The sequence below is a fragment of the Macaca mulatta genome, chromosome 5 (assembly GCF_049350105.2).
Source record: "Macaca mulatta isolate MMU2019108-1 chromosome 5, T2T-MMU8v2.0, whole genome shotgun sequence".
Taxonomy (NCBI): domain Eukaryota; kingdom Metazoa; phylum Chordata; class Mammalia; order Primates; family Cercopithecidae; genus Macaca; species Macaca mulatta.
In genome coordinates, this window is record NC_133410.1 from 181,530,634 (window position 1) to 181,792,212 (window position 261,579).

Consider the following 261,579-nt stretch of genomic DNA (forward strand, 5'->3'; position numbering starts at 1 on the left):
CATTGCTTTTATGATGAGCAGATTTCGGGAGTTCCTACTCCATCCTTCCCTCCATGCATTTTGTTATGTCTCTTTGTCTGTATTTTTGTTATTTTCCATGCTAGGAATGCCCACATTCTCTGTCTATTCTGCTTGGAAAATTACCAATCATGCATCAAATGTCTCATTTTCAGTGTAGCCTTCACCAATTGCCTTTGATTCTTTCCTTCCCATGTAGAACTAATTGTGCTTCATATGACTTTGTTCATATATTTTCTAGTACTAATCATATTGCTATGCTTAGTCATTTCAGGGCTCTACATTTGGTATAAATTTGTGTACTGCACACCCCAGAGCATACTGTCCACAGTAATGTTGAATGTGTCCCCTGTAGTTATATAAAGAACTATCTGAGTGGTCATACCTGGGTATGCTGTGACTATTCCACCAGTTAACATGAAATACTTCAGACAGAAACAAGTTCTGATTCAAATGTGCTTGCCCAAGACTTTTTTCCAGACCAGAACTTCTCCACAGCACATACTCAATTATTTTTTAAATGAATAAATGGAATATATTCTTCTTACTTTTCTTATAGGTCATAGACACATGGCAGGAACTTTCTCAGAAAGACTTTCAATGTAGAATGTGAACAAGAAATCAAAATAACTGAACCTATAGAGATCTCTAACTGCCATATATTAGGAATAAAATTCTGATTATTTCCACTGTGAGGGAGGATGATTAGCAAATTCATGAATCAACAATCAACCTTATTTTATTGTGGAATTTCTACTTAATTCATGCTTTAGGCTTTGATTATACATGTTTCCATATGTCTCACTAAGGAACAGGTTGCAACAAAACAGAAGTTGCTTAGAGACAGCTGAAGCAAAGAGGAATTTTTGTTAAAAATCAGAGATATTTCATAGAAACCAAGTACAGAACTTGAATGGGGCCTCTTAAGAGACTGGAAGTCAGAACTTCAGAGTTCATAGCCAAGGTCCCTCCTCCCATCTCTCTTAGGCTAGTCTTGTGGATTAGCATCTCTTCCTCTCTTCACACATCTGCACTCTACTTTATTCTTTTTCTTCTCCCCCAAAATCTGCATGCACAAGGTTACCACAGCCCAGGCTTCAAATACTTTCTCTTTTAAGGCATCTCACAGAAACTAACTAGAATTTCTGAGTCGTTGCTTCAAATTCCCCCTAGAGTGAATCTGTTGGACAAACTTAGATCAAGTGTGAACAGCTGGGATCAATGGCTGTTCTCAGGTCACAAGATTACATTGCTTCCTTGCTACCAACTTAGCCAGATCTATGGGAGCTTGCTCTCTAGAAGGAAGTAGGCAATGAGGACGGGGCTGTTGGTGATAGGGAGTTTAACTGGATAGCCATCTATATTACTGTGCTCAAACTACTGTAACAGAATATCAGAGACTGGGTGGCTTAAACAACAAGTTTATTTTCTCACAGTTCTGGAGACTCAAAGTCCAAGATCAAGGTGCCAGCATGGTTGGTTTCTGATGACAGGTCTCTTCCTGACTTGTAGATGGCTGTCTTCTTGCTGTATCCTCACATGGCCTTTCCTCTGTGTCCACTCCAAAAGAGAGAGCGATTTCTGATGTCTCCTCCTCTTCTTATAGGGACACCAGTCTTATCAAATTAGGGCCCTACCCTTATAACCTCATTTAACCTTAATGGCTTCTTTAAAGACTCAGTCTCCAAATGTATTGACATTGGAGGTTAGAGCTTCAACATATGAATTTAGGGGTGTGGGAGGCACAATTCAGTCCATAACAGCATACTCAAAAGTATCCACAATACCATACAAAATGATGCTTGAGTGTAACTTCTGAGCACAATGGATGCTGCTTTTACTTACTTATTAATGGTCACTTATGTTCTGGAGTTGTTTAAGATGGTAAAGAATAATTCATGACTTAGTTTTTCTTTTTCATTACAGATATTCTCTCTCACACACACACACAGAGTATATACGGTTGAAGGGGTGGCCTGCCCCTCCACACCTGTGGGCATTTCTCGTTAAGTGGAACGAGAGACTTGAGAAAAGAAATGAGACACAGAGGTAAAGTATAAAGAAAGAAAAAGTGGGCCCAGGGGACTGGCGCTCAGCATACAGAGGACCCAAGTCCGCACGGGTCTCTGAGTTCCCTCAGTATTTATTGATCATTATCTTTACCATTTTAGAAAAAGGGAAGTGGCAGGATAATAGGATCTTCGTAGGGAGAAGGTCAGCAGTAAGACATACCAATAAAGATCTCTGTGACATGACTAAGTTTAAGGAAAAGTGCTGTGCCTTGATATGCATATGCAAACATCTCCATAAACCTTTTTAGTGCATAAAGAGCAGCATTGCCGCTAGCAGGTCCCACCTTCGGCCCTAAGGCGGTTTTCTCCTTTCTCAGTAAACAGAACATACAATCGGATTTTACACCGAGATGTTCCATTGCCCAGGGACGGGCAGGAGACAGATGCTTTTCTCTATCTCAACTGTCAAGAGGCCTTCTTTCCTCTTATACTAGTCCTCCTCAGCACAGACTCTTCACGGGTGTCAGGCTGGGGGACAATCAGGTCTTTCCCTTCCCACGAGGCCATATTTCAGACTATCACATGTGGAGAAACCTTGGACAATACCTAGCTTTTCTAGGCAGAGGTCCCTGCGACCTTTGGCAGTGTACGTGTCCCTGGGTACTTGAGATTAAGAGAATGGTGATGACTTTTCACAAGCATACTGCCTTCAGGCCCTTGTTTAACAAAGCACACCCTGTACAGCCCAAAATCCGTTAAACCTTGAGTCACCACAGCACGTCTCTTGCAAGGACAAGGTTGGGGGTAGGGTCACAGATTAACAGCATCTCAAATACAGAACAAAATGGAGTCTCTTATGTCTTCTTCTTTCTATATAGACACAGTAACAGTCTGATCTCTCTTTCTTTTCCCCACATACGGTCATGTATAATCAAATTTTGACTAGTTTGGAAGTTAGTGAAGCTGTAGAGTAGGTATTCAGATTACCTAGGAATCACAAGTATTGTTTTAACTGTTCTAATAATCAAGTGTTCTGCCGAAGCAGTACAATTCAGATGATACAGGGCATGCCATGCCTTTATATGTAGACATACAAACTTTAAACTTAGTAGGAAAAAGTTGTCTATTAGAGTCATGTAACTATCTCCATCCTATCTCATTTTGTAAGGGAGAGGACTGCAGGGCAAGGGAGCATGAAACCGGAACTCAACAGAAGTGAGTAGATGTGGTAGCAAAGCTAAGGGAACTCTACAATATGCAGAAATCAAATTAAATACATCATCTTTATCCGTAACGATTTAATGAAGACTGGAAGAATTCCCCTTTAAACAAATGCTGCTCAACTCTGTCACTGAAATTCATTCACTCAAAGCCAATGACTTGTTATTCAAATACTACTTGGGTTCCACTCTGAAAGCAAAAATCCTAATATCTCAGGAGCTTAGGTATGTTGTTCTACTGCAAGCAAATACTTCTGAATATTTTGGTTTTCAGAGAGCTAGTAATATGAAAATATTTTCAAACATTGAGCAAATCAAAGACTGCCCAAAGAATGCTACCCTAACTCTGCCATGCCCAGTATAGCTACCAATGAGAGGAAAGGAAACCAACATTGACTGAGCACGTACTATGTAGTAGCACATTATCTTATCTATCCAGAATGTTTTTATTTCTTGTAAAACTACTAGTAATCAGACACCTCCTTCAAATATAGAAGATAAGAAATAAATGAAAATCTACCATATTTGTAAATAAATTAATATTTATAATTTTGTTATATAGCTATAAAGTATATGCAGTGTAACATAGTGTTTAGGGATAAGAACCCTAGAGTCAGAATGTCAAGTGCTAAACTCCACCTCTTATTAGCTATGTGACCCTAAGCAAATTACTTAAGCTCTCTGTGCTTCAGTTCCCTCATTATTGAAACAGATATAATAATAACGCCTACTTCATTGGGTTGTTGGAAGGATTAAGTGAATTTATAAATGTAAATTCTTAGAGAAATGCCTGGCACATAATTAGTACTATGTTAGTTTTTGCTATAATTACAACTTCTATTATTTCCATGTTAACTACTGTGGTAGGCTCACTCTAAAATGGTCTCCAATGATCCCCACTTCCTGGCATTCATACTCTTGTATAATCCCTTCCCTTGAAATATAGGTGAAATTTTTGAGTGGCTTCTAACCAACAGAATACAGCAGAGGTGATGAGAGAGGTCACTACCATAATTAGGCTAAACAAAACTAAGACATCTGCCTTAGACTCTCTTGACTTGCATATTTTGATGAAGCAAGCATCCAGATTAGAAAGGTGGCCTGTGTAGGCTGGCTGCAGTGACTCATGCCTATAATCCCAGCACTTTCAGAAGCCGAGGCAGTTGGATCACCTGAGACTGGGAGTTTAAGACCAGCCTGATCAACACGGAAAAACTCCATCTCTACTAAAAATACAAAATTAGCCGGCTGTGATAGTGCATGCCTGTAGTACATATCTGTAATCCAAGCTACTCAGGAAGCTGAGGTAGAAAAATTGCTTGAACCTGGGAGGCAGAGGTTGTGGTAAGCCGAGATCGTACCATTGTACTCCAGCTTGGGCAACAAGAGTAAAACTCTGTCTCAAAAAAAAAAAAAAAGAAAAGAAAGTGGCCAGTGTGGAAAAAAATTGAGGGCATTTCTAGCCAAGAACCATCTGGGAACTGAAGTTGCAGTCCAACAACTTTCAAGGCATTGAATTCTTCCAACAACTATGTGAGCTTGAAAGTGAATACTTCCCTAGCTGAGCCTTCAGATGAGACTGCCTCCCTGGCCTACATCTTGACTGCAGCCTATGAAAGATCCTGAAGCAAATGACCCATTTAAGACATACTGTGACTCCCGATTCATAAAAATCGTGATATAATAAATGTGTGTTTGGTATGGTTTGAAATGTGTTCCCCAAAAGTTCATGTGTTAGAACTTAATCCCCAGTGCAACAGCGTTGGGAGACAGGGCCTAATATGAAGTGGTTGGGTCATGAGGGTGGTGCCGTCATGAATGGATTAATATAGGTATCTTGGGAACAGGTTAGTTACTGCAAGTCTGGGTTGTTTTAAAGTGAGTCTGGCCTCTCGTGTCTTTCTCTGTCTCATGCTCTCACTTCCATTTTCCACATGGGATGACTCTTGCCAGATGATGGCATTATACTCTTGGACTTCCCAGACTCCAGATCTGTTTTCTTTTCTTTTCATTTCTTTTCTTTATAATTTATCCAGTCTGTGGTATTCTCTTACAGCAGTGTTGTTTTAAGATGCTAAGTTTTGTGGTACTTTGGTTTCAGCACTAGATACCTAATATCCCTACATAGTGCTTAACACAAAGTGATTGCTCAGATGAATATTAATTTTCTCTCCATCCTCAATTGTATTTATTTTTTAATGTGATTTTTGCCTAAAGGCAATTCTTTGAAGCATTGTTTATTATAACACACATGGGTTTGGCTCACACTTGCCTTATGTCTCCTTTGGTCATCATTATTCTGTTGCTTTGATTCAGTTTCTTCAACAATACTAAACACTCCTTATGAAGCCCCTATATGCAGTAAGCAGAGTATGTAGCAAGCACCTTATCCATATTATCACATCTAATCTTCATAAAATCCCTATAAGGTGACACTTATATCCTTCATTTCACAGGTGAAGACACTGCTGTTCTGAGAGATTGAACCTCTTTTCCAGGGCCACAGCTAGGTGCTCTAAACTCTCAAAATACAACAGAAAGCCACTTCCAATCATGCTCAAAGCTTTTCCCAAGATAAACACTATCTTTATACAAATAGTATATAAAGACTTCCAAGCTATTATTTCTCTTCTTTCTCCATTTCTTTCCCCCAGAAAATTCTAATACATCAAATACCATTCAATCTGTCCTTCTCTGTGTATTGATACTGCAATCTAAGCAATGCCCATACTGAAGGGCAGTGAGATCAAGTTGGCATCCTATATGAGGAGATACCTTCATACCCAGCTGTATCTGAAAAAACTTTGACAGCAACTACAATAGACCAGAGTCAGGCCAAATGCTATTGTTACCATATGCAAATAAGCCTCTAAAACATTTTTCCCCCTAAGTTAAAGGCTTAGGTAGAAAAGGGGCTGAGATTTATGCCCACAAATATCAGGTTCAAAATTATGGTTCCCAGACACTCATAACTTACCCTCAAGCATACAGGTAGTATTTTTAGTTGTTAGGTTGTAGCAGCAATGTTGCAGCCTAAAATATATATGTGATATGTTCGGATTACAGCTACTACGAGACTGGTTTATTTAGATTTCCTTTACTCTAAGGTTGTTTATATTTATACATAAGCTGATTCACTTGAATGTGATTTTTGCACTTAAAGAAATGTGTGCATTTCAAATTCAAGAGGTAATAATTGCTTGCAAATTTAAATTAAAGTACTTAGAGCTTAAAATCGCCAGTGTTTGAGCTCAGTACTCGATGACAAGTAGTGGGAACAAGGGAATCTCAAAGCACATTCAAATATTTAAGTTTAGGAGATGCAGGAAGAAGAACGGCTGTCTTGTTTATAACGTAGGAGAGAAATCTCACGGATAAAATAAACTAGGCTAATAAATGTGTTTCTTCTTGTTGTATTTTATGTCCTAAGGAGCCTATACATGCATATAAGGAATTCTTGTAAATGCATTCATGCATTTAAAGTCATTCCCAAAAACATAGTATAAAGCAGATATGAACATTTAATCTTGAAAACTAGTACATAATCATGTGCCTGGGCCTGAAAATGAATTCTGAAGAAGAAAGGAGAAACAGGATATGAGACTAAGGGAGGCAATATATATTTAGCTTCCCTCATCTGTTTGGATTCCTTAGGTACTAGTGGCTACTTTGGGAAAATCGTGAGTGGATTGGCTTCGGGAGATGATTACATTATCTGAGTCAGTCTCAGACAATGCTGTAGAAATGTACCTGACACACAGCACTTTTAAAAAACTATTGTAGAATTTTCTGAAATAATGTTTATATATCTAAATAATTCTTTGTCTGTAAAGCCACATATTTATATATATGAAGATATTAAATGTTCTTACACACACTGATTTTTTTTCTTCATTCGAAATTTGAATGATGTGAAAGCACTGAGTTCCAGAAGACAACAGGGGCTATGAGGAGTGAAATATTTGGAATAATTTTAAATGGGTAAGAAGCGTGGAGGAGGATATTTAGAACTTGAAAGTAACATTGTATTTGGTTTTCCTCTGAGCTTTGACTACTCATTATAAAAATCTTGGATTTTTAAAAATAAAATTTGTTTAAAAGGATTCAAACTCATAAGACTGAATCAATATGGAAAACCAATCACATATGCAGAGTTGTCTTTCCAAACATCCATTAAGTAACAGATATGGTTTTTTAAAGTGACTCTCAAAGTGTGGTTCCCCAGGCCAACAGCATCAGCATTATCTGGAAACACAAAAATGTAAATTTCTTCAGCCTCTCCCCACATCTGCTGAAACATTGTGGGTAGGCTTTAACAAGACCTCCAGGTGATCCTGATGCAGGCTAAAGTTTGAGATTACCTGATTTAAAAAAATAAATTCAGAGAAGCCAGAAATCTAGAGTACCATCATCAGAAAACGTCTTTTGTGTCATTTCTGGAAATAGAAAGCAAACCAAATCCAATTCTCCAAGTAACTATACAAGAAAAAATTCGGCCGGGCGCGGTGGCTCAAGCCTGTAATCCCAGCACTTTGGGAGGCCGAGACGGGCGGATCACGAGGCCAGGAGATCGAGAGACGATCCCGGCTAACACGGTGAAACCCCGTCTCTACTAAAAAGTACAAAAAAACTAGCCGGGCGAGGTGGCGGGCGCCTGTAGTCCCAGCTACTCGGGAGGCTGAGGCAGGAGAACGGCGTAAACCCGGGAGGCGGAGCTTGCAGTGAGCTGAGATCCGGTCACTGCACTCCAGCCTGGGTGACAGAGCAAGACTCCGTCTCAAAAAAAAAAAAAAAAAAAGAAAAAAGAAAAAATTCGACAAATCTTATTATGTGTAAGAGAAAACATCATTAATGTAGTTGCAGTTCATGCAAAGGATTATCTTACCAAGAAAAGTGGTCAGGTGTGTTGGGGAACTTAGTGGCCAGTGGACAGGGTGGAAGGTGTTTAAGAAGCTCTTGGTGATTAATTAGGCAGCTATGTTGAATGGCTGGCTACTCTCCTCATTTTCTGTGCCCCTTTTCTACCCCAGTAATGGTTGCAATATAGCTGCTAAAGCTCCAGACCACAAAGTAAAAAGTAGAAGACATAAAAATGACTGTATCAACAAACTCAGCTAGAATTATGAATGTGACTATAAATTCCAACACCTAGGACAGAGACAGGCAAGGTTGTGAACCTACAGAGGATCTACCACATAAGCATAATTATTGTATTCAGAGATTTAAGAACATATTGCACTGGTGAAAACTTTTAAATGTAATTGACAAACTAAAAACTCAATTGATGGACTGAACTGCAGAATGGACATAGCTGAGGAGTAGATTAGTGAGTTAGAAAATCAAACTAAGCATTGTTAGAAAATTTCCCAGAGCCAACGTCTTCATGAATTTCTAGTAGGATTTGATATACATCTATGGAGGAATTTCAGAACACCAAAGATAAAGTTTAAAAATCCAAAGAGGCTTCCAAAAACACAAAGCAGGTTACCTATTTATATTAGCTGAGAATAAGCCCTGTCTGTGGTCTGTCCCTCCACTCCGCAAGCACTGAGAAGGCAATGCTAATCTCTGAATTTAGGATCATTACGGTTGATTAAAGATTTTCGTCTTCAGGCGGAGAGCTGTAATAATATGTTAGTGGACTATGTCTTAGCATATTAGTCTGCTCTGGCTGCTGCAATACACAGTTTTAAAGGCTGGAAGTCCAAGATCAGGGTGACTTCCATTTACGTTCCCCAGTGAGGACTCTTTCAGCTTGCAGACAGCCACCTTCTTGCTGTGTCCTTACATGGTGAAGAGAAAGCAAGCTCTGGTCTCTCTTCCTCTTCTTCTAAGGACACAGATCCCATCATGGGAGCCCATCCTCACGACCTTATCTAAACCTAATTACCTCCCAAAGGCCTCACCTCCAAAGGCCATCACCTCGGGTATTGGAGCTCCAACATATGAATTTTGGGAAGACACAATTTAGTCCAGAGAACATAGGTATTATTTGAGCATTGCATAAAATATAAAATAATGAGTAGGTGGGCTTTTGACTGATCTCTATTATTTCATATTTCTCTTATTGCAGTAAGACAAATAAAATTATGATATGAGCCAGGCAGCTGTAGTGTAGGCAGACCTTAAAGCAAATAAAATTACAAAAACAGGTGAAAAATAAAGTGATATAAAAAGAATGTAACAGACTAATTTTGGCAAAAAGAAAGGAAGTATTGCAATATTAATATTAGACAAAACAATTTAAAGAAAAAAGCATTTATTAGTTTTTAAAAGGCACATTTTGCATTTATAAAAGATATAAGCCACAAAATAGTGTAACAGTAGTAAACTTTTATGCATCTGTGAGCACAGCTGAGAAACTATGAAGCAAAAGCTAAAAGAAAAACCAATAAGAAATTGAAACTTTTATAACTATGTGAGAATGTGATACATCTCTTGTAGAAATAGGAAGACCAAATAGATCCAAAAAGGTAGTAAGTGTGTTCTAATTTATATTAGTTCTCTCTTTCTCCCTCCCCTCACCCTTCTTCTTTCTCACAATATAAATAAAAGGTAATACTTTGGAAAGACCAATAAAATAAAGTTTTGACAAGAAAACAAGAGAAAACACACACACACAAAACCACAAACAGCATTAAAAATTAGAATGGAGTATGCCTCAGTTAAAGACAAAAATGTTTTTTAACTATAAGAGAAGGTAAAAAAATTTTTGCTCCAGTAAATCTAAAAACCTAGATAATATATATTATTTCCAAGGGAAAAAACTGATTCAAAAACTGGTAAAAGCAAAACAAAACAAAACAAAACAAAAAAACCAGGCTGGGCTTTCCCAGCACTTAGGGCGAGGCAGACAGATCACCTGAGGTCAGGAGTTCAAGACCAGCTTGGTCAACATGGTGAAACCTGTCTTTACTAAAAATACGAAAATTAGCTGGCCTTGGTGATGGGCACCTGTAATCCCCTACTCGGGAGGTTGAGGCAGGGAAATTTGCTTAAACCCGGGAGGCAGAGGTTGCAGTGAGCCAAGATCGCACCACTGCACTCCAGCCTAGGCGACAGAGCAAGACTCCGTCTCAAAAAAATAAAAATGAAAATAAAAGCTTAATGTATCAATAACTACAAAATAATTTTTACAGACAAAACAAATGACACCCCTAAAAGTACACCAGGATGTTTTAAGGCAAGCCTACCAAATAAAGAACAGTTCATTTTGTGCCATATAAATAAATCCAGAACATAAAGAATATTTTAAACTTGGCATATAATTTTGATACCAAAACTGAAAACATAATACAAATAAAAAGGTAGGTCTATATCACTTGTAAACATATATATAAATCATAAATATGGTGTTAGCATATAAAATCCATCATTCTATGCCTAAGTGGGGTTTATGCAAGGGATAGAAAGATTCGCTATACAAAAGGAGAATTTGAGAAAAATAATCATTAAACTTGGAACCAGAGGACCTGTATTCTAGTTCTAAATCATGCAGATCACTTGCCCTGTCTGAGGGGTGATAGTGTTTATTTTTAAAAATCTCTTCAAATTTTAAAAACAAATTATTAAAAATAATATTTCAGAGAATGGGGAGAACTTTTTCACAAGGCTCTTGTCAAGGATTATTAAGTTAAATGCCTTAAACACGCATTTCTGTAAACATGAAAGTGTTTCCTGAGTCATAGTTATATGGCCACGCCTAACCATTTAATGAAACACCAGCTCTCTGACGTGAAAGAAGAATGAGGATTAAATACTACTTACATTATGCTGATTACTCAAAAGGTAGTTATAGAATGTAAATAACTAGGGTGGACCCGTAAATTAATAAGAGCCACACAAGCACATTTAATTGTCAAGAGTGAATCTACAAAAAAGTCAAAACTGACTCAAAAACTGGTAAAAACAAAACAAAACAAAACAAACAAACCAGGCTGGGCTTTCCCAGCACTTACGCTGAGGCAGGCGGATCACCTGAGGTCAGGTGTCAAACAACTTAGGTCAAACATTATTTTCTAGGCACAGACAGAATTAACTTTAGATTATTCCTCTGTAGTTAACCTATATGAGACATTAATAATGAAGTGTTGTTATGCAACTTTATGAAGCATCATGACATAATGCAATATCCATGGATAGAATATTATACAACCAATAAAGTTTATGAAAGATAAAAATATAACTTTGGAGAGAATATCTCTAAAATAATGTTCATTTTAAAAAGCATAACATAAAAATTTTTAAATAGTCTGATATTAGTGTATATTAGTGTATTTCAAATAAACACATTTTTTATATATACATGAAATGCATAATATATATAAGCTTTAGGTCCTCAATATCTACAGGCATTTGGATTCACTCTATCCTTCGAAGTCAATGTAATGCCTTCTTCAATTTTTCTAAACTTTCCAGCCTTTCCTTGCTTATCCATTTCTGCACATAGTTCCATTTCTGGCCCCAGCTTCTTTAATGTGGACACTCCCAATCCCATTAATCCTGAGAGGACCACTAATATAACTATTGGTGTGAAGACCTTTACTAAAAATTGGGGATTACAGAGGGAAATTCCTATAACACATACGGAAACTACCTAACACTAGCTAGAATAAGGGGAGATTTCCTGACTGAGTGTTAAATCTACTGTAAAGTTACAAAATTAAAGCACTGTGGTACTGCATTCAGAATAAATGGATTGAATAAATGCTATATCCAAAATTATATCCAATATATTAAAAAATTTAGAATATAATTTTTTAAGTGTTCCAAAACAGTAGGAAAAGAACAGACCCTTCAGTAGTCAACAAGAAAACTGGAAAACTACTTTTCTAAATTAAGTTAGATTTCCCATCTGATGTTGCACTCCAAAATGAACTTAAGATGGGTTAAAGATTTATATATATAAAATGAAAACATTCAAATTAGACATTAATAAAAGTGAACATTGGTAAAATAACCTTGCAGTAGAGGAAAGAATTTCTGAAACATAAGAGAAAAACCAGAAGTTTTAGAAAGGAACTAGCAAGTATCCTTCCAAAAAGTGGTCCAAAGGAAATACCTAGGTAAGAAGACAAAGGTATAATTAAAATGGTGCTTGAGGGAGTGTTGTTTATACAATCTAAATGTCTGAACTAATTTAAACATCTACCAAGAGAATTCAGCGAAATAAATTATAATACTTCTATGTAATAAGATATTATGCTGCAATTGAAAATAATATATGTTTATATTTATCGATACAAAAAGATGTCCAAAAAACTTAATCAGTGGTATGGAGAAGAAGTTACAAAACAATATGTAGTGTTTGCTTTTTGTTTTAAAACAGCCTGGCTTCCTGCTACTTCCTAGGCTGGAGTGAAGTAGCAATAATCATTGCTCACTATAGCTTTGAACTGCTGGACTCAAGCAACCACCTTAAGTAGCCGGGGTGGGACTACAGGAATGAGCTGCCACAACCAGCTAATTTATTTATTTATTTTTGTTTTATTTATTTATTTTTGAGACAGAGTGTCACTCTGTTGCCCAGGCTGGAGTGCAGTTGTGTGATCTTAGCACAGTGCAATAACTGTCTCCCCGGTTCCAGCAATTCTCCTGCCTCAGCCTCCTGAATAACTGGGACTACAGGCACACACCATCATGCCCAGCTAATTTTTGTATTTTTAGTAGAGATGGGATTTTGCCATATTGGTTAGGCTGGTCTTGAACTCCTGACCTTGGGCTATCTACCCACCTCAGCTTCCCAAAGTGCTAGGATTTCCCGACCCTAATTTATTTGTTTTTATTTTTTGTAGAGGCAGGGTCTTGCTATGTTGCCCAGCTGGCCTCTAACTCCTGATGTCAAGCAATCCTCTTGCCCAGGCCTCCCAAAGTGTTGGGATTATAGGTATGAGTAACCACACCGTGGCCTTTTTTTTTTTTTTTTTTTTAATGTTCAACCATGTAAGCAAAATCGCATCTCCTCCTTCATCACAAAGCTTCCTACGGCTTCCTAATCCCTACAGAACAGTCAGGCTCTTTAGCATGACATTCAAAGTTTGCTACATTGAGCATTCCTTTTCCTCGTGCAAAAGAATAAACTCATTCACACAAATCTATTATCCTGTCCCCAAGAAGTGTGTGCTGTCACATGTTCCTGGTGCTCATGCTGTTCTCTCCACCTGGAAGAAGAAATCTTCCATGTTCCTTCTCAAGGTTCTCCTCACGCTTCAAGTCCACTCCAAAGTCACCTTTTGCTTGAAGCCACTGCTAAACCCGCCCCCACTCCTTCCCTACGTTCTCACAGCACCATAGTTATACCTCTTTCATACATCAAAATTTCTGGCAAAAAATATTGCATGCACAGTACTGAGTTTATCCTCATAGTGAAAGCTCCAATAAGTGTTGCTTAAATATAGCACATAGAAGCTTTTAATATTTTAAAAGTTCTCAAACAAAAGGAAAAAAAAGTAAATCTATGATTTTCTAGCATTTTTATGATTTTTACTAATCAAAGAATAATATAAATAGAAAATAGTGGGGATTTGGGCCAAGATGGCCGACTAGAAGCAGCTGCGGTGTGTGGCTCTCACATAGAAAAGGAAAAGGGTGAGTGAATACAGCACCTTCAACTGAAACATCCAGGTACTCACATTGGGACTAATAAAGGAAACAACTTGACCCAAAGGCAAGACAGGACAATGGCCCACTAGGGAGTGACACGGAGCCCAGGGGAACCTCCCCCATCAAGGGAAGCAGTGAGTGAATGTGTGACTTCAGGAAACCACACTTCTCTCATGGATCTTTGCAACTCTCAGGTCAGGAGAGCCCCTCATGAACCCACTCCACCAGGGCCTTCAGTCTGACACAGAGAGCTGCAGTGGAGTCTTGGCAGAGCAGCTGCTCAGACATGTGCAGAGACCCAGGAGCTTACATACTCTAGCTCTGGGCTTCCTGGCAAAGTGACTGCAACTCCAGCATGGCGGGAGGTTGGACCTCCATACACACCCCTAGGAAGGGGGCTGAATCCAGGAAGCTAAGTAGCAATGGTCTGCCAGCCCCACATCCAGAGCGCCTTACAGGATAAGACCCACTGGCTTGGAATTCCAGCCAATCACTGGCAACAGTGTTGTCCCTATCTGGGACGGAGTTTCTGGGGGAGGAGCAGGCCACCATCTTTGTTGTTTAGACAACTCAGTTGTTCCAGCGTTCAGGCTTTGGAGAGTCCAAGCTGGCCCCGGGTAGAAGGGATCCCCCAACACAGCACAGCTGCTCTGCCAAAATGTGGCCAGACTGCTTCCTTAATTGTTCCTAAAACAGTCATTTCCTCCTCACTGGGTGGGACCTCCCAACTGGGGCCTCCAGCCACCCCCACCAGTGTTCCATAGCTGACAGAGATTTGAATTCTCCTTGGGATGGAATGCCCAGGGAAGGAGCAGGCCACCATCTTTGCTGTTTAGGTGAACTTAGAGTTTCTAGCCTGTGGGCTTTGGAGAGCTCAGTTCAACTGGAGCCAGAAGCAGTACCCCAACACAGCACAGTTGTTCCACAAAAGTGTGGCCACACTGCTTCTTTAAGTGGGTCCTCAGTCCTGCTCCTCCTCACTGGGCAGGACCTCCCAAATGGGGCCTCCAGCCACCCCTACCAATGTTCTCTGGTTGCTAGAGATTTGAAAATTTCCTGGGACAAAGCTTCCAGAGAGAGGGGGGAGCTGCCATATTTACTATTTGGGCAACTTAGCCATTCCAGTCTCCAGGCTTTGGAAAGCCCAAGCCAATCACGGCTGGAAGCAGTACCCCAGCACAGCACGGCTGCTCTATGAAAGCAGCCAGACTGCCTCTTTAAGCATGTCTCTAATCCCATTGTTCCCAGCTGGGTGATACCTCCCAACCGGGGTCTCCAGCCACTTCTTACAGGTGTGTTTGGGCCGGCAACAGGTCTGTACCTCCCTGGGAAAGAGTTTCCAGAGGAAGGAGCAGGCTACTATCTTTGCTGTTTTGCAGCCTTCACTAGTGATACCTATAGGTACTAAAAACTCTGAGGTGACTAGGTACTGGAGTGAATCCTCAGCAAACTGCAACAGCCCTACAGTAAAGTGGCTAGACTATTAAAAAAAAAAAAAAAAATCAGAACGTGAAAAGGTCAGCAATCTCAAAGATTGAAGGTAGATAAGTCCACAAAAGTGAGATAGAATCAGCACAAGAACACTGAAAATTCAAAAAGCCAGAGAGCCTTCTTTCCTCCAAATGACTGCAAGGGTTCAGAGCTGGGTTCATAAGTGGGCTGAGGTTGAGATGGCTAAAATGACAGAAGTAGAATTCAGAATATGGATTAAAAACAAACTTCACTGAGCTAAAGAATCACATTGTAACCCAATGCAAGGAAGCTAAAAATCACGATAAAACATTGCAGGAGCTGACAGATAAAACAGCCAGTATAGAGAAGAATGTAATCAACCTGATAGAGCTGAAAAACATGATATAAGAATTTCATAGTGCAATCACGAGCACTAACAGCAGAATAGACCAAGCAGAGGAAAGAATCTCAGAGCCTGAAGACTGCCTTTCTGAAATAAGAAAGGCAGACAAGAATAGAGAAAAAAGAATGAAAAGGAATGAACAAAGCATCCAAGAAATATGGGATTATGTAAAAAAACTAAATCTATGACAGATTGGTGTACTTGAAAGAGATGGGGAGAATGAAACCAATTTGGAAAACATATTTCAGGATATTATCTATGAGAACTTAAACTAGCTAGACAAGCCAACATTCAAATTCAGGAAATGCAGAGAAGCTCAGTGAGATACTCCACAAGAAGATCACCTCGAAGACACATAATCATCAGGTTCTCCAAGGTCAAAAGAAAGAAAAAATATTAAGGACAGCTACGGAGAAAGGCCAGGTCATCTACAAAGAAAGGCCCATTAGATTAACAGTGCACCCCTCAACAGAAACTCTACAAGCCAGAAGAAACTGGAGGCCAATATTCAACACTCTTAAAGAAAAGAATTTCCAACCGAGAATTTCATATCCAGCCAAACTAAGCTTCATAAGTGAAGGAGAAATAAAATTCTTTTCAGACAAGCAAATACTGAGGGAATTCATTACCACCAGATCTGCCTTACAAGAAATCCTGAAGGAAGGACTAAATATGGAAAGGAAAGACCATCACCAGCCCCCACAAGAATACCATGAAGTACAAAGGCCAGTGACACTAGAAAGCAACCACATAAAAACTCTGCAAAATAACCATCTAACTTCATAATGAGAAGATCAAATCCACACACAGTAATACAAACCTTAAATGTAAATGGGCTAAATACCCCAATTAAAAGGCACAGACAGCTGGGCATGGTGGCTCATGCCTGTAATCCCGACACTTTGGGAGGCCAAGGCAGGTAGATCACCTGAGGTCAGGAGTTCACGGCCAGCCTGGTCAACATGGCAAAAGCCCATCACTACTAAAAATACAAAAATTCTGTGGACACCTGCAATCCCAGCTACTTGGCAGGCTGAGGCAGTAGAATTGCTTGAGCCTGGGAGGCAGAGGCTGTGGTTAGCAAGATCACACCACTGCACTCCAGCATCACACCACTGCACTCCAGCAAGACTTTGTCTCAAAAGAAAGAAAGAAAAAAAAAAAGGCACAGAGTGGCAAGCTGGATAAAGAACCAAGACCCAATGTCATGCGGTCCTCAAGAGGCCCATCTCACATGCAATGACACACATAGGCTCAAAATATAAGGATGGAGGAAAATCTACCAAGCAAATGGAAAACAGAAAAAAGCAGGGGTTACAATCCTAGTTTCTGAGAAAACAGACTTTAAACCAACAAAGGTTAAAACAAAAAGACAAAGAAGAGCGTTACATAATGATAAAGGATTCAATTCACCAAGAGGAGCTAACTATTCTAAATACATATGTGCTCAATATAGGATCACCCAGATTCATAAAGCAAGTTCTTAGAGACCAACAAAGAGACTTAGACTCCCACACAATAATAGTGGGAGACTTTAAACTACACTGACAATATAAGATCATCGAGACAGAAAATCAACAAAGATACTCAGGAGCTGAACTCAGCCCTAGATCAAATGGACTTGATAGATATCTACAGATCTCTCTACCCCAAAACAACAGTATATATATTCTTCTCAGTGCCACATGACACTTAATCTAAAATTGATCACATAATTGGAGGTAAAACATTCCTGCACAATTGCAAAAGAATTGAAATCATAACAGTCTGTTGAACCACAGAACAATCAAATTAGAACTCAAGACTAAGAAATTCTCTCAAAACCATGCAATTAAGTGGAAATTGAATAAGCCACTCCTGAAGGACTTTTGGGTAAGTAATGAAATTAAGGCAGAAATCAAAAAGTTCTTTGAACTAATAAGAACAAAGATATAACGTACCAGAATCTTGGGGACACAGCTATTGCGGTGTTAAGAAGGAAATGTATAGCACTAAATGCCCACATAAAACATTAGAAAGATCTCAAGTTAACAACCTAACATCACAACTAAAAGAACTAGGGAACCAAAAGCAAACAAATCCTAAGGCTAGCAGAAGACAAGAAATAATGTAAATCAGAGCTAAGTTGAAGGAGATAGAGACACAAAAAACCATTCAAAAGATCAAGAAATCCAGGAGCTGGTTTCTTGAAAAAATTAGTAAAATAGATAGACTACTAGCTAGACTAATAAAGAAGAAAAGAGAGAAAATTCAAATAAACACAATCAGAAATTATAAGGGGATACTACCACTCAACCCACAGAAATACAAACAACCATCAGAGAATATTATAAATACCTCTATGCACAGAAACTAGAAAATCTGGAAGAAATGGATAAAATCCTGGACACAGACACCCCTCAAGACTGAACTAGGAAGAAATTAAATCCCTGAACAGACCAATAAGAAGTTCTGAAATCGAGGCAGTAATAAATAGCTTACTAACCAAAAAAAAAAAAAAAAAAAGCTTGGGACCAGATGAATTCACAGTTGAATTCTACCAGCTATACAAAAAAGAACTGTTACCATTCCTACTGAACTTTTTCCAAAAAATTGAAATAAAACTAACTCATCCTATGAGGCCAGTGTCATCCTGATACCAAAACCTGGCAGAGATACAACACAAAAAGAAAACTTCAGGCCAATATCCTTGAAGAACATCAAAGCAAAAATCCTCAACAAAATACTGGCAAACCAAATCTGGCAGCACATCAAAAAGCTTATTCACCACAATCAAATAGGTTTCACCCCTGGGATGCAAGGTTGGTTCAACATACACTACTCAATAATCAATAAATGTAATTCATCATATAAACAGACCTAAAGACAAAAACCACATGATTATTTCAATAGATGCAGAAAAGGCTTTAGATAAAATTCAACATTGCTTCATGTTAAAAACTCTCAATAAAGTAGATATTGAAGGAACATACTTCAAAATAGTAAGAGCTGCATATGACAAACCCACAGCCAACATCATACTGAATGGCCAAAAACTGGAAGCGTTCCCCTTGAAAACTGGCACAAGACAAGGATGTCCTCTCTCACCACTATTCAGCATTTTATTGAAAGTTCTGGTCAAGGCAATCAGGCAAGAGACCAAAATAAAGGACATTCAAATAAGGAGAGAAGAAAAACTGTCCCTGTTTGCAGATGACATAATTTTATATATAGAAAACCCCAGTCTCAGCCCAAAAGCATCTTAAACTGATAAGCAACTTCAGCAAAGTCTCAAGATACAAAATTAATGTGCAAAAATTGCTAGCAATTCTATACACCAACAACAGTCAAACTGACAACCAAATCATAAACAAATCCCCATTCACAATTGCCACAAAAAGAATAAAATACAGCTAACAAGGGAGGTGAAAGATCTCTACAAGGAGAACTACAATCCATTGCTCAAATAAATCAGAAATGACACAAACAAATGGAAAAACGTTCCATGTTCATAGATAGGAAGAATCAGTATCATTAAAATGGCCATACTACTCAAAGCAATTTGTAGATTCAATGCTGATACAGTTTGGCTGTGTCCCCACCTAAATCTCATCTTGAATTGTAGCTCCCATAATTCCCACGTGTCATGGGAGGGACACAGTGGGAGGTAATTGAATCATGGGGGTGGGACTTTCCCATGCTGTTTTTTTTTTTTTTTTTTTTTTTTCCCCCGAGACGGAGTCTCCCTCTGTCGCCCAGGCTGGAGTGCAGTGGCCGGACCTCAGCTCACTGCTGCAAGCTCCGCCTTCCGGGTTTACGCCATTCTCCTGACTCAGCCTCCCGAGTAGCTGGGACTACAGGCACCTGCCACCTCGCCCGGCTAGTTTTTTGTATTTTCTAGTAGAGACGGGGTTTCACCGTGTTAGCCAGGATAGTCTCGATCTCCTGACCTCATGATCCGCCCGTCTCGGCCTCCCAAAGTGCATGCTGTTCTTGTGATAGTGAAAAGTTTCACAAGATCTGATAGTTTTATTAAGGGGAGTTCCCCCACACAAGCTCTCTTGCCTGCTGCCACGTAACACGTGCCTTTACTTCTCCTTTGCCTTCCACCATGATTGTAGTGCTGTACTCCCCGGTCATGCTGAACTGTGAGTCCATTAAACCTCTTTCCTTTATAAATTACCTAGTCTCAGGTATGTCTTTATTAGCAGCATGAGAATAGACTAATGCAAATGGTATCCCTATTAAACTACCATTGACATTCTTCACAGAACTAGAAAATACTATTTTAAAATTCATATGGAACCAAAAAGAGCCTGAAAAACCAAGGCAATCCTAAGAGAAAAGAACAAAGTTGGAGGCATTACACTACCTGACTTCAAACTATACTATAGGGCTACAGCAACCAAAACAGGTACAAGAACAGACACATAGACCAATGCAACAGAATAGAGGAACTAGAAATAAGGCCGTGCACCCACAACCATCTGATCTTTGACAAAACCAACAGAAACAAGGAAGAGGGAAAGGATTCCCTATTCAATAAATCGTGTGGGGATTACTGGCTAGCCATATGCAGAAGATTAAAACTGGACCCCTCTTTATGCCATATACAAAAATTAACTCAAGATGGATTAAAAACTTAAAAGTAAAACCCAAAATTATGAAAATCCTGGAAGACAACCTAGGCATACCATTCAGGACATAGTCACAGGCAAAGATTTCATGAATGTGCAAAAAGCAATTGCAACAAAAGCAAAAATTGACAAACAGGATCTAATTAAACAAAAGAGCTTCCACATAGCAAAAGAAACTATCAACAGAGTAGACAACAGAATAGAAGAAAATATTTGCAAACTATGCATCTGACAAAGGTCTAATATTCAGCATCTATAAGAAACTTAAATTTACAATTAAAAAAAAAAACCCATTAACGAGTACGTAAAGGACACGAACAGACACTTCTCAAAAGAAGACATACATGCAGCCAACAATCATATGGAAAAAAGCTCAACATCCCTGATCATTAGAGAAATTCCAATCAAAACCATGATGAGATACCATCTCAAACCAGTCAGAAAGGCTATTATTAAAAAGTCAAAAACAATAGATGCTGGCAAGTTTGCAGAGGAAAAGGAATGCTTGTACACTGTTGGTGGGAGCATAAATTCGTTCAACCATTGTGGAAGACAGTGTGGCAATTCCTCAAAGACCTAAAGACAGAAATACCATTCAGCCCAGCAATACCCAAGGGAATATAAATCATTCTATTATGAAGACACATGCATGTGTATGTTCATTGCAGCACTACTCACAATAGCAAAGACATGGAATCAACCTAAATGTCCATCAATGATAGACTGGATAAAGAAAATGTGATACATATACACCATGGAATACTATACAGCCACAAAAAAGAATATTGTGTCCCTTGCAGGGACATGGATGCAGCTGGAGGCCATCATCCTTAGCAAACTAGTACAGGGACAGAAAACCAAATACCACACGTTCTCACTTACAAGTGGGAGATAAATGATGAGGACACATGGACACATAGAGGGGAACAACACATACAGGCCTATTGGAGAGTGGAGGGTGGGAGGAGGGAGAAGATCAGGAAAAATAACTAATGAGTACCAGGCTTAATACCTGGGCAATGAAATAATCTGCACAACAAACCCCCATGACAACATTTACCTATGTAACAAACCTGCACATGGACCCCTGAACTTAAAAGTTTAAAAAAAAATAGTCAGCAAAGTACCTAATAATTCTACCCCCAAGACAATCTCTAATAAAAATTTAATAGATATACTGATATGGTTTGGCTCCATGTCCCCATTCAAATCTCATGTTGAATTGTAATCCCCAGTGTTGGAGGTGGGGCCTGGGGAGATGACTGGATCACGGGGTTGGTTTCTAATGGTTTAGTACCATCCCCCTAGCGCTGCTTGTTTAAAAATGTGTAGCACCTCCTCCCCCAACCCCACCCCTTGCCAGTCTGTGAAGATGTGCCTGCTTCCCCTTCACCTTCTGCCACGATTGTAAGTTTCCTTAGGCCTCCTCAGAAGCAGAAGCCTGTACAATCCATAGAACCATGAGCTCATTAAACCTCTTTTCTTTATAAATTACCCAGTATGTCATTACAGTAGTGTGAGAACGAACTAATACACAATTTGTTTTATGTATGTATGATTTTGCTTCAAAAATGGCATCATATCATTAAATTTTTTTTCAGATTAGCAGATTCCTCTCCTTAACCTTCTGGTTAAAAAAATATTGAGTATCAGTTTTCTTCAAGATTCTTCCTGCTTCTTTCACAGATTAGACCAGGCATTTATTTGCTTTTCATTTCATTCAACTCCACCCATAAATCCTCAATTTTTCAGGTCCTTTCATTACAAGGAGGCAATAATTCATGGTCACTTGGCTTGTCTGTCCAGACTTGTGTGTCTGTCTGACTCATGACTTTCACCCAGTCTTAGTTGGGCTGACTTTGAGCCTTCTCATTACTCGGCTTATATGGTCCTAATTACATGTTACTGGGGTACACACAGAAATCACTAATTAGTTTTTGACTTTAAACAGATCACTTACCTCTCTGGGGTAAGTGATTCATGCGATTGTTTTCCAATTGACTTTTGAGTATCTTTTGCACACCTGATACTAACTGTCGAGAATTCTACAATTAATATGACCCAGCCCTACCTTCCAGGAATAATAGGGAAAAGCAGACAGGCAAATAACCACAGTTAGGTAAAAGTCCATGGAAATGAAGAGAAAAAGACAGCCTTGAAAGAGTATGACCACAGGTTTGCCAAATCCCTTTTAAACTCTAAAAATATATAGCTCCAATGGAAAGAAAGTAACTTTTCATGATCTGAGGTACTGTATTTAGATTTCCTCCTCAAAAACACTGAAAAATAGGGATGGAACTTGGAAATATGTAATGTGGGTTGACTCGTATATTCCCCAAAATACAGGTCTCCCAAGGTGGTCTGGGATTGCCACCAACATTCGGACAGTAGAGGTGGGGATGTCTGTGTCAGTGTCTGCCACATAGGAGAGTTTCATGAATATTTGGCGAATTAACTAGTAAATGCTTAGCAGACATAATAAACCAGAGTAGAGGAAACTGTATAGCCTTTTCTTTTGTTGGTATGGATTTGGCAAAGGCTAAGATATAGGAAATGTGACTCTGGGGACAAGAGTGGAGCATGAATTCCTTGGGACATGAACTTGGGCTGTTATTCATCCTGCTGTGTTTCCAAAGCTGATTTTCCAGCAGAACAATAACAACAACAACAATAATAATAATGACAACAACTTAGCAAGCTTGGAGATGGTTACCAGAAGTCACAGAGTTACAGATTAATGCTTTGGCCTACAACAAAGTGAAACATTTTTCAAACATAGAATATGTCTTTACCATTAAGCAGGCCTACCACAATTCAATGTAGACATTTAAATTTTGGCAAATCATTTACGATGTCTGTAAGTTGCAGACATGTGTAGGAAGGAGCGTTCAGTCTGTCCAGTGACATTCTGGGCTTCCAGGTGTGGCAATCAGGCAGGAAGTATGCTGGGAGGGTCACAGCATAAGGCAGCTGCCTGGAGAGCAGATTCAAAGCACAGCTGTTTGGCTCAGAGAACAGCAGATAGGAAGAACACTGCTGCCCGCCGCAGAAATCAGCTGGCATATCTGCTATTCTTGCAAATTGGTCTATATTAAATATGTAATTCAGAAACTAAAATTAAAAGTAAAACGAAGCCACAATTTCTGGAGCAATCTTCAAACATTACAGTCATAGCAGCACTTCTTTTAATGCAGCCAGCTATCTTTTGAGGCTAAAAAGGAATTTCCTTTAAGCAGAAAAGTCTGAAGAGAGTTCTTCAAAGATCCTTGAGGGGAACTCATTTGATCGCAGGAAAGGAAAGTTCCAGATGCCTCAGAGACTACCTGTATGGAAAAATACTTTACACTGTCAAGGTGAGAGGAGATCATCTTAGATGATACATGAGAATGCAGTATCTAGGTAGAAATCCTGCTCAAAACTAAAAGAAGAAGAGTATATAAAGATATAACCTTGTGAAAGAAGGACTCAAGAATGTGTGTGTGTGTAATACATGATATATATGATATATATGATATATACTATGGTCTTTTGTTCGTGCTGCCAGGCCCCCCAGGCAGAGTAGAAAAGAATCTGAACCTGATGATTTTAGGCACAATAATGAAGACGAGATGTTTCTGCAGGTGTTAACCAGAGTTCTGCTAATAAAATAATTTTTTTTCTTTTGATTAGTCCATGTTGTCTCTGAGATAATAATTAGTATGTGCCCAGGGCTATCATTAGTTAGTAAGGCACCAGCAGACCCATAGCCCTTCCAGGTGGGAAGACAGAACCAGAGCTGAGGGTCCCGTGCCTCCCTCTTTCCATAGGTCCACCAGACTGGCAGAGCCTACTTGAGCCTGCAGGATTCGGGAAAGAACTGAAGACATGCACATTCCTCTCCTCAAGTGATCCACCTGCCTCAGCCTCCCAAAGTGCTGGGATTATAGGCATGAGCCACCACGCCAGGCTCACAGTCAACTTGAGTTTGGCCATGAGCCAGATGAGGCATGGGTGTGAACTGAGGTGGAACCAGGTCAGGAATGGGGAACACCCAAGGGACTGCATCAGTTAGGACTTTGGCAGGAAATAAGTGGCATGCTCATAACAGGAAAATTCAAAGAAATTTTAATAAAAATCCTGTTTGCCAAGGTGTCCACAGGGTGTAGAGAACCCACAAGGGGTTAGTGCAATCTCTGGGGCTGGTACAGCAGGTGTTACCACCTGAGGCCTGAAGTGGAGTAAGGGAGGGAGTGGTTACCAGAACCCAACAACAGGGAGGGCTGCCTGGGAAGGGCCACATGACAGGAACTTGACATTATGGGGGCAGGACTCAGCCAGCAGGCCGTGACACGCAGAGGCAGCTATGTGTTAGTAAATGATATACAGTAGGTGCTCAATAAGTGCCTGTATTAATGTTCCTGTTATCATTATTACTGCTTTTTTTTTTTTTTTTTTTTTTTGAGACAGAGTCTAGTTCTGTCGCCCAGGCTGGAGTGCAGTGGCGCGATCTCGGCTCACTGCAAGCTCCGCCTCCCGGGTTCACGCCATTCTCCTGCCTCAGCCTCCCGAGTAGCTGGGACTACAGGCGCCCGCCACCGCGCCCGGCTAGTTTTTTGTATTTTTAGTAGAGACGGGGTTTCACCGTGTTAGCCAGGATGGTCTCGATCTCCTGACCTTGTGATCCGCCCGCCTCGGCCTCCCAAAGTGCTGGGATTACGGGCGTGAGCCACCGCGCCTGGCTATTACTGCTTTTTGATACATATTATATATTCCATGACAGCTGATATTTTCCCATTGAAGAAGCTGAAGTGTCAAGAGAATAAGGGAAAAGTAAAGGAGGGAGGCTTCTTCATTACATTCTCTCCAGCAGCAAGAGAAGAGAGTCTCTGGAGGTGCTAAGAAACAGATGCTACTGTGGCAGCCAAGAAACCCAGAATGCCAGCGACAGCAGAGGGATATCTGCAGGAGAGATGGTAAGGCCAAACTTCTGAATTGTTTCATGTTGTTTAAAACATCCGCCCCTAGGAAAGGCTTGGGAGGCTCACAAATTCCTGTTATAGTTAAAAGAGGAAATAGACCAGAAAGGTGAAATTGAGTTTATGTAAAACAATGTATGTATTACACAGAGAAATGAAAACTCTTCAGCAGTTCATTGGCGATCTTAGCACATGTCTCAGAAAGCAGAGAAAACTGGTTACCTCCAACAATTGCAAAAAGTCATGGTCTGCATAAACTTTGTCCTGTATAATCGGCCACAACATAACAGCACTTGCAGAAATTGATGCTGTTCAAGGGTCCCCTATATTTGGGAAGCCAGAAATTTCTCCTCTCTATCCCCCATAAGTATAATCCTTTATAATAAAAATTTGTATTTTGACAACCTGACATAGCTATGTTTAAAATCAAAAATTAGTAATGGCAAGTTAATAGAATTCTGTGGATCCACGAGTCACTAAGTTCGGCATCAAACAAGAGCACAAAAGCAGAGAATGCAGAATACAGTTTCTGCCAGGGGAGTAGGAATGAGTTCAGGGCAAACAAGGGACTAACACTACGAACAGGTAAGATAGAATCCCTTGGCTTAACATTTCAGTCTTGGATTATCTTGCCTGTTTTTATTCAAGAAACTTAAATAGATATTGATAGGTTGTGGAATCCTTTTTTTCTGTCAGTTAGTTTTAGATTAAAAAAAAAAGTTTTATTGAAATATAACTCACACATCATATAATTTTCCCATCTAAAGTGTACAATTAAGTGGATATTAGTATATTCACAGATACATGTAACAATAACCACAGTCAACTTCATTATTTTTATTTATTTATTTATTTGTGTTTTATTTTTTAGACAGAGTCTTGTTCTGTGGCCCAGGCTGGAGTGCAATGGCATGCTCTTGGCTCATTGCAACCTCCACCTCCTGGATTCATGCAATTCTCCTGCCTCAGCTTCTTGAGTAGCTGGGAGTACAGGTGTGCACCACCCTGCCTGGCTAATTTTTTTGTGTTTTTCTTAGAGACAGTGTTTCACTAAGTTGTCAAGACTGATCTTGAACTCCTGACCTCAAGCGATCTGCCTGCCTCGGCCTCCCAAAGTGCTGGGATTGCAGGCGTGAGCCACCATGCCAGGCCCACAGTCAACTTTAGAACATTTGTATCACCTCAGATACAGATACAAAGAAACCCTGTACTCTTTAGATGTTGCCCATCTGTCCCCCATCTTCCCCCACCACCTCCCGTCTGAAGCAACCACTAACCTGTTTTCTGTCTCTATGGGTTTATCTATTCAGGCCATTTCATATAAATGAAATGATATAATGTGAGATCTTTTGTGACTATCTCCTTTTACTTAGCATGATGTTTTCAAGGTTAATCTATGTTGTAACCTGTTATCACTGCTTCATTCCTTTTTATGGCAGAATAACATTCCACTGTGTAAATATACCACATGTTGTTTTACTACTCATCAGTTGATGAAAATTGAGTTGTTTCTATCTATTCTAGGATGAGTTAATGCTGCCATAAACATGCATGCATGCATTTTTGTATGTATATATGTTTTCATTTCTCTTGGATAGAGAGGGGTGGAATTGATGGGTCTTGTAGTAACTCCATGCTTAACTATTTCAGGAGCTCCCAGACTGTTTTCCAAAGTAGCTGCACCATTCTCCATTCCCATGACTCCATTTTTCTTACTTCCCTTAGGACTGTTACAAAGTTAGTCAACCTAATATCCAAGTGAAAGCACAAAATACTGGGGTGGTTTATACACAGTCACAACCATAAATAATTCTCAGAATAGTTCTGTTTTCACTTTCCTATCCATACCCAAAAGTATACTGATCTTCGACAGCGAGTCACAGCAAATCTTGAGAAGATTCATGTAAGAACTCTGTAGTCCTTTGCAGTAGCTCTGTGAAATGCAATCACCTTATGTATTTTATCCTCAAGAAGGAAGTGAGATAGGAAGGAAAGGCATGACTGTCTCCATGAAGCAGATGGAAAAACAAAAACACAGGCAAATTAACCTCACTTGCCTTAAGACACATCTAAGTGGTGATGTCAGAGAGAGTATCACATATTTCAATCTCTTCCCTCAAGGAAGTTATAATTGAGTAGGAATAATAAGGTCTTACTAAGATCATACATGATAACAGTACAAGCTGCATGTGCTATGAGTCAAATGAATGACAAGCCAAAATGTAATAAGAGCATGGTAAAATGTGAGAGCAGCGGGATAAGCGTGTACTGGGGAGGTTGAAGGAAGATAAAAGGAAGATCTCCTGAAGGAGAAGAAAAGGTGGCACCAGAGCTGAGCTTTAGAGGATGCATAGGAGTTTGAGAGTTTGACTCAGAATAAGTTGAGAGAAGACACTCCTGGCCTACAGAGCAACAAAATCAATGATTTGGAAAATGCAGGCAGAGCCAAGGAACAATGGGTAGTCCAATCTGAGTGAAAAATATTCCCTTAAATTTAGCGGAGTAGTAACAGGTTGTGAGTTTGGTTATAGATGCCAGATTAAAGAATCTGGTCATGGCCGGGCACGGTGGCTCATGCCTGTAATTCTAGCACTTTGGGAGGTGGAAGCAGGCAGATCACCTGAGGTCAGGAGTTCAAGACCAGCCTGGCCAACATGGTGAAACCCCATCTCTACTAAAAATAGAAAGACTAGCTGTGTGTGGTGGCTCATGACTGTAATCCCAGCTGCTTGGGAGGCTGAAGCAGGAGAATAAATTGAACCCAGGAGGCAGAGGTTGCAGTAAGCCGAGATCACAACACTGTACTCCAACCTGGTGACAGAGTGAGACTCTGTCTCATTAAAAAAAAAAAAAAAAAAAAAAAAAAAAAGAATCTGGTCTTTATTCAGTAGGCAGTAAAGAAAAATTAGCAGAAATTTTAGTGAAGGATTTTCATAATCAGTGTGGGGTTTTAATGATAGTATTTTGGCTATGTTGTATATAAAAAAAAAAGGTTAAAAGGATAGGTCATGAAAGTGGAAACAGTAGATATAAGCCTATCAAAGTAGGTCGGATATGGTGGCTCACACCTGTCATCCCAGCACTTGGGAGGCCGAGATGGGTGAATCACTTGAGGCCAGGAGTTTGAGACCAGCCTGGCTAACATGGCAAAAACCTATCTCTACTAAAAACACAAAAATTAGCTGGGCATGGTAGTACATGCCTGTAATCCCCACTACTCAGGAGATTGAGGCAGGATAATCACTTGAGCCCGGAAGGAAGAGGTTGCAGTGAGCCGAGATTGTGCCACTGAAATTCCTATGCATCTTCTAAAGTCCAGCTCTCATGCCACCTTTTCTTTTCCTGCCATGAACAGAGATCCCTTTGAGACAGAGGGCACTCTGTCTCAAAAATAAAATAATACAATAAAATAAAATGTAAAAGACTGGCAAAGTAGCCCATGTGTAAAATAACAAACGTCTAAATCAGAGATTCTAAGCCAGGAGATTATTTTGCCCCCAGAAGACATTTCGGATATCTGGAGACATTTTAGGCTGTCATGCTAGGGAGAGTGCTTCTGGCATCCATGAAGTAGAGACATCCTACAAAACACAGGAGAATACCTTACCAAAAAGAGTCACCTGACCCACAATGTAAATAGTGCCCAGGTTGAGAAAACCTGGTCTAAATCAAGGTGGTGGCAAGTGAAAATAAAAGCAAATGACAGATACGAGAATTACTTCCAAGGAGAAAGTGATAGGATTTGATGATTGATTGGGTCTGGGGGCAAAACTTGGGGAGTAGACAGTTTATAACTTGCGTGGTTGACAAAATTACGACAGTGAAAACAATTTTTTTTTTGAGATAGGGCCTTGCTCTGTCACCTAGACTGGAGTGCAGTAGCACCAACCCAGCTCACTTCAGCCTCAAATTTCCAGGCTCAAGCAATCCTCCCGCCTCAGCAGATCGACAGGCATGCACCACCATGCCCAGCTATTTATTTATTTATTTATTTATTTATTATTTTTTAAGAGATGGGGTTTCACTTTGTTGCCTAGGCTGACCTCAAACTCCAGGGTCAAGTGATCCTCCTACCTTGGCCTCCCAAATTACTGGGATTACAGGCATGAGCCAGTGTGCCTGGCCAAAAACCAAAAATTTTAAAAAAGAAATTGGTAGTAGGAAGAAGGAAGAGTGTGGTGAATATGTATTTTTGAATCATCTCAGTATGCCAGTTTTTGGAAACAACCTTCTTCCCAATGTAATGTGATTTGGGTGAGGAAGATAACACCCCCAACCCCACCCGAAATGGTACTTTCCTTACCTAGGTCTGGCCAAAGAGAATCCACTATAAACTTGACCTTAGGGAATGGTTCTCTAGGTGGGCCTGCGATCCAGGCATCCCAATCAGAGTTCTTGCAGGAATTCTACGCATATCACACATGAAGCTAGCCTGTCTGAGAGCAAAATTAAACAAAGGCAGGCAGAGCACAGTGAGTGAACAAGAGAGAAAGAATGAATTTAAATGATACCGTTTAAGCTCCTGGATTCCGCTATGCCTGAAATACAAGATTTAGATTTAGATTTCCCAGTTAGATTAAGCCAATATGTTTCCTACTTTGCTTATGCTAGTTTGAGTTGGATTTCTATCACTTTTAAATGAAAAAGTCTCAGCTAATAACAAAAGGATGAGATTAGTTTTAGATATGTTTGTAGATGGAAAATATATTGAATAGGTGTAAGTTGGGGAGTGGCTACAATTTAGGAGATTAGATTAAATTAGAAAATATATTTTGGAAATCATTTCTTTATACGTTACATTTGGATGCAAGAATAGTTGCAATCCTTTGAAACAGGCCAAGGATAGACAGAAATACTTTGTATTTTATAATTTTTAATAAAATACAAGGGATTATAAATTATTATTTAAGAAGTCTAAATTATTTATTTGTGATCATTCAGAAATAGTAATCCCAGGAAACATGTTGGAAACAAGTTACTTACGAGCTATTAAACTATTTGTAGTTTCCACCACATGTAGAATAGCTTTCAATTTGTTCAATTCTGCTCTATCAATGTGTTAATCATTTGCCCATTTACTCTTAGATTTCTTTTTTCTGCTTCCCCTGTTCTGCTCTGTATCACAGAGGGTTGATTTCTGCAAAACACATTACCCGTGCTTCTTTGCTAACTGGCTTCTGTTTAGTTTGGTTAGTAAGTATCACAGGCAGGAGTCTGGAATGTAGGTGGGGAGAAGCCAGTATATGCTCGTCTGAATTTGCTTTGGCCAGTACTTCTGATATTGCTTGTGTCTCCTCCACGGTCCCAGCTTCCTTGGGGAAGCCTTGCCCTTGGTGGCCCCAGCACCCACTGAGCAGCCCCAGCTCCTAAACTGTGGTGAAACTACCTCCTCTAGAAAGGTGATGGTAACTTCCTACTTTTGCAAAGACCTGCCTTCACCATCTGCTGTTTGCCTTTTTAGCACTTCCCACCTCTTTGTTAAGTTCCCCATGTTAAATTCTCTCAGTGAAACCACTTGGTCTTGGTTCTTTTTTCCTGACTGGACTCTGACTGATTCATTTCCCTGGTAGTCTCCAATTCAAACCACTAGAAGTGGAATGATGAACAGGAGAACCAAAGGAGCACAATGACCATTTTTGCCCCTTCAATTAAATTATACAAGATGTATAAAACCGTGTTGCTAGTGGTAGACATAGACATAGAAAATATAGTTCATAAGGAGCATATCATGTAAAGCCACATATAAACAAAATAAAAATATAAAATAGTATAGCTGTAAGTTTTAGAGTTCAGAGGAAGGAGAGGTTGGTGTTAATAGCAGGTAATGGAGGAGATAAGACCAGAACCGAACTCTAAAGGATGGAAAACCAAGTGGTGAAAAAGAACAGCCAGCAAGATGTTGGGGAGAAGGGTGGGGCACAAGCAAGGAAGCAGGATCGGGCCCAGTGTGTTCATGGATGGAAGACTGGACTGAAGTGAAGGCATGGCGAGGAGGCTGTGTAAATTGTTTCAAATAATCAAGGAAAAGTCACACCACAGAGGTTCTTCAATAGCAGGAAGAAAACCATGAGGTCTCTATTCAGAAAAGCTGAATGGAGAGACTATGTCCTTAGACGATGAGGGCTGTAGCCCCTTCTTCATCTGGTTATGCAACACTGAACAAGGAGTCTGAAAGCCAGATTTTATTCCCATTAACCACTTTGTAAACTTAAAATCCTTAGGGTCTTGGTTGCCTAATTGCAGAGGAGTTCATAATAAGTAAGAGTCACCTAAAAAAAGTTCTTCATAGTTGCTAAGTACTTTAAAGATACTTACTACACACCTAATCTTATACTCTAAGAGTAGGAGGTTAGTTTTATTTTTGCCAATGCCCAATGTACTCCTTCATAATAAAGATGACTCTAGGTTGCATAAGAGGAACCAGAAAGAAGGGTATTTTTCCTAGTACCTAGTTCTAGAACATGCTGAATTGAGTGTAACTCTGACCTCAAAAAACTAGAGTAGATAAAATGAAGTAATACTTTTCACGTAGTATATTAATTGCTATTAAAAAGTGAAAGCATACGTAACCCCTAGAAAGGGCACGTCATTTGAAATTTGATGATTTTTTTGAGAATGAAAATGAAAAGCAACATTAATGCAAAGGTTAAAAACAACATGAGAATTTCTAAGTGGGTTAGCTTGACAAGTGGCTGATGAAATAAAATTCTACATCCCACTTTATACTAAAGTGAATTTGTTTTGTCAGGTGTATTATAATTCACATTAGAAAAGCTAGTAATCATTTTACTGTTACTTCCACCTTTATTGTGGGAAGAACTTGGAGAAGCAATAGCTTAGCTCTTATCCAGTGCCAGGAATGAATTGCAGTCGGAACAAACAAAAGACTTAATTATAACCTTTAAGTGAAAGCAGGAATAGCACACATGTAACTGACATCTTATCCAAGACAGATTTTTTAAAAAGAATAAGAAAGAGAATAAAAGAAGTGATGCTAACTGGAACTTTAGCATTTGGAAGAAGAAATCAAACTTAACTTCCACCATTGTATAAATTAATATTGGTAAAAATTAGGTTCATTTTGAGTCTTTGAAAGGATTTTCCACTGACTTTGAGTCTGTTTTGTTAGCTTCCCCCAAAATGGTGAGAATTTCAGTACTGTTAATAAAAAGAATTACAGTAGATATGGTCTACATAATGCTATGAAATGAAGACATATGTGACTTGAGCATAGTTTGCAAAACATGTAACTTCATGTATGGCTTAAGCTGGGGATAAGAGACCTTTAATAGAATGTATGTAAAAATAAACCTCTTAACAGAAGGCGAATCAAAACTTACCAGGGTCCCATAACCATGGCATTCAATAAAATGAGCAGGCTGGGAAATGAAGAAAAATTAATCCAAAGGGCGTTTTCAGTTCTGAATAATGACATGGCAAAGCAAGAGCTTAATTGTTGCTCTTCCACAAGATGATGATGATGCTGAGCAGTCTCCTGAGTTTAACAAGATTTTCAGTGAACCCTTAATTGTTAAGTCATTATAACAACTACTGATGTGTCATCCCTACTATAATTGCTTTAGGCTCTTTCCAGCACCTGTTTTGCATTTAGTGTTAGCATTAAGAGACTTAACACACATGTAAAACGAGACTTTTACTCTATCAGCTGCATGTATACATTTGTCACAAAGCTTTTTTAAAAAACACACAGCCGGGCGCGGTGGTTCATGCCTGTAATCCCAGCATTTTGGGAGGCAGAGGCGGGTGGATCAACAGAAGTCAGGAGTTAGAGACCAGCCTGGCTAACATGACGAAACCCTGTCTCTACTAAAAATACAAAACTTAGTCAGGTGTGGTGGTGCATGTCTGTAATTCCAGCTACTCGGGAGACTGAGGAAGGAGAATCACTTGAACCCAGGAGGTGGAGGTTGCATTGAGCCGAGATTGGGCCATTGCACCCCAGCCTGGGTGACAGAGTGAGACTCTGCCTCAAACAAAACAAACACACACACACACACACACACACACACACAACCACAATGGAATAACCTGCATCTTTCAGTGCCATGCAAATGAGATTGCCTCTTTGAGCTCTGAAGGTCAAAAATTATAAAAGGAAACACAACAACAAAATTCATGTAATCAATCCAAGAGCAATTTTATAAAAACCTTGAAAAAAGAGAAAAGCAATAATTTTCACATGGCCAATATTCTGAGGAAAGAGGATTTATTTACCTTGGTAGCCACTACATCCTCCACACCTCCTAAAATGCCTGTGCCCCAACATCATTTACGTGGCCACAGCTGCTTTCGGCTCAACCTCCTGGCCCATGAAAAAGCTGAGAAGTCATGGAAAATGGAGTCACTGGAAACAGAAGTGGGCCACAACCCTGCCCAGTCTGCTCTTCTCATCGCACCCTTCTGTAACCAGTGAGCAGGCAATTTGTAAAAAGAAAGCCCTTGAAAATCACCTGTTTACATTTCAGTTCTTTCTCTAAAAATGACATTGGTCCTTATCTGAATAGATTGAGACTGAATTTATGCAGATAATTTACATGAATATTTCAATCTCCACTGATGGAAGTAGAGATTTATGGGATCTAACCTCAGAGTCTCATTTGTCAAAACAAAAACAGCCATTATTGGGAGCCTCAAGAGTAATTTATTCCCATCACAGTATTAAAAATATATGTATCAGGATGCAGCTGTGAGATCAAGGTACCTTCAGGTCCCTCTCTTGTCAGTCTCTGGAAGGATAAGAAAATATCCCCACTCTGATCACTGAGTCAGTGTGGAACCACAGTCCCCCAGGTGGGTTCTGTGGGACAGCACTTCTGTGAGAATAACTTAAGTTATACTTTAGCAGGAGTGGCCTGTGGGACCTGCAGCGTTCAGTCAATGGCACGCTGGTCAGCACCTTCATGTTGATGCCCCAGGATGGGGATATAACTCATCCTCCACAGGGGAAAAGTTTTGAAATACTTCTGATATCAAAACTACCCAGTAGCAGGCTGGCCTCCTCAGCCCCAGAGCTGGTTATCTTGTTTTAGAGTTGATGTTTCCATTCTTTCTTTAACATGAAAGCACAGTGGATAGATGGAAGCTTTGAAAACCTGTACCAGAAAGATTTATCAACTAGTCCATTTTATCATCACTTGAGAGGAGTTCAGAAAGTATGCCTTCCAACATGAACAATCTAGAAAAGAAGGGAGTTAAACTGCTCTCTAGAGGTATTACACTAAAGAAAAACATAAAGACCTATAGTGGCTATTCAGGACCTACTATTTTTGGTTTTGGTGACAAAAAATAATTTGGAATAATATCAGTAGCTAAAATAGTGGTTATGCAGGGACTGCAAAATGAAACCACAACACAGATACAATCTGAAAGTAAATGAGTTGTGACTCTTAAAAAAATTAAAAATTCTCATACCAAAAAAATGCAATGCTAAGAGAGTTCTCAAATATTTTTTTCTATTCCTACTGTAGTAGATAAACGGTCATGTATATTTTACAGAAAGAGAAATCCAATTCACAGGACACCCAGAGAGTAAGAGAGTTGTCAAAGATTACATAGCAAGGTCATTCTTGATTTTCTGACTCTAAACACATTGCTCTGACTGCATTACTGCACTGTCATTTCAGAGGTCGTTTTACATGAGAGCATGTTTTCTTTCATTGCCAAAGAAAAAGAAGTAAAAGATTTCACTAGATATTGGAGCAGGTTTAGGTATTAGAGGAAAAACAAAATCACTTGTTTGTTGCAGTTGACTTAATGCCTTATAGCCTCATTTTCTTAATGCTACAAGCCAATAAAATGTTTTACTTTGCGCTTTCTTGGAAGCCAGTTGAAAGTCGGCAGATGGTTTCACAATGGCCTATCAAGGCACTTTCTCTGATCTCCAACTTTGTGATGGATGTGGTATAGTTTTAAAACCAAAAATTTTATGGCAAACTGTGAGGTTAGAAGAAAGAAACAGGTGTTGAGTGATACAGAGATACATAGGATCAAGTTACTTGAAACACCATTTTCTTTCTTTCTTTTTTTTCCTTGAAAGCCAAGGAAGGGGTTTACTCCTTACAGCGAGGATATTTTGAAGATGAAAATGCAAAGTTGGAGATTTAGGACTAAAGTTGTCTCTTCATCATAGAAAAAGCATGAGTTTTATGGCTTTTGGAGAAGATTAAGGGAGAGATGGGTCTTTGAGAAAGGCCTGTTAAGGACATGAATTGTTAGGATGGTATAGTGCAAATGTGGCAAATTTCTTTACTCTGTGAATGGCATGGAAGGAGATATACAATTGTATTTGTGGAATTAAGGGCATTCTAAAGATTTATGACTTTTTACATTCATTTTAAGGCACTCTAAAGATTTAGAACTGAAAATGATTGTAAAATATGAGTCAGGCAATGTCTGCTTTTTGCAGCTACTGCAGGGTTTGATTTGCAAATGCATTTGATTTGGAGAAATGGCACTTTGTAATTTATCCACTGGCATAATAGATGATCCAACATTCATTTAGTCTCTTTCCCCATGCTGCTAACAAAATGCATTATGATTTAGTAAAATTACCTGGTATTTGGGAAGGGAAAGGGCCTGGGGAGATCAGAGGTGAGAAGGGGTTATATTACAGAATGATGTCTTCTAGGAACTAATCTTGCCCTAGGTCGATACAAAATGAGCAACTGGTGAAGGCAGTTACAGAATAGCTCATATTTGTTTTTTTCAGCTGAGTCCAGTAATACTTGATGGTTAGCATTATCAGCACATACACACAACTATATTGCATTTCCCTTGGCTTTGCTTTCATCTTATTTAATATTCCTTCATAACTTTTCACTTAAAACACAGCATAGAGATGTAGGAAGAAAATCATATGGGTACATAAATAATTGATATGCACCTGAAGGCATAAAAATCATGCTAGACAAAAACAAATAGTAAGAAAGGTGAATAAGAAGTTAAATTTAAATGTTGTTAGAGGGGGAAAAAACACCCCAGTGTAAATCTAACTGAAGGAGTCTGAAATTTAATAAAAAGTGTCATGGCTCTCTCAATGAGAATGTATGTAACCTTAATCTTTGGCCCACATCAGGGCAATTCAACTAATTCATCAGGGATTGTCTTGAGTTTGAATAAGTTTAGTGTCTAGAAGATTGTTAATGTTAAGATACAGAACTATCAGTTCAATATAAAGAGATTTCCAACTCTATTTACAGAGTGTTCTTCTTTACCTTCTAAGATAATTTTCTGAACCGTGCCCATGCTTCTTAGAAGCATGTCAATCCACTTGCAAACTTCAGTGGCAGTAGCATTATGTCTACAGACTTTAGAATTAGAGGTTCCAGCACTGAATAAAATATAGTGACTACTTTTTACAGATAATATGTGTATTTAAAACATAAAACATATTTTCAGGGAAAACAATTTTAATAGCCTTAGGTTTGATGAGGCTTTACAAAGCATTTAACCATGTCGTATATACTACAGAGGGATATTTAATAGATTAACATTCATTAGTTTATTTTCTCAAAGTATTGAAGCAAGTACATCAACAGAAAAACAATGCATAGTAACCTAAAATCTCAAAGAAATGTAAGTGCACAGGTATAAAAGACAGCAAAGCTACCTTTTTTATGTATTAGTGTTATACTTCCTTAGGTATATATTTCCTTTAATTCTATATACTGATAAACTAATGATACTAATAATGGTTGACACTTATTTAATACTATGTCAGGCACTATGCGGAGTATTTTACAAGATCTATCCCATTTAATCCTCCCAACAACCCTATCAGTTACCACCAATGTATAGATGAGAGAATGTAGTACAGATGAGGGAATCTGGATAAGAAACTTGTGCAATGTCATAAAGCTGGTAAGTAATGGAGTTGGATTCCAGCAGTCTGAATCCTGAATATGAACTCAAAATCACTATGCAATTTTCCAGGCTCATTAAAGGAAAAATTTTCACTAGTTCTATTGCTAGTGAAATTAGGTATGTATTGGGTTTGTCTTAGATCCTTGCCAATGGATCTACTGAACTGAAAGGACTTTGGTTTTTAAATGGTTTCACCCATCAAGAAGTTGTCTCAAAATATGCATATTAAAGATATTGAAATTATAATTTTCTCTCAATCATGTTATCTTTTTTATCAACAAGAATCTATTGATCACAAAATATGTACCTGGCTTTAAAAAAATAGTAGGAAGGATAGGACAGGAAATAAATTATATATTTTATCTAGGTAGATATCTTTCAGCAAATTTTATTGATATTTATGTGCTCACTTGCATTTGACAAATAATTAATGCCACTAATGACAGAATTATCTGCAATCCAGATCCACTAGATTTTCTCTCTGACTTCATTCTTCTTTATGATGAAAGATACTTGCAGCCAAGGAAAAGGGAGGTCATTTGCAAGTGATTGAAAGGTCACAGTTTTCTTCTTTGTAATGGTTAAGATTTTCTCTCTCTCTCAAGAGATGGTGACTCACTCTGCTGCCCAGGCTGGAGTGCAGTAGTATGATCCTAGCTCACCGTAGCCTGACACTCCTGGGCTCAAGTGATCCTCCCACCTCTGCCTGCCAAGTAGCTGAGACAACAGGCATGGACCACTATGCCTGGCTATTTTTTTTTTTTTAGAGATGGGATCTCACTATATTGTCTAGGCTGATCTTGATCCTGGACTCAAGCAATCCTCCTGCCTCAACCTCCCAAAGTGCTGGGATTACAGGTGTGAGCCACCATGCCTGGCCTAGGTTTCTCTCATAATTATCCTTGGTTTGGGGAAGAAAGAATCAAGGAAACAGTCACTGCAAGTCCAAAATCATTTCAGACTCCTCACAGGACTGGAGGTTGAATGGGGCACCAACTGCTTGGCTGGAAGGAAGTAAAGAGGAGAAAGGGAGAGATGGGCCAAAGGCAGAAAAGACAACGGTGGAGGCAGCAGCAGTGATGTTACCTGGCTCTATGAATTCTCTTTACTGATCAGTAGCCAATCCTTTATTTAACTTTCTTGTGCTCTGTCCAGGACAAAAGTGTTCTTTCTAGAAAACCCTTGATTTATAAGAGGAGAGGTATTCTAAAACAAAAATTGAAAGTGTGTCTATGAAAGAGATTGTGGGAAGATGAAAAGGGCATTTCCTCCCCCCAAAAGTAGGAAACACAGGACGAAATCTGAAAATAAATATAATATTTTTCTTACACACACAACAGAATCACATTAAAATTGCCTTAAACCATTGTCTACAGTAGGGTAGTCTAATAATTCTAAGATTTCTTGTTAATTGATGTCCATTCACTTTGAGAAGGATTGAGGAAAGTAATAGAGCCTCTTTGTTTTACTGCAACCCTGCTGATGATAGAGGTTTGGGACTGTATTTTGATTTTTGAGAATCAATGCATTTCTGACCAGGTCTTGGAAGCTCCAAAATAATAGGGCAGACTTCAAAGAAAGGCACTTGTAAACTCTTTGGAGAACTATTGAGCCTTTTATTTTGGACGTCAGTTCTTTATCTACATGCAATTAGTCTAAAATACAAATCCTTCTCGAGAAAGTTCATGTAAAAGTAACAGTATTTCTAACAGATTTGTCTCATGCTTTTTACTTACTATAACATCATACTGGAAGTTGGAAGTAAGGTCAGGGGTCATCCAAATAGAAGTTTCTTCTAAAACTCCCTAAGAAGTAGTCATGTGGTAGAGAATTGTACCTTCATAAGATAGTCGTTTCTTCCTTGTTCTGAAATAGAGTCTGTCCCCCCTTCATTATTCCACTCATAGGTACGAGATCAACATCTGGGAGCGTCAGAAATTTCTAATCTCTCTGCCACCTAGCAGTCCTTTTACATTTGAAGACAGGTGTACATATAGAAGCCCTTTCTGTCTTGCTATTTTGCAGAGAAAATAACATGGGACTTGGGGTCAGTCCTAGATTCAAAACCCAGCTCACCATAAAGCACTTACACAAACCTAGATACAATATTAAATGTCTCTAAGTCTCTGTTTCCTTAATGACAAAGCAGAGAAAATAACACCATCCCATTTTATTGATAAATGGATTGATGGGTTAACATATGCAAAGTGCCTTTACATTAGAGGTGCTGGATTAACTGTGACCTGTATAATGACTAATTCTGTGGCTTCTGTTTTCCTCCTCCCATCCCAGTTGGTTTTCTCCTGACACAATAGACTACAGCTTCTCAAACTGGGTGTTACAAGTGTGCCAACATATTATTTTCTGTGAGTGTCATGGCATTGGGGTGTGCCTGAGAGAAAGCATCATAATCATTTTATGTTCTTTCCTGAGTATTATGATTTTTTAGAATAAAAAGTCTCTCTCCTTTATCATATAAATATTCTCTCATTATCAACATTTAAAAAGCAACTAAAAGAAATTTGTTAGTTCTTGACAGCATCTTAGTTCCCCAGCCTTAAGATGAGCAAATCCTATTTTACCCATTTGTATCTTACAAATATTACCATTTTCTGGGTTCATCAGGATGGAAAAAAAAGTTAGGGAAACACTGCACTAAAATGTATTAATGTCAGTCTTTCCTGCTGTGTGGTGCTATGTTTAACTAAGTGTTATACTCCAAAAAACTAAGAGTAGAATGAATTATGTTCTTCATTTATCCTGGATCTGACACCTCTATTATTGCAGTCTAAAATGGCATTTGGGTTTTAGGAGAGCCACATCAGACCATTAACTCACATTGACCTTGCAGTTAATGAGTGCTTCTAGCAGAAATGCAGATTCATTCATTTAAAAAAATTTGTATTTTTGAGGTACTTACAAAAATGTGCACTATTCTAAGCAGTAAAGATGTAGTTTCTGACAATATCAACAAGATTCCTTCCTTCATAAAAATAAAAATGCAATTTTAAATAAAGTCAAAGGAATCTACTGTATCATTTGAATGTCCTTTTAAAAAGGAATAAAAAGACTCCCAAGTTGCTGCCTTGGCTAATTTCTGATTAGGAGAATAAATACCAGAGCCCAAATGGGATAGGAATAAATTGCTTTAAAAAAATAAACTAGGCTGGGTGCGGTGGCTCACCCCTATAATCCCAGCACTTTTGGAGGCTGAGGTGGGTGGATCACCTGAGGTCAGGAGTTGAAGACCAGCCTGGCCAACATGGTGAAACCCTGTCTCTACCAAAAATACAAAAAATTAGCTGGGTATGGTGGCGGGCGCCTGTAATCCCAGCTACTCGGGAGGCTGAGGCAGGACAATTGCTTGAACCGGGGAGGTGGAGGTTGCAGTGAGCCAAGATCGTGCCACTGCACTGTAGCCTGGGCAACAGGAGTGAAACTCTGTCTCTAAATAAATAGATAAATAAACAAACAAACTAATATTTTTCCTGTTCATTTAGTATAAATAAACGCAGACGGATGCACAATAGGCTGCCTGACATTCTTTCAGCTAGTGTGTATTGTAATATGCAACATCTGTCCTACTTGAGCAGGCACAATTTTGTAGCATTCAAATTAAATGACACAATTTGGGATATCTTTCTCATAGCAACTACTAGTGGTTCTTTTGATAAAGCAAAGCAGAATTGTGACAGAGAACATGTCTTTTCTTTCACTCTTGATTATGATGTCTAAAAATCAGATAGATGCTTGCATACTCTTGCACATGGCATTGTGACAGGACAGACTAGGTTGTGACACAGTGACAAACCCCAAAATCTCAGCAGCTCAAAACACAAATTGTAACTATTTCTTGCTATGCTGTATTTCTTTTGCAAGTTGGAAGCAGGACTCTGCCTTTGGTAATTGTTCAGGGATCTTGGCTGACCAAGCAACTGCCATCTTAAATGTTATTCATCACAAAGCCAGAGGGGAAAACGGATGCAGTGAAGGAGACGTTGTCTCTTAAAGCTTTCACTGTCTCTAGCCAGAGAAATTAATTGCCACACCTAATTCCAAGTGCACAGCAAAGTATAATCCTACCATGTGTTGAGAAAGAGAGACAGTCTGGGATTTGTAAACCACCATATGATGACCACAGGAGCACTAATTATATTCTTCCCTCCCAAATTACTATCAGAATTAGAATACTAATTGTATTCTTCCCTCCCAAAATAATACTACTTTAGGGTCTTCTGAATCTTACTTTGACAATTATTCTAATATGACCATTGGTGCAATTTTAATAGTGCATTAAATTTAGGAAGTTCTTATACTATCTGTCAGCTGCCATCATAAATCTGGAGTGTATGTATTCTCTAATTAGATATTTCACTTTCTTAATGTCAAAGAGGTAAATCATTTTATCCTTTTGTAATAGAGTAATATTGATGTAAAGTACTGACTTAGGTCTCTGAGAGGTATAAATAAATCTGGAATGATGTGGGGGCATTTATGATTTTTTAATAAATTAGGATTTAGGAATTTATCAATTGTGGGTGGTTTTGGTTGGCCTGAATGGTGACACTGGCAGAATATTTTCGTAAACTGTTTCGCTTTAGTTTGGATATGGTACTGTTGGAGTCCTTATAAAGTGAACCACTGTCTGGAACTCAGTTTGAAAGAAGTATCTGGCTAATAGTCTATTCGGGCACGTCTTTCTTTTATAAAAATTCTGCTGCAAATAAAATCGTATTTTTAAAATACTGTTCACCTCTAAAGAGTGTGATTTTGAGCTTCCTTTCCTGAATTCCTACAGGCTTTGTGGCTAGTGCCTGTTTTGTTTGTTGATGCTCTATTGCTTGCACATTGGATAGAAGTGAATATTTTTTTCTTATTCTTTGTTTAACACAGAAGGCTGCACTGTGCACTCTCCTCTGTTACTTGAACGCATCTCAAACAGTCTTTCAGAACTCCCACATGAGGATGACAATGAAAGTAGTCAGTAATTGTTGATGAAAGCTTTGTAACTTCTGCATCATGTAACAATATTGAATTGTTAAGAACAAAAGTTGGTCCCTTAACCTCCTTTGTATTCTGAGAGGGTTTACAGGAAATTCAGGTATGGTCAAAGTTATGTTATTCTTCCAACTTAGCAAATGCAATATAAGACAGAACTTGACAAAAATTAACAAGATAATCTGACAAACTGAGTATGTATATGACCAGTAAATATTCTCTGTTACTGATAGGTTTGGTGTTATGTCCCTGAGATATTCTAGAACTGAACTTGTTGAAGAAGATTTACCCATCTTTGCATTTATTACTGCAGTAAAGTCTCCATAAATTATCTGTTGTTTATTATAAAATGTTTACTTTTTTGGAAGGCTTGAGTTATAAACACTTATTTGTTGGGAGCATAAACTGAATCTAATGATTTGTTCAGATTATTTATTTATTACCTAGCCCATCCATTTTGATACAACTTACAAAAATACTACAGTGCAAAAAAAGAGAACAATAATTGAGAAAATTCAGGATATAAGGAAAACATGAATGAGATAAATGAAGCTATGACAGTCATTAACACTGAGAATCAAAAATTGATGTTGGAGCCACATCTCTGATGCTTTGCATTATTAAGTTTGCATCAAAACTTCAAAAATCATGAAGCTTATTAAATCACATTGCTCTCTTCCTTTAATTTCAACAAGAATTAAGAATTCTTGTTAATAATATATTTAAGAGCAAACATGTTTTTGTTCTTGATAAATAATGTAAAATAATTATTATATCTTTATTATCGTCTTTTAAATATTTTAAATATGAGTAATATGTTATCAAGGTAGTACCTGTGTATAAATACCTCTGGAGGCTACTGATAGCAGAGAGCACAGCTGTAGGGAAAGCCTGACCATTAACTTTTGTTCTAAATAGTGAGGGAAGGGGCATGAATAGATTTATATTTTGGTGACTGTGAGGAAGATGAATCCAAGGGGTAAGACCAGTTAGACAGTGATGATAATACTCCAGATTAGAAATGATAAGAACATGGGGTAAAGAACGAATACAAAAGGAGAGTAGGGGCAAGTTCAAGAAATATTTAGGGAGGAAATCAATGATTTAATAGATATAACAATTGTCTTTGTTTTGCAAATTGTATCCAGGCCAACTTCCCAATGTATAGACTCCATACACGTTTCTAAAATATTTTGTCATGAGATATATCACACATGCAAAGGGTTGAGAATATATATATGCACAACTTAAGGAATAACAATAACATGAACAACCTTACTTCTCTACCATTCAACTTAAGAAAGGGAATATTATGAGAAATGTAGAAGCCCCTCACCAATCAGAGCTGGCTTTCTTCTTCTAGGGCTAGCCACTATGTTGAAACTTGTATTAAGCATTCTTTTGCTGTTCCTCAGGGTTTTACAATTTGTATTATATATAAAAAAGTTATCTCTAAACAACATATCGCTTAATTTTGTCTGCTTTCATGCCATTTGCCTGCTTTTGTATATCTATTGATATACAAAATTGATATACAAATACAACCGTGTTTTGATATGCCAATTAATGATACACCAGCACAACTATATTTTGTGTATTACTGTGATACATTTCTTTTGTTTTGCCTTAGGTTTGTGAGCCATCTGTGTTGACATACGTGATTGTAGTGGAATAATTTTTGTTACTTAATACCTTCCAGTGTATGATTATACAACAGATTATATATCTATCCTCCTGTTGATGATTGCTTCTAACTTTCTGATATTAAGCATAACACTGTATCTACCAGTTAAGACTGGTTGTAACAAAATAAAGAAGAATGCCGCCGGATGCTGTGGTGTGTGCCTGTAGTCCCAGCTACTTGGGAGGCTGAGGCAGGAAGATCTCTTGAGCCCAGGAGTTCTGGGCTGCAGTGCGCTATGCCAATCAGGTGTTCGCACTAAGTTCAGCATCAATATGGTGACCTCCAGGGAGTGGAGGACCACCAGGTTGCCTAAGGGGTAGTGAACCCGCCCAGGTTGGAAACAGGGCACGTCAAAACTTCCATGCTGATCAACATGGGGATCACGCCTGTGAATAGCCACAGCACTCCAGCCTGGGTGATATGGTTTGGTCCAAAATGAGCTGTGTCCCCACACAAATCTCATTTTAAATTGTGGTTCCCATAATCCCCATGTGTCACGGAGGGACCCCATGGGAGGTAACTGAATCACAGTGGAGGTTACCTTCATGCTGTTCTTGTGATAGTGAGTTCTCATCAGATCTGATGGTTTTATAAGAAGCTTTCTCCTTATTTGCTCAGCACTTCTCCTTGCTGCTGCAATGTGAAGAAGGCTGTGTTTGCTTCCCCTTCTGTCGTGATTGTAAGTTTCCTGAGGCCTCCCCAGCCATGCTGAACTCTGAGTCAATTAAACCTCTTTCCTTTAAAATTACCCAGTCTCGGGTATGTCTTTATTAGCAGCGTGAGAACAGACTAATTCACTGGACAACAGAGTGAGATCTTGTCTCTAAAAAAAAATTCTTGAGAAGCCGAGGCAGGCAGATCACTTGAGGTCAAGCCTTCTAGATCAGCCAGGAAACATGGCAAAATCCTGTCCCTACTAAAAATACAAAAATTAGCCAGGTGTGTTGGCACAGGCTTGTAATTCTAGCTACTCAGGAGGCTGAGACATGAGAATCACTTGAACCTGGGAGGTGAAGGTTGTAGTGAGCTGAGACCATGCCACTGCACTCCAGCCTGGGTGACAGAGCAACACTCTGTCTTAAGAAAAAAAAAAAAAAAAAAAGCCCTATTAACATTCTTCAACATGTCTCCTATTCAATTTGTGCAAGATACAGTACACCTAAATGTAAAAATTATTGTGTCATGGGTTATGCATATATATTACTTTACTAGGCAATACAAAATTTCTCTACAAAGGGAATGTACTAGCTTCCACTTCTATCAGTAATGAAAATTCCCCTTACTTCACATCCTCAATAACATTTAGTATTATAAGAGTTTTCTAGGCCGGGCGCGGTGGCTCATGTCTGTAATCTCAGCACTTTGGGAGGCCGAGGCGGGCGGATTGCCTGAGGTCGGGAGTTCAAGACCAGCCTGGCCAACATGGTAAAACCCCGTCTCTACTAAAAATACAAAAATTAGTTGGGCATGGTGGTGGGCGCCTGTAATCCCAATTACTCGGGAGGCCGAAGCAGGAGAATTGCTTGAACCCGGGAGGCAGAGGTGCAGTGAGCCAAAGTCGCGCCACTGCACTCTAGCCTGGGTGATAGAGCGAGACTCTGTCTCAAAAAAAAAAAAAGAGTTTTCCGTGTTTTTTTTGTTGATGTAATTGTTATATCATTGTCTTTTCTTTGCATCTCGCTGATTACTGATGTGGCTCAGTGTTTTTCCTATGTTTATGGCCATTTGTATTACTTCTTTTCCAAAACGTCTATTCATATCTTTTGTCCATTTTTTTTTTACTGGGTTACATGTATTTCTGAGAATTCTTTCTATTCCAGATATTAATCCATTGCCAGTTACATGTGTTACAAATGTCTATTTCTAGTTTATCTTTTCATGTTCATTAAGCTGTATTTTGATGAGAACTTCATAATGTAATCAAATGTTCTAATATTTTTCTTTTCATCCATTTCACACAAGAAATAACCCAAATCAATTCCTTCAGTTTTACTTGATGATATTTCTATTTGTTCTTTCACATATAAATATGAATGTATGTATAATATGGAAAACAGCCTTTACATGTTAAGAGGGAAAAAAATGAAATGCTATCTGTACCCTTCACAATAACCATGTTATTATACTGACCTCTCATTACATAATTTACCAGAAAAATTATGCCGAAGGTAGCATAAGTCTTTCCAACATTAATGCAAAGTCATCACCACTGATTTTGATTTTGAGATGGGGTCTCAGGTAAAGTAATAACTGTATTAAAACTAATCTTTTTCAAATGTATTCCAAGATCTCAATTTTCTCCCTCAAATATTACCATAAAAATTGCCGTTTTAGCCCACGCAATCCTTTCTATCAAATTCCTCACAACCAGGCTTTGGATAGGGGGAATATCTAAGCCCTGCTGTGGCTGTCTCCACCTGCTCTTGCACACCATTCCTCCTTCTTCCATGCCCACATTTATATCTCTAAGAACCTATCTCATGGATCAATACTGAACCTCTGTTAGCTCAACTCTCCCAGTCATTCTAGTTGAGGAAAAAAGAGTGGGAAAGTAAAATTACCACTGTGGCCAAGATTAAGACAACTTAAACTAGAAGCTGAATTCCAACCAACCTCTGTGAAGCATGAAAAACACCGAGAAACACAGGCTGCTAGGAATTACTGCCTGGACTCTACCTTGAGATTTCAGTCTTTCCAGTTCCCTTATGCCTAGTAAAGCATCATTAATTCGGGGCTTCACTAATTCAAAAATTTTTAGAGTTCACACAGGTACTATGTTGAAGTTTAATTTTACACTAAGAATAATGACAGACTGCAAACAATACTAGTAGTATTAGGAGAATATTCACCAAAAAAAAAAAAAAAACTTATCGTCATAATACATATAAAGAGGATAGTCACAAAAAATGTATCTTCATAATATATAAGGGGAATAGTCACAAAAAAAGATCTTCAAGTACTGCAAAAGAACTTGTTTGTTTACAATATTATGCTTAAAATATATGTTACAGTCCCTCTCAGGAAATTCTACTAAGCAATCATTATGTTATTACACATTGCTAGAAAGAAATGATAGTTTTCAGACTAATTTGAAGTAGCTTTTCTTCCAAAGATTTCAAAAATGTTTTTTAATAAACACAAATAAATTGCAACACTGTTTAGTGCATTTAATAAAATGGGAAATAGTACTGTGATTATACTTTAGTTTCAAGAGATAATTGTTAATATATATGTATATATTTTAGATAGGGTCTCACTCTGTTGCTCAGGCTGGGTTGAGATGGTATGATTTTGACTCACTGCACCCTAGCCTTCCAGGCTCAACTGATCCTCCCACCTCAGCCTCCCAAGTAGCTGGAACAACAGGCACACAAAACCATGCCTGGTTAATTTTTGTATTTTTTGTAGAGACAGGGTTTTGTCATGTTGCCCAGGTTGGCCTCAAACTCCTGAGTTACAGCAATCCAACCGTCTTGGCCTCCCAAACTAATTATTAATTTCAAAATGTCCTGTTGGTAACCACTTTTAACATATTTTCCCGTAGGAAATTATTCTGAGAAAAATAATTAACATAGAAACAGAAATGTCAAAATTTGTCTAATTATCTAATTTACTCATTACAGATCCATACTGGTTTTATTTATTTTATTTATATGCTATGTGTTTTAATTATCTATTATATAATAAATTACCCCCAAACTTGGCAGCTTAAAACAACAAACATGTATTATCTTACATGGTTTCTGAGAGTTAGTTCTCTGGGGGTGGCTAAGCTGGGTGGTGCTGGCTTGGCTGTCATTCCAGCTGTTGTCTCATCTGAAGGCTGAGGGATGATGGTCCACTTCCAGGCTTGCTCCATGGTTGTTGGCAAGCCTCAGTTACTTGCCTGAGTCCTCAGGCTGGAGGCCTCAGTTCCTTACCAAATGAGACTCCAGAGGCTGTTTGAGTGTCCTCTCATATGACAGTTTGCTTCCCCACAGCAAACGATCCAAGAGAGAAAGAGTGTGACTACCTACGATGGAAGCCATGGTCTTGATGACCTAACAACATACCATGTGACATATCATCACTTCTGCTCAGTTCTACTGCTCGCATAGACCAACCCTGGCACAAAGTGGGAAGGGACTACACAAGCATGTGTATACCAAAATGCGGGCTGTGAATACCAGGAGGCGGAGATCACTGAGATCCATTTTGGGGCTTTGCTAACACACTATGATTTTTTGAAAAGAAGAATACAAAAAAAAGGGAAGAAAACACAATGTGGGGGAAGGAAATGTTCACTCAGAAGGTCCAGAAACACATTCAAATATATATATAAATATTGTAAACAAAAGAATGGTCTCTATATATTTGAGTATGTTTCTGGACCTGATTTTTATGTTTTTATCTTTATTTTTATTTTTGGAAATGGAGTCTCGCTCTGTTGCCCAGACTGGAGTGCAGTGGTGCGATCTTGGCTCACTGCAAGCTCCGCCTCCAGGTTCAAGCAATTCTCCTGCCTCAGCCTCCCAAGCAGCTGGGATCACAGGTGCACGCCACCACGCCTGGCTAATTTTTTGTATTTTAGTAGAGACGGGGTTTCACCGTGTTGCCCAGGCTGGTCTTAAACTCCTGAGCTCAGGCAATCTACCCACCTCAGCCTCCCAAAATGCTTGGATTACAGGCGTAAGCCACCGTGTCCAGGCTTTATTTTTATTTTTTAAGACAGGGTCTCACTCTATCACACAGGCTGTAGTGCAACGGTACAGTCACAAATCGCTATAGCCTTGACCTCCCATACTCAAGTAATCCTCCCACCTCAGCCTCCTGAGTAGCTGGGACTACAGACATGTGCCACCTCACCTGGTGAATTTTTTTTTTTTTTTTTTTTTTTGAGACAGTTCCCCTCTGTCACCTGGGCTGGAGTACAATGGCACAATCTCGGCTCACTGCAACCTCCGCCTCCCGGGTTCAAGCAATTCTCTTCCCTCAGCCTGCCAAGTACCTGGGACTACAGGCGTGCACCATCACGCCCAGCTAATATTTGTATTTTTAGTAGAGACGGGGTTTTACCATGTTGGCCAGGCTGGTCTTGAACTCCTGACCTCGTGATTCACCCACCTTGGCCTTACAGGCGTGAGCCACTGCACCTAGCCGCCTGGTGAATTTTTTTAACCTTTTGTAGAGACAAGGTCTCTCTATGTTGCCTAGGCTGGCCTCGAGCAATCCATGTGCTCAGGTGATCAAGTGATCTCACTATGTTGCCCAACTCCTGGTCTCAAATGATCTGCCTTGGCCTCAAAGTGCTGGGATTACAGGTATGAGCCACCATGCCCAACTCACTTCTGGGCTGTTTCAGTCCATTGATCTGGCTATTACAGCATCACCATTACACTGGTTTTGATTATTATATTATTAAAACGTAATATCTGGTCGAAGAAAAAGAGAAGAAAATTTTAATTTTTAAAAATAACAAAAGTATAACTTTTTTTAAAAAGCCCTTTATAACAGCTTTTTTGTTTGTTTTTTTGAGATGGGGTCTTGCTCTGTTACCCAGGCTGGAGTGCAATAGTGTGATTTCAGCTCACTGCAACCTCCACCTCCCAGGTTCAAGCGATTCTCCTGCCTCAGCCTCCTGAGTAACTGGGACTACAGGCATGCGCCACCATGCCCGGCTAATTTTTGTACTTTTAGTAGAGATGGGGTTTCACCATGTTGCCAGGCTGTTCTCGAGCTCCTGACCTCAAGTGATCCGCCTGCCTCGGCCTCCCAAAGTGCTGGGGTTACGGGCGTGAGCCACTACACCTGGCCTTTATAACAGTTTTCTGCTCAAATAATCAATTCAGTTCTCCTCTTTTTGCCAAATTCATTAATTTCAAAAAAGTGGTTATTAACAATTTCTGAAAAAAAATCATTTTTTGAAACTTGGAAATGGAATGCAGGATAATAACGCTCAGAAATCAAGGGGAAAGTGTTGTGAATGGAATAAATGAACTATTGGATCCCAGGGGCAAGTCAGGAAATATGTCAGGGGAAACGTGATAAAGATATACAGAACTTGCTTGAAGAAAAAAATGGATGGTAGCGAGGTACTCAACCACATTGGATCCCTGACATATTGGTTTGGTAACTTTTTGTTTATGTCTGGCACTTCTATCATGTGGTATTACTATTACCATATTCTCTTCCACCGGGAGTTATATGGAATTAGTGGCAAACTATAAAGCAAAGATATCTGCTTTCTCATTCTCCTACCCACCATCTTCCTTTACCAACTGTATTATTCATCCTGTATTAACTGCAATGACAAAAACTAAAGCATCTGGATATAATGCAAAATAGGTTAATTTCTTGCTCAAGTCACAGTCCAATGCAAGTGTAGTGGGAGGAAGAGAGGTAAAACTATTCTGCACATGCCCTCAGCGTGCCTTTCCCATCCCCCTAGACCTCAGCCTTTCCCTGAATTCTGTGCATAGGATGGGCAGATAAGACAGAACTTGGCCAGGCACTCATGCCTGTAATCCCAGCACTTTGGGAGACCAAGGCAGGTGGATCACCTGAGGTCAGGACCAGCCTGGCCAACATGGTGAAACCTCATCTCTACTAAAAATATAAAAACTAGCCGGGCGTGGTGGTGGGTGGCTGTAATCCCAGCTACTTGGGAGGCTGAGGCGGGAGAATTGCGTGAACCCAGGAGACGGAGGTTGCAGTGAGCCCACACGGTGTCACTGCACTGCAGCCTCGGCGACAGAGTGAGACTCCATCTCAAAAAAAAAAAAAAAAAAAAAAAAAAAGACAATTTTGTGGACTATGCAAGATGAGTTTTAGGGACCAGGCCTGCAAGTGTTGCACATCATTTCCATTGGTTAGAACTCAGTGACAGGATCCCATCAAGGGCATTTGGGAAATGTACTAAAGCTGTGTGACCAGAAAAAAAAAAAAAAAAGGATGGGAGTTTGGTGAACACGTAGTATCTCTACAGATTGCCCCATTAGTCTACCTGGAGGGTGAGTGTGGGCTCTGATAAGAATGTTAAATCCTAATAACTAGTCCTTCAATGTATACTTTTCTTGTATTTTACGCTTTGAAACAGTTATCCTTCAAATTTATAGAAATAAGAAGAGACTTCACTGAATCTTAAAGCTACCTACTGAGCTGAGCTTAGTGGTAGACAATAGGCTCAGAATGAAGGGAAAGGACTAGTTTGGAGCTTCTGTGAGTTAGTGAGTGAGTTAGAATCTTAAAGCTACCTACTGAGCTGAGCTTAGTGGTAGACAATAGGCTCAGAATGAAGGGAAAGGACTAGTTTGGAGCTTCTGTGAGTTAGTGAGTGAGGTTGTGCTGCTATTAAAATCACTTGTGCTCAAATTCTGGGTGCTCAATAAATGCAAGTTCATGGCAACTCTAAATGGTAAAGTTCTTCTTTTGATGTTCTGATCCAAAAGTATGAGAATGCATATTTAAAATGATGTAGAGTTTTTTAAATTGTCTACTTGCACTAGGCAGGTGTGAATTCTTATTCATAGCACCTTCTCTCTATGCAATTGACATTTTTAAAACCTATCAAGTAAAACAATCTTCTCTTTAAAATTTACATATGTAATTCTATGAATTCAACAAACTGTCACTTGAGACTATTTGAAGAAAAGAGAAATGTAATGAAAAATTCTGATTTCTAATGCTGAGATTTAAAAATTAAAGAAGTGGAATAAGTCTCAAGCCTCAAAACCAACAGATTAGAACTGCTATTTTACCTAACCCTTGATTGATTTGCTTTTGTTATTAAGCATTAAATGACTCATGAAATCAGACATCACTTATTTCTTTGCAATCATTTATCTAATTGACCTATTTCTAGGCAAGAGACATAATTCTAGTCACTTGGTAGGCTTTATATGGGCAATTGGTGGCTGAAATTTTATTTCTTCCTGAATTAAGGAATTGCAATACATTATTTCCTCTTGATAACATATCTAATTTAGGATCTCCTCAATCATTAGGTTATGTAATAAGATTTCATTTAGATTGCATTAACTATTAACCTTCTGTTTTCCCAACCTTGGTTAAAAATAATTCTGATTTGTTGTACAATTCTACCTATATTTCACTTTTCCTTCTCTCTGTGCTCCCAAATAGCTGCTTCCCAAATTTTCCTTATTTTATTATACATCTTCCATAAAAAAGCTTCAGAGGTAGCTATGTTAATCCTCCCTTCCTTCCTTCCTTCTTTCTTCCTTTCCTTTCCTTTCTTTCCTTCCTTCCTTCCTTCCTTCCTTCCTTCCTTCCTTCCTTCCTTCCTTCCTTCCTTCCTTCCTTCCTTCCTTCCTTCCTTCCTTTCCTTCCTTCCTTCCTTCCATCTTTTTTTTTAAACAGAAAAATTCACCACAGTGAATCATGGCAGTAATCTTCCTTGATAAGTTCATGATGTGAGCCATTGTAGCATCAAATTAAAGATACCTAGCAAAGCAGTGTTTTTAGGCAATTATAATCGATGGGGGTATTTGAAAATACTAATAAAGTATGACCTTCAATTTTTTGTTAAAAGTATTAGTGAGAAGAATGGTCAAGAAAAAGAAATACCTTCTGTAACTATTCATTACTCCATCGGATTCTCCAGGCTGCAAGTGCCCTAAGGGCAGGATTCTGTAACCTCACAGTCTGATACAACTAGTCATTCACTACTTACTGAATACATGTATCAATAACATCTTATGTGAATGGTAACAGTTATGACACATTTGCATATTTCAAATAAAAGCAGAAACCTTTCCATGCTGAGATATGAAAAATTGTGTACAGCATTTATGAAGCAAGCTATACAAATGCTTTTAATACTATGAATGAAGTCTGTTTTATTTAAAAAGCAATGGACATTCTTAGAAAGTTTTTTGGGATCTAGTCTATTGGTTGATTTTCTTTAACCTGTGCTGACAGAAAACTGCCTAATCACACTGAAAATGTCTCCTTTTGATTAAAACAGTTTTATTTTTGGAATGCAGTTTGTTTCCTTTTCTGATTACCAAAAGACTAATTATGCAAAGAAGAAATGGTTCATGACTCTTATAAATTTATTAGACAAATAAATGTTCTATTTAGAACATTTCAGAAGAAAACAGAAATGTGCTGGATTTCAACCATTTTATTTAAAATTGTGTCAATAAAAATGCAGGAAATGGGCTGGGCATGGTGGCTCATGCCTGAAATCCCAGCACTTTGGGAGGCTGAGGCAGGTGGATCACCTGAGGTCAGGAGTTCGAGACCAGGCTAGCCAACATGGCGAAACCCCGTCTCTACTAAAAATAAAAATTAGCTGGGCATGGTGGCGGGCGCCTGTAATCCCAGTGACTCGGGAGGCTGAGGCAGGAGAATCGCTTGAACCCAGGAAGCAGAGGGTGCAGTGAGCCAAGGTTGCACCATTGCACTCCAGCCTGGGCAACAAGAGCAGAACTCTGTCTCAAAAAAAAAAAAAAAAAAAAAAAAGCAGGAAATGCATTATTCTCATTTTTTGCAGTATGATGGAATGGAATAAATTCAACAGGTTTACAAAGTTGCCCACATTACTTTAACATCTTCTAACATTTTTATAGCACATCCTACCATAATATATTTATTGTTATAGTTCCCACTTGTTTGCAAGCTTCTCAGAGGCAAGGAACAATGTCCTCAATTTGTATCACTGGTACAATGCCTGGCACATAATATGCACTTATATTTTTGAGCAAAAATGTATTTGGTATCTGTACTATAAAACTGAAATTAGTTCTAAGTCTTTTAAAAATAACATTAACAACCAAAAAATCTCTTATTGTTGGATATAACCCTGAGATCAACTTGGTTGTTTATTAAAACATTAAGCAGTGTGCATAATACCTGTTTGTAGACAGGCCTAGTTGCTTATTTTGCTGTGTCCTACTTCCGATGAGATTACTATAAAGAGGCCTATAACTTCATTTATGATCACCACAACTCTAAGCGTATAATGGGCGAGCACTCAATAAATATTAACTTATATATTGAATGTTCAATAGTGCTTAGCACAATGTGTACATGCCCTTGAATATACCAGATATTCAGTAAACATACATTAAATAAATTGAAGAATAGCATCCAGTAAGAGAGCACTGGCTTCTCTTTCCCCAGTCTACTTTTAGGAAAACAGATATATGTGCATTCTTAACAGTATCAGATAAGATGAGGCAAGGGACTCTAAACTGAACTCTGTATATTCTGGTGTGTTAAGCTAATCCTGGTGCTCTCTGTAGCTCTCCACACAGTCACTTGATAGTCTGTTTTCCTCCCTTGCCCATTGTCTTTAGGATTGCCTCGAAAACCCTGGGTTTAGCTATTGCCTACTCTGGAATATTCACTCCAGCCATCCGGGTTTCTTCCTATCACTGTAACTCATCTCTGGCATTTTGGACATTCTCCTTTCCACTCCACCCCCTTGCCTGGGTAATATCTATGCATCTGCCAGTGTCCTCTTGAATGGCTCTTGTTCCAGGAAGCCTTTCTGGATCCACTAGAGTAGATTAGACATCACTAGGTGTCTCCAGCATCCAGTGCTGGATCATAAATATCTCTTATCATAGCATTCATCATATAAATTAATGTCTGCCTTCTCTGTGGACCTATAAACTTTGTGGAAAGCGGAGAATTCTTCTATCTTGTCTACCATCACATCTCTAGCGCTCATGTTCAATTTATAGTTAACGAAATCCAACAAACTAACCACGTCTTCAACTTGAAATAGGAAGCTCAGTAGAGTAAAGGGAACTCTAGACTGAGAGTCTGCAGAAATGGGTTTAAATCCTATTACTACTATGGTGTGGCTATCTGTTTTGACTCTAGTCCCTTTCTTCCCCTACAAAACAAGTTAAATAGCATAATTTAGTTTGCTCATTCATATCATAGTTTGTGAAGCTAAGAAATAAAAACATTATTGTAAATCGAAGAGGGACACTTTGGTACCCTAGAGAAAAACTGCTGTCCACACAATGGGGCTAAAAAGGCCAACAATTGAACAACAGCCTTTTCCATGGAGCCTGTCCTTGGCTGTGCAGTTGGAACTGCTTGCAGCGTAGTTGGCTGGGTCTGCCTCTTTGCTTCGCTCGGATGCATCAACCTGGTGATTCCTCCAGCCTATTCACCGAAGGGGGCCGGGGGGCACATCATCTGTTGTCTCCCTGGCAGTTTATGCAAGACAGAATCATTTATATAATTTTATTTATGAACTCTAGCCATTACACCTTGGCGTCAAAACAATGGAAATGTACATTTGTAGGTCTCAATGATTCCCATTTAAAGTTTAACGAGCTCAGTCAAAACAGGCTAAATTCACGATCTTTTATTTGTAACTTATATCCAATGTCACAAAAGACGAGGCTGTGTAGGGTAAGACACATATGAAACCAGCTCTTTAGATAATATGTGAAGACACTGTTGGAGAGGGAGAATGGCATGCCAGGACATGTGATCACTGCAGCTCGGTAAGGTAGAGGTCGGGGCTCCAGCATGTGCGATGTGGAGCGAACTGAACATTTATTATAGGCCTAAAGCCAGAGTGTCCCATTCCTCTATTTTCTTGTTCTTTCTCTTTATCTTGTAGATGTGCGAATATTTCTTTTTCATAAAAGGGGAAAAATCAATTCATAGTTCCTCACTAATAGGACAATACAGAAGATGGATATTTTTTCTTAGGTATCCTTTCTAATTATTCATTTTCTTGTTCAATAATTCAAATACACCCATAAATTGAATCACATGATGGAATGACTAGGTACAACAGAAAGTCAGTCACAGCTCATTCGTAATAATAATAAATAGCTCAGCCCATGTGTTCATAGCCATCAGTACACAGGGAAGGGCTTATTCCAAGTCTGTACTCCACAAGAATGCTAATGTTAGTTTATCAGTTGTTGTTTTATAAGATCCTGCATGGACTTTGCAGGTGCGGTTTGTGCTGAAGGTTTTAATTTGTTTTAAAAACACAGGAAAAATAAAATTATACAGGTTTTCCACCTTAACCTACCTAGTGTAACTTATTAATTCATTTGGTTTAATAACTACTTGGGTATGAATTGCAATTATTAGATTACTGACTTCACCGAGTCTTGCCTTGCTCCCAACCATTTCTTAATACTTAGCGTTAAGAAAATGAGACACTTAATCATAATAACCACAAAGTCAGAAATAACCTAGAAACAACATCCATATTTTCAGACATCCCATAAATCCCAAACAGGTCTCTATTGTAAGGATTTCCCCCAATCAATTCTACAAGTTCCTTTGTACTTTTTAAGTGTCTCAAAACCTAAAGCCTATTCTTTATCATCTAAAACAAACAAACAAACAAAAAACCCTTCATTCAAAGTGTAAAATTAATGATTAACCTTTTTTTATTTTGGTTGCTTATCTTCTCTGAGAAGAGGATTATCATCTCAAGAAATGGTAGTTACCTTTCTATTTTACTCACCTGAGCAAGGTACACATCAAAGCGATCTACTTTTAAAATGTTCCCTAATTAACCAACTTACTAAGTTTTGCCATAGGAACATTTTATGTCAGATCAGTGAACTTCCACTAAAAATGGGGTGGTGGGAGAGAGACAGAGTATTCATTGTTAAAAACAAAAAAAGCCAAAAAAAACCTAAAACACTGGCATGCTTAAGAAAAAATCAGCCCATACAGCACCTGTTAAAGCGTTTACTTTTTGGTACCTATATATACATACATATACAAACATAAATGATGAAACTAGATCATAAATCATAAAAACTAGATGCCAGCTGGGCAAAACATAAGATGTTCATGGTCCCCAAACACACAGAAGCTTGAACTTAAAACATTAAATAGGGAAGTACAATGTAAGTCAGTTATAAATCCTAAAATGTGGTAAACCTGGGGGTAAAAAGATGATTAAGTAGGTTGGGTGTGGCGGCTCACACCTGTAATCCCAGCACTTTGGGAGGCTGAGGCAGGTTGATCACTGGGGAGGTCAGGAGTTCAAGACCAGCCTGACCAACATGGTGAAACCCCGTCTCTACTAAAAATACAAAAATTAGCTGGGTGTGGTGGTGGGTGCATATAATCCCAGCTACTTGGGAGGCTAAGGCAGGAGTATTGCTTGAACTCAGGAGGCGGAGGTTGCAGTGAGCCAAGATCACACCACTGCACTCCAGCCTGGGTGACACAGCGAGACTCCATCTCAAAAAAAAAAAAAAAAAAAAAGAAAAGAAAAGATGATTAAGTAGATAAAACACAAACATTTAAAATTTTGATAATTACACATTTATATTTTAATCTGTGTAGAAAAAATACACTGCTGTGATTTTACTGGCATTGCTGTTTAATACAATGCTAAATTTAGGTTTATAAAAAGTAAGAAATTTGAATGAAAAATATGAAAGCAATAGGATATTGCTAGTTTAGGTAGGACTGAAAATAGTATACATAGTACCAATATGAATAAAGTTCAGGAATCACAGGTAACTCACTAGTATTAATGCCACACTTACGGTATAAGTGTTATAAAACTGAAATCAAGGTAATTATATAGAGAAGAAAGTATGGTAATTTGGTTCATCAGTTATCACATTTTATTTGGTGTCACTAGGGAAATAACTTTCCTAACACTTTGTTCTTAGGCTATTTACACTTAATTATTCCATTCAATGGTACAATGATTCAATCAGTGAATATTTATTAAGCATCTACCAGGTGGACAAGGTCCTCTAATGGGTAATTTTAGGGAATACAGAAATATTTTTAAAAACACACCATTGTCTTTAAAAATTTTTTTGGTAATGCTCATTTTGAAAAGTAATAATTTCACTGTCAATAATGTAGGTACAGAAAAACATTAAGAATATTCCCAGCAATCCTACTGTTCAGATATAGATAAAAATGTTAATCGGTTATTTTTTAACAGTTGTTTGAAAAATGAAAATATGTAGATTTCTTTTATTAACAGAGTTAGAACCAGAGTGTGTTTAGCTTTGTATCATGTTTTCTTCTCCACTTAATGGTCTATTGTTTCCTTTACTAAATATTTTTTAAAACATAAAGGAACAGATACACTGTTTAATGATTCATCTACCAATAGGCATGTGGCTGAGTGCTGGTGCATAAAACTTGGGCAGAGGGACATTTCCTGCCTCTAGGCCTGACTCTTTAAAACATCTCCCAGGCTAGGCATGGGGGCTCACGCCTGTAATTCCCAGCACTTTGGGAGGCCGAGGGGGTGGATTGGCTGAGTCCTGGAGTTCAAAACCAGCCTGGGCAATATGGTGAAACCCAGTCTCTACTAAAATACAAAAAATTAGCCAATCATGGCGGTGTGCGCCTGTAGTTCCAGCTACTTGGGAGGCTGAGGCAGGAGAACTGCTTGAACCCGGGAGGCGGAGGTTGAGCCAAGATTGCGCCATTGCACTCAGCCTGGGCGACAGAGAGAAACTCTGCCTCAAAATAACAACAACAACAACAACAACAACAACAACAACAACAACAACACCACTTCCTAGTGATCCTGCATGTGCTCTTTTTCACCTTCCACTGCCAGGTAGCAGAAAAGCATCAGTGGAGAACTTTGACATCCCAGGAGATAGCTGATCTACCAAATGGAGAGAGTCCCTTCGCACCCCTCAGCAAACCCACAGAGAGAAATGGGCTGTGCTGTGATGAATTTTTATTGCATTAAGCCCCTGAAATTTCGGAGTCATCACAGCAATTATTCATTTATGTTCTTCTTGTAAGTCTTAAAATCTTCCAAACCTCCGTTCCCTTGTTTTGCAGTACTTTTTTTATGGGCCTGATTTTGATTTTTTTTTTCTTTTAATCTCAGATGAAGACTACTATCTAGTGGTCTCCTCATTGAGTGAATATACTTGATTTCACTTACTACCACTTCTGAAATCCAAGGTATGAGAGTAGGTTGCCATGTACATCATCTAAGACAATTTTTTATGAAAGATTTATCTAATGTGATCCTACAGAATGTTCTCTTTCTCTGCCATCTATCTAGTTTTCTAACATTCTGCATCAAAAAGTCCATGAAAAGCTATAAGCTTCTTGATGTTCTCCAATCAGGGCACTGACGCTGTACTTTATAGTGCTTTGAGAGGATACTTCCCAGGATGCAATGAATGACTACATCTATGGGTGAACCACTAAAGGCTTTTGCTCCAAGAGTGATATGATTGAACTTATATTTTAGAAAAGTAACTCTGGTAGTGCTAGAAGTTATGGTTTTAAGAAACAGGATCCTAGAAGGTGGGGAAATGATAAAGGACACGGCAAGGGACCCTGAATCACAGCAGTGAGAAGAGATGCAAAAGTAAATACCAATGATAGAATGGTCTTGACTTGATAACAACTAAATCTGGGAGGAAAAAGTGGAGGAAGCTATGGAAGATGTCTCAGAAATGTCTTGTTCAAGTGTCAATGGCTAAATCAGAAGCCTACAAAGAACAGGTGACTCGGTGGGGAAATAAATAAATTCCATTCTGGAAATGCCGACTTTGAAGTGCTAATGGAACATCCATTGAGAAATGTCCTGCAGGTCTAATGCTCAGAAAACAACCTGTGCCAAAAAAGTTTAGGTGTGGGGATTATTAACATAAGTTGAAGCCTTGTGAATGGGTTAGTCCAGGAAGAGATTAAAAACTGAGGAAAAGAAAAAGAACTGGAACGGACTAAATTCTAAATGACGCCTTGTTTCTAGAGATAGTAGAATTAGAGAAAGAGATAGAAAGAATAGATAGAAAGAGAAAGAACCTGGAGTCCAGAAACCAAGAGATGAGATAATTTCAATAATAATTCCAATATGCAATTTAACCCATTCAGAAACTAAAAAAAATTTTTAATTATATTTTTTATTTCTGGAAATTAGTTCTTTTCTCAATTTTACTCATATTTTCAGGCCTCTTTTTTCACTTCTTGAAATGTATTAAACATACTTATTTTACGTTCTATATCTGAAAACTGCACCTGCTAATTTTTTATGCATCATATTTTGCAGTTTGTGGTTTTTGCTGGCTCTCCCTTATGGCGTCTTGAGTGTTCAGTGATTGTCAACTGTGAGTAACTCACTGTTTTAGAGACCACATGAACAAAACATTTTTCAAAGCATGAGGTGAAGGGGTTCTTGCAAAAAGGATTTCTATTTGCTTTTCAGATGCCTGTGCCATTATTGGCCTGAAACCACTTTAAACTTATTGTACATTTTAAAATAAATAAGAGTATAATTGAAATGTTTATAACACAAAGAAATGATAAATGCTTGAGGTAATGGATACCCCATTTACCCTGATGTGATTATTACAACATCGTACTCGAGTATCAAAATATCTCATGTATGCTCTCTCTCTCTCTCTCTCTATATATATATGGTGTATATATATGTGGTATATATATGTGGTATATATATATACTATGTACCTGTGTAAATCGAAAATTAAAAATAAAAGAATAGGCTGGGTACAGTGGCTCACGCCTGTAATCCCAACACTTTGGGAGGCTGAGGCAGGGGAACACCTGAGCTCATGAGTTCAAGACCAGTTTGGGCAACATGGCAAAACCTCATATCTACAAAAAACACAAAAATTAGCCAGGTGTGGTGGTGTGTGCCTGCAGTCCCAGCTACTTGGGAGGCTGAGGCGGGAGGGTTACTTGAGACAGGGAGGTCTAGACTGCAGTGAGCTGTAATTGCACCATTGCACTCCAGCCTGGGTAACAGAGTGAGAACCTCTCAAAAAAAATAAATAAATAAATAAATAAATTAATAAATAAGTAAAATAAAATAAAATAATAGAAAAAGAAACAACGATCCCTCCCCAAAAAATCATTGATTTAAAGTTTTTCTAGCCATCCAGATAGTGTGAATTCCTCATGAGGGCCAATTTATGATTATGAATTTCTTAGATGATGGTGTGAATACATGTAGAGGGAGGTTTCTGTTCAAAAGGTGAGGGAATGAGTTAATTTTAGTTCTCTCTCACCTTGGGGTACAGCCCTTTGAGAATCCTGGTTTTGGCAGACCTATCTGGTTTTCCATTTTGGGGAGGGTTCTCAATTTGTTTTTTGTTCCCAAACTCACAAACTGAGAATATATATGATACTCAGGTTCCTCAGTTCTGGCCAAAGGCCTTAAGGTAGGAGCCAGCTTCAGTGCTCAGCTTACCTGCCTTATCAGTCTTTGACCTTAGCATTCTTTATTTTCTTGTTACGAATGGATGCATTTCATTTTTTTTTTTTTTTTTCTGAGACAGAGTCTCACTCGGCCACCCAGGCCGGAGTGCAGTGGCGCGATCTCGGCTCACTGCAACCTCCACCTCCTGGATTCAAGCAATTCTCCTGCTTCAGCCTCCCAAGTAGCTGGGATTACAGGCGTGCACCACCGCCCCTGGCTTATTTTTGTATTCTTAGTAGAGATGGGTTTCACCACGTTGGCCAGGCTGGTCTTGAACTCCTGACTTCGTGATCTGCCTGCCTCGGCCTCCCAAAGTGTTGGGATTACAGGTGTGAGCCGCCACATCCAGCCTACTTAATCATCTTTTAACCCCCAGGTAAAAAGCCTATATTTTCAAATGCAACAACCTGTATTTAGAAATTAAATCTCCTATGCAACAGTGGTAGTTTAGGGGCCAGGACAACTGATCTGACAAAAACAACCAAAAATGCCAGGTAAAATATTTTTAAAATATTTTTAAGGCTGGGCGCAATGGCTCACGCCTATAATCCCAGCACTTTGGGAGGCCGAGGCAGGTGGATCACGAGGTCAGGAGTTTGAGACCAGCCTGGCCAACGTGGTGAAACCCAGTCTCTACTAAAAATACAAAATTAGCCAGCTGTGGTGGTGCATGCCTGTGACCCAGCTACTTGGGAGGCTGAGGCAGGAGAATCGCTTGAACCTGGGAGGCAGAAGTTGCAGTGAGCTGAGATCGCGCCATTGTACTCCTGCCTGGGTGACAAGGGCGAAACTTCATCCCAAAATATATATATATACATATATATATACACACACATATATATACACATATATATATATAAAAATATTATTTGATACATGAAAATATAAACAAAGATGTTTAACAAAATGCCAAGTAATTGCTTGCATAGTTTATTTAAATAATGTGTGATGCCGGAGCATTCTGAGTTTGCTTTTGCTTTATTTTTTTAGGTTATTAATTTAACTACTTATAGAGAACCAAAACAGCAAGCCTAATTAGTTGGAACTATAATAGCTGAAGAATAATCAGCATGCATCCCCATTCTGACAAGTAGTCTACCCACCTCTACTGTTACAAACCTACTCTATGCTACCACAATAGCCTCCTAACTGGTCCTTGCTTTTGTCTTTTTCTTTTCTAAACCAAACCCAGAAGCCAGCGGCTGTGATCCTATTTAGATGTAAGTTAGATGATGCCACCTCTGCACCAAACTCTCCGATGTCTTCCCCTGTCACTCTAAATAAGTGCCACTGTCTTTACTATGATCTAATGCTCTCCCTTCGCTTTCTCAGCTACAGTTGTCCTTATGTCCTTGCTTTTCCTCAAACAAGCAGGAACATTCTTGCTTAAGGGCCTCACATTTGCTGCTCCTTGTGCTTGCAGCCATCTCCCTTCAGGTACATATTTGGCTGTGCCCTCATCTCCAGGTCTCGTTCAAATATTATCTTCTCAGACTATGTAAAATGGAAACCTCCCCTCACCCCTCTCCAGCATTCCACGTTCCATTTCCCTGACTTATTTCTCTCCATTGCATTTATCTTCTAACATGCTATCTAAATGAATGAGTTAACCTTTGTATACTCTTAGAACAAGGCTTGGCACATGGTGATATAGCAGTTTATTCAATAACGATATGTAACAATATACATATTTGGCTTATTGTCTGACTCTATGGGGACAAGGATTTTGGCTTTTACTTTATTGCTATATCTCCAGCATCTAGAACAATGACTAGCACATGACACATGCTCAAAAAGTGTTGAATAGAAATATCTAAAAATACACAAGATTATAGAAAAGAATTCCATTTGTTAAAAATCATTTTATATGGTTTGAAACAAGAAGTTATCCCATAAAACCAAGTCCTCAAAGATCACTCTCCAAAAAGAAATGTAATTAAAATTCAAATTTCATAGCTCTTTGCAGTATGCCAAAAGGTACATTTACCTAAATGGCAGTATTTTGAGCTCCCCCGAAGATCAGCACTCTTAGCTCACAACTCTCTGTTGTGGCTCTCCAAATAGGTTTTTAATACAGAGTCACACGTTCAAATAAAAGAGAAAATGTACTTGTCATTGTTCAGTTGTTACAAACTAAAGAAAGGGTGAAATTTCTGGACATTAGCAAGATGTCATAGTTGGGAAGTAAAAGTTTTGAAATTAACAGATCTGTAGTCCCTGTCCAGCCTCTTAATTCCTGGAACATTTGGGAAAACCTCTCGCATCATAATCTCTCTGTAGTCTGAACCTCAGTTTCTTTATTTGTGTGTAACTGTTTATCTTGTCTCAAATGCCTAGAAAGGCTTGTAGGCATAGTCCATTACTAATTTTCAATTTTATAAAAATTAATCAAAAAACAGAAGATGGTCAAGCACAGGAATGTCCCCTTCTCCTTGACTTTTTTTCCTGTCCACACATCTTCACACATCTCCAGGGATTCTGCTTATCCAGCTATGCCCAATGTAGTTTAGCCAAACCTCTCATTTTACATATGGCAGCATGGGTTATCTGGCCTTTTCACTGACATAGATTCTTTCTATTTCATTCCTGTTGTGTCAAAGTTATGCTCTAAGAGATAATCAGTATTAACAAGAGAGAGGCTAGTTTGTCTTACAGGTTCCCACAATAAAGAATGTCAGGTTCTAGGCATAGTTGGATAAGCAGGATCTCTGGAAGGATGTGATAACAAATTGATAACTGTCTGAAACTAGTCTGCTTGCTGATGCGGAGGTTTATGTGCACCAACTGTAAGAGGACTTACAGTAATACCTTGACAAATACCAGTTTTGAAGACTTCAGGTCATTTAACTAACCACACTGCTGAGAACCTGAGTCGTTCTTCAGTGCATTTCATACCTTAATTTTAAGAAATTTGAGCATTTGAAAGGAAATTAGAAATTTGAGTCTAGCCAAATCTCTTAATTTGCATACAGCAGGGCAAGTTCTGTAGCCCTTTCACTGACAGAGTTCCTTTCCATTCCAGCCATTATTTACAAGTTATGCTCTAAGAGATTCTCAATAGTAACAGAGAGAGGCCAGTTTGTCTTGTAGGTACTGGGTTCCCACATAAAAGATGTGAGGTTCTGGGCAATGCATTTTCCCTTCAGTAAGTCGACAGGCAGTTTCAAATAGCTATCAGTTTATTATCTAGGAATTACAGTACTCATTTTGGTCAGGTAAAATGTAGAATACTGTACCCTTCTTTCCCAACACCCAAAATAAAGGCAAAACCATCTACCTATAAAATGCTTCTGCAAATCATTTAGATATCAGCTTTCAAGAGCTATTAAAGAATGCTTCTTAAATCAGAAGAAGACTGCTGAATTACAGAAGTCCAAAAAGAGTACCAAATTATGAAGAGGTGGTGTTCCACACTGTGAAATCTGAGGGCTTTTAAATTCATATTTTTGCTTATGCAACTCCTTTTTCCCCACGCTTAACAGTGAACACAGGAAATATATTTTCACTCGTTCAGTCTCTTAATACTGAGCATCTCTTCTTTGCCAAGCATGGTCAACATCTAGAGACACAATGCCAAATTTGAATATGGTCCTTGCCCTTAAGGAACTTGGTCTAGGCTGGGCACGGTGGCTCACACCTGTAATCCCAGGACTTTGGGAGACCGAGGCAGGCGGATCATGAGGTCAAGAGATTGAGACCATCCTGGCCAACATGGTGAAACCCCATCTCTACCAAAAATACAAAAATCAGCTGGGCGTGGTGGCTCACGCCTGTAGTCCCAGGTACTCGGGAGGCTGAGGCAGGAGAACTGCTTGAACCTGGGAGGTAGAGGTTGCAGTGAGCTGAGATGGCACCATTGCACTCCAGCCTGGCAACAGAGCAAGACTCCATCTCAAAAAAAAAAAAAAAAAAAAAAAAAAAAGAAAGAAACTTGGTCTAATGAAGGTGACAACTGAATAAACAATTATAGAGTTCTATATGCTCTGAGGGAGAACTTAACAGGGTGCTTTGAAAGCATGAAGCAGGGTCTTCTAACCTAGCAGTGGGGTGAGAGGCTGAAGACAATTAGAGGTTTCTGAAAGAACTGATGTATAAATTGAAATCTGAAGGATTATCAGGGAGTTCATGGGAGAGGGGTTGGTGTAAGAACTACAGAGGAGAGCGTTCTAAGCAAGAGAATAACACACACAAAGGTCTAAAAGTGAGAGTGAAGTTGGCCTATTTCAGAAATGGAGAGAAAATCAACATGGCTACAGTTTAAGTTGCAAAAGAGGGGATAACTGACCAGCCATGGGGCTGCAGAGGTAAGCAGAGTCAAGCTCACAAAGGCTTTGTAATAAATGGAGGAGTCTGGGCTTAAATCTAAGAGCAATGGGAAGTTCTTGAAGAGGTTTTAAACAAGAGTGGTAAGAGACAAAGTCCGTTTCAATCACCTCTTAAATAAATGGTTAGATCAGAAGAGCACTTCTGAATTACGGGAGTCCAAAAACAGTACCAAATTATGAAGAGGTAGTGTTCTACGATGTGAAATCCGAGGGCTTTTAAATAAGTAGTTTTGCTTTCAAAACACTGTAGGAGACCCTTAACCTCGTCAAATGGAAGCCCTTGACAACAGTCCTTTATTCCAGATGAGCACAACTCAGGAATTATCCATCTCAAGCTTATGATAGAAATAGTACCCCATGTCAGAAAAAAAGTACAAAAGCAGGATTTTACTTCATAGTATTCCACATGAAAGCACAAATTTAAGTCTCAATCACACATCAACATCATAGGAAAATCTCAGAATTTCAGTATTGGAAAGAATGTTAAAGATCATTTGGTCCAACACCTTCATTTTACAGATGAACGCAGTATACAGAGTATTTCTTATACAAGACTGTGGATTCTTTCTTGGGCTCTCTCTCCCTCAGATCTTTCATGAAGGGGGTAAGTCAGCTTGCCTTGTCATGAGTAGCCTATGGAGAAGCCTAGGTGACAAGGAACTGAAGCCTCCCACCGCCTGCCAGTGAGGAACTGAGGCCTGCTTGCTGGCCATGTGGATGAACTTGACAGCAAATTCTCCAGGCCCAGATGGTTATGATGGTAGTCCCAGATGACAGTCTGGCAAGAACCTCATGAGAGACCCTGAGCCAGACTACCTTGTTAAGCCACTCTTAGATTCCTGACTTCAGAAACTGTGTGAAATAAATGTTTGTTGTTTCTAAGTGCTAAACTGGAGTAATTTGGTAAGCAGTAAGAGGTAACTAATGAACAGTACACAAAATTAAAAAATTTTTAACAAACACTATGTTCTCCTTGATATCTAAATAGTAATTATTTTCTAAACAATAAAATGTATCTTCCTTTAAAGATACTACCAATGGTGCTCTTCTTCTTTGAAAAGAGGTGATTAAATGGCTTATAAAATGGTGATAGGATATTTAGTAATTTAGAGGTCATTGACACTAATTTAACCTGAGTTCTTGGCAACCAGACATAATTAATATTTAAATTTGTTTGCAAATAATTCCCTACGGGTACATGTTCCCATTTTAATGCAGCTGTTATTTTTTAAATCTCTGTACATACAAAAATATGAACTTAAATTAAAACTACCCTTTCTTCTTGGTTCTGAGTAGCCTTAGTAGGATGCTGAGTAAGGGGGAAACAACAGCCTATCAGTTGATGACGATAACCATGTATAAAATAATCACTTTTCTAATTTAATAAAACCTCCAAAGTTTTATCCTTGGAAGATAAACCTCCCAGTGAGGAGGAGTAGCAATTGAAGTAAACTTGGTCCCTCTTCTAAGTTTCATCTGCCTTTTATATTTTCAATCCCATTATTCATTCAACATTCCATCAAGAAATACTCACTGAGCCCTTTCCACATACCAGACACGAATAACAATAACGAACTAGATAGACAAGGCTCCACCTTCATGTACATTTTTATCTGGGTGTAGGAAAAAGAAATTAAGCCATTACAATATAGTGGTAATCATTAGGGAAGAAGTAGAGGGTGCAGTGGAAGCACCTAGCAGGATACCTACCCTAGTACATTGGTGGGAAGAGATATAGGGGTGTGGAGTGGGAAATATGAGAGAGTCTAGAAAAAGCTTTTTGTAACTGACATCTAAGCGTAATGTTAAGACGTCAGAAGGTATTTCAGGCAAAAAGAACTCCCTGTACAAAGGCCTGAAGGTAAGTGAGTTACATTTAGAAACTTAGAAGTTCAGCTTGGCTGCAGCATAGCATTGGGGTAGTGTAGCCCCAAAATGGGTACAATTCCTTCTGGTGGGCTTCCCTGTAACCGAGTTGACATGGTGGAGAAATTAAAAAATAACAAAGCTTTAGGCTCTGACCTCTTGCACATTACACTGCCTGAAAACATTTATGTTCCAGACCCAGAAGGCCAGTCAGTCTGGCAAGAATTCTGAGGTTGGAAAAACCTGCTTTGAATCCCAGCTTGAGAGCAGTAATATCCACATCAGGTTGTGTAGAGGTTAGGTGAAATAATAAATGTGAAGCATCTTACACTCACTAGGTGCTCAAATAATTCTCTCCCTTCAGTTACCTTGCTTCTGAGCCCCCAGCTGGACTCTGAGCTGAGGGCACCATGTCACCATCCACCACACATGACCCCATGACTTGGCAGAGGACGATGCTTCTCTTGGCCATCTCTATGTCCATCTCATTCAGTTGTAGTCTCTATCCTCTTCCTTAGTGACTATTATCCCAGGAACTGCAGCATTCATAAAACAAGAATTATAGCCACACACACCTGAGGCTTGTTCCATTACACTAATTGTACTTTATATTTGTATATGTAGTTGACCTCAATTATTCCTTTTGAGAACATTGTGAGGTTGAGTATTGTAATCACTATTTGGCAGATAAAAGCCCTAGGTTCAGAGTGGCATGTGATTTATCTTGACCTAAGCTTTGAATGTAGCTCCTCATTTTCTAAACAAGTTCTGTCAACCCTACAAAGGCTGCCTCCCAGCAAATACTGCAATGGGCATATGTTTTAAGGTATATTGCACTTTTTTTAAACTTTTAAGTTCAGGGGTACATGTGCAGGTTTGGTACATAGGTAAACTTGTGTTATGGGGGTTTGTACAGATTATTTCATCACCCAGGTATTAAGCCTAGTACTCACATTAGTTATTTTTCCTGATCCTCTCCCTCCTCCCAACCTCCACCCTTCAATAGGCCCCAGTGTGTGTTGTTCCCCTCTATGTGTCCATGTGTTCTCATCACTTAGCTCCCACTTGTGAGAACATGCAGTATTTCGTTTTCTGTTCCTGTGTTAATTTACTTGCAGTTTCTTTTAAAAGTTATTAGGACTCAGAGAAACATAAACTTTTACAACTATATACCTATTCATCAATATACAACTGTATAACTATATACTCTTTCACACATATTTTAAGTTCTCTATGTGTAAAACTAAAGGTAGGGGGTGGTAGTGGTGGCAGGATGTTCTCAGAATGCTAGGACCTTCAAAGGACTAACCATTCTCAATACTTTGATGATAGGTATCACTTTCCATTTGCATACTTGCCCAGCTATGGTCATAACAGTAAAAATAAAGCTTCCTGCCTTCTTAAGAATACAAAACTGTCTCCCCTGTGAAAATAACACAAGTGAAAGATTTAATTATTCACGTGGACTTCAGCTGCTGATTTCAAATGGAATTATTCTCTTATGATCACAAGATGCCTTGTAAGTTACCTGTTTCAAGCCCAGTCTCTGCCTAGGGAACTGTCTCCTATAAAAAGGAGTCCAGGTGGGCCACAGTGGCTCTGCTTGTAATACCAGCATCTTGGGAGGCCAAAAAGGGAGGATCGCTGGAGGCCGGGAGTTTGAGACGAGCCTTGACAACAGGAGCAGACAACAGACCCTGTGTCTACAAAAAATTAAAAAAAAAATTAGCTGGGCATGATGACTCACACCTGTAGTCCTAGCTACTGGGAGGTTGAGGTGGGAAGATCACTTGAGCCCAGGAGTTCCAGACTGCAGTGAGCTATGGATGTGCCACTGCACTCCAGTCTGGGTGATAGAGCAAGACCCCGACTCAAAAATTAAATAAAAAAGAAAAGGAGTCCACCTCACTTCTGAACAGTTCAAGTTGAGTCCATAAATGAGCCTATTCCTGCTTTCCAAAGTTATCTATATAAGACTTTTCCCAAGCCCCCCACCTTGCTTCCTTTCAGTGTTTCTCCAAAGGTGGTACCCAGATTACCTGGGTCAAAAATCACCAGGGTACTGATTAACAGGAGATTCCTGGGTCCCAACGCTGACCTGAATCATCACCAAGAAATGGTTCATTCGCTTTTCATATCACATTACCCAGCAGATTCATACTTCATGAATTACACACTCTAGATCTGTCACACACAAAAAAGTGGTCTTAGGCGAAATCTCTCATCTTCTACTCAAAACAACTGGTTTTAACCTAAGGGGCTGATACAAATGCTAAGTCAAGCAGTGATTTGTGTTTTAAACTTGACAGTCCCTCTACCAGGTACTCTATATAGTGGACTTTTCCACAATAGGATGTACAATCATTCAGCCAACCAATAATACACCTAACTACAGTCCATTCTGCATTTCTGGAACCATGCTGTTCATGAGGATATCACTTCAGATATTGTGTGGAAATTCTTAAATTGTGGCATCTACAGAACCCCCCAATATACTAGCCATTGTAAGCCAAGCCAAAAAGCACATGAAGGTAGTTTGGTACAATTCTTTATCTATCTTGATGACTGAAATAACTGGGTTTTGTTTTAAAGCAAAAAACTTGCAGATATGAGACAGTATGAGAAAAAAGAATCAGCTTTCACCATCTTAAAACTTAGGATAGCCTGGGTGCAGTGGCTCACACCTGTAATCCTAGCACTTTGGGAGGCCGAGACAGGCGGATTGCCTGAGCTCAGGAGTTCGAGACCAGCCTGGGCAACACCGTGAAACCTCGTCTCTACTAAAATACAAAAAAAAAAAAATTAGCCGGGCATGGCGGTGTGCACCTGTAGTCCCAGCTACTCGGGAGGCTGAGGCAGGAGAATTGCTTGAACCCAGGAGGTGGAGGTTGCAGTGAGCCGAGATCGTGCCACTGCACTCTACTCCGGCCTGGGCAACAGAGCGAGAGACTCTATCTCCCCCAAAACAAACAAACAAACAAACAAACAAACAAACAAACAAAAAATCAAAAAAACAAAAAAACTTACGATAAAATCTTAAAACGTTTTGTTCGATTTAAATTAGCAGTTTAGGGTATAGTACACTGATAATGTAATTACATACACTCTGATATAAAGGTATAGACATCTTTATTGGGAGATATGGGCAGAAAAATTATTTCCTCAGGGTGGGGCATTTGGCCAAACATTTGCCAATATCCTTTCCTGTGTAATTTAGGTAACACAGGCAGAAAAGGCGTTTGAAAAGCAGAAATCAAGTGGCAAAAATCAGGTCTGAGGGAGGCAATGAGGGTGGAGCTGAAATGCACGGTCCTTGGATTTGAAACTTACCAGCCCGTGAACAAGGTTGGTATTGCTTTTGGCGTAACACGACAGCCTTTCTTTTCATTAGCTCAAGAGAAAGAAATACCAGCTTTCCAAGTGAGCTCCTCCAATTCAGTGATATTTGCACATCTCACCTGGGCCTTTCGGTTACAAATTCACCACCTTAAGGAGCCGTGTGAAAAAGCAAGAACAATCAATAAAAAAGGAAAAAAAAAAAAAAAGCCTTCAGCTATAAATCAGCCACGTGGAGCTGCTGCAGCAGCAGCGGTAGTCCTACTTCCTGGTTGGCTTCCTGAAAGCCTCTCGTCAGGGCGCTCAGGGAAGTGGGTCTAAGGGAGAGGTGCAGAGAAGAGCGACCCCAGGTCCAACGGAGGGGGCGGTGGGCCAGGGGATCCCGGGGGGCACAGGCGTTAAGGACGGAGTTATGGTCCATAATTACAATAAAAGTTTGGGGATCTGAAAGCTTTAAGGAGCTGAGCTGTAGGGCAAAGGCTAAGGACCAGACCTGGGGAAAGTGCAAGTTACTTGCAAGGTAGCAGGGGACTGTGAAGGGGGCTCGCGTGGAGAGCAGGGGACTGCGGATCTGGAAGGGGGCAGGTAGACAGGAAGGCAGCCTGGAAGAGCGAGGCACACGGGTCAGCCGGAGCTCTGCGGTGGCCGCCGGAGGGGAGGGGGCCGCGGGGAGGGGCGAAGGAAAGAGCCCGGGGAAAGGTATAGCCGAGGGGAGTTCCGGATCTGGAGCTGGAAAGGGCAGGCAGCGGAGAGGGCGGCAGCGGTAGCGGTAGGGGTGGGGGAAAGAGGAGGAGGAGGAGGAGAGCCGGAGGAGGGGGAAGGAGGGAGGGGAGAGCGGTGGCGGCGGCTGCGCCGGGCTGTGAGTCTCTCGCCGCCGGAGGAAGATGAGGCTGAAGATTGGGTTCATCTTACGCAGTTTGCTGGTGGTGGGAAGCTTCCTGGGGCTAGTGGTCCTCTGGTCTTCCCTGACCCCGCGGCCGGACGACCCAAGCCCGCTGAGCAGGATGAGGGTGAGTGACCCGCCCGGCCCCCTCCGGCGGCAGCGACCGGCAACTTGTTTTGTTTGCCCGCGTGTGGAGGGAGCAGGGGGCGGCGGGGTCGCGGCACGGCGTGGGCACCGCAGCTCCGCAGGTGGTGCTGGAGCAGCGCGGGCCGAAGGGGTGCCGAGCCCCGCGCACCCCGACCCCCTGTCCGCCGCCGGCCCGCCCCCTCGCCGCCCCTTCCTCCGCTCTTCCCCGCCCCGGGCTCCGCCGCCGACACCCGCGCTGCGGCGGTAGCGGCTCGGGCGGCCGCTCTCCATGCCGGGACTGCGGGCGGAGCTGGGGAAGAGCCGGGTCCCGGGGGCCGCGGCCGCCGGGCGTCCCACTCTTGGGAGCCGGGACCACAGCACTCACGGCCGGTGTATGCGGGGTTGGTCCAGGCTGCGGCCTGTGGCGCGTGCAGGCCTGAAGGAGGCGAGATGCCGCTGTCGCCACCGCTGGTCCGATGGACCAGGCCCCTCGGTCCAGCCTCCCCTCCCGCCGCCACCGCTCGTTTGGGGGTGTTCGCAGCCCCGGGCTCCCCCGGCCCGCCCGCCGGGGAGTGGGAGGGCGATGGCGCCCCGCCTCCGGCTCTTACGGAGAGCGCGCCTCCCCCTCAACTCCGGCGGCGGGGAGCTGGGGTGCGATGCGCGGCCGAGGCCTCGTCCGGACCGCTGGTCCCCCTCGTGTTCCCAGGCAAGGGAGGGGCGGTTGGCCGGAGATGCCGGAGGGGCGTCCCCGCCCCGCCGGCCGCCCCCCGCCCTCAGCACCTGGGGAAGCCCCAGCTCTGGCAGCGCTCGGGCGCTGTCCGGGGGACAAGGAGCAGTTCCTCTTTCCCGGCTGCGGCAGGGCTGCTCGGGCCGGAAAACTAACTTGTGTCGGCGCCCGGCCACCCCGCCGCTCAGGCGGACGCCGAGGGGAGCCGCGGCGCGGAGCTCGCGGCAGCTCCGCTGGGACGCATTTGTCTGCCGCCCAGGGCGCGAGTGTTAGCGCTGACATTCCTTGGATTTGGAGGGTTTAGTCAGGCGCCTCGGAACATTAGTTACCCGGAGCCGCGCAGCGCTGGGAAGGGATCGAGGCCACTGCGGCTTCCCTGACCGGCAGCGGGCGGCGCGCACCGGCCTCGCCCGGAACCCTGACCTGCTTCCCCCCGGATGAACCGTTGCACCCCCTGCTTCCTCCTCCCTGAGCCTGGGACAGCCTACTGGGCCGGCTGCCAGTGGGGGTAGGAGAGGGTATGAGGGGCTCACGACCGCCGAGGCGGCGGGGCTGCCGGGGGAGTCGAGTCACTCACTCTGTTGTAAAGTGCTTTTTGTAAATGTGACCAGCATCGCTTCTATGTCATGTTTATTAACTTTCCTTCTGGAAAGTTAGCATCAAGAAGTTGGGCGAAAAGGCTTGTGGTGTCCTTTCAAGAGTAAGAATCCTAGGAGGAGATCCCATTATCAGCTCTTTGCCTATATCATGAGATTAGATGTAATCTGTAAATTTTAGTATTTGAAGTCTCTACAGCAGTGGAATCCCTTTGTAATATCTGGGATAGATTCCCATCTAAGTCATCTAAATTGATGATAATAAAAAGTATCAGTTTTCCTTTTCAGTACGTTTGCGGTTTTAAGCTTCTCAGCTCATGGAGTGATGGTGATCTTTTTATGATTTTGCTCTCAATATGACTTACTGACAAAGGATAACTGAATACTGCAGTTGAAGATATTTGTTTTAAGTCATCAGATGGCTTTTTACATGTAGCTAGAAATGTTTAACCCCCTATTTTCTGGTAGAGAAACTGACAAAACTAGCTAGGTTCAGAATGTCCCGCCCTTCTGATAGTCTTTTAAAGAGGTGGCGGAACATCAGCATCACTTGCCAACTCGTGGAATATTTTATTAGTGCAAATAAAGGATGGGCCATAATGCCCATTTCAATACTATATGGTGATGATAAAGAAGGTGATGATATCTTGATTTTTTTGTTTGTTTCAGTGTACTTGATAAAGTTTCTCAGTGGATCCAGTGTAATTTCTATCATTCGTCAAAGACAAAAGGTAGATTTTAAAGACTTAACATAGTTAACATTAAGAAGAATGCTTAGGTATCAGAAGAGCAAGAAAGACCCTTTTATTGGCTTCCCAGGTAAATAGTAATACAAGCAATTTAAAGTGTAACTTATAAATAAGAGCATAAATAAGGGATTATTACCTTCCTTTAATAAAGACTAACCCAGGAACTTTTAAGATACAGTGCTAGAAGGACAAATCCTGTAGGGAGGATTGTGACTCCTGAATTTCTCCTCCCCCTTGTGGTTCTTTTCCTTCGATGATTATTGCAAATATTCCACCCATTGTGAGATCTCTGCTTCTCTTTAATGCTGATCTACACATGGACTTTTTTGGATCCCTTTAAATGGCCTGAACGATCCAGTTTACCAGGTGTGGGTTCTGCCTCTACTCCAGCAAGCTTGTACTTGTGGCTCCATTCACCCTCTGCCAGTTTTTGTCTTGAACTATGAATATTTAAGACACCAAATTCTGTTACAGCCTTGACGACTCGAGATGGTCCTTCCTCATCTGCACTATTTCCTTGTTTTAGGTCTGTCCACCTGTGGAGTCAAGACAAAAGAAACATGTTTCTTACTTCCTTCCCATTTCTGGGCTGCTTGTCCTTTCTCTGAGGTGAATGATGTGAAAAATGACCTTACCTTTCCGATCATATTCTGTTGTGTGATTTTAAATATTGATTTATTCGAACATTTTTGGAGTGCCTATTATGTACCAGGCATGGTACTAGTTGTTAAGGAAATACTCCTTGTCCTGAATCTCATGGATCTTGTAAAAACCACACAGCAATCAAACCTCCATAAATATATAAATAAAAATTGTGCTACTGCTTTCATAGTGAAACCATAGGGGGCAAGAAAATGGAGGAATTTGGTCATAAAAGCCTTACTTGAAGAAATGACTGTTAGCAGTAGCAAATCCATACAGGTCTGAAGTAACTCGATTCTTACCTCCTTGTGGGAAAGAATTTATTGGAGGGGCATAAGGCAGCGTGAGAGACCGAGGCAAATTTTTGAGCAGGAGCGAGAGTATTACAAAGCTTTAGAGCAGGAACGGAAGGAAGTACACTTTGAAGAGGGCCATGTGGGCGACCTGAGAAATCCAAGTACCTCCTCTCACCTTGGACTTGGGGGTCTTATGCATTGGCATGATTCCAGGGTTTGCGTTTCTTCTCCCGTGATTCTTCCCTTGGGGTGGTCTGTCTGCATGGCAGTGGCCTGCCAGCAGCGGGGAGGGGCTGCATGCAGTGTGTTTACTGAAGTTGTACTCATGCTCACCTGAGGCATTTTTCCCTTACCATTTGGGCCTTCCTAGAGGAAGGGCAAGTACGAGTTAAAAGCCGCCATTTTGCCTCTTAGTGCACATGCTGAAGCCCACTGGCCCAACTCCTGAGATCTTAGCGGGAACCTGCTGATAACCAGCGTTAGGTGTTTTCTGTCTATTGGGAGACTGCCTTTGCATGGTGTTGGTTGCGACCAATTATTATTTCAGAGAGACAGTTTAACAACTGCCTGACCATCACCCTTTGGCCACCTGACATTCCTGGTGGTGAGGGGCCTTTCCTGCCCTGCTCATGTCTGCCTAGCTGCCTACTCTGACTTTTGAGGCAAAATCTGAACATTTCAAGAAAAGTAGTTAATCTGGAAGTGGGTGGCAGCATTCTTGAGAAGGAGCAATTGTGCAAAGGTCTAAGGCAGGAGGTAGCATGGGTGAAATAGTGAGAAACTAGGAGATGAATGTTGTTGGAACATGGAGCATGAGAAGTGGAATGATGCCACTCAGGAAAGCGTGGGTCTCGTAGTCCACGCTAAGGAGATCTTAAGTGCAGTGAGAAGCCATTGAAGGATTTTAAGTAGGGGAGAGTGGATTTGTGTTTTGAAAAGAGCACTCAGGCTGCCTACAGAAAGTACGTATTTGTCTATAGAACAGGTAGCAGGAGTCCTGGTGGGGGTGGTCATTATTCAGGTGGGACATAATCCTTGCTTAGATTGGCAGGGTGGTGGTAGAGATAGAAAAAAATAAATTGATTCAAGAGCTCCTAAAGATGCAAAGGCATCAGGATTTGGCGATTGGATATGGTAGCGAAGGTGTCAGGAGGCCTAGGATGATAGATTATTTGTTCCATTATGGAAAGTTCTCAAGGCGAAATGTATACTTTCTTGTGTTGTATTATGATTATGGGAAGCCTTTTTTTTTAAGTCTTTGTCCTCTGGATATTTTAAGGACAGCATTTATTAAGATTATCTGTTTAGACTTGCAAATCACAGAAAGCTCCTTTAATTAAATAAATTATAATACGTCTCAGACTAATACGATTTATCCCAGGTTTTAGTCCTGAGTGACTGTCTACAGTTGACTCATAAGCCTCTGAAAATAAAGGTTTTTAAAGGAAATGTTGACAGATCCATTAAAACAGTAGTCCCCTACCTTTTTAGCACCAGGGACCGGTTTTGTTGAAGACAATTATTCCACAGACTGGGGGGATTGGGTTGGGTGGGGGATGGTTTAGTGATGAAACGGTGCCACCTCAGATCATTAGGCATTAGATTCCCATAAGGAGTGCGCAACCTGGATCTCTTGTATGCAGTTCACAATAGGGTTTATGCTCCTGTGAGAATCTAATACCACCACTGATCCGACAGGAGGCAGAGCTCAGGCGGTAATGCTCACTTGCCAGACTGCTACTCACCTCCTGGTGTGCGGCCTGGTTCCTAACAGGCCATGGATAGGTACCTGTTCATGACCCGGGGTTGGGGACCCCTGCATTAAAACATTCAGTGCTGGTGAGAAGCTGTGTGTAAACTAATGACTCTCTGGATATGCAAATGCAACTTTAGTCAAGTCATTAATGCCACTTAGGTTCAGGGTGTACATAGTAGGACTAATTCAGGAACTACTAGGCCAAGAGGTTTATGTGATAGGCAAGCTAACAGGTTTGAAAGGAATATAGCTTAAATGAGGACTAGTGGCTGAATTGATTACCCTGGCAGTCAAGTTCCATCTTACCAAAGCCATTTTATCTCAGTGATGATCAGTTGTAACTTGAAAAATTCTGCCCTTGAACATGAGATTGTATTTCAAATGGAAGCTCTGTTTATACTATTAGGGATGGAGCTATCACTTAGTGAAAGTGTAGTGTCTTAAATGGTCACTGTTCTCTCAGTTTCCCAGGCTACACGCCTTAGGATTGGTTTTTGTTTTCTTTGCTGTTTTCAATCTCCCATTCGCCTTCTCTCCCCACACATAATGATTAAAAATCTCACATCACCAAGTCTGAGAAATCTGGGGTTTATAGACTTCCTGAAATTAATGCGAACTTTTGCATACATCTGCATTTTTTTCTAGGTTGATAATCAGAAGCTTTCGTGTTTCCTAAAGTGTCCTCTAAACCAAACAAGGCTTCCAACCACTGACCATGTGCCCTTTGAAGGCAGGGTTCATGTTTCCTGTTCATTGAGTATTTCCTCAACATTTGATATGTGCCTTCTATAAAATTAGCACCAGGAAAGATGCTAAAAGAAACTAAAGTAAGGTACATCCATTTATGTCTCCCACATAGGTCTGAACATTTCGGAAATGTTTGGTGAATTCCTAAGAATTGCTGTATTTATCACTTCTGTGGAAATGTTTCCCATCCAGTGGTCTATGTGAGGTCAGGCATCAGTCCTGTTACCATCTGCTTGCCCCTGCCCCCTTCCCCATCCTCCCCTCCCTAAGACCTCATGAGGAATACTGAGAACACCCGAAGTGGGAGTTCCTGCTCTCACAATCTAGTTGGGGGTGGGGAGAGCTATTCCTTAATCCAGTAGCAATGTAAAGAAATAATATAAGAACTGTCACAAGGATATATTTCGTCAGCAGTCAAACCAGTAGGTGGAGAAGCCTTAAAATGGCCTTTTGGGGAGTGCACAATTATTAGTAAAGAGAGAATGAAAACTGTTGAACAGCAGTCTATTTTGTGACTTAGGCTGGTTGCATGGAATGGGAGATAACGTGTGAGATATGATTTGGGTTTCTGTATAAACTGTGTTAGATCAGACGATAGTAAATTGGAGAAAGAGGAAGAGAGAAAAATAATTCATCATGAATGAAAAGCAAAATTCTGAGCTTGAGCCATCTGTAAACAGAATATGTGGAATTTCTAACTTGAGTTATTAAAAAAGTTGGTCAGCAAGATTTGAGTAGCTATTGAATGCAGGAAAATGATTGTGATTATTCAGCTTCAAACTAGATAATTGTCTTTGTTCATATTTTGAATTTCAATTCTCATTCCTGAAGAATGAATGTACAATCTGAAAAGTAGCTAAATTAAGGATTTCAGTAATAACAGCAACAATAATAGTTTACATATATTGAATCCTTACTTTGGGCCTAATAAATATTCTACATGTATTTGGTCGTTTATTTGTAACAACCACCCTCTATTGCAAGTCTGAGGGAATCCCCGCTTTATAGATGAGGCTGTCGTAGTATAGAGAGGTGAACTCTTTGTCCAAGGTTATTCACTTAATTAATTGTAGAGCCAGGATTCAATCTTAGGTGTTCTAACTTCAGAGCTGTGCTTTCTGATGTTGCACTACAGTTTTTAACAACACAGACAAGTACACATATGGACTTCATTGAAAAGTGGATATATAGATGCTAGCAGGGTAATTTCAGATAAACACTGAAGACAATGTAGATGGTCCCTGACTTACCATGATTCAGCTTATAGTTTTTGACTTTTCAATGGGTTTATCGGTGTGTAACTCTGTCATAAGTCTGAGCACATCTGGACTTAAGATGTCTTATGATTCTTCAAGTTTACAATGGGTTTGTTGCAGGGTGTAACCCCGGTAAGTCGAGGAGCATCTGTACTTGGTAATATGAAAGAGAATGGGAGGCGGTGGTTCATGCTTGTAATCCCAGCACTTTGGGAGGCCTAGGCAGGCGAATCACTTGAGGTCAGGAGTTTGAGACCAGCCTGGCCAACATGGTGAAACCCTGTCTCTACTAAAAATACAAAAATTAGCCAGACATGGTAGCATGCGCCTGTAATCTCAGCTACTCAGGAGGCTGAGGCAGGAGAATTGCTTGAAGCCAGGAGGCAGGGGTTGCAGTAAGTGGAGCTCACGCCACTGCATTCCCGCGTGGGCAACAGAGCAAGACTCCATCTCAAAAAAAAAAAAAAAAAGTAAAAAAAAAAAAAAATAATAATAATAAAAAAAGAGAGAATGGGGTGGAGGGGACCACTCAGGGAACATCAGGGAAGGCGATGGCCAGAGCAGAGACTTCAGGAGTAAGTGTAAGACTATCATGCAAATCTGGGGGAAGAGCATTCCAGGCAGAGGGAACAGAAGTGCAAAATTCCTGAGGATGGAATGAGACTGGAGTGTTTGAAGCCAGTATGGCTGGAGTTTGTTGAATTTGGAGGGAGTACAGTGCTGGATGAGCTTGAAGATGTAGTCAGGACTCAGATGATGGGCGTGTGTGGCTCCTGTGGTCTGTTATTAGGGTGATTATTTGTTTTAGTTTACATTTGCTGCCCATTAGCCATTGTTATCCTTTCACTCTCAGAAATATCCTGGGTTGGATGGTAAATTATATGGGTGTCTTGCTTAAAATGTATGTTCCTAGATAAATAAAATGAATAATAGTCCTTTTTGGCCACCGTTTGCGGGCCAGATGCACAAGGAAACAATTGCGGTGAGTAAGACAAAAACTGTATTAGTTCAGTCCACTGGGTGCTGTGGGATCGCAGAGAAAGGAGCATCTAGTGTATGGGGCTGGATGAGTCAGAGAGCTTGTCTTATAAAAAGACATGCTGGAGAGACGAGGACAGAGGAGACTGTGTGCAACAGCATAAATGACTGTGACCAATCCTGGGGACAACATGGCTGGAAAATTGGGTTGGAGAGGGGTGGAATAGAAGAGAGGACCCTAGAAAGATAAATAGAATCTGAGCCATGAAAGACTTGGAATGGTCAGAGCTGGGCTATAAGGAATAATCTGGAAACAGTGAAAGCTAGATTTCAGTGAGGAAAGAATTATGTCTGAAGGATATAATGAAGCCTAAACTAAGGAGAAGGACCTAGAAACTGAATACAGGGGAAGAGATTATGGAAGTATAATAGAATTGCCCAGTGGGAGGAGGAATCATTCTTGATGGTAAAGGAAAGGATGTTGATGCCTTTAGAAGGAATACAGCTGTCCGAAGCACTGGCTCTCAAACTTCTGTAGGCTTCAGAATCACCTAGAGGGTGTGAGAAAACGGATAACTTGGCCCCATGCCCAGAATTTCTGAGTGAGTAGATTTAGGATAGAGCAGGTAATTTGCATTTCTAACTAGTTCTCCAGGGATGCTGATGCTGCTGCTGCTTGTCTAGGGATCATGCTTTTGAGGAGTGCCAGTCTAGAGGTTATATAGATTTGGTGGCTGCAAAATGAAAAATTTGGTTTGGTTTGGCATATAGTATTTTATAGACTACAGGTCAGTTGAGCGAAGGTGTCTAACCAGGTACATGGAGCGCAGCATGGAATCAGAAGTGGATGCATTTCATTGGCCAGAGGGTGGTGTCTGAAGCTCAGGGAGCAGATTGGTAAGTTAAAGGAGCCTGTGTGGATGGAGGAGAAAAATGTGTGTATTAAGAAAGAAACATGGAAAATGCCTTCTTTTAGGCTCTAGGGGGTTGGTGGGGAGAGATGAAAGAAGACATAGACAGAAGTAAAATGACTTAGACAATATTGCCTAACCGAGAGCAAAAGTAATTTCTTTAAGGGCAGGGCCATCAACAAATTCGAATGTTACAATATTTGAGAACTGACTAGAATGAAAGCTGAAACAAGTGGCTGTGGAAGTGTTACCTGCCTGCTAAGCTAACCAGTATTACTTTGTTCTAGAGAGGGACCACAGCATCATCATCATTGGCATCTCAGTAAATATTGTGGCCCAGGAAAACTGGTTCAGATGATAAAGAAGTTCAGGTCATGAAGAGTCATCTTCACTATGGGAAAAATACAAATAGAGAAAAAATTTTATTAGAGAGCTGTAACTATCGAAGAGGAACTTAACCCATTTTTGGTTATATCTGGACTACTGTAACTTTATGTCCCTTTCCACCTCTCCCTACCCACAACTCTGTGTGTGTGTGTGCAGACACCTATGTATATATATTTTAGTTGTGATCCTATATAATACTATATAAGCTAGATACTGCAACACTTATTAGTCATTTTTTTACTCAAGTCTAAAATCCAGTGATTTGAAAAGCTGTGACTAGAAAAATAATTTAATATTTAAAATTGGAAAATATATTTTATTCTGAGAACATTAGACAATTTTTAGTTTTTAGTACATTAACTTGACTGAAGTGTATTAAAAAAACAGAACAACAAAACTGTGCTATTCTCAGCATAGAGAAAACGTATGCTCAGCATTTCAATATTCTTAGTTTTTAAAAATGAGGTTTATCATTAAATTCTAGTTCAGCCCTGTGATCCTGAAAGCAACACTGAGACAACTTGAACTGCAGTCACCCAGAGTCTACATCTTTTTGGAGAGGGAAGAGCTAACTTTCAGTTGCTTCATTTGCTAAGAATCCTGAATATTTCCAGATGAGAAATGTTCTCATTTCTGCACCATTATAAATTCCCTTCTGGGCTCCCCAGCCTTTGTAGCATTTTCAAGCATTACTCCCAAGAAGCATTTAAACATGTCGACAGGGAGACCTGATTCACTTCACTGCATACAAGAACTGGTACGCTGAAACTTGAGGAAAAAATTAACTTTACATTATCTAATTAGGTTTACAGAATTGGTGCAGAGCAGCCTGGTTTCCCAAATCTAGAAGGTACAATTAGCTGCAGTATTATATCAATAACAACTAGTTTGTGAATAGGCTTCTAAGCAATAGGAATCTGCTACTACCAAGAATATTTTAAACTGGATGAGTTAAAATTAAGTCACATACTGTTGGGAACCATTCTGTAACAGAATAGTGTAGATGACCTAGTCTTTTTTTTAATTTTAATTTTTACCAATTCCCTGGGTTTAGGAATACATCTGAGCCTCAAGAGGTATGCTGCCGTCTTCGGTAGTAAACTTAACATGCTTAATGATTATCTGGCTTAATTGTAATTTTAGCATTTGTAGTTACCTTTATGAAATTATTTTTTATGCATAGCTGTTTACTGTGAAAACTATGTATTCACTGGTAAAGCTATGCTTCCTATGAAAGCTGTGTATTCACTGGTGTCTTATAAAAAGAAATGGTATTATTTATTATGTAAGTATTACTGCCTATTAAATAGGCAGTAACTGAGAAACTGCCAAAACTTTTTTGGAGGGAGTTCACTCTTATTAGAAGTTGGGTATGTCAGCATTTTTATTTATTAAACTGTTTGTATTAATAATTCTTCTTTAACTTTTGGTTTTCCTTTTAATAGAAACACCAGCCAGGTGTGGTGGCTCATGCCTATAATCCTAGCATTTTGGCTGCCTGAACCTGGAGGATTGCTTGTGGCTAGAAGCCTGGGCAATATAGCAAGATCTTGTCGCTTAAAAAACAAACAAACCAAACCTGATAAGATACTCTTTAATGTGAGCAAGGTTTGCAAGTAGCTTTTACAACTGTGCAAATGCCTAACTCCTTCTACAAGAACTCTTGATTTAAAACCAACCAGTTGATTCTAGTTATTAGAGTGAAACAATAGTTTCAATTCCTAATGTAGTATGAAGAGACCCCTTTGAACTGTTCCACAGAATTTTAAGAATTAACACTTGTAGAGAAGTGATATCATGACACCATCAATGTAGTATCTTTATGATTCTGTGAGAATTTGTTTTTTTAAAAATATATTCCTTAGAAAGCCTAAGTAGAAAGCAAAACAAAAAAAGAACAGTAACGTACAGTTGTACATTGCAAAAAAGAAGTCCTTAAGTCATGATGCATGAAGTTCTCTATAAGTCCTTGTCAGTACTTACTGCTGTACTTCACATTTTTTATTCTGTAGATTTGAAGTAAATATTTTATATACTGTTTATTAACATTTATTATTGCAAAAATAGTTCCTTTACAACCCTAGCATAAAATAAAACTATCAGTATACTTAAGTGAGTCATGCAAGTGTCATTTTGCCAGAATATATCAAAGATATCTGAGTAATGAAAATTAGAAATGGAAAATGTGAAAATAGCATCATTATTAGAAGATTCTAATTCTGTTTAGATTTATAGTTTATGGTCATTTATGTAAACATTTTAAAAATGTCAGGAACAGTCTAATTAGGTTAAGTCAATTAAGTTTTTTTTTTTTTTTTGCTTGATTGTTTAATGCTGTTATGAAAAACACATATTTGTGAAGGAAATTATTTGCCTAGAAAAATTTACCATGCAATATATTTCTCCATACTGCAGTTCCTTTTTTTTTTTGAGATGGAGTTTCACTCTTGTCACTCAGGCTGGAGTGCAATGGCGCGATCTTGACTCACTGCAACTTCTGCCCCCCAGGTTCAAGTGACTCTCCTGCCTCAGCCTCTCTAATAGCTGGGATTACAGGTGCCCACTACCATGCCCTGCTAATTTTTGTATTTTTAGTAGAGATGGGGTTTCACCATGTTGGCCAGGCTGGTCTTGAACTTCTGACCTCAGGTGATCCGCCTGCCTTGGCCTCCCAAAGTGCTGAGATTACAGGTGTGAGCCACTGCACCTGGCCAGTTCTTTGTTAATAAAAGCCCATGTACCTGGAAGTCAAAGGTATACTTTGCATTGCCATTTCAAAACTTGTCTGAGGCATTTTCTAAAATGTTTGTCTCATTGGATATAGGTTTTAATTATGCTTGCTTGAGAAGACTTAAATCTTTACCCTTCTCCTGGTAGTTTTCTTCTGGCAGTTTAGTATTTTGGCATGCAATTTTTATTAGACAATTTGATCATTGTGTTTCTTATTGCCTAACCCAACAGGTTTAATCTTTTAATCTCTAATACAGCAAGGTGTGCTGTGTAAATCTTAGTGTTACCTTTACAATCTGTTTGCAGAGTTTTGCATCATCTTTTGAAAGAAAGTGTCTAAACACCCCTGTTCAAAAATCTGCTAGTTCTTGCCAGGATGATTTAATATGAATTTTAAAAATCCATTAGATTTTTGGCAAATAAGCTCTCAATTATGGTACGGAAAAAATGACTACAAAGTGCTTTTTAGAGTAATGGAATATGACTGAAATTTTATTACTTTACACATGCAGATTTTTCTACTATGGTAGATATTCTTAAACTAAAAGATCACTGTCAAGATTAGAAATTTTTATCACTTAAAATACATAATTATATTTGAACAATTAGCAAAAGATTGGGGAATGGGGATATACAGGCCGGCAGTTTCGTTAACTGTTGCTCCCTGTGTGAAGACCTCAGAGGAAATTCTAGGTCCAGTGTTCGTCATAGAGGCTGGAGGAGAATGTTTCCATTTTAGTGATCAATGAAAATAAATTTGCTTACAGTCCAGGGAGATCATGGTAGTAGAGAAAAAAAAAAAAACTTCAGTAAATAATTTTCTAAAATTCTCTATTCTAAACATATACTAAGAGAGAATGGTTTTTAAATACCTCAGTATTTTAAAGAAATACATTTTCTGTATGAAATTAAGATTACTCTATTCCTCTTCTTGTAGCTAACATTTAGACTCTAAATCATGGCACATGTAACACTTCTATTTTAAAATAAATGTAGGGTATGTGAAAGCACAGTTGTTAACTTTGAAAATTTTGAAGCGTGGAATCAACCTGCAAACATAATAGAGCTGAAAATACCATGACTTTTCCTAGGTCATGCTGTTTGCTTAACCTGAGAAAGGAACTGCTGGTATCATCCAAGTATTGGTCAAAATATGTATGTACTGTATGGTCATTCTCAGATTATTTTTCCCAGTATTCTATTTGAAAATCCGAGGAAGGTTTTAATGAATGTGGCTTCATCTTACTTTCCATTAATTATGACTGCAGGAAGAGTACAGCCACTCTTGTTTGATCAGCCTATACACTGTGACTAAATGGAAAGCGAATCACAGCCAGAGAGTCTAATAGTTTCACAGTGGTAAAATCATGTTTTGTAAGAAGCAGTTATCATCCTTGAGCACCGCTCTGTTAACTGGTAACAGTAAGGTAAAAGTAAATGTTACAGTCTTATATGTTGGCAAAAATCACTTCCTAAAGATAAATGAATGGCTTGAAACATTTATTCTTATTTGCATCTACTTCTTTAGCTTAAGTGACAGGTACTTATGTTTAAAAGTAACATGTTTTGTTTGTAATGATTTATGATTTCTAAGGGCTGATAAATGCAGAAAGAATAACTAAAAGGAAGTTGTAAGTGTCAGTTAAGGAATAGATGCTTTTTTAAATATAGAAAATTAGAAAACTTAAGGTAACAGCAAAAGTAATGTACATTTGTTCAGTATTTTTGTTTTCTGGTGAATTTAGATACATTTCCTATTATTCCTTTAATTATTTTTAAAAATAACTACAATCTATTTTTTTCTCCCTTGGTACAGTGGATTCCTTTCTCTGATTATGAGGCCTGGAATTTGAGTGATTCATTGGTCAGTTTCTTTTGGGTTCCAGTGGGTGCTAAACGTAAGAATGATTCTTTTAAGGTTAAAAAATGTCAGTTGTATATTTTATTGACTGCAGGTAGCTAGAAAAAGTAAACTTGCCATGTGGGTACACAGCGTGTTGTCTCTGAATGATGAGGCTAGCAGGTTACTATAATACACACACACACACACACACACACACACACACACACACACACACACAGCGTGTTGTCTCTGAATGATGAGGCTAGCAGGTTACTATAATACACACACACACACACACACACACACACACACAGCGTGTTGTCTCTGAATGATGAGGCTAGCAGGTTACTATAATACACACACACACACACACAGCGTGTTGTCTCTGAATGATGAGGCTAGCAGGTTACTATAATACACACACACACACACACAGCGTGTTGTCTCTGAATGATGAGGCTAGCAGGTTACTATAATACACACACACACACACAGCGTGTTGTCTCTGAATGATGAGGCTAGCAGGTTACTATAATACACACACACAGACACACACACACACACACAGCGTGTTGCCCTTAAATGATGAGGCTAGCAGGTTACTCATAATACACACACACACACACACACACACATATACACAGAGCATGTTGCCTCTGAATGATGAGGGTAGCAGGTTACTCATAATACACACACATATACACACACACACAGCATGTTACCCCTGAATGATGAGGCTAGCGGGTTACTCATAATACTCATAAACTCACACTGCTTTTTCTCTATTTACCTGATTCTTTTACATTAAAGATAACCAAACCTTTGAATGGTGAGGCTAGCAGGTTACTCATAATACATACACACACACACACACACACACATATACACATACACACACTGGTTTTTCTCTATGTACCTGATACTTTTAAATTAAAGATAACCAAACCTTTGAATGGTGAGGCTAGCAGGTTACTCATAATTCACACACACACACACACACACACACACACACACACACACACTGCTTTTTCTCTATGTACCTGATACTTTTTAATTAAGGATAACTGAACCTTTAACTCTTGAGCCAGTGATAATGAGAAAATAAAATTTCATTTCTCCCACTATTCCTCTCACATGCTGCACTTTTTTTTTTTAAGCTGCATTAAGAGGCTGTTATATCCTTTGAAATACCACAGGTCTTGAGAGGGATGAATGATGAAAGTTAAAGACTAGTGATTGAGCAGGAATGGGAGAAAGATTAGGGATTTGATTTTCTGGCACAAGGCTCCTTTCTGTCACAGGACTGCAAATTTTCCTGGGTTGACGTGGGCTTAATTTAAAATTGCCTTATATATGCAGTGATGAAAATCAAATCAAATTTAAATTACTAAATGGAACATCCTCCTGATAATGTAAAAAAACTGTTTTAGAAGAGGGTTTTCGGTACTTTGAAATATTAATGTTAATATTCTGAAAGCTGAACAATGATGTTTCAATCTGCTTCACTCCATCCCCATTACTTGTTGTCAGCTGTCTATGAGCATTGGGCCACTTGCCACAGTTTTACATGATAACCATATTAAGTGGTAAAGAAGATCAGAAAATATACAGTGCCTTCTTCAGTCAGGTTCCTGATTTCTAGTACTTTCCATTTAGATACATATTGATTTACCTAATTTCTTAAATCCATGGACCAGTACTGATATTCCTGTTTGTCATTATTTAGGATTTTACATGGTTAAAAAATACATTGGTAACAGATGACTGACACCCAAAAAAGTAAACAAGCAAAACAGAAATCACCATGCTTTAACAGATTTGTCATGAAGCAAAATGCATGAGAAATTTGGTCTGTTTCAGTTTGCTTGTTATAAGTCAGAAATCACCTTTGCCTTGCCTAGAGAAGACTCAGATTCATTGAATTCTCTTCGCCACTCTATGAAAGTGTGTAGCAGCATAGATAGCACATACTAAGTATATGTACAGGTTTAACTTACTACTGGGAGTGAAGAAGATCAATGATTCTCAAAAAAAAAAAAAAAAGAAAAAGTGAAAAAATTCGTTTTGGGGAAAAGCTAGTATAATTTAGGGTTTTGATTACTATCATACTTGACTGAGAGAAATCCCTTATTCTTAAAATAATACAGGTACTGCATTTCTGATTTTATAATACTGCTTAAATGCTTCCTGTCCCAGGCAGTATACTGAATTAAAATGTAGTAGATATTTAGCACAAGCAAAAAGGACTTATAGTTTAGGAATACTAAATTCAGAACTTTGTATTGCAACTAGTTACCAGGAAGTAGTGGGGGTTAAACCTGTGCTACTGGGAAAGTTTTTTTTTTTTTTTTTTTTTTTTTAATTTCCTTGTATACATTTTAGAGTCTACTATTTGTATGAACTGTGTGCTAGTCAAGAAAGAGATAACTAAACATTATTTCGGTTCAAGAGATTTAGCAATCTCATGGTTTTGGGATAAGCTGCTATCCTAGTGATGTTTTCTTGTCACTGTCTCATTGAGATTTTGAAAAACCCAAACACATCCTTAATCAATTCAAAAGATTCCTAGGGAAATTACATTCAACTTGATTATGGTATTCCTTAGGAGAGCTTGGGCGTAGGGCAAGGAGAATGAGCTTTTAAGGTGTAGGAAGAAGATAAGTGTGTTCCACATAAAAGGAGGAGGGGCCTGCTGTATAGTACAAGGTCATGGCTTACACCAATCATTTGTCTTGGGGTTAGGGAGTAGGAAGGGTGAATGGGTCTAAACCACATACAGACTTTTTTTTTTTTAATTGAGTCGATAACCATGAATATTAATCCCTATGAATACTGACTTTTCTAGAGAAATTATATTGATATGCAATTTTCCTTACTGTGTAACATGTAGCTCCCCAAGGACAAGGTGGCAGCTGGCAGATTAAAAATGAAAACTGACATCATTATATAGTAAAAGTACACATGGACTCTGACATGGATTAAAATGCTGGTACAATCACTGTTAATAGCTTTAGTGAGCTTGACCGAGTGATTTATTTACTGAGAACTTCCTTTTTCTCATCTGTAAAGTAGACATAAAATCAACTTCATGGCAATGTTCCTGTGTTTCCAGTTTATCAGAGCTTCTATGACAGGGTTTAACTTGCACTTTTATACATACTGTTTTTCCTTCCTTCTGTTCCTTCTTCTTGGATGAGCACAATTTGTACATAGTTTCAAGAGTGCTTTAAAAATGAAAATACTTAAGTTCTGCAAACTTATTATGAATTCATTATTTTGAATTATAAGTGAAGGAGGGCTGAATATTGTCTTTTCTCCTGGACTTTTAGACTTTTGCCTTCAAAGTTATATCCTTCAATGAACCAGTGTTCTCAAATAGGGAGAGAGGCAAATATTATTGTTTACTTACTTTTGTTTTTTGTTTTTTTGAGATGGAGTCTTGCTCTGTCACCAGGCTGAAGTGCTATGGTGCAATCTTGGCTCACTGCAACCTCCAACTCCCTGGTTCAAGTGATTCTCCTGCCTTACCCTCCCGAGTAGCTGGGATTGCAGGTGCGTGCCACCACGCCCAGCTAATTTTTTAATATTTCTAGTAGAGACGGGGTTTCGCCCTGTTGGGCCAGGATGGTCTCAATCTCCTGACCTCGTGATCCACCTGCCTCGGCCTCCCAAAGTGCTGGGATTACAGGTGTGAGCCACCGCGCTGGGCCTACTTACTTTTAAAATACATTTACATTAAGAAAAAAAGAATGTATGTTCATTGTAGAAAATATTAAAAAGTTAAAGCAAGTAAGAAACAAAATTATCTACAACCCATCCTATCCAAAGATAATTATCATTAGCTATTTGGTGTATTTCTTGCCTAAATGTATGTACTATGCATAGACATAGTCCACAGTATATATAAACTCTGTGGATTGCTTTTTAAATTTCACTGTAGAAATATTTTAATTGTTTTTAGGATATGTATAGATTTGTAATTTTTTTTTTTAACCATCTGGTCATTTTAGTATTGAGATGGTTTAAGGAAAGAGGACATTAGAAAAAAAAAGAAAAAAAAAACCTGTGTGCTGGGAATTAGAGATCTGAAATTGTCATATACACCACATTTGCAAAATTTTTTCACCTGCCCTTGAAAAAAGCCAAGGCATGATTTTGAATTTTGTAAGATGGTTTATTAAGATTGCTTAAACTTTTAGTCCTTTCTGGAAAGACCAGCAATTAAATGAAGAAAAACAGAAGCCATCACTGGAAGAACAAGTGTTTTGTGGATGTTACTTATTTCACGATCTCTTCCCTATTCTTTACCCCAACATAGTTGACAACTTAAAGTTGTGGACTGTAAAGCACTCTAAAGCTTTTAAACTTCTGCCTAGTGAGTTAGTATTAAGCAATTTAAGTCACTGCCATGGGGTTAAATATGAAGTTTAATAAAAATATTGGTTTCTTGAATTTTGTTTATTAGTCTTACTCCTATAGTGTGTGTGTCGTGAAGAATAATTTCGCTTTTCTTTCTCCTGATGCAACTCAGCCACTCCAGGATTTTCTCATTTTCCTTCATATTAGGAATATTTAAAAATTAAAACAATACCCTTTCTTTTAGTCATTGCATAGTTGGACTACACTTATTTCACTATGAGGTGATAGGGCTCTTCTTTTCCATGTGTTTGCATCTTAAATACATACAGACACTATGCATTTATTTATACTTATATACTAATACAATAGGTCAGCACAGTCACTCCCCACCCATGTGGGGAGCCCAATTCTAGTCTGAAAATGGAGCATCAAATACTAATAAGTAACCTATACTGAACTCTTGGGTATGTTTACATCCTTAATTTAATCTGACATTTTGCAGTTGGGGAAATTTGTGGCTTAGAGAAATTAAATACCTTGCCCAAGGTCACTTAGTCTTGTAGGTAACAACTAGAGTTCAAATCTAGGCTGACTGCAGAGCGTATCTTTTCAGGTGGGATTCAGTACCACCAAGTAGCACTTCCTGAACTGTGTTCTATAACCCAAGGTGTATTAGCAGGCATTACTTTTAAAAGGGGTTTTGGGCCAGTAAGGTTGATAAGTGTTGCATATTGTATCATCCCCTCAGAGATTTCCCAGCATACATTGGTATGTTAAAAGCTCTGAAAAGTACTATAGAAAGGAAACTTCAGCATTTTAGCACATCTTTCACAAACTGACCTGGTCACTGATCCAGTTTTTAAAGAACATCTAGTTTTCTTTAAAGAACTTTAGTGTCCTGAGAGAAGAGAAAGTACTGTGGACAGATGGACCTGTCTTCAGGGGAGAAATCTGGCTGCCTCGGCTTGCTGAATTCTGCCTTGAGGCCTTCCTTACGTGTTCATGTGCAGCATGCCATCATCCAGCTGTGTAAATCTTAGCATCCTTCAAGATCAGTTCAGGATTACCTGTTCTCTGAAGCTTTTCCTGACCACTTGAGTCCACACCGATATATCTGACCTCATTATGTACAAGGTTCCTCATTATGTACCTGATTATGACTGATGGTAATGCTCTTTTAGCATGTGGCTGTTTCCTAAACTCTTCAACAGCCTACTTTATACTATAGAGTTCCTAAACTCTTCAACACCCTACTTTATACTATACCCCTGTCTGCTGTGGCCTTACTGCCCTGGGGGGAGAGGTTAAAGTGTTCCAGTGGTTTTTGTTTGGTTTACAAATACTCCTTGTCTCCCTGGTGGTGAATCCTGGTGAGACCTGCACTTCATTCTTAATCCTCAAACTTGAGGGGCTCATGTGATCACCTTACACTCATATCAGCACTTAAGCTCCCCATATTGTTTTCCATTTGAATACATCTCACTGATCTTGCAGTTATTTATCAAAAAAGATTTCTGTTTACAGTGTATTTCACAATTACAGAAAAATTCTACTGATAGTTAAAATAGGTTTCCTAGAACAACCCCAGCTTGGCAGTTACCTCCATCTTGCTACATTGCCACAGAGCCTGATGAATCTGCTGAGTATTTATATTTGGGAATTTCTTTTATGCAGGGAACCCCAAAGTAAGTGGTTCCTTGACTCCAGTTGTGAGTCAAATGGTTTTAAGTATAACCCATATTAGATTTCTATTCATACAGAAATAGATGTCCAGTATATGAATTATGTTTCAGTTATTGGAAACTCATCATATCATGGAAATATCAAAATATGTCCCCCAAATCAAATATACTTCCAAGAACATTTTGCAAGCACCAGAGCCATATTGTGTCTGTTAGCTGGATAAATTTTTCTACATAGGCAAGATTGAATGAAGTGCTTTAAAATATTAGTCTAGTAAAGTGTGCACCGAAAGCACCACCTTTTCTTTTGGCAACTCCCTGCAGTAATCATGGATATTCTTCCCTTGCTCCAAGGGACTTCTGTGTACAAAATTAACATTATCTATCTTGAACATTTTTATTCTCTATTCAGTGTTCACGAATGCCTCTGGAAGTCTTTGAATGGTACCTGCTGGGAAACATTATTTCTACCACTATCCCAACCTTATGGAAACACATGAAAACTGAGCAATAGATTCAACTCTCAGTTGGTTCTGTTGACTGTGTGTGAACTTTACGGGATAGTACATATTTGGAGTTTATGTTAATTAAAATATAGATTTGGCTACTATAACAGCCGTCCAAAATGTTAGTTTTTTTTTTTCTCTTACATAAATACCCAAACTGATAATGGTAATACTTCATAGTCTTTTATGGTATTGTTAGGGATCCATGCCCCTTCTCTCTTGTTACTCTGTCATTCCTGGAGAGTTGCTTTCATCTACATGGTCTGAGATTTTACTACCGTGTCCACATTGCAGCAGTAGGAAGGAAGGAATCAGAAGGGATTTGCTTCTTCACCTGTATATATCACTTTCAGTATCTTTATTCTAGGTGGCCATGTGCATAGCTAAAAATGGTTTTAGCTGGTGGTAACTAATGAGATAGAAAGGGAGGAACCGTAGTCTTTCCTACAAGGTAATAGCATATAATTTTTTAAATGATAAAGTTGTATAAGCAAGGATCAAAAGTCACTTATAGCTAACTTTAATTCGTTGCACCTTCTCCTTGCCTAGCACAGTGAGCATGGTCTTGGTATCTAGTGTAAATCTGATCTTATCCAAACATAAATTTCTTACTTTTTGTATTACTTGGTTAACTGTTGATTTCAAGTCTCTTTTCAAACTTGTCTCCCAAGTTCACACGAATAGGGCCAGGCTTTAAGTTTTTTAAATTCATTCATTACTACCAAGCAGTGCTTTTTAACATTAGTGTTCAGTAAGTTTGTTGAACATTGGGTTATGATGACTATTGAAATTCTACATTTATTGCTTTGCTTGGTTGTTAACAGATTCAACGTCTCTTGTCTTTTTTCTGCCAACTGGAATAATCCCTACTCCACGTATCTGAGCTGTATCCTGTATCAGAAATGCAGAGGAGGCATGGAATTGGCAAAGATTTGTTACCAAAAATCACTATCAGACCCCATTGCTGTTGGCAGTCAGGGAACCATGGAAAAGATTATGGGTCATGGAAGGTTATAAGCAAAAGTCTGTGGATTTGCATAGCAGCATTGGTAGGTCTTACAGTGGGCAAGTTATATTGGAGCACTGAAGAAAACAAAATGGAAATATTAAGGAAACACACAGATAGTGACTCCAAGAAGAATTAGCACAGATAGGACTAGGGCAATAAAAGGAAGAGGTTGGGATTATCAAAATTTGGAAGCTCAGAAAAGCACCTGGCAAGTTGGGGTTCAGATCTCTGGGGGTGGGATGGGGGAGTTCTTGGCTGGCTGACTGCCTGTTGTATCTCTTGAAAATAATGGGGCTAATTTGGGGAGTAGGAGTAGGGTTGAATAAATGAATAAATGCTGGGACTACTCCAATTACTATGGTGAGTAAGCAAAAGGATGTAAGTCTCTTCCGCCAGCCTTACTGCTTCTGCGTAGTGTCCCCTGTTTGGTAAAGCCTTATGGGAAGGCTGTTGGCAAGAAATTTTTAAAAAGCTCTAGAGCCAGATTCACAAAGCAAAATATAGAAAGGTGGGTTTGGAACTGAAAGATAATAATCACTGGCACAGTAGCAGGTTTAAAGTCTTCCTTTGGAAAGTTCAGCTGGAAGATACTGTGCCAAACAGTACTGTGACAGAAATTAGGTGGATCTGGGCCAGATGGTATGAACAAGATTGAGTAGAAGAGTGGTCTACTCAGTCTTGAGGAGTGTCTTGCACATATACCAAAGTCACTTTTACGTGAGAAAGCATGCTTTCTATCCTTTCATCCTCATAGGTAAGGATGCAGCCTGGAGTTTCCTTTCTTTCCTTGGAAATCTGTTATGAATATATTATTCAAAAGTTTCCATGACCGTTTCTTGAGTTTGTTTTTAGTGTCTGTGACTCATAGAAAAACTACTTAGTGGGTTTTTTTAGGTATCTTTTGTTATACTGGACTTTGAGGAAACAAAGATGACTAAGATATAATCTCTGTTCTCAGGTAAGTCACACCCTGGTTTGTGGTAGAAGGTGAATATGAAGACACTAACATTGTATGTTAAATATTAAAATAAAATGGATCATATCTGGGAAGGGGAAAAAGGCAAGTCTGTGGAGAATTAACTTTGTGCTTGTCTTTCAAAGTAGGACTTTGCCAGGCTGAGGGAGAAGTGTGTGGAGTAGTGTGTAGTGGGTGAGGGCAGCAAGTAGAAACCACAAATTTAAAGGGCATGGAGAAATCATTATTAAGATGACATGTGCTGTATATTTACCAGTTACTGTATAAAGAAGCGTTATTCCTTTGCCCTGAAACCTTTCTTTTTTTGACTTCAAGGGGTCCTCTTTGTTTCAGAATTTTGTATTTGATATATACCCTCCCCCTGTCCATTATGATTTTTCTGTACTTCAGCCATATTGCTGAGATATTCAACTTTATAAGTAACAAATTCCTTTAAAAAAAATACCTTTATCTTCAAACTGAAAGCCGTCTCATCCATGTTTTTATATAAGTTGCCCTTTGCAGAACAATTTCTAGTTTCTGTATGCGGGTCCTCCCTACTTCTGAAAGGTAGTCTGGAGAGCCATCAGAATCACCAAACAATGAAAGATGCCCCAGCTGCCATGCCACCGGAAGGCAGCATGTCTCCTTTATATGTACACTCGAGTTCTTGAATTATCATCGTTGCCTTGAAAGGCTATAGAAATAAATTGTTGGGAAACAATCAGAATGCACCTGCCTGAGCCTTTCTCCCTCAGTCTTCCTATTTGTGTTCAGTGGTTAATATTATCCTCTCCATGTATAAAATTTGAATGCAGCAGGACCTTGTAAGACACATGTGTTTCATTTTAAGCTACATCCCATTCTCAGTTCTCTGTCCCCATCCATGGGTGGGAAGGTTCAACCCTGTTCCATGGACATAGCTGATGGGACAGGAGTATTCAAGCTAGGTCAACTATATTATTTGTCCGGGGATTTTTGAATCACGTGGTGTTGTCCACTAGAGATGGCGCAGAGTTGGTCGGTAGGCAGGGTCAGCTCCTTACGCATCAGTCACATACCAGGCAAAGTTATGGGAGAGGAAAACCTAAAAGGTTTGCCAAGGAAGCCGGTCTGTAGAGAAAGGAGTGAAGTAGATTTTCACTTTCTTTCCAGAAAAAGTGATAAAGATGATATGGAGAGGGACAAACAGGCAAAAAGACTCTGCCTCCGTCTGAGGACCTTCTAATACTACCATGAGACCTGCCTGTTCTTCCTGCTGATTCGGTTGTGATACAGGCGTGAAGCCTTATAACAAATACTATTTTATTTAAGCTAGCTTAAATTGGTTTCTGTAACTTGTACATAAGTCATTCTAGAGTAACATACACTCCGTACAGAAATAATCTCCTGCTTTACCCTAAAGGAATTTACTGTTATGGAAAATTCACATGGAAGCCAGAAAGGGAGATTTTTGAGCAGGACCCTCACATCACATACATGAAGTTGCTGCCTAGCCCTGTGTCTTGTCTGTCTTTTCTCTCCCCTCAACCCAACTTTTTTTTTTTTTTAAAGGGATCGCATTCACAGAAGACAAAGCATGTTTTTGTATAACCATAAAATTACTTTTCTGTAGTTTTTTAAAGTGATACTTAGCTTTTTGTTGATATTTTTGACAATAAAAGAATCATCAACTGTGATATATAGTATGAAATTTGAAGAAATTTCTGTGTAAATAAGGGATAAAGCAGAAGGCAACAAATGAGAAAAAGGCATTTACCAACCTCCCAAATAATGAGTGGTGTGTTTGCTTTGATTACAATCCCAAAACTAGTTTTTTTGGGTGGTTAAGGTTTTCATTTTTAATTTCCTTTCTAAAGAATGTGAAATTAATGAATTTGAAATCTTATTAGGGAGGCATCCGTGTGGCTTATAAAATAGATGATTGTACCAAAAACTATTGTTTTTTTTTAAAAAAGGAGGCTAAATATATTCGGTTGTTGACAATACTAATAATTTATTGCTTTACTTACTATGTAGTTGCTGTAAATTTTGTTCATATGCTATGTAATTATAGTGAAAGCAATTAGACTTTAGTTTTCAAACTTTCCTATTTGTAAATGGATTTAAAGTCTTTTTGATAGTCTAGGAACCAATTAAATATTTCTTTAATGGCTCAACTAATTGCTTTGTAACTATTACTTTTTAAAAGTGTTTGCTTAGGGTACAGAGAGTTAAAAGCATTAAGAGATAATAGTAGGCTAAGGAGACTAATGATGTAAACTAATTGGGGTTCTTCTTGTCAGATTTAATATAACATGTTAACAGACAGCATTTATACAGAGGCATTCTTTGTACATGTCTTAGGTTGTTTAAAGGGGCAATTTAAATTTAAAGTAGGCAATTTACTTATCGTCTCAGAAATTCTGTCTTATTGCCCTAGGGCTAGTATACACCATATTGCATTTTTAAAAATGTTTGAAAAGCTGTTGGAAGCTTTTTGTCAACACGTCCACATTTGCAGTAATATTCTGTGGCTTTGAATGTAAATTTAGGAATTTATCATGTTCACAAATAAAGGAGAGATGAAGTTTACTAATAATAAAATGAAACTGATAATCAGTTTTGAATCTAAGCAGTTGTTTCAGAGGCGATTTCATATGAGTCTCTGATTAGGATTTTGCCTTATAGGAGATAAATTTAATCTGGTTTTCAGCCATAGTAGCATTCAGACTGAATCCTGAAAATGTCCTCTCCACTTTTTGCTGCTGTTGAAGAGATCAGTGAAGGGTTTTGTAAACCTGAAAACTCTGGCTTAGATTTTCTTAGCTAAATTTCTACTTAGAATCAGTGAGTGAGTGACAGATGTTACTTTTCAGTGCTAGTTTAATAATAACTTGTTCATAAGATTTGGTTTCACACACACGTAAAGTCTTTATAAAGCCATTTGTTTCCTTTAATTTCAAGACCCAAAATATTAATTTGGAATTAATATTGAGTGTTTTGCTCCTGATGAAGTGTCCTTAAACAAGTCTGTCATATGTTTGAACTTTTATGTCTACTTCCTCATCTTCATCTGTAAGTATTTGTGACTATTTCTCATGTTGCTAAATTTAGTTATTTCTGAAAAAGTACCAAAATGACCTGTAAACACAAGAAGAACAGTCTTCCAAAGCCTGAAGGGGGCTCTGAGTGACTGACTCTGTGTCTAGGCTACTTTAAAGTGCAATTCACGTTTGAAACAGTTCTTGGAGTCTAATGCCCTTCCATTCAGAAGACCTGTAAATGCTTGAGTTGTTTCTCCATCTTCTCTAAAGAAAACTTGACTGTGTAATTTCTCTAGGATCTTAGGGTCGTCCTGCAAAGGAACAAAGGTGACATTAAAAAACACTGTACTTCCTAGTTGCCAGTAATACCTGAGTATAACCCCAAAACATATTTCTTCTCTAGGAACACTAGATCCTGAAGGTAATCTCTCAAAGTAAGAGCAGAGTTGTCCTTACCTGGCTAATCTCCTTGGACAATCTGTAATTACTGTCAAGAACTTCTGTTCTTTTCCATGCTTACAGTGAATCAGATAAGATGATGACTTCTATGAGACAGGTAAAGGAATTTACACTTGGTTTACTCAGATGCATAGTCTCTTAGTGAAGACACTAGATCTAGCATGTGGGATTTAATAGTGAGGAAAGAGAGTGCACACACATATCACTATGTGGTTTCTATTAACAATTTAAAACCTAAAACTAAAACATGCCTCTTATTAATATTATACAGTCAAAAGAATAACTGCCTTCAAGTTAACATGGACATGACTAATAACTTCAGCTGCTTACTTTACTTGCTTTCAGATGTGGATGAGATCCTTACTCTCAAATTCCCTAAATTAATAGGGGGAAAAAATCTAACAATTGGACAATACAAAATTACATAACAATTTTCTAGTTCGTATTTTAATAGAGAAGAGAATTTTAAGTTGGAATTTTTTTTTTTCTTTTTTGAGACACAGTCTCTCTGTCACCTAGGCTGGAGTGCAGTGGCGCAGTCTTGGCTCGCTGCAACCTCCACCTCCTGGGTTCAAGCCATTCTCTTGCCTCAGCCTCCCAAGTAGCTGGGATTACAGGTGCCCACCACCATACCCGGCTAATTTTTGTATTTTTAGTAGAGTCGGGGTTTTGCTATGTTGGCCAGGCTGGTCTCAAACTCCTGACCTCTGGTGATCTACCCGCCTCAACCTCCCAAAGTGCTGGGATTACAGGCGTGAGCCACCACGCCCGGCCCAGAATGTATTTTAAGCTGTTTAAAATGGAAGCATTTTATATATTCTAAAAGACCTTCTAAAAAGAACTTGGAATTTGGAGCAGGGATAAGGCACTGTTATTTGGTAACGTGAAGGTTTTTTTTCTTCAACTTTTAAGTTCCAGGGTACATGTGAAGGATGCGTAGGTTTGTTATATAGGTACATGTGTGCCATGGTGGTTTGCTGCACAGATCAACCCATCACCTAGGTATTAAGCCCAGCATTCATTAGCTATTCTTCCTGATGCTTTCCCTGCCCCTACAGACAGGTCCCATTGTGTGTTGTTACCACTGTGTGTCCATGTGTTCTCATCATTCAGCTCCCACTTATAAGTGACAACATGCAGTGTTTGGTTTTCTGGGTAACATGAAGATTATTGTCATGAAAACAGGTTTGATGACTATAGTGCAATAGTGTAATAAGGGCCTAACGTCAGAGACAGTTGCACATTTGGATTTTTCTTTGCGTCCTAAATGTTATCTTTATTCCTGTTGCTTAAGGAGCCAGTTTAATGCATATAAAATTTGGGTTCTTTGCCCAGACACCCAGAGGTACATTTGATAGGTACATGTTTCAGAGAAGGTGAAAATTTTAGACTCTCTCTCTCTTTTTTTTTTTTTTTGACAGGTAAACAGAAGGAACTATCATTTGGGATTGTCAGGATGTGGGTAGTAGATATCTAATTCCATGAATGCCTTCTCTGTGCAAGTTCTGGAAAGTAACCTCAGAGTTCCAGACTCATCACTGAGATTATTTTTCTTTCTTAAGCAAAATAGTGATGCTCTGCAGGATTTCTACAACTGAAGTTTTTTAAAAGATAAATTTATATTGCATTAAGAGGGTAGTATTTAGAGCTATGTTCTCTTAAAAAGAGTAAAGAAATTTCATGTATATGAAGGAAAAGAAAGCATGGGGATAAGTTTTATACACCCTAGAGTGGACTTTTATGATAAAAAGTAATTTACTTGTTAATCAACTTAATTCAGCAATGGGAAAAAGATCTTTCTCTTCTTTCTGAAATCCTACACAGTAAAGGGATGAAAATGGTTATACTACTGGTAATCAGAGATGTTCCTGTTTTGTTTTGATGCATAGATTCCATAGTACCTAGTGTTGTTGGATATTAAGAAAAGCTCTAATCGCTGTTCTTGTTTGAATTGCACAGGGAGCAATGTAAACACATGCAGTGGAGGTGGAGATGTGCTGTCGTCTACTTCTGCTCTAACTTAAGCAGCCACATCTCACTCAGGGTCATCCCAAAGCCCAGACCCAGGGATGTCCAGGCTGTGGTTGGAGAGAAGTGGGGGGATAAACATGTGGGGTTCAGTAATGGGAGGAGGATGGGCTTTGGGACCAGAAGGTTGTGAATTTGAGTTCTGGTCCATCCTCTTGGCAGCTGGGTGGATTAGGGTGGTGAATTAGCTGAGTGAATTACTTCACAGATCACAGCCTCACTTTCCTGGTTTGTAAAATGCAGATTGTGCCCCTCTTCTAGGGCTGCCATGAGGGCAGGTAGGGAGGCCAGGAATTAAAACCTGTAAACCATGCATTACACTGCATTTAAACCCCTGCAAGGGTGATGCAGCTAGTTTTACTTGATTTTACCTGGATCCCCTCCCCTCCCCTCCCCTCCCCTGCCCTCCCCTCCCCTCCCCTGCCCTCCCCTCCCCTCCCCTCCCCTCCCCTCCGCAGTCTCACTCTGTGGCCCAGGCTGGAGTGCAGTGGCGCGATCTTGGCTCACTGCAAGCTCTGCCTCCTGGGTTCACGCCATTCTCCCGCCTCAGCCTCGCGAGTAGCTGGGACTACAGGCGCCCGCCACTACGCCCGGTTAATTTTTTTTTTTTTTTTTTGTAGTTTTAGTAGAGACACGGTTTCACCGTGTAGGCCAGGATGGTCTCGATCTTCTGACCTCGTGATCTGCCCGCCTCGGCCTCCCAAAGTGCTGAGATTACAGGCGTGAGCCACTGCCCCCGGCCTGGATTGTTTCTTTAGTGAAGAAAAGACTGGGGAGAAGGGCACTTCTCAAATAAAGCAATGTCAACAGCCTCTCATATAGTTAATACATCTCTATGTGGCCCTTCCCAGAGTGTCCTTCTGTGAGGAGATCCATTACAAATACAAAAAATTCCTGTGGCCAGATAAGTTCTATGACCAGATAAGTTTGGCAAAAGCTGTTTGTTATACCTGCCTCTTAAAGACTCACAAGCCTGAAAAGTCCTGAAGGAATTTATTTAGCTTCCTCTAACCCAGAGTTTCACAAACTTATATGAAAACAAAATATTTATTTAGTATGACAACCTATTGGCATCAATTCATGTGTTATTTCAGTAAATGTTTGAGGACTTGCTGTGTGCCACAGACACCATCACGGGCTGCTTCAGGGAGGGCTAGGGGAGGGAGAGAGAGATGAGTAAAAAGATTGAAATAATGGTTCCAGATCATGAGGGATACACTGAATATAATAAATCAGTGTAGGTATTCTGGGTGAGACGTGAGACCTATTTTAGATCAGATGGTCATAAAAGGCCTCTTGAAGAGGTGATGTTTGAGCTGGAATCTGAATAATTCAAGTTAACTGGCCTTGCAAAAATCTTGGAGGGCAGAACCTTCTATGCAGAGATAAAAGCAAGGGAATTAGTGTTCTTGACAGCACACTTTGAGGAAAGCTGTTCCAATAAGAGCAAAGAGCATATATAAGAAGTATTTCAGTCAAATTTTTGTGTACAGAATATGTAGTAAATCTTTATGGAGCATTATGTGCTAGATGCTGTGTGCCAGACACAGAGATGACAGTTACATTTAAAGGGTAGAGTAGTTCGGAGAAGAAAGACATCTAGGGGACTGAGTGATAAGTTGCATGGTAAAGTTAGCATGTTGTAGTGGCGAGGTTAGAGCTAGACTGCCCAAGTTCATGTCCGAGATCTACCACTTACTTTATAACCTTGGGCAAGCCACTGACCTCTGCATGTGAATATTAGGGACATTCCTAGTCCCTCTGTCAGCGGATTGTTAGTATATGCAGAGTTGTTAGGACAGTGCCTGGAACATAAGGACCACATGCTAAAATTGAAGATGATGATGTTAGAGGTATTCCTGTCATAAACATCATCATTGTTACAGTTGTCATCACTGTAATCTTTTAGTGCCATGGTCCAGCTCAGATGCCTGAGTCTTCATGCCCTCCTACTGGGCCACAGGTTTACCCATCAGTGTCTTACACATGATCACCCACACCACGTAGGCACTATTCTTACCCAGCAAAGAGATTAAAACTTGCTTCATCTGTTTTCTACCCAATTTAACTTTGTTAACCACCCTCTTAAAAAGAAGTTTCTTGAGGATTTATCTCTGGTTGTCTTTTAGTTTGGGCGGGGGTGGTGGTTGGTGGGTGGTGATAGTTGGTAACGGGGTTGAGGTAGGATGGAACAAATCAGAATCTGCAATGAACCACTTGCTGGATAATTAGGGTAGATGAGAACCACAGTACTGTAATAAAAATAGATTATCATAACGATGACCCTAAGGTGCTAAAAGATGCACCATGTTCCTTCTGAGTCAACAAAAGTTAAAGTCTTCCTGGAATAGTTTTAGTACATTATTGATTTCTAATTCTTAGAAAATTGGCAATCCATGTATAGAATAAGGAAGTCTCCATTGCTGCAAGTATTCATAACCTGAAGAACCCATTCCCTAACCATTTTAGATAAATAAAAGATTTTTATAAAGCTAAAGCAATTATTAAAATTCTGTTTGTGCATGGAAGAAGCCATTTAGCTAACCAATTATATATCTAACTTCTGTAACAGCACTTTGGAATTAATCTAATTGCATCCTATTGAAAGTCAGTCACCTTTTGCAACATGACAATTTTATGCCAAGAGAATGAAAATGTCAGGTCTTTCCATTACAGAGAGTCACATTTTCCCTTGACTGTTTAAGGCAGAAAGAAAGCGACTCAGATTAATCTGTTTAGAACTATTTTCAGTTATCTGTATATGTCATACACGCTGTCATGTTCTAAGACCACTTTGTTCTTGGATACTGCTTTCCAAAATCTATAGGATTCTACTCTTAAAAAAAAAAAAAAAAGAATATCTTGCTTGACATATCATTTTATTCTGGGGGAGCCTAATTAGCACACTAATATCAGAGAGCTGACAACCTCCTCCATGTTATTTTAGGATTCCATGTGCAAGACCATATTATTCTAGTTATTTGAATGGCACATATTCTCCACAGCTTGCTAACAGCAGTTTTGTCTTTTAAAATTTATGTGTTTCCAGTGTTTAGGGTATGCTAAGGAGTAGGAGGAGAATGTGTAATCATAAAGAATGTTGCAGCAAATATATTTTGCAAGATACAGCCATTTCCATTTTTTGTAGTACAAAGATCCTATAATCCTGAAATTTTATATTGTAGATTGTGTTATGTGCTGCTTTTTATTTCAGTGAGACGAAAGTAATATTCTGAATGAGAAAAGGATTAGAGTAGCATTTCTCAAATACCAGTTTTGAACCTAAGTTTAAAATAGAGAGATTTATCACTGAAAAGATTAAGAGAAAAGAAAGAAAGAACATTTATGGAATAGCTACTGTGTGCTAGGGATTACACTAGGTATTTTCATAGAGGTATTTAATTCTTACAATAAACCTTCAAGATCTGTGAGATTTATTCATCACAAATAAATTTGTTCAGATTAAGTATGTGGTCTAGCGATTTTGTAAATTACTGTTTTTCACTTTGCATTTAACATTCATGTAATTCCAAGCCAGTATTTTGAACCTACTTTTAACAATTACATAAGACCTTTTAGAATGAATTTTGTATTTATCTTTTTTCTCCTGATTTTCTGGCCTTCATTTTTCTGCGAAATATTTTTAAAATAGTGTTTTACTGTATGTTTTTAGATAAGCCACCTTATGTCATTATCTATATAAGGTGTGGTTATTAAATGAATTTAATAAATCAACTAGTCACACAGGTAAGAAATGGTAGGTCCAAATATATAAACCTAAATATGATAAATATCCAAGCATTTGCAGTTCTCATTGCACCTTGCTGCCTTATGCCTTGCTTCCTTATGGAGGTAAAAATAAAGAAAAAAATTTAAGTGCTTTGAAAGGGTTCACAGCTATTTGTATAACTAGAATATAATCTATTTTGAGCAAAGAGAATTGGGTTATATGCTATTTCTAGACTGAGCCAAACCAGTAAGTCATTTTCAGTTTACAGGATTCAATTCAACATTGTATTAACATTAATGAAAATGCCAACTCCCATTCAGAGCAGATGAGCAACAGGTGATATCAGAGAGGACATCTTAGAAAAAGCACCTTTTTTTCTAGTCACTGCTGATTGTGTCCTATACTCTTCTGTGTTAATTAGCTTGGAGCGCCTCAATAATGCTTTGGCCAGGTTGCCCAGAACCCTGCAAACATCTTCTCATCATCCCTCATGTTGTGGGCTTTCCTTAATAGGAAGGCAGATAACTTCAGACCTTTATGTCTCTTAGATTTTAAAGTTTTGAAAAAGTGACAGTCTTTTTGTCAATAGATGCCTGGGTCTTATACTTCTGAAAAGAGGAAAATCTATCCAAAAGAAAACACAATAGATTCTGATTTTATGAACTGTTCATTAGGAAGTCTGGTTTTGCTTAAGACAACTGTACTGGTCTAGAAGTTCATAGTATTTATTGATTTTTCTTCTTTCTGATGATCATTATTGCTATTTTGTAGCAATATTGATATTGTATAAGTTGTTTTCATTTTGCCAAAGGGAAATGCTTCTGTATTCTTAAAAACTGAGAATCAAACAGTATTTAAAGTAATTTTTCTGGTTTATCCCCAGTGCCTGCCATATGGCATAGCTCTAAAGAAGTTTACTCAGGTATCAAGGGTGAATGAAAATTCTCTGAAAGAGAAGTACAAATTATTGCGGGTCCAACTCTTTACCATACATTATGAAAGGCAGAGAAACTACGACCACCTAAACTTGTAGGACACTGTAGGGAGAAGAGCCTATGAAGTTGATTTTTAATGTAGGTCTGCAGTGGCCATGGAGCTGAGAAATCATTGAAAAGGGGAGGAGGAGGAGGGATCTGTCTTCCTAACTTTGGTAATACTATTGTCTTTTCTTAGATAACCCTCTTGGATAACCCTCTTCACTCCTTTCTACCTCCTCAATCCTTATCTAGCTGTCAGTCTAGTTCAAATCCTGCCTCCTCTAGGAAGCCTTATCTGCTCACTCCAACTCAAACTGATTTCTGTACCTGGCCGTTGACAGCATTTGTTTGACCATACCACCTGACCCTTAAGACTGCCTGGTGTTTTCTAATAAAAGCTATCATTTTTCTGAATATAGACTATTTGCTTGCTTTTATTTCTCAGCAGCTCCATGAGATACATACTATCATTGTCCCAAATTTATATTGTCTTTCTCTCCCTTCACATGTATTAATATTTGCTTTATGTATTTAGGTGTGCTAATGTTAAGTGCATATATATTTACAATTATTCTGTTGATGAACTGTCTCCTATACCACTATATAATGACCTTCTTTGTCTCATTTTACAGTACTTAACTTACAGTATATTTTATCTGATACAAATATAGCTACCCTGAAAGTATAGCTCTCTTTTGATTTCCATTTGCATGGAATTTTTTTTTTTTTATTTCTTTACTTTCTGTCTATGTGTCCTTACAGGTGAAGCGAACTTTTTGTGGGCAGCAATAGTTAGGTCTTGTTTTTATTTTTTGGAGATGGAGTCTTGCTCTGTCGCCCAGGCTGGAGTGCAGTGGTGTGATCTGGGCTCACTACAAGCTCCTCCTTCCGGGTTTACGCCATTCTCCCGCCTCAGCCTCCCTAGTAGCTGGGACTACAGGCACCCACCACCCTGCCTGGCTAATTTTTTGTATTTTCAGTAGAGACGGAGTTTCACTGTGTTAGCCAGAATGGCCTCGATCTCCTGACCTTGTGATCCGCCCGCCTCGGCCTCCCAAAGTGCTGGGATTACAGGTATGAGCCACCGTGCCCGGCCAGGTCTTGTTTTTTTATCCATTCAACCACTGTATATTTTTTGAGTGGAGAATTTAATCCATTTACATTCAAGGTAATTATTGATAGGTAAGGACTTATTATTGCCATTATGTTCGCTACTTCCTGGTTGCTTTATAAATCCTTCATTCTGTTCTCTCTTGCTGTCTTTTTTATGATTAGGCGATTTTCTCTGCTGCTATGCCTTGATTCCTTATTATTTAAATTTTGAATATCTGCCATAGATTTTCTTTGTGGTTACCATTAGGTTTATATACAACATCATCTAGTTATAACAGGCTATTTTAAGTTGATAACAACTCAGATTGCGTTTAAAAACTACAGTTTTACTCCACTTTCTCCCACATTTTATGCTTTTGATGCCACAATTTATATTTTTATATTGTGTATCAACAAATTACATTGTAGCTATTATTATGTATATAGTTTATACTTTAACCTTCATACTAAAGTATAAGTGATTTATACACCACTATCACAGTATTATTCTGAATTTGACTGTGTACTTTTACCAGTAAGTTTATGCTTTCATATGTTTTCATATTACTAGTTAGCATCCTTTTCTTTCAGCTTGAAGAACACCCTTTACTGTTTTTTATAAGACAAGACTAGTGGTGCTTTTTTTTTTTTTTTTTTTTTTTTTTTTTTTTTTTTTGAGACGGAGTCTCGCTCTGTCGCCCGGGCTGGAGTGCAGTGGCGCGATCTTGGCTCACTGCAAGCTCCGCCTCCCGGGCTTACGCCATTCTCCTGCCTCAGCCTCCCGAGTAGCTGGGACCACAGGCGCCGCCACCTCGCCCGGCTAGTTTTTTGTATTTTTTTTTAGTAGAGACGGGGTTTCACCGTGTTCGCCAGGATGGTCTCGATCTCCTGACCACGTGATCCGCCCGTCTCGGCCTCCCAAAGTGCTGGGATTACAGGCTTGAGCCACCGCGCCCGGCCGACTAGTGGTGATTAACTCCCTCAGCTTTTGTTTGTCTGGGCAAGTCTTTTATCTCTCCTTAATTCTGAAGGACAGCTTAGCCAGCTACAGTATTCTTGGTTGGTGACTTTTTTCTCCTTCAGCACTTTGAATGTGTCATCTCACGCTTTCCTAGCCTGTAAGGTTTCTGCTGAGAAGTCTACTGCCAGTCTTTCTGGAACTCCCTTATATGTTATTTGCTTCTTTTCTCCTGCTTTCATGATCCTCTTTTTGTCTTTGATTTTTGACAGTTTGATTATAGTATGTCTTGGTGTAGTCTCGTTTAGATTGAATCTGAGTGTAGACTGTTGGCCTTCCTGTACCTGGATATTTATATCTTTTCCCAGATTTGGAAAGTTTTCTGCTTTTACTTCTTTAAATAAGCTCTCTGGGCCTTTGACTCTCTTCTTCAATTCAGTTCAAATATTTGCTGTTTTGATGCTGTCCCATAAATCCCAGAAACTTCCTTTGTTCCTTTTCTTTCTTTTTTCTCCTCTGTATATTTTCAAATAACCTGCCTTTAATGTTACAGATTTTTACTTCTGCTTTGAGCAGTTCTGCTGCCAATGCTCTCTATTGCGTTCTTCATTTAACTTATTGTATATTTCAGCTTCAGAATATTTGTTTGATTTTTAAAAGATACTTTCATTTTTTCTGTTAAGTTTCTCATTTTGATCATTTATTGTTTTCTTGACTTTACTGAATTATTTCTCTGCATTTAAGTTTCCTTAAAACAATTATTTTGAATTCTTTGTCAGACCGTTCATATATCTCCACTTTGGCAGGGGGCAGCTCCTGGGAGATTATTGTGTTCTTTTGGTGGTATTATGTCTCCTTGGTTTTTCATGTTTTTTGTTGCTTTATGTTAATAATCTGTGCACTTGAAGAAGTAAAGACTTATTCCAGTCTTTGCATACTGGGATTTTCTGGGGAAGCCTTTCACCAGTCAGCTCATCAAAAGATTCTGAGCAGGTCATCTGGTGTGGTCCTCTGGCAGACTTACTACTGGAGCCCTTGGACTTTGTGCCTGGATCAGCAGGTGGGTGGGCCTGGTACCTGGGTCTCTGGGTCTGTGGGGTTGGGCCTGGAGCCTTGGATCCCCATTGTATCTGTATGAGTAGGTCTGGAGCCCCTGTACTCAGGTTGATCTGAAGCCTGGGGCCACAGGGGCTGACTTGGTCCTGGGGTAGGTCTTCAGTGTGAGTCTGCAGAGGCTGACCACGTACTGGGATGGCCTGGTACCTGAGTCTGCAGGGTTGGTCCTGGAGCCTTGGTACATGGGGGCCAGCTTGGCAGCAGGGTCTGCTGGGCTAGGCCTGGACCTTGGGTCTGATGGAGCGTGGGGCAGCAAGGACTTTGTTCTTTGCTCTTGCTGTCTTTTTTTATGATTAGGTGGCTTTGTCTAGTGGTGTGCTTTGATTTTTTACTGCAGGGACCAGATTGGCACTGGGAAATCTTGAAGCCTGTGTCCTGAGGTGCCAGCCTGGTGACTCAGACCCAGTCCCATTGGACAGGTTAGCCAGCTGAATGACAGACCCAGCCCATTGTCATTGGTCTGGGTCTGAAGTCTGGGGCTGTGGTCTGAAGTCTGGGGCTGTGTAGGGCAACCTGGCTCTGGGATGGTCTGAAACCCGGGGTGGAACCTGGGGTCATAGAGGCTGGCCTGGTGCTGGGTGGGTACAGAGCCTATACCTGCAGAGGCAGACCTCATGACTAGGGCTTCAGGGCCAGCTTGGTAGCTTGGGTGGGCTTGAAGTCTGGGGCTAATGGGACTGTTGGGGTTGGTCTGGTGGTGGGGCAGGTCCAGAGACTGAGCCTGCCAGGCTGGCCTAGAGCCTGGGGCTGCAGGATCCTGCCTGGTTCTGGGAAAGACTTGGATGCTCAGTCCACAGGTAGGTACCATCCTGGAACCTGGAATCTGGAACCTCAGGGGCTGGCCTGGCACTGGGTGGGCCTGGAACCTGTATCTGCAGCCCAGAAGCAGGGTCTGCAGGTGCAAGCCTGATGACAGGCTGCAGGGGACAGCCTCATGCTGGCTTTTATTGAGGCAAGTTTCATTTTGCCAGCAGGTCCAAAGCAAAGTCTAGTGCTTATTTCTGTCTCCTTCCCCCATGCTGAGGATACCTCGCTTTAAGCTGTGGCGCCTGGGGTTGGGAGGGGGTGATGCAAGTGATGTGAAACTATCCTTCCTACCTTCTTCAGTGCTACATCCAGGTGCTATAATCTCTCACTTGGTTTCCTTCGTTCTTGTGAAAGGTGTTTTTCTATGTGGATGGTAGTTCACATTGATATGTCTCTTGGGTGGAGGTGATGTGTACTGGAAAGTCCTGTTCCTCCATTTCTTGGTATCTATCTCATATTGTCGCAGATTTACAGATGAAGAAATTGAAGTCAGCAAACTTGAATCTCTTGCCAAGGACACAAAACTATTTAGTAGAGCCAAGGTTCAAACTTCAGTCTTTGTGAATTCAGAGGTTACTTGCTTCCACTGTGCAGATGTGGAATCTCAAACTAGTCTTTAGATTCTGTGAGATTTTTCTTTCTCTGTTAAGTTCTAAGAAATGGGAAGTAGAAAAGAACAGTGATGGATGAGGGAGAACTGTCCTTGAGTCTGCACCCTCCACAGGAGTTTTGTTGCTGGGGAAGGTTGGGGAGGGGCTGTGGAGAGAGGGTCCTTAGTGCCCAGCTGAAAGTATTTCTCCCATTGGAGTGGTTCCAGATTCACCAAACTGCTGTGAAACTTGCAACCAAGGTGTGACACTACCCCTGACTGCAACTGTCTACCATTGCCAGGCCTTTGGAAACTGCTGCTTTTGCCACCAGGGCCTTTGTGCAAAAGGGCACTTTGCTTTTTGTCCCTGTGGCCGTCATCAGCTTCCCTTTGATAGCTCCTATCTATAACTGTTGGGGTTTACCATCCAAGAAGCAGACTCTCTATCAGCTGTCTTCACCTATGTTGTCTCATATGTTGCTGTGTGTCTGAGGTGTGATAATTTGTCATAGTTTCTTCACTTGTTTTTCATAGCTGTCTAATTTGTATTGTTTTGAGTACCAGGACTATGCAGTGGGCTCTAGAACTTTCTCCAAAGGGCATCTGTTGCCTTTTAACTGGGGCCGTTCTAGTGTGTGCTACCCAAGAATGCCCCTTTATATGCTTGTCAAAAATCTTAATTCAAAAATATATTTTTTGTGAAAAATAAAAAAAAGAATAAAATAATTACCACCCAAAGACAACTTGCTGAATTTGGTATATATTATTCCAACATTTTCTACATTTATGTATATATATTTACATAAAGAAAACATACTTTTTAAATAAAATGGCTTGTTTTGTACCTGTAGCTTAGTGTACTGACTTTCTCTTGAAACTATCTTTCATACCATTAAATATTTTCGTATCGTTTAGTAGTAAAATTGTTCAGCTAATCCTCTATTAAGTTGTTTCTCACCTCTCTGCTGTTGTAAACAGTTCTGTGGTAAGAGTTGATGTAGCTAATTATTTGTGCACATTCTTAAATATTATACTTTCCTCCCCTTTCTGGTTTATTTTTTAAGTAATATGTGTAAATGAGGGAAGTGACTAAGTTGCTCTCCCTACTGATCCACAGTGTCATGATTTCTTTAGGGTACATTTCTAGCATTTTAATTGTTGGATCAAAAAGTATGCAAAATTTTAAGTCATTTGCATTTTAGAAAGGTTATGTAAGTTTACTCTTTTACCAATAATGGAAAACCTTTGTGAACAATGGATATTTTCATTTCAGATTTTGTCAGCTTCAGAGGTGAAAAATGAATCTCATTGTTTTTGACTTATATTTTTAAATTGCTAGTGAAGTTGAACGTATTTTTTTATTTACAAATTGGTCATGTGGATATTTCTTCTTTTGTAAATTGCCTGTTTGTTTTTTCCTATTTTTTACCATGGATATGTTTATGTGTTCCTATTGATTTGTAAGAGTTCTCTAGGGGAGGGGACTTGGATTTAAGAATATTAACAATTTGGGTGTCATAAATATTAGTTACTCCCCCCAGTTGTTTTTGTTTTTATTTTATTTGTGATATTTTAAAATATTATTTAAGGTTACAGAAGATGTAAAAGCTAAAAATGAAAAGTATAATCGTGCTGTTTTCATATTTTCTACCTAACAGCATTAGAAAATGTATACTTCTTTATCTTTTTGTTTTAGCAATAGAAAATTTCTATGCACTTCTTGATAGAAAAGATGTGAATTTGACTTAGCCTTTCCCATTTGCCTCTTATCCTATTAATATTTGAGATTTTAAAAATTCTTGTTATTTACCCTTATGACTTGAAGTAACTCACCTAATTCTGTTTTGTATTCCATTATCATTCAGTGGCATCTCTTGACTCACTGCTTTATAAAATGAGAACATTAGCACCTTTATCCCTTCTTACCCCCTCCTCTGCACCCGCAGACTGAGCCCAGACTATTTCTAGGAGTTTCTCCTTCCTCCACAGTCTGCACAGGACAGGCTTTCATCTCCACTGCAGCTCTTTCAGCTGGTTCATCTCCCAGCTGGCTCATCTGCTTCCTGTCGTTCTAGCCCGTCTCTTCCCTGTTACAGGTTTTCCTCATTGTACCTCCGTCTTTTTATTTAAATGGTTCTCTAAAGATGAAAGGCAAATGTGCCTAGCCTGCCATCTTGAGCTGAACATTGTAGTGCTTTGGATGTATAGAAATTTAAAAATCTTTATGTGATGAAACCTGCAAGTGATTCCTTTTGGTTTCTACCTTTGATGCCATGTTTAGAAAGTCCTTCTCTAATTTAAGATTGTTTTCTGCGGTACTTTTGTGAATTACTTCTTACTTTGAAATCTTTGTTCATTTCTAGAATTAATTTTGGTGGGTAGAATGGTTTGGAGATTTATCTTTTGTTCAAATGTTTAGCCAACTACTCAGTATCATTTATTAAATAATACAAAGTTTTGAAGTACTGAATTCTTACATATATTTGTGCCTGTTGCTGAGCTTTGCTTCTTTAACCTGTCTCTGAGGCACACTGGTGCCAAACTTTTAATTATTGCCATTTCAGAATTTTAATATCTGGAAGGCAGAACTTCACCACCATCCTCCCACATCATCGTTCTTTATCAAAATATTCTTAGCTGATGTTGTATTCTCTCTTCCCTGCTGCAAAAGGAGAAGTTTGCCGTGGTATACACGTTTGAATGAGGCTGCCTTGGTCAGCCCACGTCTTAGCTCTTCTTCAGTATTTCTTTCCAGCTAGGCAGAGAGAGTAAAACGCCTGTGTAATACCAGTTCCCTGTTCCACCCGGGTTTTGTCTTCACTTGCTTTCAGGTCTAGGACTGGAAAATGCAGTACATGCCAATAATTCTAGTCTTCTCTGATCTGTGAACATATTCCTTCACTGACATTTGTGTAGTTACTTGGAGCCAAAAGGAAAATGGTCACTTAGCCAGATTTCACTCTCAATATTTCACGTCTCCTTCCGCTACCTGATACCTGCTAGTACCTCCCAGTCACCCAATCTGATCTCCCAATCTCTGGCATCTGACCCAGCCTCCATCACTGCCTCCCTCAGGAATGTGTAGATGGCCTTCAGGCCATTTCGTTAGGCTCCGTGTTTCCCACCCTTCCTGTCAGTCTGTCGTTGACCTGCCTGCCTGCCTGCCTTCCTGGGTGCCAGCACAGACAGTTTGTGATCTCAGGTGCGTTTGTGCTCAGGCAGAATTAGGCACCTAGCAATTTGAGAAATACTTATGGCTGGGTGCGGTGGCTGACGCCTCTAATCCCAACACTTTGGGAGGCCAAGGCAGGTGGATCACGAGGTCAGGAGTTCCAGACCAGCCTTACTAACATGGTGAAACCCGGTCTCTACTAAAAATACAAAAATTAGCTGGGCGTGGAGGTGCATGTCTGTAATCCCAGCTACTTAGGAGGCTGAGGCAGGAGAATCGCTTGAACCCGGGAGTCAGAGGTTGCAGTGAGCCTGAGATCGCGCCACTGCACTCCAGCCTGGGCAACAGAGTGACACTGTCTCAAAAAAAGAAAAGAAAAAGAAATACTTATTTAGTTATGCTTACCTCGAAACATTGCAACTTCAACATAACCGGCTCCAGCCAGAAGAATGAGTACTTGTTTCCTGGAGGGAAGGATGCCAAGAAACCTATGCTTCGGAGTCTCTGTGGGCACGGAGCCTGTGTTTGAGGCAGATGGAATTTCAACCGTCGGAAACTCACCGTCATTGACTCTTTCCTAAACATACTTAGAGCTAAATGAAAAATAGTCACCTTTGCACCTTTGCACAAATCTCTTATCAAAAGCCAGGGAGAACAGAAAATCCCATTTACTACTTTTTTATTTTCCTTTTTTTTTTTTTTGGAGACAGGGTCTTGCTCTGTTGCTCGGGCTGAAGTACGATGGCGCCATCTTGGCTCACTGCGCTGCCACCTCCCGAGTTCTAGCGATCCGCCTTCCTTGGCCTCCCAAGCAGCTGGGACTACAGGCTAAATTTTTTGTATTTTTGTAGACACGAGGTTTCACCATGTTGCCCAGGCTGGTCTCGAACTCTGGGCTCAAGCGATCCGCCCACCTCGGCCTCCCAGAGTACTAGGATTGCAGGGATGAGCCACCATGCCCAGCCTACTTTTTCCTTTTACATTTGCTGATTTTTGTCCCATCCTTCTTTTTGATCCTGCAACAAAAAATTAAAATGTTAAATATTAAATATCTTTTGTAGAAGATACTTTATTAAAATTCTATTTCAGTGCTATCCAGTAGAAAAATAAATGCAAGTAACATTTATAATTGTAAATTTTCTAGTAGCCATATTAAAAATAGCTTTAAAAACCCAGGTGAAATTAATTTTAACATTTAAGCTAGTATATTCAAAAGAATGTATCAGCATGTAATCAATATTAAAATATATTGAGACGCCTTACATTCTTTTTTTTTTCATTTGATATCTGGTGTGTATTTTATACTTCTGGTACATCTCAATTTGGGCCAGCCACATCTCAAGTACTCAATAGCTACATATGAAATCACTTTACCTCCAAATTTTGAGTGATTTCACTAGTGTCTTTATATTGGAAATAACCACATCTAGAAGTTCTTAACTGGGGATGCATGTTCAGAATCACCTGGAAGCTTTTTCTAAGTATGCATTCCTGCCTGTACCCTCACTAGATCTGCTAAGGTAAAAATCTCTGCTCCGTGTGAGCCTGGGCATGTGTGTCTTGAGAAAGGTACATAGGTGATATTGACAAGTACATTTAATTAAAAACCACTAAGATGGTCCAGCTTCTCCGTTCTACCTATGACTAAACACGTCCTGTGTGATCAAACAGCGTTCCCACAGAGAGTAATGATACAGACCTCAGTCTTCCATTCGCAAATCTGGTGTCCTTTTTGCCTCATCATTTCTAACGTATAGGATAAGAATGTAGACTAATATACACAGATTTGTTCAATAACAAGAGTCAGCAGCAAAAGGGATTTTCAAGTTACTCTTTAATTGTCAGGAAATTAAATGTAAAATATCCTACCTGCACGTGTGTGCATGAGCACTTGCACATGCACACACACACATTATCAAATAGTCTTGTTAATTGACGTTTCATTGTGATGGGCATGACTGTGTAGATTTTATATGTATTTCCATTTTCTTGATACCTTTTAGACTCACCTCATAGAGTATATGTTTCTGAAACTGCTTTTAAAAATCTGTATCAAAATAGATACCAAGGGCTATTATAATTATTTTAGCATATCTCTGGACATCATGACGAAATACAAAAGTTCTTCAGCCTGTCAGTTTTCAAAGTGTCAACTCTGGATTTTTCAGGTTAAAATTTCATATCTTTAAACTAATAACAAGGCTGCCAGATATCAGCAGGCAGTGTGGTTGACTACTCTGTAATTTTATGGGAATTCTTTATAGGTGAGTCACAATGGCTTTCTTCTCTTTCACATAGTGCTGACAAGGACAGCACACGTGCTACACTGAAAGATAGTAAGTCTCAGAAAGGTCATCCAAAGGTAATTCGAGGATTATTTTTGATGAGTTGGAGATATGGAGAAAAATGTTTGCTCTTTAACACTTAATTTTGTATGAAGTGACCAAACTTAGATTATCCAGTTTTATTTCATGCAAGTGAATTTAACCATTAAATATGTTCATAGTTCTTTAATCCGTATCCTTATTAAAAATCAACTTAAGTCTACAAAAGTCACAAGTAATTAACAAGTCCTGTTAAATAAAATAATGGTATCCATAATAGCCTACAAATAACGACTAGAATTTTAAAAAAGCATTTTAAAGGTCCAAAATGTTTAAACAGGTTATTTAACAGTGATCAGGATGGTTATATTACACCCCCTTGAAGGAGGCTTCTATTTAGATTATCTAGACTGTCTTTGTACAAATGGAAAATTCAGAGAGATCCAAAAAGATGAAGGGATTAACTCCACTCACATAGAGATTCCCTTCCACTCTAGTTTGCCACTGTCTTCTGACTCACTTCAGTTGGCTTTTTTTTTTTTTTAAAATCAGCTATGATGACTTTCTTTTGCTAGAATGTAATAGCATGTTAAGGTGTAGTGATTTGCTCATAATAAAATGATTTAAAATATTTTGACATGTCTATTGGACATACCAATACAGCAGAACAAAGACAATAGCAGCATGACTTCAGTGCTTCTGAGTCCCCTGTGTGTTTCCTTCCGCGTGTCTACCACAGGGCATTAAAGAGCATGATCATTTCTTCAAAAATAGGTTCCTTCGAGCTGAGTACAAGATCCAAATTTTAAAAATACCTTTTGTGGAAAATACTAAAACTTGGAACCACAACTTTGTTTCTCTCTTTTAACATAATTGCTCACTTCATGAAAAAAAAAAATTCCCTTTGGACAAGTGGGTGTAATTGTATATGTAACGCACTGGGAAGTATGAGTTACTATTGATTAATTTGTATTAAATATCTGAGAAAAATGTATGTATTTTATTTGTAATTTTAAGTTGACGAGATGATAAATAGAAAACCCCTTATTTGGAGTTCCCTGATGTATTCTTAAGTGTTCAAGACCCTTAAAACAAAAAATAATGATTTCTTGTTTTACATTCTCCTCCTTTCTAGTGTTTTTTTTTTTTTCTTCTTATGTAGAACAGTGATTTTATTGTAGAATTAAAACTGATAAACCTGATCCCTCAGCTCTGTGCTATTTTGTTTACCCCATGAGGAGCTGCTCCACATAAACTTGAGAGTTTGTTAGAAGGTACCTTGTTCAGCACATTATCGGGTTTAAGCAATTGCCATTCAAAAGAGTGAAGAAGTCACTCCGGCAAGAAAAAAAAGAGTTGTTATTTCTATGCCAGTGTTTGTAGAACAATTGCCTGGTTAGGCAATTAGATAGTAGGGTTTAATACAATTGAGCTGTGATGTATAATATGAGTAGTTATACACTGTTTTATAAGAGTCTCGGATTGATATTTTTGTTATACTTTGCAGTCAAATAAAGGAGGCTGTTTGCACATATCCTGAAAACTGTGATTTGATAACTATACAGTGATTATTTCTTAGCAATTTTTGAAGGTCTGCTAACCAAAACACTATAATAAAATTCACTGTTATGAAATTAAAGATTAAATTACAAAAATACAACTGTTTAGATAAATATTTAAGCACTGACAGGCATACAGCACCTCAGTTCTCTTTGTTTGCTGGCCATTATGTTTTTACCAGCTTTAGTTTTAAAAATTCCATCTTTATCCTTGATTAAATTACATGAACATCCTTTCCTATTACTCCAAAGGATTCCTCATAATTTTTTTTTATGGCACCTTTGATTTTATACTGAGGGCTTTTAGATAGACTTAAATAGATTCTTCTACTGTATGTTTCTGAAATGTTGGCCCTTGTACTTTACTAACATACGTTTCACTTTATAAAGTTAATGTAAGGGTTTTTCAATGGCTTCTGGCAAACCTAAACAATCTCTGGTTTGCAAAAAGATCAAGATGCCTCTGGAAATAACACACAACCCAATGTTGTTATTATTTTTTGTAAGACCTAAGTAGAGAAGTGATCATTATACTGTGTATTCTTTAATCTTGATGTTTTTAAAGAAGTTTAAGTGTTGTGTCCTTTAAGCAATTAAGTTCAGTTCAAAAGACAGAATAATACAAAGCTCTTAAAAAAAAAATACCTTTAAGAGACCACATTGTGGTAAGTATTTCAGCCTCTGGATTTTGATAAACTAGAAGCTTTCTTTTGAGGAGTCATTAACTTGCGATTTGGCCCAGATCACTCTGTAAGGTCATGGTAGCTTCAGGCCCCTTATCTCTAACTAGCCTGCCCACTGGGGCAGAAAGTGTGTTCTGAGAGAAAGAGCAAGATCTCTGTGATTAAATTGAGTCCACAGGGGACTGAGAGCCCTAAGAAAACTCCAGATTTTAAGAAATCTGCACAGAGAAAAGGGACTGACAGATCCAGATGAGCCATGGGAACAGTGAGGTGCTTGGTGCATGTATATACTCTATAAGTTCTCAATAGAGCTGTTTCAACCACTAGTCCAAATTCAGCTTCTCAAGCCTGGTAGAATCAAATTTCTGGCACTTGGCAGCAGAGAGTTTACAGAATGTCTTGATGGAATCAAGTAGTAACCTGTCTTCCTTGCCTTCCTTTTGCTTCCAAATTTACGAATTGGATTTTTTTTTTTTTTTTTAATGCTCCTTCCAGCCCTAGTAGTGACAGCATTTTCCAAAATGTTACTCGAAACCTCTCAAATAGCAGAGGCAGTACCAACACATCCTGGCATCTAGCCTATGGTCGTGCTTCAGGAATACACTGACTGCCTCAGTGATGGCCACATGCCAGTTCTTATAGTCAAGTTGTGGCTTGGACACATGGACCCATTCCCATCTGTAATCCTATCATGATCCCCTACTTTCTTTCTTCCCTGCCAGAATCTAAGCTCCTAGAAGGTAAGCACAATGACTTTTAGCTCTTGTATTCCCATACCCATGTTGGCTAGAAACGTGGTGGATACACAAAGAAAGTTAGTGGAAAGAACTAATCCAACTATTCAAGAGGTTCTGAATACCCACTGGCCCCACCACCCTCTGCTCTTTCTTTTTTTTTTTTTTTTTTTTTGAGATGGAGTCTCGTTCTCTCGCCCAGGTTGGAGTGCAGTGGTATGATCTCAGCTCACTGCAACCTCCGTCTCCTGGATTCAAGTGATTCTCCTGCCTCTGCCTTCCAAGTAGCTGTGATTACAGGCATGTGGCACCATGCCTGGCTAATTTTTGTATTTTTAGTAGAGATGGGGTTTCACCGTGTTGCCCAAGCTGGTCTTGAACTCCTGACCTCAGGTGATCCGCCCGCCTTGGCCTCCCAAAGTGCTGGGATTACAGGCGTCAGCCACCAAGCCCAGCCTGCTCTTCTTTCAATGCACCCAAGTCCTGGGGAACCCAACTGAGGATCACAGCGGTGAGCTGGGGGAAGGCCCATTGTTGACCCTAAGACCTGGCCTGACTTGAGAAGTTTTAGGATGTGGAATTTCATCAGGCTCAAGAAATCCTTTCAAGGAGCATTCTGACAACAGAACCATATAAAATCCACGATTCTTTTTGTCAATTATTTTGAAACTGTTCTAGTAATTAAGATTGAGCTAGAAAATATGAACTACATTTTTACAAACACTCAGACCTTCAAAACTGGCTTTAAAAGGCCGGATGCAGTGGTTCACGCCCGTAATCCCAGCACCTTGGGAGGCCAAGGCGGCAGATTGCTTGAGCCCAGGAGTTGGAGACCAGCCTGGGCAACATGGCAAAACCCCTTCTCTATAAAAAAAAAAAAAAAAAAAAATCTGCCGGGTATGGCAGCGTAGGCCTGTGGTCCCAGCTACTTGGGAGGCTGAGGCAGGAGGATGGCTTGAGCCCGGAAAGTGGATGTTGCAGTGAGCTGAGATCACGCCCCTGCACTCCAGCCCAGGTGACATTTTTGTGCATTTTTAAACAATTTTCTACAAAAGAAAACCAAAATTACCTTGCACAGTTTTCTTATTTAATTGAACTTAATATTTCTAGTTTTTAAGATTCAACTCTTGGAATCTTCTACATTTCTTTGCCTAAGTAATAGGGGGTGGTTTATGTTTTTTGCCATTCATAATTTTTCTTAAACCTTTATACCCACATTTAGCCATGTGCACTTTAAGGCACACAGTGAAGATGAAATTTAATACACATCAAACTTCTGTGCAGACTTGGTGAGAAACAGATATTTTGCAGCCTGCTTTCACTCTGTGAGTCATTAAGGAGTGGGTTGATAAACTTGCATTTCAACTTTGCTTATAGAAGTTTGTGCCTATTGTAAGATACTCCCTCTAAAGCCAAAAGATAAAAAAATGCTAAGGGTACTGACAAGTGTTTATAAAATACAGTCATAAAGACATCAGGCTCCAGAGAATTCTCTGATTAAATTTCATAATAACTATAATTTCTCTGACTGAATCACTTTGTTAAATTTTGTCTTGGCTTCTGGAGACAGGGTAGGGAGACAGATTAAATTTCAATACCTTATGCTATTCATTGGGCTTGGGAGAGTTTCTTCAGCTAAATGGTAATAAAGATAGATTAGTGATTCTGGTTTATCCTCTAATCTTAGCATAGACAGTTTCTGTAGATTAGAAGTCATTTCATTTGTGAACAAAATACGGCTTCTGATATAAAAAGAAAAATGAATCTTATTAAATTTCCTAAGGCTTAGAAAAGATTGCTGGAATTTAGGAGTTGGGTAAATGGTTTTTCTTTAACTACTACTCTAATTGAATAAATGTGAGAAGATTTTCTGAAAAGCTAAAAAGCTCTTAAAGTAAATTTGAGAGGATTTTTTAAATTATGGAGAACAAGATAGTATCGCCCTTACCTCAAATTCTCCCTCAATATTTTGTTTCCTTTGCTTTGGAAACAGCATCCAAGCAAGGCCACTGAGAAGGGTGTGTGGGGGTGGGTGTTTTATGGACAGTTGTTTGAAGGAAATTATGCACATGTACCTAAAAAGAGAAACTCAAGCAAGTGTCCTAGCCACTTAGATTTCCTGTTTCTTTAAGGTAAGCATTGCTCTTCACATTGTGTTGACTGTATAATGATTGATAGTGTCCAGTACAAATAATAATAGTAAAATAGAATTTCTGCTTAGAGTTTGTGATAAATATCAAAATATCTTAGTGATAAGCACATGTATTCTTTTACATTTTGTCAGTTGCCCAGTGCTTCCATTCATTCATCACTTGTTTATTTTATTCAACCAGCATTTATTGATCCTCTGCTGGTTCTGGGTTTCCTGATCCATACTGTGCTAGATGCTTGGTATGCAAAGATAAATGAGTCATGGTCTCTCCCCCAAAGCACCCACCAACTACCAAATTCTTGGTCATTTTAGTTGTTTTCTTTTTTCTTTAAATTTTTTTCAATAGGTTTTTGAGAACAGGTGGTGTTTGTTTATATGAATAAGTTCTTTAGTGGTGATTTCCAAAATTTTGGTTCACCCATTGTCTGAGCAATGTCACTGTACCCAATGTGTAGTCTTTTATCCCTCTCCTCCCTCCCAGTCTTTCCCCTGAGTCCTCAAAGTCCATTATATCATTATTATGGCTTTGTGTCCTCTTAGCTTAGCTCTCACTTATGAGTGAGAACATACGATGTTTGGCTTTCCATTCCTGAGTTACGTCACTTACTTACCCTTCAATTGCATCCAGGTTGCTGCAAATGCCATTATTTCATTCCTTTTTATGGCTGAGTAGTATTCCCTGGTGTGTATACACACACCACGTTTTCTTTATCCACTCGTTGATTGATGGGCATTTGGGCTGGTTCCATGTTTTCACAATTGCGAATTGTGCTGCTATAAACACGTGTGCAGGTATCTTTTTCTATAATGAATTCTTTTCCTCTGAGTACATACCCAGGCATAGAATTGCTAGATCAAATGGTCGATCTACTTTTAGTTCTTTAAGGAATCTCCACACTGTTTTCCATAGTGGTTGTACTAGTTTACATTCCCACCAACAGTGTAAAAGTGTTCCCTTTTCACCACATCCATGTCAATATCTATTATTTTTTGGTTTTTTGATTATGGTAATTCTTGTAGGAATAAGGTGGTATCACATTGTGCTTTTGATTTACATTTCCCTCATAATTAGTGATATTGAGCATTTTTTCATATTTTTTTTGGCCATTTGTATATCTTCTTTTGAGAATTGTCTGTTTGTGTCCTTAGCCTACTTTTTAATGGGATTGTTTGTTTTTTTCTTGCTGATTTGTGTGAGTTCCTTGTAGATTCTGGATATTAGTCCTTTGTTGGATGTATAGATTGTGAAGATTTTCTCCCACTCTGGGTTGTCTGTTTACTCTGATAATTATTTCTTTTGCTATGCAGAAGCTTTTTAGTTCCATTAAGTCCTGTGTATTTATCTTTGTTTTTGTTGCATTTGCTTTTGGGTCCTTAGTCATGAAGTCTTTGCCTAACAAAGCTATTGTCTAGAAAGTTTTCCCAGGGTTATCTTCTAGAATTTTTATGGTTTTGGGTCTTAGATTGAAGTCTTTGATGTATCTTGAGCTGATTTTTGTTTAAGGTGAGAGATGAGAAACCAGCTTCATTCTTCTACATGTGACTTGCCAGTTAGCACCATTTGTTGAATACGGTGCCCTTTCCCCACTTTATGTTTTTGTTTGCTTTGTTGAAGATCAGTTGACTATAAGTATTTGGCTTTATTTCTGGGTTTTCTATTCTGTTCTATTGTTCTGTATGCCTATTTTTATACCAGTACCATGCTGTTTTGGTGACTGTGATCTCATGGTATAGTTTGAAGTTGGGAAATGTAATACCTCCAGATTTGTTCTTTTGCTTAGTCTTGAATTGGCTATGTGGGCTCTTTTTTGGTTTCATTTCTTTTCATAAATATTCTTTCAGGAGATGTACTAGGTGCTGGAGTTACAGCAGAAGAAAGACAGGAATAGTTTCTTCCCTTATGGAGTTATTCTCTAGCCTAGAAATAAAAGTCAACGTGAATAAAATGGAGAAGCAATCAATGCTGAGCTGAATTTTTCAAATAGAGTAGAGCTATTAATCATATTAGGTCAGAGATGTAATTCTTTGGTGAGAGACTAATTAATAAATGAAATAAAATTAGAAGTTTTTTTGAGACTAATTGAAATTATGGAACAACCAATAGAATAAAACTACATTCTAAAATTGTAGTTTCTAGAGTCAGACTTAGAACATTCCTTAATTAGCTTAGCATTTGATTTATAGAGAACTTTAATATTTCAATAGTATTATCTATCAAATAGTTAATGAACTATTTTAACTTTCTTTGAGAAAGTTAAAAAGCAGATTATTTCCAGTTTTAACATTTGGCTCTGACTCAAATTTTGGTTAAGTTTTGCTGTCACATCTAGACTTTGTTACATAAGCAAAGATTTAAATTAATTACAGTTACTTCAGTGGGATATATAATTCAGATTTATTCCACTTCACCCATTCTTTAATTACTACTGTTCAGAGATTGTTCTTGTGAGAGATACACTATTTCAGCATGACTCCAAACAGGGACCAGAAACCTTAATAACAAAGTAAACATTTTAAAAGCATACAAAATACAAGTCCGAATTAGATTCAAAAGACATAAAATTAAGCTATTGGATGCTGTAGTTTCTCAGCACTGGTGTGACTGTCTGTCCCTGCTTCATGATAGAACCGGGAACCATAACAGTTCACTGAGTCATGCTAGGCCATGGTATCAGTGCGTGCTTGGCAGACCCTCAGTAAACCTTTGTGTGAGTGGGGGCATTTGTTTCATGGTGATGATCTCTACATTAATAATCTATACCCCATATTTATGCTTGGTATTGGTTTGTTTTAAAATATGATTTTTAATTTTATTTTCATATTATTATTATTTTTTGAGTTGGTGTCTCTCTCTGACCCCCAGGCTGGAGTGCAATGGCGTGATCTCAGCTTACTGCAACCTCTACCTCTTGGGTTCTAGCGATTCTCCTGCCTCAGTCTCCTAAGTAGCTAGGATTACAGGCACCCACCACCATGCCCAGCTAATTTTTGTATTTTCAGTAGAGACAGGGTTTCGCCATGTTGGCCAGGCTGGTCTCGAGCTCCAAAGTCAGCTATTCTTTAAAAATTATGCTTTTGAAACAATGAAGATTTAGCCATTCTAAACACTTCTTTAGAAACTTTATGCCTGTCCTTCCTTAATCTATTATATTTAGATCGAACTTTTGTATAAAATGCTCTCCCACACATGATCTCATTTGATCTTCTTGACAGCTCTATGACGATATTGGACACTTACTATTATTTTATCAATGAGTTAACTGCTATTTATCTGTGATTATATAGCTAATTAATGGAAGACATTAGCTGTAAACTGGGATTTGTGACTCCCACTTTACAGCTGAGCTCAATCCTTTCCATCATTGATCTGCAGTGATGTTTTAAATAAAATGACTACTAAGGTTAGGGTATCAGACTGCTAGTTTCTGCCAATGGATCATTTTTGCCAATAATAGGATAATTTTTTTTCACAGTAAAAATCATCCTTAAAAAAAAAAAATCCATCCTAGCCTCAGCAGTTCTCTACATCAATTCTAGGAAACACTTGTACTTAGGTGGAGCTTCCTAAAGACCAGCAATCTTTTTAACAAAAGATGAGCCTTTCGAAAGCTGCTTGATAAGTGAATGCAAGAATTATAACCATTGATACGCACTGTAGTCATCAAAAAGTCAAATCACACAGTCTGCTCTGCATACGACTCCATTCATTGCCTTTTAAATGCAATAAACTTCCCCTCCCTTTTTCATACCATATCCTGCCTTTTTCTAACCTGTATTAATTATTTAATACATATGGTGAATAAATTAAGTGATAGTTTTTTTAATTAGCAAGATTTCTCAGCCTGAGTTATATCTGTATTTCACTTTGATCTAAGAGAAGCAAATCATACTAGCTCTTATATGAAAACTCTGTAATGGTAGCATAACTATTCAGTAATAATAATGTTATTAAATGAATGCATTTAATTATACATATTTTTGCATTTTGTTATACATATTTTCTTTAGGAATTCCTTCAGTCTTGGAATAAACTTAACTCCTTTCCATAAATGAGACCGCCCCCCTGCAGTCCAAAATTTGTCAAGCTGAATGATCACTAAAATCACCTAAAGAACATTTTTAATGTTATTTTTCCTTAAGCTTTTTATAACTAAAATTTTCTTCCCATATACAAAAAGCTAAAAGACTAGTACAATGAACATTCATACAAGTACCTCCTAAATTCAATAGTTGTTAATATTTTAACAAATCTGCTGTCTCTCTCTGCCTTTCTCTCCCTCTTTGTGTATATACTTAGACCTATCTGTATAAGTCTTGGCTTGATTTGAGTTTAGGTAAAGGATTATTGTTAAAAATACTCTTCATTGATGTGGGTACTTCATATTGCATTACATCAGGTGGCAAATGACATCAGGTTGTTTCATCGCTGGTAATTGTATTTAATCATTTGTTCATGGTGGTAACTGGCAGATCTCTTTTTTTGTAAATAACAAACATGCCTGGGTGGTACTCTGGTACTATGTGAATATCCTGTTGCTAACATTTCACCTAAAGGAAACCATCCTTTTGTCCCTACCAGAACCTGTTGTTCCATCAGACTCTGTTGTTACATCTACACTGATTAGCTGGCCTTCTTCTGTAAAGGTGAGCGTTTCCTTATCAACTGTGGGTGGACTACAGTTTCTTCTAAAAAGTTAGGGTAAATTTGTAATCCTTCCCCTTTACCACATTTCAAGTGGATCTCACCATATCGAATTTTTCCCATTATTTTTTCAGGGCTACTTTTCTTTCTGACACAACTAAATTTGCTCATCTTCCAATTTCCTGCCCCAGACCCCAAATCAGCCATTTCTTCAAGGAACCTCAGTTCTTTTTAGTGAAGGATGGTATTTAGAAATCAAGCTCTATAGTACCAACATGGCACATGTATACATATATGTAACAAACCTGCACGTTGTGCATATGTACCCTAGAACATAAAGTATTAAAAAAAAAAAAAGAAGAATATATTTAAACAGAAAAAAAAAAAAAAAACAAGCTCTAAGTGTTAGGCATGCCTATAGTACTTGTATCATTGCCTCTAGACTTTTTCAGTGTACAGTGCAGGGCAATAAGTGTATTTCTCTTAATCATGAGTTCATGTTAATATTTGTAATTTAAATTTAACGTTAATTTTAAAAATTATATTTGTATGTCACATTTACAACTTGCAATATATTTGTTTATTTGATTCATATATACATATATAGTTTTAAGTTATAATAAAATTCTGAACGAAGTTTAAGATTTCTTTGCAATTCTTTTTGTCCCTGGGGAGTTTTTAAAAATACAAATATCTGTGCCCACTTCCCCAAGATTTTCTGAATTAGAATCCTGGGGAGAGAGTTTTGTCAGATTGTAGATTTATATTTTTAAAATAACAAATCCATGATCTCCTGCCCTAGTCAGCCTGAGGACTGCTGCAATATGTGAAATCTGTTTTACTTTGGGTCATATCTCTCAATCCTCCCTCCTCTCTTTTTTCCTTCTTAGACATTTTTATAATTTTGTTATAATGTAATGATAAAATTACTGGCACAGGGAGAAATGTTTAAGGAAATGGGAAAAGGGTTGACTGGGAAGTAAAAAGAAAGATCAAGAATTTGCAGGAAGGTGGTATAGGGAGCTTAGAAGCTACTGGCATGAACAGTAACTTTTCATGGGCTATCATTATCCTCAATATCTTCCTTACAGTTCTTCAGAGGATTTTAAACAGTAATCTTGTTTTAAAAAACAGGACTTATTTAATAATGGCCTAGCATTTATTACATATTTAGCGTTGCCAGGCACTCAAAGTATTTTATGCAGTGCCTCATTTAATCATTGCAGGAACCTTATTGTGCTCACATATTAATATTACAATTTTGTAAATGAGGAAACTGACTTAAATATATGTACTCTGCTTAATGAGCTACTTTCTAAGGAAAACACAGGTTTTATCTTTGCCACAGGTTGAGTTACCTAGGAAGTGGACTCTGAGATTGAGATTTGGATACCTTATTTTGTTAGAGATACCTGACAGATCTGACAGAATTGATCCCTGGGGATCAATACTTTTGGAAGGGAGGAGATGCAACTACAACCACTCAGTGAGGCTGAGCTATGAAGTAGTTCTCTACCAAGTCCTGAGCCAACCCCACAGAGAGCTCTGGAACTGGGGTAGTTGTTCAGAGTCTTTCCAATTTGGAGCAGGAGGACTGGCCTTTTTACCTCTGCATTGACCCATCGCTGTATGCAGACTGTCCCTGGAAGGAGGCTTGATCTTGAATGGGCACCCTCTTCTGCTGGCACTCTCTGCAGCCAGGGTAATAAGTGTTTTAATCCTGAAAGGGCTTCTGGGGTAGAAGTGATCACTAATCACAGTGTCCACCACATCACCAATAAATTTGCTATAATTTCTTCAGAACAAATTTTCTTGATAAAGACTTTTTCCCTATTGGCTCTTCTTTTCTTATTTTTCTCATTGAAGAATATATATTCAGAGATGTTAGCTCTTTTATGTCATTCACCATAAACTGAAAGTCTTTTTTAACCCAGTTGTATCAGCTCTTAACTCCTTGCCTTATATTACATTGGATAAACCAAAATATTTTTATGCAGATAACTTGTTTTTTAAAACATCCAGTGTTTAGCATCTCCAGTCCTCAACATTTTACTCTGCTTGTCTTTACAGCCATTCTTGAGAAGGTTCTCAAAGAGGGCAATGCAGGAGAAAGTCTTCATATTAATCCAGGCTTAGGATCTCCTCAATTTCAACCCCTTCTTTGTTAAAGCATCCTCTTTGACACTCAGCATACATCCTTCATCCCATGATTTTCTGATGAAGAAAATTACTGACTCTCAGCTTGCTGGCTGAGTGTCCCAACTGTCTGTCTTCTGTGTGAACTTGGAGGCAGAAGGGTGCATGTCCTATTACCCCCTGGTGTAGAGAAACACGTCCACCTCCTTCTGCTTCCGGTGTACCTGGTCCCTTGTGTATGGGATTATGTGTTCTCAGCAAAAGAAATGCCTGATTTTTCCATTTAAATTAGGTGAGGCTATGTTTAAATGTACTACTTGTTCTCTTTTTCCTTTGGGAGTATTTCTGGCCTTCATTTTTATTGGAAGACCTCGTATGTTTATTCTGTAGTTTTTAAAAAATAAATCATTTCTGAGTATATTGAAACTCAGTACCCAGCTACATAATTTTCTTTGGCTAATAATATTTTCTAAACTAGAAATGAAATGCCTTAAAGTTATGCATATGTCAAATATGCTTTAATATGTGGTTAAAAGCCAACCTAATAAGGAAAAATAACCTAAAAATTATTCCAACCATTCCTTTTAATTGCTTCTTTCCAATTTACCATGTATATCTACCACTTTGAAGAGAAAAACTGTTAATTTAACCTTAATTTTTAATTTAATTTAAAAAATTTTAAATGTAACTCCATTTAAAGAAGTATCTTGAGGAAGATTGAACCTGGGAGCAGATAAGTAGTAGAGATCACTAAAGAGCAAAGTGTAAGGTAGAGCATTTGTTTCCTTCTTTTTTTGTTGTTTTTATTTGTGTTTTTGTTTTGAGACAGAGCCTCACTCTGTTGCTCAGGCTGGAGTGCAGTGACTCTATCTAGGGTCACCGCAAGTTCTGCCTCCTGGGTTCACACCATTCTCCTGCCTCAGCCTCCCAAGTAGCTGGGACTACAGGCACCTGCCACCACACCCGGCTAATTTTTTATATTTTTAGCAGAGACAGGGTTTCATAGTGTTAGCCAAGATGATCTCGATCTCCTGACCTCGTGATCTGCCCGCTTCGGCCTCCCAAAGTGTTGGGATTACAGGCCTGAGCCACCACTCCTGGCCTCCTTCCTTTTTATAAGGATGTGTGCCTCTTCACATAGAGTGCCGTGTAGGACTTGAACTTCTATCTCATGAATGTCTCATGTTGGGGGACGTCATGCAACATGATTCTCATTGCTTTTAAAAGATGGATAATTGAGTGATTAATAATTGATTTCCCTGCATTCTGTGTTTTTTATGCCTTTTTTAAAAAAATCGCTTAAGCTAAGGTTTTTGTTTTTGTTTTTTAAATGCTACCTCAAGTTTGGTTGTGTTCTCAAGTGAAAAATATTGCTAGCTACGCCGTGTGTGAACTTTCAGCCTAGTCATTTTGTGGCCATAAACATTGTTTCTGTGAGCCTCTTTTCAGCTGTGTTAGTCATGTGTTTTCTGTTTGTTCTTTAAATTATGTAAAATGATCCCTTTGGCCGCCAACACATTTTATAGCTTACTATGATAAGGCACTTCCTTATGGAAAAAATATTCAAGTTATATAAAATGTTTTCTAACAGGTCGATTTTTTTTTTCTGAATAAATCATTTTAAAAACAAATTTAACAGGAAGCTTAACAATTTTTTGAAAATTTGTACAAGCATGTGCTCAATGTAGGGAATAAGGAGAACCAAGAGATGAGAAAAATTAACACCCAAAGCTCATCACCAGAGAAAACTGCTTTAACTCTCTTTTCTTCTAGTCATTTCTATGCCTCATTATTATTTTTGCATATTCGAGGAGATGTGGTATAAACAGTATGTATATTCAATGTGTATATTTTTTAAACTAATATTATATGTAAGGATTTTCCACAAAAATTATTTTTTGAATGTTTTATAATTATATACTATTCAGTTGTGTTAAGTTCAGTTAGCATAATTTTTCTAACTGTTCTCATTAAGGGCATTCTGTTTCTAGTAGATTGACTGGTATACAGGCTGCAGTGAACATTTCTGCATAATGCCTCTTCTGTAATTAGAATTGTGTCCCTAGAATAATTCACAGGTCTGGAATTTTGTAGTCAGGAGGAATGAATGCTTTTAAAGATTTTAATACTTACAGCCAGATGGCTTTACAAAAAGACTCTACCAACATTAAATTGTTTGTACCTTCCCCCGCCCCCCCCAGGAGGGTCTAAGATCTTTGTGATCCTAAAAAGGTTAGGAGCCACTGGTGTGTTTTTGAAAAACAGATTTTATGCTTCTTGAGGTCATCACTGCCTTTTAACTTCCTGGAAGCCTACCAGCAAGTATACCCTGAAGTAGATGTGCAAGAAATGTGTTGAAAATAATGATCTTATTGAGATCTGCATGTGACCAAAATTGAGGATGCCTTTCAGGAATACTAACATGCCTTAGGCAGTGGAAAGGGTGGCAACTCCTCTTTGGTGTCAATTTGAAAACCTTATTTTGTTTACTTCATATTGTCAGTGGCAGACAAACAGTAGATTTTTGAAGACCATTCTGTGTTTTTGCGAAATCAGAATAGCAAGCACAGTAGCTCAGTTTAATGGTCCTAGGTGCCAAAGTGACTAGCTGAAAATAAAAGTGTTTCTTTTTTCTCTGTAGCAATCAAGTCACGTGAGATGAATATATCATTTCCAGTATATTACAATTTATTACATCTTAGTATTCACCTGTGCTAGGGGGCATCATAGTAAGTTATTACTACTTTTTGAAATACTAATTGGATTTCTACAAATTTACTTCTATTACAGTAGCCTTTCCTGAGCTATTTTATTGTGAATTCTAGTTAGTAGTATTTTATTGGTTTGAAAATAAAGGAAATCTTTATTGAAATAATCGTATTGAAATTAACAGTGATTCTAAGGAATATATTTATGTTTTAGCATTTAAACAATCTACAAAGATAACTATCAATTTATTTAGCTAGAATTTCCCTAGAAATTCTAGTTAAGGATTTGAAAAGCATGGATGCCTCCCTCTACCTAGAGAGAGCACAATAGTTAAGAACATGAAATCTGTAGCCAGAGACCTTGGATTTGAATCCTACCTTTACTGCCTCCTTGGAGCACAGCTTTTATCAAGTTACTTAAACTCTGTGCCTCTGATTTCTCAACTGCAAAATGGGATAATAGTGGTATCTAGCTCAAAGAGTTGTTGCAGGAATTAAAAGAGATATGTATAATGCTGGCAGAATCATGCTTGCTTCATTGTATGGGTTCTTTTGCGTTCTTCTACCTTCTCCTCATCCTATTATCATCGTCTTTGTAGTAGTCATCATGATGGAAGTCAGTGTTCAATAAAATACTTTCTCTGATAAATTGATTTACTACTTTTTTTTTTTTTCATTTTTATCCCTTCCATTTTTCTTGGTAAGCCTTTGGAGGTTCTGTTACAACTTTGGCAATGCTTTGACTGACACATTGGCAGGCTGTCTTAAGTGTGTGCTGTAGTAACAACATGCTTCCTTTTTCATTTATTTGTAGATACCAAGATAAATGTGCTGCTTACCTTCATTTTACCAGGTAAAAGAAGGGAATCTTTTTAATAGAAAACAAAAAACCTGGATGACTTAGGGTCATCAGAAGAGTATGGCAAAATAAAACTGAGGTATTCAGTGAGACTTGCCATTGTAGTCTTCTAATAAATTATTGCTATTATTTGCCAGAGCTTCAACTTTCGTCGCAAACAGATAGCAAATTTCAGTTGTACCACTTCAGCAGCTTATGTATGATCAACTGAGGTTGGTTGGAATGTGTCAGATCAGCTAAATTTAAGCATATGTGATTAGCTTCTTTCAGTTAATTGGTAGAGTTGCTTCCTGTTGCTCAACTACTGCTATGTTTCCTTCTCTCAAAGTGCCAAAAAAGTTTTTTGAAATAAAACGATTACTTGAATTATTTAGTATTGTGAACGTGGTTATGATAAAATTAGAATATTGCTTCTTTCATCTAAAAGGCGGTAGGTAGCAAGATGAAGAAATGGAAATAGAAAGTAATGGGAAGTTAAAGTTAACTATCATATTTTTAATGTTTTAATATAAGTATAATCTTACTACATAAATCAGAAATTAAATTAGGAAAACATTCCATACTATTCTCTATCAAAGTAGTGTTTTGATATGTCACTCCTAATCCTCACTTGGGTTTCTTGGTGAACATTCTCATGTGTCCTAGAAAACAGACTGTTGGTTGTATTTCTGGATAAGTACTCTGTGAGGGGTTTTCCCCCTTTCTCTCATTGATACCTCTTACATTATGGGAGGGAAAAAATGGAACTCTGGTCTTACATATAATATAGTTAGCATGTCCTGGGAAATATAGTACATTCTTCTGTGATGGTGTAATTATCTTCTGCTGTCTTTATGGAACCAGGCATTTGATAAATTTTTGGTTAGAGTAGAATATCAGCCAAGCTATAGGAATGGGCTCAATCGTGAATAATTTAGTTTTCTTCCATAGCCACAGCACTACTTTTGGTCACAAAAAGGCAAGAGTATTCATTAGCGATAGTTTGAACATCTAAAAATTCTCAGTAATACCTCAGTCAGAACAGTGTGCTTAACATAGGATGAAAAGCACTTTAGTCCTTACTTATGGGACAGACTGACTTAATTCTTTGTATTAAATTTTTAAAAATGTTTTTCCCTTTATTTCACAAGCTGTCAGGGGAAATCATGACCTAACGTGTTGAAGGAACAAACACATTTGACAGGCAGATCTCATTGTGTAGTGTCAGAATTTGCTACTTTGGTGTAACTGGTTGCCAAAGATAGCCTTATAACATGATTTTAAAAAGCAGAATAAAGAGACATTAAAGTATACATTGATCGCATGTTTTAAAAGCCTCTCAAGTTAATTGTTTTTGTAAATGTCTGAGTTTCTACAAAGTAGAAGTCATTATCAAGCAGTCTTCTTGAAGTTGTTTAGCACTGTGGCCACCAGCACAGGATCAGGAGTCACAGGCCAGGGTTCAAACCTAGATCAGTGGCTTACTAATTGTGTACTTAATGATATATAATCTCCTTTCTAATCTCTGACTTCCTCAACTATAAAATGTGAGAGTAAAATTACAGGTCCTGTAATTTTACTAGATAGTTGTGAGGATTAGAGTATGTAACATACTTAACGGTGTCTAGTAGTTTTATTTTTTAAAATCAAAAATTGCACTGATGAGTTGCCCCCAAAATCCATCTAAAAAACATAAGGCAGACCCTCCTTTAAGTATATGGAGGCCAGGAAATATGTTTCCTGTTGAATAACTGTTATTATTTTGTATATGGGAGTAGAAATAAGGAAAATAGAAATGGCACAGAATTTAGGAGAAAGGAAGACACATAATAGAAGCTCTTCCTGTGCAAAAAGAGCAAAAGACTAAGACTCTCCTCAATTAGAGCTTTTTAGTCTGGTTGGGGAAGAAAAACTAACATATAGGACAGTTAGAGAATTATAAAAATATTGAGTAGAAATTCATAAGAGGGAAAAATATCACTGGAACTAGAGCAGATGGTGGGGGCTGAGTCTTTATAAATGGAATTGGAACTGAACCTAGAAGGAAGAGAGGAGGAAAGCAGGGCAGTGCTGTAGGCTAAGGCTGATAAGTGAGCAAACCCTAGAGGCAGGACTGAAAATGATTTTTTAAAATCATCTCCTGAAGGGACATGACTGACTAATGAGTACAGGGACAGCTTGAGTGAGTACATAGTGGAGCCTGGTTAGGGAGGCTTTCAGTCTCTTTAAAAAAAAAAAAAATCCCTGACATATACTAGAAAGCAGTGGTTTTTATAAATTTTTGATTGATACCTATGAATTGTACATATTTATGGAGTGCATGGGATATTTTGACACATGCATACAGTGTGTAATGATCAAATCAGGGTAATTAGGATATCTGTTACCTTGAACTTTTTTTTTTTTTTTTAGAGACAGGGTCTTGCTCTATTGCCCGGGCTGGAGGGCAGTGGCACGATCATTGTTCACTGTGGCCTCGAACTCCTGGCCTCAAGCAATCCTCCCACCTCAGCCTTCCAAGTAACTGGGACTACAGACACACACCACCATGCCCTCCTGATTTAAAAAAAAAAAATTGTAAAGATGGGGGTCTCACTATGCTGCCAAGGCTGGTCTCAAATTCCTACCCTCAAGAGATCCTCCTCCCTCAGCCTCCCAAAGTGCTGGGATTACAGGTGTGAGCTTGTAACATTCCTTTTCTTTGTGTTGGAAATGCCTCAGATCTTTTCTTCTAGCTATTTTGAAATGTACAATAAATTGTTTTTCCCTATGGTCACCCTACTGTGGTATTGAACACTAGAACTTATTCCTTCTATCTAAGTATATGTTTGTACCCATTAACCAATCTCTCTTTACCCCTTTCCCCTTCCCAGCCACTGTTAACCATGGTTCTACTCTACCTCAGTGAGATACACTTTTTTAGCTCTCGCATATGAGTGAGAACATGTGGTATTTGTCTTTCTGTGCCTGGCTTATTTCACATAGCATAATGACCTTCACTTCCATCCATGTTGCTGCAAATGACAGGATTTTTTTCTATGGCTGAATAGTACTCCATTGTGTATACATACCACATTTTCTTTATCCGTTCATCCACTGGTGGACACTTAGGTTGGTTCTGTATCTTGGCTATTGTGAATAGTGCTTCAGTCAACATGACAGGGCAGGTATCCTTTGATATACTAATTTCCTTTCCTTTGGATAAATACCCAGTAGTGGGATGGGTGGGTCGTATGGTAGTTCTATTTTTAGGTTTTTGAGAAACCTCCATACTGTTTTCCATAATGGCTGTTGTAACTTACATTCCCACCAACAGTGTGTAAGAGTTCCCTTACTCTGCATCTTTGCCAGCATTGTTATTTTTTGTCTTTTTGGTAATAGCCATTCTGACTCAGATGAGATGATACCTCATTGCAGTTTTGATTTGCATTTCCCTGATTAGCGATGTTGAGTATTTTTTCATATATCCGCAGTGTTTAACAGAGGTAAGTCTAAATGCAATATATAGAATAGGTTAAATGGAAGATACCGTTGGATTAATTCAGACTGCAGTGGTTGAGGATTTGGAATCCAGTATCTGCGCCAATTCCATCCTTCCTATTACAGCAGAGGGGGTATCCTCCTCCCAACCATGCCAGTCACCATGACTGCTTTGGCTCCCATCCCTTCTACGTTCTCAATAACTTTCTACACTTGATTATCCCTTCTCTCACATGCTTTTTAATGTCTCACCATTGCCTTTGCTTTTAAAAGTCTTCAAGCTTTTCCTATTAAAAACAAACTAAATTTTCTCATTCCACTTAGTATTTCTTCCAGCTGCTTCTTCATCTCTATTCGTCCCTTAACAGGCACACTTTTCAAAAATGTTGTCTATTCTTATTTGTACCGTTTCCACATCTCCCAGCTCCACACTTCCACTCACTCCAGTTGGGCTCTTGACACCATTACCTTACCAAAACAGCTGTCAGTAAAGTTATCAGTCAGCTTCAACTTCACGTTACCAAATGCAATCCTCATCTTACTTGGCATCTTGACATACTTCACCATGCCCTCTGTCTTGAACACACTGTTTTGGTTTTTGTTTTTCTTTCAACATATTGGACTAGTCATCTGTCTCTTCTGTGGTCTCACCCTCTTCCATCAATCACGTAAGGGTTGGATTCCTCACGGCCAGGATCCAAGGTCCTTTCCTTTTCTTACTTTATAATCTCTTCATCATTCATTTTATTAGCTCTTGAGTCAATTATTATCTGCACAAAGATTTCTGCCAAATTATATTCTCCAGTCCAGACCTCTTCACTGAGCTATAAATTCTATGTTTCTGTCTCCTCTTGAATGTTTCAGAAGCACTTCAAATTCAGCATATCTAAAAGAACTCATCATCTTCAATTCTGGTCTATTTCAGTGTTTCCTCTCTCCGTGAACAGTATCCAGTTGAATAAGTTGCAAATCTTAAAGTCATTCTTCATACCTCCCTCTCCTTCATCACACATATCCAATCCATCATCACATTTGCTCATTTTACTTCCTAATTGCTGTAATTTGGATGTCTGTCTCCGCAAACCTCATGTTGAAATTTGATTCCCAATTTTGGAGGTGAGGCCTAATGGGAAGTGATTGGGTCATGGAGGCAGATCCCTCGTATTGTTTTAATGCCATCTTCACTGTAATAAGTGAGTTCTCATTCTGTTAGTTACCAAAAGCACTGATTATAAAAAACAAAACAAAACCTGGCACCTCCTCTCTGTCTCTTGCTCCCTCCCTCCCTCGCCATGTGATCTCTGCACACACCCACTCCCCTTCCCTACTGCCATGCATGAAGGCAGCCTGAGGCCCCATCAGAAGGAGATGCTGGTACCGTGCTTCTTATACAGCCTGCAGAACTGTGAGCCAAATAAACCTCTTTTCTTTATAAATTACACAGCTTCTGGTATTTCTTTATAGCAATACAAATGGACTAAGACACTAATTTACCCTTGAATCTGTCCACTTTTCACTTTTTTTCTTCCACCACCAAGATTCATTCTCATCCAGACTACTACTGTCTATTCCCGAATCTATCCTTGGTCACTCCGGCCTGTTTCCAGGTCTTATTACTCAGCCAGGGGATTGTTTTCAAAATGCTTCTGTCCCTTCCAAGGTGCATTAAAGCTCTTAACTTGCTTTTTACTGCTCTCACATGAAGTCTAGATGCATTACCATGGACACCAGGCCTGGCTTGACCTAGCTACTACCTAATCTTCAGCCTCACCTTGCCCCAGGCATGCCTCACTCTGTACTCCAGCCACATCTAGTTCTTCTTGCTTAGCATGGGCTTCCTGCTACAGGCACTTTGCACAACATGTTCTCTACCTGGGATACTCTTCCCTCCTCTCTTTACCTAACTAACTTCTCTTCTTTCAGATCTTTGCTCAGTGATGTACTCATTCTCAAGAAAGCCTTTTCTTTTCTTTTTCTTTTTCTTTTTTTTTTTTTTTGAGATGGAGTCTTGCTCTGTCGCCCAGGCTGGAGTGCAGTGATGTGATCTCTGCTGACTGCATGCTCCACCTCCTGGGTTCACGCCATTCTCCTGCCTCAGCCTCCCAAGTAGCGGGGACTACAGGCGCCCGCCACCACGCCCGGCTAATTTTTGTATTTTTAGTAGAGACAGAGTTTCACTGTGTTAGCCAGGATGGTCTCCATCTTCTGACCTCATGATCCGCCTGCCTCAGCCTCTCAAAGTGCTGGGATTACAGGCGTGATCCACCGCGCCTGGTCGCAAGAAAGCCTTTTCTAACTTCCTAAATTGGATCAATTCTCCTTGAAGTTTCTTACAGCACCATGTTTATATGATTATTTATCTGTCTGGCCCACTGGACAGAAAGAGCCACAAAAGCAGGGATGTATTTGCTTACCTTTGTATCTCTGTAACCTAGTACATAGTAGGTACTCAGTACATATTTGTTAAACCATCAGTTAGGCATTTGAAAGGAAAGTCTAGGGCACAGCAACAAGGGGATCACAAAAATGCTTTGTGTGCTCTAGAAGGTGGAAAGCGGTATGACAGATCCATCCTCTAGCTGAGTGGGAGAGAGCTGCGAGGAGTCTGGAGGCCTTTACCATGCTCCTGGGGCCTCCACTGTTGTCTATGAGAGAGCTGGCGAGCGGGCCCCACTGCAGCACGGCCATTACTATACTTCCCTGGCCTGTACCTTTGGACTTTGTCATTCTTGTTACTTCGACATCATGACTGTAGTTTTTAGCCCTGTTGACCACTCCTGTCTTGAAATTCTCTCCCACTTTGCCTTCTGTAGTATTTTATTTTTAAGTTTATTCTTATGTCTCTGACAACATCTTGGCTTCTCTTCCCACTCATTTGCTCTATCCGAGTGCTCATTCCAAAATTCAGCTTTGATCTCATGGCTCCCATGTAAGAGGATAAAGTCTGAACTTCTCGGCAGTTCTTAAGAGGCCCTCTGAGGAACTGCCAGTATCTCGAGTTTCATCTTCTGCCCTTCTGTTATAGCAAATGATTTGGCATTCTCTGAGCACTCCATGTTTTTATGATTTTTGTGCCTTTTCCTCATGCCCCACCTTACATCCCCACCGCCTATGTCCTGGGGAGCCTCTACTATTTTCAAAACACAGATCAGGTCACTGAGGCCTGCTCAGGCATTCGCTTCCTCCAGGCTGTGACTCCCTTAGAGGCAGGGCCTTTTTCTATAACATGGCACTTTTACATAGAGTGTCTGGCATATAGTAGACCTGTAATAAATATTTGGATAACTAAAAGGACAGTTCTTTTATCTTTTAATGATGCATATAAATAGTAACCTGAATGACAAATAACACTCATGATAAACCAGAGTATCACTATGAATAAGCATTCCTTCTTGAGAACAGGCCTGTTGATAGTTAAAAAGTAAAATGTCAAAAAGTTTATTACATAAATAACCTTGATCTACTCTGACTGTATTTTTCTGTCTCACATAATTACGGTACATTGTCACACCCTCCTAAAATGGATTTCTAGTCATAACATGGTAATAAAATGTTGTTCCAGGCTTTAAAATGATACATCTGCCCTGAAAGCTTTGAGGTATTTTTTTCCCTGCGGTGGTTATTTTTTCAGATTTCCCGAGAGAAGGTTATCATATACCAATCATAATGTATGTGTTGTAAAGCGACACATTGCAATACTTTTTTTTATGAGCTGTTATGTAAGCCATGCTTCAGAGCAAAGCAGGGATGCAGTGGAGGAAGAGCCGTTTTATGCATTTCCAGCTGCAGAAAGTAGTAACATTTCATGTGGCAGTGCTATATTCATTCTCGAGTTTCTGCCCTAGAGGGATAATAGGACATTGCTTTTTTGCCTTTCAAAAGATATAACAAACATTCTCTCCCAACACAAATGCCACATTTGACCTCATTCTGCTCTCACTCAGTAAAATATTTTTCTTAGTGTCATAAGAATTATTGATGATTCTGTTGGTGACTTTAATTTCCTATAAGGTTTTTAGGAAGATTTGGAAATCATTATGTGGTTTCACTGGGTTTGCCAGATGTGCAGGAGGATTAAGAATTAAACTGTTTGCTTGGCTTTGGCTGGTATTAGATTATAAAATGCACTTATATTGGAAACAAGAATCAAAGGATAGGTCTAAATAAGTACGTCCCTGGATTTAAAAAAAAAAAAAAAAGTGTTAACAGTGTGGTCTCCAGGGATTGATATTGGGAATGCATTTTAAAATATTTTAAAGAGGATCAAGAAAAGAGAGAGTCTTAGCTCTTCTAAGTACTAAAGTAGGGTTGATTGGCACAAAATGAAAGTTCATTCCAAAACATTATGTGAGTGGGCAGAAGAGGAGCAGATGTGACCTCATTTTCAATCAATTCAGCTTTTAAGCAGTTCCCCTTTCTCTACCTGATGAAATGCTGTGGTTGTTCTTTTGAAGGGTCTGTTTAGCAGAGTTAATTTCTTATTTCTTATCCTACTAAGCCATTTGGTTTTTAAATGTATATTTCCTCTCTCCATGTGCATACATAATATATATGCATACATAAGTTATTCATGTGTTTAAAATTTCTCACAAATTTTATTTTAAATCTTTCTTTTGTTACTTTGCTTTCATTTTCTTTTTCTCTTCACTTTCCCAATACCTTTCTTATATTTAGACAGGTCATTTTGTAGGAATAATGTGGTAAGATATTTCTTGTAAAATATTGACTATTTTATTAAAATATTTTGTGTAATTTATGATATCTCATCTGTAGAATAAAAATGCTACTTAGGAGCTTTCTTTTTAAAATTCAGGAATTGCTTAGCTCCTAAACATGAAGAGTTAAAATCTACTAGATCCTTTTATTATTTCTAAAAAGTATTATTATCAGCCTTCTACTACCTGTGGGAGATGGGCTTTTCAGTGGCATTCGTGTGCCTTGTATTTATAGGCCTGTCTTGACACACGGGCTCTTACCACTGAAATGATGGCATAAACTTTGACAAATACAGTTTTATCACCTTTTGAAATATACTACAACACAATATACTGACTATTTAATATTGACGTTTGATTTTTTTCAAGTTCAGTTCAAATCAGCTAGAGTTAATGTTAAATATTCACAATAAGAACTATTTTTTTAAACCTGTAATGCATATTTATGATTCAGTTTATGAGCCAAAGCATGAATTTTTATAAGGTCTCTGAAAGATAGAACTTACATAGATTTCATAAATATTTTCAAATTTCATGTATTACATAGACTTCTTAATTGTTTAGGATGATAACTTTGATCTGCTCCGGTTAAAGTCTTAAGAATAAAAGTTTTTTTTGTAAAACGATAATCAATTTGTTGTTTATTTTTCTGTTGCAAAAATTAACCTGTATTTTGGTCCTTTAATTACTTGCTTGTTTTTAAAATTTATTCCCACTTGAGTATTAACTCATGTTTTTCTGACCTGATTTAGCAGGAAACTGTTTGCAAGATAAATTGGCCAAGAGAACTAAGACTAACATCAGCAGATTTACTTTTTCATGTTTAAATAAAGTACTCATTTTCCATGAAGTGCCAACATGATTTATCCAAATCTGAGGAAGAGAAGAAACTAAAAAAAGGATTATTCAAATTTTAGATTTGTAGGGAAATAATGTTTTCACTTATCTCATTTGGATTCCCAAAATGCTAGCTTAAACCAAGCCAGCAGTGGCATAAGATAATAGACCCAAAATCAGTTTATATTCCAGCAGGGTAGTAGATGAGCCACACCTCGATGTTCTCCATTTACTCATCCATGAACAAACCATGCACTGAGTACCTGCTGTCTACTAGGTACTCGGGACACACAGATAAATAATACACACTATCTGTCCTCAAAGAGCCCTCAGTCTGATTGGGGAGAAACATACAAACAGATACTAAGGCAATACAGAAGTGCAATGTTAGAAATATTCACAGGTACGAAAGCAGAAAGTGCATCTGTGTAAACAAAACAAAACCAACCAAACAAACAAAACAGGACCCAGGACCGTGGGAGGAGGGCAGAGTTTCCCAGGAGTTGGTTCCTGAGTTTAAATGTGCTGGTTTGAACTACTGTGTGCTTAATGGTAAATTCACATTTACAAAATAGAACATTAGACGTTATAATGTTAACACAAAGAAGGGTTTTGTATGAAACCTCCTTTTTTCCAGTAATAATTTTAACTTATATGTTGAGAATTGAAAGTTTTTATTTTGTAATTTACCCCGATGCCTTTAAAATATGCAGTACATTGTTATGGTTCTTTAAAAGTAAATTTAGCATAACTTTAGTAAATTTGATCATGTACTTTAGTTTGGATGAACTAAATTTTGTTCAAAATTGTACTATATACTTCTGAGTAAATATAATGGATTTGTTCCCCATATTTACTAATATCACTGCCAAAACCACTTTTAAACTATACCTATCACTGGAATAATCTAGAGTTCCACAAGATCAAACTTAAGACTTAGAAGGTTTTTTATTTCTGAAGTTTTTCTTCTTAATATAGCCTCTTATCTCTGAAACACTTTAAATAAATTTATATCATCTAAAGAAAGTTATGCTTCTCCATTAAGATTGGGTTCTGGTAAAATAAAGATAATATTTCTTGTCAGTTGAAGAGCAATTTTCCTAAAGCCTGAGTGAAGAGGTGCCTCCCCACCAAAAAGTATGTTCACTCACAATGTCCAGTGCTCTGAGATTAAACGTCAAATACTTATTCATGTATCTACTTGAAATAGAGATGACGATGGAAATTGGACACTGGCTAATTTTTAAATTTTTTTTTTGTGATGGAGTTTTGCTCTTGTTGCCCAGGCTGGAGTGCAATGGCGCGATCTCAGCTCACCACAACCTCCACCTCCCGAGTTCAAGAGCTTCTCCTGCCTAGGCCTCCCGAGTAGCTGGGATTACAGGCATGCACCACCATGCCCGGCTAATTTTGTATTTTTAGTAGAGAGAGGGTTTCTCCATGTTGGTCAGGCTGATCTTGAACTCCTGACCTCAGGTGATCTGCCCGCCTTGGCCTCCCAAAGTGCTGAGATTATAGACATGAGCCACCACGCCCGCGCAACACTAAGACTGGGCATATCATCAGTGCATAATTATGGTCCAAAGACAGAACATATGGGACTAATGTGTCAATATTTTTTGTATACTAAATTGAAATAAGTCTGGTGGGAACAAACCTGTTTAACCCTTGGTTGGCTTCTTCAGTGATTTTAAATGCTTAGAACGGTTCAAAGTTTTTCACATTGAGATCCAGCTCCCCATCTTTCACCTGGAGGAAGAAGCTCTGTGGGGGGTTAGAAACAGGGGGATGGCTGTGCATACTTTGTCTTCTGTTTAAAAAGGGAATTCCATCTCCAGAAGGCAGGGAATTGCACTGGATGCTTGGAGCAGGCATCAGAATGTGTAAATGGTTTTGGATAATATTCATATGAGGTTATCTTCAATAACTCAAAGAGATGACAAAAAATAGTTGATTAGTCACCCCCTGTAATCCTAGCACTTTGGGAGGCCGAGGTAGGAGGATCGCTTGAGCCCAGTACTTCAAGACCAGCCTGGGCAACAAACTGGGACCCAATCTCTATTTAAAAAAAAAATGAAAAGAAATAGTTGGTATTTTTCTGATGAGCATGTAGTGTTTTTGGTACATTTAATTTTCCTGTTAAGTCAGGCAAATCATGAAATTATCCTAATGATGTGGGAGAAATTGCATTAAAACTGGGGGAAAAGAGCACAAGACTTAAAACTTACCTCGTCTAGATGTTGTGTAGTTGATCACAATTACTGTACAGAATGCACAGAGATCTTTAGAAAATTATTGTGTTGATACAGATGGGGACTTCTCTTAAGAATTCCAAATGGTATGCATAAAAATCCTAAGATTAGTTAACAAGTTGCAAAATTGTGAGATTTATTGGGAGGCTCTTATATAATGGAAATCTTCCTTTTATTCAGATGACTAGGTGTTCAAAAAGGTGATACAGGCAACTTTTTAAGAAGATACCTTTGTTTTTTTGTTTGTTTGTTTTTTGTTTTTTATTTTATTTTATTTTTAAAATTACTATTATACTTTAAGTTCTAGGGTACATGTGCATAACATGCAGGTTTGTTACATATGTATACTTGTGCCATGTTGGTGTGCTGCACCCATCAACTCGTCAGCACCCATCAACTCGTCATTTACATCAGGTATAACTCCCAATGCAATCCCTCCCCCCTCCCTCCTCCCCATGATAGGCCCCGGTGTGTGATGTTCCCCTTCCCGAGTCCAAGTGATATCATTGTTCAGTTCCCACCTATGAGTGAGAACATGCGGTGTTTGGTTTTCTGTTCTTGTGATAGTTTGCTGAGAATGATGGTTTCCAGCTGCATCCATGTCCCTACAATGGACACAAACTCATCCTTTTTTATGGCTGCATAGTATTCCATGGTGTATATGTGCCACATTTTCTTAATCTAGTCTGTCACTGATGGACATTTGGGTTGATTCCAAGTCTCTGCTATTGTGAATAGTGCCGCAATAAACGTATGTGTGCATGATACCTTTGTTTTTGAAACAGGGTCACAGCTGTGGTCCCCAGGCTGGAGTGCAGTGGCACAATCATGGATCCCTGTAGCCTAGGAAGATACTTATTTATTTCAGTATTCTTCACTATAATACAGGATAGATCTGTATTATTATATACTGTATTATATATTTTGCTTATTTGGTTAAAGGAGGTGGCATCTAATTGGCTCAAAATGCCCACTTAGAAACCTGATAAAATCTTTCCAGTAGGTGGCTAAAACTGCATCACAGACTTACCCACTTGTAACTGCAGTTGCCATAGTATATCAGAAGTCTTGAGATAAAAATAAAAGATATAACTATTAACTATTACTTAATAGGCTGCACTCCATTGTCAAGAGTACCAGTGTTTCAATCCGTAAAGTAAGTTTGGGACGAACTGGTTTACTGTATAGTACTCAGCCTGGTTACCCTGCTTAAGTTTAATATACAGTATTAGAGTTGCTGACCTGGATTTCTTTTAGTGGAGCATTATGATGTCAACTCTACTATTTTCTCTATTTTGTTGCCCTTTGGTTTATATCTTGGCCTGATACTTAAAGAAAGGAAAAAAAAATAAAAATAAAGACAAGGAATAGGAATTCCTCTAAGCGAGTCTATTTCTTTGAGCAGATAATTTTTACCAGAATGTCATACTGTAAGCCACACCCACAGCTTATGTAGAATTTTTATATTTCCATAAAGTTACCTGAAAGCATACTTTATCCATTTTCAGTTCTGCCTCTGTAGTTGCTAACAGAGGCATTGCCATTGGAAAGTGGCCTTCCATCTCCTTTTAGTTTAGGGATATTAAAATATACTTGGAAATGGGTCCTTTCTGTATGGATGACATTCTAGATATTCAAGGACTGGTAAGGTCTCTGTTTAATCTTGGGCTTATCCATTTTAAGCCCTGATTAAGCACAGACAAATTCCTTGACCATGCCCAGCAGGGCTACAGCTCCCAATGCAGTCATCGCTCAGTGCTCTGAAAGGAGCAAGACATGGAGGTCTTCAGTCAGCAGGAAATGTCTAGTCCATCCGGCTGTAACTAAGCAGAGACAAAGAAGGGTACTGAGGCTGGTGCACCCCACATTCCCACCCACATCCTGCCACATGTTGGTGAGAGTCTGGGGAGCCCCAGCCTACTAGCACACCTTGTTCCCTCTGAATTTCTAGAGCTTATTTATTTTTACCACCTCCCTCTCTGCTTTCTGTGCCCATTCCTTCTGCTCCTTTTAGGTAAGTGCAGCCAGAGAAAGGATGCTGATAGGATTTTTCTGATGAAAGGTGTTTTTGATCAAGAGAGTTAAAAATCACAGATTGAAGTTTGGCTTGTTATGCCTTTAAATTCTGTGGCTCATGAAGAATGATAACCAAATAGTGTGCATGTCATTCAAGCAGTGGCCCTTTCCTAAAGCTAAGTCATTTCTCAAGAGATCGTGTGACTGCATAAGCTCATCATTAAAAGCTTAGTTTTCTAGGCTTCACCTACGATTTCAAATTCAAGCAAGCCTAAGTTACTGTCATTTGCTCTAAAGACCATTTTTCTAAATCCCTTTGGATTTATATTATCTCTACCAAGGCATGGCCATCTTGGAAAAATATTACGTATAAGCAGGATTTGGAGGTAAGAAGGGGCACTTTGTAAGTTGTAAGGTGGATGGTGACTGCCCCGACCTTACTTCTGGTAATCCATATTACCATCCAGTGATAAGTGATTATATTTTTCACCCCATTTCCACCTTTATGAACATACTGATCTTGGAAAATTATCTACTCATCCTCTTTTCCATTTCTGTTTAACAGTGATTCATTGGTTTGGACTGTAGAGCGCATCAGCTGGTGTTTACGAAGGTATTATAGTATCAGTGAGTCACAGAGGCATCTACTGATTCTCATTCACTCTTAGACAGAAGGAGTATGTAGCTTTCCTCCTCAGGGGAGTAAAGTATTACACCACTTTATAGCCATTGTTCGAATCATATAATTAAGATTTGATGTGATTATTCTTAGTTGACTTGGGGTTAGACAGACAATTCTTGTATTTGGTTTTGCCTTCAGATTTAATGACATGCAGTCTTTGAGAAGTGAGCAAATTCAATTTTTCTGGTCCTATTATATAGCATTATTAAAAGTACAATGCTGTGGAGGGAATATAGAGTTATGTTCTTGGTGAATTCATAAGGTATTGCCAGTACGGGTCTATCTGATCTAAGCCCTGCTCTCCTATTTTGTATTTTCCATTCTTTATCTCCGCTTTTCTTTTCAGAGTCTGTCTTACCTCCAAAGCAGAACTTTTAGGATTCATTTGTTTATTCAGTGAGTATTTATTGAGGAATTATGTGCCAGGATAAGCACTGGAGATGCAGTGGTGTGTACGATGGACATAGCCTGTGCACTCACAGAACTTACAGTCTAGTGCAGGGATTGGGGGGCCAAATCCAGCCCAATACCTGTGTCTGTAAATTCAGGGTTACTGGAACACAGCCGTACCCATTCATTTACATATTGTCTATGGCTGCTCCCACACTACAGAGGCAGACTTGAATAATTACCACAGAGACCCTGTGGTCTGCAAAGCCAAACATGTTTACTACTTAACCCTTTGAAGAAAAAGTTAGCTGACTCCTCTCTCATGGATAGTGATGGAGACATTTCATAAATGCAATCTAGAGCTCCAAAGCCTTGCCAACCCCCTTGAGGAGTGTATATTCTCCAGAGGGCAGTGGGCTACTGCTGGAATATTGTAAGCAGGGAAAGAAACATGTTGATATATGAATTTTAGAAAAGTCCCTGTGGCTGCTGTGTAGGAAGTACATGTGTCAGGGTGAGAAGCACTAGGTCATAGTGGTTAAGAGTATGGACTCTTGAGCCAGACTATTTGGATTGAAATTTTGACTCTACTACATACTGATTCTAATCTTGGGTAACTTTCCTGTCAGATGTCCTGTCTATAAAATAGACGTGGCAATCATAGTACCTAACTCATGGGATTGATTAAGTTAATATATGTGAAGCACTTTAGGACACAGTGTTTACCATCATCACTATTATTACTATTGTAATCTTGTTCAGAGGTGAGGGTGCCCGAATTAAGGCAGCAGCAGTGAGGATGATAGAATGAAGTGGCCAGATGGAGGCTCTACGCAGGTGATAGAATTGACAGGAATTTATGATTAATTGGATGTCAGAAGGGTAGATAAAAGAGAATAAGAAGTTGAGGATGATTGCAGGTTTTGGATTTCATCAGTTGAGTGAATGGTGGTTTCAGTCCCTGAAGTAAGGAGACAGGCTTGTGATGTGAGGTGAATGATAGGTTCAGTTTTTGATATGTTAAATTTAGCTACTAGAGCTACTAGAGAGAGATGAATAGAAATGTTCAGGAAGCAGTTGCCTATGAGGTTTAGAGTTCAGAAAGGTGATACGGGCTGGGGAAATGGTTGTAGCCGTGATCACTATAAAACTGGTCACTGAGCTTGGAAGAGAATGAAATAACCCAACATGAGGATGGAGTGACAAATAGACTAATAACAGAACCCTGAAGAACACCGACAGTTTAAGATTAGACAAAGAACCATTAAGTCAAAAAAAAAAAAAAAAAAAAAAAACTTTTGGAGGAAAATAAACATGAATTTTTTAATCCATTAAAATTTCCCTCATTGAAATAGTTGAATTTGAAAAATATTTAAATTTGCAATTTTGGTATTAGCATAGGCCAACCTAGACTATAGCATGTATTTCACAATTTGATTTCATGTTATCATATTCTGTATTCTTCTAATATTCAATTTCCTCTGTATGGAACATTAGGTAACTTAGTGGATGCTATGGCTTCTGGATGCTGACATCATATGAGCTGTTCAAACTACTCTTCTGTATTTAGTAACATTTCCTTACCTCCCTGTTTACCAATTCTCTTGAGCCTGTGATAGGAAAAACTAAAGTGGAGGAGAATGTCTTTCTCTTTTTTGTGTTATACTTGTTTCAGCATCAACAACTTGGAACCAGTTTGTTACAACATTTTATAATGATATCACTATATTAATTTACTTACAACACTAACATAAGTAAGTATAATTTTGGAAGGAGCCAGGAGATAAATTGGAGAAACAAACACTTTTTCCATCATCAGAATCACCCCTTACCTCTCTCTTACAGTTATGCTTGCCTTATACTTTACTTAGTTAATTCCCAAGAGAATCTTCAGTCCTTCTTGAATATGATTTCCAGCAAAACAGCCTTCTATTCACTGACTCTGACCCTTAGTAGGGCTCACAGGTTAGGCTCAAGCTAAGTCCCTGAGATGTGCCAATCAGAAGGCTGATCCAGAGGCTTTCTCAACCCTGTACCACACATACCTGAACAAAGGCATCACATTTATACAATCAGGCTGTGTTGCCTTTTCTATTTAGGGGACAACTTGTGAAAAACTTTGAAATGGTCCCAAAAGATGACTGTCTAACTCAGCTTTCCAGCTTATCCCACCCTTTCCTATTTTACAATCCTGGAAATTACAGAAAACTGAGAGTGATGCAAAAGACCCTTGTCCATTGAAATGCAAATTGTTCTGGTGGAATGCAGTTGATTATTGCCCTACGCAGAGTGACCAATTTAACCAGATTTGCATCCATTTGTAAATTCTTTGCAATATCCTTGATATTTATGTTTGTCCTTTGGATTTCTTTTTGAACCAGTTGTAATATCTTACAGGTTCCTTTTTTAATGAGTTAGTTAAAATCTATGTCCCGTTTCCAAAAAAAAATTATCTTGTTATATATACACATGTATGTTTATACATGCATATCACATCTCTAGAAAAATTCACAAGAAGTTGGTAGCTGTAATCACCTCTGCAGAAGGAAAGGCAGAAAAGCTTGATTTTCACTACATGCCCTTTTGGATGTTTTGAATTTTGCATTGCATGCCTATTTTTGAACTTTTGAGAATCAAGTCTTTGCCATCCCTTAACTACTAACTTCACATCTGAAATAACTGACTTTCTATAAAGATTTTTGCCTCTAGATAAACTACTAATAGAGAGCACCTACACATCAACATCATACTTAGAGACTTTCTTTTGTATTTTTTAAGGCAAACTAGTAAACTTTACTTTTCAAGGTAGCTCTAAACCTGTAGAAAGATTTTGGTCGGGTGGTGCTAATTCTATGACTGTAGGGGAATCTATCTGTAGCTAATTCTATCTGTAGGGGAGTCACACAGTGTTAGTGTGGAGGAAAGTGGCAGACCCATCAGCCTGTTTTGCAGTTGTTCTGTGTGCACCTTGCCTCTTCCCCAGCTGCGTCCTCTATAATCCCCTTGTCTAATTATAATGAGCAGCCCTCCCATTAAGCCAGTGATTCTCAGGCTTAGATGTATATTAAAATCACCAGGAGTGCTTTTAAAAATCGAAATGCTTAGACCAATTAAATCATAATGTCTGAGGGTAAGACACAGACATTGGCATTTTTCAAAGCCATCAAGGTGATGCCAATGTTGAGAAACAGTGTCTTGTGCAAAGTATGGTGCTGGCAGAAGCAAAAGCACTGATCATATCTGACTGGAAGATCTGCATAGGTGATGAAGACGGTCCAAACAGAAAAGAGAGGCGCCCTTTACTGTGAATGAATATCCTTGTACAAAGAACCTGTTTTGACCCATGCTGCTTCTGGAATGGGGCAAACTAGGTATGGGGGAGTAGTTTAAAAGCCCAAGCTGACTTAGTTACAGGTATTAGCTTTTTTTATACTTCTGAATTCAGATAAACTCTCAGTGAGTAAAAAATACCAAATTGGGACTCTGCATATCCCCGCCTTGTTCCTCTGCCATTTGGGGCACTGAGCCAGCCTGCTGACAGTGACATCCATCTAATACCACTGCCACCATATGGTTGTGCTACCGACAAAAGGTTATATTTATCACACACAGGCCAACTGGGAAAACCACATACTGTACAAACATGACCTATTAAGCATCTGTTTTAATCAAAGATTCTAGAACTTCTTTGCTCTAACCCTTAAAAACATGCTTTATTAAGGGGCCTTTGATAGAGAGGTAGATTTGTAAAGGGAGAAGTAAAAATGCATCCTTTCATTAATTTTGAAACAGTAAGGTGAGGAGATAGCCTATTTCTTGGTATTTCCTCTCTACTCTGAAAGCTATCTTCTAATGGGAAGTCCTGATTAATGTCCTGCTTGTATTCCAAACTGTTTTATTGTTGCCTCAGCCTTTTTTTAAACCTGAAAATTGGTCTCATGAACTCAACTGTGGTGGTTTGCCTTCATATACTCATTGTATATCCCCTCCCTTTTGTATAGGAAGACAGAGATGTCAATGACCCCATGCCCAACCGAGGCGGCAATGGACTAGCTCCTGGGGAGGACAGATTCAAACCTGTGGTACCATGGCCTCATGTTGAAGGAGTAGAAGTGGACTTAGAGTCTATTAGAAGAAAAAACAAGGCCAAAAATGAACAAGAGCACCATGCTGGAGGAGATTCCCAGAAAGATATCATGCAGAGGCAGTATCTCACATTTAAGCCTCAGACATTCACCTACCGTGATCCTGTGCTTCGCCCAGGGATCCTCGGTAACTTTGAACCCAAAGAACCTGAGCCTCCTGGAGTGGTTGGTGGCCCTGGAGAGAAAGCCAAGCCATTGGTTTTGGGACCAGAATTCAAACATGCAATTCAAGCCAGCATTAAAGAGTTTGGATTTAACATGGTGGCAAGTGACATGATCTCACTGGACCGCAGCGTCAATGACTTACGCCAAGAAGAGTAAGCACACATCCTCTTCTTTCTAACAATGGGGCAGCTGTTGTTTTCATAGGTTGTTAGGTTTAGTTAGATTGTTAGAATGGAGAAATTATTGATGCCTTTATTTCAAGGAAATAAGAGGATCTTTGAACAGCAAAATGGTCAGAAGGAGGCGGTCCCTACATTTACGCCATTGTATTGAAGGCGGGCTGTATAAAATTCCGGGGCCCTCTACATCAGTGCTATTCAAACCGTGGTCCCCAGACTGGCACTGGTCTATGAATTTTTTGTTACCAGTCCACAAGTGAGAAAATGAGCTTGCACCAGGATGTAAGTCAACTATACTATTAAATATGTTGTTTAGTTTAACTGACAATTTTTTAATAGCAAAACTTCCTTGATTTGTTGATTTTCATTCTGGAGCAAGTGCCTTATCTTGTTGTGGAACAATAGCAAACAGTAACAGTGTTCTGGGCATCTCGCATAATGAACTAGATTTATGTTTCCTTGAATTTTTTTCCTCAGTACTGAAACTGGGAATTGAAACACTTGACTATCAGCAAAAGGAACACTCAGATAGATAAAACTCTGACCTAAGCTTTCCAATTCTTTTCACGTAGTATGATTTTTAAATGAAAGATTTTCAGCTCTTAACTTTTGATGGATAGTGATTACTGAATGAACTCAAAACTTTTCTCTTTCAGTTTATTCAATAACTCGTTCTACTACTATAGGATCTACATAGCTTTCATGAATGTAGTTGGAAATTTAATTCACTGCTACTAGAAAACACGCAGAATGTATTCCTGATGACATACTGTTAGCATCATCTTAATTTTCAAAAGGTTAATACAGCAGGTGCTCATACCCCCATACCTATTCACATACACGTATCATGTACACACACACTCACACACATATACATACACCTGCTCACCAGCATTCTTTATGACCACTAAGTAAAATCCTGTGTCCGAAACAAAGCCATTCAATGGACTTTGAGTATTCCTGTACTTTTATTGGTAAAAGTGAGAAGAGATTAGTGAAATGTGCAAAGAAAATAGGAGTGGAAGTGCAGCAGGGTGATGGTGAGAGATACAACCTCTTACACAGAGAAGAGTCAGAGCATCTCCATGGGCTGTGAAGGCAGAATCTTGGAGTAATTTATTCCCAGTAGAGACTTGCCTAGTCATAGATAGCATTGTCAGATTTAGCAAATAAAAATACAAGATGCCCAATTAAATTTGAATTTCAGATAAACGGTGAAAAAATTTAGTATATGTTCCAAATATTGCATGGGACATACTTAAAAATTTTTTTAAATTGGATTTCCCAGAAATCCAATTTTAACGGGGTGTTCTGTGTTTTATCTGGCGGTCTTAGGAGATAAAGATGGCTGTTAAAGAGTTAGAGCTGCCATATGAGGCCCCTTTAGGACCCCTAACAGGATGTAGAGCCCCTCATCTAGAGTGCGTCTCAGTTATCTTCAGTGTAGCACTCAGATCCCTCATCTCGGTTACACAGGTGCTTTGCAAAATGACTGGTGGCATTCTCATCACTGTAGTGGGGGAGAAGGGAAGGTCTGCTGCAGGCCGGGACTTAGTATAAGGTACTGAATTCTCACAACCAAACTGTGAGAGAGCTCTTACCTGAGTGTGTGAAGTCTGAGGCTCACACAGAGTTGTGACTTCTTTGCATTTACCCAGAAGAATGGCAAAATGCCGAGTCACCCCTAGGTGGTTTGGTGTGAAAGCCCCTTCATTTCCGTCACTGCACACCTGAGGTGTATATCTCTCTCTGAGTAGTGTACCTCAGTGCAGATGTTACAGTCAGAGGGTTAGCTTAGCAATTTGGAAACAGAGATTTTAGCACTTGAACTGTTTATTTAAAAATATGTCACTTAAAACACCAATATAAATATAGCTAACTTTTCAATATAAGTAATACATTAAGAAAATTAAACCATGTACAAGGCTTAAAGCAGAGCACGGGATTTAGAGACATCCTCTGCGCCTCCCTCCCTTAACCCCTCACATCCAGTCCATCAGCAAGGCCCCTTGGTTCTACCACCAAAATGTAGCCCAGATCACTTCTGAGGTCCGCTTCTTTCCTCTCATCTGCCTCCACCTGAGGCCATGCAACCATCGTCTCTCCTGGAATCCTGCAGAAGTCTCCTTACTGGTCTTTCCATTTCTACTCTTGCCTCTTACTATCTATTATTGAGACACAAATCAGTGTGGTCTTTTAGAAACCCAAATCTAAAACCATTCTGTGCCTTCCCATTGCACTTAAAACCCAAACTCCTAACGTGCAGCAGCCCCCATGCTGTGGCCCTTACCCACCTTGCAGACCTCTTCTTGCTACTATACTTCTTGCCCACGTAGTCCAGCTGTGCTGGCCTGTCTCAGGTCCTCTGCATATGCTTTTCCGTCCTCCACGAATGCTTGCCTTTCTTCCCACGACTGGCTGGCTTCTTCCCAGCCTTTAGGCTCACTTGCACTTCTCTAACCATGCTGTCTAATTTGCTAAGGCCCTACTTTATTCTCTATTACTTCTATTACTTCTCTTTAGCCATTTTGTTCATGGTATTTATCAAATTTTATAATTAGATATTGGCTTATTAAATTGTTTATTGGCTGTCTTTCTCATTAGATAAGTTCCTAAGAGCAAGAACCATGCCTATTTGTAAGCCTAGTAGCTGACAAGTAGGAACTCAGTAGTAGTACCCAGTTGGTAAATATCTGTTGAGAATGAATGAATGTATGAATGAAATCAGCCAGGGTTCAAACCTTAATGCCATCACTAGATGTGAGATCTCTGACCAGTTACTTACCCTCTCTAACCCTCAGTTACCTAAACCTTAAGACAGATCTAACAATACCAATCTCTCAGGATTAGCGTTAGAGTTAAATGACATAATTGACTACAAAAAGTCTTTTATTAGCCTGTTGGTTAGAAACCTAAGTATTATTAGCTGTTTTTACTGCTATGGTATTTTCTTCATTACCTTGTTGTCAACATTCAGATGTTTTCAGTTACTATGTAGCTTTGATAGGCTCTGTTGCTTTTTGGAAAATATGAATGTCACACATTGCCTTATCTACATCCTCTTGCTTCCACTAGTACCTTCCATGATGCTAAAGCCTTCATCTCCTTTAAAAATTTCAGACACACTGATTTCCATGGGAACCTCGCATCTCTGAGTCCTCCTTTCACCCTGCGGTTTCCTTCCCGTCTCCTTTCTTTCCTTCTTCCATGCCTTGCATAGCCAGTTGTGTCCCATGTTCTTTCCTCTGGCACAACAGGAGCAGTGCCTAGAAACAGGACATTGCATGTTTTTGTGTATTATTTCTGTAAATATTGTGTCTCCAATAAAATTAAAAGGCCCAAATCTATTTTAGTAAATGCTCCTAAGCCTCTCTTTGAAATCCTATACTAGTGATAAAAGTCATTTTTAATATTTCAAAATGCCCAAATATAATAAATCCCAGAAACTTTTTAAAACTGAATCCAAATTATTTTTTAAATTGGATTCTGTCTCACACTTAAAAAAAAAAATGAGACAGACTTCATTCCTTTTTGAACACTTACAATTCAGTGCAGAGTATAACATAATTTTCTAAGTAAAATTATTTATACTTTAGAATGTGGACAATCTTTGGAATTTTTCTCTAAAATAAAAACCAACCATGAATAAAAATCGCCTAAGTGTTGCATATTACCTAATATGCATATTAGCACTTGTCTGCTTTTACTGGCAACATATTAAAACATATCGTACATCCATATTGTGCACATGAGGATGCACCCTTCCTCATCCTCATCCCTCATAGGGAATGTGCTTGGAGCGCCTCAGAAGCTGGCTTGCTTGTGGCTGGCTTTTTGCCGCTTCAGAACACAGGCCCTAACAGCCTTGTTCTCCTGCCTCTGTCTGTCATAGAAATGAGGCACCTGCATAGCTTAGAGACCAGGCTCGGGCTGTTTGTCCAGCTGTAACATCTGACACTGTGGTTAGCTTGTTCGTTCTTGTGGCTGTTCTGTAGTCTTTGTAGATGAATGTTCTCTTCCCTAGAAGCAGGAGGGAAGTGTCCAGCTGCTGGCATGACTCACACTTCTGTATGTGATAGCTTTGAATTACATTCACTGACTGAGTAATTTATTGGCTGTTGATTGCTTGTTAAAAGGGTAACAGTCTTTTCAGTGAACTGGAGGCCTACTTCTTTTTTAAAGACTTGAGCCAAGAATGACTTCACCTGCCTTCACACTTTTTTTCTATAAAATACAAATACGATTTTCTTCACAGTTCAACAGATATTGAGTATCTCTAATATGTAATGCACTGTCCCTGCCTTCAAGGGGCTCAGCAGCTACCACTAGGGAGAAAGGAAAGAATGCCATAATGTAAGGCAGAATGTAGAACCATTAGAAAGGTCTTTTAATAATGTGGTTCAGAGGAGTGAGAGGTCAAGTTACAGGGGAGTCGGAAAAGGATACTTTGCCAGGCATGGTGGCTCATGCCTGTAATCCCAGCACTTTGGGAGGCCGAGGTGGGCTGATCGCATGAGTCCAGGAGTTCAAGACCAGCCTGGGCAACATGGTAAAACCCCGTCTCTACCAAAAATACAAAAAAACCAGCTGGGCGTGGTGGTGCATCCCTGTGGCCCCATCTACTTGGGAGGCTGACGTGAGAGGATTCCTTGAGCCTAGGAGGCAGAGGTTGCAGTGAGCCGAGATCACGCCACTGCACTCCAGCCTGAGTGATAGAGTAAGAGCCCATCTCAAAAAAAAAAAAAAAAAAAAAAAAAAGAAAAGAAAATGATAGTTGAGGGGAATACTAGGGAAGACCCTGAAGGATGCGTAGGGTGTCTTTAGGAAAAGGGCACATGAACATGTAGTAGAAGACATGAACACATAGTTCATGGATCCGGTTTCCTTGGATCTGGAGCTATGTGGAGAGAAATACAGCTGGGAAGATAGTAGGGCATTGGAAGACTACATGCCATTCACAGAGCCTACATTGAATCTGGTATTTGGGAAGACCTATTGAAGGTTTATAAAGAGAACTTTGGGGATTTCAAACTAGTAGAGGTGTTAGAGTAGATTAGGGGGTGGAGACTTGTTAGAGGGTTAGTGGCATTCGAGTGGGATCTCCAGTGGAGGTTATAGAACCGAGGATATTCAATGTAAGAGAACAAAAGAGTTAGAAGCAGTAGGCTTTGGGAGGTGATGGAGTGGACGGGGAAATCAAAGATAAATCCAAGGCTTTGAAGCTCAGTAACACAAAGAGGAGTGGTGCCATTAACAGAAAGAGGCTGGTTAGGATAGAACAAGCCACTCTGCCCAAAACTCATTTACCTGAACTGGTCTGCCCCCTGGTTTAGATGAATTCATGCAGAGCCAGTGAGGATGAGGAGCCTGTTTATGGGAAGAAGTAGAAAGTTCTATTTGTAGATAGGTTAGATTTTCTTCTGATAAAGTTTGGGATTTTATTTCTTTTTACTGTGAACTGCTGACGCAAACACTTGGAAATTATTCTTACCCTTTTTTTCTGCCCAACAAAGCAGACAATCAGAGTTATTTTGATTCAAACAAGTGAATTAAATGTTTTGACTTATTGAATGAATTAATTTGCTTCTAATATTTAACCTTTTCTCCCACCTACACACCTTTTGCATTTCTGTTTTGTAGAAAGCTATCTTAGTTGCAATTATAAAGTGAGATGATAGATGTAAAAGTGCTTTGAAAATTCTAAGAGCTATGCACATGTTAGTAAGATTGTTAGTATCTTTCTTAAGCTTGTCTATGGGAAATATTTTTTTAAAATACATTTTACATTTATACTCATGCCTTATATGCCAGATAATTCTCCTCTTACCTGAGTCCAAAATACATATTGATTCTTATATTGTAATTTAACCTAACATGAATTGTGTTTGTGAGGTTTTCTTATTCTCTATCCATGTTAAAGGTTCTCTTTAATATCTACCAAGCTATTTAGAACATATTGCTATAATTTATAAAATGGTTGCTATTTTTAAAACATTGATTTAGTTGGAATACTATAGCTTTCCTTTTAATTTGTTTTTACTTATCTTGATCCATAAATTTCAGCTAGAGCTAAAACCTTAAAGCTACTCACAAAACGTTAAGACAAATATTTAGAATATATAGAAATCATATATACACATACATATATGAATCATGTTTATGCAGAGGTATTTGTACTTTGCCCTAGTTTCTGTTTTTGGAATATGTGGTGGCTCTATCTGACCATCCAAACTAATTGATGACAATTTTTCACACACAATCCTTTTTTTACATAGATTGCCCAAAATATATTGCATTTTTCAGACTACAGTTTGGCAACTTTAGGTCTAATGTTAAGAAAACACATTTGAAAGTGGTTTCAGATGACCCAGGTTGCTTACTGGCCTGAAAATTTTGACTCTTGGAAACTAGAGTACTTTGTGAATTCAGGGGTTTTCCAGATTTACTTTAAAATAAGCCCTTGTGTTCTGATGCCTATTTTTCGTCTTCACACACATATAAACACAAAAACATATATACATTGCGTGTTAGAATTTTCTCAAGTTGATTTTTGTTTAAGGTTCTGGCTAACAACAGACGTATTTAGACAAACTGAAATTATTTTAAAAAGCAGGAGTTAACTTACATTACTCCCATTTCCACAGCAGTTTAGGGAAGTACCGTATTTATTTCAGTGAGGCTACAAAAACTGGAAATTGAGGTAATTTGTTTCTCTAAACCTCCGTTAGCAGAGTAGCAGCAGTCTTGAATCCCTTTCTCCCTGAACTGCCTTCTTACCCTTGATAGGTTCTAGATGGCTCCCTTCCCTTGGTGGAAACGTCCTTCTGCTCCCAGACCTCCTTTGGTTGATGAGAGCCTTCCCACTCTCTGATTACTGTCCAGGTTGCTCTATTGACAGAGGATTTATCTTCATTTCCCTCCTTCATCCCTCTATCTCTGCCACCAATGTTACAAATCACAAAGTACCCCTGATAAAAAGTTATAAACTCACATTGCATTTATTGTATTTTCACAGCCCTCTACCCCCAGCTATGAATTTAGAATAAGTTTCCTGGAGACTAGTTTGAAAAATATTTGTGGTGGCACCACTAGATATCCCATAACATCCCACCCCAGTGACAGACAATTTCAGGAAAACCTTGACTCTTTTTTTCTCTTCAGAATAAGTCGTTTGCCCGTGGGAAACACTAACACAGAGATTAAGGGATGTTTTTTGTACCCTTTCCTCCTAGACTATCTCAGTGTTTGAGCTAACAGTCTTTTCAAAGTATTTAGTCATTGTTCTCTGCCAAAAGGTTATCAGTTCCTTCCAAAAGACAGCCTGTGCCAATAGACCCAGACGTGCTAGAGCGCAGTGTAGATCGCGGAACACACGCCCCTTTACCGCAGTGGGTCAGCATGGTCACCTGTGGTAATTTAGCTCCGACTATTCCAGAACCATTAGATACAGGCTGTCTAATGGTTGTATCAATATGTGTTTCTTTGATGCATATTGACTCCTGTGCGTTTGGTAAATAGGGAAATTATATCAATTCAGTGTGTAAGTCTTTGTGGTTCATAGATTTCCTCTCGCATAGTAATGTTTGGAAGTGATCAGGAATAAGGTTTCTCACAGCTAAAGAGATAGCCATAAAAAATTATTTATGAAGACCTTAAGGGGACAAAAATTGTCTTCTGCAGAAGTGTTTTCCTTTAGTGAAAGAAATGGGAAGTTTACTGGCTTTAAGACCCACTCACTCTACTTGCCGCTATATTTAGCTGTCTGAAGAAGCTGCACGTGCATCCAAAGAAACTGAGAAGGAAACTGATTGATGAAGAAGGCTATCCTTGGATTATACTTTTAATTTTGGTGAAATTGCTCTGTATTAAAAATGAATGTCTCCAAAGACCTACAAAAAGGAAAACACAAGCCTATGGGTGTTAAGTTTGCAAAAGATGAACTGTGATACGAAATGCAAAAATTCGTGGCAATTTTAACTGTGCTGATTGGTTTTGGTTTCCTTAGGGCTCTGGTCCCAAAGGTCCTTAAGTTTTGTGTGGTCTGCTCCTATCCCTATTTTTTTTTTCAGTCTTATTGTCCCTCCCTCCCTCCCTTCCTCCCTTCCTTCCTTCCCTCCCTCCCTCCCTCCCTCCTTCCTTCTTTCCTTTCCCTATTTTTTTAAGTCTTATTGCTCTTTCTCTTCCTTCTTTCTTTTCTTTTCTTTTCTCTTTTCTTTTCTTTTCTTTTCTTTTCTTTTCTTTTCTTTTCTTTCTTTCTTTCTTTCTCTCTCTCTCTCTCTCTCTCTCTCTCTCTCTCTCTCTCTCTCTTTCTTTCTTTCGCATAATCTTGCAAAACAGAGAGTTTACTAGGACTACATATACAAGGCAGAAATGCCTGTAATTGCACCTAAAAGGCAGGCATAGTCAGACTGCTGGGCTTAGGGCTATGCTATGAGTGCTTTGCATAATATAGCCATAATATAAAAGGAAGAATGGGAGATATTTTCTATATTTGAGATTAATAATTTACATGACACTGTCTAGCTGTTAATCCAAGCATAAACCAACATTTATATAGAAGGAATATCCCCTACCTCTCCATATTCTAGAAGCAGAGCAACCATTCTAAAAAAATAGACCACTCTCAACAGACAGCAAGGAGTTACATATGGCCACAATGGGGAGAAACTTGGCCCAGTTTAGAGCCAGGACTCACTTTTGCCATAGTTGGCTATAAAACTCCAGATAACTTCACCCTTTTTACATTTACACATATAGATCTTTACCTCTGGAATATCCGGTAAAAGGACCTGTGCTGGAGAGAAGGCAATCTTTAAAAGTAGTTGAACCAGGTTAGAGGCAATTAGGGGAGGCTTCCTTCCTCTCATTCAGAGTTTAAAATTGACTTCAACTCCTTAATCTATAGGAATCATTAAGACAAGTCATTGGAGAGAGCTGTAAAGCAGGATCATAAACACCAGTTTTTTTTCTTCAGAAAGGATTGTAGAAGTAGTAATATGAATAATGGTTGAATAATTGTTATATAACTTCTTGAATGCAGTTATAAATATGTTAATTATCTTTGTTCATTTTAAGCTGAATATGTAAAAGGTGCACTTGGTGTATCATAAATAGATTTAGTCTTTCATCATTTTTTCAAGATATAAGTTGAAAGTGCTAAGAAGGAAAAATGGCTTAACACCAAAGCCAAGCTAATTACATGAGTTAACATTATATAAATAATATAGTTTAATTACATTCAGTAAACTTTTAGTCTGTCACTGGGAAATGACCTGTAGCTTTGCTTCCCTCTTCACTGAATCCTAGGGGAGATTCCACTCTTCAAAATGTAGCTATTGTGTAGGAGGAAAATCACATTTTTAATAGCCTGGTGACTTATTTTAGAATGAACACTGCCATTTTAATCAAATGGAAAATATCCGTGCATTCTCCAGAATAGAAAGGCCCAGTGAGCAAACCAAAACCATGATAAGGGCTCTAGAGAACAATTTGAGAATCTAAACTCCGCATTCCTAAGACCCTGGAGATTCACAACTGGCACTTTAAAGGAAAGCATTGTAGTCTTCAGTAGAAGGATGTACTTCATCTTTTGTGAGGTAGGAGCTCCCTCCAGAGTCCACACATGGTAAGCTGCAGGCCTGCTGGAGTAGGTCCCCATCCAAGGAAGATATTTAAGGCTGATATCTTCTCCCAGTGAGATTGAGTTGGGGAAGGGGCATTAAAGGAGGACAGAGAAACTCTCTTGAAAGCTTCTATTGAAGTCTGTGTAAACACAACTACTTAAGAAAGCAGGCTTGGGTATTCTTATTTAAATCAAATACAAAGAAGAATCTATCCTATCTTCTGGGCAGACAATAATGTTACCTAGACTAGAGTTTGGTTGGTTCTTGACCTCACATCTTCTGTCATTGTGGTACTAGTCTCTGGCTCCAGGGTCATATGCCAGATGTTGAGGCTGATGAGAGGAAGTGTTGGAATTAACAGTGTGCTAAGGGGGTGCACCAACAGACGTAGAGTGGCCCAGAAAAGCAGGATTCACCCCTAGTGTACTTATTTACACTTGTTTATATGGTTTTCAGGAATACTTCTCAGTCACTTCAAATGAGGTCTAAACTGTGTCTTCCACTTCCACATAATTATCTCTGTTGGTGTGACTGCTGCTTTTCTTATCTCTCTGTTGCAGCAGCTGATGGAGATGGGGTTGGGAGAGGAGGACTCAGTCAGTGACAGTAAGGATCAGCAGCATCACTGTCCCTGTGTTACATCTATATGTCCAGCAGTATGCTGGGTTTTTAAATATACTATCTTCTATGCTTATAACCATACTGAGATAGTATATTTTCAATTTCTCTATATTTTTGGGTGATGAAAGTGAGGCTCAAAGAAGTAGAACACTTGCAGGTCATATAACTCGAAGATGGATATCCTGGGACTCAAATTCTGGCATATACACCCATTGCCTTGTTAGGGATGCTAACAGCCAAGAGGTTGTGTTCCAGTTTGCTACAGGACATTGATTTTTTTTAGAGGGAGAGTTAGAAAAAGGTAAAAGGCAAAGGTTTAGTGTGTCATTATTGCAGGATTTTTTCCTGCCTCCTAAGACAGGGTTTCACAATCTCGGCACTTGATATTTGAGCCAGATAATTCTTTGTTGACAATTCTTTGTCCTGTACATTGTAGGATGTTTAGCAGCATCTGTGGCATCTACCCACTAGATGTCAGGAACACGTACACCCGCTTCCACCTCCCTAGTTGTGACGACCAGTTCTCCAGATGTTGCCACATGCCCCCTGGAGGGCAAAATCACCCCTGATTAAAAATCACTGCTGTAAAGGGTTGATCGAGGTAACGTTGTGGGAGGAGGGAGTGACACAATGAAAATCACAGAGATGCATTTATAGGATTAAAGGGAAGAATTGGAACAGATTGATGGAATGGGACAAATAGATAGGAGGACTTTGTCCTAAGTAAGATGAAGATAGTTATTAGATTAGTGGAGGGTTACATGAAGGTTCACAGGCTCCATCGTGGCAGATCTGAATATTGTTGCTGGTAGTACAGTAATCATTTACAGATGCATTTATAACTCTTTCTCTCTTCCCCCTCCTCCCGCTTTTCTTTTTTCTTTCTTTTTTTTTTAAATAACAAATACCAGGAGTGGAGTGGAGGGAGCCACCCTTTTTGTACTATACAAGAGAAAAGATCCAATCCTGCTATTTCTCTAGTTCTACCTTTCGGCCAGTTGGTAGCCACTGAGGGCGTCTCAGAATTTGGTGTATATTTGTCCAAACTTTATTCTAAGTTATTAAACTAATTCTCCTCTTGAATTATCCCCCTTATTTCTTATTTCCATTTCTTGGTTTTGTGTTTTGTTTTGTTTTGTTTTTGAGAGAGTGTGTATCCCTCTGTCGCCCAGGCTGGAATGCAGTGGCATGATCTGAGCTCATTGCAACCTCTGCCTCCTGGGTTCAAGCGATTTTACCACCTCATCCTCTCCAGTAGCTGGGATCCCAGGCGCCCACCACCACGCTCAGCTAATTCTTATATTTTTAGCAGAGACGGGGTTTTGCCATGTTCACCAGGCTGGTCTCAAACTCTTGACCTCAGGTGATCCGCCCACCTCAGCCTCCCAAAGTGCCTGGGATTACAGGCATGAACCACCATGCCCAGCCCATTTCTTGTATTTTTAATTAGAAGAATTGCTAATACCTGTGGGGGGAAATTACTTGAAGTAACAAGAAAAATATCAATAATGCTTATTTTATTAACCTTTGAAGATAATTTTACAATATACTTACCAGGACTATTATAAGAAATTCACTTATAAATATTGTAGTTACATGCCATCAAGTGCCAGAATGAATTACACAAAGGCAAAGCACGTAACAATACTACGAGTCCTTGCTCAGTGTCTTCTGTAGGTTCAGGGAGAGGACATACAATGAAGCTAATTTTACCATAGGCAAATTGATATTGTTGACTGAAGGAAAAAAAACTGAAGTTTTTAAACAATTAAAGTCAGTTATATTTGGAAGTCTTACTGAGGACTATAGACTGAGGCTTATAACCCAGAAGCAATTCTGTCAGGCTGTTTTAAGGCAGTATTTTAGTTTATAGTTTACATGTAGGTGGTGAAGATTTAATATGTGTAAAATTATATCTACGTTTCAGTGTAAGAGTATATCTGGTGATAGATTATAGAAGTATAATCATTAATTTTGTCAAATGTTATTTTATGTATAGGAAAAGGCAAGGACTAGGATCATTTAAGAAATGTAGTGACTGAGGCAAGCGTTGTGGTGGGACCATGTGTTTTATTTTTTTTGTCTTTAAAGTATTTTTTACAGAGCTGTATGTCATCACAGAATCCAGAGCTTTGTGAAATTATGTTGGCAAGTAGAAATGAGCATGCCTTTTTATGTTTGTTATTCTGCCTTACAACATAAACAAGAGTCAAGTTCCTGTGGCATATTTCTGGTCACAAAAGTATCACCAAACTTCTAAGTAAGGACCAAAATACTTGTAATATTAAATATTAAAATAAATGTGAAGTATACATATGTTTGAGAAAGATTAATAAAAACAAGTAAGATGATGATTTACTCAATTTTTGGTGAACCCATGAGTGATGGTGGTCATAGTGGTGGTGAATTTAATCAACAAGTAAACATTTACAAAGCAAAAATTGTCAGGAGTACCTTGCACCAATATGCAGTTCAAAAACAAGCAATAACAAATGTGGGGAGCTTGCTGAGTGCTTCTGTCCCACATCACTTATTGTCCTGCATCTGTATAATTGTTGTCTACATTACACATTTTTATTTTATAGTAATTTGTATTTATTCATATAATTTGCTATCCACTCATTCCAGTTTAGGGTAGTGTGTAGCCAGAGCCAATTTTGGCAGCTGAAAACACAATATGGGCACCCTCCCTGGCCAGGACGCCATCCCGTCACAGGTGTACTCACACACACCCATACTCATTCACCCTGGGCTGTGTAGACACAGCATTTCACGTAGTGGGCACAGCTCGGGGATGTATATCCAGAGAAAACCCATGCAGACAAGGGAAGGGTATGCAGACTCTACCCAGGCAGTCGCATCAGGTTTTTTTTTTTTTTTTTTTTTTTTTTTTCTCTCAGCATTAAAACAAAACAAGGTTGAATGAGGCAATGTTATTCAAGGACCTGCACTACACTTATTTAATATGTTGGCTTGTCAGAGCTTACAGACCACCCTTTAATGTGCTTAAAAAATAGATAGTTGCGGCCAGATGTGGCAGCTCGCATCTGTAATCCCAGCACTTTGGGAGGCCGAGGCGGTTGGATCACCTGAGGCCAGGAGTTCAAGACCAGCCTGGCCAACATGGTGAAACCCCATCTCTACTAAAAATAAAAAAATTAGCCACGTGTGGGGACGTGCACCTGTAATCCCAGCTTCTCAGGAGGCTGAGGGAGCAGAATTGCTTGAACCCGGAAGGTGGAGGCTGCAGTGAGCTGAGACCGTGCCACTGCACTTCAGACTGGGTGACATAGCCAGACTCAGCCTCAAAAAAAAAAAAAAAAAAAAAATTAGATAGCTGCAAATTATTAGGCTTTTATTTATGTGGGTTAAGTATCAAAATTTATGACATTGAAATTAAAACAAAATTTTAATCGTTAATTCATTTAAGAACAAATTCATTACATATTACATATTTTATGGAAAATAAATTTTTTTAAGTTAAAAAAAAGAATGTCATTGTCCTAGATTTTTACCAACTTCTGTAATGTCTGGCTTATAGAAGATACCTGAATTCCAACACCTACCTCTGCATTTCAGTCTATGCCCCTGGGTTGTTTTAGTTGAAATATATGAAGAAAATCTGGCCTCACTCAGATATGTAATTGCAAAAGGGGGGAGCATTTTAATAGCTTTTTTCAGGTAATTGTGGATACTCCTTTTTGATACTGTACTAAAACTCAACAAGTGGTAGTTTTTTAAAAAACTAGTTGCAGTAGAGAATTTGAAGGCATAAAAATCAACCTTTAGTACTGTTTCTAGTCTGTCTTGCACTTTAACAGGACATTTTACCATTGTATGATTCTGTAACGTCAGGAGTTGGTCATTTGGAAAATAATGATTTCCCAAGTAATGCAGATCTTTTAAATACTGACGATTTCATTATATAATAATAAGAATAATACATTTGTTAACATCATCATCGGTCTCATTGGAAAAGCCTTAACTTCTGAGAGACTGTCATATTTCCGAATTTCTTAGTTTTGCCTGAAAGCTCAGGTTTTGTCATTGGCAACAAGTGATGTTGGTTGTTTTTGTTGAAGTGACAGGCTCCCTTCATTCATGTTCAAAAAACTGCAGATAACCAGTCTCAGTGACCATAGTTTGTCCTTTGATTCTTTCAAGTGAAAATGGCATTCTATTAAAAAAAAAAAATCATAGAAACTTATTCAGCATACAGATCAGTCTCAGGTGCTTTTCTTTGACACAACCATCATAGTTGAGTATCTAATAGAAGTCTTTTAAGCATACTTCCCATTTCGTCCCACAGAATATTAAAAAGGTATATTCTAAAGGGATTTAATAAAATTAATAAATCATCAAGGAAGACTTACTGCTTCATCAAGGTCATTCAGTGTAAGTGGTATGTGTTTTATATTTAGTGTATGCACTGAAGAATACCATAAATATGGGTACCATTTGGTGCCATTGCCTTGATTTATGCTAAGGCACCAGCAGTTTTACCCACTTTGCTTTGGTACCATCAGAGTAAATATCCACACGTGAAAAATGATAATATCTTTATATGACCAGCAAAACAATTTTGACCTCACTAAACTTCAGAAAGGGCCTTGGGGACCCCACAAATCTGTGGATCATACTTTGAAAAAGCCGCTGCTATAGATTTTAGAATGCAGAAGGTGAATAATAAGTTTCCTCAGAAAAAGTTTGTCATCACCAGTCTTCCAGTTTGATTATTGACAAATACAACATTATTTTATAAAGTAAAATTCAATCTCTTGTACTTGATTTATTGGTAATTTCAGAGATTCTGTGCTTCGTGGTGATTTCGATAATTAAGATGCTCACTTACTCAAAATTGTATTGAGCTCCGTTTTAATTAACTGATACAGAAGAAAAACTTGATTTTATATTGCAAAAGTGCAGTCACATCTGCAAAAGCATAGATGGCCGGATAGTATGAAATACTATCTCTACACTAATTACTTAGGATTGATGGATAAAATAATAGCAAATTGACCAGCTTTAATATTCATGGGACTAAAATGGTTTTAAATGGTGTAAGGCAACCAGCCTCCAAACTGGAGGGAGTAATTTACCATCATCATATTGATTAAAATTAAAGGAACTCGTGGGAACAAAACCCAGGAGTTCAAGGTTCACCGATTTGTTAGTCGGGTATTTCATTATAATATCCGTATTTTGTAATGATTGTTTTTGGAATGCCAAGAATTCACTGAACAGGGTTCCCAAAAGTTTTCCGTATGTTCTAAAGTCTAGAGATAGTGCTAAGATAAATATAAACACATCATAAAATAAGATGAATGGTATTTACATGATGAAGACCTGTGGTCAGACATTAGTCTGATTACCTAAGTTCCAAACTGCTAGCTCATTGGTTTGGAACATCCGCAAAGCTATTCCATGCAAAGCCTTCCCCCTTTAGCAAGTTACTTTTATCATAAGTAGTGTTTATATAGACAAAATAATTGTTTTAAAGTTATTCTTGGCCAGGCGCGGTGGCTCAAGCCTGTAATCCCAGCACTCTAGGAGGCCGAGACGGGCGGATCACGAGGTCAGGAGATCGAGACCATCCTGGCTAACACGGTGAAACCCCGTCTCTACTAAAAAATACAAAAAACTAGCCGGGCGTGGTGGCGGCGCCTGTAGTCCCAGCTACTTGGGAGGCTGAGGCAGGAGAATGGCGTGAACCCGGGAGGCGGAGCTTGAAGTGAGCTGAGATCGCGCCACTGAACTCCAGCCTGGGCGACAGAGGGAGACTCCATCTCAAAAAAAAAAAAAGTTATTCTTAGGACCAAATTTTCAGTAGGAAAATAATATACCAACCTGAGCGCATATTTCGATTTTTCCAACCCATGCACCCTTCCATTTTCAAAAGAAAAATATCTGCTATATGATAACCTGAGTAGTCAGAAGGAACTTACTGTTTGTATTCTAATGATTGTAAAACTTTAAGGAGATATACAATGGAATCAGAAGAATTCACCCAAAGCCAGAGTAACTAAGATATGAGTGGTTATGATACCAGGCAAAATGTTATAAGGCAAAGCCAACCCTGCAAGATGATAAATTGTCTTATTTTTCCCATCAGTGTCCATTATAAGATACAATGCGTGAGTCTACACACAGTGGTGTTGATTCTTGCATCTCTGTCCTAATACAGTGTGAGTTCTCTGAGCACACACTGGGGTCAGATGGGTATTGCTCTTCCATATTCCTCTCTGAGTCTCAATTTTCTTATCTGAAAAAGAGGGAGTTGTCAATGTTTCTAACTTGTTTTAACCACAAGAAGCCCCAGAATCCTTTTTCAAGTTACTTCCTAGACAACTCTATACTTTTGTTCTTGGCACCTTCTTGAAATTCCTGGGCTCCTCCAACAAGTTTGGAAACCTGAGACCTAGATGTCTTCCTAGGTCTCTCTCATTTTAAAATTAAGTTTTTCTGTGTTTCTACATTCTCCCCTGGGTGTTCCACACTTGTTTCTCTAGGTAAAAAAGCTTAATAGAACCATCCAGCAAGCAGCTGGTATGCAGCTGTTGTCACTCGAGCCTGAGCTTTGTGGCATACTTTCTGTTGTGGTATTGCCTCTTCCTGCATCCTGGAGGGTAGAGTGGCTTGACAGCCCCCGGGCCACGGCCAGGTGTGACAGCTCTTTTTGGAAAGTAACGATAGATGTGGCATCTGTTGACTTGGCTACCTAGTGTTGGTGCAGAAGCAAATGCTGCTTTGATCCCAGCACTTTAGCAACTTGTGCTGTTTGGCAAAACTTGCGCTTCATGTACAAGCCACTCAACACTTTGCCCATCCTGGCAAGGAGAGCATCAGACTGGGAGCCAGGATACCAGGCTTGCCCTTCTTCAGTTTCCCCAGGAGCAGGCAAGGGACCAGGTGGATTAGCTAGAGGACAGTCAGCCATTTTATATTGCCAAGCTCAACCCTGCTAGCATTTCCAGGATATAATCCTGTTATGAGAATGTCTCCTTCTATTAGCCTTTGTTTGTGCCAGCTCCAGGGGCAGAGGAAACCCGTTTTGCCTGACATACCAGAAGTGACCTTTCCAGAGCCAGCTACTGTTTGGTGAATTGTTGTCATAGTCTTTCCCCATACCTCTATAGACACATGCATGATTTTTAGAACACAGAAAACTTATTTTTTGTTCTAAAAGCTTATCATCCCCTATATTTCCTTATCCTTTAGCCTCACCAGCCTTCTCTACATGACCTCAGGTTTGTGACATGGTCGGCTCACCACCTAGCACATGGTAGGCAGCAGGTGCCTGCTAACTGTTTATACTAGCAGTGATGGTGGTGTAAGCATCTCTCTCTCTCTCTCTCTCTCTCTCTCTCTCTCTCTCTCTCTCTGCCTCTGTCTCTCTGCCCCCCAGCCCCCCTCTGTCCCCCAATCTCCCCCACCCTGTCTCTCTCCCTTCTTTCTTCTCTGAAGCAATATGGGATTGTCTTGAATTCCTTCCACATTGCTTTTCAGAGTTTTTACTTTTCACCTCCTTTTTCTGAGTCTAGAGCTTTGCTTTCATCTCACTCCTCAAATGGCCCAGATAAACTGCTTATCAGAATGGATGGGAGCCCAGTGCTTAAGTTTGCACTTTGAGAGTCACGTGGTAGCTTTTAAAGGGAATGGCTTGGACACTTCAAGAACCTTGCTCATAATATATTAAATGTGTCATAGAATTTTAGAACTGGCCAATCTCAGTGGCTCATGCCTGTAATCCCAGCACTTTGGGAGGCTGAGGCAGATGGATCACTTGAGGCCAGGAGTTTGAGACCAGCCTGGCCAACATGGCAAAACCCCGTCTCTCCTAGAAACACAAAAAAATTAGCTGGGCCTAGTGGTGTGTGGCCATAATCCCAGCTACTTAGGAGGCTGAGGCATAAGAACTGTTACAACCCAAGAGGCGGAGGTTGCAGTGAGCTGAGATTACACCACTGCACACCAGCTTGGGCGACAGAGCAAGACTCTGTCTCAAAAAATAAGAACAAAAAGAAAAGGAAAGAGTTTTAAAACTATGAGAGGTCCCTCACTTTGTGTATAAGAAATCCCAAGTGTAAACAGTATGTGATCATCCAGGATGAAATTAAGTGACTGACAGGAATGAATCCAGGTCTTCTAGGACCGACCTTTTACTATACGAGACAAAAGAGCAGGAAAGTGTGTTGATCAGAGCAGTAGTTTTAATTGTTGTATTTTTGATACATTTGTGAAACATTTTATAGTAATAAAAATTTTTACTTAGGAGCAAAAGAAGTATGTTATCAATCCCAAGGTAATTCTCTTTAAATGTGGACATATAAAATTCCAACTGTATGTAGAAGGGCCTCTGCTTACATCTAAGTTGTAAGAAGTCATACTATTAATAAAACAGACATAAAAATAATGAAATCCTGCCATTTTCAGCAACATGGATGAGCCTGGAGGACATTATGTTAAAAATCAGCCGGGCACCGAAAGACAAGTATTGCATGTTCTCACTCATGTGGGAGCTAAAATATTTGATTTCATGGAGGTAGAGAGTATAATGATGGCTACCTGAGGCTGGGAAGGGGGTGTGTGTGTGTGTGTGTGTGTGCGCGTGTGTGTGTGTGTGTGTGTAGGGCTGGGGTGTGGGATAAAGGGGTTGGCTAATAGCTATAAGCATACAGTTAGCTGGAAGGAATAAGTTCTAATGGTCGAAAGGACAGCAGGGTGATTATCGTTAACAACAATGTATTGTGTATTTCAAAAGGGCTAGAAAAGAATATTTGGGATGTTCCCAGCACAAAGAAATGATAAATGTTTGAGGTGGTGCATATCTTAAATACCCTGCTTTGATCATTACCCATTATATGCATGTATCCATATATCACATGTACCCCATAAATAGGTACTATTATCATATATTAATTTTTTAAAAACCACCTTGGTGTGGCCTAAGAGTAGAGGATCATTGTTGATGGTGTGGGCAAAATTTACCATTGTACCATGCCTGTCACTTAGATCACCCTCCAGCCTGGCCCCTGAAATGCATACCTGAATGCTAGGGAGATACGCTGAAAGAGCGTTCCATTAAAATGCCTGTCAAACTCAAGGATGGCAAATTTCTATACTTGAGGGTTTGTGGACACTCGTAGGCAGATTACCAGCCAGTGGTTTCTGCAGCAACAGGAAACCATGCCTGGGCACAGAACAGCAAACGTCATCAGCAATGGCCATTCCTTAGAATGGGCACAGCAGGGGCACCAGCTTCACAGGAGCAGGGGCCCCTTTGCAGCAGAGTCTTCACCTCAGCAAGCAGAGCTCACGGAAAATGAGGGGTGCTGCATGGTACCCAAGAGTGCCAAGTTCATAAATACATGAGGTTCACTTTGGGAATCCCATACAGAGCTGAAAGAGTTATGAGCATAATATTGAGCATTTAGGGAGCTTTGGTTTCCTCTTCTAGCAATTGTGGATAATAATACTTGACTTGTAAAGTTATTGTGGGGAACAAGTGTGCTAAAGGACATAAAAGGCATATCACACATGAGCCTCACTGGTTGGAGGTCACGGTTGTTGGAGGCCACCTTCATCCCTTGTGTGGCATAGAGAAGCCTCAGAAGCTCTTTTTTTCTATATAGTCCTCTCATCATGCCAGGTGTGTGGTATTCAGCCTTATCTTTAGAATACGGTACCCTCATCATTGTATTTCATCCTGCCATCCTACTACAAAAGAGGAGGCGTCCTAAAGGAAGTGAGTAAATATAAAGAAGTTCTTAACGTCAACCTAAGATAAGGAAATGCTTGCTTGTAAGTGGTGGGTGATTGAATCTATAATTTGCATCAAGAGAAGTGAAAAAAAATGTTAGGTTGGTACAAAAGTGATCACGGCTTTTGCGATTTTTTAATGACAAAAACCGCAATTACTTTTGCACAAACCTAACCTTGTTTTAGGCATGTATCTATTTAAAGACACTTTATTTTACCTATAATGTTGATGGGTTTACATTGAACTCAGGGCCAACAGCACTGTTAACTAGCGCCCAAACAAAGCTTATCTCACGTGGATTTTCTGCACAGGACACAGCACAGCATCTTTGTGCTTAGGAATACCAGGTAGCACACTGACATTATTTCCGGGAGGCTGTTTTAAACAGCAAAATTACCAACTAAAAGTACAAAAATGAGAACATCTGTAGCACCAAACAAACTGCAAATAGGACACTTGTTCTCTCTTTATGAGCAGAAACAAGAAACAGAGCATCCTCGTGTGCATGCCCATCAGGCATCTCCAATGGCAATCCACATTTGTGGACATAGAATCCACAAATAATAAGGATCCATTGAATTTTTGTATATTTAGTATGGGGCTCAGGGTAATCACAGAAATATTTACTATATAGTTAATGGGCAAAATGCCCAGTACCCCACTATAAAAAACCCAAATCTCAGTAACAGTGAAGATGTTTATCAGAGGGGCATGGCTCCTCTGATGTTTGTCAGATAAGAATGGCTTATTATAGGGGCACTCAGACAACAGAGGCACAGAACAAAACAAAGTATTTTTTGCCTGTTAATTTATTTCAAAAATGAAATCTGATAATGGCTTTTAGAAATGTCAAGACCAAAAAGCATCAAATGTTGTTTTTCATTTAAGGAACAGAAATAAATTGGCCTAGTTATTATTATATGTTTCCCCCATATTTCATCTTTCTTTGCTCCTTCCCACCCCTCCCCACTTTATCTTCCACCTCCTTTTATAGCTGGAATAATGCCAAAGTGTACCCAACAGAAGCTGCTGCAGTTGGTGACATGAGCTATGGAACACAGGAGGTCTTCTGCGCTGACTGGAATATTTATTAGATTTAGCGCTGAAATAGTCTCTGCTGATAACCAGACCTAATCTGAATTTCAAAGGTCCTTATGACCATGTAAATGTGATAGTATCATATCCTCAGGCCCCAAGTGCATCACCTTTCCTAAATGGTTGGATGCTGTATTGAATCTGTTTAATGTGCTGGTAACCAGCTTTGACTTTTATCAGGAATACTTATTAATTTTAGATTTAATCTTCCCTCCTCCTCCTCAACAGAAGCAATTTAAATTCTTTCCAAGTAGCCATTGCACCTGTTTCTTACTTCAATCTTGGTCTCAAAGAAACATACAAAAAAGTCCAATTGTAATCATGGAGGAAAAGAAATGAATAGTTTTTGAGGATCAAAAGTTGCAGTCATGATGCTAGGATGTTTCATATCCTGTAAAACTAGAGACACCCCACCTCGTCAGCTGATTGTGGGAGAAGTCATTTACAAAGGTCCTGTGAAGAAAGAACTAGATGATATCAATGTATGCATATTTCTAGAACCTGAAAAATATAAGAAGATAATCAAGTGTACTTGGATCCATAGCCACTAGTTTTAACCGTTCTGCAGAAGTGTAGAGCAACTGTTACTGGCAATATGTGAAGATATGGATGATTTCATGGGGAAATCTTTGAAATTAAAGTGAGATAATTTGGAGGTACAGGGGAAACGTTTTTCCCTTTAAACTGTGGCAATAACCTTATAATTGCATGTGCTCTCTGGAATAAAGATATAGCAGATTGACATCAGCTTCAGAGAATGAGACATTAGGTACCTGAGGGATTCAGTCAGATTGCTCCTATGCAATTGAGTGTTGAAGATTGAAAAAAGAATGCCTGTTTTTGTGACAAGTGTTTTGGGGAGTATTTTAGGGGAAAATTGATGTTCTGTATTCCAATACCTTAGGTAATGAGGAAGCTGCAGAAACAGCCTCCTTTCTTTTATGAAGGCTTTAGTATTCAAGATCACCATAGAGGTCCGTGCTGTGAAGCTAATCTTGGAGCCTATCTCAATTGCTTCAGAGTATTTTAGGATTTCTGAGGTTTTTCATGGATTTTTTTTCATCAAAAGATGTAATTTTTCCTCCACATGAAATTTTTTAAAGTGATGATAATTAAACATATTTACTAGTAATATTTGGAACATTATATGGAATTCAGAAGCTCTGGCTTTCCTCTTTGGATTTATAAACCACCAAAAGTTGGCAACTGGCCCTTGTAAAAGATTTCTTCCAGCAGAGCTCTTATATCTTTGTTTGTGTTTTCCTTTCCTGCTTAAGCACATTTATCTTTGCTTTTAGCTGCTGCAGCCCCCGCAACCAAAACCGCAGTCTTCTTGGCAGCTGCATTCTGTGCAGGCTCCTGCTCTGTCAGTATGACAGCTATCTAGAAGGACTATATATTAGATGGAATAACCAGCTAATATCAGAAGGGAAAAAACTGGCAGCAATGAAGCACAAAGTTCCCCTAAGTATAATTTGCAAATCTTTCAATTAACCTATTGAATCAAAATGAGAATGGGTGTAAATAGTAATGATTTTTAAAATATGCCCTTGCTTTTTAGAATAGATGCATTTTCAGCAAAGTCATCTGCAAAGTGAATACCAAAGTTTGGTCTAATTCTGTTAGTAAGGTGACATTGTTGTTCTAGGGAAAGCTTTAATGTGCTATTTTTTATGAGAATGAAGGTATCAGGCTAGATCTTTTGCCCAGGGGTTTGCTGATTATGAAGCTGCCAGAGTAATGTCCTGTTCACTTGTAGTTGTCTTAAGTAGCAATTTTAAATATTTTGAAAAAAGGAAAGAAGTATTTATGTTTAGTAGAATATTTAAAAGAAGAAAGTAAAAGCAATCACCTGTAATCCTACCACCCAAGTAATACATAGATTTACGTTAAACTATTTATTTATTTATTTAGACAGAGTCTTGCTCTGTTGCCCAGACTGGAGTGCAGTGGAGTGATCTCGGCTCACTGAAACCTCCTCTGCCTCCTGGGTTCAAGTGATTCTCCTGCCTCAGACTCCCGAGTAGCTGGGATTTCAGGTGTGCACCATCAGGCGCAGCTAATTTTTGTATTTTTAGTAGAGATGGGTTTTCACCATGTTGGCCAGGCTGATCTCGAACTCCTGACCCCCAGGTGATCCACCCACCTCAGCCTCCCAAAATGCTAGGACTACAGGTGTGAGCCACCGTGCCTGGCCCCAAGTAGTATATTTTTAAAAGATGGGCCAGGCACGGTGGCTCATGCCCAGAATCCCAGCACTGTGGGAGGCCGAGGTGGGCAGATCACGAGGTCAGGAGATCGAGACCATCCTGGCTAACAAGGTGAAACCCTGTCTTTGCTAAAAATACAAAAATTAGCTGGACTTGGTGACAGGCACCTGTAGTCCCAGCTACTCGGTAGGCTGAGGCAGGAGAATCGCTTGAACCTGGGAGGCGGAGCTTGCAGTGAGCCGAGATTGTACCACTGCACTCCAGCCTGGGCAACAGAGGAGACTCCATCTCAAAAATAAATAAATAAATAAAAATTAAAAAAAAAATAAAAGATGAGGTTAGATGTTATATATTATTTCTAAACTTTTGTTAAAATTTTTTTACACATTTTTATGTATCTTTAAATATTTTTTGCGCAACACCATTTTGCTAGCTATATGATCCACTGCATGGATGACCACAATTTATTTCATCTATATTGGGACATTTGGCTTATTTTCAGGTTTTCACTATTGTAAACAATGCTGTGAGGAACCCACTTATGGCTCAATATTTGTGCCCATCATTGATTATTTCAAGAGGACAAATTCCTAGTGGAATCACTCAATCAAAGGATTAATAACTGGTTCCTTTTACTTGGTAGTGTTTTGTCAACTCTGGAGTCTCTCCTCTGCTCTCCACCATCCCTGTCCCTCACTGCTTCCACTTCATACAGAATATATTTGTTTTGCCCTTTTCCATTTTTCTTTTTTTTTTTTCTCCTTTGGTAATGGTCTCCCCCTGTGTATGGACTATCTGTAGATCATTAGAAATTGAGGGACTCTCAGGAGAGAATGCAACAAACTGATACTATTTCAAGATGACAGTTGACCATAGCTTACATGCAGTGTTCACATGAGTCAAGTCATTGGGTTCCCTGCCAGATTTTAAGTGAACTAAAATGTTTTCTAAAATTTTGGTTTGAGATTTTCTGGCATCTGCCTCTTTCAGAGTGAGAATTAACATACCCTCACAGTTCTTATAATTCCATCCCATCTTTGAGCCATAAACCATTTGATAACTAACTTCAACTCACTCTTCGTGACTCACTTGCCTCAGAAAGATTTGATTTTCTGGAAAATTACAATGAAGCAGAGAGGTAAAAAGAGAAGTAAAGATAACTCAATTGATTCCAGAAATGAGATAGACTACTGCAATAATTTTTTGAAATAGTATTACCAAATTTTCTCCTCTACAACATTTTAAAACATCTCATATGTATCAATTATATGCTAAATGAACTACTTGGTTTCCTAATATCTTTAACAAAATAAATTACTAAGTGTAGCCAACATATATTCTTATTAACCCCAGAAAATGTCTGTTCTGTGAGTTAACAAATGTTAACTGTTGTATATTACATATTCTTTTCCATATTTGTTTTACAGTGGAGAGGGTCTTCAAAAAATGATCTAGTACATCTCCTCATTTTGCTATAGGGACATTACTATCAATGTTTATGACTTCTGTAAGTATTACAACTTTTCTTGCAACCAATCCTGTAATATCTAACAATTCTCTTTTGAGAAATTATTTACTAACTCCAGCCTAAAGTTATCATGCTGCTACTGTAAGACTATACCTCTTCAGTCATTAACAGTGTTGAAATTTGCTTTTGGAAATGTAAGTCCTCCATATGGTTGATGTCATTTCCTCATTGTAATTAGAGTACATTGAGAAGGCATATAATCACTCACTGAGTGATGAAACATGGATTGGGAGAGATGACTCAATAAACATTTTAAGGAATGTTTGTAAAGTGTGATTTTCAAATCTGTGTTGAACTTAAATTCCCAACTTGTTCTCTGCACAACTGTTTTTACTGACTTGCACCTTGGTACAATGCCATTGGTCTCCATTGAAGTCTTCGTGAAAAACAGCCCCGTGAAGCTCATTACTGCATTTACCATAAGGAGGCCGTTGTTGTTTAAACAACAACAACAAAAAGTCCCTTCTGATCTTCACACCATGAATATTGTACTTCTTCTGAACAACTGGCTTGTTAAACACAGACCTGACTAGGTTTTCTTGCTAGAAAATGCAAGCCAAAATTGCGATTTACCCATAAGAAGTATTTGGTATACCCAGCCCACCATGCTACTCACTTGGGGTGGTGCATTAACAGTGTGCTCATTGTCAGTGGTACCCCAGAATCGTGCACACAGGAGCCCTTGACCCTCTGGTATATACTTCTAAAACCTCATTCTTGATTCGTCCTTCTTTTTCCTCTCATTCTTTCTTCATCCATCTTTTTCCCTGCTTCTATTTTTAACTTTTGTAATCGTTTTTTATTCTGTGTGTCTTTGTAAGCTGCTTAAAGTCCTTGTGGAATAAGGTGTAGCATAAATTAATAACTAAGTCAAAGATGCAGACCTTTATTTGTTCAGACTGTTATGTTATCTATACATCCATGCATGGCGCCCAATGTTGATCCTTACTCCTGTTGTTTCCGCTCAAATATATTGGTGTTTGATAAGCTGGAACTTCTATAACACAGAATATGGCATGTAAGCTCATATTTGAAATGAGAGTCCAATATAGTTATAAACATATGGCTCACACTGTGAAATGTTCTTTTTTTCCTTTCCCTGGGAGTTTTGAAGAAATGTACGAGAACATATGTCCAGTCCTAGGAATCCCTGCCAGATTTTTTTTTCTCTAAATTGTGGTTTGAGATTTCAAATCATTAACTGGATACATCTGTCTGAGTATGTTTTCCTTTTCAAAAAAAGAAAATTTGAAAATAGCTACCCAAAAGACATAGTTCAGTATTCTTAATTTTCCATAACGTATTTAGTATCTTCAACCTTTAAAATTAAGCTGACATTCTCTGAGCTGTGTACAGTCATTTTGTTGGTGGCCATGTATTCCCTGGGTATTGGGTGAAAATAAGGAATTTATTTTCCTGTATGTTGTTTAAGCATATATTTGTGTGTAATTCTTAGTAAACCTGTAGGTTTAAGGAAACAGCCTTCAAGTTGGAGTCAAAGGATCCATTTTTAAATCCTGCTGCTGTCACTAACTGTGTGACATATAACCTAACAGAGCCTCAGTTTCTTTATGTATGAAATGAATAATAATAATAGTAATGCTTGCCCTTCCTATTTCACAGGGTTACTGTAAAACTCACATGAGATAACATGTATTAAAGTGCTTTGAAAACTGTAAGAGCTATTAGAACTGCATTGCCTCAGTCTGGGATAAAAGGAGATCACAATAACTAATAGCAAAATCACCATTTATTTGGCTCAAACACTATCTACTCTGCTAGAATTTTAGCTCCCTCAAATTCACAACTAGTTCTGGGAGTCAGCTGGGGATGTTCAACATATGCTTGGGAATGGATCCTGTTGGATTCTTCATGAATGCTCTTGTTCCTTCTCTGTGGCTCACTGCTGTGGTCTCTCCTCTGCTGCTCTTGTAGCCAGTGCTCAGTGACTCCATGGTCATAGCCCCTGACGCCTCTAATGTCCTCACCAAAAGGAAATACAGTCATCCCCGTGCAGCCACTCTTAACACCTGTCAACTGTGAAGTTCTCACCGACATCTTCTTTCATAGTATCTCAACATGGGGAACATAACTTTCTCATTTGTTTGTGTTCATTAGGGCACAAGTGAGGAGGAGCATCAGGGGATGGCTGAGACTGAAGTGTTCTCTAAAACTGTATTCGAATGTTTCTGTACCAGAGTTTGTACACATTATTTAAGGTTATAGTAGAGACTGCAAGCTGAATGGTCCAATGATGATGTGACCTTTAGGAAGCCTCTGGCTTCCTTTGTGAATTCTAACCATACTGTTACTGTGTTTAAAGATCATTGGCAGCCGAGCTCTGGGTGGGGAACTGAAATAAGAAAGGTGTTGTCATAATAACGCCTGGACAGCTGCATCCCACAGACTGTGGGAGTGCCAGGAAACTGGCTACCTCAGAGCAGAGTAGAGAAAATGGAAATAAATGCAAATATAAGCTTTTCAGTGAGCTGTGGGTCAGAGAATGCCACAAGTGGTCTGGCAGATCATGGTGCAGCTCTTTGTTTCATGAGCTACATGCAGCAGTGGTTTTTATGACCTCTTTTTGTAGCTTTCCAGCCCCAGGATTCAACCATGGTAAGGTGGAAAGTTTCTGGTACTAGCTCTGTTCTGCTAACAATGGCCCACTTTCCTCAAAACCCATTGATTATTTAGACATGAAATAAATCTATGCATCTCAACTCTTTGCCTCAGAAAATGAAATCCGTCCCAGGAAAAGTTCAGATGCAGTAACCTGCTTGGAACTAGGAATGCTTGTCTTAAAACCCTGCACACATGGCAAACACTGTTTTATTTAGATTGAGCTGACTGGGGGAGTGGACCTGATAGGGATATGGGCATGATGAGCTAAAGCCACCAACTGGCACTACCTTCAAGAATGGGTCCTACCTTCCAACTATGGCACCATACAGTACACTCCAAAGCAAGGATTGTAGTTAACAGCCATACTTTCTTAATTACCTAGTTTCATCCTGAAAGGTAGACCATCCGTTAATTCCATGTGCATTGATTTTGACTTTCAACTTTAAATAGAGCAGAAAGTAAACATTTTTTTATTCCCCTCTTCATTAATATTTAATTCATTAATGAGGAAAATGGGTAGCGTTTTGTGATATAGTACTCCTGTGACAAAGGAGTAGTCCCAGGAAAATTTTTGGAATCAAATCAACAAGTATGTATTGAGTTTTGACATAATACATGAAAATGCTGTTTTAGCTAAGAGCACAACTTCTGATGATTAGTTTTACTGACATTTTAATCTTGCAGATGATAAGGTAGAATGATGGGGTAGAATTATAGGCTTAATTTTGACCTTCATGGGGATTGATTGATAATAACATTGGAAAAAGGTAACTAGGTTATCTTAGAGTCTCTATTAGCCAAGGAAAAGAAGAGAAGGTCTTCAAGGAGTTGAGGCATCATTTGACAAAATGATTAAATGAAAAGCTATAACCTCAGTTTTATTGTGTCTAGTTAAAATAAAGAATATATAGTATTATCAAGAAAGGAATAGTCTACATGGGGGTTAGAATAAGAGAACCTAAGAAAAGATGTGATTATTGTACCACTAGCTATCCATCAGAGAGGGAGTTGGAGTCAGTCATTATAAATTTAGTCTGTTTAGCACACCCTACTGTGGAGGAGGAAGCAGGGAGCTTCAAAACTGTAAGGCATCAGCCATTAAAACAGATTCTGTGTTTGCCAAGCAACCTTCTCATTGTAACCAGAGTTTGCAGGCAGAGTTTCCAGTGATGATTAGGTTGCATGAAAATTTGTTTTATTTTCTCTGATTTCAAACAATATTTTATATATCAGCTTTTTGTTTGGTGAACATATGTAATTCTCTTAAGTTTAATCCATTTTGCATATTTATAAGAAGTTTTAGGACCTACCAAGTAGTACCATCTCTGTCTCTAGCTTACATTCCTGTAACTTCAACAATGACCATAGAGGAAGATCTCCAATAATCTCTTAATTTAAAGAGAAGATAGATAGATTGATTGATTGATTAAAACTTAGTGAAAAGCTCTCAGTTTAACTCTCAGTTCATTAATACATAATAAACTAAAGTTTACAAAAATATCAAGTGTAGCATGTTAGACATGGATTATTTGCCCATAAACAAATCTGTTTAACTAGTTTAACCTTAAAACAGACAAAAAAATGTGGAGCAGGGTGGTGCGAGCTACTAGTTGAAAGGATATATGAGTATCTCATAGAACCCAAGGCCAGGAAGTACACGATTGCTGTGGGAGACTCGGAAGTACAAACATGAACTCTCATCTCTACTTCTTTCTCTCTGCTTCTCCGTGAAAATAGCTGCCCAGTCCTTGCCTGACAATGCAAGAGCCTAGTAGAAACCAACAAGAGTTTCAGAAGCTCAGAGTTTGCAGAGAAGGACTCTGGCACTTCTCAAACAGGTGTGCACTCTGAGTCCATTTTGATGGTCTAGGGATGACATCACATGGTTGCTTTTTCTTGGGAGCTACTGTTTAAGGAGATTCTTAGAGAAGGGGACTTCAGTAGGGCCAAGTGATGGAGCAGCTTTCAGAAAAACAGGAGACATTCTAGATATGTATTCCAAGTGTTGTCTGCAACGATTAAAAAATTGCTTTAAAATTTTGTTCAGAGTAAAATAATGAAAAAGCAAAGAGTAGGCAGATTATTAGTGCATGTTATACGATTTTAACCTATAAGAAGAAAGAAAGATGTGCAATACTTTTTTGTTTCCTTCTTAGTTATCTGCAGGAGTGATTTCCATGTTGAAAGTATTATAACTGACATCTTAAGAGTGCACTAGATTTGTTAAAGCCTTTAAAACCTCTTACAGCATGAGTATCAATATAGGAACTTGCCAGATGAGTTTGAGAGGAAGTACTGTCAGTAATCCGCAGGTACTTGAGAGAAGAGGAGAAATTTTAGGAAATTGGAGGTGGGAAAATAGTACCTTATGTTTTTCAAAGGGGAGAGAGAAAATTTGTTCCTGGAAACTTGTCACTGATACACAGTACTTAAAGGAGATCATTTGAACATATTTAAAAAGTAGCCATCACTAGGTACCGGCATGGGGCTATGAAAAAGAGTTAGACCAAAGTTATAGCTATACCTAAAAGAAGATATGTGTTTACCTTAGCAGACCAGAAGACTGTGTGATAGATACCTCATGCAGCGTGAGTTAGCAAGATATTTGAGTAGAGTCTTCAGATCCCCATGGAGAAGAGAAATAAATATAGCCTGAATGACAGTGCAATTAGGTGAAATTGATGAGTGATATCAACCTCTCAGGGAAAACACATAGCTTTAAAACAATATTTGACCTCATAATTCTCCATATAAACAGTAGATAAAGTGGAATCATATTAGTCCAATTTTCAAGATAGAAAACTGGGAGGGATGGTTAGGCACAACAAATGACAAAATCCAAAGAGGGCAGAACCTGCTGGAACATACACCTAAACCAACAATATGAAATGCAATAAATGTAAACATGGTATTTTGTACTAAGTTCAACTGCTAAAATACAAAATGGGAAACATTGGACTTAATAGTAATTCGGGGAGAAAAATTCTAGGGAATTGTGAGATAGCAATATGATATAGTTGCAAAAATACAGTGCCAATATAGTTTTAGATTATACTTGTAAAGTATCCTAAGAGTTGTAGCATTGATCTCGTATGTTGTACAGTTCACATCTGAATTATTATAGCAATCTTTTTTGGGAAAGACGTTGACAAAATGGGGCATTTCCAGAGAGGGATAATGAGGAATTTTAATCTATAAATTTCTTTCGAAGCTTAGATTTTTTATTTTTCTATGTGTAATGCACTGTATGGAATAAAATCTACCATACTGTGTTCCCAAGGAGTGTACTTTGTGTCATTCCAACCAGTGTCCATAGAAACTGAACACTTGGGTAAAATTCACTCCCCTCAGTCTATTGATTTTGAGCAGTTGGGTTTAACAGTAACCTAATAGGCCATTCTTGCATTGCTATAAAGGAATAATAGAGACTGGGTAATTTATAAAGAAAAGAGGTTTAATTGGCTCATGGTTCCGCAGGCTGTACAAGCATGGCACTGGCATATGCTTGGCTTTAGGGGAGGCCTCAGGAAGCTTACAATCATGGCAGAAGGCAAAGGGGGAGCAGGTCTCACATGGTGAGACTGAGAGCAAGAGAGAGTGGAGGGTGAGCTACACATTTTTAAACAACCAGATTTCACCAGAAGTCACTCACTGTTGTGAGGAGAGCACCAAGTGGATGGTGCTGAACATGAGAAGGCCGCCCCCACGATCCAATCACCGCCTAACAGGCCCCACCTCCAACACTGCAGACTACATTTTAATATGAGATTCTGGGGAGCAAACATCCAACCTATATCAAGTGATAAACTCTCCTTCCACTGAAAGTGTATATTGATTTCTGAATGCTAAATTAAACTTTGTATTCTACATTAGTAACATATTCAAGTGTCAGCACTGTTTATTATAAATTGTAAGCATTTTTCCACTTCCTTTTATGATGAAAATGAGCAAAAGAGGTTTTAGATGAAAGCAGGAGAGGTCCTCAATTTATTTTAAAATAAAAATGGAGGCTGGGCGTGGTGGTAAACACCTGTAATCCCAGCACTTTGGGAGGCTGAGGCGGATGCATCACCTGAGGTCAGGAGTTTGAGACCAGCCTGGCCAACATGGTGAAACCTCGTCTCTACTAAAAATACAATAAAGTTAGCCAGGCGTGGTGGCGCATGCCTCTAGTCCCAGCTACTTGGGAGGCTGAGGCACAAGAATCACTTGAACCCAGGTGGCAGAGGTTGTAGTGAGGCAGGCTCGTGCCACTGCACTCCAGCTGGGTGACAGAGCGAGACTTCGTCTCAATAAAAAGGAAAAAAAAAAAAAAGTATAGTTAAAAAATCGGTGTTTCTCAAACTGAGGATTTGTTTCCTATGCCTAAAGAATCTTCTTGGTTATACTTACTTCAGAATTAAGGGAAGAGAATCAAAAATGACTCTTTTTCTTGAGACTCCTAGTGAATGGTCTAAAAGTAAGAAACAACCTTTAAAAGGAGCAAGAGATGAGTAACTTCCACACACTAAATACACAAAAGCATGCACACACACACGTTATTGTAGATTAATGATAACGTATATTGAGTGCAGGGACTCGCAGCCTCAAAATGTTACGTTTTCCATAGTCTGCTAAATTAGATATTGTCTGTTGATGAAATCTAAATATAACAAGGCTTTATATTAAACTACAGATGTTGAAAACATAGCTGATACAGAGAAAATGCAAGTGAGTTATTCATAGACATTTCATTTTTATTTTTAAAATCCATTTTTTAAGTTATTGGAAAATCACTATGGAAATTCGTTATTCTCATATTTTCTATGATGTCAAGCACCTGACCCACATAGCTACCCTGGAAATATTTTGTAAAATTACTCTAAGAATAACTCTAATCATTGCAAGCCTGTAATCTGAATGTGAGTATATGTGATCAGAGCAGTTCTACAATGTAGGTGAACCAGTACTGTCCTTGATGTTAGAGGATTTTAAAGCTCTCTTGGGAAATGAGCTACCCAAGAGGAGAAATTAGTCAAAAATATATATCAAGGCCCATCCATTTAAATGTTGACCTTCCTTCTTATTAGAACTATTACAAATTCTACACCAGTAAACTGAGAGGATGATGCAGAATAGGGGGTTTTACCTCAATACAATGGCATTTCTTTCTTACTAAATCTTAGTATCAAGGCTTTGTGTATTATAAATACTACTTCTGTGTGCTCTACCCAGTGGCTTCATCTCACAATGACAAACCAGAAAAGAGCTAAACTTTAAGATGTTGCCTTCAGGCTGACGGTGGCAAATGAAAGCTTGTAATTTAAGGTAGCTCAATTTGTGTTGGGCTGAAGCTTTCATTTGGGATAAGTGTCCAATCCAGTTGGCCCAAAATTCAGACTCCCTCTCTGGGCTGTTTCTGTGCTCCAGAGGGTCTCTTTTCCTCTCTTCCTTTTCTCTGTAGCACCCAGGTGACAGAAGGATTGTGCACCCTTGAGGAACATGTTGTAGGTGGTTCTGGCCTGCTAACCTCTGTCTCTGCTGCCTCCTCCTGGTTCTGGGTAAGGTGTTCCTGGCTTCCCAGGTACACTGGCACCCTTTCATCTGCTGCTGAAGGAACCCCTGCTGCAGTAACTTCTGTTCAGTTCTCTTGCTGCCTTTGGGACCAGTAGTCCTTTCCACGCCAGCCCCACTCTGGGGACTCATCTGCATTTTGGCTCTCACTGGTACTGTGGATCCTCTGAAGCCCGCTTCTCTACAAGACCCTGTCCTGTCTTAAGCCTTCCCTACCACAGAGTTGCCACATGTCATCCTATTCCTTGTTACTGTGACCCCTGGCAGACCACTGGCTCTCAACTCTTCGCTACCATCCATGTTCCCCACTGGAAGCGTGTGGAAACTTCTGGGCTCCCTGGCTCCACCCTACAGCCAAGGGAGACTGCACAGCAGATGTGGAACGGGAAATTGTCTCTAGTTGTCCTGCATAAGTACACTTCAGCATGGCATCTCTTTTACATGGCAACCACCTTTTATTGGATAATCTCCAAAGCTGGGAAATGGAGGCTGCGCACAAAACCGTTCCTTCATCTGCTTTTGTTACCTTCTATCCCCTTGTTCCCTCCAAGTTTTCCACCTCTCCCTAGTAGAAGAGCGTCTACTTCCCTTTTCTGTGGAAGAAGAACATGTCCTCCTCCACAGAATATGGAGCCATGTAGACTTAACTTGTCCTGTTGCAGTTTTGCCATTGCACCTTAAAGTAGCAGTTTCTCATTGTCTGAAGAAGTACCCACGGTTCTTTATCCTGCATCCGAAAAAATTAAGGAGCATGGACACAAGCGTGGGGGTGGAGTGAAAGTTTAATAAGCGAAAGAAAACACTTCGCAGCGGAGAGGGGAGTTCGAGTGGATTGCTGAGTTACAGCTGACTCCAAAAGCTTTTATAAGAAACTCTTCTCATCTCTGTAGCTGTTTGAGTAACTTCTCATATCAGTAAAGCTGTCTGTGCAACTCCCCTTATCTTATGCAGCTGTGGGTATGTCTCTAGGCAAGCACGAAGCGCCACTTCTCTTTTTTGTATAACTGGGTTTGTTTTAGGTAAGCCCCCATCCTCCCTGTGCGAGTTTCCGTGGATCCCACCACGTATATGCCTGAAAAGGAGAGGAAACTTTTTCCTGGGAGCTTGCTAATTATACAAAGAACAAAGGACTTCTGTGCTGGATGCTGTCAGCTTCTCTGTGTGCACGTGCAGCCTGAGTTTTCGTCCCAGGTTGTTTTGTTTTGGCCCATTGCTGTGACTTTTCAGGCAGGCCACTTCTACACTCTTAAGTTTGCCCCAACTGATTTTTCTTTTCCCTCACCCTCATTCCCCACTTCAGAAGTGGGAACTCTAACTGCTGTTAGGGAGGTTGGGCATTGATCTTTCTGGCTCTTTCTTGTTGGAGAGGGGCATTGTGTGAGGAACAGCAGCTAGGATTCCTCCTGAGGCTGGTTTAAGGGTCCTCAGAAAAAAGGTGCGTTTATGTGTGGTTCCATTTGCATTACCATTTGGAGTTTGATAGCCTCTCGATGAAAAAAACCAATTTTGGTTATTAGAGAACATGTATTAAAATGAGACAAGGAAGGAGGTAAGGACGGCTTAAAAATCGTGAGGCTGCTGACATGCCCTGATAACTGGTGGCTATAGTTACATCTGTTAAGATTTGGGTATATGGGGCTTGGCTTTGGTTAGCTTGCTTGCTTTTACCTTCCCAAAAAGGAAACCTCCAGGTTATGGGGGCACTTTATTTACTTTTATTACTTGGCAGACTTTGTAGGATAATTGCCCAGAACTAGAATATTGTTCCAGATTTTGACATTCCCCATCCCTTTCTGTCTCCTCTGAGCTGCAGCCAGAGGTCGCTGGTTGGTTTACAGGAATAAGCAGGGTTAGTCTAAAATGTAGGCAAGAACTTAAAAATAACTAATGAGACTAGAAATTAATGACAACTGTATGATAAGTTTGAAACATAATTTTCCTCTCTCCAGTCCTCCTTTTTGTTAAAAACAAATCATGATAGGACTGAGTTGTTTGCAAAATAGACTTTAGTTTTAAACTTGGTCTGATTATTGACATAAGTGCAGCAAGAATCCTTATTTTTACATAGGCCTTTTAGATTGGCTTTGATGGAACTTTGTTGCACAAGGAATCTTAGATAGGACTTTCTAAAGCTGATCCAGGCGTGGTGGCTCATGCCTCTGATCCCAGCACTTTAGGAGCCCAAGACAGGCAGATCACCTGAGGTCAGGAGTTCAAGACCAGTCAGACCAACATGGCAAAACCCCGTGTCTATGGAAAATACAAGAATTAGCTGGGCGTGGTGGCAGGCACCCATAATCCCAGCTACTTGGGAGGCTGAGGCAGGAGAATCCCTTGAGCCTGGAGGTGGAGGTTGTGAGCCACGATCATGCCACTGCACCACTTGGCCTGGGCAACAGAGCGAAACTCTGTCTCGAAAAAAAAAAAGTGACATCCTTTACTCATCACAGGTTAGGAACCCTGTACAGGGGCTGTGTAGACAAGGTATGAGACCAGTTTCCCAGGGGGCTTTTATTGGCTCTGCAAGTCAAGCTTGACTCTTTAAAGGGAAACACACTCTTCCAGTCAAAGCCTTAGTAAAACAACCAGTTTTTCCAATTGTGTACTGTTGCAAAATAAAGTGGATTCTTACTGCACTGATGCAAACGACTATATTGTTATAAGTCAAGAATACTTATAACCAGTTTCTGAATTCTAGAGAAACCAGGCAGAGAGAAACAAGCATGTTCCAAATTTTGTTCACAGGAGTATACCTTACTTAGTTGTTAAAAGTTGTAGCTAACTTGAAAGAAAGTTTTCTTGACTCTGAAAAACAAAACAAGAATTAGCAGTGTTCAAAGCAAAAATCAAAAAGTTTCTTTTACTTTTCTATTAGTTTAGTCCATTCCATTAACTCTTGTTCTGCTTAATATTTGTAAACGTTTCAGCTTTTCTTGAGTCATATACATTTTTTCTATTATCAGAAACCTACATTCGAGAGTACCTATTAAAGTTCCACAGTGATTATAAACCATTTTTTGAAGAAGATTAAAATAAGACAACAATTGTCTGTAAATGACAGAATGTCTAGGGTGGTTACAGTCAAGAACATGATTGACAAAGTTGGTTATTTCCGTGGCATACAATAACCCAACATAACAACCTTAATTGTGATTGATAGCTCATATTCAGACATTAGAGCCTTAGCTATCCCATACAATTTTGGACATATTTTAATATTATGTCCAAAACATAACATAACCTGAAGAGTATTAGACATCATTTTGGCAATCCCATGTACCTAACATGTTAAATGATCCTGTTTACCTCTCTTCTGCATGCTCCAGGAGCCCTCTGTAGGGCCCAAAAGCAAGGGGTCAGGAAAGACAACCTTGAGACTGAAGTTTAATTTTGGGAAACCTGTGAAATATGTTAGAGGTTTAAAACACTGGATATTATGAAACAAAATTTTACCATAAGTCATTTGTTTTGCCAAAACAATGACTCAAAACTTTGAAAAAACCAAAACTTTTCATTAGCCCTTACTACTACATGAATAGAAAGCCAAATTTCACCCTTGCATTAGTCTACTATTAATGTTAACCCCAATTTTTAATGAAACTATATATATTTATAGACAATCCTATTCAATCTTAACCAGTTTGATCATGAGGTGAGATTTTTACATATTTTTTTATGGTTATTTTATAACCCTTTACAAGTTTTACTAAAGAGTAGGTCAGCATCGCCCAGCGCGGTGGCTCAAGCCTGTAATCCCAGCACTTTGGGAGGGTGAGACGGGCAGATCACAAGGTCAGGAGATCAAGACCATCCTGGCTAACACGGTGAAACCACATCTCTACTAAAAATAGAAAAAAATTAGCCGGGTGTGGTAGTGGGCACCTGTAGTCCCAGCTACTCCGGAGGCTGAGGCAGGAGAATGGCATGAACCCAGGAGGCGGAGCTTGCAGTGAGCCAAGATCATGCCACTGCACTCCAGCCTGGGAGACAGAGTGAGACTCCGTCTCAAAAAAAAAAAAAAAAAAGAGTAGGTCAGCATCATAAGACAACCTTGTTGTGCTTTTATTTCAAAGTTTAATTTACAGAAAAAAAAATACCCTTTTGAATTTAGTCATATGTTCACACACACAGTTTCCTTTGCAAGATTAATGTTTACAGTCTTTTCACAATTTGCTTAAACCTTCTGCTTTATTTTATCTAATTTAAGACAATCCTAGGCAAAATGGACATTTCCATGCCTTCTTATAATCTTTTAACTAAAAACACATTTTGCTGTTTTTACAAACCTTGCATGCAAATCCGTGTTCAGTAGTCTCAATTACATGTCATAATGGTAACTCTTAGCAATTTTTAACTTTAATGTAAAGCCTGGTAAGTTGTTTTAATTATGTGCTAGGTGCAGATAAAGTCTGATTCCTTTTAGCATAGTTAGCATGGTCACTTCCATGTGTTCCCAGGCCATACTAATTGGGAAGCAGGCAAGTGGACAGTTTTTAAAAGGCCAAAGAAGCAGTTTGCAACCTTAAAACATTTAGCAAACCTAGCATCTGACCTGCATAATAAATTAGACCACATTTTTACACCTTGAAGACATTTGTATTTTACCAGTAATTCCTAAGTCTGTTTTTATTTTAAATATTAAAGTCACGTGAACTGAAATGTACCACAGCTTTTACTTTTACTGCAAAATATTTTATTTAAGTGCTAATTTTTCTTAGGCCAATTAATTAGAGCTCTTTTTATAGACTTCACATATATATCACATATATGACTGCACAGACAGTCACAAGAAGATCCAGCAGCTCAGGATGGAGCCCTTTTAAGAACAGGGCTAGGAATATAGTTTTCAGGGCCTAATAAGCATAGCCAGAAGACAAAGACAGATTTTGAAAGGGACTTATCCACCTCTAATTCCAGGGGTTCCATGAGGAGAACAGAGATTTCTCCAAAATGGGATTTGTGGCACCTTATCTGTTTTCCCAAGGAATCCCAGGCCACCAGAAGTCATTCTAGGGTCTTTCATGCATGCACCAAGAATGACAAGACACAGTGGAAAAAAGTAATTCAGTCAACTGGAAAAAAAAAAAAAAAAAAAAACTTTTTCCAGAAAAACATATCTATGAAGAGAAAAACATAAAGGCCTTTTACATATACCCATAGCTCAGATATCCACTTTGAAGTAAGCTGAGCATTCTTTAAGAAAATCTTTTTCATTAATTAAAACTTTACAGAGAATGTAAACAGTGATCCTCATCATTCCTTTTACTGGTTTGCACCACTATCTTTTCCCAATCATGTTCAGGTTCTCCAGTTCCCTTTGGGAGAAAGTGGCTCAGCTCAAGCAAGGGCAGGTTTTCCTCTGGACCACAGATCCCTCCAGTGCCAAAGCTTGATATTTGAGGAGGTGATTGTCTGTTAGCCAGGGACTTTCCTTAGAGGACAGCACTCCTGCTATATTGTATGGGGTGTAAACAGTTGTTTCCCATGGTTAACCCAGTGGCCTCTGGCACCAACAAAGCCACCATTGTAACTGCTTAGAGGCAGGCTGACCAGCCTTTAGCCACCAAGTTAAGTTCCTCACTTAGGTAACCCACTGGCTGTTGAGCTGGACCTCGAGCTTCAGCCAGAATTCCCAGGGCCATTTCCTTCTTTTCTGATACATAGAGACTGAATGCTTTTCCTTTGGGAAGACTGGGGGTTGATGCTTTAAGTAAGGCTTGTGTTAGCTGGTTAAAGGCTTTTTGAACCTTAGGTTCCCAGGTTAGTGAGAGAGTTTTAACTGCTTGAGTTTCTTTATGAGGTGGTATAAAGGGCGAGCTATTTCACAGTAATCAGGTACACACAGTCTGCAAAATCCACTAATGCCTAAGAATCCCCTCAACTGGTAAAGGAAGTGGGTATCCTTTCCTCGCCTGATGCTCTGGTCCCTTCTGATAAGACTAGACCTAGGTACTTTACTGAAGTCTGACAGAGCCGAGCTTTAGATTTTGAGACCCTATATCCCTTTTCAGCTAAGAAATTGAGGAGAGCCTCAGTGCCTCCCTGAGACTTCCTTGGTTGGGGGACAGAGGAGAGTGTTATTTATGTACTGCAGAGTTTCAACTCGAGGGTGAGAAAAATTAGAAAGATCTTTGGACACGGCCTGTTTCAGCGACTTCTTTCTCATATTAAGGGCTCTCTGAGTAATAAACTTGTTCTTTAATGAATAAAAAGGTTTAAGGATTTTTATTTAGCTTTTGATCTATTGTGGAAAGCTTGGAGGAGTTAATAGGTTTAGCTCTAATGCCCTGCAAGTTCTCCAATATACACATTTGAAAGATTTTCCTTCCCCATTTTCTGATGCTATCATCATGGTCTCATTTAGAGTCCTCCAAGGGCACTGCTATTTTCCCCTCTGGCTTCTCCATCCCTGGAACATCCAGGAGACTTTAAATACTTGGGTTAAATCTTGGAAGGCCTCTGTACAAGAGTGAAGTTGGGGCTTGCCCAGAGTGAACTTTAGGGTCTGAGGGCTAAAGGAGATCCAGGCTGCACTCAAGGTAGTGCAGGCTTGAAGATGGGGTGTTACCCATGTAGAAGAGACAAGAGAAGAGGCATCCCTCAGTCTCCTTCTCTTCAGAGTGACCCATGATGGAGGGAAAGGCTGGAGGGGCATTCCCCTTCACCCGCTTCCTCCCGTCCTCTGGGTCCCAGTGACTGTCATAGGTACCACCGCATAGTTGCAAGTATGACCTTCACTTATGGTCCTGGAGAAGCTAGTTGGCATAACTAGTCATGCTCATCTGCTTGTGGCCCTGGCCCTTCACCCTTGCTGGTTTCCTAGACCTACTTCTCCGGTAAGGTTCCCAGTGTACCCTAAGGGTCCAGGAGAGATTGTATTTGGGCAAGACACTTTAATGGAATGGAGGAAGTCTTTTAATATTATCTCTGGCTTCCCTTGCTATGGCCCTAGTGAAACACTGAAATCCCAGAGAATGGGACCAATTGACTTCCAAACATAAAATCCCCTTTTTGTTTAAATGTCAATGTAGTTGGATGTAGAACAGGTGCCTCAAAAAGGAACATAGGAATTGAATGGCTGTCCTCTTGATTGTTAAAGATGGAGCTTTAATATTTACAGATGGGGCATGGAGCCTGGTCCCTAATAGAGGGACATAGGAGGGAGGGGAATCTGGGAACTAGAAGTTTTCGACAAACAGCAGAATCCGGGAACTAGAGGTTTTCGACAAACAGCCAACAAGACTCCCCATGGAGAAAAAAATCGCATCCCACTAGGTGGCACTGTAGGATCTGAGATGTTATGTAAAAACTGACTCTATCTCTCCAGGCAGAAGTTAGAAAGAAAGGTTTGGGAGTTAATAGGCTGTCCCCATAGTATGCCTCCCAGCAGAAGAAAATTAACTTGGCTTCTTAGGAACTGTTTAAATTCATTGGACAGTGCTGAGCTTTTACATGGAGGGAAGAAACAACCCAAAAGGAGAAGGAAACAATCCAAATGGAGAGGGAAGAGGATTTTTACTTGGGGTGAAATATCCCCTTATATAGTGCCATCAGTGTCTATCATTGAGGACAAAAAGCCCTTACTAGGTGAAAATTTAGACTGATCTTGAATTCCTCGTCTCCAGGAAATCACAAACACAACAACTCTTTGTCTTGGTAACTCCAAGTTACCAAGTTACTCTTGTAACTCCAAGAGTTGTTGTGTTTGTCAGTTGGTGTCTTAGTAATCAGGAATGTAACTCACCAACTGACTCTACCCAGCAAGATTATATCCCTAGGCTGCAAAAACATCTGTAACATTGCATACAAAGAAGGAATAAGAGGCATGATAGCCATGAAAAGAAAGAAGGAAAAATGCAGTAGGAAAAGACTGGAAGTCCTTGTGCCCATGCCCTGATAGCTGTCAGGGACTGGAGATAATACTGAGAGGTAGCCCCAGCGAAAAACCTTCATTTGCCCTAGAATGTCCTTCCAATCCCATGCGATGTCTGGGCCCTTCGTGAAAGGAAACTGGTTTGGAATAGAGAAGAAGCCTCAGAAATGAAAGTAAAAGGTTAAAGGTCTGCTCTTCCTCACTCTTCTGATGGTCCCTTCTTCCTGCACCTAAATATGTTGTAGTTTTGCCATGCACCTTAATGTAGCAGTTTCTTGTTCTCTAAACTAGTACCTGGGTTCTTTGTCCTGCATCCAAGAAAATTGAGCATGGACACAAGGGTGGGGGTGGAGCAAAAGTTTAATAAGCGAAAGAAGAAATGCTCCACAGCAGAGAGGGGAGTCCGAGTAGTTTGCCGAGTTACAGCTAAATCCAAAAGCTTTTATAAGAAACTCTTCTCATTTCTGTAGCAGTTTGAGCAACTTCTCTTATCAGTAAAGCTGTCTGTGCAACTCCCCTTATCTTATGCAGCTGTGGGTATGCCTCTAGGCAAGCACAAAGCGCTGCTTCTCTTGTTTGTTTAACTGTGGGTTTGTTTTAGGTAAGCCCCCATCCTCCTTGTGCCAGTTTCCATGGAGCCCACCATGTATATGCCTGAAAAGGGGAGGAATCTTTTTCCTGAGAGCTCACTGATTAACAAAGGGCTTCTGTACTAGACCATGTCTGCTTATCTGTGTGCAGGTGTAGCCTGAGTTTTTTTCCCAGTTTGTTTTAATTGTACCTGTTGCTGTGACTTTTCAGGCAGACCGTTTCTGCAGTCTGAGTTTGCCCTAACTGATTATTCCTTTCCTTCTCCCTCAGTTCTAGAGGGTGTCTCAAAGTAGAAAGATTGTGGGGTGGAGTGTAGACATTACTGAGAACAAAATATAAGAGACATTTCAAAAATATTATCCCCAAAGCAATTCAGGAAAGAATTATGGAGCAGTTGTTATTTGTTATATGCTGGAAATATGGTAGTGAGCAAAATAGCTGAGGCTCCTGTCCTTAATGAGCTTACAGTCTTGAAAATTTTGTAGGAAAGATTTCTATGCAAGGGCATAGAGGTATATACAAAAGGATGATTATTGAAACATTATTATGAAATCAGCAGAAATGCCCATCAATAAGGAAATAATTCAGTAGACTGGAACAGCCATACTATGGAACAGCTGTACTATGGAATATTCAATAATGTATTGAAACATTATTATAATGTTTTCATTCTTATTAAAAGAATTATGTAAGTCTTATACATGCTCACATGGGAGAAAAGTCTATACATACTCATCTGAACATGTGTTCTGTGTACATACCAGACATGTCTACATGAGTAGACAAAAATCTTAAAAAATATATTAAGCCAACTATTAACAATGATTTCGTCTAGGAGATGAGATTTGACATCTACTAGGGGACGTCTCTCTTCCTCAGAAAAAGGAAGTAGAAGCTCTTTTAGGGAGAGGTGGAAAATCTGGAGGGAACAACAAAACCTGCTGAAGAGAGGCAGGGAGGGAACTTTCACCTTCATGTCATAAACTTGCATGTTGTTTGAATTTTGTACAACAAACTATGCATTACTTTGTAATTCTTAAGACAAATAATATAAGAAAAAGACATACCAATAGAGTTACTCTGGCACACAACCTGGTTTACGTTTTTTGAATTATTATTTCTAAACTACACATTGGTGAAAGGAGATGGAAAAATATACAACACAAACACAAAATTATGCTCTATTCCAGCTGTGTTGTCCCCTGTCCTCTGTAAGAACGCAAGGCCTGGAGATGTTCCCCAAATTGAGGTCCCTAGGACAGCAAAGGGGTCCCTCACCACCTTCTGCACCTTCACCCCACCCTTTTCCTCCCTCTTCAGCCCCTTTATGTTTCTGACTCTGTCCTGTCTCCCATTCAAAGTTTCTGTCTTGCCCTTTTCCCCAAGTTGCTATCTTCTGCCTTAGAAGCAAGTCCCAAATTTCCTTTCATGTTTTACATATTTTCACCAATTCTGGTATCTGTTGTAAATCAAAATTGCTGTCTTTCTCACCCCGTTCTGCTGTTTTAAGCCCAGTAGTTAGACTCAGAGGAAGAAAAACGTTGCCTGAGTCCCTATCTGGGTTATAGTTTGTTTGGGGGTTTATTATCCCTACCCATCTAAAATTAGGCATACCTTGCTCTGCCTGCTTTAGTTTCTCTCCAGAAACATTACATCTTCCTACAAGATCTGTTTTCCCTACTACTGTGTTTTTGAACTTATTCTGAAAGAGTGTTTGGTCCCTCCCAACTTTGGGTTACACTGCAAAGTACTCTTTCAGAATCAAAATGAGTCTTTTTACCAGACCCCGTTTGGGGTTTCTTTTATTTAGGAAGAGTCTTCTGGAAACTGTACTCCTGCTACAGTTGTTTCAAATAGTTGTGTAGAACAACTAAGCCCTTCAGCTAATCTAAAAGCTCTAAATAATATTAGCACTTTGTTCATTCCACAGTAAATTTCTGAATGCTTGCTATATGCCTCAGGTCAACCTGTTTAATTTTTTTCTGAATATTTTAGTCAAACATAGTAATATAATGTGTTTAGCTTTCAAATACAGTAATATAATGGTTTATTTATAGCAAGTGAAATAAATCTCTTGTGCCAAAAGCTCATTTCAAAAAGGAAAATAAACTAAGATCCAGGTCATGGGGGAAAAAAAAAAAAGCCAACCACCTGATAGCTGTAAATACTCTCTTAAGCATCCTCAGCATAAATTCACAAATTAGTTCTTTTTATTACAGAATAAGTGCTGGTTATGCAGTAGCTTTATCTAGGAGTAACTTTATCTCATAATAGCTTCTTTCTTTTATCTTGTGTTTCCGTTAAATATTGAAGGCTATATTTCATTCACTTACCGTAGTTAAGTCGATAATATGTAGTCCAACCAGAAAATATAGTCAGCTTGGAGCCAAGCATTGTAGATTACCTGTAAATAAATATGATGAAATTTTCTCTTTACAGATGCAAGTATTGGCATTATGATGAAAACTTGCTCACTTCAAGCGTTGTCATTGTCTTCCATAATGAAGGATGGTCAACCCTCATGAGAACAGTCCACAGTGTAATTAAAAGGACTCCAAGGAAATATTTAGCAGAAATTGTGTTAATTGATGATTTCAGTAATAAAGGTAATGGCTGTAAAACTCACATTTTGTCCATAAAATAAGTTAAGCATGAATAATTGCAAAAATATGATTTTGAAATAATTAGCTTTAAAAAATTAATTGCATCTATTGATAGCATCTATTATCAACAAGTTGACACTGTGCCGAGCATTGCTGTGAGTTATTTTGTTTAATACTAACAGTAATCCTTGCAGTAGATGTTATGTCCGTTTTACATGCTCAGAGATGTACAAGTAGTACACAAAACTTTGGTTGTACACAAAAATTTAGTAAAAGTATACCACTGGTTGTAATGTTAGAAGTGAAGATAAACATAGGTAGCATGAAAATATCATTCAGAATGGCTTTATAAAAAAGCTTCCTCCAAAATGTAATTGAGAATTCTTGCAGTCTGGATAAACCTTTGCTGGTTTTGCAAGGACATGATTACAGTCGTGAAACTGTACACATATGTTAGCATGAATACATAGAAATATGACCTCTTTTTCCCTTCGTCTGTGCAGCTGATCCTTTTATTAACTAGTCATTTTTAAGTATACTAGAGAATGTATAGCTTTAAAATTTTTAGTCGTATCAAATGCATTTAGAGGCTTTAAGATACATTAAAACTTTTTTCAGTTCTCATGTTAATGTCAAATCTAAAAGCTTTTAGGCACAACGTTTTGTGTATGTCCATTATGTTGCAAATTTCTATGACCGTAATGTTTTCATTAAAATACTATTTCTATCTTAAGACAAATGATATTGTTGATACAATAATAATTTACATGTACAAAAATCTAAATCTATAAAATAACTTTTCAAAATCCCCCAATTTTACTAATTTTAAGAACCTCTGTATTATTAATACCAGTAAAAGTTTATCATATCCTAAAAAAAAAATGAAAATACACCAAAAGGTATTTAGCATCCTAAAATAACTGCTTTGCCAAAGAAAAGAACACAATTTCAGACCTCAGAGTATTGTGTATTTTTTTACTCTTGTCTTTTTTTTTTTTATCTTTACTTCTTTTACAAATCTCTAATGAAGACAATCGTGTAGGGTCCCTTGAGTTTAGAGTAGGCAGAGAAGTTTGGGCTACCCTTGAACAAAAGTACAGCTTTAATTAGTTTTTTCTATTTCAAAACAACCTTAAAATCAACCTTAAAATCTCAGTCCTGTCCTTAGTAAAATTACATACTGTTTGGTTAATCAAACTTGAGTGATAATTTGGTATGTACTTTCCCTAATATATTCAGAAAGTAAAACTTTTAAGATAACGATTTTTCTTTTGAAGACAAAATGCATATAAAAGGAGCTAACTCATAATAACACTTGGGTTTCTGGGCGTTATAGTATTCTCTATAAAGGTTTGGAGCTTTTAACAATAGAGCAAATTACTCCACACACGTGTGTACCAGCTAACTGTGGCTGAGTTGGTCCAAAATAAAAGCAAACCCACACTCTCAGTGGCTTGCACAGTGAAGGGTTAGCTTTTGCTCAAATTACACGGTCCCTGCGGGTCAGCGCTAGCTCTGCTCCCCATCCTCAGTGCAGGACCCAGGCGTGCAGAACAGCCTCAGTTTGGACACTGCCTGCAGAGAGGCAGTGGGAAAGAAGACACACACAAGCGGCCTCTTCACGCTTCTATGTGCGTGACTGATGTCATTTCCACCCACCTCTCATTGGCCACGGCAAGTCACACATGTCCCAGCCTGCAGTCAGAACCAAGAATCTAAACTCGAAGCATAGGCCATCAATTCATTTCTGCCCATAAAAACTGAAGATGTGTTTAAGTTGCATATGCAAAAAATCCTCCTAATGGAATTCAAAAAGGCTTTAAAAAAATAATTTAGGACTGCACTGAACTTTAAAAAGAAGATGATAAAGACTTTTTTTTTTTAAAGTTAACTTGAAGGGAAAATTACTCAGGTTTTCTGAGGGGAAAAACATGATTAAGCACGAGAATCTTATTTATAATACTTATTAAAACTGGGTACCAAAATAGAAAGTTCTTTTTCTCAATTCCAGATACCCACATGTGAGTATCTTACTAATAATATATGCCCTAAAATGAGTAAAATATTAAGTATACAGTCTGATTTGCCCATTTAACCACTAACTCGTCTCTAAATACAGCAGTTTTCCTGTGATTGCATATACATGGGCCAAATTTTTAAGCAATTTTAAAACAATTTGTGTGTCCTCAAGAAGCATCTTTTAACTGATCTGCAGCTCATTCTGACTGTGGTGAGCTAATTTCATGGACTCATAGTGGTACGAACAAAAGAAGTTCTCTTATAATGGGAAGCCAAAGATAGAAACTTTGCCAGATGTGTCTAGTTTTTATAACACAAAACTTCCTCTACTAAATTACAAACACATATTATACATATATGTATGTATAATTAGAATTATCTTTATAATGTATAATTATACATTTGATGCTTAAGATAAAGAGAAAATGAGATTTTTTGATTATTTGCCAACTTGGTGGGAACCATATTCATCATATGAAGGTTGCAGCTTTCAACACTGATTTTGGTTGGGGAAAGATGGCCCAGAAACAAATGTTAAACAACCTATACCCTGTGTGGATTCCAGTGAAATTGTACAGTATTATTAGTAGGCAGTGCATCTTCAGAAACCTTAACCATTGCTTCTGCCAACAGCCAACAAAATGTTGTTCCTGAAAGCGTTCAGATTTGACATTAACATGTGAACAGGAACAAAAATTTTAATATCTCTTAAAACCTTAACTGTCAATTGGAATAATCACTGTTTAGAGGGACGTTGGATAATTCTCAGACTAACCAGTTCTCTGTAGGCATATTAAACTCAAAATTAACTTAAATAATATACTTCACCTTCCTTCTTAATAGATAAAACATTCAATCTGGTCCATGTAAAATTAGTGTCTACCCAATGCACCTGTTTCTTATTCTTGTTTCCTGAGAAAAATAATAATTAATTGGTTTCTATTTATTAGTCTAATTTATAATATCAATTGATTTTTCTTAATAGAGCACTTAAAAGAAAAACTGGATGAATATATTAAGCTGTGGAATGGCCTAGTGAAGGTATTTCGAAATGAAAGAAGGGAAGGTTTAATTCAAGCACGAAGTATTGGTGCTCAGAAGGCTAAACTTGGACAGGTAGGAAGCATTTGATATCTACAATGTCAACATTTTGGGTTTGGTGACTAAAACATATACATTTTTAATCATTCTTCAGTTTTTTTAAATTGAAATGAGAATGCTGGCTTAAACAGATAACTTGTGTGTCAGAATTGACTATAATGCTAATTTTTATTAGCATCTAATTTTAAATTGTGTGTAATATATGATGTAACATATACGAGGAGTATTCTTTCACCTGCCTCTTTTTTTTAAGGTTTTGATATACCTTGATGCCCACTGTGAGGTGGCAGTTAACTGGTATGCACCACTTGTAGCTCCCATATCTAAGGACAGGTAACATTACCTTGCTTTTTTTCTTTCCTGGTTGAAAGTAAACCTTGTCCTGGAAGGGCAAATAATATTTTCATCCTTTGATTCCTGTTCTATTCAGTGTGTCAAGTGTGCATTAGTGTTATCCCTCATCTAGTTGTTTCCTTGGGTGAAGCTAGACTGATACTGTGGACTGATTTAAATGTAGGCAGTCTGGCATTTGGGAAAAACCCAGGGTTCCTCACTCAAGAATCATTTTGTGGTTGGGTTATTAAGACTCCTCTATCTCCAGGCACTTTCCCTAAGAGTAATAGGAATTGCTCCCTCTAAACTGGGGTAAGAGTTCTAAACACTTGAGGAACCATGCTTTGAAATTATACCTATTGATTTTTGTGACTTTTAAATTAGTACTTTCAATAGTAAAGACCAAGTGTTACTTGTGTCAAGGATTTGGGTTCCTATAGAAACATTAAAGTTTAGAAATACACAACTATTCCATGGAATTGTGGCAATCACCATTAAATTTCCAGAAATGTCTAAAACAATACAAGGCACCGTCAGTTTTCTAGCTTCAAAGCCTTCCTTGCTTCTAGTCCATAATTTGGAAAATAAAACATGTCCGTGTGGCAAATGGTAAATGGCATGAATCAAAGGCAGAACTTTGGAGGATTTCATCATGAGAGGATTTAATGTGAAGGCCGATCACGAACATTTTTCACATGCTGTCTGGTTTAATCCTCACAGCAACCCTGCAGGATAGAGATTACTAGCCCCATTTGACTGAAGAGGATACCGAGGCTTAGAGAAATTAAGTAATTTTCCCCAAATCAGATAGCTAATAAACTGTCAGACCAAGACCTCCCTGGGACACTTTACGCTGCACCATGTATTTAGGAATGTGAAAATCATAAGAAGTGAGGAAAGTTAACTGACCAAGTGTCAGATAACTCTCTCTAGGTGAATTCCAGCAGGCTTCTGGGTAGTAAGGAAGTGCTTTTCCAGATTCCAGGGGCAGATTCCACGAATCTGACAATGACCCTCCAGTGTGAGTTCACAGAAGGAAGCACCTGTTCTAGACCCTACTTCCTCCATATTAAAGTTCTAAGCCCTGTAGGTTTTCCCTTTTACTTGGTTTTTAAACTTCTTAAAAGCACCTTGACCTGGATATAAGCAGCTGTCATTTTTGTTTTAGGAAAATAGATTTTAAAATCCTTTCTGACGAGATGAACATTGCAACAAGCAGGGTACCAGATCATCTTTGTAATGTCACTTTGACATCGAATTGGTTATAGAGTACTAGCATTTTCGTGAAGCCCAAATATAAGAGATTTTTTGTTCCAAATTCTCAGACTACTTCTTAAGTTCTTCAGCAAGTTTTGAGGGATTTTTTTTTTTGCTTTTTTTTTTTTTTTAAAGCAACAATACTTTTTTTTTTTTTTTTTTTTTTTGCAATAAAAGCTGTTTTCTTGCAGTTAGAGGAGGGAGGAAGATCAAGCAAAAGTACAGAAACAAATTTTCATAATAACTATTTCCAAGAAATAGAAAGCAATAAAGGATCGAGAGAACCGCTAAGAATGTGGCAAGTACTATTGGTGACCCCACACACACATACATGCATGCACACGCGCACATGAGCTTTTTCATGGGTGATAGGGAAAATAACAGGCAAGAAAATCTTATAAATAATATAAAATTACCAAAATAAAGTTGCCTTTAGTACCAAAGTGAAAAGGAGAAAAACTCTATTAAACTCAATGATATAGTTCTTTGTCCCTGACATTTGTCTGTAAGCCTAGGGAGAAGGCTCCTCTCTCCTGCCCTTACAAAAACAGGCTTTTTGGCTTTTATGGGACATTCATTTACTGTATTTCCCATTAGATACTAAAGCCCCCCAGTGCACAAACAAATCAACAACAAAAAGAGATAATGTAGTTAGGCATGCTGAACTAGTCTTGGGTTCTTAAATGCTTTTTCATTTTCTGTAAATGTTTCAGAACTACATGTACTGTGCCTCTAATAGATTACATAGATGGGAATGATTATTCCATTGAACCACAGCAAGGTGGGGATGAAGATGGTTTTGCCAGAGGGGCCTGGGACTGGAGTTTACTATGGAAACGTATTCCTCTAAGCCACAAGGAAAAGGCCAAAAGAAAACATAAAACTGAACCTTATCGGTAAAGACTATTACTTTATTTTCTTATGTTGAATGTTTATCTAAGTTGTTTTTTTTTTTTCTTCCCCATGAACTCGTATAAATGTGTGGGTCCATACGTACGCTTCCATTTGATCTTTGCTGCCATCATCAACACAATACAGAACCATTTGCACTGTGCCGCTTATAGATGTCATAAATGGCAACACATATGAAATTATACCCCAAGGGGGCGGTGATGAAGATGGGTATGCCCGAGGAGCATGGGATTGGAGTATGCTCTGGAAACGGGTGCCTCTGACCCCTCAAGAGAAGAGACTGAGAAAGACAAAAACTGAACCATATCGGTAATCACTAAATCACTTACATATTTTTCTTTTCTCCAGTTGCTGCTAACCTATTAACCTCTTGCCAAGCTAAAGATTTGTTTTTAAAACTGTAGATGCTGTCTCAGATTCTGAAAGAGTATCTTTCCTTATACTGTTTCAGAGCTTTCACTCTACTCCACTTGCTCCGCTGTAATTGCTTTTACCCTAAATTCGATGTCCACTACTGAGACATACACACTTTCATTGGGGAAAGAAAAATAATGTAATATGGCATATGTTCCAAGTACAAGTGAAAAAAAAAAAAAGAAATCTTAGTTATCCTGGATTAGACATCAGATTTTATTCTTTTGATGACAGTGTCATTCTATACATTTAAAATACATAAATTACTTTAATCCAACCAAGACTTTTATTTCCACATTCATGCCGTGGGTATAATGTTAACAATGAAGGGCACTAGCAAGAGATTTTTGGGGTTTTCTCCCCTTTTTCTGTTATGTTAACTCTCAAATACTAATTTTGTACTAAAATCTGATGAATCACAATACATGACTTTAAAAAACATTACATAGAATCCTTTATTGCTTCATTCTCAGAAAAGTGATTTATTAAAAGAAAATTCTATTCAAAAATCAGCTTTTGACCTTCTTGTGGTTCTTTCAGTAGAACAACTTATGCTACTCTCTTCTTTTGATCTTGTAATTAGAACATTTTACTGTCTTTGTAAAAAATGACCCCAAATGAAATGTTTGCTCAAATGTTAGTATAGCCTTCTCCTGAATGTGTCTAATCTCATTTTTCTGATCCTATGGTTCTGCTTTTGGTCTCTCTCTCCCTGTTACACTGCTGATAATGTTAGAATTCTGTTTTGGGATGGTGCTTCCAATGTCATGGAAATGCTGGTGGGATTTGGGCATGTCATGATATCAAGATACTGAATGGCAAACATAAAGAAGTTATAGCACTTAATTATAGTAGCTTAATTGGACATTTACCAAATTTTTTTGGTAAATTTCTTATTCAGAATAGTCCAGGAAATTACTGCTTACCTGCTTAACTTAACACATAACTGTGGGAGAAAAAAAAATAAAGAGTGCTGAGCAATTTTATATTTCTGCTAATTCCATAGGCCAGTAAAGAAAATTTTTTAAGTGAGCTAGAAAAATTAAAGGGAGGTTATCTGTTAATTAACTCACTGGTGTCCATGTTAAGATGCATTTTCAAGTATATACTGAGAGGAATGGGAATCTATTTAAAGATAAAAACACAGCTGCCAGGCAAGGTGGCTCACGCCTGTAATCCCAGCACTTTGGGAGGCCGAGGCGGGAGGATCACCAGAGGTCAGGAGTTTGAGACCAGCCTTGCTAACGTGGTGAAACCCCGTTTCTACTAAATATGCAAAATTAGCTGGGCATGGTGGTGTGCGCCTGTAATCCCAGCTACTTGGGAGGCTGAGGCAGGAGAATCGCTTGAACCTGGGAGGCAGAGGTTACAGTGAGCCAGGATCACACCACTGCACTCCAGCCTGGGCAACAGAGTAAGACTCGGTCTAAAAAAAAAAGACACAGCTATAATGGAATAATCTTAAATGACAGTTAAATAAAAGTGACATGAAAATATCACCTAAAATGTAATAGTGTTATTACTGAGTTAGACAGCATACTTTAAGAAAAGGCATAAGAGAACAACTTTTTCCTGATGCTATTTTCTTTTAGTATTGAAAGTATTTCTTGATTCATTATCCACTCAACAAACATTTATTGAGTGCTTACCGTATGCCAAGCACTATTTTTGGGGATACATTTTTAAAGATATGTTTCCTCATTGAATGTAAAATACAGTGAGTCAGACAGAAATTAAACAGATAACTACATAAATAACCCTAAAATTAGCCTGGTGTGGTGGCACGTGCCTGTAGTCCCAGCAACTCAGGAGACTGAGGCAGAGGGATTGCTTGAGCCCAAGAGTTCAAGGCTGCAGCGAACAATGATTGTGCCACTGTACTACAGCCTGGGCAACAGAGTGAGACCCTGTCTCACAAAACAAACAAAACTCTGGAGCAGCAGCTGTGATAAGTAGTATGAAGAAAAATCACAGAGTACATGAGTTTATGGAAAGATGAACCTAATCCAGCTTGGGAAATCAGGAAAGGCCCTTCTGACAAAGTGTCATTTAGGCTGAGACCTGAAGGATGAGGGCCCAATTCTGTGGAGAGGGAACATTTCAGGATCGTGAATAACATGAATGAAGGCCTTGAGACAGAAAGGAGGCCTGCACATTCCAGGTAGGAGCAGAGCAGTGAAGGACTCAACGGGAAGAGAGACCGTGGTGAGCCCAGAGAGCCGGGAGAGGTTGGTATCACGCAGGCGCATGCGGAGGAGTCTGCTCTGGCTACTGTGTGAATGATTAGCCTTGAGTAGGGGGCAGAAGAGAATAAAGGACACAAGCTCGGGACATATTGGAAAGTCCAAGCAGTGTTGGCCTGGTCTAGGCTGGTGGCAGTGAAGTTGGAAATAAGTCAGCAGATTCAAGATATATTTTCAAGGCTGGGTGCGGTGGCTCGTGCCTATAATCCTAGCACTTAGGGAGGCCTAGGCAGGTGGAACTTTTGATCCCAGGAGTTCTAGACCAGTCTGAGCAACATGGCCAAACCTTGTCTCTACAAAATACATAAAAAGGTAGCTGGATGTGTTGGTGCGCACTTGTATTCCCAGCTACTCAGGAGGCTGAGGTGGGAGGACTGCTTGAGCCTAGAAGATCAAGACTGCAGTGAGCCACAATCATGCCACTGCACTACAGGCTGGGCAATAGAGTGAGACCATATCTCAAAAAGAAAAAAAGATTTTTGTTTTCAAGGTAGAATCAATGGAACCTTGAAATATGTTCCAATGAACCTATTTGAATAGATTGAATATTATGTATGATGATGAAGTTTACCCTAATAATAATGAATACCCTAAAATTTAAGAAACATGATGAATTAGTAATTAATTGTTTGGGGAGGGGAGCAGGGAGTAAAATAAATTCTGCTGTCATTTCTCCCAATGGTGGGAGTGACTTGCCCCTAAGAAGCTACCAAATCTTTTTTCTCTTGGACCTAAAAAGTGTCCAATTTAAGGTCCATTCAAGAAGCCCCACAGATCCACAGATCACCTTTTTGCATTCCTACCTCCTGGCACAGTAAATACCTATGTCTAATTCTCCTGTGTCGTTTCTGTGCTACATTTGCAAACTCTGAATGAACTGTGGCTGTTCTACGATGATTTACACCCTTATTTGGCGAGTCCCTGAGCTATAAAATTTAAAAATGACAGACTACTTCCATGGTGTATGGTTTTGTTCATCCAAGAATGACTCATAAATCAGTGCAGAAGCAGTTAGCAGACCACGGCTGTATGGCTCAGTGTTTTTAAGAGTGAAAGAGAAAATTCTGTATTAACTAAAACTAAGGCTTAATTTTTAAATCGACAAAGGAACCAAGGCGCCCTCTAATGGTGAAATGAAACAATGCTCTATTTTGTAATGAACTATAGTTTCAGTTAGAAATTGTGGTAAATTCGTTAGGGAATTATGAACAGATTTTTTTCTTTTTTTTTTTTTTGTAAAGGCTTTATAATTTCTTCATGTTTGGCCATCAGTTTTGTCTTTTCTATGCATTTTTAGGCTGTATTATACAAGGCTTCTTGCCTATTGGTGAAGGGTTATTGGGGGTTTGTCTATGATGGTTATTGCAGTGTTTCTTTTTCTTAGGTCCCCAGCCATGGCTGGGGGATTATTTGCCATTGAACGAGAGTTCTTCTTTGAATTGGGTCTCTATGATCCAGGTCTCCAGATTTGGGGTGGTGAAAATTTTGAGATCTCATACAAGGTAACATTTTATTTCAACAGATGGAATTTTCCAAGTAGTTACTAACTTCTGTGGCTTTCAGATAAAGCCGGTTTCTTGTAGGGGGATAAAACCATAATGATATAATGCATTTCTCCAAATTATATAAAGAATGATTTAACGAAAATGGATGCCTTTGAGGGAAAAATAAGGCGAAATGCAAGCTCCAAACTTACCATATATATACAGGGCTCAGCTCAAAATTGTGGCTAGCAACCTTTAGAAATGAAAACACCCCACACCCCAACTTTCTTTTTTTTTTTTTTAATTTATTTATTATTATTATACTTTAAGTTGTAGGGTACATGTGCATAACGTGCAGGTTTGTTACATATGTATACTTGTGCTATGTTGGTGTGCTGCACCCATCAACTCATCATTTATATCAGGTATAACTCCCAATGCAATCCCTCCCCCCTCCCCCCTCCCCATATACTGGAGCTTTTTATTATAGAAGCCCTTGGAAGAATCTGCGTGCATTAGGGCCACAGTTGACCACCCACTGATATAGTCACCCTTTATCACTAGGACATGATTCAAGACAGAAGCAGAGCCCCACAATGGCTGCATCCTCAGGCTGACTTTGGAGCTGTCTTCCTGCAGCGCCTCCCCTGTTGTTGAAGCAGTCTTGGAGCAATACTACCTTCCATGCTCCAGCCCCCACCTCAACCCCCATTCCTACCCCCATTTTCCAAAAGAAAGAGAGAGAGAACTATATCACAGTTTGAGTTCAACAGGTTTTCATTACCTCTTGTCTTAAATGTCCTGTGCTTAGCACTGTGAGGGATAGAAGAGGAGTAAACCAGTCCTTGCTCTCAAGGAACTTGATAAGAAGGTATTAGAATTATACTTAAATTCATAATGCAAGAAGGCAGAATGGCATTCAGTTGGTGTGTTTAAAAAACAGTGTCAGGCAGGCACGTTGGCTCACGCCTGTAATCCCAGCACTTTGGGAGGCCGACGTGGGCGGATCAGGAGGTCAAGAGATCGAGACCATCCTAGCCACACAAAAAATTAGCCAGGCATGGTGGTGCGCACCTGTAGTCCCAGCTACTTGGGAGGCTGAAGCAGGGGAATTGCTTGATCCGGCAGGCGGAGATTGCAGTAAGCCGAGATTGCACCACTGCACTCTAGCCTGGGTGACAGAGCAAGAGAGGAGAGGGGAGGGGAGGGGAGGGGAGGGGAGGGGAGGGGAGCAGCGTTATGCTAGATGTAGAATTTGAGGCAGAAGTAGAAAGATGGGTATGATGTTAGTAAGTACAGATAAGGGGCGGGAGGGAGACATCTAAGCAAGTAGCATGGGAAAAGTACAAAGAAGGGAACACAAGGAACGTATTCAGAGAACAGCAAGGAGCACACTTGGGCAGAATCAGGCAACATGAATAAGGAAGACATCTAAAAGATAAAATGGGAACGTGTATTAGGGCCATATTGAAGAGAGCCTTTAAAGCTGAGTTAAGAGATTTTTATTTAATTTGATAAGCAGTGGAGAACGATCAAAGATATTAAGCAAGGGAATAACATGACCCAAAGCTGCCCTTCAGCTGTAATAATCTCTTGCTATAAATAAGGATAGTTGAGTAGAGAGAAGCTGAAGGTGAAGAAGCCAGTTAGGAGGTTATTATAATAATCACCCAAGTAGGAAATATATTAGCAATGGAAATGATGAATGAGTTAGGAATAAAGAATCCACATGACTTTGTAAGATTATATTGGGAGAAGGTTGCTAGGGGCTATGGGTATGCAGTAAGAGGCCCGTTTGTAGCAGTTTATTATTAATACTATATTCCCTGTTGCCTTCTTGGTTGTTAGATGAACTTTGAAGAGCAAATTATTTTAGGAACTTGTTTAGTTTGAGAATTCTGTGTGGACATTGTATATAATTTAGATTTTAGATGTACACTTACAAGATACATTTTCAGTTATGGTTTATGTTTGTATTTGAAACAACTTTCACAACGTGTTTTTCCTTCATAGATATGGCAGTGTGGTGGCAAATTATTATTTGTTCCTTGTTCTCGTGTTGGACATATTTATCGTCTTGAGGGCTGGCAAGGAAATCCTCCGCCCATTTATGTTGGGTCTTCTCCAACTCTGAAGGTGAGTTTTTTGGATAAAAGGGGAAGAAAGAGAAATAACATTTATGTACCACATGCTATAGTAATTACTTAATAATTTTCAGCTTATTGAGTGGGGTAAATCTCTTCAGCAGTCATGTTGATTCTCACGTTGAACTTAGCTAGACTTATTCATGAAATATCTTATTGTTCTTTAAGATTATTCAGCTGAAGCAGGAGGATTCCTTGAGCCCAGGAGTTCAAGGCTGCAGTGAACTATGATTGCACCACTGCACTCCACCCTGGATGACAGAATGAGACCCCATCTCAAAAAAAAAAAAAAAAAAAAGATTGCACCCTATTTTTTTAATTGACAAGTAAATATTGTGTGTATCTTGTACAATATGATGTTTTAATATGTGTATACATTGTGGGATGGCTAAATCTAGCTATTTAGACATGTATTATGTCACTTGTTTTTGTGGTGAGAACACTTAAAATTTGTTTTCAGCAATTTTCATATATGTAATATATTATAAATTGTAGTCACCGTGTTGTATAATAGATCACTTGAAACTATTCTTCCTAACAGAAATTTTGTGTCCTTTGACCAAAATCAGCCCACTCCCCCCAATCCTCACTTTCTGGTAACCACCATTTTACTCTCTGTTTACTTGTTCACACTCCATATGTAAGTAATATCATGCTGTGTTTGTCTTTATGTGCCTGGCTTATTTCATTTAACATAATATTCATGTTGTTGCAAGTGACAGGATTTTTTTATTTTTTAAGGATTTTTTAAGGGTGCATAGTATTAATACTATCGTGTATATATACCATATTTTCGTTACCCGTTCATCTGTTGATGGACACTTAGCTTGATTCCATCTCTTGGCTATCGTGAATACTGCTGCAATGAACAGGAGTGTAGATACCTCTTCAATATACAGATTTTATGTCCTTTGGATATGTACCTAGTAATGAGATTGCTAGATTAGATGATAGTTCTATTTTTAATATTCTGAGGAACCTCTGTACTGTTTTTCCATAGTGGCTGCACTATTTTGCATTCCCACCAATAGGTGGGAGGGCTATCTTGTGGTTTAATTTGCATTTCTCTGATAATTAATGATGTTGAGCATTTCTTCATATACCTGTTGGCTATTTGTATGTCTTCTTTTGAGAAATGTCTGTTTGGGTCCTTTGCCCAATTTAATCAGATTGTTTCCTTACTATTGATTTGTTTGAGTTCCTTGTATATTACAGATATTAGCCCCTTACCAGATGTATGGTTCACAGATGTAGTCTCCCATTCCATAGATTGACTCTTTACTTTGTTAATTGTTTCCTTTGCTTACAGAAGCTACTTAGTTTGATAAAATTCCATTTGTCCGTTTTTATTTTTGTTGCCTGTTCTTTTGGGGTTGTTACATCCAAAACCAATGTCATGGAGTTTTTCTCTTTTCTTTTAGAAGTTTTACAGTTTTAGGTCTGCATGTAAGTTTTTAATCCATTTTGAGTTGATTTTTACATATGGTGTGAGATGAAGGTCTAGTTTCATTCTTTTGCATATGGATATCTAGTTTTCCAAGCACCATTTATTGAAGAGACTGTGTTTTCCCTAATGTGTTCTCAGCATCTACCTTGAAAATCAATTGACCATAAATGCATGGATTATTTCTGGCCTCTCTGTTCTGTTCTTTTGGTCTATGTGTCTGTTTTTATGTGAGTACCATACTGTTTTGATTACTATAGCTTTGTAGTAGATTTTGAAATAAGGTATTGTGATGCCTCCAGCTTTGTTCTTTTTGCTCAAGATTGCTTTAGCTATTCAAGGTCCTTTGTGGATCCAGATGAATTTTAGGATGGAATTTTTTATTTCTGGGAAAAATGTCGTTGGAATTTAGATAGAGATTATATTGAATCTGTAGATTGCTTTTATAATATGGATATTTTAATAATATTAGTTCTTTGAATCCATGATCACAGGGTGTCTTTCCATTTAATTTGTGTATTCTTCAATTTATTTCATCAGTGTTTTATAGTTTTCAGCACATAGATTTTTCACCTCCTAAATATTCTTTTGTTTTGCTTAGCTATTGTAAATGGGATTGTTTTCTTAGTTTGTTTTACAGATAGACCACTGTTAGCATATAGAAACACTACTGATTTTTCTATGTTGATTTTCCTGCAACTTTATTAGATTTGTTTATTAGTTCTAACAGCTTTTGGTAGAGTCTCTTTAGGGTTTTTTTTTTTATTTGACAGTTTATTATTTAATTGATAAATTGTTTTTACATTTGGGACCTGAACGTTTAAGGCACTGAAATTATATCTTAAATGGGAACGTTATTTCATGAAAAACTCTAAGATATATGTAGAAAACAAAATATTAAATTATTAGCTGTATATTAGGTAAAAAGATAAACATTTACCTTAAATAGCGTTAAGGTTTTGAATATATAAGATTATGTCATCTGCAGAGACAGTTTACTTCTTTTCTGATTTGGATGTCTTTTCTTTCTTTCTTTGGCCTAATTGCCCCGGCTAAAACTTCCAGTAGTATGTTGAATAGAAGTGGGGAGAGCGGGCATCCTTGTCTTGTTCTTAATTGTAGAGGAAGAGCTTTCAACTTTTCATCGAGTATAATGTTAGCTATGAACTTGTCGTATATGGCCTTTATTGTGTTGAGGTACAATCCTCATGTACCTAATTTGTTGAAGCTTTTTACATTGAATTTTGTCAAATGCCTTTTTCGAGATGATTATATGGTTTTTGTCCTTCATTCTGTTAATGTGGAGTATCACATTTACTGATTTGTGTATGTTGAATCATCCTTGCATCCCAGGGATAAATCCCACTTGATCATTATAAATGATCTTTTAATTATTTCTCTGTGTTTGATTTAACTGAGCTTCTGTAAAACAATTATTCAGAATTATTTATCCAGGTCTGCTACTGGTATTCTCGTGGTATTATGTCCTCTTCATTTTTCATGTTTCTTGTTGACTTACATTAATGCCTGTGCATTTTGTGGACCAGTCACCTCTTGCAGACTTTATAGGCTGGTTTCAATGTGGAAAGACTTTCCTCTGTAGGGGAAGGAGGGTGTGAGGGTTCTTGCTGGGTGGGATATAGCAGTTCTGGGACTACTAAGGATACCAGCTATGTATTCCCTGTGCAGATGAGCCCACCAAGGGCAGTGTTGGCAAAGATTCCAGTGCTCCTCAGTGGCTAATGCTGTAGATACCTACAGTGGCAGTGAGGCATGTTGGGGTCTTTGGGTATGGCTGCCAAGGTCATCCTGATTTTTCTCTCATTGCAGAAGTTGAATGCATCTTGGCACTGGTTCTGACTCATAGGCTTACTTGCACCAGCAGTGGCACTTGTAGAGTGGCTGTGGAGCTGAGGACTGAAGCACAAGCAGGAGTGGAAAGACTATGGCTGCAGAATCTGGGGCAGTTTAAAAACCCAGGGCTTAGAGCAAAGATACTTTGCTACTGTATTGATAACAGAATGTGAGGTACCAGATGCTTGTGAAGTAGCTTTTAGAGCCAAGAAAAGGAGCAGAAACATGCATAGAGTTAGAGCAGCTCCTGAGTTGGGGTGGGTTCTAGCTCTCCGTTGCAGCTGATCCAGGACCTGGAGATGGGGCATGCACAATAAAGGCGTGGCTCTGGGGCCTGGAGCATGAACTAGCTCACTATAGCAATGGTTCCAATGTCAGAGGTAGGCCCAGTGCAGCCACAGAGCCCGGGGCTGCAGTGTGGACACTAGCAGAGCAGCTGTGGCTTCAGGATCAGGGCTCACTGGGGCATGGGAGAGCTGGCAGAGCTTTTCCCAAAGTAATTCAAAAGTAGCTGCTTCTTGGATGGTGGTGAGTGTTCAGATGCATCTCCCTCTCTGGGGTTCCCCAGCAAAAGGGTTGTTGTTTACCTTAGTGGCCAGTGATGCCAGTGTCCTCTACAGAGCAGACCTCTGGAAACTATGGTAGTTCCTGCCGCATGAACAATACCAATAGCATCTGCCTTTCTTCTTTTCTCCTAGCTATCTCCTTGTGCTTCAGGTATGTAGACCTCACAGGTGATCCTGTCCTATGTAGATATTCTTAGTTTCTTTTGCTCCGTTGTGTTGCTGCAGATTCTTCAATGGGCCCTGGAGCTCTCTGGGCTCTTTGGGTTTGTGAATAGCTGTCTGTATTTGTTTTTTAGTTGGGGTTGAATAAAGGCTGGTGTCTCCTACTTTGCCATCTTGGTGACCTCACCTCCCATTATATCCCATTCTGATTAAGATTCCTATATTGAATGTTCTCCACGAATACATTTCAAATAAATTCTAAAAAGTCTGACACTGTGTAGAGAAATAGTTGAAGGGAAAAATACTAGCTTCTGTTATTGACACATGAGTAAAATATGTTTTTTTTTTTAATTTAGATAATCATGTTAGGAGTTTGCATAGTAAGCAAAATCAAATTTTTGAACAATGCTTACAAGAGATTAATATCTCTTGTCCCTCAAAGATTGAAAAGTTAATGTGAATATCCTTTGTCCTATTGCATTCTGCCTCCAAATTCTCCATCTCTATCATATAAAATAGAGGAAAATTGGCTGGGCGCAGTGGCTCACGCCTGTAATCCCAGCACTTTGGGAGGCTGAGGTGGGCGGATCACGAGGTCAGCAGTTCGAGACCAGCCTGACCAACATGGTGAAACCCTGTCTCTACTAAAAATACAAAATTTAGCTGGGTGTGGTGGTGGGTGCCTGTAATCCCAGCTACTTGGGAGGCTGAGGCAGGAGAATCACTTGAACTTGGGAGGCAGAGGTTGCAGTGAGCCAAGATCTCGCTGCTGCACTCCAGCCTGGGCAACAGAGGGAGACTCCATCTCAAAAAAAAAAAAAAAAAAAAAAAAAAAAAAAAAAATAGAGGAAAATTCCACTGACTCTTTTCATTGTGACATCCAAATTGTCCTACTGCGATAAATATTTTGCTATGATTATTTAATAAAAATTTATCTCCTATGCCGTAAATGTAGAACTAGGATTGATAATCTATATTTTACCAAAACTCATGAACCTGCAGAAAAACAAAACATTGGTTTTTAAAACATTTTGGAAATGTTAAAAACTGTTTTTTGAATAAATAAAATGTATTTAACTTAAACTGAACAGGACTGTTTTAGTGGGATGAGCATCCTCCCAGGCTTCTTTCCCAGTCACACATTTATTAGGAAATAAATCATAGTTCTAGTTCCTTCTATTGATTCTCACCATTCCATGCAGTGTAAGTTCTCTCTCGGATTCCTAAAATGAGATATATCATAGTCACCGTATTCCAAGAGAACGACAGTTTCTAGCTGGGGAGGACAGATTTAGAAGTAGTGTGGTGGTGAATGATGATCTGGTGATTATCCAGCCATGTTCGGGTCTCCCCGTTCTTTGACATTTCATCCCAGACTAGTGACACTTAGGGGTGGCATTTATTTATGAAACAAACCAAGGAAGCTTCATGCAGAAATCCAGATGTCCCACTGCTTGGAGGACAAAGACCTCTATCCCTGGCAAAACAACTTTGAAATTTATTTGGTTGGGCTGCTTTCATAAATTCTAAGAGGCATGCAACTCTGATGCCCCTCATTTTCTGGAACGCTTAACCAAGTCAAGTTTATTGTTGACTGTAGACACAACTTGGGACAGTTCATAAAAGGGGAATAGGTAATAAGCAGACAGCTAAGCTTTCAGAACCAGAACATCCTTCTCATGGGCCAAATGAAGCCCCAGCTACAACAGGGGATGAGATTTAAATGTCTGTGATAAAACAAAAATAGCACCAAACTAACACCAGGCATGACTGACATTGCAGGAAACTCCCCTTGGAGTTGGACTCACAATCACGAAGAATTGATGAAAAGCCAAATTGACTCAAAAAAGTCTATTCTGAAAGAGAGACGAAAAAAGCTGACAGGTGGATATTTATCCACTCTAAAAATTAACTCTATATACCATACAAACTACCCAATAAGGGTGAATTTAGCATACACTTAGTGAGTACCCAGCATGTGCCAGGCACTTTCTTTTCTCCAGTTTTGACAGCGTCTACTTGAGCCATCAGGGGGCCAGTGGCCAGGTCTGTTTCTCCAGCTCATTTGTCTCCTCTGAGTCTCAAACCTTCTAGAATTATCCTCTTTGATGTACTTTAGATCTTCCACCAACAGAAGTCAAAACTGACCTTTAACTTTTCTTTGAAAGTGATTCCTTCCACTGTATTCTCTATTTGCCTGTGAATGAATCTTAGGGGGCATGTAGAGTTGTTCTCTGTCCGTCCCCCTTACCAAGCCCTGGTGATTCTGCCTCACACGTAGCTCTTCAATCCCTCCCTTTCTATACTTAGTGCAGCTCCTCAAATCTCTCCCATGAATAGTAAATAGCCTCCTACTTGGCTCTTTGCCATCAGGTTCAACCCCCTTCAGCCCACCCTCCACTCACCACCGGTGTCATTCACCTGAAAATTAAATCTGATGTCACTTACCTGCTTAAAACTTTTTTATGGTTGTCATCTCAAGGGTAAAATTCAAAGTTCTCTTAAAAAGAATCATAATATTAATAATAGCTAACATTTATTAAGTGCTTACAGTGTACCAGGCATAAATCTAAATCCTTTATATAGATTAACTTCTTATTTTCACAACACACTATGAGGTAAGGACTATATCTTCATCTAATTTTTTTTTTTTTTGAGACAGATTTTCACTCTTGTTGCCCAGGCTGGAGTGCAATGGTAGGGTCTCAGCTCGCTGCAACCTCTGCCTCCCGGATTCAAACAATTCTCCTGCCTCAGCCTTCCAAGTGGCTGGGATTATAGGCACGCACCACCACACCTGGCTAATTTTTGTAGTTTTAGTAGAGACAGGGTTTCACCATGTTGGCCAGGCTGGTCTCGAACTCCGCCCGCCTTGGCTTCCGCCCGCCTCGGCCTCCCGAAGTGCTGGGATGACAGGGGTGAGCCACCACGCCTGGCCTATATCCTCGTCTTAAAGTGAAGAAACTGAAGCAAGTTTTCTCTCAGTGAATGCTGCATTCCAGTTTTTGTAAACTACTTGCTATACTGCAATACACCATGATTTATCATACTGCATTTGCTTTTCTCTTTGCCCTGGATACCATTCCCACTTAATTAACCACTCCTTTGAGACGGGACAACACAGTGCCACTCTGGCCCTGTCTATCCCAGAAAACTAATTGCTCCTTCTTTTTGTTGCCATAATCTTACACGTGTATACATAACTCTTCAGGTTTGTTCATGTCTAGAGTACATGTACTGTGTCTAATTTCATATGGATTTGCAAAGATTCAGAATGTTTAGTGGTATATTAGTCTGTTCTCACACTGCTATAAAGATATACCTGAGACTAGGTAATTTATAAAGAAAAGAGGTTTAATTGACACACAGTTCTGCAGGCTGTACAGGAAGCTTGGCAGCTTCTGCTTCTAAGAAAGCTCAAGAAGCTTCCAATTATAGTGGAAGGCAAAGGGGGAACGAGGCATCTCACATGGTGGGAGCAGGAGCAAGAGAGAGAAGCGGGAAGATGCTACACTTTTCACCAACCAGTTGTCATGAGAACTCACAATCACAAGGACGGTATGGGCGTGGGGGTGGAGGGTGGGCTGGTGCTAAGTCATTCATGAAGGATCCACCCCCATGAACAAGTCACCATCCACCAGGCCCCATCTCCAACATTGGGGATTATAATTGGTCATGAAATTTGGTAGGGACACAGATCCAAACCATGTCAAGTGGCAATATTGTATGTTCTTTTATCTTGCTGCTTATAACAGCCTTTTTTAAACCCATGGACTTTTGCAACAACAATGCATTCAGGGGCATGTTCACCCTTCGATAGTTATCTTGTTGCCTAGAAAACATTTAATCTGAACACTAGGTATTTCTTTTTTGAATATAAAACATGGGTCAGCCACTATGGCTGACAGGCCTAATCCAACCCGTTTTAGTAAACCAAGTTGTATCAGAAGATAGCCACACTCATTTGTTTGTGTATTGTCTATGGTTCTCACTACAATAGCAGAGTCGAATAGTTGCCACAGAGACTGTATAGCCCAAAAAGCCCAAGATACTTACTATCTGGTCCTTTACAGAGAATATTTGCTGATGCATGATGTAGAAGATAAAGGGATTGAGTATTGTTTTAGTTCATTTAGTGTTGCTACAACAGAACACCCGAAGCTGGGTAATTTATCAAGAAAAGAGGTTTATTTGTTCACGATTCCGGTGGTTGGAAAATTCAGGCTTGGGCAGCTGCATCTGGTGAGGGTCTCATGCTACTTCAACTCATGATGGGAAGCAGAAGGGGGATGCACATGTGCAAAGAGATCGTCACATGGCGAGACAGGAAGCAAGAGAGAGACCAAGGAAGCCAGACTCTTTAACAAACTACTCTTGTGGGAACGAATACACTTCTGTGAGAGCAAGAACTCACCCCCTCACCTCCATAGGAGGCCATTAATGTATTAACAACCCAAACTCCTCCCAGTAGGCCCTGCCTCCTAGCATTGCCACATTGGGCATCAAATTCTGACATGAATTTTGGCAAAGACAAACCACATGCAAATCACTGCAAGTGTCTACCAATTTGGTCACATATATTCATGCAAGCATTCATTCATCAATTAAAGCCTTAAAAGCTAGGTATTTATCAGTTATCACAATGTCAACATATTTTATTGCTCTATAGCTGCTTTTTCTTAAAGTGAACCAACTGGGGTCGGGTGCAGTGGCTCATGCCTGTATTATCAGCACTTTGGGAGACCAAGGCAGGCAGATCGCTTGAGATCAAGAGTTCAAGACCAGTCTGGCCAACATGGTGAAACCCCATCCCTACTAAAAGTACAGAAATTAGCCAGGTGTGGTGGCGGGCACCTGTAATACCAGCTGCTCAGGAGGCTGAGGCAGGAGAATCGCTTGAACCCTGGAGGCGGAGGTTGCAGTGAGCCGAGATTGCGCCACTGCACTCCATCCTTGGTGACAGAGTGAGACTCCATCTCAAAAAAATGTATTTTTTAAATTTAAAAAATTAACCAACTGGGGAAAATACCCAATCCATTTGGGGTTATAGTGACATGGTTCTATTACAGTTATAACAGGATCAATAAAATCACCTGCAAAAATGGTTTTATTAAACAGAGCTTTTGTTTCTCATGATGGTTTCTGAAATGAGAATTTTTTTCCCTACATTTACCAACAGAATGATTCTAATAGAGATTGTAGGCCAGGCACAGTGGCTCATACTTGTAATTCCAACATTTTGGGAGGCTGAAGTGGGAGGATCTCTTGAGGCCAGGAGTTTGAGACCAGCCCAGGCAACAGAATGAGACTCCATCTAAACAAAAAAATAACAAAAATTAGCCAGGTATGGTGGCATGTACCTGTAGTCCTAGCTACTCAGGAAGCTGAGATGAGAGGATCACTTGAACCCAGGAAGGTGAAGCTGCAACGAGCCAAGATTGCACCACTGCACCCTAGCCTGAATGACAGAGCAAGACCCCATCACAAAAAAAAAAAAAAAAAAAAAAAAAGATTATTATAGGGAAAGAAGTATCAGTGTCCAGCCAGGCTCTCATAAACTCTGTGATTCAATTTCTTCTCCCGTTAGCAGATTAGAATACATTATCTCAGCATATATGATCTTCCAGCTCAGGGATATCAGGTTTTGTACAACACTTTTTACTTAAATATACATGACATTTTAATCCTTGGCAGATGACATATTAGAGTCATTAACTTGCATTTGTTGTTTAATTAAATGCCAGGTCCTATTGAAATGAATTTGCTATATGTAAGCCATATTTCATGTGTCTAATATAGGCTGTTTATGATATGACATTTGTATTTTTATAAATATATATATATATTTTTTTATCTTTTTTTACAGAATTATGTTAGAGTTGTGGAGGTTTGGTGGGATGAATATAAAGACTACTTCTATGCTAGTCGTCCTGAATCACAGGCATTACCATATGGGGATATATCGGAGCTGAAAAAATTTCGAGAAGATCACAACTGCAAAAGTTTTAAGTGGTTCATGGAAGAAATAGCTTATGATATCACCTCACACTACCCTTTGCCACCCAAAAATGTTGACTGGGGAGAAGTAAGTAGTCACATCTCAAAGTGTATGTGTTTGTAGACTGAGTTTGGGAGAAGGCAGAGAGAGGTGGAAATATGTGAGTAAGAGAGAAGTATTCTTGGGAAAAAGTTGGGGTAAAAACTGTCTGATAGCATTTACCACCTTTCCACTAAACAGCTACAGCTGCTAGACCCGCTAGCCACCATACTGTCTCCTGGCAGCCTTTGCACATTGGCCCCCTAGCCTGCAACACGTCGACTCTTCACTCCAGCTCCTGGTGCCTCCATGCCCCTTACTCCAACTCCCTTCCTTAACTAATTTCAGTTTATCCTACTGCTCTCAACTTAGAGATCACCAATACTGAAAAGCCCTTCTTACTATTCCCCACTTCATCAAAAAGATGCAGTTCTGTGCTCTTTCCAGGGGTTCTCACAACACCCAAAATCAACCATCTCCCAACCAGTCCGAGTACTTCAGGACCTTGATCACCACTGTGTCCGGGTGGACTGACGCAGGGAACCATATACAATAGACACTCCAACAATGCTTTTCAAATGAATTAAAAATAATTAAAATCAGACAAAAGCATTTTGGCAATCAGACATTGTCATTTCTTTGTTTATTCAAACTTGTCTTCAGACTCACTTCTGATTGCACCCCTCAGCCCCACTGTATTCCTCACAGGTACACTAAACCTTCCATGAACGTTCAAGTCTACATCCTCTGCTTAATTATGTTCAGCAAATATTGTTTGAGGGCCTACTATGTGCCAGTCACTCTTATAGATAGAAAACAAGAGAAGCAAAGTCCTTTTTCTCAGGGAACTGGAATGCTACCTGGGGAGAGAGACCAAAAAAGTCTGAGAAAACAAAAATGATAATGACAGATGGTGATAAATGATAATGACACGTAATACTGTCAAGAGGACTTAAGGACAGGATAAGGAAAGCCTCTCAGAGGAGGTGACATTCGTTCTGAGATCCGAATGATAAAGAGTCAGCCAATCAGAGAGTGGAGATGAAGAGAAGCAGACCAACTGCGGAAGCATAGTTCATCTGGAGGCGGATCCCTTATGGGTTGGTGTGTGAAGGGATAAGGGCCAGAATGACATCGAGGTGGTGGTGGTTGTTTTTTTTTTTTTCTTTTTTTGAGTAGCTGATTAGGTGACTGCTGAGATTGGAAGACAGTAGGGGAGTGAATGGAGCGGGCAAGGCTTCTGTTGGTGTTCTGGGCATGTGAAGTACCTGCTAGGCGCCCAGGTGGAGCCATTAAGGCCTACTGATCATAGATTGTAGGTTGCACGATGCCAAAGTCCAGAAAAGAGGCCACTCTGGAGATGTGCATTTGGGGCCATCAGCAGGTAGGTCATTTCATGGGACTGAATGAGGTCACTGAGGGAGAAAATACAGATAGACAAGAGAAGACTAGACCCATCCCTCAGAAAGTTCAGGAATAGAAGGAAAAACCAACAGAGGACACTCATATTGCTCTCTCTGTACTTCTTGCTTTAATATACTTTTTCCTATACTCTTATTTTACCTGTCGTATTACAGCAGATTATGTTTAACTCCCAACTAGACCATAAACCCTTCAACACACAAATCTCTCTGAGGGCCCAGACAAGTTTATCCAACTGCATGCTTAACTGGCACTTGATTGTCTGACAGGCATGTCACACTCGACATAGCCAAAATTGAACTTCCCATCTCCTCCCCGCAACTCATCTTTGCTGATTTCAAAACTTTGGAGTCTTCCATGAATCCTGTGTTGTTTGTCTCGCACTTCATATCTAGTTCCAGAATCTGTCCCTTCTTGCCTGTTGTAAGCCACCATCATCTCTCACTGAGACTAACTTGTTGGCTCTCCTACAGCCTATTTCAAATACAGCAGTCAGAGTGACTGTTTTGAAACGAAGGCAAGTCATGTCCCTCCTCTGCTACAAACCCTGCACCTTCACCTCAAAGTGAAGACAGAGTCCTTTCTGGTGGTCTCCAAGATCCACGACATCTGTCCCCGTTCCTCTCTCGCCTGACCTGCTACTGCTCTCCCCACTCCACTCCAGCCCCATGTCCTTACTGGTCCTCAGACTCCCTCCAGGCATGTGCCTGCCCGTGCTGTTCCCTCTCCCTGGAATGCTTCCCTGCAGATACCCGCATGCATGGCCAGCTCTCACATCTCCTTCAAGTCTGCTGACCTACCACTTCTCAGTGAGGTCCCTCTTGTTACTTCCCAACGCCCTAGCGCCCACCCTAACTTCCTCTTCTTGTCCTTTTTTTCACCACACTTACCACCTTTCGCCACAACAGACAAATTGTCTACTATGTTTTTTTAACTTACATTCTGTCTTTTTTCCCTTACATTCCCAGAGTGAATGGAGGCAGGGGCCCACATTCACTGCGGCATGCCCATTACTGAGGTAGGGGGTCTTCATTTAGTTCACTAGTGTTTCAGAGCCTACAACATGCCTGGCACACATCAGGTACTCAATATTTGGTGAGTGAATAAATACATGAAGGAATGAATGGAATTTTCTGTCCTCCTTTTACTATCTCACTCCCAAGTATATCTTCAGTTTAACCTGACATCTGCACTTTATACTTCATTGCTCGGCAGTTCCTTAACATTCCAGGGTAAACCCCTACCTGTTTTAAAGGCGTCTCTTGGGGCAGTCTTTGGAGCTCCTCCAGGCAGGGTGAGCAGCTCTTCCTCTGCACATTCATGCCTCTGTCCTGACTGGCCACTACCCCTCTGTCTGTCTATAGGCGGTGAGGACCATGACTTGCTCCTCTTCGTATCCTCAAAACCTCTTATCGTCATAGGTGCACAGTCAGTATTTGCTGACTGAATGCAAGAATAAAACATTTTATCCAAATACTGTAGTGATTTATAATTCAGAGAAATACATGGTTTTTCCAAAAATAGTTATTTTCATACAAAATGTACATTCCAAAGATGGAAACCTGTGTTTGCTTTTCATCTATGTTGATAGAGAAAAGCCTCACTGCCCGAGCCTGTGCCATGCATGACCTGTGCACCCTAGGCCCCTCGAGGCAGCTACCAAAAGTGCTGCACAGCCATTTGGGAGAGGTCTCTTCCAAATCCAGTCTCTCTCGATATCTAGGGCCAGTGTCTGTTACCACTGTGGTTAGGTAGCTTTCCTCTATTTGCTTCTCATTCACATGAATTACTGTGATTCTGAAATTGTATTTAATGGTAACTGGTTTTTTTCTCTATGGTATTTTATGGAAATTTATAGTCCTTTGCTCTTAGAGAAAGAACCCGTTCCAGTGTTGACTTCAAGACCATAAATGATTTCAAAACTATGTAAAGATTGACAATACAGTAATAACCTGTCACTATGCATACCCAGATTTTCCCTGTAAACTGTAATATTTACCTTGAAATGTTAAATTCTGATGCCAGAGTTCATTAGAAACTAAACTGTTGCCTGCTTTTTGCATCTTTGTTCATTTTCTTAGATCAGAGGCTTTGAAACTGCTTACTGCATTGATAGCATGGGAAAAACAAATGGAGGCTTTGTTGAACTAGGACCCTGCCACAGGATGGGAGGGAATCAGGTAAACCACCTTACTTTTGTGTTTAAATTGTTCCGCATTGAGGGCCATCAGGTTTATTGATCACAGAATGATCTTTGTACTTTGGTTTTCGATTTGGTAATTTTGTTTGTTTTGATAAAGTAAAACATTCTGTAAAAAAATTGACAGTGTTAAAACATTCACTTAGATGATGGGAATAATGGCAGTATTGGTTTTCACGTAAGCAGTCAGGATCTAGAATTAATGTCTAATACAAGAGATTAAAATATATTCCTGTGGGAGTATATGTCACTACCATAACTATGTAAGCCTAGCTCCCTAACAATTTTTTGCAAATATTGTTCACTAATCCTCATCTTTTTGCCAATAGAGTGTTACTGCCAGTAATGTGTATTTCACTCATATATTCTCTTACTTATGTGGGTATGTTTTTGCCTTTTCATTTTCTCACATTGTTGGTACTTAATAAATTTGTGTTAGTGACCCATTTGGTATCTTAGAGAGTACAGAACTTAATGATTTCAGTGTTAATAAGGCTCGTTATTAACATCAAAATAAATGTAACTTGTCTGTGGACTTACAGTTCTAAACAGAAAAATTATGGAAAAATAAGTTAGTCATTCAATTTAATGATAGGAGTTCAGTTTCTTTCTTTTCAAATGTACATCAGCAGGGAAGATGCCTCTGTTACTTATTTCTATCTTTTCCTTTTACAGCTTTTCAGAATCAACGAAGCAAATCAACTCATGCAGTATGACCAGTGTTTGACCAAGGGGGCTGATGGATCAAAAGTTATGATTACACATTGTAATCTAAATGAATTTAAGGAATGGCAGTACTTCAAGGTATTCTGCATTTGAACTTCTGAAATATTATATGCTATTTCATTTTCAATAACATCTAGCATGTGGAATTTCAATAAATAAATCTGAAAACCTGCATTCAAATTCACTTGCATTTTCCTCTCATTTAGTCACTTGCATAGGTTTTCCTGAGCACTGGATGACTCATTGTTCTATAATGAGGCATCACTTTTGTTCTCTCGTACAATATTGTCATGTAATGAGGCCACGATGATGTCTATGACGAGCACTGCTAATTTTAGTAATACAAGCAAGTCAGTGTTCTATGAGGCAGTCATCACCATTGCTCACATCAAAATCTGATTTTTGAAATTTAAGTGAATCATTCATTAAAGTAAAATATGTTTATACTATTAAAAAATTTGGTTAATATTTGATATTGTCCAGCAGGTGGAGATAGAGACAAACAAAGAAAACTTAAAATCTAGGCTTTCATTTTTATCATTGTTGTGTGCTAAATACAGTGGGATAAATGTAGCTAGTTGCTTGCTTTAATGGTCAAATTTAGTTATTCACGTGACACTGCTGGGGCAGCTTTGTGTTTCAGCTGTGAGTATTAAAGCTCTGTGGCAAGTTGAGGATTACAACATATTAGTAGATTTATGTATAGTTTTTCAAATTCTAGATTTGGCTAACATAAATCAATTTATTATGAAACAAAAAGTGGGGAAAGCTGCCTCACACTAAAAAATCTGTCAACCCTCCATTTTATTTACTCACCTAGTATTTGTTATCATATCCCATCTGTCATGCAAGCAAGCACTTGTTTGCTATGTAATAATGTTACGACTTAGCTTAACATTCCCTGTTATTGTCATTTACAGGAAGTGATAAGCATGTATCACCTGATGATTTTGTTTCTTACAAGTTAGGAAGGAGAAGAATAGCATAAACCTTAAAGACTGGAGTATTTATTTTCACAAAGAAAAATGAAATATAATAGCAATAAATAGTAGGGGTCAATGAGAACAATATTAGCAAAATAGTAAAAGAAGGCTAACACACCAGAAACTACATCAAGAAGGAATTGACCAAAAAATGACACATAACATGTTTTAGGTATTTTAAAGGACACAGCACTGAATATACATTTGTGTGTTAGATATTACTAAATATTCACTTGGGGACCAATGATGTGTTAGACTGTAGGGGAGTTCAAAAATGTAGCTAAAGCACACTATTATATAATGGCAGAGAAGAAAGAAATGCAAAAATAGAGATAAGCAAAATGCCATAGGACAGAAAAGAGTGATTCATGGGAGGAATTACTGCTGAGGAGTTTCATAGAGGAAGTGTCATTGCACAAGTCCTGAAGTGTAAAAAGGCTTTCCATGGAAAGTAAATAAGAAAGACTGGATGAGCAAAGACGTGGCATGAAAACATGTAGAAAATTCAAAGAATTGCATTTCATTTGGTATTCCTAAATTGTGCTTGGAGGAAAAAGTACCAAACTTCATATTTTAAGTTTTGGAGAGGGACTGACCTTCTTTGAGAAAGGTAGTGATGGGAAACAATGGCTACTTTTAGGAAAATAATCTGGAAATGTAAGGTATGGACTGATGAAGCAACAAGATCAGCTTGAGCAGCAGTTCTCAAACTTTGTCTTCTGGATTCCCTTTACACTCTTAAAAATTATTGATCTCCCCCACCCCCAAATTGCTTTTGTTTATATAGGTTATCACTAACAATATTTCCAGAATTGGAAATTGTCTGAGAAATTTGTAAAATTTTTATATATTAATTCATCTAAAAGTAACAATAATATACCTACTAAACACTAATTTAAATGACATTTTTAGTGAAAAATAACTGTTTACCCACAAAAAATAGTGAGAAGAATGAAATTCTGTATTTTTGCAAATCCCTTTAATGTATGGTTTAATAGAAGACAGCTGGATTCGGATTCTCATACTCCTGCTTCATTCGGTCTGATCCGATATGTTGCTTTCATTCAATATATGAGGAAAACCCAGCCCCACACAAGCATACAGTTCGTAAAGAGAGGGAGTAATTTAATAGCCTTTCATATAATTGTGGCTATTTTTTTATTGCACACCACAACTTAATAAGTAGTAGTTTCTTAAAACTTATTTGCAATGTAGACTGGTATCCTTGAGCATTGTACCTCATTATATGGAAGTACTTGATACGTACTTCCCACTTCATCTCATAGAATTTTTTTTTAAGTATATCAGGGGTCAAGGTTGAATAAAATTAATGTTTTACTGCTTCATCAGTGACATCCTTAAGTGAAACCGGCATTTACTTTTTAACTGTGTGTGGCAATGAACAATACAACTACAGGTACTAGCATAGTTTGATTCATGCTAAGGCACCATCAGTTTTACTCACCATTGCTTTCGCACCATCAGTATAAATGTCGCTAAAGTGAAAAGGCAATGGAGTCTTTGTATTATTATGAAAATAGTTTTGGCCTTACAGACCCAATCCTGGATAGTCTGAGGACCAGACTTTGAGAAGCTCTGAGCTATATTGAAGAAACCTACAACATATGGTGAGGGCCAAACCAGGGCATCTGCAGTGGTGATGGGAAGGAATATAAACCAGAGACATTGCACATATTCATCCTTAGTGACTGGTGTAATGTGAATGAATGAGGGAAAGTGCAGTATTTCCTAAGGACTAGAAAGCTGGGATTGTCATTAGCCAGGATAGAAACAAGAGACATAGATTTGGAGGGGCAGATAATGAATTTAGGTTTGTACACATTGAATGTGAGATACCAGCAGTATATTGTGACTTAACAATGAAAGATCTTAGGACTTGCAAAACTGACAATCAAGAGAAATCCAAAGTCTGAGGTGTGGTTGATAAGCTTGTCCATTTGCTTAAACTGTTTCCTTATGAAAGCCAAGTGATGATTTCTGATGTCAGTGCTATCAAGAGTCCAAATTTGAAACTTTTTTCTTACTGTGTTTTCCAGAACCTGCACAGATTTACTCATATTCCTTCAGGAAAGTGCTTAGATCGCTCAGAGGTCCTGCATCAAGTATTCATCTCCAATTGTGACTCCAGTAAAACGACTCAAAAATGGGAAATGAATAACATCCATAGTGTTTAGAGAGAATAAAAGAAACCAATAACCTACCTACTGACAAGTAAAATTTATACAGGACTGAAAACCGCCTGAAACCTGCTGCAACTATTGTTATTAACTCTGTACAGCTCCAAACCTGGAACCTCCTGATCAGTTTGAAGGACATTGATAAACTGTGATTTTACAATAACATTATCATCTGCAGTTACTGTTTACAAGACTGCTTTTACCTTAAACTTTGTAGATGTTTACATCTTTTTGTTTTGTTTTAAGATGATGTTGGTAATTTGTGCCTTTAGCTCTGTTTTATTAGACAGAGTTAAAGCATGTTGTCTTCTTTGGGATTACACTCAGGGGTCTGAAAGGCAGTTTGATTTTTACTTTTAACACACTTGAAAAAAGGTTGGAGTAGCCAGACTTTCATATATAACTTGGTGATTATCAACCTGTTGTGTCTTTATTTAATTTTACATCTTTTTGAAGCACTGCCACAGGTTATTAGCCAAGGTGGCCTTCCTTCACAGTCATGCTGCTTTTTTGAAAGGTGAATTTCAACACATTTAGTGCCTCTTTCATTTCTCAGTATATATTTCAAGAGCTTGTGATGAAATTTATAGAATGGTAATGATGGACTTGTCACCTGTATGGGGAATACTTTTACTACTCAGAAATGAATTTATGTGCTGCCATTTGCTATAAAGTTGAATGTTGTATGGCTTGAAAAAGAAATGACAATATGGAACATCCCAAGGCTATCCCATAGGGTTGGAAGTTGTATAGTATTCACTCCCTTACCTACTGGCATTCCCAGTGCCCTCTGTCCATACCTACTTCTAGGATTGCAAAGGAGTCTTCCAACTAGAGAAAAATTGTCCACTGACATTTGGGATTTACTTTTCTCTGTCACCCTCCCTTTTCTCTAATACCTGTCACTATAGAGAACTATTATCAGTTGTTATTGTTATCCCTTGAAAGGGAGGGTGACAACAACAACAAAACACTGCTATAAACACGTCAAAGGTTCATTCTGACTGAGGTAAGACTTTCCAAGCCCTTGTTAGATTAGGCCTTATAAAACTTGTGTGCATTATAACCTAAGCTGTGCAACCTGTGAAGCCAAGAGTGAATTGATGTTTCATTTATATTTTCATCCAAATGACATTATCTGCATGTTTTTAAAATTTAAAAACAAAGGACTATTTACAAATACAGTTTATTAACAAATGTGAACTACTTTCTGTTAGATTAGGTGTTCCCTAGTGTTTCTTAATTTCTTTTTAGGAAGTGTATTTTTATTAATGTTTTTCCAGTGAACAGAAGATTTATTTGGATTTAAATATTTACTAAGACAGTCCCTTTTACGAAAACCAAATATTGCAAATGGTCAATTCGATTTTAATTTCTCAAAAGACACTCTGTTGTTACCCAAAAGATTAAAATGCCTACATTGAGTGCTTTAAAAAAAAAAAAAAACAAACAAAAAAACTGTGATGATGTGAGCAGAATGGCAAGTAAGTTAAGCATTTTTGATCCTGTAATCATAGTATCATTACAATGAAAGGAATTCACAAACTACTGCCAGAGGAAGTTTGTTTTTTAATTTAAGAGGGAAATATAACCTATGAATTTGTTTCTTCCAAGCTTAGCTCTTAAATTTGGAGAGTCAAAGTTAAACATCCTCAACAGTTTTATTTATAATTTTGAATTGTCAATTTGTATTTTGCTACTGATCTGTGATCAGCCATTTTAACTTTCATCTCTAGGGATGTTTAACATTTATAATTGCAAAATAAATCAACTATAAAAAAAACTTTAAGAGAGAATTGGTACTTTAATTACTTGTGTGTTTGCAAATAGGCTCCATTTTCCATGTTGAGTAGATTATAACCTTATTAACTATGCATAGGCCTAAGAAAGGTGGCAATGAACTGTGCATGTAAATTTTAAATGGGTACTTTGTGCAATTCGTTAAAAGAAGATACTCTATGAATACGATTCTATATATTGAAATCAGAAAACTTACCAAACAAAAACATCAGAAGCTGCTGCCATAATGACTATTTTCTACTGTAGGCTGCTTTGGAAATAATTCCCATTTCCTTGCTTTGTAAGTTGATAATATCACTATGCATTTCTACACATTTTATAAATTTGATTTATGCAGATTTTGATACACTGTATGTTTCTGTAGAAATTGTATAAATATTCAAAATTTTATTAGGGTAAATTTGAGAAACTTATGTATATCTTAATTCTGGGTTGCTTGTTTTTTAGGTGACAAAAAATAAAATATTGTATTTTAATTCATGGGTTTTTTTTGGTGCTTGTAATCATTTCAAATCTAAACACTGCACATTTGAAAGAATTACTTGATTTTACTATTTACAAGACACACTTAATACCTAAAGTATTATAGACCACAGTTATTAGTTGAGTAAGTGCTTCAGTGTTGCTTAGCATTCTGTTACACATGCTTAGAATACTCAGAGCTTATGTATCTGTCAGAAGGAAACAAAGGTTTACTTTTACCTGTTAGCCTATGTATACCAATTTTTTAAGTGTATACTTTTTTAATTACAAAAATTACCCCAGCAACATATATCCTTCTTGGCAGCATATGCTACTATAGAATTGCCTGTTAGAAGCAAAAATGCCTTTAAATCAAATTTGTTTACAACCTGACAGATCAGGTTAAGTGGAGAAAAATGAAAAGAAGGGAAGCCCATCACAATGAAATTAGAAATAGTCCACAGGACCTTGTGGTACAAAACACATTTCAAGAGAAGATACGGTTTGCTAACAGATTCAAGTAAGTGGCTGTGTTGATTTGGGAAACTTTCTCTCAACTGACCTGTCTATTGTCATATCTCTCAATTCTTAGCTGCTGTAGAGGTAGACTAAGAAATTTTAAAAAGTGACATAGCACCAGACTAGAATAAATGGGAGTTCCTTTATTTCTTAAGTTTCTCATAGGGATCTTGGAATATATTTCATTTCTGGACATAAAGTAATTGGGAAAAAAATCCCTATATAATTAAATGGAAAACATGACAAGTACTTCACCAGAGAGTCAGATATCTAACAGGTCAATAGTTTAGGTATGTGAAAATTATTCCATGTGAAAGCACTTTTTAAAATGTGTTGAGCATTATGAAACTGTGTTTTCAATCCTTGGATAGAACTAAGTGCATCTTGAAGAATATCTAAGATACTGTATCCTTTAAATTACCTTTAAATGAAATTTCTCTTGGGCTTTTGGTTTGAGCAAATAAAACAGCTGTATTAAGAATTACCCAAAACAAAACTAAAACTTTGAGTAGAAAATACGGATGAATAGACTTCCACTTCCGGCTATAATTGGAAGTAGACTTATCTTGCTACCCTAAACAACAGTTAATACTGGACAAAATATATGAAGCAACTGTTTTCAGGAATTGGATACTAGTCAAAGCAGACTGGTATCTAAAAGAAAGGAAATACACAAGGTGAACCCCAGGTTCACCACGTCTGTCTCCTTGGGAGGACATTCCCAAACATGGTGCAAGGAATGCAGCTCAGAATGGTGATACTGCTGAACTGAGGAGGCAGAGTGGAGGTTTCCGGCTGCTGAAACAGCTAGAATCTACAATCCAGGTTATTGGAGGGGAAGTACCCTTGAGTGTCAGGAGAGCTCTACAGGAATTTTCATATCAGTGCCATTTGCAATAGCAAAAACCCTGGCAGCAACCTAAATGCCCATCAACAGGAGACAGGATGAATTATGATATAATCACAATGGAGTATTACAGAGATGAATATGAATAAACTGTTATAAACAAGTTTTAGGTGTACAGGATTGAATGAAAAAGGCACTTCCCAAAACACTTTATTCATCACTGTTTACCAATATCAAAAGTGACTAAAAGTAAACATACAGTATGTTATACATTTATACATGATAGGTTAAATAACTTGTCCAAGTTCACAAATTTAGTACTGGGGTCAAGGACATAATCAAGTCCAGTACTCAATATCCCTCTAACTCTGTGGGATGAGTATTTATTTGGTGCCAGGAAAAACTCCTAAAGAATGTATGTTTTCCACATAACTTACTTAATTTTTCTCTCTACCTAGACTATCAAGAACCTCAGGGCTGGGAACAGCGGCTCACACCTGTAATCGCAGCACTTTGGGAGGCCAAGGGAGAGGATTGCTTGAGCCCAGGAGTTTAAGACCCGCCTGGGCAACCTAGCCATGTGTGGTGGCACACATCTGTGGTCCCAGCTGCTTGAAAGACAGGCAGAAGGATCACTTGAGTTCGGAAGCTGAAGGCTGCAGTCAGCTAGAAATGAATCTAATACTCCATCATGGTATCTGTATTAACCCATGTATATTGGCATGTATACTTCTAGCTAATATTTATCGAGCATTTGCTATTTCTTGCCACCAGGATAAGTGTCTTAAATGTATTACCTCATTTAATCACCAAAAACATTCAAATTCTACAGATGAGGAAACCGAAAGGTTACATGAGTTGTCTGATGTTACAAAACCAGTAAGAAAAACAGAGCCCTATTCAAGCTCGTGATTCACTACCTTGCTTTTAATTTCTTTCATAACCTTGTTTTTTTCTCTTTGTATATTTTGTTCTTGTTTTTCTTTGTATAAGCCATTAATCTTTCTTTTGGAAAAAACGTGGAGAATCAAAGAATTACACAAATATGAATGGATTATGGTATTTTACTATCTCTTACCTGCCCGAGGACAATGTCCAAGTTAATTGTCCCGCCTTTCTAATGAAAGACTAGATGATATAAAGGCCATTTCCAGTTCCAAAATTTAGTGCTACATAAGCTGAAAAGTTATTTTTCTTTCCTTTTAATGCGACAGTCTATTGCACTCCTGAGTCACTATTCTGTAGATGTGGCAACACCCAGGATGAGGATCACTAGAAGTCTGCACTGTTAACTCTTGAAGAATAAAGGCCCAGGAGCACAATGAAGTTCCATTGAAACATTTTTATTTACCTTTGCTGCAGGATAAGTTGAGTTTCCAATCAGGGCAAGGAGGGTTTCTGACCTATAAAAACAATGGTTAGCTGTAAAGTATATATAAACTTTTATTAACCTTGGACCTGACTCAAGTAAAAATTATTAAACTTTTATTTACCTATACTATTTAATTTATAGAAGTGGCAAACTAGTGACCTTTGGGCAGAATCTGACCTATAGACATGTTTTGACCCCAAAATTGGAATTCATTGCCAATACTGTATTTAAAATTCAGAATTCAACAGAGTTCTAGTTCTACTTGAAAATTTGAGAGATCTGGGAATCCTATATTCACATTTCCATCTAGCAATGGGACTGAGCTAAATGGTGGCTATCCCCTTTAACCTGGTTATTTGTACATTTACAAACATGCATAGAACACTGTTTCTTGCATTACAGACAAAGCAGTATACAAAAGTGAAAGTTTTACTGCTCTCACAGAGCTTACTTTCGAAATGTTCTTCACTTCACCACATCCAGTCCTTTTCCCTGGCTAGTCTCTATAGGTCTTGGCATGTCCTAATGTCAATACTCTGCCTTTCTCTAAAACTGTCAGTCTCCAACAGGAATCTCATGAAGAACTAATCCAAACATGGTGAGGTATGAAATTTCATTTTTAAAGGACTAGATCTTACACAGTGGCATAGCAGCTCCTTTAGCTTTCTTGATTTTATTCCCCAAGAAATAAAATCATTACTGCTTGGTAAAGCATTTTTAGTGATATATTTAGTAATAAAAATCCAGGTTTAAGATAATGCTATTTTTCTACTATTGTAAGACAATCTTACGATTTACAGTAAGTGAAACAGGTAAAAAATTAAAAAAAAAAAGCATACTTTCCTCTATTGATCAAGTTTGCAGTGAGTGCTTTGATATATAAGAGAATTTAGGAAATTCTAACCCAGTGCCCTGCTTTTATAGATTAAAAGACCAAAAGTAGTGGTTGACATTGGGAAGGAAACGTGAGCCCCTACTTCAGTCCTTGCACCAAAATTAATTCCAGAAGGATCAAAGGTTTAATCAAAAATTTAAAAAAAGAAAACAAAGGATAATTGTTTTTATAGTCTTGTAGATTTATGATCTTTGAGTGGGAAGGACCTCACTGGAAAAGTTTTCAGTGAAAGAATTGCTAAATTTGCCTACATAAAGAAATCTCTGCATGAAAAAAGCATCATAAACTCAAAAAGGTCATTTTCCTTAATATATGGTATTACCAAAAGCTATTAATAAAAAGACCAATGAGAAAAGACCACAGGAAATAATACAAATGGTTTTTTCTTCTTTCTTTTTTTTTGAAACAGAGTCTTGCTCTTGTCACCCAGGCTGGAGTGTAGTGGCGTGATCTCTACTCACTGCAACCTCCACCTCCCGGGTTCAAGCGATTTTCCTGCCTCAGCCTCCCAAGTGGCTGGGATTACAGGTGCCTGCCACTACACCCGGATAATGTTTTTGTATTTTAGTAGAGACAGGGTTTCACCATTTTGGTCAGGCTGGTTTCGAACTCCTGACCTCAAGTGATCCGCCTGCCTCAGCCTCCTAAAGTGCTGGGATTATAGGCATGAGCCACCGCGCTAGGCTCCACAAATGGCGCTTAAACATAAAAAAAGAGAAACAACTAAACTCAATAGAAAACATTTTATCTATATCAGAATAACAAAGACCAAGATGTTTGAGAACTATTACGTTGCTGAGATGAGGAAACAGGCACTCTAAAACATTTCATTGCTTAGCATAGTACAACTTCTATTGACAAGCAGTTTTGTTTAGCAGGCTCCGTTAACAAAGCACCAGAGCAGTTTCTGGCATATATTAAGTACAGGTTTTAGCTAGTATAATTAGCACATTTTTAAATGTGCATGTCTTTTGGCCCAGCTACTTCACTTGTAGGTCTTTTTTCACATGTGACATCACATGGTTTTGTTTTCAGACCAAGTTTTGGTTTGTTGCCCAGGCTGGAGTGCAGTGGCACAATCACAGCTTATAGCCTGGACATCCCAGGCTCAAGTGACCCACCTCAGCCTCCCAAATAGCTGGGACCACAGGCATGCACCACCATGCCCAACTAATTTTTGTATTTTTGGTAGAGACAAGGTCTATGTTGCCTAGACTAGTCTCAAACTCCAGGGCTCAAGTGATCTTCCCACCTCAGACTCCCAAAGTGCTGGGATTATAGGCGTGAGCCACCATACCCAGCAACGGTGTTCTTAAAAAATATTTATATAAAACAAAAACAAAACAAAAACCATAATTATCCTATTATCCTTAAGGAACTGGTTAAATTATGATCTATTCAATGGGATACTATACAGATAGCTATTTAAAGGAAAGTGGCAGCTCTGTTACTGTCATACTGAAAACAATCTCCAAAATGGTGAGATGAAGAATATACTTGTATATAGGAAGCTTCTATGTAACACTGTAACATATACACACATATATTTTTTACACCTATGTCTTCCTTAAAGGATTATTGCATTGTTGGCGTTGCTTCCTGGGACAGGGTAGCAGAATCAAGAAAGGGTATAACTATTACATATCCTTTTACATTCTGAATTATTAAGATATGTTTTTAAAAAGAAAAAAGATTTCAGAAACACACCTCCAAGTTGTGGCTGGTGTGAGATCTAATTCTTGCCCTCGTTTCAGCGCTTTCCAATGTGTTCACTCCTTGAAGTCACCTGGTCTTGATTATTGAGAATTTTGAGATTGAATTTTGATCCACACTTACAAGAATATCAAACATGAGCCAGGAAGGACCCATCTCAAATCCTGAATTCATTCTGGAGGTACTCTTGATTAAAACAATAGTTGTTCTTAGCTTAGAAACTTAAATATATTTTATGGAAAAGAGAATGAAAGAAGTCACAGGCTCCAAGAAAGGTGACAAGGAACCCAACAAGTGTGCCTCTTGGATCTAATTAATATATTTAGAAATTCTTAAGGAAACAAACTATTACTCTATTTCGGTTTTAGAAACTCTTATCTGATATCCTTTATGCAATAGTTACTACTTTAAAATAACACTTCGACCATAAAAAACTGTTTAAGTACATAAAGTTCATACTGCTAGCATTTGGTAGAGCTAGGGAACTAGGTCCCAGACACAGGTATGTATCTAAAATAGATCACCCCAAATGTTTTAGCATATTAAGTCACCTAACACGGGGAAACACTGAAAATTAGTTTTCATCTTATGGTAAGTGAAAGCCCCAAGTCTGAATGTAAGATTTCTTATTTTTAGGTAGGCCAATTTATCAATTCTTTCATGGCTTTGGGAGGCCTCTCCCACTCAGAATATAATAGAGGGCAATCACAAAGATGACTGAAGATTTTACTTAAGTCCATTTGTTCTAATATCTCACTATTTAACAGAGGACTATCCTTATCAAATATGACATAAGACAACCAAAGCTCTCATGGTTGGGTAACAGAAATCTTGACTTCTATCTTAAAGTTTGGTAGGTAACCAAGACTGCCAAATTTAACTCTAAAATTGTCAACAAATAGCTTACTTCTATAAGCACGTAGCGAACCTGGTCAACCTTCGCTAATAATCTCTACTGAAAGTTATCTTAATTCAAATACAGCAACGGCTTCCTTAAACAAGCATTTTTAAAATAACTGCCTTCCCCATAAATAATACAATTCCTAGGTAAGTTTAAATTAGTCATGGAATATAACATCTCAAACGGTTTTAGTTACCCATAATTCTAAAGCTTAAGACCAAAATGAAGATACACAGTAGTCCTCCCTTACCATTGTTTCACTTTCCCACACTACAGTATTTTCAGAGACCACATTCACATAACTTATTAGTTATAAATGTTCTCATTATTGCTGTTAATCTCTTACTGTGCCTAATTTATAAATTAATCAGTTATGTATAGGAAAAAACAAGGCTTCAGTACTCTTGGCACCTTCAGGCATCCACTGTGGGTCTTACACCCCACAGATAAGGAGGGACTACTGTAATTCAAAACCTAATCTGGTATTCTATCTTGAAATAGCTCAACTTAATAGCAGAAAACTTAATCTTGTTACTGAATTTTTTTTCAGTTTGTCCTTTTAGATATGAATTCACATTCTAGCTTTCTTCTTCACATTAAAGAGAATTTCTCACCCAAAATAAACTGTTGTTAAACAATATACTGGGCCAGGCGCAGTGGCTCACACCTGTTAATCCCAGCACTTTGGGAGGCTGAGGTGGGCGGATCATTTGAAGTCAGTTCAAGACCAGCCTCACCAACATGAGGCCACTAAAAATACAAAAAAGTTAGCTGGGCTTGGTGGCACATGCCTGTACCCCCAGCTACTAGGGAGGTTGAGACAGAAAAATCACTTGAACCTGGGACGCAGAGGTTGCAGTGAGCTGGGATTGTGCCACTGCATTCCAGCCTGGGTGACAGAGTGAGATTCCATCTCAAAAAAAAAAAAAAAAAAAAAAAAAAAAAAAAAAATTCCTGAGGAACAAGTTAGCTAATGAACAAACAGAAATGTCAAGTATAAAACTTAATCGTTCTGTAAAACTGCATAAATTCTTACAAAGTTCACTGAATTCCACATATAACTTTTAAAGAACATTTTGCAAATATGAGCATGTTTGGTTTTCTTTTTAATCCTCAAACATTTTACTAGGTCAACTGTGTCTAAGAACTATTAGGCAGAAATACTGAAAAAAAATCAACACACCTCTGGTCTTCAAATGGCTTTTTTAAAGTGAAAATTAACTTAGCATATTAAGACAAAGACAATAGAAATAATATACATAATTTTATTACAAAATTTTTTTTAAAAAAACAAAATGCAACATCCTAAAAAACCCAAAATTTGCTATTGATACTAATTCCTACAAGTTTGCTGTGCTACCATACACAAAAAATTAAAAAAACCATTAAATATTTAGGAACATTCAACATCAGAAGCTGTAAAATCTAACTATGTAGTAGCCCGTCAAAAAGCTACAACCTGCAATTTTTTAAAAGTATTTTCTCTACAGAGAATCTTATCAGCTATACAAAAATCTGTACAGTTTTTATACTGAAGCTAATATTGAGCTGCACTTGAATTCACATTCTTAGCAAAACAATTGCCTGAGCACACACACACATTCCACACGCATCATTAAAGGATAGCCATTTATTCTTCATCTTCATCCTCTTCCTCCTCATCTTCATCTTCTTCCTCCTCCTCCTCCTCCTCATCTTCTGGTTCATTCTTCTTCTTTGAGCCTGTTGGCCTGCCAGGGCCCTTCTTTCCTGCTTCACTTTTGCCCTTGGCACGATATGCAGCAATATCCTGAAATATTGTTTAAAAAAAAAAAATAAAGTAAGCATCCGGTGTCATTACTCAACTGTGAAAACCACTTACTTGTAAACAATCGAAGATGATTGACCAATAACCCTGATAACTGTCCAAAAGGTAGCCAGTCTAAGTGTTAAGAGCACTTATCCCTCTAGGCTTTAACAAGTTAATGGTGTAAAATGACAAGGGTTGCAATACAGCAGGATCAGTACTTTCACTAACAATACTCTTTTACCTCACACACAGTGCCATAGTCCCTGCTGTACCTTCATATTTTATATATATATACATAAAACAATTTATTTGACCCTCTGCTTTAAAAAAAAAAAAAAAAAGACTACACAGTAACTACAAGTCTGTCTGCAGGAATATACTAGTGCTACAAACACTGGTTTCATTCAAAAGGAAGGTTTGATTACCTTGTGTTTAAGTGTACAATTTTCATTAGGCCTTTTCAAAACATAGCTGACAACCGTTAATTAATACAAGATTAACTAAATTTCCCAAGTTTTCTAGTTATTCCCTATACCTAGTCTTAATCACAGCTTTAAAAAAGTAAGATGACAATGTACCTTTTCATATTTCTCCTTTAGCTTAGCTGCTTTCTGTTCATATGGTTGTTTATCTTTGGCTGACTGCTCGGACCACATTTCACCCAATTTCTTTGCAGTATCCCCAATGGATAGGCCCGGGTGTTCACTTTTGATCTTTGGGCGATGTTCAGAGCAAAACAGGAAAAAGGCAGATCTGAAAGGAAGCAACAGAGCTTAATAAACTGAAGGAAAAATCCAAGGGGCAATTTGGTTTATTTTAAACTTACGGCGGCCTTTTAGGAGCATTGGGATCCTTTTTCTTCCCTTTCTTATCACCTTTGGGAGGAACGTAATTTTTCATCTCCCTATCATAGCGAGCTTTGTCACTTTTTGCCATATCTTCAAACTTCGACTTCTCCTTTGCAGACATGGTCTGTGGACATAAAAATAAGCGCCAAGAATACGGCAAAATTGTTACTTATAAACACCCAAAGACGAGAAGATCATCTTTAAGGAGCACATTTTCCTTAACTGCATTTTGCTTTCGAAGTCTTAATGTAAGTAAAAACCTAAAATCGTCTGCCTCAAACTCTTAAGATATTCAGGGGAGTCATCGGGGGTGGCAAAGTTGAAGCTCTCGAGTTGCCTACTACGTACCTGCCTAAGGCCCTCCTGGCCGAAAACCACACCTGCACCCCCTCTCCCGCCTCACCTTCCATCTCTCCGAACACTTCTTGGAGAATTCCGCAAAATTGACGGAAGAGTCCGGGTGTTTCTTCTTGTGCTCTTCCCGGCAGGTCTGCACGAAGAAGGCGTACGAGGACATTTTGCCCCGCGGCTTGTTGGGGTCTCCTTTACCCATGGTGACAGATCGGCGTCCACCTGACGGGGCGGAGGGGGGAGAGGGGAAGCCGGCGGGTCGGTGCGGAGCCCGCAGCTGCCAGGGCGGGCGCTGGCGGGGCTCCGCTTCCCGCCCAAATCCGCTCCCGCCCTGCCCGCGCCCCCCTCCTCCCGAGGGCGTCCTCCCGAGGGCGGCCGCCCGCGCCCCCGCCCCGGCGCACACCCTCCTCCTCCTCCTCCTCCCAGCCCGAGCGGCCGCGGCTGACGACTCCTCACGCTCGCCCAGCAAGTGGCTCCCGGGGCCCGAGACGCCGCCTCCCGCCCTTCAACTAGTCCGGCGACTCCGCAAGCGCCCTCAAGACGCCTTTCCTGACAGAAATGTCCCCCGGCTTTCACGTCGCGAGCCTCACTCAATCGCTAATCACCTCGTGACCGACATTGAAAACTCCCAGAACCGGGCCCGGGCGGGGGCAGTTTCCGCCTCTTCTGACTGCCCGCCGGCCCTCTACAGCCCCGGCCCTCGCCGGCCCGCACCCCAAATGCCGCTCGCCGGGTCAGACACCGAGAGCCACAGCGCCGAGACCGAGTAGAGGCTCTGAGGGAATGGGGAAAGGCAGGTCCACGAACCCGAGGGTATTGGAGGGTATTCTTGCCTGGTGCGAGCTTTTCCTCAGAGTCCTGCAGAGCGGCCGACCCCAACAGAGACGCTTCCCTCACCAGGCTCCGGCGTGAACTGGTTTATCTCTAACGCAATCCTCAGCCTCTTGTTTTGCAGAGTTCTCCGCGCCACGGCAACTTGACGAGCTAGGCCACAGGCCACATCCCCACTTCTCTGATTGGTTCTGACGATTATTCAAACCCAGATAGTCCCCGCCCCCTTGCCACGGCGGCTAACGATTGGTCAGGGTCTTACCAGACCCGCCCTCCACGCCCCAGCCTAGCAGGTTCGGTGGGTCGCCCAGGTCGTTAACTCCCAGACCCGTTAGAACCGGTCAGGAGAGGAATGTACTGCTCGATCCTGATTGGCGGCGGGAAGAGGGTTTGAAAAATGGCGGGCCTCACGCTGACTGGCTGGGACTGTAAACGGTGGGAGTGGTTGGCTCGGGAGAGAAAGCCCCGCCAGATTTAAAAAAACCTAGTCGGGAGACAGGGGGTTGGTCTCCTGGCTTGGCGACGGCGGCGGCTCGGTTTGCTGGCGCTAAGGTAACAGCAGAGGTCCGCTTTGCCCTTCCTCCGACCACCATTTAGGTCCTGTCTGTCTCCCGCCTCGGCTCAGCCCTGCAGTGTTGGCTCCTGGGAGCTGTAGTCGCTCTGCTCTGTGGCCCTGCAGAGTCTCCCCTGAGCCGCCCAGAGAATAATAAATGGGGAGAGCCTGGAGTTTGCCCTGCAAAACCGATTGCCCAGCTCCTCCCGCTGTTGCTGAGGTTGGCGTAGAACTCGGGGAAGTCAAGGCAGGGAACCTCGGAAAGGGCGCGGGGGGCCGGGAGGGAGCCGTTGCCGCGTCCCGTGGGGTGTTACAAAACGTTCTGAAAGTAGGTGCTTCCCGCCGAGGGAGTTTCCCTCAGAAGGCCCCTCCTTCCTTCCCTCTTTGTCTCGGGTGACAAATACTGGGAGGTAAACAAGGGCACCCTCCGGGTCCCGAAGGGGCGGAGGCGGCGCCTTGTCCCCCCGGCCCCGCCCCCTCCTGCCGGGTCCGGAATTCCAATCCCCAAGTGCCTGGGCCCCCACGCCGCACACCGCAGCGCTGCGCCGGGAGCTCGGAGTCCAGCGGCTTCCCTGTCTTTGGCTGGCCTGGCCTTCGCCTGGGCATTCACTGCCTCATCCTACTAGTGTGATAGTTTTTAAAAATTGAGACTCGCATAAAAGCAATGCATGCTCCCTACTCCACCCCCAGTTGCGTAGATCCTCCAAACGGCATATCGCCACATTTTACAGGCTCCTCCAAGCGCGGGTTAAGAACCTCCGTGTTAGTATAGGGAGAGCGCGCCAAAGCTACCTTACCTTACTGCTTACCAGCGTCACAAGCTGCTTTTCCCAAGGTAGAGGACTTTAATTGACATCCTGGTGTACTATTTCTGTGGTATTTAGTTTTGAGGGGTTCCCCCCACTTTTGACATATAGGTTGCATGACTCAAGAAATTTAAATATTTTGTCTTAATTTTTCCGTAAGTTCATTGGCACTTGTTAGACTATGCTCTTTGGCTTATATATGGTTATCATAACAGTACTTGAAAACCAGCAGTTGTTTATCTATGTTTACTAATAAAAATGAGATCTTAAAAAAATGTATTTTCCTAGGAAATGGATAATGGTTGTCCAACATTGTGAGTATACTTAATGCCAGTGAATTATACATTTAGGAATGGGTAAAATGGTAACTTTTATGTTGTGTATGTTTTACCACAAAAAAAAATAAAGTGGCGGTTTTTCAAACAGGAAAAAAATGTATTTTCTTGTATTTAAGTGTTCCAGAATTTTGTTAAGCATAATCCTTAGCTGATAACATTCTCTTTTCTGCCTTAAGTTGCAATACCTACAAAATCAGTTACAAAAACACCCAAAAATCCAAATTAACCAAGTAATTCATACTACTTTATTCTAATATCAGTTAGTGAGACACTAATGCATTACACTTTTAAAATGTATTTTTAAGTTTTATGTTTAGAATTTTTTAAATTATGGCATAAAGTAAGCTGTGTTTATATAAAAACTGGGCCTTTATTCAAGAACTGTATATTGAATATGCCAAGCATTGAGCTTGGCAGTCGAGATACAAAGATGAAAAGTCATAGCCTGTGCCCTCAAAAATTTAGTGTAGAGAGACAAAAATAGGAAACAGTACAACATTAGTTAAAATTGTTCATTAATGAGAGCATAAGACAGTCACCTAAAGACTGTGTAGGGAAATAGGAAAACCCTTCTGTGAAAGTAGCATTTGAGTAGAGGTGGATTGGAGAATTTCAAGCAGAGGGAAACAAAAAACAGAAAGGCCTTTGAGAGAGCCTGGCTTGTTTGGGGATCAATTAGTAGTAGTTCAGTATTACAGGAACTTAATGATGATGGTACTCAACCTGCAGCTTATAAAGGAATTTAGTCCTTATCTCCCCAGTGGAAAACTGGGGAAAATGAAATAATTAGGTTTCCACATTACATAGCGGTGTTGATAGCGTGGTATAAATGAGGTAAGGTTAGAAATCAATTCACTGGGTTCATTCTTTTCTATGAGTCCGAAACTGTAGTCAAAGGGACAATGGTAATAGATGTGAGTCACTTATTTACATGAATAATCTCTCACTACAAGCTAATCAACTTTTTAATGTTCACTAAAGTTTTATTTCACTTGAGGAATTTTGCATTATTTGTATAATTTAATAGGATGGCTTCACAACCTGCTTTTTTTTAATGTTACTGTAATGCAAATAGTGAATTTATTCACATCCAAAATCAGAGCCACTAACTGAAGTTTACATTCTATTCTAGCACTTCTGTTTTCTAAGAATCATGATTCTTAGATCTCTTTTCTTTCTATTCCATCACTTAAACTAGCAACTGATTGGATTTGGGGTACTATTTTTCATAAAGGTTTTTTTTTTTTTTTGGAGTGCAGTGGCTCAACCTCGGCTCACTGCAACCTCTGCCTCCCAGGTTCAAGCGATTCTCCTACCTCAGCCTCCTGAGTAGCTGGGATCACAGGCGCGTGCCACCATGCCCAGCTAATTTTTGTATTTTTAGTAGAGACAGGGTTTCACCATGTTGGCCAGGCTGGTCTCAAACTCCTGACCTCAGGATCCACCTGCCTCAGCCTCCCAAAGTGCTGGGATTACAGGTGTGAGCCACCGCACCTGACCCAGAAAGATGTTTTAATCACTTCCCAGTAGTTGATGCCTAGGAGAGGCAAAGGGCCACAAGGGTAAGCTAAGAGTAGATGCTCAGCTCACCTAAGGATTATAGGTTGAATTGTGTTCCCCCCACCAACTTTCTATGTTGAAGTCCTAACTAACACCCTGTATCTCGGAAAATGATCTTACTTGGAAATATAGTCACTGCAGAAATAATTAGTTAAGATGAGCTCACACTGCAATAGGGTGAGCCCCTAATCCAGTATGACTGATGTCCTTATTAAAAGGGGAAATTTGGACAGAGACAGCCATAGAAGTAAGATGATGTGAAAAAGACACAGGAAGAAGATGGCTATCAACAAGCCAAGGAGAGAGGCATGGAACTGATCCTTTCCTTACAGCCCACAAGGAAGCAGGGAAGGAACCACCCCTGCTAATATCAATTACCATTCTCTTCTCCATAACAGCAGAGAAAAGGAAAACATTTCTATATTTAACCTACTTTTACCATCGCTGCCAAGACTTCACTCTTATAACACACTTCCTGACTTAAAAGTACCATTAAGAGGCACAGTAAAGTAATAAAAGAAATAAGGCTTAGCTGAGATCACATACAGTTTTTGGTTACAGAACAAGCCCATTTTTTGTGTGAAAAATATATACAGAATCTGGTAGCACAAAAAATCTAGTCCTAAATTTAATTCTCAAAAGATGAATTAAATACAAACACTCAAAACATAAGGCCAGTTCACTATACTATGAATTATTTGCCACACTATTATGACTTTATCAGAAAACTAAAATGTCCGTTAAAGAGTTAATACTAAACGTGTTTCTCATTGTTTTAATCCTGTTGCAGTCCTAAATGCCAAGTAAGATTGTATTTCTCAAAAAGTTTTAAAGCCACTTTTTCAAGAACATATCAATTGTATATATTCTAAAAAGTCCACAAATTTATTTCTATTAAAATGATACACATTTCTAAAACATGTATCAAGGTGAAACATGTATCAAAATAATATAGAGGAAAATAGTTGTGTTTTTCATTTTTTTAAAAATGCGTAAATTAGAACCCAGCCAGGGCTTGTGGTTTTGAATGGTTCACTTAGCATTTCTAGGCCTTTTCAGATGGAGTTTCACTCTTGTTGCCCAGGCTGGAATGCAATGGCATGATCTTGGCTCACTGCAATCTCTGCCTCCCAGGTTCAAGCGATTCTCCTGCCTCAGCCTGGAAAGTAGCTGGGATTACAGGCATGTGCCACCATATCCAGGTAATTTTGTATTTTTAGTAGAGACGGGTTGGTCAGGTTAGTCTCGAACCCCTGACCTCAGGTGATCCACCTGCCTAGGCCTCCCAAAGTGCTGGGATTATAGGCATGAGCCACTGTGCCTGGTCTTTTCTAGGCCTTAGATTGATAGACAATAAATTGAAGTTTATGGGATAATCTCCAAGGTAGAATTCAGCTCTTAAATCATATGATTCTATAATTCTGTGAATATGTGATCACAGTGTGGGAAAATAATACATTTTAACTTATGCAGTTGGGCAGTCAGGAAATTATAATTTCATTTTAAAGAATAAGTAACTTGGGTCATATGAAATCCCTTGACTATAAGAGTGCCAATGAAGTCAGGCGCAGTAGTTCACGCCTGTTAATACCAGCACTGGGAGGCCGAGGCAAGTGGATCACCTGAGGTTAGAGTTCGAGACCAGCCTGGCCAATATGGAGAAACCCCATCTCCACTAAAAATAAAGAAATTAGCCACGCGTAGTGGCGTGCGCCTGTAATCTCAGCTACTTGGGAGGCTGAGGCAGGAGAATTGCTTGAGCCAGGGAGGCGGAGGTTGCAGTGAGCCAAGATCACACCATGGCACTCCAGCCTGGGTGACAGAGCAAGACTCTGAGCTCAGGAGTTTGAGACCAATCTGGGCAACATGGCGAAACCCTATCTCTACCAAAAATACAAAAATTAGCCAGGCATGTTGGCATGTGCTGGTGGTCCTGGCTACTCAGGAGGCAGAGGTGGGAGGATAGCTGGAGCCCAGGAAGTTGAGATTGTAGTGAACCGTGATCACACCACCGCACTCCAGCCTAGGCGACAGAGCAAAACCGCGTCCCAAAAGATATAAGTAAGTTTTAAAATCAAAACAGCATTAGGATAAAGTTGATAGCCCAAATATAATAATGTAGACTAAACTTTACATTACACAGTATTGCTCAGTCATCCTATTCTTTAATTAAAATGACCTTACCAGCATTTTTCCCTGCCAGATGATATCAGTATATTACTTTACTTGCCAAACTTTGTCTGAGTTCAGCATCTCATGAATTGTAAAATATAAACATTAGGCAATAAACTATGAGTTAGTGAAGCTGTTTCCAAAGTAGTCCTCTAACACCTCTAAATCGCTATTCTGTTGATAAACTGGAATTTATCTAGAGCAGTTGTAATAATCTGACAGGAATGATCTGTGTTAATGCCAGTTATTGAAATTCCTAGCATTTATTTAGTTTTCCTAAAAACTTGACTTTTCATAATCTGTGGTCATCAAACAGAGGTAACAATGTGCTAGCAGTCCTCACTCTCAGCACCTCCTCTGCCTCGGCGTCCACTCGGGGCGATTGAGGAGCCCTTCAGCCCATCACTGCACTGCGGGAGCCCCGGCCGACGCCTGGAGCCGGCTCCCTCTGCTTGCGGGGAGGTGTAGAGGGAGAGGAACCCGGGCTTACCACAGCGCTCACAGGCCAGTGCAAGTTCCGGTGGGTGCGGGCTCGGGGAGCCCCACACTCAGAGCTGCCGGAGGGCACCACAGGCCCAAGGCAGTGAGGGGCTTAGCACCCAGGCCGGCAGCTGCGGAGGTTCTGCTGGGTCCCCCAGCACTGGCGGCCCACATGCACCAAGTTCAAATTCTCCCAGGGCCTCGGCAGCCTACCCCCGCAGCAGGGCTCAGGACCTGCAGCCCGCCGGTCAGAGCCCCACCTCTGTGGTGCGCTCCCACGCAGCCAGAGCCTCCCCGATGGGCGCCGCCCCCTGCTCCCTGGCACCCGGTCCCATCTGCCCAAGGGCTGAGGAGTGAGGGCACGTTGGGCAGCTCTGCCTGCAGCCCCAGTGTGGGCTCCACTAGGTGAAGCCAGGTGGGCTCCTGGGTTTAGTGGGGACTTGGAGAACTTTTATGTCTAGCTGGAGGACTGTAGATGCACCAATCAGCACTCTGTGTCTAGCTCAGGGTTTGTAAATGCACCAATGGGTGCTCTGTATCTAGCTAATCTAGTGGGGACTTGGAGAACTTTTCTGTCTAGCACTCCGTGTCTAGCTAAAGGATTGTAAATGCACCAATCAGCGCTCTGTGTCTAGCTCAAGGTTTGTAAATGCACCAATCAGTACTCTGTATCTAGCTGATCTAGTGGGAACTTGGAAAACTTTTCTGTCTAGCACCCTGTGTCTAGCTAAAGGATTGTAAATGCACCAATCAGCACTCTGTGTCTAGCTCAGGGATTGTAAACGCACCAATCACCACCCTGTCAAAATGGACCAATCAGCAGGATGTGGGTGGGGCCAGATAAGGGAATAAAAGCAGGTTGTGAGGGAGCCAGAGACAACTGGCTGGGTCCTCTTCCAGGTTTTGGAAGCTTTGTTCTTTTGTTCTTTGCAATAAATCTTGCTGCTGCTCGCTTTTTAGGGTTCATGGTGCCTTTATGCGCTGCAACTCTCACCGGGAAGGTCTGCAGCTTCACTCCTGAGGCCAGCGAGACCACGAACCCACCGGGAGGAATGAATACTTGCAGACGGGAGGAACGAACAACTACAGATGCCCCGCCTTAAGAGGTGTAACACCGCGAAGGTCTGTGGTTTCACTCCTGAAGCCTGCGAGACCGTGAACCTACCAGAAGCAAGAAACTCCGAACACATCTGAACATCTGAAGGAACAGACTCCGGACACACTATCTTCTAGAACTGTAACGCTCACTGCGAGGGTCTGCGGCTTCACTCTTAAGTCAACGAGACCAAGAACCCACCAATTCCGGACAAAACCAGATTGGAAAATACTAATGGAAAGTGAATATACACTTATTTTTTTAAGCCCTTCTGCAAAGCAATAAAAACTTTTGATAATTATTAACTCAGCCAACTTTAAGTATACTTTATAAAAAGTTAGTTGCATATAAAATAATTGCTTTCTAGAGTTTTATAATGTAAAAACCCAAAAACTGTTACTCTGCACCCAGTTTCTCAAAGACAAATCTTACGTTGGTGCTTAATATTTTCAAATTGTTTTAAAAGCTGTGAGAGGGGAAGGATCAGCCTACTGAAGTATTATGAAACAGGCACATCCACTAATGGGTAGATCGCCAATTCAGAAGCCTAATTGTATACTCACCCCAGAAATTCAATTTACTGAAATAACACTGTTTTTGAAGAAGTGAAGCACAGGTTAGGAAGGAATGAAAACCTCTCATTCTGATGCTAACATTTTCAATGCAAAACAATTAGTTAAATATATTTTGTTTTCCTATTTAAACAACTATTTTTGTGAGTTATGGTAAACTGGCCAGGTGCAGTAGTTCACACGTGTAATCTCAGCATTTTGGGAGGCCAAGACAGGCAGATTGCTTGAGCTAAAGAGTTCCAGACCGGCTTGGGCAACATAGTGAGACTTCCTTTCTACTAAAAAAAGAAAAATTACCCAGGCTTGGTGGTGCGTGCCTGCAGTCTGTGCTACTGAGGCTGACGGCAAGAGGCTCGCTTGAGCACAGGAGACAGGGGCTACAGTGAGCTATGACTGAGCCACTGCACTCCAGCCTGGGATAGAGAGTGAGACTCTGTCTCAAAAATAATAATTAGAAGAAGCAGCAGCTAAATGTCCACAAGAAAGTTACTTAGTTCTAAAATCCTCTACTACAATTAGAAAAAAAATGACAAGTTGCAAAAATCATGTTGAAAATACTTTGGAGATCTGTTGAAGCAATCAAAAAATAACTCAAATTAAAATTCCAGACCGGAAAGAGCCCTTCCTAGGTATGCTGATGAGTTTTGAAAACATTTTGTAGATTTTAGGCATGGAACTGAAGTCAGTCTAACTTGGCCTAGGTAAAAGGATTTTGACTAAATGAAAGAGACTCCAGCAAGCATCTGTCAGTTGTATTGGTGGGCGTTAGCACAATCAATTGGAAACTAAAGGACTCTGAAATATCCATAATGGCCCATTTTCCACAGATTAGCTGAATGCCAAGGTGGTATGGGAGACGAGAGAGTTGTGCCAGAAGCTTCTAAAAGACAAAGCTAAATGTCCCAGGGTTTCACAGTGTTTAGTGGACAAAAGTCCAGCTGGAGGGAGGGGTCTGCCACAAACTTATCATTGTCTTTTCCTGAAGACATTTGACATTTTTTAAACTTGTTTAGGCAGGAGTGTAGAGACACAAGTTCAAACCCTCCAAAGAACAGAAATGAATTTTTCATAGTCTTTAAGGGCTAAGGAGACACAGACTGTCAATCCCTTAATCAAAAGACTGTGTGATAGTGTCTTAATGTATGAGCAACAGAAATAAGCCACAGATGGAAGGGTCTTACTAAAACTTTGCAGCCTAGCCTGGACACAGCTCAATCTCTAATTGGATTGAGATAATCCTTTAACTTTCTCCCTGTTAGCAATAGGTAGAATATTGCAAAAGTCAAACCATCTCTAGTAGAAGATATCATCTGGACCACATCATAATATATAAATAAAGTATTGAAAACTAAAGACAGAAAATCTTAAAAGGAACCAGAGGAAAAAGGAAAAATAATTCAAAACAGCAACAGTAAGTCTAAATGCTGATTCTTCAACAGAACTAGGGAAACCAGAATCCCATAGAATGACATCTTTAGATCGCTGAAGGAAAAAAAAAAAATTGCTAACCTCAAGTTCCATATCCAGGGAAAAAGCTTTCAAGAATTACAGCAAAATAAAGATGTTTCTGGACAAAGAGAAGTTGAGAGAATTCACTGCGAGGAATCCTACTTAAGGAAAATAATCTCAAATCCTTAGGAGGAGGAAAAGAGCATAATCAAGGGTAATTACGTAAATTTTAAAAGAGTATTACCTTCTTAAAACAGCAATAATAATGTCTTGTGGATTTTTATAAACTGGACAAGTAGAATCTATGACAACGATGGCATAAAGGGTAGGAAGAATAAGTAGATTTAAATTGTTACAAGGGTCTGACCCCATAAGAGTCTCTGTGGTGTTTTTTTGTTTTTTGTTTTTTGTTTTCCTTTGAGACAGTCTCGCTCTGTCGCCAGGCTGGAGTGCAGTGGTGCAATCTTAGCTTTCTGTAATCTCTGCCTCCCAGGTTCAAGCGATTCTCCTACCTCAGCCTCCCAAGTAGCTGGGACTACAGGCGCGTGCCACCATGCCCAGCTAATTTTTGTATTTTTAGTAGAGACGGGGTTTCACCATGTTGGCCGGGATGGTCTCGATCTCTTGACCTCATGATCCACCCACCTCAGTCTCCCAAAGTGCTGGGATTACAGGCATGAGCCACCACACCCAGCCTTGTTTTGTTCTTGAATTGTAATAGAATTGTTCATTTGGCCCATATTCAGATGAATATCTGTCACTTTCATATACTAGCAAATCATCCTTTTGTAAATTTTTGAGACTGAGTCTCACTTTGTTGCCCAGGCTGGAGTGCAGTGGCACCATCTCAGCTCACTGCAGCCTCTGCCTCCCAGGTTCAAGTGATTCTCCTGTCTCAGCCTCCCAAGTAGCTGGGATTACAGGCATGCGCCACAATGCCCAGCTGATTTTTGTATTTTTAGTAGAGTGGGGTTTCACCATGTTGGCCAGGCTGGTCTCGAACTCCTAACCTCAAATGATTCCTCTGCTTCGGCCTCCCAAAGTGCTAGGATTACAGGCGTGAGCCACTGTGCCCAGCTGAAAATAACTTTGTATCTGCTTTTGTGTAGGTGTTTTCTGCTAAAGTAAATTTGTGATATATTAATACTATATTGACCTTATATCAATTCAATGATTGATAACGACTTAAAACTGCAAATTCTTGTGTAAATACTCATATAAAGGTGGCATATTTACAACTTTGTCCTCTAAATCGTGTTGTTACTGGGCTTAGTATTTTGACTGTATTTAAAAATATATTCACAAACTATGAAATTTTCAGATACACTTTTCAAAATATACATCTAATTTTAAAGCCTGGAATTCTAATCAGACTGAAAAAAATGCGCTTATGCATAATTGAGGATTATGCATCCTTCACCCTGCTCGGGCCACTCCTGGAGTCAGGGTAGTAGAGCACAGCACTGCAGAGGCCGGAGCTAGAGTAAAAGAAAAAATGCCTTCCATCCTCTTGGCTTTGAATCTCCCATTAACAGAACTGAACTGGAAACAAACTGGCAAGTGAATCTGGGAAACCATTTTTAGGATTCCAGTACTCTGTAATATAGAGAGAGTAAAAGAATGAGAATGGAACTGACAGACAACAGACAAATAACCAGCACAGTCAAACAACTGGCAAGTGGTAGAGTTTAGATCTCAAACAGTCTAGCTCCTGAGTCCATTCACTTAACTGCTACAGTATGCAGTGACACTATGATATGCTATAGCAACATTATTTCATACATTTTTAAATTAATGGCTGATGACGAATGCGGGTTGGCAGGAAAGAAATTGTAGGAATTGGATTCATTAAATATTCCAGAAATATTAAGTTTCTACTTTGTGCCGGACACTACTCCAAAACCAAAATGAAAGGAAGATGAAGGAAGAGAGTTCCTTTCTCACTGTTTCAGACTGGACAAAATTCCCTGTGAATGATTCCAACTGGCTTGATTTGAATCGTGTGCCCCCCTCATTAAGCTAGGCACTTTCGGGGCAGGTATTAGGGGAAATAACCTAGTGGAAATACTCACTAGAAACCTGAGACAAGGATTTTGTTGCAAATAGTTTATCTAAGAGGTGCAGGAAACACCAGTAGGAGGTGGGGAAGCGGGACAAAGAAGGGAAAATAGTCAATAAAGGGTGCGGTATCAAGCCAGCTACCACTTGTAATGACTGCAGCATAATCCCATGAGAAAACTCTGGGAAAACACAGGCCTCAAAGTTATCCCATCTGAAGGCCAAGCGAGCTGGGGTATCTACGTAACAAATCTTTCCAGTCACTGGGTGAAGGCTGCTAGAGTGGGAGTTTGTTAATTCCCAGGCATTTCCAAATTGCCCTGATCACACAAGGACAGAGCTGCCTTCCACAGCTTTGGAGAAAGCCCTCAGCCAAGAAATGAACCTTGAAGTGGTAATGGCCAGAGAGACAAGAGCAGGGTCTGTCTCAACTTCTTCACCAGGTAAAAATTTTATCTGCCTAATGCATGGAGTTATAAATTTCAAAAGAAAGAACACCTATGAAAGAGTGTTATAAAATATAATACCAAAAATTCTTGTTTAGGAGTTTCTTGAAGGCAGGAAGTAATATCATGTTTTTACATCTCTCATAAGGCCTAGTACAGTGCTATGCATATGCATAGGCTCAAATATTTACTGGATGAATTTTTCAATGTAATGATTATTAAATATTCATTAAATATTTTCTAGGTTAATAGGTGTTTTTAAACTTATAGTTCATATCAATAACTCATTACTGTTAACTTCTGAAAAACTTCATCTGTTTGAAAACTATAAAGTAGCATGGTCTTGTTCTATTCCTTTGTCTAAAATTCTTAAATCTAGTTTGTTGTTCAGAACTCTGTTAATTACCCAAAACCCATTTTCTCCTTTTTTCTTACTTTAAAATATACCTTGATTATAAACAAGTTATTGATAAATTATTGCAGATTCAAACCAATCATGAGAAAGCTATTCTCAGTAGCATTCGAGAAGGGTAAGAAAATCGTAGACATCAACCCGGACATTAATTGAACTACTGAACCAATACCAGTAACCATCTTCTCTCCATCTTCTTATATGTCAGAAAAATAAACTCATAATAATACAGTTAGGTAGGTATTCTATTATATGCAGCCATTGACTAATAACTTTTTTAATAGCATTTTTTTCTTCTTTTGCATAGCAACCCCAAGACAAGTCATTTATTTCTGGACTAGATTATTTCATTACAGTAACTCATCAGAAAACTGAGATAAGCAGTAAGTATTTGGTCACTCAAGTTTTAACTATTTTGGATTCCCCCCTAACTAAAGAAAGACCACGGTTTTTCCCTACAGCTCTCTACCTGTGCTGGCTCCATATTTTGACACTTATATCTAAAGAAGCTCAAGAGGGCTCTATCACCAAGAAAGCTGTAGTGAGATGATAGCCTTTCAGATACAAGTTAAAGCCACATGTCCAGTTATGCATGTGATCTTCTGCAGAGCCACTTTGCTTATTTAAAAAAAAAAAAAAAAATCTTCCGTTCTGTCACCAGGATATATTTTGAAACCATCCACTTATCTCCATCTCTACTATCATCACACAAGCTCAAGCCACAATAATTTCTTATCCAGACTATAGCAATAGACTCTGAACTGGTCTACCTGATTCCAGAGACTTTTGGCTTTAACATTGCATCCTCCACAGAATAGCCAGAGTGTTCTCAAAACATGAAACAGGTTAATCCACTTTCCAGCATAAAATCTTTGAATGGCCTCCAATTCCAAATAAAATGTAATACATTATCATTGCATACAATGCCCTGCATGGCCTGCCCTCTTCCTATCTCTTTGACTGCATCCCCTACCACTTTCACTCTCACTCCCTATACTATAGCTATATAGAACTATTTTTTAGTTTGTCAAACACCAAAATATTTTTTGCCTCAAGACTTTGGCACATACTATTGCTTCTGTGTTTAATGCTCTTATCTTCTCTCTCATCGTGGCTGGCTCTTTCACTTCAGGTTTAAGCTTAAATATAAAGTTACTACCCAACTTCCTCTTATATCACTGGTTATAACATTCATCACTATCTGTAATTATATATATATATATTTGTTAGCCTATTAGTTTAGTATCTGTATCCTTGCCTAGACCTCCAGAGGGTAGAGACATGCTCCTTTTCTTCTCCCTTAACAAAGCATTTGGTACATAAGTCCCTATAAGTTTGAATCAGAATGAATGAATGAATGAATGAAGGACAGTAATTTTATTTGAAAGCAATCTTCACATTCCAAGCTGGCCTTTTTTTTTTCTGTCTTTCCATGTAAAAGAGTGATGTATGATTGCAGCTTTCATCACTCTGGTGACCCAGATACTCAGATATTTTTATGATCCCCTCAAAATTAATTCGAAATAGATTTTTACTGCATTCCTAGGATGACAGAAACCGGGAAAAATATCTAAGGAATTTTCCCTGACACCAAAATAAGTCAAGAGTGTGGGGGCGGAGGATGAGGATTGGTAGGGATGCCAATCATGTGCTAGACTCAAGCATGGTAATTTGAGTGGTAAGTAAACCTGGGAAGCAAATTAGCCATGAAAACAAATACCCAAAGCAGAAGTTTGAATTGTAATCCTTACCTATAGGCCCACAAAAAGGAAAGGAAACCAAACTGGATACTACATTAAGCTGGGACTCTTTCAATAAACTAAAATGGTAGCATGTTAGTAGCATACCTTGTCTCTTGGCAGAAACAGGTGGAAATCCTTACTGAGGGAAAGCATCTTACTTTAGAAATATTACAGACTGATGGAATAAATATAAGTACAAAATTAGAGATGACCAGGTACATGAAGAAGCAAGCCACCATTGAACATCCAAGTAATTCAGATATTTACAATTGTTAGATTCAGAATACAAACATTTTTAATAAGAAAAAGGATGAAATGACAAAGATGAGGAAGCAGCAGGTATCTATCAGGAATGACAAAAAAGTTCTGAAAACAACCAAATGGATCTTTGAGAAAGAAAAAAACAGTTGTTGAAATCTTAATGAATGAGCTACACAGATTAGATAAAGCTAAAAATAACATATTTTGCTGAAAAAATTAGTTAGACTGAATCACAGAAGAATGAGATGAAAAATATTTTAAAAACAAAACTGAGAAACATTGGAAATAGAATAATGTTTATCAATATTGCAATATGTTTGATTAGTCCTAGAAAAAGAATAGAGAAAAGCACAAAGTGGCACTATTTTAATATTCTTGATGCATTTTTTTCATTGTGAATGATATGAATTCAAATTTAGGAGCATAAAGTAACCCAAGTAGCTTAATAAAAAGAAATCCATGACAGACAACTTCAAGGTGAACTTGAAGATATATATGCAGATATATATGCAGTCAAAATATATACACACACACACGTATACATATATATACACATATATATACATATATATACACACACACATATATATGCACTTTTTTTTTTCTTGAGACAAAGTCTCGCTCTGTCACCCAGACTGTAGTGCAGTGGCACCATCTTGGCTCACTGCAACCTCTTCCTCCTGAGTTCAAGTGATTCTTGTGCCTCAGCCTCCCGAGTAGCTGGGATTACATGCGTGCACCACTACGCCCAACTAATTCTTGTATATTTAGTAGAGACAGTGTTTCTCCATGTTGGCTAGGCTGGTCTCAAACTCCTGACCTCAGGTGATCTGCCTGCTTAGGCCTCCCAAAGTGGTGGGATTGCAGGTGTGAGCCACCATGCCCAGCCTGAAAAATAATTTTAAAAGACGCAAGAGAGAAAAGAAAGCTCACCTACAAAGGAAAACAGTTACACTGATGGCAGACTTCTCAGCAGCAACAATGGAAGCTGGAAAACAGTAGAAAAATACCTATAATATAAAGTGCTGAGAGAAAATAACTGCCATTCTTGAACTGCAAGAATATGAGCAGGCCAGGTGTGGTGGCTCAGGTCTGTAATCCCCGCAATCTGGGAGGCTGAGGCAGGATTGTTTGAGGCCAGGGGTTCAAGACCAGCCTGGGAAATATAATGGGGCACTCATCTTTACAAAAAATACAAATGTCGGCTGGGCATGATGGAAGGCACCTGTAGTCCCAGCTACTCATGACAGTGAGGCAGAAGGGTCATTTGAACCCAGGAGATTGAGGCTGCAATGAGCTACGATCTCATCCCACTGCACTCCATCCTGAGCAATAGAGCAAGACCTTGTCTCAGAAAAGCTATATGGGCAAATAAAAATCTTAAGGAAAATTGAGAGACTATCAACATACTAGCCCTAAAGGGACTACTAAATTATGTACTTCAGGAAGAAGGAAAATAATCCTAGAAAGACTGTATGAATAAAAGGAAGAGTGAGCATTATTTTTTTAAAAAAGTAAACAGAGCTTCTTGTATAAGAAAAGGAAGGTAGATAAGTAAAAAACAGTCAGAAGCACAGAGAAATGGGAAAGTGCAAACTACAAAAAAGACCATCAGAAATAAATGCAACGGTGTGACTTCTAACATTCATGTAACTCGAGACATAGAAAATAAAGAGAGAAAATAGGGGAAAGGGATATTTGAAGATATAATAGCCAAGATTTATCTACAACAGATAAAAGACAGTTATAGTAATAAAGAAGTGTATAAACTAAACCTAAGCCTCACACCTTATACAAAAATTAACTCAAAATAGAAAATAGTCTTAAATGTAAAATATAAAACTATGAGACTTTTAGACAAAACATAGGAGAAAATCTTTGGGATCCAAGCGTGAAGAAAGAGTTCTTAGACTTAACATACTGCAACAGCATGATCTATAAAAGGAAAAACTGAACTTTATCTAAACTAATAAATTTTCCTCTGTGAAAAGCATTAGGAGTAGTAAAAGGCAAATTACAGACTAGAAGAAAATGCTTGCAAACCACACATCTGACAAGGAACTGATATCTGTAATATATAAAGAACTCTCAAAACTCAATAAAAATCCAATTAGAAAATAAACAGAAGACATGAATAAAAACTTACCATAGATGGTTTACAGATGGCAAATAAGCAAATGAGATATTCAACATCATTAGCAATTAGGGAAATGCAAATTAAAACACCATGCCATATCACCACACACCTATCAGATTGGATAAAATAAAAATAGTGACAACACCAAATACTGGCAAGGATGCAGAGAAGCTGGATCACTTACGCATTGCTACTGGGAATGTAGAATGATACAGCCATTGTGGAAAATAGTTTGCAATTTCTTAAAAACCTAAGCATGAAACTGCCCCACAGCCCAGCAATTGTACTCTTGGATATTTACCTCAGAAAAATGAAGGACTTTCTCCAAAAGTAAATAGGGAGAAAAAAAGAAAGAAAAATACAGACTTACATTTTCAAAAAAACCTGTACATTAATGTTTATAGCAGCTTTATTCATAATATCCCCAAACTGGAAACAACCCAGATGTCCTTCACTGGGTGAATGGCTAAACAAACTGTTCCAAATCCATACCATACTACTCAGCAATAAAAAGGAACAAATTACTGATACATGCAACAGCCTGGATGAATCTCCAGGGAGTTACATTCAGTGGGGGAAAAAAAAAAATATTCCAGGCCAGGCGCGGTGACTCACGCCTATAACCCAACACTCTGGGAGGCTGAGGTGGGTGAATCATGAGGTCAGGAGATCAAGACCATCGTGGTCAACATGGTGAAACCCCATCTCTACTAAAAACACAAAAATTAGCTGGGTGTGGTGGTGCGCACCTGTAGTCCCAGCTACTCCGGAGGCTGGGGCAGGAGAATCACTTCAACCCGGGAGGTGGAGGTTGTGGTGAGCTGAGATCGCAACACTGCACTGGAGCCTGGCAACAGAGCGAGACTCCGTCTCAAAAAAGAAAAAAAAAAAATTTCAAAGTTTATGTACTATATAAGCCCATGCTTTTTTGTATATTTTGTCTTGAAATGACAAAATTATAGAAATAAAGAACAGTTTAGTGGTTGCCAGGTGTTCAGGAGGCAGTGGGGACGGGAGGGCAGTGGGTGAGGCTATAAAAGGGAAATTTGAGGGATCCTTGTGGTGATGGAAATGTTCTGTATCTTGACTATCAATGTCAATTGCTGGTTATGATACTGTACTACAGTTTTGCAAAATATTGCCATTGGAGAAAACGGGGTAAAGACAACACAGTGTGTCTCTGTAATGTTTCTTACAACTGTATGACAATGTGCAATTATCTCAAGAGTAAAAGTTTAATTTTAAAAACTATAATAACAAGCTACTGGAGGGGGACATTGAAAGATGAAAATAATTTGTAAAAAAAAAAAAAAGTGGGAAATAAGAAAATGAAATAGGACAAAGAGAACAAATAAAAATGTAATGTGGTAGTTTTAAATTCAAATATATTGAGTAAGTATACCAAGACCAAGATTGTCAGACTGGTTACAAAATCAAAAACCCAATCATATGCTGTTTAAAGAGATATGCCATAAAAATGGCACAGAGGTGAAAGAGAAAGGATGGAAAAGTTTATCATAAAAGCACTAACCAGAGAGAGCTGATATCACTTCTCTAATAGCAGACAAAGTCAAATTTGTTTCAATAATACTACTAAAAACAAAAAGAATATTTCATAAAAGACTCAGCAAATCAAGATAACTAGAAATCCTACCACCTATTGGGAGGCTGAAATGGGAGGATTGCTTGAGCCTAGGAGTTTTTAACCGGCTTGAGCAACATAGTAAGATCCCCTCCTCAAAAATGTACAAACAAAAAAACAGAAATATCATGGACAATCCAATTGAAAATTCAGATGAAATAGACAAATTTCTTGAAAACACATTCTGTATTAGTTCGTTCTCGCATTGCTATAAAGAAATACCTAAGACTGGGATATTTATAAAGAAAAGAAGTTTAATTGGCTCATGGTTCTGCAGGCTGTACAGGAAGCATAGTGGCTTCTACTTCTGGGGAGGCCTCAGGAAGCTTCCAATCATAGTGGAAGGAAAAGCAGGAACAGTTGTCATATGTGGCAGGAACAGAAGCAAGAGAGAGAGAGGGAAGGGGGAAGTGTTACACACTTTTAAGCAACCAGATATTATGAGAAATCACTATCATGAGAACAGCAAGGGGATGGTGCTAAACCATTAATGAGAAACTGCCCTCATGATCCAGTCACCTTCCACCAGGCCCCACCTCCAACAATGGGGATTACAATTCAGCATGAGATTTGGGCAGAGACACAGATCCAAACCATATCAACATCTTAATGAAACTGACAGATGAAGAAATAGAAAACCTGAATGTTCCTCTATCTATTAACAAATTGAGCCTGTATGTAACCTTCCCACAAAGAAAATTCTCAGCATGTTTTGCTTCACTTATAAGTTCTATTAAACAGGCTGAGCATGGTGGCTCACATCTGTAAATCCCAGCACTTTGGGAGGCCAAGGCGGGTGGCTCACTTGAGGTCAGGAGCTGGAGACCAGCCTGGCCAACATGGCAAAACCCCATCTCTACTGTTAATAAAAATACAAAAAGTAGCCAGGCATGCTTGTGTATGCCTATAATCCCACCAACTCTGGAAGCTGGGGTAGAAGGATTGCTTGAACCAAGAGGTGGGGGTTGCAGTAAGCCGAGATCGTGCCACTGCTCTCCAACCTGGGAGACAGAGCAAGATTTTGTCTGGAAAAAAAAAAAAAATTCTATCACATATTTGGAAAGTTCACAAACTCTTCAATACAAAATAGGAAATACAAAACAGGAAATATTTGAACTTGTTTTATGAAGTAAGCAAAATCTTGATAACTAGGGTTGCCCAGTTAAATTTGAACTTTAGATAAATAATGAATAATTTTTAATATAAAATATTTCACAAGATATAGTAAAAATTATTCATTGTTTATCTTTAAATTCAAATTTAACTGGGTTTCCCATATTTTTATTTGCTAAATCTAACAACTGTGTTGGCAACAATACTTGACAAATACTTTACAAGGAAAGTAAATTACAGGCAGGTCTCTGTTATGAAGATACATACAACAATCCTGAACAAATTATTGATAAAATAAATCCATCAAGTTTCAAAAAGGATGACATTATGTCCCATCTGGCATTCTTCCAGAAATGCAAGATTAACATTCAAAAATTAATAAAAAGGCCAGCCATGGTGGTTCACATCTGTAATCCCAGCACTTTGAGAGGCCAAGATAGGTGGATCATTTGAGATCAGAAGTTTGAAACCAACCTGGCCAACATGGTAAAACCATGTCTCTAGTAAAAATACAAAAATTAGCCTGGCATGGTGGCATGTGCCTGTAGTCCCGGCTACTTGGGAAACTGAGGCAGGAGAATCGCTTGAACCAGGGAGGCAGAGGTTGTAGTGAGCTTAGATCACGCCACTGCACTCCAGCCTGGGTGACAGAGGGAGAATCCATCTCAAAAAAAAGAAAATAGAAAATAAACATCAATATTATTTTCTGTATTAATGGAATGAAAAAAAATCATCCAGTCATCCCAAGATGCAGAAACATTTGATAAAGTTAAACCCCAATTTATAATTTTTAAAACTTTTAGCAAAGTAGTAAAAGGGATCATCAATAATTTGATAAAAGATATATGTAAAAGCCCTACAGCAAACATTATATTTCAAGTGAAATGTAGAAGTAAGGTTTTCCTGAGATTGGGATTGGGACAAGGAGATTCACCATCACGTTTCTATTCAAATGTGTATTGATGTATTGATGGTTCTCTCCAGTGTAATAAAGCCCTCCTTTCCCCCCAAAAGTATAAAGACCAGAAAGAAAAAAAAATGTAATATGTAAAGTAATGGTATACGTAAGATATAAAGTAAAATAAAAAACGTTGTTTAAAAACTCCAAATTGCTGGGTAGATTGGATGCAATCCTAATATAATTTTCAGCAGGTTTTTAAGGAATATGGGTGATTCTAAAATTTGTGTATAAATGCATTGGGCCAAGAAAAGACCATAATCTTGAAGAGCAACTAAGTTGGAAGACCAGACATCAAGATATTGGATATCAAGATTATCAGAAAATGGCAATAGTTAAGCTGTGTGATATTGGTGAGACAACAGGCATACAGACCGAGGGAACAGAAAAGACACACATAGAAAGTCGCTTGATTTATGACAAAAGTCTTAGTACAGTATAGTTGGGAAAGGATGATATTTTTAAATAAATGGTGCTAGGTTAATTGGAAATCCACACAGAAAAATTTAAATTGAATGGCTACTTCACATCATATACAAATAACAGTTTTAGGTAGATGATAGTCCTAAATGTAAAAGACAAACACTGAAGCTTCTAGAGGATAATAGAGGAGAATATCTTCAGTATCTTTCCAGGAGATAAAATTTTCTTAAACAGGACACAGAATGCACTAACCAAAAGGAAAAATATGATGAATTAGACTTTATTAAAACTAAGACCTTGTGATCATCAAAGGACATGATTATGGATGTGCAGAGGCCAACCCCAGGGTGGGTGAAGATATTTGCAATACATCTATCCAGTGAAGATCTCATACCCAGAAAATATGAGGACTTCCTACAAATCAATAAGAAAAATACATCATTTGTATAAAATAGTCAAAAACACTTGAGCAGGCATTTTACAAAAAGGATAAACAAATGGCCAATAAACATAAAAATGTTTAATAACAATAATCAAAGAAATATAAATTAAAACCATAATGAGATACCACTACACACCACTAGGATGGATAAAACTTTAAAAACTAATATAAAGTTTTGGCATGGATATTGAGCATCTAACTCTCATACACTGCTGGTCAAAGTCTAAATTGTTACAACCACTTTGGAAAATAATTTTCATCCACTAAAGCTGGTCATAGACACATTTATGTCCCAGCAATTCTACTCCTAGGTCTACGCTCACAGAAATGCTCATGTATATAAAAATAATTCAGTAAACATACTGGAGTGTTTATAGCAGCAATTTTTGTAACAGCTCACAAGGGAGTTGGAGTGAATGATCAAGTAGAGTTCGGGAAAAGAAATTGGATATATCTAGTCCAGCCATTTTCTTCCCCTTTTCTCTTAGGAGCAAGCTGCCTTCAGGAATCACACATTCTGTTATCTTCATCCAGGTGTTATTTTTCAAATTTCAGTGTGAGTATGGCCTTTGGTTGAAAGATTTCTCTCTCTAATCCTGGGGCTTAGTATTAGGAAGTTCACTTGCCTGCTGAATAAGTCAATTCTCTAATATTTATTTCATCAGTAATAGAGGGGATGTTTATTCTCTATATGTGATGTCTTTGGTCTTATTTCTCAATTGCTTCATATTATTTAATGAGCTTCTGTATGGTCATAACATCTGGTGCATTAGCCAAAATCCTCAAGAAATAAGACAACAAAAAGGAGGTGGATGGGAGATTGAACATGCAGAGGGACTGAGACTTTTAGAGTCAGCTGTATAGGTAGCTTTAAATTTTCATGGTGCTTTTGTGAGCACAAACCATGTGAATCCTTGACCTTGGTCTTTGAGGCTTCTATTCTGCAATCAGACAGATTTTTTACAGTTATACAGTTTGCTGTGCTATCTGTAAGCATCTTTAAATCTTAGGTCTTATGAATTCATTCACTTTGGGGGACTACTGAAATTTGTAATAATAGACAAATAGCTGTTTTTAGAGGACCCTGCTAGCCCTAAGCAAACATGCATGAATCTCAGCAAACAGCCTCTTAAAAGCAGATGAGGCTGGGCATGGTGGCACACACCTGTAGTCCCAGCACTTTGGGAGGCTGAGGTGGGAGGATAGCTTGAGCCCAGGGGTTTGAGGCCAGCCTGGGCAACATAGTAAGACCCCATCACTATAAAACATGTTTTTAAAAAATTAGCCAGGCATGGTGGTTTTCTCCTGTAGTCCCAGTTACTTGGGAGGCTGAGGTGGGAGAATCATTTGAGCCTAGGAGGCTGCAGTGAGCTGTGGTCATGCCACTGCACTCTAGCCTGGGCAACAGGGCGAGACCTTGTCTAAAAAAAAAAAAATGCCGGAAAACAGATGGGCCTTACCGGCTGCCCTAAGTAAGCTAAACCCCTGCTTCATAGATCAGACTAGGCTGCACAAACCTACAAAGGCTTCAGAGACCTTAGTAAATAGAAGGCAAGGAGGACCTTAGCAGACACAATCCTCAGAGAGCAGATAGCAGCACCTTAGCTCTCTCATATGTAGCCCCTACAAAACCACCAGATTTCTATAGCATATGCAAGCCCTAATTTTAAAAAGATATGATCATAGGGAAAAAACACATGAGAGGCACATCAATTATTTGCTGCTTATACTACATTTTTCAGCTAGGTCTACAGGGCAAGACTCATCCTATACCCAAGTTTCATGTATGTTACAAAGCACTAACATTTTAGCTTTAAATTGTTACTGCTAGGCCTAGTTGGACAGTGTGGATAAGCCAAATCCTATCCATTTGTATATTGTTTTTGTCTACCTATAGGACCAAAGGAGGAAACTATGTAAGTACTGTACAAACATCTTGGATTCATGCGGATTGCTCACAAGCTCTTGAGGGTCACTCACTATCAGGTTGATTTTAATTTGTTAATCTCATGTGTTCTGACCATGGCTTTATCTGTCATGTTATACTCAAATAGTAGCTTCATTCATAGAAGGGTAATGTATTTTTATTATCAAATAATGGGGATTCTTATTATAAAGGCTACACCTTCTTTTGGGGTTGGAGTAGAGAAACAGCTTGATTAAATTACTGCAAATCCAAGGGTTAAAAAAGCAATTTAAAAGATTGTGCTTTGAAAATGGGCTTTAGGAATCAATTGTGTTCAAGAAATCAAGAATAGAGACCCTGGTCACAGCAAGACCCCATTTCCCCCGCCCCCTGCTACCCCCCGCAAAAAAAAAAGAAAAAAAAAATATATATATATATGTGTGTGTGTGTATATATATATACATTTGTGTGTGTATATATGTGTGTGTGTGTGTGTATATATATGTATATATATATGCCAGGTGTGTTGGTGCACACCTGTAGTCTCAGCTACTCAGGAAGCTGAGGAGAGAGGATTGCTTGAGCCCAGGAGTTCAAGGCTGCAGTGAGCTATCATCACCACTGTACTCCAGCTTAGGTGACATAGCATGACCTTGTCTCTAGGCTGGGCAGGGAGGCTCACACCTGTAATCCCAGCACTTTGGGAGGCTGAGGTGGGTAGATCACAAGGTCATGAGTTCGAGACCAGCCTGACCAATATGGTGAAACCCCATCTCTACTAAAAATACAAAAATTAGCTGGGCGTGGTGGTGAGCACCTGTAGTCTCAGCTACTCGGGAGGCTGAGGCAGGAGAATCGCTTGAACCCGGGAGGCAGAGGTTGCAGTGAGCTGAGATCGCGCCACTGCTCTCCAGCCTGGACAGAGCGAGACTCTGTAACCAAAAAAAAAAAAAAAAAAAAAAAAAAAAAAAAAAAAAAAAAAGACCACATCTCTAAAAAAATAAAAGAAAATAAAAAAGAAATAATAGAGAAGCTAGCGTGACTTGGAAAGTGTGCTTCAGTCTTTTTTTCAGAACAGGAATAACAGAATAAAAACAAAATAAAGGTTGGCAGGCTGGTTGCACTTGAGGAAGAAAGAGGTTTTCTTAAGAGAACATCTGACCTTTTGGGAAGAGAGCTTTTAGAAGGAAAGACAAAGATGTGAAATGGAAATTAGATCTTAAAGTCCAAGATGGACACACATAAAAGAGAAATGGAGATGCACCTGTGTCTAAATGTCCTTAAAGAATGCACTAGAACATGGGAAAATGTCTTTATGGTTATTACATCAGAAAAATGACTGAGGCCCAAATAAATCTAATAGAAGAAGACAGACAAGATTTCAAGGGGCAGATTAGAACAGCTCCTCAAACGGAATTAGGGTCTAGGAAACCACTGAGAGTTTCTCAGGGCATAGATTGACTTTGTAAGGGCAGTTAGGGGAGCTGCCTCTTAAAAGATCAGGGCTCGATTGCAGGGGATTTAACTTACACTTTAATTTTTCCTTAGGAATTTGATAATGGGAGGTGGTTTGTATTTAAATGTGATACATCTGTGTATTGTTAGTATTTTGTTATTGAAATGATTTTATATGTTTCATTCTCAGAATAGCTTTATGTTTTAATTTGAAGTCATTAGAGTCTCTGCTTACTATGGTGTACAACATGACTAGATATAATTTGAAGTAGGAAATAGAATAATTTTCAGCCCTGAGCATCGAGTGTCCTTGAAATTGATCCAAGTAATGTCTTGTTTTAATCCATTTCAGAGCCTTCTGGGGAAGAGCTACACCGTATACTTTGTTCACAAAAGAGTGGAGATTAGGATTGAGGAGTGGGCTGACCTCTGAAAGTGGGAGCAAAATTATCCTGGTCAACTGCTGAGCTCCCAAAGCGGATAACCACATCCCGGAAGGACTCTAGGCTTAGTATTTAAGCATAGTGGGCTTATAGAAGAAAATCTTCAGAATGGCAAGTAGAGGTGGGGAAATTCTTCTTTATCTTACTCAGTTTCCCTACTCACTTCTGCCCTAAAGAAGCAGGATTATTGATTGGTGAATTTGGAAAGAAAACTGGCATTCCTCTTCCAGTCCCCTCCTCTCTCCTTGGGGAGTTAGCCTGCTCTCCCATACTGCACATGTTCTGCTTCCTTTTGTGCCACAGCACAAAAGAGAAGTGGCCTGTGGCTTTCCAGCTCTCCCTATGATTTAGTAGGTAGTCTGCCTCTTTTTAAGGTTCATTATTATTGTATAAAGGGGAGCTGCATTCCCTAACATCAGCTTTATCAGTAATAAAGGAGATGTGATGGTTCTCCACCTGCTGTACTCTTTGCTCTTACATAAAAATTCGTTTGAAACTCAGATGAAGAGTGCTAATACTATTTATATGTTTCCCTCAAATTTCTAAGAGGGTGCTTTCAGAAAAAAAGGTGATCCCAGAGTAGGGTTTGAAGGACAAATAGAGTGTGTTTAGTGTAAGTGAAAAACATGATTGCGGAAGGAGGAAAGAGCATGTGCAAAAGCACAGATACTTTAAAGAGTGTTGTGTGATCTGGATGGCTCAGTGATGCATAAATAAAATGCAAGGTGAGGAGTGGTAGCAAAGAGGCTAGAGACTATAGAGCTAGGCCAAGGTCAATTTATAAAGGGCTCAGACTTTATCCTGTAGATGATGGTAAGCAATGCAGGAAGGGAGAGGATGGAAGAAGAGTCTTAAGCATGGGAAGTAATTCGAGGTAAAAAAGTGAAAATAGGTATAGACTAGCATTCTACGCAGCTTGACTATTAAGGGAATCCAAGGGCTTATGTAAATATCTAGAGTGCCTCTTAGAGTTAAGGGAGGGTAATGCCTTATACACGGGGTTTGTTTTAACATGGGAGAAACCTGAGCAATGTAGGTTGCAGGAAGAGACTGAAGATATAGGAGAGTGGGAGGATAATTAATGGAACAAAAAGCCTAGAGAGATAAGAGGTAATGAAATCCAGAATACAAATAAAAGGATTCTTCCCTCTTCCACTGAAGAGGCAAAGATTTGTGAGAATGCAGATCATTTTGTTGGTAGAAGAAATTGTGGACTGTTAGCTTCAATTTTCTTTGTTTAATAGCAGGTTGGTCTTTGGTGAAAATGAGGGGATAGTTGGTGGAATGGGAGGTCAGAGAAAGTATTGAGGATTCAAAACTAGCTAGGGATAGGGAGAAGGACCTGCATGAAGCACTGTGGAGGAAGGGGCAGTCAACTAAGATTGGATTGAACTGGGGCTAAGTTTCACCAGGCAGGTGGTAAGGAAGGGCAGTGGGATTTAATGGAAGGGAAGACATCGAGAGTGGCTGAAGTGACTAAACATAAGATATGAAAAGAAAAATAATTAAAGAAAATTAATTTCTCATTATATCCTTATCCTAAAGTCACTGTTGCAGGGCATAAGGGTGACATTTCTTTTAGTCAGACTGAATTGTAAATTTTAGGTACCAGTGGCAAAAATAGACATAATTATTTTGTCTTTTTACTTATTGGAACAATGTCTTTAATACACATTCATTCTTAAAAAAAAAACCACACACAGGGAAAACAGGTCTTTTCATGGATCAAATGTATCTTCCATATTAAAGATAACATAGCATTAAAATAAATGTAGCAGGGATTACTGGTTTTACAACAAAAAATATCAGAAACACAAATAGTAGTCCACATATCTATTCAATGGGGTCTGTTGTGTACAAACGCAAAATATACCTTATAAACAGGCAATACTTATAAATTCTAATTACATATTTCGTAGCAAAACTTCAGAAATTTCCTTCAAAGTTTGGGGAGCAATCCACAAGAGATCACCTTCACTTCTGTCCCCAACTTAAGAGTTCAGGGTTTCCAGTGAGAGGTGAAGCTGGCTGGGCTTCTAGGTCGGGTGGGGACTTCGAGAACTTTTATGTCTAGCTAAAGGATTGTAAACGCACCAGTCAGTGCTCTGTGTCTAGTTAAAGGTTTGTAAACACACCAGTCAGCACCCTGTAAAAAACGCACCAATCAGTGCTCTGTGTCTAGCTAAAGGTTTGCAAATGCACCAATCAGCGGGACATGGGCGGGACCAAATAAGGGAATAAAAGCTGGCCACTTGAGTCAGCAGTGGCAACCTGCTCGGGTCCCCTTCCACACTGTGGAAGCTTTGTTCTTTCACTCTTCACAATAAATCTTGCTGCTGCTCACTCTTTGGGTCCACACCACCTTTATGAGCTTTAACACTCACTGCAAAGGTCTGCGGCTTCACTCCTGAAGTCAGCTAGACCACGAATCCACCGGAAGGAAGAAATTCCAGACACATCTGAACATATGAAGGAACAAACTCTGGACACACCATCTTTAAGAACAGTAACACTCACCAAGAGGGTCCGCAGCTTCATTCTTGAAGTCAGCGAGACCAAGAACCCACCAGAAGGAATAAATTCTGGACACACCAGGACCACCCTTAAGTCTGGTAATTTACTTGAAGGACCCAGAGAACTCACTAATAACTATTATATTCACAGTTATGGTTTATTACAACAAAAGCATACTGGCCGGACATGGTGGCTCACATCTGTAATTCCAGCACTTTGGGAGGCTGAGGCAGGAGGATTGCTTGAGGCCAGCAGTTCAAGACCAGCCTGGGTAACACAGACTCCATTTTTTAAAATTTGTGTGTGTGTGTGTGTGTGTGTGTGTGTGTGTGTGTGTGTGTGTAAAAGGGGGGGGGGAGGATGCTGATTCCAAGGGAATTGGTGCATAGAGCAGAGTCCAGGAAATTTCAGTCTCCGACCCCTCTGGAG

The 261,579-nt window shown here is 39.1% G+C and overlaps 2 protein-coding genes and 3 long non-coding RNA genes across 8 annotated transcripts; 2 read left to right on the top strand and 3 right to left on the bottom strand.

The window, feature by feature from the left end:
• Positions 1-65,601: 65,601 nt before the first annotated feature.
• LOC114678433 (uncharacterized) lies at positions 65,602-70,688 on the bottom strand. Its single transcript, XR_013417586.1, has 4 exons — positions 70,532-70,688; positions 69,241-69,385; positions 68,730-68,904; positions 65,602-67,737 (listed from the first exon to the last, which is right to left on the bottom strand). It is a non-coding gene; the product is annotated as an uncharacterized LOC114678433 (long non-coding RNA).
• A 708-nt stretch (positions 70,689-71,396) lies between these two features.
• GALNT7 (polypeptide N-acetylgalactosaminyltransferase 7) lies at positions 71,397-224,124 on the top strand. 3 transcript variants are annotated; one of them, XM_015139528.3, is made up of 12 exons: positions 71,397-71,547; positions 147,779-148,239; positions 192,182-192,348; positions 195,350-195,480; positions 195,719-195,798; positions 197,769-197,951; positions 202,009-202,126; positions 204,122-204,244; positions 214,145-214,363; positions 217,819-217,917; positions 218,613-218,741; positions 221,704-224,124. In XM_015139528.3, the coding sequence occupies exons 1-12, from the start codon at positions 71,422-71,424 to the stop codon at positions 221,839-221,841; spliced, it is 1,974 nt and encodes a 657-aa protein (XP_014995014.1). In that variant the 5' UTR covers positions 71,397-71,421; the 3' UTR covers positions 221,842-224,124. The 3 variants fall into 3 exon arrangements, with proteins under 3 accessions (XP_014995014.1, XP_014995013.1, XP_077858849.1); XM_015139527.3 differs by lacking the exon at positions 197,769-197,951 and adding an exon at positions 198,094-198,276; XM_078002723.1 differs by lacking the exons at positions 71,397-71,547; positions 197,769-197,951 and adding exons at positions 107,829-107,858; positions 198,094-198,276.
• Positions 224,125-226,661: 2,537 nt separating this feature from the next.
• On the bottom strand, positions 226,662-231,309 carry LOC106998580 (uncharacterized). The gene is made up of 2 exons (XR_001445078.3): positions 229,447-231,309; positions 226,662-226,875 (listed from the first exon to the last, which is right to left on the bottom strand). It is a non-coding gene; the product is annotated as an uncharacterized LOC106998580 (long non-coding RNA).
• A 297-nt stretch (positions 231,310-231,606) lies between these two features.
• On the bottom strand, positions 231,607-234,327 carry HMGB2 (high mobility group box 2). Of its 2 annotated transcripts, none has more exons than XM_015139529.3 (5): positions 234,175-234,327; positions 233,394-233,563; positions 232,969-233,114; positions 232,721-232,895; positions 231,607-232,142 (listed from the first exon to the last, which is right to left on the bottom strand). In XM_015139529.3, exons 2-5 carry the CDS (start codon positions 233,541-233,543, stop codon positions 231,984-231,986), a joined length of 630 nt encoding a protein of 209 aa, XP_014995015.2. In that variant the 5' UTR covers positions 233,544-233,563; positions 234,175-234,327; the 3' UTR covers positions 231,607-231,983. The 2 variants fall into 2 exon arrangements, with proteins under 2 accessions (XP_014995015.2, XP_014995016.2); XM_015139530.3 differs by having other exon boundaries at positions 234,149-234,327.
• Positions 234,328-234,598: 271 nt separating this feature from the next.
• Positions 234,599-243,283, top strand: LOC106998581 (uncharacterized). The gene is made up of 2 exons (XR_013417585.1): positions 234,599-234,724; positions 241,042-243,283. It is a non-coding gene; the product is annotated as an uncharacterized LOC106998581 (long non-coding RNA).
• The last annotated feature ends 18,296 nt before the right edge of the window (positions 243,284-261,579 follow it).

Bases quoted from the DNA above. Each gene is read 5' to 3' on its own strand.
- GALNT7 (XM_015139528.3), top strand. From the start codon at position 71,422: ATGAGGCTGAAGATTGGGTTCATCTTACGCAGTTTGCTGGTGGTGGGA. The intron at 195,799-197,768 runs GTAACATTACCT...TAAATGTTTCAG, and splicing joins GCTCCCATATCTAAGGACAG to AACTACATGTACTGTGCCTC. The intron at 197,952-202,008 runs GTAAAGACTATT...TCTTTTTCTTAG, and splicing joins CATAAAACTGAACCTTATCG to GTCCCCAGCCATGGCTGGGG.
- HMGB2 (XM_015139529.3), bottom strand. From the start codon at position 233,543: ATGGGTAAAGGAGACCCCAACAAGCCGCGGGGCAAAATGTCCTCGTAC. The intron at 233,115-233,393 runs GTGAGGCGGGAG...TTATGTCCACAG, and splicing joins AGTGTTCGGAGAGATGGAAG to ACCATGTCTGCAAAGGAGAA. The intron at 232,143-232,720 runs GTACATTGTCAT...ACAATATTTCAG, and splicing joins TAAAGGAGAAATATGAAAAG to GATATTGCTGCATATCGTGC.